The sequence below is a fragment of the Argopecten irradians genome, chromosome 5, assembly GCF_041381155.1.
Source record: "Argopecten irradians isolate NY chromosome 5, Ai_NY, whole genome shotgun sequence".
In the NCBI taxonomy this organism is placed as follows: domain Eukaryota; kingdom Metazoa; phylum Mollusca; class Bivalvia; order Pectinida; family Pectinidae; genus Argopecten; species Argopecten irradians.
In genome coordinates, this window is record NC_091138.1 from 22,894,165 (window position 1) to 23,132,352 (window position 238,188).

General features: G+C 35.7%; 10 protein-coding genes across 32 annotated transcripts; 3 read left to right on the top strand and 7 right to left on the bottom strand.

Annotated features, from left to right (window-relative positions):
* Positions 1-5,562: 5,562 nt before the first annotated feature.
* LOC138323254 (uncharacterized) lies at positions 5,563-14,701 on the bottom strand. The gene is made up of 5 exons (XM_069267691.1): positions 14,431-14,701; positions 12,601-12,895; positions 10,515-10,622; positions 7,806-10,104; positions 5,563-6,512 (listed from the first exon to the last, which is right to left on the bottom strand). The coding sequence occupies exons 2-4, from the start codon at positions 12,868-12,870 to the stop codon at positions 8,374-8,376; spliced, it is 2,109 nt and encodes a 702-aa protein (XP_069123792.1). The 5' UTR covers positions 12,871-12,895; positions 14,431-14,701; the 3' UTR covers positions 5,563-6,512; positions 7,806-8,373.
* A 768-nt stretch (positions 14,702-15,469) lies between these two features.
* Positions 15,470-18,245, bottom strand: LOC138323255 (uncharacterized). The gene is made up of 4 exons (XM_069267693.1): positions 17,991-18,245; positions 17,262-17,492; positions 16,954-17,061; positions 15,470-16,600 (listed from the first exon to the last, which is right to left on the bottom strand). Exons 2-4 carry the CDS (start codon positions 17,478-17,480, stop codon positions 15,821-15,823), a joined length of 1,107 nt encoding a protein of 368 aa, XP_069123794.1. The 5' UTR covers positions 17,481-17,492; positions 17,991-18,245; the 3' UTR covers positions 15,470-15,820.
* Positions 18,246-24,877: 6,632 nt separating this feature from the next.
* Positions 24,878-29,286, bottom strand: LOC138323256 (fos-related antigen 2-like). The gene is made up of 3 exons (XM_069267694.1): positions 28,612-29,286; positions 27,553-27,660; positions 24,878-26,578 (listed from the first exon to the last, which is right to left on the bottom strand). The coding sequence occupies exons 1-3, from the start codon at positions 28,849-28,851 to the stop codon at positions 26,360-26,362; spliced, it is 567 nt and encodes a 188-aa protein (XP_069123795.1). The 5' UTR covers positions 28,852-29,286; the 3' UTR covers positions 24,878-26,359.
* A 4,582-nt stretch (positions 29,287-33,868) lies between these two features.
* LOC138324532 (centromere protein X-like) lies at positions 33,869-47,464 on the bottom strand. The gene is made up of 6 exons (XM_069269587.1): positions 47,376-47,464; positions 46,185-46,236; positions 44,741-44,794; positions 35,559-35,590; positions 34,538-34,594; positions 33,869-34,286 (listed from the first exon to the last, which is right to left on the bottom strand). The coding sequence occupies exons 1-6, from the start codon at positions 47,400-47,402 to the stop codon at positions 34,272-34,274; spliced, it is 237 nt and encodes a 78-aa protein (XP_069125688.1). The 5' UTR covers positions 47,403-47,464; the 3' UTR covers positions 33,869-34,271.
* A 7,136-nt stretch (positions 47,465-54,600) lies between these two features.
* Positions 54,601-89,540, top strand: LOC138323257 (disks large homolog 5-like). 5 transcript variants are annotated; one of them, XM_069267695.1, is made up of 25 exons: positions 54,601-55,005; positions 66,343-66,408; positions 71,051-72,397; positions 72,662-72,878; positions 73,087-73,222; positions 73,901-74,028; positions 74,228-74,330; positions 74,966-75,038; positions 75,386-75,489; positions 76,470-77,968; positions 78,233-78,576; positions 79,057-79,126; positions 79,520-79,682; positions 80,142-80,244; positions 80,397-80,490; positions 80,823-81,003; positions 81,336-81,438; positions 81,616-81,832; positions 82,390-82,601; positions 82,930-82,971; positions 83,136-83,237; positions 86,209-86,336; positions 87,107-87,216; positions 87,616-87,725; positions 88,200-89,540. In XM_069267695.1, the coding sequence occupies exons 1-25, from the start codon at positions 54,714-54,716 to the stop codon at positions 88,304-88,306; spliced, it is 6,051 nt and encodes a 2,016-aa protein (XP_069123796.1). In that variant the 5' UTR covers positions 54,601-54,713; the 3' UTR covers positions 88,307-89,540. The 5 variants fall into 5 exon arrangements, with proteins under 5 accessions (XP_069123796.1, XP_069123797.1, XP_069123799.1 ...); XM_069267696.1 differs by having other exon boundaries at positions 80,826-81,003; XM_069267698.1 differs by lacking the exon at positions 54,601-55,005 and adding an exon at positions 61,475-61,828.
* On the bottom strand, positions 89,138-115,465 carry LOC138323258 (mismatch repair endonuclease PMS2-like). The gene is made up of 25 exons (XM_069267700.1): positions 115,118-115,465; positions 112,306-112,457; positions 110,361-110,447; positions 110,008-110,110; positions 109,422-109,524; positions 109,027-109,196; positions 108,415-108,493; positions 106,800-106,894; positions 105,951-106,050; positions 104,966-105,130; positions 104,206-104,275; positions 103,801-103,828; positions 103,615-103,648; positions 103,059-103,149; positions 101,241-102,064; positions 100,974-101,067; positions 100,369-100,465; positions 96,164-96,200; positions 95,680-95,810; positions 94,461-94,561; positions 94,124-94,192; positions 93,704-93,741; positions 91,605-91,709; positions 91,344-91,379; positions 89,138-90,625 (listed from the first exon to the last, which is right to left on the bottom strand). The coding sequence occupies exons 1-25, from the start codon at positions 115,138-115,140 to the stop codon at positions 90,563-90,565; spliced, it is 2,895 nt and encodes a 964-aa protein (XP_069123801.1). The 5' UTR covers positions 115,141-115,465; the 3' UTR covers positions 89,138-90,562.
* Positions 115,466-118,236: 2,771 nt separating this feature from the next.
* On the bottom strand, positions 118,237-120,254 carry LOC138323260 (eukaryotic initiation factor 4A-III). Its single transcript, XM_069267702.1, has 2 exons — positions 119,268-120,254; positions 118,237-118,966 (listed from the first exon to the last, which is right to left on the bottom strand). Exons 1-2 carry the CDS (start codon positions 120,217-120,219, stop codon positions 118,707-118,709), a joined length of 1,212 nt encoding a protein of 403 aa, XP_069123803.1. The 5' UTR covers positions 120,220-120,254; the 3' UTR covers positions 118,237-118,706.
* Positions 120,255-120,491: 237 nt separating this feature from the next.
* On the top strand, positions 120,492-132,893 carry LOC138323261 (uncharacterized). 2 transcript variants are annotated; one of them, XM_069267703.1, is made up of 11 exons: positions 120,492-120,638; positions 123,594-123,668; positions 124,110-124,163; positions 124,436-124,520; positions 125,274-125,446; positions 126,023-126,128; positions 126,254-126,424; positions 127,407-127,442; positions 127,906-128,020; positions 130,095-130,181; positions 132,366-132,893. In XM_069267703.1, exons 1-11 carry the CDS (start codon positions 120,586-120,588, stop codon positions 132,488-132,490), a joined length of 1,080 nt encoding a protein of 359 aa, XP_069123804.1. In that variant the 5' UTR covers positions 120,492-120,585; the 3' UTR covers positions 132,491-132,893. The 2 variants fall into 2 exon arrangements, with proteins under 2 accessions (XP_069123804.1, XP_069123805.1); XM_069267704.1 differs by lacking the exon at positions 120,492-120,638 and adding an exon at positions 121,175-121,255.
* Positions 132,894-139,295: 6,402 nt separating this feature from the next.
* On the top strand, positions 139,296-216,857 carry LOC138323262 (rap guanine nucleotide exchange factor 6-like). 17 transcript variants are annotated; one of them, XM_069267705.1, is made up of 32 exons: positions 139,296-139,381; positions 142,892-143,204; positions 151,754-151,881; positions 152,786-152,869; positions 175,310-175,385; positions 182,693-182,827; positions 184,064-184,291; positions 185,754-185,852; positions 186,279-186,469; positions 186,777-186,894; positions 187,943-188,047; positions 188,385-188,549; positions 189,207-189,314; positions 189,773-189,784; positions 190,556-190,759; positions 191,370-191,478; positions 191,750-191,990; positions 192,339-192,561; positions 193,005-193,069; positions 193,357-193,464; positions 196,993-197,251; positions 197,700-197,799; positions 198,284-198,411; positions 198,672-198,755; positions 199,220-199,366; positions 199,768-200,002; positions 200,874-200,969; positions 201,726-201,959; positions 203,256-203,447; positions 204,823-204,918; positions 208,975-209,181; positions 212,607-216,857. In XM_069267705.1, exons 2-32 carry the CDS (start codon positions 143,061-143,063, stop codon positions 212,636-212,638), a joined length of 4,353 nt encoding a protein of 1,450 aa, XP_069123806.1. In that variant the 5' UTR covers positions 139,296-139,381; positions 142,892-143,060; the 3' UTR covers positions 212,639-216,857. The 17 variants fall into 17 exon arrangements, with proteins under 17 accessions (XP_069123806.1, XP_069123808.1, XP_069123813.1 ...); XM_069267707.1 differs by having other exon boundaries at positions 197,017-197,251; XM_069267712.1 differs by lacking the exon at positions 208,975-209,181.
* A 3,089-nt stretch (positions 216,858-219,946) lies between these two features.
* Positions 219,947-232,160, bottom strand: LOC138323264 (phosphoinositide 3-kinase adapter protein 1-like). 2 transcript variants are annotated; one of them, XM_069267723.1, is made up of 13 exons: positions 231,913-232,160; positions 227,612-228,130; positions 226,776-226,911; positions 226,218-226,469; positions 225,561-225,757; positions 224,585-224,681; positions 224,011-224,085; positions 223,711-223,830; positions 223,301-223,608; positions 223,025-223,088; positions 222,002-222,081; positions 221,635-221,751; positions 219,947-221,234 (listed from the first exon to the last, which is right to left on the bottom strand). In XM_069267723.1, the coding sequence occupies exons 2-13, from the start codon at positions 228,128-228,130 to the stop codon at positions 221,142-221,144; spliced, it is 2,058 nt and encodes a 685-aa protein (XP_069123824.1). In that variant the 5' UTR covers positions 231,913-232,160; the 3' UTR covers positions 219,947-221,141. The 2 variants fall into 2 exon arrangements, with proteins under 2 accessions (XP_069123824.1, XP_069123825.1); XM_069267724.1 differs by lacking the exon at positions 231,913-232,160 and adding an exon at positions 231,711-231,837.
* Between the last annotated feature and the right edge of the window lie 6,028 nt (positions 232,161-238,188).

Genomic DNA, 238,188 nt, shown 5'->3' on the forward strand with positions numbered 1-238,188 from the left:
GAAAATAATCATTGTGGAAAAGTCTTCATGCTTGAAAGCATGTAATTAAGTTACCATGGAAACAATTAAGTTGGTTTAAAATGTTCTAGATCTGTGTAATTACATCATACCGGTAACCTGTTGGCCTTAAGTAGTGTTACAAATATTACTACTATTGGAAACAGGATTGTCTCCCGCTAATCAGGGGCGTAGGAAGCGGGGGGGCAGGGGGGGCAACTGCCCCCCCGTTCCCCAGGACGGGGGGGCAAACATGTCTTTTTGCCCCCCCATTTTCGCCGACTGAAATTTTCTAAAAATGCTTATTTGAAAGAAAAAAGGGTCCTCCTACACATTTTTCGTACTTCATTCTAGAAAATTTTCCGCTGCGCGGCGCATTTCCTAAAACGTTCAAGCACATAATGTCAAACCTTAAATAGTGAAAATTCAATACACACAAACTAGACTAAAAATGTCCATCAAGGGATTCTATGTGCTATTTAAAAAATGTCTCTTAAAAGATCAATTTGTTTATATGTCTTAGCGAGACAATTAATTCATTTTTTTATGTTACACAACAATGTGCCGATGGTGTGAAGCCGGTATATTCAGATCGAGTAGGGTTGCATAATGTTATGACGACACAATTATCATTTCTAAATGCAGATAGCTTTAAATCGAAAAATACCATGCTAAGAACGCTTTATACTCATTAAACTTTATCGTAAAACTCATCTTAGCCATTCTAAATCGTAATTTTTTTCCCGGGGGAGACCCCCGGACCCCCCTAACACCAAATTCTCACGCCTTTGGGCGCTCGCAAATTCATCAAAATGCATCGTAAAAATCATCTAAGCCATTCTAAATCGTAATTTTTTTTCCCTAACACCAAATTCTCACGCCTTTGGGCGCTCGCAAACTCATCAAAATGCATCGTAAAACTCATCTCAGCCATTCTAAATCGTATTTTGTTCCCCGGGGGAGACCCCCGGACCCCCTAACACCAAAATCTTGCGCTGTCGGGCTATCGCAAAATCATCAAAATACATAAAACTCATCCCGGGGGTCACCCTCAGATCCCTAATAAAACACCAAAATCTCGCGCCTTCGACGCTCACACGCTATTCATTCATTCGGCCAATTTGCGTATTCGTTATTTTCCTTTTAGCGACCCCACTGTCTATAAATAGTTAAATTTAGTGATATATGAAAAATGTACATAAAGCATATATTATATGGTTGGGAGTTGAATTAATCTCCTCCTGTAGGTGTGGCGTTTTTTTTTTGTTTTTTTTTTTTTTTTTTTTTTTACAAAATATTGAGGACCTTTGCCCCCCCCCATGACGTTTCATCTTCCTACGCCACTGCTAATGATATGTCAGTCTGTAAATGGTTTTAATCTAGAATCCCTCTGAAGACCTTTAAATTCTATCTTTTTGTAATGTCTCTGAGTTGTTTTTTTATATAAGATCAGGTCCTGTAAAATATAACAGAAGAAACGCATGTAATTATGGATGTAAATAATATTTTTATGTACATAGTGTATTTTGCTTTAAATGTTATTCCTAATATATTGGCCTTGTTGCCCAAGTCAACAATCTTTTATACATTTTATGTACATAATGATATAAATGATATTTATCAATGAGAGATAAAGTCAATGTACAAATGTATTGTAATATTGAATTTTATCAATATTCAGTCATTTGATGATTTTAAATTTGACTTCGCCTTTTGATGATTTTAAATTTGTCTTCGCCTGGAAAAAACCTGACGGACTATTGTTTAATTCAGCATTTGTTTTTGACACTTTTAAGTCACCCTAGAAGAGGTAACACTACTTAGAATTGTCTTTCATCATTCTTAAGTTCTATTTAACCACCAGGCCCCAGGATCATGAACAGTTGTTTGTCTAATAAAATAAGTTTTTATTTGGCCAATCACAGATGTTGTTATGAAAAGTTACATTATTTTTTATTGGCTAAGCAAAGACTTACCTTAAATTGTTTTAATATCCTGAAGCCAGAATACAACACAAGGCCACAGAGTTATAATCCCAGCAGCAGCATATCAGAATGACGTGTTATCCTCTGTTTGTAGACTCCATAGGCAGTCCACTAGGAGGCTAGCTGTTGTAAACTTGGATTGTTTTGCTTCCTATAAAAAGGTGATGAACATGTAGATTTTATTTTTCATTTTGAATATCTTTAAAAGATAATGTGATAGCCGTTTCTTTACCTTTTCTCATTTGGATATATTTATATCTGATAGTTTTTATGTATATTGTTTATGAATCTCATTGTGAAGATACATGTATTTCTCAAAGAAATGAAAGACAATAAGGTAATCTATTGAACATCTTCCTGAGGATTTCGTGTTTGATAAATTTTACTGAATCACAATATTAAGTTACGATTGTATCTCTGATGTGATGATGTTGTTTGTTTACTAAAACAAAACTTGTTAATCATTAAACCAACTTACGTAAAAACACATGACATTGTGTTCAGTGTTTTATATACCTCGATATATCGTGGAGCGGCTAAGGTCAATTTTCGTTCATATTTTGAAGAAAGCATGAAACTTTGCATATGACCTCTTACGGACATAAGGTTTCAGGAAAAAAATGGACACCAAAAAATCACGGCCCCTGGCGGCCGCCATATTGGTTTTCAAAATGGCCGCCAAAAACACCTTCTGCAACCCATATCTTAGTTCTATACCAGCTAGACCCAAACTTTAAACGTGTACACCCATATTATTGATGCTTAGGAACATTCTGGTAGCGTTTAACTTCATGGAGAAGGACCGCCATTTCCAATTTGAAGATGGCCGCCAACTTTGCGAGCTATATCTGTATAAAATACATCTAAATGGCTAAGCTTACTTTAAGCAAATAAACACTTGCAAAGAAAGTGAGAGTATCCATACTTTTGTAGTGTTTAATACATAAATAATTTGATTATCATTTTAATGTATACGGCAATGTTGGATTTCAAAATGACCGCCATTTTGAAATCCAACTTTGCCGTATAAATTCAAGTTGTTTCCCTATTTATCTGTAAAAATCAAGTTAACACTTTTAAACGTCTACACCCGTATTATTAATAATTATTATTATTATAACGTAGGATCATTCTGGTAGTGTTAAACTTCATGAAAAAAGAGGCCATTTTGTATTCTAAAATGGCCTCCAATCTGAAACTTCAAGATTTACGGCAGTATTGAATTAAAAGTATATAAATTAACCAAATTGGCTGATAATTTCGGACACATTTCGTAAAAACTTGATATTAACTTCTTCTACAAATATTAGACATACCATTATTCTCTGAACCAATCTGAATAGATAAATTAAATACAAACGTTAATTTCCATAAAGCGGGTCGCTTATGATCCCCGACGTCGTCCTTATAAACACACTGTGATTAACTTTCACAACGGTCATTAGATTTCCATAAACCATTTCATCATTTCGGACAGGTAGCGGACATTTAACTCTTTCAGGGTACAGCAGCTTGAAAAACATGCTATACACCCATTTTCATGCCAAAAAGATAATCATAGTTCTAAAATCAAATTTTACACAATAGCAATATTTGTCATTCTGGAAAGAACACTCGTACAAGAGCTATATAAAGTAAGTGGAAATAGCCTATCCTCATGGAGATCTTCACTACATCAGCACAATGTCCTATTGGTATACCTTACACTGTCTACAAATGGTTGATGTACCCAAACATTATAAAAGTAACTGTGAAAACTCATTAATTTCATTTGGAAGAGGAGATATGATATCGGATAAACTGAAGAGAGCAGAGGAGGTGTTTCCGAAAGATACAAATTGCAAACAAAGCAATTACAATTTGAGGATCATATCCTTTTTGTATGTGGAATGGAGGATCGGATAAAGCAAGAAGTCAGTCAAGGCTTCAAATGGTGTTATTATGACTGCATCTATTTAATGCATATGGATGATATCTCATCACTATCTCTCACCACAGCAAGGGAGTATAAAAAAATATCTAAACGAAATCACTTTGGCAGGCATCCGAAATACTTTGAGTGATGGAGATTTACCTTAATATCAGACATGCAAAAAGAAGTGCTAAATGCAAGGATATCATTTGGGTTTCGTCTTCCGAAGGAGGCGTCATGGACGAGATGGCCGCTATTATATTGCATAACCATGTTCATGCCCGGCCGTCAACCGCGTCCCTGGAAAGTGTGGATTCAGTGAAAGACATTCCCTCTATTGTTAATATCAGATAACCTGTCAGAGAAATTGTTTCGATGCAATTCTGAACGACCCCAACAACACCAGGAGACTCCACTTAAGGAAGGACTTCATAGCAAGGTTTTGCCGCCAAAGCATGGATATTTACCTCGTCTGATATGACCCCTGTGGTCCGTCTATCAAAAAGCCAGTAGTGGCACTAGAACAAACCACAAGCAAGTCCCGAAGATAGTCATGATGACCGCTATGACAAAGCTTTACAAATATAAGCTGAGCCTCCGAAGTATAACTCCCAATCTCATTACTGACTTAGAAGATAAGCTGGTATAGAGATCAATTAGCCTTCAAAGAGAAAGTATACATGGTCATTAAAACTAAGTGCAAATTCTGTAGATGATTGACAAGACTGGAAACCACATTGGCAGAAAACCAACTAAATCAGATATTGGTCATCTAGAACCTTGTTTTTTTAGTTCTGGTTGACGTCGATATATGACAAAAGGTAGGAGCGATACCTGCAGGCTAATGATTGTGCCACCAGGAACTCTTGTGCGTTCTACAACCCCAGCTCCTTAAAGAAAGTAAATTGGCAGACATCTTGAAAAAAGTAAACAACAAAGAAGTCGTGGCCACTAAAAGAAAGTACAGTGTACTTTAATCACATGTGCTAAAGGTAAAGAGCGATGACAGATGTCTGTATGATCTGAAGAAGGAGTTCATACATACACATGCGAAGAAATAAGGTGGATTGTGTTTGTCTAGAAGTGGTTATGGATGACTTGATAGTTCCAGAGGAGTTACACTGTGAGGAAGGATTTGAAAGGAGGGAGACGAAGGGTTGGTAGAAGATATCAATATCCTAGAATGTAGGAATGGGTGTTCCTGTTTCCTGCATGTTCAACGTAAAAGCTATATCCAACATTGGAAGTAATGAATGATGAAGAAATCAGCTGTGGATCTACTGTCAAAAACAGGAGAGAAGGAGCCCGATTAAACACAGTAGAAGTGACAAGGTTTGAGCTTGGTGTTATCTGCAGATGGGCAGTGATTTGAACAATCGCTGTTGACTTGCGACTTTGAAGATGTTCCAGTTGAAGAGTCGATAAAGCCCATGAAAGATGATCCTCTGATGACGCCTGTAGAGTTGCAATTCAGTGGTTTATTTCAATATCATTCAAGGCATATCATATGTATCAACACGTGAAGAGTGGTTACTTGATTTTTGCTCGATCACTTACAGAGTGAAATACGGAAAAATAATTTAAACGGCCATCTTGGAATTCAAAACGGCAGTCATTTTGAAATTGAAATAAGAATCAAATCATTTATGTATCAAACAATACAATACTCTCATGATCACTATATTCGCAGGTGTTTATTTTCAGCTTATTCAATTATATGTATTTTGTTCAGATATAGCTTGCAAAATTGGCGACCATCTTGAAATACAAAACGGCGGTCCTTCTATATAAAGTTTAACAATGACAGAATGTTTCTAAGTATCAATAATATGGGTTTAGACGTTTATAGTGTGGGTCTAGGTGGTTTAGAACATGAGATATGGGTCGCAGAAGGTGTTTTTTGGCGGCCATTTTGAAAACTAATATGGCGGCCGGTAGGGACCGTGAATTTTTGGGGTCCATTTTTTTCCTGAAACCTAATGTCCTAAAGAAGCCATATGCAAAGTTTCATGCTTTCTTCAAAATTTGAACGATTTTGCCGAAAAAACGACCTTAGCCGCTCCACTAATATTTGCTTTAGGAAAAAAACACAAATGCGACGTAGTGTCAAGCAAATTAAATTCGCAAAAGTATATATTTACAAATACACCATTCACATCGATAGAAATTTTATTTTTAGGTCACCTGACCATAGGTCATGATGACCTATTGCGATAGTCTTTTGTCCGTCGTCCGTCGTGCAACGTCCGTTAACATTTCCTTGTGAACACGATAACTTGAGTAAATCTGCAACGAGCTTAATGGAACCTTTTGTGTAGATTAACATTGGATAGATCTTGGACAATTTCCTTGTGAACACGGTAATGAGAGTAATTATGCACAAAGCTAATGAAACTTTGTATGTTGACCTGTTAGATGTATGTTCCTATTTCGTGAACAAAAGACATCATGTGACCGTTAAGGCCAATGGGGCTCTTTAATTCAGAATGTTATATTAATCTTGTTAATGTGAACCTGTTTTGAAATGGAAATCGCAAAAGGAAATCAGTTTACAGTATAATCGCCACATACATGTAGGTGAGACCTTTCATCCCTTTTACATTTTATTTTGTGTTAACCTGGCCCGAAGGGCCGGTGAGCTTATGTCATGGCGCGGCGTCCGTCGTCCGTCCGTCCGTCCGTCCGTCCGTCAACATTTCCTTTAAATCGCTACTAGTCATAGAGTTCTGCATGGATTGTAACCAAATTTGGCCACAAACATCCTTGGGGGAAGGGGAACAGAACTTGTATAAATTTTGGCTCTGACCCCCCCGGGGGCAGGAGGGGCGGGGCCCAATAGGGGAAATAGGAAATAGAGGTAAATCCTATAAATCGCTACTAGTCATAGAGTTCTGCATGGATTGTAACCAAATTTGGCCAGAAACATCCTTGGGGGAAGGGGAACAGAACTTGTATAAATTTTGGCTCTGACCCCCCGGGGGCAGGAGGGGCGGGGCCCAATAGGGGAAATAGAGGTAAATCCTATAAATCGCTACTTGTCCTAGAGTTCTGCATGGATTGTAACCAAATTTGGCCAGACACATCCTTGGGGGAAGGGGAACAGAACTTGTATAAATTTTGGCTCTGACCCCCCGGGGGCAGGAGGGGCGGGGCCCAATAGGGGAAATAGAGGTAAATCCTATAAATAGCTACTTGTCCTAGAGTTCTGCATGGATTGTAACCAAATTTGGCCAGAAACATCCTTGGGGGAAGGGGAACAGAACTTGTATAAATTTTGGCTCTGACCCCCGGGGGGCAGGAGGGGCGGGGCCCGATAAGGGAAATAGAGGTAAATGGAAATCGCAAAAGGAAATCAGTTTACAGTATAATCGCCACCTACATGTAGGTGAGACCTTTCATCCCTTTTACATTTTATTAGCTCACCTGGCCCGAAGGGCCGGTGAGCTTATGTCATGGCGCGGCGTCCGTCGTCCGTCCGTCCGTCAACATTTCCTTTAAATCGCTACTTGTCCTAGAGTTCTGCATGGATTGTAACCAAATTTGGCCAGAAACATCCTTGGGGGAAGGGGAACAGAACTTGTATAAATTTTGGCTCTGTCCCCAAGGGGGCAGGAGGGGCGGGGCCCAATAGGGAAAATAGATGTAAATCCTATAAATCGCTACTTGTCCTAGAGTTCTGCATGGATTGTACCACCCAAATTTGGCCAGAAACATCCTTGGGGTTAACAGAATTCGTATAAATTTTGGCTTTGACCCCCTGGAGCAGAAAAAGTGGGGCCCAATAGGGGAATTAGAGGTTAATATTCAAATTCCTTCAGAAAATAAACAATGAACTTGTATTCAGAACATTACTTGGCATTACAAACCAGGTGAGCGATACAGGCCCTCTGGGCCTCTTGTTTTGTGTTAACGTCGGATTATAAAAGAAGACCAAAGAAACCAGGTTGATAAAATAAATGGACATTCACAACACTAAATAGTTTGATCTTGTGCCTATTGGAGTGTTTCCCAATCCTTCCCACTTTGTGGGTGTTCAGAGGTTTATTAATGAGGATCAATTTGACAAATTATATATGGGCAACGCAACAGATGAAACAGTTGCACATGATTGTGTGCGCGGGTTATCATGAACCAATAGTAAAATATAGGGTGAAGGAGACACTTGTTCAACCCTTTCATTTTTAATCTTTTGGGACAGTTTACCAAAATCCTGGTACATGTCCTCTCATGAACTGAATTATTTTAACGAGACGTGACTGGACCACTGCTTTGCGAAATAAGTTGTCCTCTTTTTCATGTTTGTAGACTCTTTAAAGTTAGAATAAACCGTTGTTTGGACTTTATGTTGTGTCAATCTTTCGGACAAGAAGATTTAGTAGTATTTCCTGGCTTGGGAGACGACTATATCTGATGATACAATATTTCGTGGTAGAGGTGGTGGTGCTACAAGCCGAGTTGGTCATTATACTGATAGCGAAATCACGGTGGTGAAAGCAAACACGAAGTCGGCATTTCTGCTGATAACGAGATGTGCTTTTCTGGATTTTGGGGCAATACTATACGCCGAGCTTGTGATGGTAACAAAATCAAATTTCCAGATTTGGATGGTGTAACCATACGCCGAGATGGTCTCTCAGCTGCTAAGAATGACATCAAATTATCTGCGTTTGGTGGTGTAACATTACGGCGAGATGGACTATTTGCCAATAGTGAAATCATATTCATTGGTTTTGGTGGTGAAATCATCCGCTGATGTTGACTTTGTGTCGATATCGAAATCATATTCTCTGGTTTTTGTGGTGAAATAATATCCCAATTTTGACTTTCTGTCGAAATTAAAATTATAGTCTCTGGTTTCGGTGGTGAAGTCATACACCGGTTTTGACCTCCTCTCGATATCGAAATTTTATTAACTGGTTTTGGTGATGAAGTCATACCCCGATTTTGACTTTCTGTCGATATTTTTGATATTGATGGTAAAACCACGCCCTGAGTTGGACTTTCTGCTGATAATACAATCATTTTTTCTGGTTTTGGTGGCGAAGCCATACGCCGATTAGAACTGTCTGCTGATTTCAAATTCATCCTTTTGGGGTTTTCACGCGATATGAAACGCTGACTTGGATTTTCTGTTGATAGGGAAATTAAATTTTCTGATTTCGATGTTGAAATCATACAGGTTTTCTTTGGAGGCGATGACCCCGGCGATGTTAAGCTAGATGAAACCATACCCCGGTTCATACTTTCTGCTGATAGCGATATAACGTTTGGGTGTTTTGGTAAAAGCGATACCATATGTTTCGTTTTGGAATTCAGTGCCATCATCTCACAGTTACTCTCGGGTGAAATGGCTAGACTCTCTATGTTTTGATTCCTATTTTTGGAGGGCGATGTCACTACCAATGTTGTTTTACTCGTTGCTGATAGAGGGGCCATAGTAACAGATTTAGCTGGTGAGGTCATACGGCGACTTATGGTTTTCATTGATACTGGCGATACCTTAGTCGCTGGTACCGACTGACCTTTATGTTCTGAAGGTAACATTACTAAACCAAGTGTATTGGGGGGCGATTCCATTAGTTCAAAAGGACTCTCCTCTCCTGATTTCCTGAGACTTTTTGGGGACGGTAGCTTTCGTGCCGTTGAACATGATATGTGTTGATTTAAATTTTCCTCTGGTAGTGCAGTAATACACCCTGTTTCGATAAGGGATATCGCATCTCTTCTTTCTGACGGTAATATTATATTTCCTACTTCAATGCTTTCTATCATGTCTCCTGAGGGCAATGTAGTTTTTTCTGCTTCATTGGGCAATATGTTGTCGTCCGTTTCTGTAGACAATATCGTATTTTCTGTTTCATTGGGCGAGTTTGTTTCTGTTGGCAATATTATGTTTGCTATATCAATAGGAGATATTTCATTTCTTGACTCTGAGGGAGATATAACATTTCTTGGTTTGGAAGATGATATGATGTCTTCTTCTTCTTCCGAACTTTCTTCGGATACTAATGACAGATTCCCTGTTTGTGAAGGCGATGCCTTAGTATTTAGTTTAGGAGGTGATGCATAACTAGTATTTGAACTGTCAGATTCCATGAGTGCCCTGTTACTGAAGTCATTCAATTGTGTCAGGAGACACCGCTTTTCGTCCAATAATGAATTCCGCACCCTCCTTAGTTTGTTGTAGTCTGCTGTCAGTGTATTAACTCTCTGGAAATAAAGGCAATACTATACATTACTAATACAGTATAACAGAAACCTAAATCTACTGGACATGAAGTCTACTTGAATGCTTTCATAGTACAGAATCTAAATTCTGTTAGCTAATTTTGAGTTAAATTTTGCATAATAAGTGATCGATCAGAAGTATTCAAAATTAGTTTCAATGCAGAGAACAATTTTTGACTATAAATCGCAAAATTAAACCGCCGTGAAAAGGACATAAGGCATAAAAACGTGAAATGGAGTCGTCGCAAAAATTATGTGGTTTCCAATAATACAACATTAGTTTAAATACTGCATTGATGTTGACGACGTAGTATTTATTACACTAACTTCGAATCTTGAATCACATACTAGTAATATAACAACATTGGTAAAGATACTTGTACAGTGTATACCTTCAGCATGGCGTCCTCTATCGACATTTTCCTTTGTCTCAATCGTCTGCTACTTTCCTGGTTTTGTTTTCGCCTTCTCATTCTCCTCCTGACCTCCTCCTCCGTCAACTGTATGGAATATTTAGATCGAGAGGTAGTTACAACAGGCAGTTATCATTTCTGAAGGGGGCTTCTTACTATGATATCTTTTTGTTAATGACCTTTATTGGTCAAAATCTTGAAAGAAGACCCACGCATTTTCAGCTAAAATGATTCCCACAACCAAACTATTTTTTTTCATGCAATGACAACATTTTATAAGTACAGTTCATGGGAAGTAATTCCAATCATAAATCCCAAGAAATCTGACTTTATATAATACTGTACTTTTCCCAGTAAAATTGAATTCATCAAGCTCTATAGTGACGTTTATTTCATGCTGAACTAATCTTATAAAACGTCTTATCATAAATACTAGTGTAAGATCTTCTGTATATGACATCACCACCAGTGTAAGATCTCCATATATGACATCACCACTAGTGTAAGATCACATGTATATGACATCACCACCAGTGTAAGATCTGTATATGACATCATCACCAATGTAAGATCTCCTGTATATGACATTACCACCAGTGTAAGATCAGATGTATATGACATCACCACCAGTGTAAGATCTCCTGTATATGACATTACCACTAGTGTAAAATCACATGTATATGACATTACCACTAGTGTAAAATCACATGTATATGACATCACCACCAGTGTAAGATCTCGTATATGACATCACCACTAGTGTAAGATCTCAATATGACATCACCAACAGTGTAAGATCCATATATGACATCACCACCAGTGTGAGATCTCGTATATGACATCACCACCAGTGTAAGATCTCCTGTATATGACATCACCACCAGTGTAAGATATCATGTATATGACATTACCACTAGTGTAAAATTACATGTATATGACATCACCACCAGTGTAAGATTTGTGTATGACATCACCACCAGTGTAAGATCTGTATATGACATCACCACCAGTGTAAGATCTCCTGTATATGACATCACCACTAGTGTAAGATCTCCTGTATATGACATTACCACTAGTGTAAGATCTCCTGTATATGACATTACCACTAGTGTAAGATCTGTATATGACATCATCACCAGTGTAAGATTTGTATATGACATCACCACCAGTGTAAGATCTCCTGTATATGACATCACCACTAGTGTAAGATCTCCTGTATATGACATCACCACTAGTGTAAGATCTGTATATGACATCACCACCAGTGTAAGATCTCCTATATATGACATCACCACCAGTGTAAGATCTCCTGTATATGACATCACCACCAGTGTAAGATCTCCTGTATATGACATTACCACTAGTGTAAGATCTGTATATGACATCATCACCAGTGTAAGATCTCCTTATGTGACATTACCACCAGTGTAAGATCTCCTTTTGTGACATTACCACCAGTGTAAGATCTGTATATGACATCATCACAAGTGTAAGATCTCCTATATATGACATCACCACCAGTGTAAGATCTGTATATGACATCACCACCAGTGTAAGATCTGTATATGACATCATCACCAGTGTAAGATCTGTATAAGACATCACCACCAGTGTAAGATCTCGTATATGACATCCCCACCTGTGTAAGATCTCCTTATATGACATCATCACCAGTGTAAGATCTGTATATGACATCACCACCAGTGTAAGATCTCCTGTATATGACATCACCACCAGTGTAAGATCTGTATAAGACATCACCACCAGTGTAAGATCTCGTATATGACATCACCACCAGTGTAAGATCTTCTGTATATGACATCACCACCAGTGTAAGATCTTCTGTATATGACATCACCACCAGTGTAAGATCTGTATATGACATCATCAACAATGTAAGATCTCCTGTATATGACATTACCACCAGTGTAAGATCTGTATATGACGTCACCACCAGTGTAAGATATCCTTATATGACATCACCACCAGTGTAAGATCTGTATATGACATCATCACCAGTTTAAGATATATCGTATATATATGATAGGATATCCAATAGACCCACCTTGTTATCAACTGATTTCTTTTCTGTCTCTGGAACTGGAATTTCGGTCATTCCTTCTGATAAACGTCGTGCCCGTATCTTGTATTGTAATTCCTGTTTAAGGAGTGGAGTGATTGCTCCCATTTTGGCGCTTTGTATGTAAGCTCGAGTGAGGTCGAAATCTGCAGTTATGCCTTCATCAAGTGCATGCGAGTAAGGTGAGGCGGTGGTGCTCGGGAGGCTGGGTGAAGGGATGATGACTGGACATGTCTCGGCAGCACTAGGTGGCATCTCCAGTAGGCTCCTGGTCCATTATCTGTACACACAACACATTGAACACTAAAAAAGAAACTCATATCCTGGTATTGAAAGCAGTCAGTTGTTTGTGTCATATTTTTGTATGGCTAGTTATTTGTTCATTTATTTAATTTATTTATTTATTTATTTTTGTATAATTGTTATTATTCCCATATGATATTCTTTCTACTGTTTTATTCTTTCTGCTTAACGCATTCCTTTCCCAACCCCATATTGCATTGCGACATGGTCACATTTTAAGACACGGTAATGTTTCGGTGAGGGATGGTCGTTTTTGATGGCGATGTTGGGCCAATGCAAATGGCGGAAAAAGAAATTTTCATTTAGAAAACTATATTTTCCCTAACAGATTCAACAGTTTTCCAGAGTTTGTAAGGATGCAAAATTGCCTATATTATAATACAAAACATTCCATACAGTGTACCGGAGATTTGGGGTTTCATTGAAAGCAATCCAACAGGTTTGAGGATGGGATTTTTCCACGGATAGACACAAAGACAGCTGGCGGACAGACGATTTTGATAAAGAGAATTATTCATGTGCTATTTTGACTTTTATCAAGTTAATTATTTAAGGACAATAGGGTTTCGTGGGTCGAGTACCCGGATATAGATATAGTCAAAACAGTGTCAATATTATGATTTTCTCATGCAACTTGTAGTGGAGGGCTAGTATATATATTAAATGACCATGATCCTTGTTACACGAAATTATGTACTCTTGGAATTTGCACACGTGTACAAATAAATAAATAAACAGTATTAATTTGACACGTGTTATATGCGCCATAATTTCCATACTGGCGAATCAAGAATTTTTTTCAAGTAAATTTTGTAATATGTAATTTAACACCTAACGTTGTGTTAGTGTTATTTTGGACTGAAGAAGCCCCTATAGTGGCTGAAAATATATTCCAAAGAAATGATTTTTTAATTTACTTTGAATTTAATTTGGACTTTTATTTCGGAATAGCTTTATACCGTGTTCTATCAAAATAACACCTAAATTCATCAACATTTTGATAATTACCAGACATAAAAATGATCGGTTTTTAAATGAACTTTGGCAACTGAAACCACGATATTTACATCACAAGCAGTAATCACAATAATTTCCTACATATTTACAGTATTATAAGTACATGTACTTTAGTGACTTCCTCTTAGATGTTTTCTTCTAAACATAACACCCAGACCAACTTAGATATTTTTTCAATGTTTTAAATTATGTCTGATTTGTTACCAATGTTTACAAAACATCATGTATGTCCGTGCCTTTTTTAATATTTTTAAAGATTAATTAATTTACCAAAAGCTTTGAGTCAATTGACTACGGAGAAGAAAAAAAAACATGTCAAACTTTCCGCCCAGTTCTAGATAAGTGTAACTTAAACGTTCATGTACATACATATCTATACCTGCTGTCATATGCAACGTGCTTGTGTTATTATAGATATTGATGTGTCAAATGTAATGCAACATCAATTGAATTAAAAGTTTTAGGAAAATGTTGGAAATTCCAAGTAAATCTTACCTGAAATACTGAACCTTCTTGGATGTTGCAGAGCTCTAAATATAAGTCTTTGTAATACGGAAAACACCTATTTCTAATTATAGCTCCTTCGTTTTAAGTGCCACGTATTCAATGTGATATGTCAATTTAGTTTTTTCCATGCATCGATATCCATGTCAATTATAATATTTTGTACACATTATGCACGCGTACAGACATTTTACAAAGATAAATATATCTATTTTAAGTAAAAGGTTATTTCCGTGTGAATTGCATTCTTCTAAAAATAGACAGGTTTCCCCTTTTCTAAACATAGCAACGTCACCGCCTGTAATGTATTTATAAATCCGTGTCAGACATATACATACACGTGGATTGTACTCGGTTGATTTATTCTGACGCGTCAGCTAATGTTATTGTTGTAGTAGAATTTCCAGCCTATACAACTCTACCTATTGCTTATCTGTAGGGGAGCGTGTACTTTATAATTATGCTGCTGAAGTACGATTTTTTCTTTATACTTAATAATAAACAAACTGTTTAAGCATCACTCGTACTATGTACACTTGTATGACCACATATTAGTGGGTCTGGATTTTAAGTGCTATACTATAAATCTATCGTTTTATTAAAGCCATGTAAATATAGGCTTACCTCCTTAAAAATATGAAACAGATTTTGGGTTAGTGTACGTGTCTAGCAGGATAAACGGGGAAATATGAAGTTTATTGAATTGTTCTATGATGAAAGACCATTTTTGACAAAAATTTTCCTTAGGAATACAATCTAAAGTTTTTATTGTTTTAACTTCAACTCAAAACTACATGCAGTTCTGAAGATTCCCTAAATTACCGTGTGAATTCTAACGTCGGTTCAATAACAAAGAACCGATTCCGTAATCAATTCTCACTCACATTAGGTTAGTCTAAACTACATGTGTGCATCTACTGAAATGTCTATAAATGATGTCGTGGTTGAGTTTCATCACGTGCATGTACCGGAACACAAATATCAGTGCCAAGGGAAATAAAACTCATAAGAATAATAACCAAAAGAGACAGTAGATTTGTTTTCCTTTAATCAAGTAATAAATATAACAAAAAAAATAATAATGGATTTACAACTGGTTACATAAAGGAAAATGTGTCAATGCCACAGGTGACGTTTTTCATCCTGAATTCATATTTATGTCTTTGCCATCAGAATTTCGTTTTTGATTGTCAAATCATAGTACATTGTGTCCAACATAACAATCGGTCATTACTAATATAATGATACGTCTATCGCGTAACACATCCTTCAACTGAACTCAGAATATATCTACTTGCAAAATTGAAAAACAAAATGATGAAACAGATGAAAAAATGAACAAAAATTCATTACTGTAACTAGTATCTACAACCAACAAAAACTACGTGGTGTCACTCAATAAAAAGTCCAGTCCTTGAAGAACAGCGTTCGTTTTTTGGTATTCGAATACTGAATCGTTGTTTTGTATTTCTACTTCATACTCTACAAATTTATGTGGTAATTCTTCTCCCGCTACTAGTAAGTCATTGTTTTCCACGCTAATATCTTGTAGTCCAGCTCTTTGTGTAACTTGACCATGCTGTTCCGGAAAGTATACCACGTCCTGGGAATTCTGGGATACCTGCTGCAAAGTCTGGAACTGGGCGATTTGCTCTAGGGCAAAATTTTGCCGCATTTCTACATTTTTCTGCGGGTGTGATAAAATGTCTGATTCTGACCGAGATTCCACTAAAATATCACAATGTTGATCTGTCTGTAACCCTACTTCCAGTTGTAACTCTATTTGTGGCTGTAATGTGACTTCCTGTTGTATTTCCGTTTCCGGTCCGTGGACTTCCTCGCATTGCCGTAACCAATCTAGAATGTGGTTATGCTGTAACATCACGTTGTTTGAATTCAATGATTTCCCCGCGGATTCCTCGGAGTACCGTTCCAAGAAGCTAGTTTTTTGTAACTCCGGTTGTACCACATTATTAACCACAAACAATGCTTGTTCCTTCTCTTTTATTTCAATCAAATTTGGCAAAAGAGACACGAGCTCAGCTTCGCTCAAGGTGGATCCACGCGTCAAAAGTTTCTTGATGATGATTTCTTTCAGCTGTGTATACTTGTGAAACTTACTCCAAAGTTGTTTGTTTTTCATCCTGAGACTATCAAGTTCCTGAAACGTATAATGACAAAAATTACTACAATGTAGTGACTTTTTGTATCTGATATACTAGTATTCGACTCAATATGCGCTCAGAGCACATTAATAATTGAAAACGCGGTCAAAACGGAGGGGTGCTTAATTGAACCCTTTCACGATTTGTGAAAGAAATCAAATAAGGGAGTCCGATTCGTTTTGATATTTTAGTCTGTATTCGAATTAAGGTAAGTGAAATTGAGGCTTGAAAAAAGAGTGGAGGGGCACTTATTGGGTCGAATACGGTATCCAAAAATAGAGTCGATGGTTAATACAATTAGTTCCAGTCAATTCTACACGATACAAAATCAAGTGTACATTAGACCTACTTTTACGCTTTCTCTCTCTTTGCATTTCTTGTTCTCTCTACATTTCTTGGCCGAGATGCGATTGTGTTGCTTCCTAGATTCCAGTCTTTTTAACTCCCCTGGTGTCAACTGAAACAGGAAATATCATTTCAAAACCAAGCTATGTAACACAAATAAAAATAAAATCATATATGGTTGAGTCTCAACCACAGAGAACGTCTTAATTGCGAGAACCTACGGATTTTATTTATTTATTGTATATGTATTGCATTTTAGTAAGACATGAAATGAACTCTACTAATTCTATACATTTAACTGCAAAGACTTACTGGGTGTTTCTCCTTGTCCTCAAAAGTTACGTGGAGTTCCGGTTGTCCAGCAGCCATCCTCTTGCTCTGAATTTTGAGGCGCAGCTCCTGTTTCAGAAGAGGAAGGCATGATCCTGTTTCGAAGGACTCGGAATATGCCCTAGTAAACATGGGAGTTTCCTCGCCAAGTTTTCCCACGTCGGAGGGTATACGGACAGGATGCTCAGTAACAGCGGCCATGTTGGACGAATTCTGAAACACAAGTAGCGCCAAACATTTTAATGCATCTAACGTCACGTGGTTTGCCATAGCGTACATAGGTCTCTAGTGAATTTTATTCTAAGATTGAGAATTACGTTTTATATTCATTTATGTCTTTTTGATAAAAAAATAATTAACTAGCCATAAAATTTGTGCACATATACAGATTGACAGAAATATAGATTTGACTTAATAACGCTTTTTGTTTCTCCATTGTAATGAACGCCATACAATGACATACAGTCATATTACAGTGTAAGATATTTTCATGATTGTAAAACTGGTAAACACTTGCTTCATTAATAAAGACGGAGCATAAATTGAGAATTTACGGTCATTTTATACGTATACACACCGTATCCACAAATCAGCTGGTGTATGTGAAATGAAACATGTCGTTGAATGCATATCAGGTCTTAACACAAACACCTATAAAATAAATCTGAGACATACAAACTATCATATGAATAGTGTTCGGTAAGAGCTTACCTTGTCGAAACGCCGACTTCAGTCCGACTGATGTCAAGAACTGTACAGACCACGTCAACTAGGCTTGTCCTACTGTCTCAACACAGTCCTCGTGGTAAATAGGCAACGATCCAACATCTAGAAAGATTAGCTGGGTCGGATTTTTTAGGTTATTCCCGTAGTAATGATTGAACTCTATTTATAAATCACAAGATGTAAATTTCCACGACTACTTTTCACCGATTGTAGAAGTCGACACATCATATATTTTGACAACGGGAAGTCCGTAAGTCTATTTATAGAAGGTGTTTCCCTGTTTCTACTTTCGGACACCACCACTACTATTTATACATCTGTCGTATGTACAGTCGACATGACGGTAGCTTCACCAAGGTTATGACACGGACTGTGGAGGTCGGATGATGTACTATAACTCCTGTCAGGGGTAAAGCTATAGGTGGGGTTCCAATCTTTAATTGATTTCATACAACTACAGTGAAGCTAATAGGGTATAGCGGATGGGTGCATTTCTTGTTTATAACCCCTGGAATTAGATAGTGGGTCTACGTATCGATCTATAATTATATCACTATACCCTTGGGGTGAGGCTGTGGAAGCGGGATGCTCTGTAATAAGGGGGTTGTGTGCCTTTTTCGTTTATAATCCCCGGGGTGTGTGTTTGAACAAACTGGGTGCCGAACGTCGTTTGTTACTCTTCGGATGGGGTGTCGGATAAAGTGTCTGTTTCGTGCTCTATAGCAACCCTGAATGGGAATGTGGAGAGAGGGGTGCCGATATCCAGGTATATCCCTTGGGAGAGGATGTGGTGGTAGGGGCACCAATATCCGGATATATCCCGTGGGTGAAAATGTGGTAACTGCACCAATATCCGGGTACATCCCGTGGGTGAGGATGTGGTTTAGGGCGACCAATTTTCGGGTACATCCCCTGGGTGAGGATGTGGTGGTAGTGCCACCAATTTTCGGGCACATCCCCTGGGTGAGGATGTGGTGGTAGGAGTACCAATATCCGGGTACATCCCGTGGGTGAGAATGTGGTGGTAGGGCAACAAACAAATTTTCGGGTACATCCCGTGGATGAGGATATGATGGTAGGGGTACCAATATCCGGGAACATCCCGTGGGTGAGGATGTGATGGTAGGGGTACCAATATCCGGGAACATCCCGTGGGTGAGGATGTGATGGTAGGGGTACCAATATCCGGGAACATCCCGTGGGTGAGGATTAGCTGCAACATTGTAGCTCAAAAGACTTTTTGACAGAAAATGTTGTCGTCTTTAGAGCTACAATTGGTGCCTATTACTGCTAATGGAGCAAAGTAATGATTATGCAAACCATTATAAAACGTTTGTTTGCATTTTTATCGTACTTGTTTGATATCGCTTACCTACTAGGCAATAAAACTCAACCACATAAAATATCGAATTCTCATCGAGGCATTATTTTTATACATAATACATATGAAGGTCTTTCTGAAGAGAATCTATACAGCAAGTCCACAAATTGTGAATTTGACGTCTTTTGAGCGGTACGGTAAATATTAAGAATGGTTGTTATGCTTGTTTTGGACAAAAATTATATGTAAATGCATGTATACGCATAAAATAATTGGAAACCTACAAAAAAGTATAGAAAACTATGCCCGAGTGATTTTCGGAGGCAGTGCTCCACTACGACACATAGGGACCAATTCGTACCCGGCCGAAAGGTATAGTAGGCCGGGTACGTATATTCGTTCTAGGTGAGGATGTGATGGTAGGGGTACCAATATTCGGGAACATCCCTTGTGTGAGGATGTGATGGTAGGGACACCAATATCCGGGAACATTCCGTGGGTGAGGATGTGATGGTAGGGGTACCAATTTTCGGGCACATCCCGTGGGTGAGGATGTGATGGTAGGGGTACCAATTTTTGGGCACATCCCGTGGGTGAGGATGTGATGGTAGGGGTACCTTTATTCGGGCACATCCCGTGGGTGAGGATGTGATGGTAGGGGTACCAATATTCGGGAACATCCCGTGGGTGAGGATGTGATGGTAGGGGTACCAATATTCGGGCACATCCCGTGGGTGAGGATGTGATGGTAGGGCCACCAATATCCGGGAACATCCCGTGGGTGAGTATGTGATGGCAGGGGTACCAATTTTCGGGCACATCCCGTGGGTGAGGATGTGATGGTAGGGAAATCAATATCCGGGAATATCCCGTGGGTGAGGATGTGATGGTAGGGGTACCAATATTTGAGAACATCCCGTGGGTGAGGATGTGATGGTAGGGGTACCAATTTTCGGGCACATCCCGTGGGTGAGGATATGATGGTAGGGGTACCAATATCCGGGAACATCCCGTGGGTGAGGATGTGATGGTAGGGGTACCAATATTCGGGAACATCCCGTGGGTGAGGATGTGATGGTAGGGACACCAATATCCGGGAACATCCCGTGGGTGAGTATTTGGGAACATCCCGTGGGTGAGGATGTGATGGTAGGGGTACCAATATTCGGGCACATCCCGTGGGTGAGGATGTGATGGTAGGGGTACCAATATCCGGGAACATCCCGTGGGTGAGGATGTGATGGTAGGGGTACCAATATTCGGGAACATCCCGTGGGTGAGGATGTGATGGTAGGGGTACCAATATTCGGGCACATCCCGTGGGTGAGGATGTGATGGTAGGGCCACCAATATCCGGGAACATCCCGTGAGTGAGGATGTGATGGTAGGGGTACCAATTTTCGGGCACATCCCGTGGGTGAGGATGTGATGGTAGGGGAATCAATATCCGGATACATCCCTTGGGTGAGGATGTGATGGTAGGGGTACCAATTTTCGGGCACATCCCGTGGGTGAGGATGTGATGGTAGGGGAATCAATATCCGGATACATCCCTTGGGTGAGGATGTGATGGTAGGGGTACCAACATTCGGGTACATCCCTTGGGTGAGGATGTAATGGTAGGGGTACCAATATCCGGGTACATTCCGTGGGTGAGGATGTGGTAGTAGGGCCACCAATAGTCGGGTACATCCCGTGGGTGGAAGTGTGTAGGTAGGGGCGGATCTTCGTTTTCTACCCCTGTGGTTGGGTCACCGGACTTTGTTTACTACCCCGGGGAGGGGATAAGAAGGTTGGATGCCAATTGTCGTTTATTGTCGAGTTAGGAATATGAGGGTTGGGTGCAAATATTTTGTAAACAGGAATGGGGGGTTATAGAGGTAATGTAGTGTTTCTTGTGCATGCATGACTTGGTACGGATATCATTCTGACAAATCTGAGTTAACTCCCCTGTGTACTGACGGAGTGAAACCACAAGGATCTGATAATTACCTATAATTTATATCTGGTCTAAAATTGGTAAAATTCGTATTCTACGTATTCTCGATCTTGACTCATAAAACATCTAGAAATGGTGGCTGGTCCATATATATTGATACATGTATAAACTGTAACTAATTCTCAGATCCTTGCGAGTGAAACGAAGGGAAGTAGTTCTGACAGATCTAATCAGGATGGGTGATAATCAGGATGCCAAAACATAGGAAAAAATCGTCAACAGAATTTATTGTCTTATTGCTTGAATGTGAATACCTACACCATAACAGAAAAAAGTCTATGGCTGTTTTGAAAATATGTGGCGATCGGGGCATTTAACAGCTTAACAGACATTTCTAGTTTTCTGAGAAACACTGCTCACGAGAACTACTGACGTGACACGCCACTGTTAATCACTTCCGAGAACCGCGTCTGTTCCAGGAAAGCCAATGTCGGTAAGATATGCATAAGCAACATAAATAGACACGATGATTCTTAATACAGCGGTTAACTTACCAGTTCAAAGAAATACAGTTTGATTTGATTACGTGGTTGGTTTGATAATTGATATGTAGCTAATCAGATTTGTTTACACTACTATAAAAAACAAATGAAACAATACGTCCGTGACATGAGTCAACTAAATTTCGCATTTTTGTAAAATGAAGTAAACACAGACTAGATCGTTGCTGATCTTTCAAAAATTATGATCTGTGAAACAAAGCCTATAAAATTGGTATAGCTATGTAGGCGGTAAGCCTTAACGATGAGTATAGCTATAGGCGATAGGCCTTTACGATGAGTATAGCTATAGGCGGTAAGCCTTTACGATGGTATAGCCTTTACGATTGGTATAGCTATAGGCGATAAGCCTTTACGATGAGTATAGCTATAGGCGATAGGCCTTTACGATGAGTATAGCTATAGGCGGTAAGCCTTTACGATGGGTATAGCTATAGGCGGTAAGCCTTTACGATGGGTATAGCTATAGGCGATAGGCCTTTACGATGAGTATAGCTATAGGCGATAGGCCTTTTACGATAAGTATAGCTTTGTAGGCGGTAAGCCTTTATGATGGGTATAGCTATGTCGGCGGTAAGCCTTTACGATAGTATAGTTATGTAAGCGGTAAGCCTTTACGATGGGTATTGCTATGTAGGCGGTAAGACTTTATGATAGGTATAGCTATGTAAGCGGTAAGCCTTTACAATGGGTATAGCAATGTAGGCGGTAAGCCTTTATGATGGGTATAGCTATGTAGGCGGTAAGCCTTTATGATGGGTATAGCTATGTAGGCGGTAAGCCTTTATGATGGGTATAGCTATGTAAGCGGTAAGCCTTTACGATAGGTATAGTTATGTAGGCGGTAAGCCTTAACGATAGGTAAAGTTATGAAGGCGGTAAGCCTGTATGATGGGTATAGCTATGTAGGCGGTAAGCCTTTACGATGGGTATAGTTATGTAAGCGGTAAGCCTTTACGATGGGTATAGTTATGTAAGCGGTAAGCCTTTATGATGGGTATAGCTATGTAGGCGGTAAGCCTTTACGATGGGTATGGTTATGTAAGCGGTAAGCCTTTTCGATGGGTATAGCTATGTAAGCGGTAAGCCTATATGATGGATATAGCTATGTAAGCGGTAAGACTTTACGATGGGTTTAGTTATATAAGCGGTAAGACTTTACGATCGGTATAGTTATATAAGCGGTAAGCCTTTACATTAGGTATAGCTATGTAGGCGGTAAGCCTTAACGATAGGTATAGCTATGTAGGCGGTAAGCCTTTACGATGGGTATAGTTATATAAGCGGTAAGACGTTAAGGTGGGTATAGTAATGTAAGCGGTAAGACTTTACGATGGGTATAGTTATATAGGCGCTAAGCCTTTACAATGGGTATAGCTATGTAGGCGGAAAGCCTTAACGATAGGTATAGCTATGTAGGCAGTAAGCCTTGACGATTGATATAGCTATGTAAGCGGTAAGCCTTTATGATGGGCAAAGCTATGTAAGCGGTAAGCCTTTACGATGGGTATAGTTATGTAAGCGGTAAGCCTTTACAATGGGTATAGTTATGTAAGCGGTAAGCCTTTACGATGGGTATAGCTATGTAAGCGGTAAGCCTTTACGATGGGTATAGTTATATAAGCGGTAAGCCTTTACGATCGGTATAGCTATGTATGCGGTAAGCCTTTACGATAGGTATAGTTATGTAGGCGATAAGCCTTTACGATAGGTATAGTTATAGGCGGAAAGCCTTTATGATGGGTATAGCTATGTAGGCGGTAAGCCTTTACGATAGGTATAGTTATGTAGGCGGCAAGCCTTTACGATTGTAAAGTTAAGTAGGTGGTAAGCCTTTTACGATGGGTATAGCTATGAAAGCGGCAAGCCTTTACGATAGTATAGTTATGTAGGTGGTAAGCTTTTACGATGGGTATAGCTATGAAAGCGACAAGGCTTTACGATGGGTATAGCTATATAAGCGGTAAGCCTTTACGATGGGTATAGCTATGTAGGCGGTAAGCCTTTACGATTGGTATAGTTATGTAGGCGGTAAGCCTTTACGATGGGTATAGCTTTGTAGGTGGTAAGCCTTTACGATGGGTATAGTTATATAAGCGGTAAGCCTTTACGATGGATATAGCTATGTGAGCGGTAAGCCTTTACGATGGGTATAGCTATGTCGGCGGTAAGCCTTTACGATGGGTATAGCTATATAAAGCGGTAAGCCTTTACGATGAGTAAAGCTATATAAGCGGTAAGGCTTCACGATGGGTATAGCTATATAGGCGGTAAGACTTTATGATGAGTATAGCTATATAAGCGGTAAGGCTTTACGATGGGTATAGCTACGTAAGCGGTAAGGCTTCACGATAGTTATAGCTATTTAAGTGGTAAGCCTTTTACGACGGGTGTAGCTATAGACGGTAAGCCTTTACGATGGGTATAGCTATGAAGGCGGTAAGCCTTTACGATGGGTATAGTTATAGGCAGTAAGCCTTTACGATGGGTATAGTTATGTAGGCGGTAAGCCTTTAAGATGGGTATAGCTATGTAGGCGGTAAGCCTTTACGATGGGTATATTTGCTGTCTGATATTGATTACTTTTATGCAAATGTATTTACGTTTTATTATATTAAATATAGAATACCAAACGGTTGGTATTCTTTTATTGTTGAAGCGTGTACATTAGGTTTTTGTATTTTATCTCCATAGTATAAAAATATTGAAGTTAATCCTTATAAGTCAATTTACTGAAGATAATCACTTTAACATTTCTATGAAATCATTTCACCTTATCACAGCCAATCAGAAGCGACGTTAGAACGTCGACATTTTTTCCCTTAAATGGCGTGATAAAGTACATTTTGAGGCCAATGGAAATTATTCGTTACAAGTAAAATTGAATTATTATTGTTTATTTTTTCGAGCCTTGACAAAGCAAAAATTAAACTTTTGGGACGGATCGGAAGCGAACCATTTTCATCGGAACTCCCGAGACTCAATGTAACACAGAAAAATCACATTATATCAAACCTCGTCTTGAAATTTTACAAAATATGCAAGGTCAAAATTACAATGTCAAAATCAGACAAATTTTATTTTACAACAACAGATCTTCTGTGTTAGACAATTATTTCTGAAAACCTTCAAAACAATTACAGTATTCACCATTTGAAGGCTAACGTAATTGTTGTTGATTGTCACAATGTAAAGCATACATCTCATACCGTAATGTTTGCGTGTTCATACGAGACACATCGTTATATATCAACTAAGTGCAATATTAAAACACAAATGTTTAGTATAACATCAAAGCTGATTAAAGGCCCGACTAATGTAAATATACAACATTATACATACACTTTTATATAACGGATATGCTTTCAATAATAAGCCGAATCACCCTAAAGCTTATAAATAACATTGTACTCAAAACATTATTTTTGTATCATATTTTCACTAGTGCTTTGTCTGCTGCCTTCACAGCCTATAAACCAGACGTAGGTTACCACACAGTAACAAACAACGATACGTGATACTCATTAGTTCCTAAATTTAGATGAACACGGGTTTTCCCCGAACTACAAATAGAAGCGTTTTTTGGAAAAAACGTATTTCTATATTTAAAACATGATTGCAGGATTTCCAAAAACATCAATATTACTTCACTAGTAAAATGAAAGTAAACAAGCTAGCAGGACTTAGCTAGCAGGCAGATGCACAGGCTGTATAAACACCGATATCAAAGGAATGATAGAGTTATCGCCCATATTCTAGAGTCATCTCCCATAATAGTTTCATTTTCAAAGTATCAATACAATTGCCATCGAGATTTCTGTAGATGATTTAGACTACAAAGTTATTCATCATCAAGATTTATTTTCGTGATAGTCCTTTGGTGTTGTAAATATGATTAGCATCAATATTTCTTTTAATTATGAAGTTGATAACCAGTAAGATTTATTTAAGTGAAAAATATTACCAACGAGGTTTGTTTTAATGACGATTATCATTTATATGATTACCAACAAGATTTCTTTTGATGTTTAAGAACATTACCACCGAGAGAGTACATTTCTTTGGTGATTTACGTAATTGTGACATCACACGTACAATGTTTAACGTGAGAAAGTTTGGATTAGTTTTAATAATATATCACAGTTACGTCACATATTACTATACCAAAGTTATTGTTGAAGCTAATAGATTGTTTTCTGCTGTTGTTGAGTTGGGTTTGATTATTATTATTGCACTTTCTCGGCTTCCATCGGCTGCCATCAACACTAGTACTGCTAGACTTTGAAAGAACCTCCACAAATCCATCTTATATCCAGCATGACTTTAATTCAACGGTGACTCTTAGAGACCAAAACTGAACAAAGAAGAAGATGAAGGAGAGTTGACGAGTATTCGGAGTAGCAAGGGCTAAACTTTTGGAATATCCTGGTCTGCTACCTACTCTATGTCACTCCTGTTGGAGTCGAACAAAGCTATAAAACACACAGCAGAAGATTTCAGGATAAAATCTTAAGATGTTTAAATGAGCTTTCGTTCATGTAAGACCAGCAGTTCCAAACCCTGTCACTGTTTCTGACACTGAATTATGGGAACTATTTTGTCTCGCGGCGGCGTCGCGGAGTCGAGTCACTTCTGCCGACTTGCACCGAATGAGATGATCTGCAAACCTCAGGCGCAGCTTTCTTTCAAAATTTTGAAGATTTATGACATAATTTTTCCGTTTCTGATTTTCTTCTTCGAGTGCCTTTATTTCCTAAAAGAAACATTATAAAAGCAATAAGTTTCATCCACGTCGTCACAAAGCATATAACACCATTCTATGAGTTTGGAACTTTAATTTCCTCCCTTTATATATCACAAACTAAAGTATCTAGTTTTGGCTATTTTATTACAAACATATATAAATAAATAAATGCCTTTTCAACCCTGGTCTGAATTTCAAGCGAGTCCGTAATTCCAGATTTTCACTGATTATAAGGGGTGAAAGGGCTACATATATAAGCAATTTCAGGCAAGCACAATTTACAATCTAAGGCAAACACAGCTTCACAAGCAAGCAAAATCAACCATCAACACATCACATCATACATTACATGCAGCTAGTAGAATTGTCTGACATGCATAAAAAATTCATTAAGCACTCATGCAAGTTATGCAATTTAACTGAGCATGATTAAATAATTATGTAGAAAATGTATATTTATCACCTATAAATGTAACAGATACAATGAAAATATTGATTACTACATGTATATGTATATATATATATATATATATAAAGCCACATAACATAGCCAAAATTAGAAATTTAGGGTGGGTAGGGAGGGTTTTTGAGCAGTCTTTCTGCTTCGGGACAATCTGAGAGAATGATTTCTCGGGCTATCACACCTGCCTATGACCAATGGGCAGCGTATGGAATAAGAGGTGAAAGTTCACCGAGAAGGTAGCTAGGGCGAGATTGACAGGTGAGCAGTATTCATGCACAGGTGGGCAGTGATTATAACACAGGGGCTGATATATATACAGAAGTTAATGAGTAATTTTGAAACAAAATTTATAAATGCTATAGATTTAGTTATAGATTAGCAGGAAATCTACCATTTAATCTATCTAACAAATCGGATAAAATCTATGATTTCAATTTAATTTCAATTAAAGTAAAGAAACGAATAAGTTATCCATATGACAGATGAGATGATAATGCAGTGATCTTTGTGTATCTCTTACTTTGTTCAGTTGTTCCTCCAGCTCTTTTCGTTTCTCACGACTCCTGTGCGCAGATTTTCTATTTCGAGCTTTGCGTCTCTCTAATTGTGCTTTTTCTTCAGGTCTCATCTACAATTCATTATAATGCATCAAGAATCAGGAAATGGTACTCCTTTTCAGAACAAGACTTTTGGCAAACGTTTACGAGAACCTATGCTCTCCTAAATCATATATTGGAAACTCTACCGTCACCATTTGGCACCCGGCACCAAATTACAAAATAAAGTTATGAAGACAAAATGAAAGACTATAAATCAAATTTGAATGTTTAGTCCACCAATGTTCAATCAAATCGAACAGGGTGAACAAGAGATCACTGTATACAACAGTACAATGTCATGGTAACTATACTAGCGCTCTGTTAAATGTAAACTAAGTTGATCTGTGCTAAACCGGTTAACACGTTAATCTTTCTTAACTTAGTGAGCGCTTTAATAATTGTATTAAACCTGAGCATACCATGGTTAACGCGCTAGCTTTGGTTAAGCTGCGAAGAATGTACCAAACCTGTTTAACGTGAGGTTACTGTTCTTAACCTGATTAGCACGAAGTAACTGTATTAAACCTGATTGATACGATATATATGTATTAAACCTAGTTAACACGAGGTAACTGTGCTAAACCTAGACAAGAGCTAACCATTCTAAACCTCGTTAACACGAGCTAACATACTAAACCCGGTTAACACGAGCTAACCATACTAAACCTGGTTAACACGAGCTTACCATACTAAACCTGATTAACACGAGCCAACCATCATAAACATGGTTAACATGCACGGGCTAACCATTCTAAACCTGGTTAACACGAGGTAACTGTACTAAACCTAGACACGAGCTGACCATTCTAAACCAGGTTAACACGAACCAACCAAACTAAACTTGGTGATTACAATGTCATTATATAATTAAGCTGATTAGTATGTGGAAAACCAAAATTTTCGTTAAGAAGAATAGCATGGATATCAAAATTGTTAAACCAGGTTTATTATATTGACCCCGTTTTAGTACCACAACTTACTTCGTACTCCTTCGGGTTTTCGAATTTCACTTCGAGTTCTCCAAGTCCTTCTGATTGACGTCGTTTTCGTATTTTCTCACGCAGGTCAATTTTTATTGATGGGACCGCTTTTACAGCTTTGAAAGATTGCAGTAAAGCATTATCAAAATGTTGTATGGGGTCGGTGATTTCCAGGAGCTGGGTGTCGGGGGATCCCAGATGAACCTCCTCCCCTCCCGACATCAGCATCTTAATTATCATACGACGGCTGTTTTACCACAAAGACCGCTATTAGTTTCAGTTGTTTAGAACACTGCAGTATCCTTTATTATAGCACAATAGTTCACATATATTTTACCATGTTCCAATTCTTGCGTGTAAGATTTATTTAAATGAAACACTTCGTGCTATCATGATCCAAGCCCCTACAATGGCCGCGGTATTGGCTCATATATATGACACACTCTATTTATCAACAATAGCACGCTTGTTTGTTGATATGGAAATCCACAGTTTCAAATCCCATCATGCATCGTTTTGTTCGGACGTTTCAGGTAAATTTCCCAGCACTCGGAGGGCCCCTTTGGAAGGAATGGTTATCGATACCGATAGATGAATCTTATGTCCAGCTTTGTGCCCTCGACGCATATAAATGTCTTTACCAGGAAGGCCGACCGTTGACGCGTTGCCAATTATTTCACCCCGTGTTATCCTAATATAAAATGAAAGTAGAGCTAGTTGGAAATAACCGTGATGCTTCTTAAGTTATATATTGTTTCGTAACGGGCACTTACCACCATAGTACGACAACATGCAAAGGTCATCCAGCTAAGCAATCTCTACGAGATATTTAATATGCATTTTTTTTCAACGAAATACCTAAAATAATGGTCTTTTTTCAACAACAAAAAATTCTACCTTGCATTTATGTTTACATTTTCTTATTCTCGCCGACTAAGACGGAAATATGATGAATAATAATACAAAAGGAAACATCAACCTGGCTAGCCTTATAAAGTCGCTGTGTGATGTTTTTTTCTTTTCTTTTTTTTCTTTTATTTTCTTTTAATTGACCTTGCTCCTGCATCGTGGACACTTGCATTTGAAAAGATATACATGTATGAACATGACTAAGACATATGTTACAGTAATTACATTTCTTAATACATGTGCCTATTTTAATGTCTTGAAGATTTCTCTGTCAAACACAGGAGCAAACGAATTAGTATTTTGTCTGTTACAAAAGTTACTTTACAACATTACCACCATTGAAAAGTTTGAGCATCTTACTTTACTTCAAGATAAAAAATTAAAAAAAATAATTGCGTCCCGAAAAAATCAATGGCACTATGTCCTACATGGAATGAAGAACTGACTGCGCATGCAGTGTTATATAATAAATAATTTCATATTTTTAAAGCAGACATATATACAAGATTAAACACCAATTTATAGTTCAAATGATGAGTATCTTGTATAATCTGTTGGCGGTGCAGCATCACTGTGCATTCATGTTTTGGTTATTTGCCGACTCCTTATATCAAGTAAATGTAGTATTGAGCTGTGCACTCTGAGGTGTTTATAGAGATTTCAATACATTCCATTGGATCCACGTCGCCCTACAGGCCTTCATTTTAACACCAGATATGTATTTTTAAAACCAATTTTCCAAGAAATTGAATCACATTTCTCAATACAAAGCTGTGCAGATAACATAACATACCGACAGGTATTACCACGGGTGTTTGCAGACAAGGATTTATAACAAACCTGGCACGTCCTTACATGACCCTGGTTGTTAATAGGACGTAAAACTAAACAAACCAAACCAAACAAGGATTTATAAGTGAAAAATCCTTGTCATAGATTATGATATAGAGTTGCTTAAAAGTATAACATATAAAATATGGCTTCTGGTTAACCTAGATCTAGAGTTTACCAGTAGCCCTATATCCTGTGGTATTACAAATACCAAGAAAAGGAGGTTGAGGTCCTTCAAACCAATACTGTCACAGACTTTGCAAGCAGTCAGAAAACATACAATATGTAAAAGCCAATGTGTTAGGTTGGATAAGACAAGTCGACATTTAATTTATTATGGTGGTGTACACTGTGATTTTGACATTCTATTATGCTAGGCAGAAAACTGTTTCTGTGTTAGGTCAGTTCATAGGCGCACGTATTTTGTTTAAATATTCTCTGATATGATCCCTGATAATATATTTTGCCAATATATCCTGTCAGATTGTTCGTGTTACGGTAGACCCACAGGGACATGGCACAATTTTTTAACTAACAGTATACATATGTATATTATAATACATATGTATATATAGGGCAAAGAAGTAATTCTAACAGTGTGGACAAAAGATGTACATATTTATATGTATACTGTTGGCTTAAAATGTTCGTGCCAGGTCCCTGTGGGTAGAGCAACCTAGTTATAACACGACTTGTTACTTGTATATTGGCGTAGCTGCAATATTGTAGCTCAAAAGACTTTCGACAGATAATGGCCGAAATTTATAGTAGGCCGGGTACTTATCTTGGCGTAACATAACAGATGACAGAAATACGCCTCAATAAGGAGGATTGAAAACAACCCTGAATAGGGCTAAAATGCATATGTCGGCAAGGGAGATAATCACATAAGAAGGAGAGGTAATTCCGACCATTTACAAAAAATGGAGATTTTCATTAGTAAAGGAGATTATGTTGGCGTGGAGTTACGTGTGGGTGATCTTTGTGGAAATAGAAGATAATAAGAGGTTCAAAGGGCCTTGATGATCATCTGACAATCATTTGAAATTTGGCAAAACAAAATATACCTTGGAAAATGTCATATACCTTGGAAAATTTCACATTTCGTCTAAAATAATGTTATTAAGATAAGCATATCTGAACAAGAAGAATGTTGTAATACTTGTATTTAACAAAAAATGACACAACATATTGAAAACATGTTGAAATTTGGATTGATAGAAAAAATAATAACACTAGTGAGAGCCAACACTAAATCCCATTGCGGCCATCTTGGATTTTGGATCGACCTGAAATATAACAATATTTCGCCAGTGCCATCATGTCAGCATCATTTCAGACAAGTTTCAGAAGAAGTCCAAAAAGGTGATCAGAAGATGTTTAAAATGTGAAAAGTTTACAGACATTGCACTCCGAACAACGCATTTTGCACGACAATGGACAACGCAAGACGACTGTAGGTCAGAATAAAATATAAAATAAAAATAGAAAGGATATCGTATCCAAATATCATGTTGAACATGGCGGGAAAACGACTAATATATTGGCCTTACAAGAGCAAATATTAATGGACATAAAATAGCAAAAAGCAATTATTATGGGAAGCTAAGCATGATCAAAGATGATGTTTGGGTGAGCAGATGGAAGAAGAGAAGGGGACATACTGGTTTCAGGTTTGTTAACAGTCCTATTCCCTGCTAGTCCCTCAAAACCTCTGACGGTGCAACTATATGTTTTAGGTATTTATCTTTGAGAGGAATTTAACAAAAATAGTTATATCATATTTTATTCTGTATTTGCATATTATAGAGTTATCTGCCCTTGCGGGTATGTATTGATTGTGACGTCATGTGTTTGTGAGCGTAACGTCATACTTTTTGGAGAAAACGACGTGAATTGCGCACACAAATAATGACGTAACAATCGAAACCCACCCGCAAGGGAGCTAACTCTTTAATATGCACCGACTTAAAAAGATCAACTAAGACTCTCAACCAAATCCATCCATCTTTGCATCTGAAAAAAAAACCCAAACATTTTACACTCCAGTCCCTTCAAGTTCCAAAGGCAGCGAACTTACCACATGTAGTATGTGAACAGGGAAGATATTATAAACAGGAGGCAAGACAATAAGTAGAGGCAAGGGGAGATAACTTTCTATAACGGTATAGTTGGTTTGGAAACATTCATTGATGTAGACAATAGATGATCATATAAATTAACAAGGGTTAAAAACATGTAAATTGTAAGTAGAAAAGGGGAGGTAATCATGATAAAAGTTCAACTCTTTTAGGGGGATAATGATGAAAGCTAGCATATAGACAATAGAGATCAGCATATGGTTATGGTGACATGATGAAAAAACATGATTATTTGCAATTGAGCGAACAGAGTTTAAAGGCCCACTACCTTTTGGGAGCAAAAAATATTTTGATGCAGTGATACTCAACTAATGTGCAGTATTTAACATAAGATGACTCGCTTTATGAATATAAACATTTGACTTATTTTATTAAATTGTTCAGAAGGTGATGATAAGTGTAGTATTAATGGTAATCTTATAACTTTTGCAACTCTACAACATTTATCCACCTTGTTTTGCATTCCCATTTTAACAAGAGGCCCAGAGGGCCTGTATTGCTCACCTGGTTTGTAATGCCAAGTAATTTTCTAAATACAGATTCATTTTTTTCTTTTCTGAAGGATTTTAAAGATTTACCTCTGTTGGGCCAAACTCTTTCTGCTCCAGGGGGTCAGAGCCAAAATTTATACAAACTCTGTTCCACTTCCCCAAAAGATGTTGCTGGCCAAATTTGGTTACAATCCAAGAAGAACTCTATGATTAGCAGCGATTTATAGAATTTATCATTATTTCCCCTGTTGCTTCCCGCCCTTCCTGCCACCAGCCTGTCAGAGCCAAAATTTATACATTCTCTGTTTTCTCAGAGGATGTTTCTGGCAAAATTTGGTTACAATCCATGCAGAACTCTATGACTAGTAGTGATTTATAGGATTTATCTCTATTTCCCCTATTTGGCCCCGCCCCTCCTGGCCCCAGGGGGTCAGAACCAATATTTATACAAACGCTGTTCCTTTCCCCAAAGGATGTTTCTGCCCAAATTTGGTTACAATCCATGCAGAGCTCCAAGACAAGTAGCGATTTAAATGATTTACCTCTATTTTTCCTATTGGGCGCTGCCCCTCTTGACCCTGGGAGGGGGGGGGGGGGGGGGGGGGGGGGTCAGAATCAAAATTTATACAATCTCTGTTCGCTTTCCCCATAGGAAGTTTTTGGACAAATTTAGTTTCTATCCATATCAAAAGCCGTTTCAGAAATGTAGTGGGCCTTTAAGAGAGAATTTTTGTTATAACTGATGATGGTACCTGATAGGCAAAGTTTACAGACATAAGTACTTACCGGTAATTCCATCAGCATTACACAGTAATGATACTGGCCACATCAAATTAGATATTGGTACAGGTGAATTGAAAGTTAAGAAATAAACTCACATCAGTGTAAGTGATATATATCTTTTTATTCAGTTTATAGGTATATGTAAAGAAATCATGGCATCAGTTGATGCAGGTCACATAAAAAAAAACATTAACAGATATACAAAAGTCTGTATGAGCTGATCAATATGTCCACAAAGCCATATTTCCTGTACTGGTGATACTGAGATATTCATCACAAGGTCAAACAAAATGTCCGGACCAAAGACTCTTCAAGATATCCAACTGTCATAAATGTCTGTAGGCTACAATGTGCATGCAGTTTCCCAAGGAGTGTTTCTGACCACAAACAATTGTCTACATTGTTGGATATTCTTCACAGCTACAATAAATGTCCATATCACATAGTGGTGTTCCTCCATTTGTGTAGTGTTTCTCAATTCACAGTGAAGTGTTTGGTTCCTTCATCACAGATCCAACAACTAAATAAATATAACAGATTATTCACATTGATTTAATAAATGCTTATCATAGCCATAGTTTTATGAAAATAAGACCAGCCTTAAAGAAAACACACAAGGAAAGATTTATTCTGAACTTCAAGTTAACTTAAGTTAACTTAACATCTAAAACAAGATGTCCAAATAAATGCATAAATGAACAAAGAACAAGAATTATAAAATTGTTGAATTGTTAGCCAAAGAATGACAGAACATAACGGTTAAAATCTTACCAACTGGGGGAGTATTTTTTCAAAATGTTCAATTGTCACACCATCTGAATGATCAATCTGAAATCAGAACAAGTACTTGTCAAAAAACCAGTCTTAAATTACAACAAACACTTATTTTATATTGGTAAATAAAACAAGCTTTTGTTGCGTTTTAAGGAGAAATCCATACAAAAATCAGTCTTACTTTTGTTGCTGGGCAAATCAATGCCATGGTTGGTCCTACTTTTGTTATGAAGACAACTATTCCTAGTTTTGTATTAGTTAAACATGTATACTTCTTGGAAACACCAAACCTAAATCATGCCAAGATTAGCCATTGTTTTATTGGAAATCTAATTTTGCTACAAGGGAAATCAACACTATTGTTTGGACAGTCCTGTCTGCAACTTTGCTAACCAAGGATTTGGTATCGTAGACTACAGTACCCTTGGTTAGCGAAGTTGTCCTGTCTGGGGTTCTAAAAATCCATATTAACTTTGGTACTTATGTAAACCACTGGCACTGCATGATTGATATTACATTTATTTCAATGATAACCATGATAAGTTTGGTTCTGTCTTATATTGTTTTAAGGATTATACCACACCATGTTTGGTCCAGAATCACTTATGGAAATTCACATCCACATAATATATTATGATTGTTCCTTTCTTTCTAAAAAATAGTCTACATCATTATTATGTCTACTTTACGATTTTGTTTCTTTATATTAAGAAACTAATATAAAATCTACATTAGCTTCTCATTTTCCTTCTTATTATGTCTGTTCGTGATGGAAACAGTTAAAGGGAGACAACTGTCATAAAATGGTGATCAATTACATTGTATTGAGTAATTTGAGCATAGTATTGAAATTACAAAGAAACTAAGAAAACATATTCATTATTGACAACCAATTATTATCACTATAGTAACTCTTGTGAACATCACTGTTCCTACTGTATCCCAATATCTCCAGCTAACCTAAAAGTACACTCAACTCCAGTAAAATTTTCTTAGGTTCTATAAGTAATTGTCATACCTTTGCTTCTTTGATGGCTCTACATCCTGCCTCTGAAAAAATGGTAAAAGAATAGTTCATGATGATCAATGAAAATCTTTAAAAACAAGAGACCCAAAGGGCCTGTAATGCTCATCTGGTTTATTTAGTAACTATCATAAAACTCTTACAATTTGAAATAGCAAATTTGAAAAATGGCCCTACCATTTGTACAATTTTGAATCCCCACTCCATAAGGATGCTACCAATGCAATATGAGTACTATCCAATGCTTAGTTTTTGAGAAGAAGTCAATTTTATGGGAATAGCCAAATTGACACTTTTGGCCCCATCCCTCAGGCTCCGGGTATCAAGAAGATCAACGTATTGCCCCACACTCTGAACAATTTTAAATCCCCACCCAAATCTCCTACCCCTTTTAACCGCAACACTAGGACTGTACTAATACGCAGACGTTCACCGACCTTACTCACAGCTAGCTGTAACATTCTAGAGTTTTTACCTTCCCGATCCACAAGTACCTATCTAAAGAGGCTAAAGAGAACTTACATCTAATAAGACCCTACGTTGCCTTACAATCAAGTGGTCAGGGGGCACATGACGAATGGGGACTCAGATCCTCACACACTCACCGACTGTAGATACCCGACCCATCCACCCACCAACCACTGACCAGAAAACACCACACACCAATACATGTAAGAACAACCCCCACTTGAGACACCCTCTAGCCCGCGTAACACCCTCCACACTAGACTACCCAGATATTCCGTGTCGCCACCGTCAAGGTCTGACGGAAACAAACAAATCTCTGGCGAGCAGATGGTGAAGAATGAGATAGTTTAAGAATCCCATTATGTGAAGGGGAAATTAGATCATCACTTTTGTGTTATTTGAGACCAAGATCCAACAATTCCCTGTCCCCCTAAATTCAACACCTATCAACACGAATATATCAAAAAACACAGCCCGAGCCCCAGGAAGCCGCCGAAATAACAAAAAACCCCACTCTTCCTCACAAAGAACCCTCCGCGAAACTTGCTCCACCCACAGCTTCCGCTCCCGCCGCCCCCGCTCACCACCGTCCCCCCCTCGCAGCACACCCCATACATACCGTTCCCGGCAACTAACCCACCCTCCCACCCCGAACCAAAGACCCACACCACACTTGGTCAAGGAACCCCACCATCTCAGATGATCACATTTCCTAACGCCATCCATCCGAGCCTCACCATCACACCATAACAAAAACAAATATGAGACTACATTAAAAAAAAAGGCAGATAGGATATCATCTTTTGACCATCATTCCATCAACAATATAAACAAGAGTCCCGCACACACCTTGTCAGGTATCACATGGTACATGAATTTAAAAGCCCCATTCATGATTAAACACACTGACATTGAGAACAATGTCAGTGTTTGTTTTTGATTGAATAGCATGGGGGAAAAAAATGACTTTAGATAACAACTGTAAGTTTGTTATCGTATCATACCTCTGCAAGTATTTCATTTTAGTCCAGTTCCTACAATTTTAACTATTGCAATACTATTTCTATTGGGGGAAAACACTATTGGGATAGTTAAAATATGCAGACTGCAAATGCAACAGTATTGTAATGGTATTGCATTCTGAATTCTATTAAATTCAGTCTATGAATTGGACTTCATGTCGTACATCTGGAGCAGTATCCATTTAGAGTTACTTCCCTTTGCTAGTGTCAGTGACAATGGGACTAATTCACGTACCACATGATACCCGGAAATGGCGGTGAAATGATGTTAGCATAGGATATCATCTTTTGACATCATTCCATCAACAATATAAACAAGAGTCCCGCACACACCTTGTCAGGTATCACATGGTACATGAATTTAAAAGCCCCATTCATGATTAAACACACTGACATTGAGAACAATGTCAGTGTTTGTTTTTGATTGAATAGCATGGGGGAAAAAGTGACTTTAGATAACAACTGTAAGTCTGTTATCGTATCAAACCTCTGCAAGTATTTCATTTTAGTCCAGTTCCTACAATTTTAACTATTGCAATACTATTTCTATTGGGGGAAAACACTATTGGGATAGTTAAAATATGCAGACTGCAAATGCAACAGTATTGTAATGGTATTGCATTCTGAATTCTATTAAATTCAGTCTATGAATTGGACTTCATGTCGTACATCTGGAGCAGTATCCATTTAGAGTTACTTCCCTTTGCTAGTGTCAGTGACAATGGGACTAATTCACGTACCACATGATACCCGGAAATGGCGGTGAAATGATGTTAGCATAGGATATCATCTTTTGACATCATTCCATCAACAATATAAACAAGAGTCCCGCACACACCTTGTCAGGTATCACATGGTACATGAATTTAAAAGCCCCATTCATGATTAAACACACTGACATTGAGAACAATGTCAGTGTTTGTTTTTGATTGAATAGCATGGGGGAAAAAGTGACTTTAGATAACAACTGTAAGTCTGTTATCGTATCAAACCTCTGCGAGTATTTCATTTTAGTCCAGTTCCTACAATTTTAACTATTGCAATACTATTTCTATTGGGGGGAAACACTATTGGGATAGTTAAAATATGCAGACTGCAAATGCAACAGTATTGTAATGGTATTGCATTCTGAATTCTATTAAATTCAGTCTATGAATTGGACTTCATGTCGTACATCTGGAGCAGTATCCATTTAGAGTTACTTCCCTTTGCTAGTGTCAGTGACAATGGGACTAATTCACGTACCACATGATACCCGGAAATGGCGGTGAAATGATGTTAGCATAGGATATCATCTTTTGACATCATTCCATCAACAATATAAACAAGAGTCCCGCACACACCTTGTCAGGTATCACATGGTACATGAATTTAAAAGCCCCATTCATGATTAAACACACTGACATTGAGAACAATGTCAGTGTTTGTTTTTGATTGAATAGCATGGGGGGAAAAGTGACTTTAGATAACAACTGTAAGTCTGTTATCGTATCAAACCTCTGCAAGTATTTCATTTTAGTCCAGTTCCTACAATTTTAACTATTGCAATACTATTTCTATTGGGGGAAAACACTATTGGGATAGTTAAAATATGCAGACTGCAAATGCAACAGTATTGTAATGGTATTGCATTCTGAATTCTATTAAATTCAGTCTATGAATTGGACTTCATGTCGTACATCTGGAGCAGTATCCATTTAGAGTTACTTCCCTTTGCTAGTGTCAGTGACAATGGGACTAATTCACGTACCACATGATACCCGGAAATGGCGGTGAAATGATGTTAGCATAGGATATCATCTTTTGACATCATTCCATCAACAATATAAACAAGAGTCCCGCACACACCTTGTCAGGTATCACATGGTACATGAATTTAAAAGCCCCATTCATGATTAAACACACTGACATTGAGAACAATGTCAGTGTTTGTTTTTGATTGAATAGCATGGGGGAAAAAGTGACTTTAGATAACAACTGTAAGTCTGTTATCGTATCAAACCTCTGCAAGTATTTCATTTTAGTCCAGTTCCTACAATTTTAACTATTGCAATACTATTTCTATTGGGGGGGAAACACTATTGGGATAGTTAAAATATGCAGACTGCAATTGCAACAGTATTGTAATGGTATTGCATTCTGAATTCTATTAAATTCAGTCTATGAATTGGACTTCATGTCGTACATCTGGAGCAGTATCCATTTAGAGTTACTTCCCTTTGCTAGTGTCAGTGACAATGGGACTAATTCACGTACCACATGATACCCGGAAATGGCGGTGAAATGATGTTAGCATAGGATATCATCTTTTGACATCATTCCATCAACAATATAAACAAGAGTCCCGCACACACCTTGTCAGGTATCACATGGTACATGAATTTAAAAGCCCCATTCATGATTAAACACACTGACATTGAGAACAATGTCAGTGTTTGTTTTTGATTGAATAGCATGGGGGAAAAAGTGACTTTAGATAACAACTGTAAGTCTGTTATCGTATCAAACCTCTGCAAGTATTTCATTTTAGTCCAGTTCCTACAATTTTAACTATTGCAATACTATTTCTATTGGGGGAAAACACTATTGGGATAGTTAAAATATGCAGACTGCAAATGCAACAGTATTGTAATGGTATTGCATTCTGAATTCTATTAAATTCAGTCTATGAATTGGACTTCATGTCGTACATCTGGAGCAGTATCCATTTAGAGCTACTTCCCTTTGCTAGTGTCAGTGACAATGGGACTAATTCACGTACCACATGATACCCGGAAATGGCGGTGAAATGATGTTAGCATAGGATATCATCTTTTGACATCATTCCATCAACAATATAAACAAGAGTCCCGCACACACCTTGTCAGGTATCACATGGTACATGAATTTAAAAGCCCCATTCATGATTAAACACACTGACATTGAGAACAATGTCAGTGTTTGTTTTTGATTGAATAGCATGGGGGGAAAAAGTGACTTTAGATAACAACTGTAAGTCTGTTATCGTATCAAACCTCTGCAAGTATTTCATTTTAGTCCAGTTCCTACAATTTTAACTATTGCAATACTATTTCTATTGGGGGAAAACACTATTGGGATAGTTAAAATATGCAGACTGCAAATGCAACAGTATTGTAATGGTATTGCATTCTGAATTCTATTAAATTCAGTCTATGAATTGGACTTCATGTCGTACATCTGGAGCAGTATCCATTTAGAGTTACTTCCCTTTGCTAGTGTCAGTGACAATGGGACTAATTCACGTACCACATGATACCCGGAAATGGCGGTGAAATGATGTTAGCATAGGATATCATCTTTTGACATCATTCCATCAACAATATAAACAAGAGTCCCGCACACACCTTGTCAGGTATCACATGGTACATGAATTTAAAAGCCCCATTCATGATTAAACACACTGACATTGAGAACAATGTCAGTGTTTGTTTTTGATTCAATAGCATGGGGGGAAAAGTGACTTTAGATAACAACTGTAAGTCTGTTATCGTATCAAACCTCTGCAAGTATTTCATTTTAGTCCAGTTCCTACAATTTTAACTATTGCAATACTATTTCTATTGGGGGGAAAACACTATTGGGATAGTTAAAATATGCAGACTGCAAATGCAACAGTATTGTAATGGTATTGCATTCTGAATTCTATTAAATTCAGTCTATGAATTGGACTTCATGTCGTACATCTGGAGCAGTATCCATTTAGAGTTACTTCCCTTTGCTAGTGTCAGTGACAATGGGACTAATTCACGTACCACATGATACCCGGAAATGGCGGTGAAATGATGTTAGCATAGGATATCATCTTTTGACATCATTCCATCAACAATATAAACAAGAGTCCCGCACACACCTTGTCAGGTATCACATGGTACATGAATTTAAAAGCCCCATTCATGATTAAACACACTGACATTGAGAACAATGTCAGTGTTTGTTTTTGATTGAATAGCATGGGGGAAAAAGTGACTTTAGATAACAACTGTAAGTCTGTTATCGTATCAAACCTCTGCGAGTATTTCATTTTAGTCCAGTTCCTACAATTTTAACTATTGCAATACTATTTCTATTGGGGGAAAACACTATTGGGATAGTTAAAATATGCAGACTGCAAATGCAACAGTATTGTAATGGTATTGCATTCTGAATTCTATTAAATTCAGTCTATGAATTGGACTTCATGTCGTACATCTGGAGCAGTATCCATTTAGAGTTACTTCCCTTTGCTAGTGTCAGTGACAATGGGACTAATTCACGTACCACATGATACCCGATAATGGCGGTGAAATGATGTTAGCATAGGATATCATCTTTTGACATCATTCCATCAACAATATAAACAAGAGTCCCGCACACACCTTGTCAGGTATCACATGGTACATGAATTTAAAAGCCCCATTCATGATTAAACACACTGACATTGAGAACAATGTCAGTGTTTGTTTTTGATTGAATAGCATGGGGGAAAAAGTGACTTTAGATAACAACTGTAAGTCTGTTATCGTATCAAACCTCTGCAAGTATTTCATTTTAGTCCAGTTCCTACAATTTTAACTATTGCAATACTATTTCTATTGGGGGGAAACACTATTGGGATAGTTAAAATATGCAGACTGCAATTGCAACAGTATTGTAATGGTATTGCATTCTGAATTCTATTAAATTCAGTCTATGAATTGGACTTCATGTCGTACATCTGGAGCAGTATCCATTTAGAGTTACTTCCCTTTGCTAGTGTCAGTGACAATGGGACTAATTCACGTACCACATGATACCCGGAAATGGCGGTGAAATGATGTTAGCATAGGATATCATCTTTTGACATCATTCCATCAACAATATAAACAAGAGTCCCGCACACACCTTGTCAGGTATCACATGGTACATGAATTTAAAAGCCCCATTCATGATTAAACACACTGACATTGAGAACAATGTCAGTGTTTTTTTTGATTGAATAGCATGGGGGAAAAAGTGACTTTAGATAACAACTGTAAGTCTGTTATCGTATCAAACCTCTGCAAGTATTTCATTTTAGTCCAGTTCCTACAATTTATTCAATTTTACTAGCATATTCTATTGGGGGAAAACACTTTGGGATAGTTAAAATATGCAGACTGCAAATGCAACAGTATTGTAATGGTATTGCATTCTGAATTCTATTAAATTCAGTCTATGAATTGGACTTCATGTCGTACATCTGGAGCAGTATCCATTTAGAGTTACTTCCTTTGTCTAGTCTACAATCCTACGGTAGAACTTGAGAAGAAGTTCAAAATGTGTTTTCAAGATGGCGGCTGTGGCGGCCATCTTGGATTTCCGATCGACCCGAAAAATAACAACACTTTGTCGGGACCATGTCAGGATCACTTCATGATTAAGTTTCAGCAAACACACGTAGAACTTGAGAAGAAGTTCAAAGTGTTTGTTTTTGATTGAATAGCATGGGGGAAAATCTTGACTTTAGATAACAACTGTAAGTCTGTTATCGTATCAAACCTCTGCAAGTATTTCATTTTAGTCCAGTTCCTACAATTTTAACTATTGCAATACTATTTCTATTGGGGGAAAACACTAATGGGATAGTTTTAAAATATGGCAGACTGTGCAAATGCAACTGTATTGTAATCGTATTGCATTCTGAAAAATAATTAAACTTTGTCTATGAATTGGACTTCATGTCGTACATCTGGAGCAAATCGCATTTAGAGTTACTTCCCTTTGAAGAGTTCAGTGACAATGGGACTAATTCACGTACCACATGATACCCGGAAATGGCGGTGAAAATGATGTTAGCATAGGATATCATCTTTTGACATCATTCCATCAACAATATAAACAAGAGTCCCGCACACACCTTGTCAGGTATCACATGGTACATGAATTTAAAAGCCCCATTCATGATTAAACACACTGACATTGAGAACAATGTCAGTGTTTGTTTTTGATTGAATAGCATGGGGGAAAAAGTGACTTTAGATAACAACTGTAAGTCTGTTATCGTATCAAACCTCTGCAAGTATTTCATTTTAGTCCAGTTCCTACAATTTTAACTATTGCAATACTATTTCTATTGGGGGAAAACACTATTGGGATAGTTAAAAATAACTGCAGACTACTATTGCAATAGTATTGAATTCTGAATTCTATTAAGTTCAGTCTTTGAATTGGACTTCATGTCGTACATCTGGAGAAATTTTGGTTTAGAGTTACTTCCCTTTGCTAGTGTCAGTGACAATGGAACTAATTCAAGTACCATGTGATACCCGGAAATGGCGGTGAAATGATGTTAGCATAGGATATCATCTTTTGACATCATTCCATCAACAATATAAACAAGAGTCCCGCACACACCTTGTCAGGTATCACATGGTACATGTGGTATGTGAATTAGGCCCAGTCATGATCAAACACACTGACACTGAGTACAATGTCAGTGTTTGTTTTTGATTGAATAGCATGGGGGAAAAAGTGACTTTTGATAACAACTGTTAGTCTGTTATCATATCCAACCTCTGCGAGTATTTCATTTTAGTCCAGTTCCTACAATTTTAACTATTGCAATACTTTTTCTATTGGGGGGAAACACTATTGGGATAGTTAAAATATGCAGACTGCAATTGCAATAATATTGTAATGGTATTGCATTCTGCATTCTATTCAATTCCAGTCTAATAATGGTTGCCATGCTGTAGTTGGTTTAGAGTTCTTCAATGACCACATATCTTATAGAAGTGTTGATAATTTTCTTGGTATTTGATAGAATGAGATTCTCTAATGAAACTGAAACTTTGTATGCAGACATACATTGGCAAGATCTTGGACAAGTTCAAAAATCAGACTCAGTATTACTTATTGCCCTTTGCAATAATGATTGTTATTTGAACCTGTGGACTAAAGTAAAAAAAAATCTGAGCTTTATGAAACTTTGCATACATGAGCCTAGTATTAGTAAGATTATGAACAAGTTCGAAATTCTGAATTATCGGTCAGTATTATGAGTTATTGCCGTTTGCAATAATAACCACTATTGAGACTCGTGAACACTATAACTTAGTAAATATTCACAAAAATAAGTAATGAGGCCTAGAGGGCCTGTATTGCTCACTTTTTTTTTTATTTTAGTAAGTATAACAAAGACTCTTACAATTATATAAATGAAATTGACCCCACGATTTGTTTACCACACATAGAATGCAAACTATGAAAATAAATGGTTTGTTTGTATGTTTGAGTTTTACTGCCCATTGACAACTAAGGGAATTTAGGGCAAAAAATGAATGGGTTATTGGGTTACAGAATACACCCTCCTTTTGATTGTGCATGTTCCAACTAATACTGTGTACAGTAAAACAAATTTATAATGAACATGCTTACAACAAATTCATGGTTATAACATGTACATGGTTGTTCTTTTCATTCCCATCAAGGTTCCTATATATAAGATGCATGTATATAAGTCTATGCAAAAAGAACTATGCTTGTAACAAAGTGATTTTGTTGGTTTCCAGATATTTGTTATAGCCATTTTCTGTATATTGAAAGGGCCTGAATCAAGGTCTCCAGTGAGATGATTATTTTTCCATTCACCGAATTTATTGACACTTGAAGCTATATTCACATATATTGCCTTTTCAATTTGTTTTTGTACAATTATCTTATAATTACCTGACACAAAGATGTTCATCACTTCAACAATTAAAGCTGCAGCATCAGCAGTAACTGCAAAATAAATTACCGGTAACAGCACCAATTTATCATTATTTGACCAAGATTGTACTTATAATTAACCTCCATATCAAAATGCACCCATGGTCAGAATATATGAGTTATTTTCATTTGGATTGGAGATATATGTGGATATAACTGATTGAAGATTTGGAAATACAGTGGAACTCGGTTAATACGAACTCGAAGGGACCGAGATAAAACTTCGAGTTATCCGAGTGTTCGAATTAAGCGAGTTCTCATGTCTACTGACGATCTCTTTACTTAGTATATATAGACCAGTTCCATGGCATAAAATGATGTGAACAAGAGAGAAGTCAAAATCGCCGATTGTAGTTGCAAAATTATAACAATAAAACGATACATATATTTTGAAATGCTGTTCTACAGCAGATTTATGGAGAAAAAAATCGGCATTTTCGGCGAACATGTTGTCCAAAAAATCTCATTTCGAGTTACCAGAACATTTTATGTATGATTTTTGTCATTCGGACCCAAAATTTACTTCGTATTATCCGAGTTCTTCGAGTTTTCCGAATTCGAATTATCCGAGTTCTTTAAACAGAGATAAAGAGGGAATTCGGCCGGGACCGGCAAAGTACTTCGTATTAAGCCGGGTTGTCGAATTATCCGAGTTTGTATCAACCAAGTTCCACTGTAAATCAAAACTGGAATTTACTAACAGTGCGCATGAAAATCCATATACATATCTACCGATTTGTTAATGCCTGGTAAAACCAAGTAAGTGACAAAACAACCAAATAATTTGTATATGACAATAACTCTAGGTCTTATAACTGTCACTTTTATTCTGTATTTTTGTAGATTTTAAAGTGCTTCAATAATCATTAACTTTGCTTTTTTAATAGCCAACTACCTGACATAATGCTTAATAAGTGTCTCACCATGCTATACAATGTACATCTAACGTTATAAAAGTACATTTTGCATTATAAAATGGTGCATATTAACAGAAACAGTTACATATATATTGGAGAGATTGACATTTCCATGTATTCTTATAGACAACATGTATTTCCCTAGCTAGGGTGTTTTCTGACTTTTCTCTATATACAATGTTTTCCTAAACAGTTATTTATATACTAATTTATACTCACAGTTACATATACAAGATAGCTCTGATAGTGATATACCATAAAAGTTCAGATGGTGTGGGAACATTTTTTGGAAAAAAAAAATAATTTTAACTTATAATTGATATACTGATAAAAAATGCACTTGCGGTTTTGACTGTATGTCTACATTGATTTTTCGAAAAACGAGGTAAAACTGCTCATTTTCAGTTTTTTCAAAAAATCATATTAAAACAACTTAATCTGAAAAATCATGATATATATCTGTTATTAAGTTTATTATTACTTACTCTTTGTTTTCTCATCCTTAAAAAATTCCTGTAATATCAATTGGATGGTCCGCTTAAATTAAAAGGGAAAGATCAAAATTAAAAAACACTTTTAACACAGTCTATACAGTACAAATCCTTTTTTCATCTTTAAATGCCTTTTATACTTAATGCAGCTGGGCTTAATTGCTGATTAATCAAGCAACTCAAAATTTGGTTGCTTCGGTTTTGGTGTTTCTATGATTTATTTTCTTTTTATCTTTTTCATTTCATTACAAATGTAAGTTCAATAGGTCAAGTATTTATAAGCAAAAAGGATTTGTCACCGTCTTTTAACACTACTAAACACCACACGAGACACCTTTATTAATAATAGTAAAAAAACATTTTTCTCAACACCAGTCAAAAGAAACAGCTGAAAGACCAATACAAAACTGAATAAATTTCACGAGTTCTAGTCCTTGGTTTAAGGACAGATGATTTAGAAGAAACGTCTTATTTTCATTAAAAAAATTTGACAGCTCATGAAATGACAGCTTGCTTCCAAAAGTAATAAGTAAGACGGTAAGTTTGGCACCTACAAGCTTTAGCTTTAAGCATACATCAAAAGTTAAGCTGGATATCAAGGGAAAACCAGTCGTCGTCCAACGTCACGGTCAGTGTGCACTAGCACAAAAGCGTTCTATAAGTATTCAGGGCATTCAGTAGTCAGTAGACCATTGATAGAAGTGTTTTTGACTCCCAAAAATCATATTTGACTCTTTGAGTTTGAAGCATATGTCTATTTGTCATACGTATAACTCTTCAAAATTGTAATTTGACTTCTGAATGAGCTAAAAGTCAAGAGTCAATTGGATGTCCTCGACCAAAACCCAGAGCAACAAATCCTTCTCACTTATAAACAACTGATTTAGCCTACTGACAGGTACTGACCACAGGCGTCTGATTCTTGTTTGATAAAAATATATAACCTACTCTTCTATAGTAGGGGTAGGATATTCTATTTTTCCAAAACCAGATGCAGACGCTTGTGTACTGAACTGACGGAGTAGATGACTTGTTTTTCTGCATGATTTTGTACTTGGTACTACCTACTCGACACGGGCCTAAATAAAGATGATATGTTTCCGACTGACAGAATTCGTATACATGATTTCATTACATAAGTAGTATGTGTACAATCTGAATCGACATTAATAGAATACTTTTTACCTGTTTGAAACTTGCGCCTTCAGTCATTTTTATTGCTCTGTATGAAAATGACGCTTGTAAGTCTTGATCACATAGACGTTTATTGTTTAAGTACATTCGAGTTCCTTCCCTTCAATCATACACTCTCATTACGTCGACACTTTGCATATATGTTACAGTATACTTTTTCTGTAAATTACACTAGTTAGCCAAGATTAAGATCAATGCAGAATTTCAAATAAGAACTGTATTCGAAATTTCAATTTGGAAATAACTCACTTGTATGGCAAGCCAAGTTACTTTTTATTCCAATATTTCCGATATCGGGAATTCAATTTCCGATATCGAGAAATCAATTTCCGATATAAGGAATTCATATTAATTTTTGAATTCCGATATCGGAAATTCTAATTTCGATATCGGAAATTCTATTTCCCATATCGGAAATAAGAAAACAAATTCTGATATGGGTAATTCTATTTCCGATATCGGTATTTCCGATATCGGAAATGAAGTATAATCTGCAATGCAAATAATGAGTAGAGATAATTTTTTTTGTGATGGTACTCTGATATGATTGAGAATCATAAAAATAATCAACTTCGCTAACCAATGGTATTCAATACGATATCGATACTGTCAGTCAATGATGCGTGTCGGTGCTGTGTCCAGCACACATACGATCTCTGAACCCCTGAACTATCTCATTGTAAAACTGGAGGTAACAGAACAGGTAATTTAGTCATTTGAAAGTTACTCTGTGGTTGACTGTGTGGCGTCGCTCTCGCTGTAGTCTTTAAAGATTTTTTTTTCGCAGGCCTGTGATCACAGGGACCTGGCACGAAAAATTTTAACCAATAGTATACATATGTATATTATAGTATCAAGGGTATGAACTCGGCGGTCGAGAAAAACGGACCTATATTTTTAAAACCATGATTATTTTAATAAATGGGTAATATACAACATTGACGGATATCTTACCTTAAAGAGAAATAATTTATCTTTCCATTGAGTGCTTGATGAACAAAATTGGCCAAGTATTGACGAAGTTATGGCTTGATGAATCGGGAAATTTGCTAAAAATATGCTAGGTAGACATTTCCCTGTCCGGTCGAAATGTCGTCTCGGCTCTAATAGGTACCTCAAAAACCAAGCCAAAATCACAAAATCTACGCTTGTGGTGGTAAACAGTACCCATAACTGTGTTCATCCACAATCTCCTTTGGAGGTGTCATGACCCGTACTTTGTAGAAACTCCATTTAAACATCGTGTAGCTCACTTACTTTAACCGTCACCGCCATGTTCTTTTTTTCTCTCGGGACGCTTCTCGACTTTACATATCGTGACTACATTATGCAAATTATGTAGTTGTGCTAATGGGTAAACTCGAGAAGCATTCCGAAAAACAAATGAACATGGCGGTGACGGTTAAAGTAAGTGAGCTACATGATGTTTAAATGGAGTTTCTACAAAGTACGGGTCATGACACCTCCAAAGGAGATTGTGGATGAACACAGTTATGGATACTGTTTACCACCACAAGCGTAGATTTTGTGATTTTGGCTTGGTTTTTGAGGTGCCCATTAGAGCCGAGACGACATTTAGACCGGACAGGGAAATGTCTACCTGGCATATTTTTCATAAATTCCCCGATTCATCAAGCCATACCTTCGTCAGTACCTAGCCAATTTTGTTCATCAAGCACTCAATGGAAAGATAAATTATTTCTCTTTAAGGTAAGATATCAGTCAATGTTGTATATTAACCATTTATTAAAATAATCACGGTTTAAAAAAAATAGGTACGTTTTTCTCTACTGCCGAGTTCATACCCTTGATACTATAATATATATATGTATACTATTGGTTAAAAATTTTCGTGCCAGGTCCCTGTGCCTGTGATTGGTTCAGATAAATTACCCCTGACCTGACATCCATTTTACTATGAGATAATCCAGTGATGTAGAGATTGTAAGAGACGGGAATTCCTGGAGTGTCGAGGATGAGTGTCCAGTTACTGGGGTCCTTCTTCACACACAGCATGAAGATACTTCTGATGCATTAGCAAACCTCTGCACCGCTGTCCTCTACTCAGTTCTTTTCGTGGACTTCGCTCCGGTCTGAAATTGGTTGGAGCTAAATACGCAAAAGTATATATCTCTGGTCAAGGTCAACAGCCAGTAAATACTCACTTACATGTCTAATGTTCAGTATATTCTCTGAAGGCTTGTTTTCCCAATAGTGTAGACTACATTACGTCCAGACATGAATGGTATCGAATCAATCCGGAACTATCATCGTGGTGGAGCTCACAGAACCTTGGGACGAAAATTGTAAAGAGGCGCATGAAAGGAAGAATTTTAAAGGCCCACTACCTTTCCGAAACGGCTTTTAAATTTTAAAATGGGAATGTAAAACAAGATCGATAATTTTGTAGAGTCTTAAGAATTATTAACTTACCGTTAATACTACATTTATCATCGCCTTGTGAACGATTTGATTAAAATAAATAAAATGTTTATTTTCATAACGCGGGTCGTATTATGTTTCCCGCCTTCGTCCTAAATACCGCGCGGTAGTTGACTATCACTGCGCCAGACGGCAAAACAGCGAATTGACTCCCCACTGTTTTCATATATTACGCAGGAAATCTTGCATATGTTTGGTGTCGTAACCTTATTTTAGGTCATCGGTATGCATTTTTTGATGTTATTAATGTTTTTAAAGAAACCTTTCTATTTTGCTCCGGAAAGGTAATGGGCCTTTAAGTATACGGCGAGGTTGGATGCAGGTGGTTTCCAGCTAAATCATCGAACAGACTCCTGCAACATTTAGGAGTATAGGGGAGTCAATGTCATCAGCCCTGATAAGAATCTTGCTGGTTATGGTACCGTCGAGGCGACTTGGAATGGAAGTCGGGATCCACCGAGTAGTGAATTGGCCACCACTACTGACCCACCAACTGGAGGATGTCGTAGTTTTGGGTTGAAATATCTGAGGTTAGTTGGGGACCACCTGATTACGATGGAGACTTAACAAGTGAGCACCGAGGGACAGAAAACCAGGCATTTGAACTACAAGGATGCCAGGTAGACGATGCAGCATCAGATCAGCTATAAGTGTAACAATTTCTTTCACAAACTTGACTGATCAAAAACTTTAAAAAAAAATCTTCCACATGTTTTCCTTCTCAAAATTCCATATTTTTTCACCACCCATAACATGATATAATCAAGTAGGTGGTCAGTATTTCATAGATGTTGATGCAGACCACTACTTTTCCAAAAGTCTGTCCGCTTTCTTCAACATTGGTTGTAAGGTCACGAGACAGGGGATGTGTATATGTCACGAATATGCAAACAACTTACTGATAATAAGTCTTCTACGCCCGTTAGTTACACCTTGTCGTCATTTTAAGGTTATTTTTACCATTGCCTGTTGTAAATACTTCAACTACTGAAGAGATATGGATCATGATTTTTCTGGGCTTGAATGTCAGGATACTGTTTCCTCTACCATTATACGTTTTATAGCAACTTTTAAATATATGATACTATCAAAGCGCGTGTGTCCTAAAACTGTCGGTATCCATTTTGCCTGAATGCGAGTGTATGTATTATATAATGCGACACCCATAAAGCGTATAATATATTATTTGGTAGGTGCCTGATGCCACTGGACGTCTTCGACCTTCTCCAGCTTAGATTATCACATCTACAGTACCCCATAGGGAAGAGGATAACAAACCTTTCAGCCTGTCATGATAACCTTTTGCAACTCCTATCTGGATGTTGTAAATGTCTTAGTTGTAAAGAAATCACTGACGTGGTCTAGAATATGACAATGTTCCATAGCCTCATGCATAAGTACATGTGGGATGGTTCCATACGCATAAGTTACAATTCTTGTTGTCTTGGTGTCTCGGATCAGTTGTGTTACGATGTACATCTTCCTAAAACTGCGGGGAATATCTTAATTTCTAATTCATAACAAGATGGTGCGAAACTGTTTGTTCCATTTTGAGTTCCCATTTAGTGGGAAGCAGCAATACTCCTTTGTCACAAGATTTATTCTTTCTCCCATATGACTTTAGTGACGTGCGTAAATGCCTCATGATCTTCAAATTCCTGTAGACCTGATATGAACTTTCATTAGGGCTGGATGTTGATCGAGGCTTGTCTTTTTTGACAATCTCGTGAACTTTCTTCTATATTAGCCCTTTCCATACAATGGAACCATTGAGGCACTGCTTCTATCCTTCCCCTATAGACTACTTGCGGTCTCCACTACTGTTCAAAGAATGTGCCTTCATTAAGTTGAACACGCGATATTCGTTGGAACTTAATATTGATAGTGATGCTATGCCTACTTAATTTCCCAGAAACACTTGCATCAACGTAGAGTAACGACAATAGTGAGACAAGTGAAACATCTACCATATCCAGAACGTCTCAAAAAATAGGAATCCCATCTCTACAATATAGGCGAAAAAGAGCAGACATGATCAAAACATTTCGGATACTGAAGGGATTCGACAAACTAGAAACTAACAGAAGAACTAGGGGACACAAACTCAAAATTAAGAAACCTCAAACAAGACTTAACCTTAGAGCAAACACTTTCAACATCAGAGTGATTAAGTATTGGTATAACTTATCAGCGGATGTGGTGGACAGTGTAACCATAACCAAATTAAAAGTACACTAACTAAACACTGGAAGAACCTGGATATAAAATTCCAACCGACTGGTATATAAAGACAGCCCTCCTTGCCAGCAGATAAATTACTGTTAAATTCTGTGAGACTGTGACTTTGTAAAAGACAGTATTCAGTTTTAATTTAATAAGTGAGACACTACATGAGTGATACAGTATTCAGTTTTAATTTAATAAGTGAGACACTACATGAGTGATACAACCCACTTAAAAAAAATAACGCCATTAGAAAAACTATTTCAAACTGCGTTGACTTCACTTGCACCAGATTTAACGCACTTTGAAATAATTTTTCAAAATTGGTTAAGAAGGTACATTGGATATATTTTTCGAATTGCGTTTTTTTAAGCCCTTGTAAATGTAAGTCTTTATCTCTTTAAATATGTATATTGCTATGCAGTTTTTGGATTGCGTAATTATTTCAGAATCCATCTATTGACACAAACACGGTATAGTTTTCATTACAACACAGGCAAAGCACTACAGTTCTAAAAAGCTTTTGTATCTCACACTCTTTGTAATTTTTGTCATATTACAGAAATAAAATTGACGAAACAATTATTTCAATATTCAACATATTTCGTTAATTCAGTCGAAATGAAATTCGAATGTCAATTATTGCCAGTCTCTACCAAGATGTCTAGCTACTTCTAACTTAGAACTTAACGATATTCATGATATTATAACCTCAAAAAGAACAACCCGCCAAACCACAACCAAACGTAAAAGGATTAAGATAAAGTAACATTAAGGAACAGCATCATTGGTCACGAACTATTCAAGGTGGTGAAGAAACGAAATCGTCTAATTAACAGGCCAGCCAGGTAGGTATATAGACATACCATTAACTTATGTATAAAAGCCTTGGTTCGACGTAAGTTGTAAATAAGATCCAGTAATATAATAAGGGTTTTAACTTGAAAATGAGAAAATCCTTATATAAACATATTTTATTGCTGCATGGTTAACACATGTAAATAATGCAAGAATCAATTTCAATATGTTCTATTTTTAAACTCGGCTTGGAATCCACCTGATTGCACTACTATCGTTCTAATAAATCAAAACGTTTAAAATTGTTCTATTCTTCACAAGAACCTTTATGCAACAATTAGGCTATAGCATTAACCGGACGAAAAGATGGATGTACGTGGTATATAATGTAAAAAGTCAAGAACATTATATCTATACGAAGAAAACGATAGGTAATATCATCGAATTATTATAAAGCTGCTCAAATCGAGATGCGGGAATCACCACAGGAATACGAGATCAAAATTCGATGAAATATAACTAAATCTTTGATGAACCCATATTTTTATCTATACCGGGGGCCCCTAAAACTTATGCAAATTAGCCAAAAAAGTACATGCATCCAATGAGAAAAAATAAACATACTATGTTTGAACTATCGGGGAAGTTGTTTATTAAATTTTAATCAAATTTGCCTAATCTACTTATTTCTATCACAGGTGATTGAGATTATGATTCAGGTCAAGGAAATGTCCTTGTTCATATCTACATGTAGTTATACTGTACAGACACCTAGATATGTCTGTATAGTAAACTTAAACAAAACTATAAAGAGGAATATTATCTTTCTTTGCAAAATTTTGAATATCGAAAATTGTTGGCAAAACTTCGGATCAGCAATCACAACCTAGAAATTGAAGCTGGTAGGACAAAAAAGATACCTCGCCAGCACCGGTTTTAAAGCAAATTTTGCAATATTGTAGAGGATGAAGCTCCTCATGTAGCTTACTTATTCCTCAAGTGTACAGTAAATTTTACTGAAAGAAAAACATTCTTATCAAAATACAAAATTAATTTTTTGTTTATAGACTATGAAAATTTATTAAAGTTATTGTCATCTAATGAACCACAACTTCTGCAGGATTCGGGCCTCTTCATTAAAAAGTCGTTTGAACTGAGGAAAGCGGGCTTGCTGAATGTTGTTCTTGTTGTATTATTATTATTGTGTTATACATGTAATGTTATCTTTGTAATTTGCTATCGATCCTTGTTTATGGATCATACTGGATGTAAAAATGCAAATAGGCCTAAATGAATTGAATTGAATTGTATAAAGTTATAGAATGAAAAGTCCGTGCTTTACCATGCAAGAACGCTACTTTGCAAACATGATAAATAAAGCAAACAAATTTTGCAACATTTTGTTTAAAATTATGACATTGCACAACTTGCTAGTTTTTCTTTGCCAACTCCTGAGCGAGGCAGTACATGACCGTAACGGGAGGTGAGGGATCACACTGATTAACCTGAAATGTCAGTCGTTATCTTAGTCGAGCAAGTGCGTGGAATATTCCGCCAAAATAAATAAATTGGATTTGGCTAATATTTTCTTGGTTATTATTTAAAACTAAACCTGAAATAACAAAAATAATTAAACATGTATATTTTCTTAGAAAACATTCTTAGTTTGTGACGAGTTGTTTCAAATACGACACAAAAATAGAAAAAGATACGAAACTAAGGGAATAATTTCCCAGCTGATTGCATTGTTTGTAAAAGCAAGATGGCCGAGAACATTTTAGAGTTCGCGAGAAGTTATGTTTGTAAAAATGTGATATCTTTAAGGTATGGCAGTTAAAATGTTTGGAATATGATTCTCATAGAATCATGGAGAGCAAACATAAAGAACTGCTCAGTCTCCATCGCGCTAAATTTCTCAGTGCCATAGAAGTGGAAAAACTGTTGCCTATTTTGCAAAGCAAAAATGTAGTGTACCCAGATGACATCAGCGAGATAAACAAACAGCCGAGTCGAGCTGGGCGGGCAGAAAGACTTCTCGATATTCTACCCGATAAACCCAACTCGGCTTTCCAAGGATTGTGTCTGGCGTTAGAAACGACATACCCTCATCTTTTGACGGCGATGTTCCTCGGGTGTAACCAAAGAGCTGTCACTCCAGGTAAGCCTAAGCTACATTTGTTCTCGGTGACCTGGTTTCAAATTCAGATGTTTATTTGTTTTGATGTTTATTCCCATCACTGATTAGTATAAAATGTCGAATGCTTTTAAAATCTTCAGTAAATTTTGTCTTACCGGACGACACTGGTTTAGGCTATTCCATCATTTCCATGTAATATTGTATAAAAGTTTTCTAACAATTGGTCGATACACATTACACTGATAAGACCCCATGCATTGAGTCATTTTGTTTGGATTTAAACAAAATGCAACACCTGGACATCAGATGTAGTGTTGTGACTCAAGTGTTGGTAAAACACACCCATGGCCAGCTGTTGAGGATTGTATCCTATATTCATATAGAAACTAATATTTATTTGTAAATGTGATTTATAATTAATTTTCAGTTTTCACAAGTGTACATAATATGTAAATACACTTAACTTACAGTCTGAAAACCAGAGACTTATACAGTAAATATTAACATTACAATATTATATGGTCATACATATATGTCATACAAATAGTTTTAATTTCATATATATATATTCATATATACTTTGACAATTTTTTTATGTCTTTTATGAAATTCAGATCATGTGCACAATTGTTTTATTTAACAGGTATTTCTTCTATCTGAAACAATACTTCTCTTTTGATGAGATAAGATTGCAAAATTAATAATCTCCAATCATACAGTTGTTTGGCCAGTTCCGAATATTTGTTAAATCAAATTTGAAATAAATTAAAAACTGTATGATTTTCCATTCATACCTGGAACCTGTAATGCACCTAGAGTGATTTTCTTAAAGTTAAAGTAATCTTTTTCTTTCAATGAATATTTTACTCTGCAAGAGATGACATTTTTCCTGACAGCGTTTTGGATGCCATTACTGTAAGTCGTGGTCGCTGAAACGCTTTATAACAACATCGCCGAAATAAACACGTTTGCAAAAGTGAAATGGAAAATATTTTTGCATCAAGTTGAAGGACAATGTGATATCTTTTGAATACTTTAAGTTGTGATTATCAAATTTATCTTATTTTATTGAAAGATACATCTACAAATACCATCGATATCGTGATTTTACCAGTTCCGAATGTTGAAAATTAGGTCAACAAAAAACGGTGATCGAACTGACTCAAACAAGCTACTAAGCTCTATATTGATGGTATTATGTTGCATTTTATGTATTTGTTATTTATTTCAATAAATAATGTGAAATATTTTAAAACAAAAATAATTTGTCAACAGAGAAGCTGATGTGGTACTGTTATTCGAATTTCGCTCAAAGTTGAATTCATGTCCGAAGTTGTCGTCTGCTGAGAGTGTTTTTGTTGAAAAAATGTTGTGCCTGCTTTGTTTTTTTGTAATATTCAGCATCCTTTTAACTAATACAGTCATTTAGACATCGTTTTCATGAAATGTGTGGCATAAACAAATAAGTATAGAAGAGTTATCCCCCCCTATTCGGAGCTCATAAATCTGTTAAAAAATGACAAAATAGCCATGTTGCCTTCGGCTTGATATACAGTGTAATTCCGGACATTGGAAAAATAATTTTGGTGTTATTACAGAGGTATAGCATATTTTTACTAAATCCAGTCACATCTTCAAGCAACACCGATATGGAAACCTATTCGGAACTGGCCAAACAACTGTACTAGCTAATCATTTATAAGACAACAAATTTTTAGAATGGACAATTCAATGATAAAATTTACATTTATGACGTCACTCTCTCTGAGAGTGCACTGCGCTGTCCTCACATTTAACTTCTATAAAAGACCCACGGAAATTTCAAGATTTTTGAAAAACATATTACCGACGCATACTAAATTCTTTAATACAGATTCAGTTATTTTCCTTTGGTATCATTTTCCTGTAAACAACTTTCAGTTATGACAAGAAACATATATTAGAGATATGTATGTATGTTTCTGGTTCTGACATACCGTATTATAATTTGATCATTTAAAATATAAAGGAAACTATCGTGGATTATTTTGCGGATACACTAGATTTACTTGTATGTAATAGTCATGATTTGCATACAACATTCGCAGTTTCAAAAACTTTACTTTGATGTCGTGTATAAAGGGGCCCAATGTAATAAACAAATGTGATAACTAATATACTGTGAACCAATTGCAAGGTCAACAGACGGTCAGTCCTTGAGACGTTGACAGAGGTGATTGAATGTGGGGACTGCAATGAAATCTGGGAGAGATTGTTCTGATGTGTGTTCACTATATTAAAGTTACATATATAAAAAGCAATATATATAGGAAAGCAAACAAAATGGTGAACACTAAGCCCTCTGGGTCTAGTGCATCTCACTTTTGGCCTAATTCAGTTTAGCGCTCGCTCCTGTGAGGAAGACTCTGGATGATCTCCTGGCCAAGACATGTACAGCACAGTCTATAAAGTGGTAGTTGTTTTGCTCTTGCTTTTAGCTGCTTAGTGTTCAACATAAATGGAATAGGACAACTGGCTTGCCTGTTGTCAGTTTAATTTGACCAGGTGGAGTGTGCTTGTTCGGTGTCTAACTCTGTGAAGGCATACTTCAGTGAGATAGCTCTAATAAAAAGGGCCAGAGTTCCAGGAGACACAACAGGAATATACAGCAATCTTCCAAATCTTACAGACATCCACACACTGCAACACATTGCACACATTGGAGGCCGACCTTAAAAGTGACCTTAGCTGTTAATAGGATGTTAAACCTAATAAACTAAACCCAATGTACATAAATAATTCAACAAAGTTTACTATTTCAATTCAAACTTTTGGCTCCAAAGTAAAACATTATATCATCTTTATATTATATTGCTGGTCTAAGATAAAGTTAAAACTCTTACAAAAAAAAACACAAGGTTCCTTTTGTTGATCTATGCTAACAGAGAAGGTAATTTTGCTGAGCCATGAAACATTAGACAACCTGTGTTATGGAAATTAAAATTTAATTTATCTTTTATATTTAATTGCTCTGGATGTCAAGTATTAACAGTAATTATAACAACTTTTGCATGGGACTACAAAATTTTCAAACTCGTTTTACAGATAAAATTAAAAATATGTAGTTTGTCTTTAGGTTATTATAACAGCCAGATGCATTTAAGGATAATTAGAATATGCCAGCTTTAGGAAGCGGAGGGAAATATGAGTGCTTGCAATTGGATGGAAACAGCCATCCCCAGTACTTGGAGCTTGCGGGAAACACAAAAACATGTACAGTCTGTCTTCATGAAAATCATTTTTCAGATTGTCTGTATGCCACTATTATGGTATTCTAGACATGACATATTTCATTGTTGCAAAACAGTTTCCGTATATCCAACATCACAAAGAGGGGGTAGTGTACAGGTTGTGCCATCTGTTACAGTAAACATGATATCCCTTGGTTCATTTATGTCCTTTCAATGCATCAAGATCCATTAATTCATTTATGGAATCAGTATATATATAGTCACAGGGCATTCAGTATACCTCTGAGACTTTGACTCCCAAAAGTCGGATTTTAGCCCACCATCATCGGCTATTTCTAAGAGAGTGCTAGAAGGATCTTTTTCGAATTTCATAAGTAGGTTCCCCTAGGGGTCTAGTTGTGCATATTGCATTTTGGGATGGATCGGTCAACAGGCAGCCATCTTGGATTTTTAGCCCACAATCAACAGATGATGGGCTATTCAAATCACTTTTCGTCCGTGGTCCATCCATCCTTCCGTTCGTCCGTCCTTCCGTTAACAATTTTTGTTAATGCTATTTCTCAGAAAGTACTGATGGGATCTGTCTCAAAATTCATATGTAGGTTCCCCAAGGGCCCTAGCTGTGCATATTGCATTTTGGAACGGATCGGCCAACAAGATGACCGCACGGCAGCCATCTTGCATTTTGATAGTTAAAGTTTGTTATCGCTATTTCTCAGAAAGCATTGAAGGGATCTGTCTCAAATTTCATATGTAGGTTCCTCTAGGGGTCTAATTGTGCATATTGCGTTTTGGGACCGATCCTTCAACAAGATGGCAGCCAGGCAGTCATTTTGGATTTTGATATTTAAAGTTTGGTATCGCTATTTCTCAGAAAGTACTAATATAAAGGGATCTGTCTCAAATTTCATATGTAGGTTCCCCTAGGGACCTAGTTGTGCATATTTTGTTTTGGGACCGATCGGTCAACAAGATGGCCGCCAGGCAGCCATCTTGGATTTTGATATTTAAAGTTTGGTATCGCTATTTCTCAGAAAGTACTGAAGGGATCTGTCTCAAATTTCATATATAGGTTCCTCTAGGGACTTTGTTGTGCATATTGCTTTTTGGGACCGATCTGTCAACAAGATGGCCGCCAGGCAGCCATCTAAGATTTTGATAGTTAAAGTTTGTTATCTCTATTTCTCAGAAAGTATTGAATGGATCATTCGTAAATTTCACATGTAGGTTCCCCTAGGTCCTTAGTTGTGCATATTGCGATTTGGGACTGATTGATCAACAAGACGGCCACCAAGGAGCCATCTTGGATTTAATAGTTGAAGTTTGTTACTGCTATTTCTCATAAATACAGTACTGAAGCGATCTGTCTCAAATTTTATATGTAGACTGTAGTATGTTTGAAAAAGTTTGAAAAGTAGAGAAAAGATCCATCTTTCCATTGTCAGACATAGATCATTCTTTGGTGGGCGCGAAGATCCCTCTGTGATCTCTTGTTTTTTCCTGAAGCTGAATTTCAGACAATTTGAACTGGTCCATCAATATTTATTTAAATATGCTCGACCGCATATATTATATAAGGGAAGCACATTGCTAAAATGGTTATAAGTTAACAAACTTCGGGGGGGCCATCAAAATTACATTGCTATAAGCATAATTTGTATGTATACATGCACACTGTATTACAATCATATTATTGGAACATTGACAGGAAATGAAAATGACTACGTTCAGAAATAAATATTAGAGAGATTGGAAACTCCGCCATTTTTTACGATCGTTAGATGTACCTCTGAATGTGTTTCAAGGTTTTTAGATATACTCTTAAATAGTTAAATACTGGAGAATAACTTTGATATGTTACAAAAGTTAGATGGTTTGAGTATGATTTTGGAAAGAAAAAATAACATCTTAATTTATATACTTATAAAACTAAATGTACTTTTTTTGGTAATTAGTTTAAAATTTGTATTGATGTTTATCATGTTTAAAAGAATACATGTAAAAATAATTAGCCAAGGGAAAATGCCTAAAAACCGGATATCCCTCTGCCTGTCAACAACGACTTTGACAAAGAAGGAGTTTCCAATCATATATTTCTGCTGTGTTATGATTAACCCTTAATTTTAAAGATGCTCCACCGCCGACGGAGCATAAAAGATATTCATCATTTGAACAATAATTGGTGTTTAATTGTGTATATAAATGCCTTATTAACACAAAAAATAACATAAACTAATTTATTTTGCCTTTGTTGCATACGCAATCATTACTTCATTCTATATAAGATATAGTGCCACGGAATTTTTTTCGGGATGCAATTAATTATTTTTCATATTTTTAACTTGAAATAAAATCAGAAGCTCAAACTTTTGAATGGTGGTAATGGTGTAAACTAAGTAACTTTTTTAACTGAGGAAAAATACAAAATCGTCTGCTCCTGTTTTTGATAGTGAAAATATAAGATTTGTGGAGCATCTTTAAGCATGTTTGTTACAATTATATTTTACTGTAAATAAAATCCTTAACTGCAATACATGACACTGTTGTGTCAAGGTCTAAACTAAATAAATATTTGTTATAATATTATTGAATTAAACCAGGTGACATGAGTGATACAGGCCCTCTGGAATTGAAATAAAAGATACACATTATATAGGAAACTTTTGCATAGAACAGACCATTAAGCCAGAGAAATCAAACCATTTTGATAGAATTTACTGGATGTTCTAGACAATTCACAATATAATATACCACATTGCTTAGTAAAGAATTCCCATTTAAGATGCAACAAAATTATTTAGGTTCTTTTTAGTGGCTAAAATGACTATATTCTAAAGCTATTGTAACCCAATTATTCTATTGTTGAGTTATCTCCCTTTATACCTGTCGGGAGCTTTATATATATAAGCATGAGTTGATATTTATACATATTTATACTCACTGACTTCCTAGAGGATAGTGGTGACCTGCTTTGACGCTATAGTGTCATTTAAAGTTCCAAAGCAATGACAAATGTATCAAATTTGAAAGCTGCTGGGTAAAAAAAATAGAAAAAATGTTTATATCTATGTATACAGCAGTCAATGGTTTATATACTGCTTTACATGGAACAGGTTTTGTTTCTCTGTGTATTGATTGTTGTTTATTGTTTACATGTGTGAGATCAAACTACCTTGATCTGTATTAGCGAGGATGTACACAGCCACAAGGCATGTACACAGGTATATTTACCTGGTGGTTGGCCTAGATATGCATGACTGAACATTCTCCTGTCACTGCTGTTTACAGCTAGTCTACAGTTGTGCTCACACATTCTTCTGCCAGGGATTTATTTAAAAAGGACCAACCCTGTTAACTGGAATCCAGATATTTGTGTGTGAAAGTTGAAGGATTTGTTGGATTTTGATGGAATAGTTTTGATTATACATCTATATTAGCCAGGTAATTTCACCAGGTGTTAATTTGGATGTAGTCTGATAAGTCCTTCTGATGACACACCTTCAGTATACAGCCAGTCTACCTACCAAGCTTCCACAAGACGTTATATCAGCCTGACCATTGCTGTGGTCATTTGATCATGGTCAGTTCTGGTTAATGACTATATGCTGACCTAGGTATATATTTTCAAATTACTAGATATATATATTTATAAGAGTCCTTTTTGGAACAATTTTATATTGATTGAACTTTGTTTCCAGTACAGATCTTGAGAGGTCTATTTTTTGCCCCAATTTTCTGGTATAATTTTGTTGAATTCCTTGCAGTGTGGAACAATCATGGAATTGGAATGGTCAATATATATATATACACTTCAGTTTTAAAGAATTAGGGTATACATTCAGGATATAGACAGTGAGACTGAAAGCGATGTTAAGTTTTCACCTAGCTGATGACATTTCCTGTAAACTAATGTGTGGTATTTTGTAACTTCATAAATAAAACAGTTGTTTTTTTATTTTGTAAATTCTGTTGTGGCCATTATATGGTAAGTACAGTCTAGTTGTAGATAGTACTAGATACCGGGTAAGTTAGCTAGGTGTGAAATTCCCATCAGATTGAAGTACAGAAGGTGAATTATTGAGAGGTTCATCTTCTATACTGGTCATGCATGACTGTCATGGAGTACTGTCTGTACACACACACTTAGGCAGGTTGAGAGGATGACAGGGCAGGTACGTTTATCTTGTTGTTAGAGCCAGTTATTTTTAAGAAAACTACAGAATGATTTGTTGGATAAGGAGATCGGCTACGTCTAATGATTACTTGTTATATTCTGTCTTTGCATGTTATAGAGTTATCTTCTCCTGAGAGTAGGTATTGATTTGCATGTTTACATCAATAGTTTGTATTAAAGATGACATCATTTACCCTGTAATATGACAATTGCAAACACATGAATTCACATTTAATGTGGACACTCAAGGGCAGATAACTCTGTTGTATAGATTAAGTAAATCATTGTATAGATGAGTACATGTACTAATTATGTTGTAATAGGGCCACATTCTCAGTATTTCTCAAAATATTACATGTTTTTTTAGTATATTTTTTATACGCTATACGGACATGGAATCACAATTATCATCTCGAAATAATTCGTATGTTTGAAGATAAGATTACATAGATCGATAACAATGATCCATCCATTCATTTTCTGTAGCAGGTCTACATTGGTACATATATATGATCTTAATACTGATTTTATGTCATTGAAAAATGATCTTGCTTTTGATATCAATGCCTGAACAAATTAAGTGGCTGTCTTTCTGTCAAAACATAAGTATTATTTAAAACTAAGCCAGTCTTTTTGTCAAAACTTGAATATTATTTAAAACTAAGCTTTTATTTTTCAGACCAAAGATAAAAAGAGAAGTGTTTGGTTTATTTTGCCATTTAATAAAAGTATTAATAAGCCATAACTATAGGTCATTTTTCTGGTTATAGGGAGAATCAAAGTCAATACAGAATTGAAAAACAATGTACCTGGTAAACCATTACGTTTTGAGACTTTACAAAATGAGTGTACTTTGACTTGATCTTTATGTAGCTGTGTAGGAAATAGGGAAAAGAAATAATGAAGTCCAGAAATGTAAATTCTTACTGCTATGAATGTGTAGGACAGGGATGTAGAATATAATCCTACATGTTAAAGTTTCATACAAGTACAGGGAGAGTGCCATGTAGCTTGATATGAATATTTAAAGATAGCCAGACACCTAGATTGATGTTGATGTCAATCAAATGGCTGATGAGTTGCACAAGGAATTAGGCTCTTTGGTAACCTAACTGGAATATGGGTCAGTCAGATGACCAGACACCGAAATTGATAGAGTATTGTAATACCTGACATCCAGAAGCTCCTCTGATCCCCTGTCTACAATCTACTGCATTATCTCTATTTCCTTTCACTGTAATCTTAAAACAGGTTTCTCTATCCTATATCTAAGGGTTACATGTGATAATTGCCTTGATTGTTATCTATTAACTCAGGGCATTATTTTGACCACATTATATGACCAAGAGAATTGTGCATTGTTGATCATGAGGACTTGCTTAGTTTCACTTAATTTTTTAGTATAGGAAATGCCTAACTGTATATTTTTTTTTTTAACTGTATCAACTATCAAGCTTTTGAAATAATTTTGTTTTGTACATACTGTGGAAACTTTTAATGAAAAAGCCCTTGAAGCATAAAAATAACTATTGGTAATACATGCATGTACTAATTTCATTCTATAATTTTATGGTTCTGCAAAGATATCAAGAAACACCTACAATTTTAAGATTGTGTGTAGGTATATGTATAGACCTACATGAGATCTAGATTGAGTTTCACATTTCCAGAAAAGGCAAAACTAGGTAATGAAGAGATGAGATATTTAAGTATAAATTATAGTATGAAACATAACATGAAAAGGTATTTCAGGAACCAAATTGGAAAAATGACATGAAGATATTACAGTAATTAAGACTCAATAATTTAATGAACCCAGATTTTATTTCAAAGCTGTAGTACTATTACGGTACGTGTGATTTTAATTGTGAGAATAGTTTGATAATGTCATGAGAAGAGTAGTCCAGTATTTCTGTTAATCTGGAGTATTCATGTCAAAGCATAATTATATACCGTTAGTAGAATACCAGTAATTATGTGTTCAATTTTCTTTGTAGTTATATACAAAACTGTATTACTTACAAAGCAGAATACCAGTATGTAAACTATAGGTATAACAAGCCTTTGAAAAGTTTAAAGTTACAAATTAGTAAAGGTTACCCTCAGCAAACAATGTAAAAGTCTAGGGGAATAAAGGTTATCATACCAGACATTAGAACTTCATATACCTGGGGGTACTGTAAGGTGTATCTGATATACAGGTATGGTTAAAAGTATATACATGTGTTTATATGGTACTGGAGAGATAGAAAAATTAGAAGAAAAAAAATCTCTACCATATACTTATAGTTATCAAGACAATTCAAACATGGCTTCCAGACACTAATAATTACATAACGATAAAACCTGCCCTTGTGACCACCTCTGTATAACAAGCACCTGCTTTATAGGACCATTTTCTTGTGGTCAGTGGTCCAAAATGGTCAATTTCAACTCAATTTGACCTTTGTATAAAACCACATGCATTGGCTATAAAGACCATATTTCATTATACCTTTGGTGGCAACAAAGATCTTTGGCTATAAAGATCATATTTCATTGTACTTTTGGTGGCAACAAAGATCTTTGGCTTTGGTGGCAACAAAGATCTTTGGCTATAAAGATCATATTTCATTGTACTTTTGGTGGCAACAAAGGTCTTTGGCTATAAAGATCATATTTCATTGTACAATGTACTTTTGGTTGTAATAAAGATTATTGGCTATATATAAAGACCATATTTCATTGTGCCTTTGGTGGTTATTAAGGTCATTGGCTATAAAGATCATATTTCATTGTACCTTTGGTTGTAATAATGATCATTGGCTATAAAGATCATATTTCATTGTACTTTTGGTGGTTATTAAGGTCATTGGCTATAAAGATTATATTTCATTGTACCTTTGGTTATAATAATGATCATTGGCTATAAAGATCATATTTCATTGTACTTTTGGTGGTTATAAAATATCATTGGCTATAAAGATCATATTTCATTGTACCTTTGGTTGTAATAATGATCATTGGCTATAAAGATCATATTTCATTGTACTTTTGGTGGTAATAAAATATCATTGGCTATAAAGATCATATTTCATTGTACCTTTGGTTGTAATAATGATCATTGGCTATAAAGATCATATTTCATTGTACCTTTGGTTGTAATAATGATCATTGGCTATAAAGATCATATTTTATTGTACTTTTGGTGGTAATAAAATATCATTGGCTATAAAGATCATATTTCATTGTACCTTTGGTTGTAATAATGATCATTGGCTTGTAATAAAGATTATTGGCTATATATAAAGACCATATTTCATTGTGCCTTTGGTGGTTATTAAGGTCATTGGCTATAAAGATCATATTTCATTGTACCTTTGGTTGTAATAATGATCATTGGCTATAAAGATCATATTTCATTGTACCTTTGGTGGTTATTAAGGTCATTGGCTATAAAGATTATATTTCATTGTACCTTTGGTTGTAATAATGATCATTGGCTATAAAGATCATATTTCATTGTACCTTTGGTGGTTATTAAGGATTGTACCTTTGGTTGTAATAATGATCATTGGCTATAAAGATCATATTTCATTGTACCTTTGGTTGTAATAATGATCATTGGCTATAAAGATCATATTTCATTGTACTTTTGGTGGTAATAAAATATCATTGGCTATAAAGATCATATTTCATTGTACCTTTGGTTGTAATAATGATCATTGGCTATAAAGATCATATTTCATTGTACCTTTGGTTGTAATAATGATCATTGGCTATAAAGATCATATTTTATTGTACTTTTGGTGGTAATAAAATATCATTGGCTATAAAGATCATATTTCATTGTACCTTTGGTTGTAATAATGATCATTGGCTATAAAGATCATATTTCATTGTACTTTTGGCGGTCTTTATAGGCAGGTTTGATTGTATTAAGTACATTATTGACCATTTCCATTTATTTTTCAGATTCAAGGTCACTATCGCTTGCATCTGATTCTGAAGAGGATGCCCTGAATCAGTCATGTCGTTCAGGTATGCTTTCTGTTTTAATTTGAAAAATTAAATGATTTTAATCTTTTGTAATTTTCAAAAATGTTTGCTCAAAATTAAAGGTGATTTTTAATGGGTGATAGAAGAAATTGGAGGAAAAAAAATATTTATTAAATTCTTGAGATAAAACTTGACAAATTGTGTCTGGCGGTGTTTGACATATACATGTATCATCCCTGGCGACAGGATTTGAAACATGTAGACATGGTACGTTGCTAACAGACTTCCTGTCGGACTTATTAGCCTATGTTTAGCTGTGCTACCATTAAAGTTGTCCCATTACAATAAAATATGTATGTGGGTAAGATAAGCCATTAGTGAGAGGCTGTCATCACTACATAGTGTCCATATACTTGGTGTGTATATATACACAGTATAACTGACTCCATCGATTCCCAATTGTTGTTACTGGTAACTATAGTTACCTCATTAAAGTATTACTGCTGGAAAGACCATAAACTTTTGTCAGGTTGTTTCCACAATCTTGTTAATAAGTTTTGGTTACCCTTCAAAATTATTCAGTGAATTTCGACTGCTGATAACAATGTAATTACCCTTACTAATAACTGACAATAAAACTACCTCAAACACATCCTGTTGACTTTAATTTACTAGTTATATTAGTAATTACACACAGTGACACAAATGCTTATCCTCAACTAATTGTTGATTAGCTAATTCCACAAAGTGTACAAGATCCCATGACATGATGCTCACTAGCTAACAACACCCCTTCCTCTCCCCACCCTCACCTACCCCTCCCCCCTCCTCTCCACCCTCACCTCCCCTCCCCCCTCTCCCCTCCACCCTCTCCTCCACCTCCTCACCTCTCCCCCCATCCTCTCCACCCCTCACTCTCCTCCCCCCCACTGCCCCCTCCCCCCCACTCCATCTCGCCTACTTCCATCCAAAACTTAAATTTGCATGATTAACTAATAAACATTACTGCTTGACAGAATAACATCTTAGTTGATTATCACTAGTAGTTGATCACATGAAACAGGCTAGGTCACAGGTTAATTTCTCAAACAAATAACTTGCATGCTCTTAAACTACTAAACTACTATTTGCTATATTTTTACTTCAGCAAACTCTAGAACTATTTACCCCCTCAAACAGTTTGTGGTTACTGTAACATCATCTCAAATTGTTAGTGGTTACAGGTGATACCCCATCAACCTGTTAGTGGTTACCAGTAATATCACCTCAAACTGTTAAGTGGTTACCAGTAATATCACCTCAAACTGTTAGTGGTTACCAGTAATATCACCTCAAACTGTTAAGTGGTTACCAGTACTATCCTCTCACACTGATAGTGGTTACCAGTTATATCCCCTCAAACTGTTAGTGGTTACCAGTAATATCCTCTCAAACTGTTAGTGGTTACCAGTAATATCCTCTCAAACTATTAGTGGTTACCAGTAATATCTACCCAAATTGATAGTGGTTACCAGTAATATCCTCTCAAACTGTTAGTGGTTACCAGTAATATCCTCTCAAACTGATATTGGTTACCAGTAATATCCTCTCAAACTATTAGCGGTTACCAGTAATATAACCTCAAACTATTAGTGGTTACAAGTTATATCCTGTCAAACTATTAAATCCCCCTCAAACTGTTATAATTACTTGTTTACTGTTTACTGCTGGTTATACTACTCCGATTTGTAATTAAGAATTATCACTTAACCCCGTCAAACCGTTAAATGATTATACTACTCGTGATGTTTACTGGTGGTGACCCCTAAAACTTTCCGAAAGGGCTTCCCTACAGAATACTGTAACTATATATATAGATATCTATATGTAAAATGTTAGAGACTTGTTTTTGTTCTGAATTGGATAACCAAACCAGGTCCAGTTTATTATGTAGGTTAATTGTATGAGATTCAGAGTAGTCTCCCCTTACAGGGAGTGTGTGTTTGATGCAGATGTTGACCCTAACTTTGACCTCTGTGTGAGTCGGCTGTAAGAGCAAAAAAGTCTATGTGAGATAAAAAGCAGGAGAGGGTTGGCAGCTGGCTACTGAGTTAGTGTGTGGATATCATCAGTGTAACCTCTTTAGTGTCCCGGGCAGGATATATATACTAGTGGTGTGAATATACTCTGTGTACTGGGCAAATCGGAACTGGAGCGAGGAGCGAGAGAAAGTACACAGCTAAAAAACAAAAAAGTAGCAAAGCTGTAGGGTGTAGCTGGGACCAGTGTGTATACTGTAGGGGCAGTGTGTGTTAGTGGCCTGGCTAGGTCCTACAGGATGTTACATAGAAAGTGGACTATAGGACATGGTGTAGGACAGACATTGTTATCAGTGTAGTAAATCCTTATAACTGTAAATGGATTTAATACTGGAGTTCTGAACAGTTTTCTGAAAGAACAGATACAAGTATGGCCTAGTTTAGGTTGTGTTATGGAGGGCTTTGTGGTGTTTCACTAGGCTATGGTGTGTTTGTGATAAAATGATGCCAGGTGCACGCAAAAGCAGCAACCCAACTCCTCCGCGATACAAGATGTTCAAGTATGGCTTTACTGTAGGCCTTCATAGGGGTAGGTATAGAAAACATATCACCCATATAGAAAATATTATATTACACAATCGTACATGTAAATACATTTCATCAGCGATATATGGTGATAAAGTATGGTTTTACTGTAGGCCTTAATAGTGGAGTGTATAGAAAATATATTACACAAATAGAAAATATATTAGACATGTGTATATGTGCCTGCAAACCCAATTCCTCTGCCAATATGATGAAATAGAAAATATATTACACATGTATGTATATGTACAATTCATTTGTGATATGAGATGTTCAAGTATGGCTGTACTGCAGACCTTCATAGGGGTAGGTTTAGAAAACATTTCACATGTATAGACATAAGTGTACATGTGCATTTTGTTAGGTAGAGTAAACAGCATACTTAGTCAAATGTGTATCATATAGCACTATAGGCTATATATATAGCTAATATATACATATATATGATCTAGTATACAAAACAACTTGTGAATGTATACATGTGTATCTTACACAAAACTATACCAATGTGTATGTGCAAGTAAAATAAAGACTAATAAAATCTCTAGGGTAGAAGCACCCTATATTATTGTACCCAGATGTAATTTTATATTGACATATAAATGTAACATTGGTTATACATTACAAGTACATTGATTCTGACAACACAGATTGTTGTGGGGCCTTTTAAGTGTGGGAAATTTTGAGCAGAAACTTGATAGGGGAACAAAAAGTTTTGTAATGGTCTTTGGTGTGGGGGCCATCTTGAATGTTTTACTGACCCCAAAATAACGTACTCAGATTATCTCTAACAAGTTTTAGTTCAGTCTCACGGAAGGAACTTCAGGAAAAGATTGAAGAAAAAACCTTGATCAGTAAAACTGTAAGAATGCAGTCATGGTAGAAAATGGTCACTATAACTTGTAGGTCAGAGTTTGGTTAGTGTTAGAATATTTTAATGGATTTTTACCAGTTTTCGCCTAAAGGACACAAATGGCATTGGAAAAGATTGTTAGCCATCTTCAATTTGGACTGATCTGTGATATGACAACTCTTGATCCGGACCATATCAGTATATTTCAAAACAAATTTTAATCTCAGTCATTAAGGTTCTGGATAAGTTTGGAATATACAGCACCTAAAACAGTCCTCAAATATGTAATGTCACATGTGTATTTGATACACAACATTACAAATGTAGAAGTACTATAATAAAGTGACATCTGTACATTTCCATAGGATATGTTTACAAAATAAGACAAATATTTACAATTACCGTTAACATACCTTGTAGACACTTTATTGATTTACTGAGTGCACAACTATTACGTACAATTAAATGCATCATGCTAAAAAGTCATAGTGGCGTATAATTTGACCTTTGACATACATCAAAGATACTTTCTATATTTCTACTTGTGGATGATAATTGTCAAGTTGTTTTGTTGAAGCTGTCATCACATATGATCATCTTTTGTCCATAACATTTTTTTACTTCTTCATGAAGTTTGATTAGCCATTCTTTCATGTTTTCCAATTTGATTTCGAGATTTATTCAGATACAAAATTAAGTTGGCTGATTTGTGCCAATTGTCTTTCGTCTTTCCAAAAAGACGAACATTCACCATTTCTGTATCGCTTGTTTTCAAGACGAAAAAAAAGACAAAAAATTAAAGATGAAATTGATGCACGCTATTAAGCAACTTTAATTTCCATCTTTTCGCCTTCAAAAATCTTGTCTTTTCACCTTGAAAAGAGTCTTTTCACCCTGAGAAGACGAAAATCAACAAATCCTACATTTCGTTTTTTCATTCCAAAAAGACGAAATTTAATGTTAATTATTTAAGATGTTTAATTTTCGTCTTATCAGGGCAAAACAACGCAATGACACAAAGACACAAATCAGCCACGGTACAAAATGGACAACAAGTGATTGATTGTCTTACATTTTGAAGTTTGTTTTCGCTATTGCTTGAAAGTTTTCACAGTTCATATGTAGCTTTTATTTACTCCAGAATTATAAATATTGTCTTGTATTTTGAAGGATTCGTAATTTTGATGACAAATGTAAATAAAAAATAACCACTTATTTTCTTTAACAGAAACTCCTTCGCAGGACCTGGATGGAGCTAAAACCTACACAAGGATTATACCTTCTCATGAGTACGATCTTCACGAGGGTTCTTATCCAACCAGCAAGGAATCACAGCGACATCATCCAAGCATGACCAGTCAATCGTCTGACCACCATCGGGACTATGATCGTCTCAAGTCCCAGTGTGAGCATGCCATGAACGAACTGCAATCTTTGAAAAGGACACAGACAGACATGGAAAAACGATATGACCAAACACGCAAGGAGCTGGAGAACTACAGCCAGAAGTATCGGTCTGTGCTCAGTCAGCTCCAACATGCCAAGGACGAGAATGCACATATTAAATCCGAGTGCCTTCAATTTGAGCAGGAGAAACAGCACCTGGACCAAGAGATCCTCAGCCTCCAGAGTCTCCATGAGGAGGACAAACAGGAAATGGCAGACTTACGTAAACAGCTCCGGGAGGTAATTAATGAGAGTGGCTCAAGTGAGGTCCTCAACAAAATGTATGATAGTGCCCAGGATAAATACGAAGGTATCCGTGCTGATTATGAGGCACTTCGTGAGCGATACACAGAACTCATGTCTCTTAACTCGGACATGACGAGTAAATTAGAACATCTGAGAGATGAAAACATGAAGATGCACAAAAAGATAGAAAATATGCATATGGACCAGGAGAGTGTTATCAGTGAAAGAAACGCTTTAAAGAAACAGTGTACGGGAGCTATACGTAACTGGGACCAAGTGATTCAGGAACGCGACCAGCTTAAAGAGGAAATGTCAAAGGTTACGGCACAGCGAGATGACCTAATGAAAGGCTCCAATCAGATACTCTTCAAGTTAGAATCTGCCTGTAGGGAGAGAGATGCTGCTAAGTCAGAACACAACCTTGTGATGGCTGAGAGGGCCTCTGTTCTCAATGACTACGACCGTCTACAGGAACGAGTCACAGAGTACAGTCGCAAGAATGAAGCTCTGGAAAAAGAGAAAAAGACTGCTCTGACAGAGTTAGAAAATTTAAAACGTGAGTTAATAGCATCAATACAGGAAAGAGACAAAGCCATCAAAGAGAGAAAAGACTTGTTGAGTAAATATAGTGACATTCGCTCTAAAAATGACCAGCTTGAAGGACAACGTGAAGACTTCCGCAAGGATTGGCAGATGGTAACACAGGAACGAGATGTTGCACGTAAAGAACGACATGAGGCAATTCAGGACCGAGACAGGATCCTAAGAGAGACCTATGAACGAGAACGCTGTCAGAAAGAGAAGGCAGAGGAGATGGACCAGGTCTCCAAGGAAACAGAGATGATGAAGCGAACAATCGAAAAACTTCAGAGAGAGCTTAGAGGTAAAGTTTGTGTATGTTAGACAATTGGTAAATTTCCCATTCTAGACATATCTTTACTTATACATAAATTTTTAATTTAACACAGATTTGATTATGAACATATTACCATAGCAATGTATTCTGGATTGTAGCTGCATAATAATATATATAAAAAAAGTGTACTAGTGTAACATATCTGGTACAATGAGTACTAAAATAGGTATGTTTACTGTGGTATTTTTTACATGAATTACAACTCTGTATTTAAATCAATTACTTTAACAGATCTAAATCATGAGGTTGAGTCATCAAACATGTCTCGAGACTGGGCCTTGAGAGAACGTGACAAGATTGTCCAAGAACGAGATAGTATTCGTACTCTGTGTGACAGTCTGCGTCACGAACGGGATCGAGCTGTCAGTGACAAAGCCAAGACTTTACGTGACTTTGATGATCTGAAGAAACAGAAGAGTGAGGCTTACAAGGAGCTGAAGGAAACCAGGTAACCATAGAATTCTGAATTAAAGTATGTGTGAAATGTTAGATGGTTAGATCAGAAAAATGTGTGTTTATAAAGAGATAAAGAGGGGATGTTGTGAGGACATGTTTTGAAGATATATGGGGAACGATGAAGAAAGAATGGAGTTGTTATCATCTCTGTTGATGATGTATTTTAGTCAATATTTTCAAAACTGTTCTATTCATTTCAGGGAAAAGTATGAAAGTGTCATGGAAAAAGAAGCACGAAAAAATCAGTTGAATGGTGTGGGTCACAATCATAGTAGGGACTCCGCTATCGATGCTGACTTACAGGAGTGGGAGACTGAGGAAGTTATCGTAGACATCGTAAGTAATGTGAAACTCAATTATTGTAGATATCGAAAGTACTGTCAATCTCAGTGATCGTAGATATCGTAAGTATTGTCAAATTCAGTGATCATAGATCTAGACATTGTAAGTATTGTCAAACTCAATTATTGTAGATATCGAAAGTATTGTCAATCTCAGTGATCGTAGATATCGTAAGTATTATCAAACTCAGTGATCAAAGATATCTTAAGTATTGTCAAGCTCGGTGATCGTAAAACATCGTAAATATTGTAAAAATTAGAATTCTCCAAAATAACAAGTCATATAGAGGGGCATATATGTTTATGCAAGCAGGATGATGATGTAAATATGAATCTACAGATAACTTGAATGATTTGCTGAATAATCAACTTATTTTTGCATGAAATTATTTTTTCGCATAGGAAACCGCGAAAATAAATCGCCATGAAATGGTTTTGAACACAAGTAGAGTCATAAGAGTTGAGATTTCAAATTAATTTGTCATGAATAAGTCATTCAGCAGAAAACAAGAAATTCATTAGCTGTGGAATCAGTTGGTTTACAGTGGCATGAATATATAATTAGGTAATTCAAGGCTGTGTTTTGCATCTTTTATATCGACATTTTGGTTTAACATTCTTGTTATTCAGTGTCATTTTTTGGCAGTTAACATTTTGTGATTTGTTTTTGTAGGGTCGTTTCAACCCTGACAACTTAGGCTTTGACATTGTTGGTGGAAAGGACGACCCACAACTGACCAATGATAATTCCATCTTCATAAGTCACATCAGTAAGGGCAGCGTCGTGGATGGGAAGCTCAAGTAAGAATAAAAACTTTATAGAAGAGAATGTTGAAATAATTTAATTTCATAGAGGAAAGATATTGTAATGAGGGGTTATTTGATTATGAATTAAAATTTATTGCTCTTTGTATGTTGGCTTGATAAATTAGGGTTGATTACATGGGTATTCATTAAATTTTGATACATGACTTAATTTGTGGTTTGTTTTTCTCTGTAGGGTAAATGATGTGCTGATGAAGGTGAACAACCAGGACACGACCAATATGACCAAGAGGACGATGATGCAGACCCTTCGTGATGCCTCTGATAATGTTTCCCTGGTCAGTAACTGTTGTGGCTTCATATCCCCATCCCCAGTGTGTGTGTGTTGTAGCTTAACATGAGAATTAGAAATCACAAGACCTTCCCTCCTTGATAGATTAGCAAGAGATCATAAATGGGACTAATTCATGTACCATGACTTTAGGGCGGGATATCATCTTTTGACATCATTCCATCAGGAATAAAAACAATAGTCCTGCACAAATGTTATTGGGTATCACGTGGTACGTGAATTATTCTCATTTCTTACTTACCTTTTGTCTGAAATTTTTTGTTATTTTGTTGATTTTTCCTATAACCAAGATAGGAAGGGTTTCTCATAAACATGAATAGGAAAGTATAAGAAAATTTCAGGGATTTTTCACTCATTCGTCTATAAATAATTGTCAAGGGAAATAAGTCCCGAAGTGACATAACATAGTGAAAATATATCTTAACACATCTCATAAAGACAAGTGATGAAGGATGACAATTCTAAGACTCATGCTCTATCTGGGTCTCAAACTCATGATCTACAGCACCCATTTGCCTAGTCAACATATTTGCATGTATATAAGTAAATATAGATTTAGTTTTTAAGTTTTGGATGGAAACAATGTGATATGAAAAAGGAGATTTATTTTTATAATTACAGATGGTTAGACGACGGCGATGCATTACTCCTCGAGTTTGGCAGCCCCTGCAGCTCAGTATTTCACTGGGAAAAGGTAATACTTGTGTGTTTTAAACACTGTTAACTCTGGTCATAGTAATATGAGCTCTCCTTGAAATACTGATACACTTATGAAGATGGTTTCACAACATTCAAATAAGATAGTTATTATTGTATCATTTTCAGTTTCAGTTCGGGTATACATGTAGTTATTATTGTATCATTTTCAGTTTCAGTTTGGGTATAGTTATTATTGTATCATTTTCAGTTTCAGTTTGGGTATAGTTATTATTGTATCATTTTCAGTTTCAGTTCGGGTAAATACCTCTAAAATACTGACATATTAAAATGGTATCTTTATACCAGATAATGTGTACATTTCTGTGTTATTTGTTTCTGCAGAGACTGGGATCCATATAGAACAGGGATTGTATGTGAGTCGTATTACACCGGGATCTGTTGTTGCCAAGGAAGGTCTTCTGGTTACCGGTGACAGGATCGTAGGAGTAAGTATCTAACAGACAGGAAAATATGTCAATGAAGATTCATATTGTGTGTCTGTATTAACATTGAAATGTTTACTGTAGGTTCATATTGTATCTCTGTATTAACATTGAAATGTTTACTGTAGGTTCATATTGTATCTCTGTATTAACATTGAAATGTTTACTGTAGGTTCATATTGTATCTCTGTATTAACATTGAAATGTTTACTGTAGGTTCATATTGTATCTCTGTATTAACATTGAAATGTTTAGTGTAGAGTCATATTGTATCTCTGTATTAACATTGAAATGTTTACTGTAGGTTCATATTGTATCTCTGTATTAACATTGAAATGTTTACTGTAGGTTCATATTGTATCTCTGTATTAACATTGAAATGTTTAGTGTAGAGTCATATTGTATCTCTGTAAAACATTGAAATGTTTACTGTAGATTCATATTGTATCTCTGTATTAACATTGAAATGTTTACTGTAGAGTCATATTGTATCTCTGTATTAACATTGAGATTTTTACTGTAGGTTCATATTGTATCTCTGTATTAATATTGAAATGTTTACTGTAGGTTCATATTGTATATCTGTATTAACATTGAAATGTTACTGTAGGTTCATATTGTATCTCTGTATTAACATTGAAATGTTTACTGTAGGTTCATATTGTATCTCTGTATAACATTGAAATGTTTAGTGTAGAGTCATTTTGTATCTCTGTATTAACATTGAAATGTTACTGTAGGTTCATATTGTATCTCTGTATTAATATTGAAATGTTACTGTAGGTTCATATTGTATATCTGTATTATCATTGAAATGTTACTGTAGGTTCATATTGTATCTCTGTATTAACATTGAAATGTTTACTGTAGGTTCATATTGTATCTTTACATCAATATGGTTTGAAAGTTTCATATTTTGCACTAATCTGTGGTTTTTTGAGACACATTGAAAATTTAAAAAAATCAATATGTTTATGTTCTAGGTAAATGGAAAGTCGGTGGAAAGTCTAAGTGCTAAGGAACTGATGCGACTCCTTGATGACTGTCGTGATCCTGTTGTTATGGAGATCTGGCGACAAACCTCACCATTGGGGATCAATTCAGCTGGATCTTCTCCTATACCCATCCCTCTTACAAATCTGTCTCATCTCTCGGAACAAATTCCTCACCGAGTCACTAAACCAGAGAGCCCTACTCTAAAACCCCAGTCCCTGTGGGATGGCAACACAACCTCAGACAGTGGGAAAAGTAGCACAAAGATGCGGAGTAGTGGATCACAAACTGATAGTCTAGATAGCCCTGGTCCACCGTCCAGACACAAGGACAAGCGGTATCAAGACAGGGACTCTGACAAACCCAATAGGCACAGTGTATTTGAAAAGTTTGAGAAATTAAAAGTATTCAAACATAGACATAAAAGTCAAGAACGAAATGATGTTGATGATGGAACATTGAAACAGCAAGACCTGTTGCAACAAAATGTGACGACTCCTTCAGAGGATATCATAGGGGAGTTTGCCATGCCGAGTACACATGAAAAAGTCAGTAAACCTGTGAATAAAACAAATCGTAAGCGTGAGTTAGAGAATGAAAACAGTGGCACGTGGCCAAAGTGCTGTCGTGTGTATCCTAATAATACCATCAATGGTACTGTTGTGTTTCCCTCTCCACAACGCAGACTTGAGCGTCCAACACTGGATGCTTTGATCAATCCTTCACCAGATAAAAGGTTAGTGCAAAAGACTCCCCCAACACCCCCAGAGAGGACAGGTGCTTCATTTGTGGCGGTACGTCATAGTCCGCAGAGTAGTGATTCCACGTTGACCGGTAAATATCGTCACAGTCCTCAGAGCAGTGATTCTACCCTACAGCTTGGCTCTCCTTCTCCAATCAGTTCCCCCAAGTCCAGCAGCAAGTCAAGTCAGTTCATACCCAACACTGTGCCTTTGTTCCAACAACAGGATTCTCACATCCAGTCTGAATATTCCAACAGAAACACAAACAGTGCTAGGAGCTCACGCCAGGCTCACAAACGCCACACAGTGGGATCATTCGGGCCAGATTTTCCGCCAAAGGAGGGATTTGAACAGCATCCACCTCCTCGTGTAGGAAATAAACCTGCCCGGCACCTTGACCGTGATATCCGAGGAAGTCAAAAGTACGCCAATAAATACAGGTCTAGTCATCAGTCTCATAGCTCTATGAATTACAGCAAATCTCCACAAGGACATAAACCGTTTGACTTTCCGCAGAGCAGCTCGTCACTGGGAGGAAGTACAGGAAGTGCACGCTGGTCAAACAACATGTCTGCTCCACATGAAAATGTACATTCCCCTCCCTACGTACCATCCTCAGGAGTTAGTTCCCCCTCGTTTGTGTCTGGAGTTGTCTCCCCTCCGTATACGACCTCGTCAGGGGTAGCCTCCCCTCCGTATACATCTTCACCACCATACCAACCTACACACCGCGGACAGAGTAGCAGGTAAGCCTTCTCACAGCTTCTGCTCTCATATTGATAGTAATTAGTAACTCATTTCATTGCTAGAAAAAGAGATCTTGAGAATTGTAAACAATATAAAAAGTTTTTCAGAGAAAAATGTATTGACTATTAGAATTTAAAGGATAGAAATCTTTTGATGAGTTTTAAGATAGGGTGTACTAAAATTATTAAAACATTGCCTATTATTTCATGAATGATCTTACAATGGGAAAATGTGAAATGAAATTGATAAACTTGAATTTTCAGTAATTCGTCGACACTGTCCTCGATGTCCCGTCCATATGTGCCGTACTCGCCAGGGAACTACACCCAGTATCCCCTCTCACCCACGTACAGTTCTCCAACTGATTCGTGTACAGACTGTGATAGTGAACCGCCACGCTACTCTCCTTCTATCGACTGGTGTAGTTCACCAAGCTCATCCCAGCGCAGTTCTTCCACGCCCAGTGATCATATTAACTACCCTCTTGTTGTTCCACCACGAATTTCACCCTCAGAGCCAAGCACGTTTCCACGGAAACCGCCCAGGGTGTGCTATCCTACTGCTATGAGCAGTACGTCATCTACCAAGTCTGGGTCTGTAGAAGTTGGTAAGTTTATAAACACAGTACTGTAATTGTGGTTTTTATACCCTCACCATGAAAAGGGACGAGGCATTTTGTTATCCATTGTATTGCATCCCATGGTATGTCAGAATTTTGTATAGATGTGCAGGCATTTTTATATACAGTGGACCCTTGATCATCCAAACACTTGTGTTTCCATCCCAAACTGTCTGGATTGCAAATTTTCTGGATAGCTGGATGTTGTTTATTAAGTCAGTAATTAAACCCATTCCTTGATATTTACATATGAAGAGTGAATTTTCCCTATCATCAGCATCCAGATTAACATGGGTCCACTTTAATAGACATTCTGGTATTTTGCAGGCATGGTTTGTCTCTTGAAGGTATTTTTAGACACTATATAGTAGGTCTCTTCTCTTTTTCTTTGTAGGCATTATGCTAGTATTTTATGGGATATTTGGGGAGCTATTGTAACTAATTTTCTAATTTTTGTTTTCATTCCAGTTTCAGAGAGAAGCAGTCCTGGTTCTCCTTTACTGAACAGCAGAATGGAGGTGCCTCATCGTAGGAGAAAGTAAGATCAGCTTACTAAAGGCTAGATAGGAAGTTGACAACTGTTTGTTGATAAATCATCGCATTTTAATCCCCCAAAAATTGTATAATGTCCTGTAGACATAATGTATGTAATTATATCCAAGTTTGTCAAGGTTTCTTACATATTTTAACACACTGCAGAATATTTGCTTTGATACTGGTCTCCATTTAGTTTGGCAACTCTCGGATAAAAGAGTAGAAAAAATTGATTGCTTAAGTACTGGTTTTGAACTGGCCAATGAATCTGAGTTAGCATTCAATGTGGTAATTATGACTCTTTACGTTAAGATTCAAATTTGAATATACCCAGTACATTATTTCTTTGATGTCCTTAACATATCTTGACCTTGACCTTGATAACTGCATATTTTAGACCTTACCCTGGGGAGACGAGGACCATACATGTGGAGAGAAATCTGCAGCCAGTTGGCTTCAACATAGAGAAGAGAAGCACAGGGGGCATCTTTGTATCTATGGTCAACGAAAACAGTCTGGCAGCTGACGCAGGACTGGTCATTGGTGATCAGTTACTGGAGGTTAGTAAAGGAAGAATCTTTGGTTTGTAATTATGACATTAAGATTAATGTATAAAGTAATGACATCACAATTGATACTTTCTCAAGAGGGAAATAACTCGGTAATATGCAAAGACGAAATTACCGTACTGTTAACCATCGTTATTTTGCGGATACAAGTACTTAATTTCGTGACATCTCTTTCAAAATCAAGTTTGTGAAGATTAGCATTCGAAGATTTTAAAAAATAACTAGAAATTCTTATCAGTATCAATGGCGTTTGCAGAGATAAACTTTCGCGAATTTACTTGGATCGCAAAATTAAACGGCACGCAAAAGAAAGTCGGTTTACATTAGTTAACAGTGTAGATTGGCATGTTTGTATCTACAGTGAATAAAGAGTAATAGTAATTATATGTGGTCTTAATCTTTGTTTGATATGATGGAAATCGCTATAATCTATTAATGTCATTTGTTTAGATTTGTGGAATCAACATGAGAACTGCCACCCATGAGATTGCGGCTCGTTTCCTGCATCAATGTGGCAAGGATCTCACTCTGCTGGTCCAGTATAATATTGATGGTGAGTTTCAACTTCCATTACACCAAGATCTTGATTTATAAAAAAATGATTCTTAGTAAACATAAGAGTACAATTGTAATTTTAGTTTGTAGTTAATTAACATTTCAAAGTAAGACTGTTGTAAAAGTGTTGAGGATGACTCCTTGTTTCAGAGTACAACAATGGTGACTCTTCAGGTGACAGTACCAACACCTCCCCCAACAACTCGCCTGATTCCAATACCTTCAAGAAAAAGACAAGTCTCAGGTACCTACTGTTTTCTACTAGTGTTTGTAAGCAACATTTTTCTTAGGTCAGTCATTTATCTGTTGATGCCTTTTCAAAGCATTAAGCTTGCTATAGGCAGCTTTATTGAGGCAATGCCATTTTAAATGGAAAACAGGTTTGTTTATGTTTCATTTCCATTTTAATAAAATTTTGTAAATTGAAATAGGATTGAACAACAGTCAATGCCTATGTAAATTCTCTCCAAGAGTTTGTTTATGAGGTGATAGGGGTAATGAGAGACAAAGGGGATTTTAAAAACTATTATTGTTTAATGAGCTTTTATTCACTTTCCTTTTCACTTTACTTCACAGTAGGCCTAGCATGTCGTGTGAATCCTCACGCTTTGTCTCCCTAAAAAAGAGCTCACCTAATGCCAGCCTGGGCATCACTATTGCCGGAGGAAACACTGTTGGTATCTTTGTACATGAAGTACAGCCAAATAGTGTGGCGTTCGGACATGACGGGTTACTGGTAGGGGACCAAATACTACAGGTATGTGTGAGGGATATATGGTGTATCAATAGATATTCACTTCATAATCTGTGAAAACTTTGTTGTATTCAACCCAATATACATACTGTTCCAAAGTTCATTTAACTGGGATATAAATCTTAGTTATAGGCAGATTGTAAATATGAACAGCATATAGTTCATTTATCTGATTTCTTTTACAAATTGATTTTTGGCTTATTTGATAAATTTTATGAAAGATCTACCTTGGTCCTATATACACAATTTTTTTTATATACCATATTCATGTATTGTTATACTTCTCTCAGCAGTCTTCTTCGATTACAGAGGTTATCTGATTTCTTTTGTTACAGTACAATGGAGTAGACTTCACGTCTGTCACAGCTGAATTTGCCTCCACAGAGATCTCCAAGTCCTGTTTAGCAGTCGGGATGAAGGTTCAGTACAATCCAGAAAGTAAGTCAGAGTTGTGAAACCTCCCAATATCCTAGATTACTACACATAACACTAGAATTCACTGTATTTTTACTCTGTAATGGTTTACATAACTCCCCGGTATAATATGTCAGAATTTTCAACACCCTACATTTGATATCTTAAATAACAATATTTTTCTATGATTTTGTTCTGTAGAGTATTACCAGATTCGCGAGCAGCCTGGGGACCTGTTCTACATGCGTGCCCACTTTGACCGTCCTGCAGAAAATGAAGGAGAATTAAGTTTTTATAAAGACAATGTTCTGATGGTTGAGAATACCATGTATGGAGGTGTGGCTGGCTGCTGGTTCGGCTGGTTAGTGGACGATGACTGCAACAAAATTAAATCTGGAACCATTCCCAGTAAAGAGAGGTCAGTAGTGTACATATATCAGTAGTAATCATAATGCTGTCCATCTTGTGCCTGTTAAAATAAAAAAGATGAGGGGCATAAAGTGTTGCTATGTCTGCCCTAGCTCTTTGTGTTGTGTCAAGTTTCGATTTCATGCCTTACAGACACGTCTAATTATTGTTTTCTGCAAGTGTTGTTTTGATTGTGTTTCTGTTAATAACCTTAATGCTTTAGTATTTCTACCTTTATACAAAAGCATATAAGCATACTGTGAATCAATTTTCTTTGCATGGGATTATCTTCTGCGAAATTTGTGATCTAAGTATAAAAAGATAATTTCTGTGAATTCACATAATTTATAGTTCTGAGAATTTGTATACCAGTACCTGGCATATAGGTATACTGGGTGATCTTAGTTTTTCACTTTCCCCTTCGCATGTCTTAAATGATCAATTAGCTCATGGAAAATTTTCATGATAGAATACACTTTGCTTATTTAATGTAAAATTGCCTCTCAAGCTTTCCATTTTATATAACAATTTAATGTTGTTTAAGATTATGTTATTGTCTGTTTGCAGGCTTGAGGATGACTTTATGTTACGGAGAAGTCACTCAGGCAGCCTCAGTCTACAAGACTTGGATGAACTCAAGGGCACGACACGTCGTGGATCAGGAACTGCCAGGCGCAGCTTTTTCAGACGTCGACATAAGCGCAATAATTCCAAAGACAGTCGAGAATTTAGTGCATCTGATGCCCCCCTGACTAGTGAATCCGTTCCAATGCTAGATGGTGAGCTTCTCATTGCTGTTACTCAATTTCACAGCTTCAAATGCAGAATCAGTCGTATTTTCACCGGCTGTTTTTACCTGAACTTTGTGCTTTAAGTGAACACTGTTGTGTGCAGATAGTTTTTCTTTGTTTTGTTTTAAGAAAATGAAAATTTCATAACTCCATTTATAGATGTCTTCTGTAATAGTATCTTAATGTAGCACCAAAAGAAGATTGCTGGTAAAAATACTGGAAACTTTGGGTCCTGTGTTTAATTTTCTTGGCTTGTTACAAAGTTTTCATAATTGTGTAATTTTTATCTTTATTTTGCTTTAATCTATCATTTCAGATGTGTCACTATACGCCTACACAAAAGTTGATAGAATTGAATGTAAGTACAGAAATAAGATATCAAGCAACATATTATACATGCAATTGCTAAAGTATTCTTGGTTTTCCAATAAATCTTACATCGTGTGTCTAAACATTTGAACAAATAACTTGGAAATTTTACATCAATTGCCCATGGTGATGAACATATTTAATTATTTACAGATAAAATGACGAGGCCAGTGATACTATTAGCTCCACTGGCTGAACCCCTCATCAATAAGATTGCGTCCGCCTCCAGTGACAAGTATAAAGCCTGTCGACCCAGTAAGTCTATGGTGTACTGAAATCTAGGTTATAATACGTGGACCCAGTAAGTCTATGGTGTACTGAAATCTAGGTTATAATACATTGACCAGTAAGTCTATGGTGTACTGAAATCTAGGTTATAATACGTCGACCCAGTAAGTCTATGGTGTACTGAAATCTAGGTTATATTACGTAGACCCAGTAAGTCTATGGTGTACTGAAATCTAGGTTATATTACTTCGATCCAGTAAGTCTATGGTGTACTGAAATCTAGGTTATAATATGTCGACCCAGTAAGTCTATGGTGTACTGAAATCTAGGTTATAATACGTCGACCCAGTAAGTCTATGGTGTACTGAAATCTAGGTTATAATACGTGGACCCAGTAAGTCAATGGTGTACTGAAATCTAGGTTATAATACGTCGACCCAGTAAGTCTATGGTGTACTGAAATCTAGGTTATAATTACGTAGACCCAGTAAGTCTATGGTGTACTGAAATCTAGGTTATATTACTTCGATCCAGTAAGTCTATGGTGTACTGAAATCTAGGTTATAATATGTCGACCCAGTAAGTCTATGGTGTACTGAAATCTAGGTTATAATACGTGGACCCAGTAAGTCTATGGTGTACTGAAATCTAGGTTATAATACGTGGACCCAGTAAGTCAATGGTGTACTGAAATCTAGGTTATAATACGTCGACCCAGTAAGTCTATGGTGTACTGAAATCTAGGTTATAAAACGTCGACCCAGTAAGTCTATGGTGTACTGAAATCTAGGTTATAATACGTCAACCCAGTAAGTCTATGGTGTACTGAAATCTAGGTTATAATAACGTCGATCCAGTAAGTCTATGGTGTACTGAAATCTAGGTTATAATACGTGGACCCAGTAAGTCAATGGTGTACTGAAAACTAGGTTATAATACATTGACCTGGTAAGTCTATGTGTACTGAAATCTAGGTTATAATATGTCAACCCAGTAAGTCTATGGTGTACTGAATCTAGGTTATAAATGTCAACCAGTAAGTCTATGGTGTACTGAAATCTAGGTTATAATACGTCGACCCAGTAAGTCTATGGTGTACTGAAATCTAGGTTATAATACGTCGACCCAGTAAGTCTATGGTGTACTGAAATCTAGGTTATAATACTTCGACCCAGTAAGTCTATGGTGTACTGAAATCTAGGTTATAATATGTCGACCCAGTAAGTCTATGGTGTACTGAAATCTAGGTTATAATACGTCGACCCAGTAAGTCTATGGTGTACTGAAATCTAGGTTATAATACGTTGACCCAGTAAGTCTATGGTGTACTGAAATCTAGGTTATAATACGTCGACCCAGTAAGTCTATGGTGTACTGAAATCTAGGTTATAATACGTCGACCCAGTAAGTCTATGGTGTACTGAAATCTAGGTTATAATACGTCGACCCAGTAAGTCTATGGTGTACTGAAATCTAGGTTATAATATGTCGACCCAGTAAGTCTATGGTGTACTGAAATCTAGGTTATAATACGTGGACCCAGTAAGTCTATGGTGTACTGAAATCTAGGTTATAATACGTGGACCCAGTAAGTCATGGTGTACTGAAATCTAGGTTATAATAGTACCCAGTAAGTCTATGGTGTACTGAAATCTAGGTTATAATACGTCGACCCAGTAAGTCTATGGTGTACTGAAATCTAGGTTATAAAACGTCGACCCAGTAAGTCTATGGTGTACTGAAATCTAGGTTATAATACGTCAACTCAGTAAGTCTATGGTGTACTGAAATCTAGGTTATATAACGTCGATCCAGTAAGTCTATGGTGTACTGAAATCTAGGTTATAATACGTGGACCCAGTAAGTCAATGGTGTACTGAAATCTAGGTTATAATACATTGACCTGGTAAGTCTATGATATACTGAAATCTAGGTTATAATATGTCAACCCAGTAAGTCTATGGTGTACTGAAGTCTAGGTTATAATATGTCAACCCAGTAAGTCTATGGTGTACTGAAATCTAGGTTATAATATGTCAACCCAGTAAGTCTATGGTGTACTGAAATCTAGGTTATAATACATTGACCTGGTAAGTCTATGATATACTGAAATCTAGGTTATAATATGTCAACCAGTAAGTCTATGGTGTACTGAAGTCTAGGTTATAATACGTCAACTCAGTAAGTCTATGGTGTACTGAAGTCTAGGTTATAATACGTCAACTCAGTAAGTCTATGGTGTACTGAAATCTAGGTTATAATATGTCAACCCAGTAAGTCTATGGTGTACTGAAATCTAGGTTATAATATGTCAACCCAGTAAGTCTATGATGTACTGAAATCTAGGTTATAATACGTCGACCCAGTAAGTCTATGGTGTACTGAAATCTAGGTTATAATACGTCGACCCAGTAAGTCTAGTAGTCTATGTGTACTGAAATCTAGGTTATAATACGTCGACCCAGTAAGTAGGTGTACTGAAATCTAGGTTTAAAATTCGTTGATCCAGTAAGTCTATGGTGTACTGAAATCTAGGTTATAATACGTCGACCCAGTAAGTCTATGGTGTACTGAAATCTAGGTTAAAAGACTTCGATCCAGTAAGTCTATAGTGTACTGAAATCTAGGTTATAATACGTCGACCCAGTAAGTCTATGGTGTACTGAAATCTAGGCTTTAATATGTCATAGTAATAATGTTTGACTATGGTCTGTAAATCTAGTACATCTATGGTATTTTAATCTGTCGATAAAGCATGCCGTACTAGCTATATTGTAGTATGACCAAGATATATTGACCTAGCAAGTTTGTGGTCTTAACACCAAGTATAAAAATGTATCTGTGACCAATATTTTCATATACTATCCCATTATGAAAATTTTGACCTATATCCATCCCATTCTGTCCGCCTGTATTACCATGACATAATGAGACACGGACATTTATATGTAATACATTTCTACTTTTAGATATTTAATTTCTTGTCTTGTGTCCTCAGTCATCATGCAGACATCAGCAAAGGCGATGGAACAAGGACTCGCTGACAGCAGTTATATTGACTACTGGCAACAAGATGACCACTATGAGTGTATTCGTGTATCGTCCATTAGAGAAATTTGTGATCAGGTATGAATTACATTGGTTTTAGTGATCTCTGATCAGGTATACACAACTATGGTGGTTAGTTACGGCCACCTTGCTATATTGCAACCTGGACTTCCAGCGAGGTTGGGAAGTGAGGTTGCTAGCCTCGAAGCGTCACGGCCTCGCCTTGCAATCTTGCAACCTCGTGAAAGGAGTAATTTGTACATGTTTATTGACAAATAAGCGTCTAATTGATAAGAGTTATAACTATTATAGCTTTCCCTGCCGATGCAAATATAATGGTTCATATCTGCATAAATGACATTAAACTAGTTTTAATTTATATGTAATTCACAATGCAATATGGAATTTTAACAGTTATAACCATAACCATAACAAGTATTAAATCTTAGAACTAAATTAACTGGAAGTTTAAAAAGAGAAAAGCATCAATTATCAGTTGTAACTCTATCAATTAGACGCTCATTTGTCAATTTGTGCAAATTATTGCCTCCTTGCACAAGTTTGCGAGGCTGGCAATCGCGTGATCTCGCCTCAACCTTGCGATCTCAACATGGACGTCGTGGTTGCAAGATTGCAGGTGGCCCTAACTGACCACAATACACTACACTAATGGTGGTGTATTTATTTGCTGTCTCTTTCTATATTATCAGAAACAGAATTTCTCCATATTTACAAATTATGTTCTATAAAAATGTGTGGTAAATAAAATTGTCTTAATATTGATTTTAAGTATAAAGATAGTGACTTTCTCAGTTACTCTATCCTAAAAGATTTTTGTTTCCTTTCAGGGCATTCACTGTCTGCTCAATACTAGTCCAGCGGCCATAGAGAGACTCCACAGACTACAGATATACCCTATTGTTATTTTTGCTCGCCATAAATCATTCAAACAGATCAGGTAAGTCAGAGCTAGTATAACAAAGTGATTGTTCAACATCAATAATTGATGACTGTTCCTCAGCAATGATTATGGGAATCAAGCCCAGCAAAACAAAAAGAAATATGTGTTAGTCAACTTTTTAAGATGGTTGACTATTGAAATATGTTTAGTCAGTTGTTAATGGGTTAATTATTCCTGTTACAACTTGACATTCCCTTCATATGATTTAGACAACTTTGTTTATTTTAAAGACAAATTTGATAACAAACAGAAGGAAGCTTGCTACTTTGAGTTTTGACTTTGAAGTTACAGTTATTTATTAGTAAATACTGTAATGTTTCGGCTTTAGTCTTAAACAAATACTGAAAGCTTGTTGTGATGAATTTCTTTTATAAAACATATTACATTGTTTTTCAGGGAAATACGTGACCCCCAGTTTCACCCCAAAAATCTAAGTAACAAAGCAGCAAAAGATTTATTTGACAAATTCCAGAAGATAGAGCAGGATTATCGTCATCAGTTCTCAGGTATGTAAAATAAGTTTAGTAGTTATTGTCATCTACAAGACGAACTGACTGAATTAGGGCCTGCACCCTGTCTTACGGTTAGGATTAAATAAATTGGTGTCTCCGGATTGTCTCAAGTTTAGAGGTCAACTTGATTTACGCTCTTCTCAGAAGGGGGAAGTCTTCATGGGAAAAAGTTTAAATTCTCTCATACTTACTGGCATAATACTGGTTTATCTCAAGTTATACCTTTGGTATTAAGGACATTGTAAGTATACAATTAATGTGACTGATTAACTGTAATTCTTGTTAGAGTCTGGTCAGACTTTTCTGGTCCTTCTAATCAGGACTCATTTAATTATCTCAAGATAGGGAATTGGCAGACCATTTATCTCAAGATAGTGATGGGCAGACCAATTACGTCAAGTCGGGCATTGGCAAATATTTTGACACTAGTTAAGCTGTGATCTAAAATTCTTTGTTTCTGGTTTTCAGCCATCATACAAGGAGGAATCCTGGCTGAGATGTACCAACAAGTGAAAACAGTCATCGATTCCGAACAGAAGAAAGCCATCTGGGTGCCAGTCAGTCCAACAAGATAACAGATCTATGTCCGAGTGCTGCTCCTCGTGGACCTCGGATCTTATTAAACCCATAGCTTTCTAGTCCTACACATTCATGGATCTCGGACGTTTTGAGTGCTTTTACTTTGCTTTTACGGTGTTTGTGAAACTCTCAAAAATCCAAGCTCATTTACATGCAAAACTTTCCATATTATAGACATGATTTTACACACTGTTATTTTATGGGGAATTTCTGTATCCATTGACTTTTGAACACAGGTGTGCTTTAGTGTGGATCAATTCACATTGATGCTATGCTTTACTGACTTGAGTGTGGATAAATTTACAATGTCGCTGCGTGTTAATGACTTGAGTTTGGATATATTCGCCGGATTTATCGCTTGTCATTTTGGTGATTATTTGTGATATTGTGCCTTTAGGCGCTAAACTTTGTATAAGAATGTAATTGTGATATTTCCATGCGGCACGGGGAATCTGTTGACTTCAGATATCTCTGTGTTGGAATAACAAGAAAAAACTTCATAAAATTGTTGTGAATTTGCTATGAAGCCTTGCTTTATGGGGAACTACAAGACTTTTGTGTTTGGAGAATGTATAATGTGCCAGATACTTGTAATCGGATTTCTTTGCTTTACCAATCTCTTTGGATGCTAATCTGATGGAGTTCAGGAAAATCATTGCTTTATCAAACACTTCAGAATCTAGTCCAACAGTTTTGCACTCAGAAATTCATTGCTTTATCAAACTCCATGGAAGTTCGTCCAGTGGAGTTCTGTGCCTGAAAACCCATTGCTTATAAAACTCCTCGGAAGTCCGTCCGATGGAGATCAGTGCTTGGAAACTCATTGCTTTTTGGTGCTTCTCAGAAGTTTTCCAAAGAAGATTTGTATTCAGAAACTCACTGCTTTCGGAAATTCCTCGGATATTATAGGTTTCAAGATATGACAGAAACAAATTTTCCAGAGAACCATTTACTTCATGAGACTGAAGAACAGTTATTATGATACATGTATGTAATTTATTTGAAAGATAAACCATTGAATCTTGAAAATCTGTACATGATGGAAATGATAACCAATCAGTCTCTAGTAAAAGGAACATAGTTGCTTTGAGAAGTAGTCTCCTAGTAACTGATATTTTTACATCACATCAGATGGTGTGTGAATGACTAATTTCTGAGTGGTGGTGTTGTACTGAGGGATTTACAATAAAGGACCAATTTCAGAGGAAATAAAGCTTAAATCCAGCAGAATCGGTCTTATTATACCTGTTTCTTGTGTTACAAGATTTGTGCATGTTCATATATTTCAGAAACAGCAAGAAAATCTCAGTCTTCCATTTGATATAAAGTAGATCATTCAATGGTTGGCATCATGTTTCATATCAAAAACAAATATTCATTTCTTTTGGCTCAATTTCATCAAGGAGTATTACATTTTAAGTTAATTCCAGCTCAGGTATCTATATTCTATATCTATATGGGGCCGCGGTGGCCGAGTGGTTAAGATGTCCCGACATATTACCACAAGCCCTCCACCTCTGGGATGCGGGTTCGAATCCCATGTGGGGCAGTTGCCAGGTACTGACCGCTGACCGGTGGTTTTTCTCCGGGTACTCCGGCTTTCCTCCACCAACAAACCTGGCACGTCCTTACATGACCCTGGCTGTTAATAGGACGTAAAACTAAACAAACCAAACCAAATCTATATTCCAAGCTAATTACATGTAAACCAATGGCCAGGTATGTTGGATGATGGATCTAAAAGGTGCCTTGGCACCTACCATTGAATGTTCAATACAAATCAAATGAAAGATGAATATTTTCTGATTTTCTCTACTTTCCGTTTTCTATTAAATCAATAACATGGAAAAACTATTGCATGAACTCTAACGAGTCAAGATTAAAGATGGCTGTATGTCTGCCATTTCAGCTTTTGATTACTAGTAATAATTAATAATTTCAGACCAAGGTAACAATCTATTACGTGAAATTTGAGGTTGATGTCTTCTTAACTTTATCAGAAATAGTCACAGTAAGGACTACTTGAGTGAGGACAGAAAACGGACCAAATAAAGACTACTTGAATAGGCCATCATATGAGAAATCGAAGAGTTGGTGAAAAACTGAAAGAAATACCGTGGCATTATATCAATTTCTAGAAGCATAATATAAGAACCTTATTGGCATACCGTAAAAATTTATTTCTTTGCTCTAAGTTTTCTTTACAACATATATATACAATGGACGTGGACAGCACAGCAGGTATTGGTTCTTCATTTTGGCACCATATTAAGGTTGATTAAATGTCTCATTGTCGGCCGACCATGGGGACAATTCTGAAATAGTAAAATATGTGACATTAATAAAACTGAGATGATTATTTGTATAAACTAATTCCAGAATATGTTAAAAGTGAAAAGTCAACAAAGGAAGGCTTAAGTCGGTAAAAATGGTGTTTGAAATACAGTTAAAGATCGAAATACATCAAGGTCAAAGTAACAATTACTCAAGTTAATTTAAATGTATGCTAGTTTTGTAAAACTGAAAAAAAATAACAGCAGGTAACAAAAGAAACTGTTATTTGGTAATTTTGACTAAGTTTCCATTGTAACGGAAAACATTCCCGAAATGGAAGGTGTGGAATAACAAAAAGCATTTGTCACGGACGGATGGACGTCGGGGGGGATAAAAATACACACGATACCAATCATTGCTGTAAATTTTCATTGAAATAGGAAAATTCAGGTACAACGTGATACCTGATAAAGTTTGTGCAGGACTATTATTTCTATTGGTGATGGAGTTATGTCAAAAAGATGATATGTCTTGCTAATGTCATTTCAGCGGGAAGATTACAAATCATCACCACTGGAGATACTTATCCCGCACAAACGATATCAGGTAATAGTCCAATTGACCCAGAATTTTTACTATGAAAACCAGTGTATAAAGACCTGGCTACCTTGGCAACCAAAATTTCTGGGGCATGGAAAAGCCTGCATGCCCTTTATAATAACTTTGACTTTAAATGCCAAGTATGCAAATAAATCTTACCCAGGGTTGCTCTATCTCTCCCATATGTGTGACCAACTGAAAATACAAACATGCACACCTAGTTTAAACAAAGCTCCTACTGCCATGACTGCCCAACCGATGTTACTTACTAAAATACGAACATGTACAAGGTGTAAAGAGAATATGTTTGATAAAGTTAATCAAGATATGGAGATGAAAGCTTCATGTCTGTTTGGATTGATGCCAAAAGTTCTCCACAGCACAATTATATCAACATAAATGGCTAAAAACAAAATCTACCTTTTTCATTTCTGTGTGGTTTAGGGCTGTTCCAATCATAACAGACTTTCTACAGGATCGAGAAGCAAACATCTGGCGTACACGGGAGGGACGGCACATCACGCCCTGGGAACAAGTCAATAATACCAATACACCACATCATGGCATATACAAAATTGTGCTAATAACCAAAGGGAGGCCTACTGAACACATCAAGATGATGGAACAATATACAAAATAATTAGCTACTTATATTCGATATAATGACATTATATACAAAATGTGTGATTAATCAGGGGAGATAACAAATCAAAGGGATGGCCGTCACGCCCTGGGAACACATCAGTAATAGATACAAATATACAAAATAATTAGCTACTAATATTCGATATAATGACATATTATATACAAAATAGTGTGATTAATCAGGGGAGATAACAAATCAAACGGATGGCCGTCACGCCCTGGGAACACATCAGTATAGATACAACAAGGACATAGTCATTCAGATCCCCCGCCAATGGAGATATCACAGCTGAAGTAAGTTTGTTTGTGGAGACTTATGTGTATGAAAAAAAAAAAACAGGAAAAAGAAGTTGAGCTAAAGAAAGATGGAGTATAATTCAAGTAGGGCGGGGCTGCAATTGTTGAATCAGGTATACAGCCTTGACATTTATATTAGACTATATACACAGAGATGGGTGGAGTTTTGCAAAAGTAACATTTACCATTTACCATGATATTTTCAGCAATGTTTCCATGGTAACGGAAAAAGTGCAAAAAATGAAAACCTAAAAATAGCAAAAGGTACTACTAGACCATAAAAAGAATGTGTCTATGAAGTTTCGTGGAAATATCTCTGCTGGTTTTAGAGTTATGCTGCGGAAACGAACCTGGTACAAAAATATGATATTTTCAGCAATGTTTCCATGGTTACGGAAAAAGTGCAAAAAATGAAAACCTAAAAATAGCAAAAGGCACTACTAGACCATAAGAACAATGTGTCTATGAAGTTTCATGGAATTATCTCTGCTGGTTTTAGAGTTGTGCTCCGGAAACGATTCTTACACAAAAATCTGCCATTTTCAGCAATGTTTCCATGGTTACAGAAAAAAGTACAAAAAGTGAAAACCTTAAAATAGCAAAAGGCACTGCTAGACCATAAGACCAATGTGTCTATGAAGTTTTGTGGAAATATCTCTTCTGGTTTTAGAGTTATGCTCCGGAAACGAACCTGGTACAAAAATATGATATTTTCAGCAATGTTTCCATGGTTACGGAAAAAGTGCAAAAAATGAAAACCTAAAAATAGCAAAAGGCACTACTAGACCATAAGACCAATGTGTGTATGAAGTTTCGTGGAAATATCTCTTCTGGTTTTAGAGTTATGCTGCGGAAACGAACCTGGTACAAAAATATGATATTTTCAGCAATGTTTCCAGGGTTACGGAAAAAATGCAAAAAATGAAAACCTAAAAATAGAAAAGGCACTACTAGACCATAAGACCAATGTGTGTATGAAGTTTCGTGGAAATATCTCTACTGGTTTTAGAGTTATGCTCAGGAAACCATTCGTACGGACGGACGGATGGACGGAACCCATTTGTATATCCCCCGCCAACTTCGTTGGGCGGGGATAAATATACAATATAATTAGCTACTAATATTCGATATAATGACATATACAAAATGTGTGATTAATCAGGGGAGATAACAAATCAAAGGGACGGCACATCACGCCCTGGGAATAAGTTAACTGTAGATACAAATACACCGCATCATGACATATTATATACAAAACATGTCTGGTTTTCCTGGTCTTACTTAAACAATTTAAATGCAGGGACCCCCAAAATGTGTTAATACTGTAAATATAAATATTAAACAATCTTCCAATGAAAATGGTCTATATATACCTAGATGCCAGAGCTTTGCAAACAATCATCTTATGATGTGCGCTAAAATAGTGTGCGCTATGCATAATGAAAGCAAGTGCTTTAAGAAGATTATCTGTAAAGCTCTGGTATCTATATAGACCGTAGATTCCATCATATTCCATACAAAAAATTCCTTAAGAGGATAACAGAACAGAAAGTTGTCATCTAATGTTATATACTTACAGGAGAATCAGTCAGCATAAAAAGCATCTCCTCAACATCTGAAACAGTAGTAAAATAGATCCACTATATCTCCTAATAACCATCATACCATCAATTTTGTAATAAACCAAATTATTGCTTAAAAAAGTATAATATATAACAACCTTTATGCTACATGTAATGTAAAATTAATTATCCACCATGCTCAATCTTGAACTAGTGATCAGGACTTCTTGTTCTCAGGCACATGTCATATTGCTAGGCCAAAAGATAATTCCTTTTCCCTATGGCCAGGAAATAAAGATATTTTCGGAATAAATGCAATAAAATATTACTACACTGTGAATCATGAACCAAATTCCAGAAGATATTGAACTGTAAAGTGAACAGCCACTGTGAATTGATCAGGTATTGATTTCCAAATCAAGAGATATCTTTTACCTTCCTTTCCAAAGTTCCAGTTTTTGCTGACAGGAGTTGATACCAGTTTAACACGCTGTGTGGGGTCGGCTGAAATAGAACACAAAGGTTTAATTGGAGTAACAGCTGGTGATAAAGTATACATACGGCATAGCCAATTATTTCTCAGGAAATTTCAAACTTAAATACCTGGTAGTTAAAATTTGATTTTTTTTGTTTGAAGTAAAAACTGCCAAATTTCGGTTTTCATCATCAACCCTAAATATTATGAAGTCTATTCAATGTCTACTTTTAGTATTTCCTGTTCATCTATCAGGATGTCAGTTGATCCTAACTGCTGGTATAAAACTATACATACCTTGTTCATCTATTAAGAAGTCAAACCCATTCTGGCGGAAAATGTCCAGGTTGTCCATTAGGATAGTTTCATTGCTGGCGGTCAATTCTAGATTCTTAGGTCTGCATAGAAAGCAAAACATCTGTCAACAAGATAGTTTACACAATTAGCTAAAATGATTTAGTCCAAGATGGTAACTGTCAGCTATGTTATTTTCTGTTTGGTTTACAAATGGAAAATGAACAACTAGGGACCAACTCTACACATAAAATTTAAGAAAGATGTTTGAAATAATTTTCTGACAAATGTAATAACAAGAATATGTTTATGAACAGACAAATGGGATTAAATTAGGATGAAATGTGATTTGACTAACATAATGATGGTAGGCTCAAAACATAGTTATAACTAGATAGGGAGGATAAGCTGATATGAATCAGTCTACAGACACAATATGATTTCAATATTATACCCAACCCTGCCACATACACGCCAATAAATGTGCTGAAAGGGGATATAAGGACCTACTGTATGAGACACTGACTCTGTAGAACTGTGTGTTTCTGACAGGAGATATAAGATCTACTGTATGAGACGCTGACTCTGTAGAACTGTGTGTTTCTGACAGGAGATATAAGGACCTACTGTATGAGACGCTGACTCTGTAGAACTGTTTGTTTCTGACATGAGATATAAGGACCTACTGTATGAGACGTTGACTCTGTAGAACTGTGTGTTTCTGACATGAGATATAAGGATCTACTATATGAGACGCTGACTCTATAGAACTGTGTGTTTCTGACAGGAGATATAAGGACCTACTGTATGAGACGCTGACTCTGTAGAACTGTGTGTTTCTGACAGGAGATACTGTATAAGGATCTACTGTATGAGACGCTGACACTGTAGAACTGTGTGTTTCTGACAGGAGATATAAGGACCTACTTTATAAGACGCTGACTCTGTAGAACTGTGTGTTTCTGACAGGAGATATAAGGACCTACTGTATGAGACGCTGACTCTGTAGAACTGTGTGTTTCTGACAGGAGATATAAGGACCTACTGTATGAGACGCTGACTCTGTAGAACTGTGTGTTTCTGACAGGAGATATAAGGATCTACTGTATGAGACACTGACTCTGTAGAACTGTGTGTTTCTGACCGGACATATAAGGACCTACTGTATGAGACACTGACTCTGTAGAACTGTGTGTTTCTGACAGGAGATATAAGGACCTACTGTATGAGACGCTGACTCTGTAGAACTGTGTGTTTCTGGAGCTGTTCAAAGTTGTATTTCTCATCTGTAGCGTGTTGGTCAACTATAAACAGATCCTCTCCATTCTTCACTATGATAAAGCCCAAGTTAAACTGTCGATAAAACAAAATTGTTTCTTATTTATAGCATCTCTTATAAATGATATCAGGTATAGCCATAATGGCCTCAAAGCAAAATTTTATTTGTAAAGAATACAGAAATATGCTGATAATAATAATAATAAAAAAAAAATAATAATCAAAATTTTATTTTCTCGTACTTTGTTGTATGTTGAATTTTCTTATTGCAAGTAAGTTTACACTGAAATGTGATTGCCATGAAACTATGTTAACTACAGTATGCCCAGAATTAACCATGGTTTACCCTGGCTGTCAATGTATCTTGGAACAACATAAACCCATATCCAAACACAAGCTGGCATTTTTGTATTTGTTTGCGTACTTACCTGACCAAGGATCTCCATCTTGCTGAACATATCCTGTCTGTAAAATAAAACGGTGTTTCCTAAGTTACCATACAGTAATGATATATTGCAAATTTTCCTTGTTTCTTTTTGTGACTGATTATGTTGACTTTTGACAGCCATTGTCAACAAGTGGCCCAAAGGGCCTTAACGGTCATCTGACTACCTTGGCAATAGTAAAATTAATTTCATATGGTGTCACTTTGTCAGGACCATGTCAGGATCATTTTCCATTTCCTTCAACAAATTTATTTCAAACAAGAGGCCCAAGGGCCTTAACATGTAGGAATTTAATTAGATATAGTGTCATAGTAGCCTTCTTCAATTTGGGATCAACCAGAGATGTAACAATACTTTGTCGATTCCATGTCAGGATCATCTCAGGCAAGTTTCAGCCAAATCACACAGGCAGAAGTTAAGAAGAAGTTCAAAATGTGTTTTCAAGATAGCGGCTGTGGCGGCCATCTTGGATTTCGGACTGACCCGAAAAATAACAACACCTTGTCGGGACCATGTCAGGATCATTTCATGCAAGTTTCAGCCAAATCGCACGAGAAGAATTTGAGAAGAAGTTCAAAATGTGTTTTCAAGATGGCGGCTGTGGCGGCCATCTTGGATTTCGAATCGACCCGAAAAATAACAACACTTTGTCGGGACCATGTCAGGATCATTTCATGCAAGTTTCAGCCAAATCGCACAGGCAGAACTTGAGAAGAAGTTCAAAATGTGTTTCCAAGATGGTGGCTGTGGCGGCCATCTTGGATTTCGGATCGACCCGAAAAATAACAACACTTTGTCGGGACCATGTCAGGATCATTTCATGCAAGTTACAGCCAAATCGCACAAGTAGAACTTGAGAAGAAGTTCAAAATGTGTTTTCAAGATGGCGGCTGTGGCGGCCATCTTGGATTTCGAATCGACCCGAAAAATAACAACACTTTATGGGGACCATGTCAGGATCACTCCATGCAAGTTTCGGCCAAATCACACTGGTAGAATTTGAGAAGAAGTTCAAAATGTGTTTTCAAGATGGCGGCTGTGGCGGCCATCTTGGATTTCGGATCGACCCGAATAATAACAACACTTTGTCGGGACCATGTCAGGATCATTTCATGCAAGTTACAGCCAAATCGCACGAGTAGAACTTGAGAAGAAGTTCAAAATGTGTTTTCAAGATGGCGGCTGTGGCGGCCATATTGGATTTCGGATCGACCCGAAAAATAACAACACTTTATGGGGACCATTTCAGGATCATTTCATGCAAGTTTCAGCCAAATCACACTGGTAGAACTTGAGAAGAAGTTCAAAATGTGTTTTCAAGATGGCGGCTGTGGCCGCCATGTTGGATTTCGGATCGACCTGAAAAATAACAACACTTTGTCGGGACCATGTCAGGATCATTTCATGCAAGTTTCAGCCAAATCGCACCGGCAGAACTTGAGAAGAAGTTCAAAATGTGTTTCCAAGATGGCGGCTGTAGCGGCCATCTTGGATTTCAGATCGACCCGAAAAATAACAACACTTTGTCGGGACCATGTCAGGATCATTTCATGCAAGTTACAGCCAAATCGCACGAGTAGAACTTGAGAAGAAGTTCAAAATGTGTTTTCAAGATGGCGGCTGTGGCGGCCATCTTGGATTTCAAATCGACCCGAAAAATAACAACACTTTGTCGGGACCATGTCAGGATCATTTCATGCAAGTTTCAGCCAAATCACACTGGTAGAATTTGAGAAGAAGTTCAAAATGTGTTTTCAAGATGGCGGCTGTGGCGGCCATCTTGGATTTCGGATCGACCCGAAAAATAACAACACTTTGTCGGGACCATGTCAGGATCATTTCATGCAAGTTTCAGCCAAATCGCACTGGTAGAATTTGAGAAGAAGTTCAAAATGTGTTTTCAAGATGGCGGCTGTGGCGGCCATCTTGGATTTCGGATCGACCCGAAAAATAACAACACTTTGTCGGGACCATGTCAGGATCATTTCATGCAAGTTACAGCCAAATCGCACGAGTAGAACTTGAGAAGAAGTTCAAAATGTGTTTTCAAGATGGCGGCTGTGGCGGCCATCTTGGATTTCGGATCGACCCGAAAAATAACAACACTTTATGGGGACCATGTCAGGATCATTCCATGCAAGTTTCGGCCAAATCACACTGGTAGAATTTGAGAAGAAGTTCAAAATGTGTTTTCAAGATGGCGGCTGTGACGGCCATCTTGGATTTCGGATCGACCCGAAAAATAACAACTTTTTGTCGGGACCATGTCAGGATCATTTCATGCAAGTTTCAGCCAAATCGCACGAGTAGAACTTGAGAAGAAGTTCAAAATGTGTTTTCAAGATGGCAGCTGTGGCGGCCATATTGGATTTCGGATCGACCCGAAAAATAACAACACTTTGTCGGGACCATGTCAGGATCATTTCATGCAAGTTTCAGCCAAATCGCACTGGTAGAACTTGAGAAGAAGTTCAAAATGTGTTTTCAAGATGGCGGCTGTGGCGGCCATCTTGGATTTCGGATCGACCCGAAAAATAACAACACTTTGTCGGGACCATGTCAGGATCATTTCATGCAAGTTTCAGCCAAATCGCACTGGTAGAACTTGAGAAGAAGTTCAAAATGTGTTTTCAAGATGGCGGCTGTGGCCGCCATCTTGGATTTCGGATCGACCCGAAAAATAACAACACTTTGTCGGGACCATGTCAGGATCATTTCATGCAAGTTTCAGCCAAATCGCACTGGTAGAACTTGAGAAGAAGTTCAAAATGTGTTTTCAAGATGGCGGCTGTGGCGGCCATCTTGGATTTCGGATCGACCTGAAAAATAACAACACTTTATGGGGACCATGTCAGGATCATTCCATGCAAGTTTCGGCCAAATCACACTGGTAGAATTTGAGAAGAAGTTCAAAATGTGTTTTCAAGATGGCGGCTGTGGCGGCCATCATGGATTTCGGATCGACCCGAAAAATAACAACACTTTGTCGGGACCATGTCAGGATCATTTCATGCAAGTTTCAGCCAAATCGCACGAGTAGAACTTGAGAAGAAGTTCAAAATGTGTTTTCAAGATGGCGGCTGTGGCGGCCATCTTGGATTTCAAATCGACCCGAAAAATAACAACACTTTATGGGGACCATGTCAGGATCATTCCATGCAAGTTTCGGCCAAATCACACTGGTAGAATTTGAGAAGAAGTTCAAAATGTGTTTTCAAGATGGCGGCTGTGACGGCCATCTTGGATTTCGGATCGACCCGAAAAATAACAACTTTTTGTCGGGACCATGTCAGGATCATTTCATGCAAGTTACAGCCAAATCGCACGAGTAGAACTTGAGAAGAAGTTCAAAATGTGTTTTCAAGATGGCAGCTGTGGCGGCCATATTGGATTTCGGATCGACCCAAAAAATAACAAGACTTTGTCGGGACCATGTCAGGATCATTTCATACAAGTTTCAGCCAAATCACACTGGTAGAACTTGAGAAGAGGTTCAAATTGTGTTTTCAAGATGGCGGCTGTGGCGGCCATCTTGGATTTCGGATCGACCCGAAAAATAACAACACTTTGTCGGGACCATGTCAGGATCATTTCATGCAAGTTTCAGCCAAATCGCACTGGCAGAACTTGAGAAGAAGTTCAAAATGTGTTTTCAAGATGGCGGCTGTGGCGGCCATCTTGGATTTCGGATCGACCCGAAAAATAACAACACTTTGTCGGGACCATGTCAGGATCATTTCATGCAAGTTTCAGCCAAATCGCACTGGCAGAACTTGAGAAGAAGTTCAAAATGTGTTTTCAAGATGGCGGCTGTGGCGGCCATCTTGGATTTCGGATCGACCCGAAAAATAACAACACTTTGTCGGGACCATGTCAGGATCATTTCATGCAAGTTTCAGCCAAATGGCACTGGTAGAACTTGAGAAGAAGTTCAAAATGTGAAAAGCTAACGCATGGCGCACGGCGGACAACGACAGAAGAAACATGACGATTATAGGTCATCCTGACCCTTCGGGTCAGATGACCTAATAAAAGATACATCAGCCTAATATTTAGAACCTAGAGTTGATGTAGACTGTCAGAGACCTTAACAAAATCACCACATTTTATGCACTAATACAGCAGCCCATTGGGTTTTTAGGCCTTTTAGAATTCAAAAGTGTCAGTTTACATCTGTAATTTCTTACGTGATTTCTCGTTGTAATTCTTCTTCTGCAGATTGGTTGTCTGTTGGTGTGATGTTTGCCCGGAATGTCCGGTAAAATTCTTGTTCTTTTTCAGTTTCTGTGTAAATAGAAAATATTGTTTTTTGCACATGGTATAAGTAACACATGCTAACGTTCTATTTTATCTCTTTTATCACATCATCCACAACCATTTATCCATACTTAATACAGACTTGTCTGAAGTGTAACATTAAGTTTAATCACTTGATATTATTGTTAATGTATATGTGTTACATTAAGTTCAATCACTTGATATTATTGTAAATGTATATGTGTTACATTAAGTTTAATCACTCGATATTATTGTTTATGTATATGTGTTACATTAAGTTTAATCACTTGATATTATTGTTTATGTATATAAGTAACATTAAGTTTAATCACTCGATATTATTGTTTATGTATATGTGTTACATTAAGTTTGATCACTTGATATTATTGTTTATGTATATGTGTTACATTAAGTTTAATCACTTGATATTATTGTTTATGTATATGTGTTACATTAAGTTTGATCACTTGATATTATTGGTAATGTATATGTGTTACTTCCAGACAACACTTACTGTTTTTTCGGCTTCGTTCAGAGATTTTGTTTTTGAGCTGAAGCATGCTGAATGTCATGCTCTTCTCAGGTTTTGATTTCAGTTTTGATTCATCCTAAAAAAAAAATTAAGAAAAGGGAAAAAGCATTCCAATTAAATTGATAAACATCTTGGACCAGACCATTATCAAATTAATCAAATCTAATTTTGGTTATGTCACGAAAATTGACGTATTTCTGATACATGACAACCAAATGGCCAAAGTACAAATTAAAAGGAAAAACTTACAAATTCTGTTATTTTCAGTTGAGGTTCAGTCTCCTCACACACAGAATCCCCCTGTGTAGGATTTATGTTACTTTCCCCACCAGCTAGTGGATACACGACTTCTTCACTGGAGGATGAGGATGTAGGGAGACCGCTAGACTGGATAGGTCCATTTGTGTCTGACACAGAGTTAATGTGGTGAGATAGAGTAGGTGACAGGACAGATGGTGAAGGCTTAGAGTCAGATCTTGTTGATGAAGAGAACACAGATGTTTTTAATTTAGTAACAGGTGATTGTGATAAATAGGGACTGGATGAGGTAGATTTTGTATTTTCTTCAATATTCTTAGATAAAGGTTTGAGGGGATCTTCACTTTCTAATGTGTCTATGCTGTTCTGATCTGATGAATTCTGACTTGTCATTGGTATTCCGGTGTCAATCTCCTCAGTATTTGAACATTTAGCATTAAGTAAAGTTTCCTGTGAACTTTGAGAATCTAACATTGAACCTGATGAAATTGCACTATTATGTCTTTCTATATCCTGTAGATTTTCATCTTCGAACACCCCCTTAACTTGGAAAGTTTGACTTTCTGAAGTCTTTGAATCCTGTGACATTTTATCTTCTGACCCTATTGACATTTGACGTTCCAACCTCTCCTCCTGAGAAATACTGCAGAGATTGGATTGCTTTTCAGACGTATCTACACCAGGCTGGCAGTATTCCGTGGAAGAGTCTGGCAGGACAACAACAGTTACACCTTCCAAAGTTGTCTTGGTCTCTACAGAGTCAAGGTCAATGTCAGATGTTGTCTTCTTGGTAACAAAATTGTCAAGTTTTCTCTCTGTTAATGAGAAAGACAATAAATCAGTGAAGGAGTTTTATTTTAAACACTCTGGGAAGCTTAAGAAATTTGAAAAAAAACTGAAAATTAATTACCAGTAAAGCAAATCACCTTACCAAAATGAAGAGCGTTTGATTCTACAAATGAATGTCAAGTCAGATGGTGAAAATCAAAGATTATATGACTCTTTCATATGTACATATGTAGGATAGAACTATTCCACCCAAGGGTACATAATTTTGGGTCAGAACCGAGGCTTGTCGAGGTTTCTGACCCGAAATTCTGTACCCGAGGGTGGAATGGTTCTATCCTACATAATTTACATATGAAAGAGTTATTTTCTCACATTGCTTGTCGAGTTACTTGCACGAAAGGTGAGGCAGCCATTTTGTGACAAAATCTTAACTTCTTAAATAATTGATCAATTTTAAAAATAAGAACGCCATTCGAAAGAGCTCATCAAAGTTTGGTTTATATTAATAAACATAAACAAGAAATCTTAGGTAAAACGGTTTGAAATGCAAATTAAACAAATGAAATGGTAAATAAATACGGCAAATCAATCGAAATAGAAGAAAAATGACGTCAACTTTGGCTGATATGACGTCATCTGATTGTTCGGCAATTGTGACGTCACAGCTATGTAAGATACATTTATCTTACATAGCTGTCTTTCATGGGACAACTCTATCTTACATGGCTAGCTATGTGAGAAATTGATGTCTCTTTGAACCATTTTGGCCCTGTACTTGTGAGTGGATTCAATATGATTAGCAATTAAGCTAGCAGTCGGAGAAAGATGGTTTTGAAAGTTTCAATGAAATAAATTCTGTAGTTTTCAAAGTGTTTAAATTGAAATGTGAACAATGTGAGCAATATTAAATTGACAAAATGCTTTTAAACATGTCAACTATCAATTAGATAAAACTCTGTAGGGTCCATCATAAATGTGTGAATTTACATCAAACTTCAAATGAAATATTAAGTCACTAACGTTTTGGTGGCTGTTCCTTGCTTGGCGTGTGGTCCTTTGCTGAAAACACACTGGAGAATGTTCTCTTTAGCCGTCCCAGTGAACTGACAGACTGGAGATATAGTAAATACAGCACTAAGGCACTACCTAATATTATGGGAGGCTTTTGTACATTGTCCTGATATAATAATATATAGGTGTTTTTTAATTTGTGAAGAGAACATATCGTGATTTCCTCTTTGGTACTTATTCGTAGGGAGAAAAGTTCCTACATCTGTCAATCTTGAACAGTAATAAGTTATACATGTCTTACTTATCATTCTTTCCATTCAATTCCAAGTCATTTCAGTTCGTGATAATCCATTTGACAGCAAACACACTGAAGTGAAATTTTTATCCCCTTTGAATAAAAGCAACTTGACAGTAATGATAATAAGATTATATCTATAATAAGTAATTAAATGTCTGGTCTTAAAGAATGTTAAATCAGACATCTTTATGGTGAGAATACAGAGTAATGATTTGATAAATACATCAACTGCAGCCTATACTATACTGAACAATAAAATATACCCACCCTGCTGGTACTGGATAGTTGTTCTTCATTGGATCTAGAAATGAAAACAAAGACACAACAGTTAACTCAGTTCTTATGAATGCTTTCTTAAACATGAAATAAGATTATTATAAAACATTTAACTTTATAACCTTGAATCCAGTCCAGTTTAATCAAATTAAGCTATTAATATACTATAAAACTTACTGTTTCAAGTGGTTCCTTGCCTCTGTCCCTGTTGAAATAAAATACAAGATAATTGCATACTATAACATGAGAAGATGATTGGGATTCTTTGAATACTAGATAATCACATTACTGCTAAAGTGACTGCTATTCTACATGGTTTTACCACAAAGACATCAAGAGGAGAAAATATTTATTAAAAAAGGTCTGAGAATGGATATTAAAGGATACAAGTGTCTGAAATGTTAAAACTTGTCAAGATAGCAGTCATGTTAGTCATATTGAATTGAGCCCACAACCTGAATAACTTTGAACAGACATTAGGACAAACCCACTAAATGTAATCGTAACAAAGTAGGATTACTGTAAGTATTTATTGCAGTAACATTTTTTGATTTTGTGCTGTGTTATCAAACGTAAACATACCTGCACCCTTAGGAGTCTGGACTGGCTGGATAAGACTGGTCAATGGCTGATACAGTGCAAGAAGGGACGTCTGAAATAAGTACCTAAACATTCACTGTAATTGTCAGGGACTACTGTAGTAACATACTTAGCTACAGAATTTATACAAAAACCATGACAACCACTATGTCACACTAGGCTGGAAATATAGGTGTATTAGCCTATTACAGTATAATTTGTCAAAACTGGCCCTTGTCTATTCCAGTTTCCTGTGTGTTCGGTGAACTGTTATAACAAACAGGTAAACCTGTATAATCTGGAAACCTGGCTATACCAGCCAACTGTATAATCTGGAAACCTGGCTATACCAGTCAACTGTATAATCTGGAAACCTGGCTATACCAGCCAACTGTATAATCTGGAAACCTGGCTATACCAGCCAACTGTATAATCTGGAAACCTGGCTATACCAGCCAAACATGCTGGTCCCATGGACAAGTTACACTGCATTAACAATACAAACTACTGGACAAACCATGCTTATATTACCACATACAAATTAGTGCTAGGATGTGATACATCATCATTCATTAGCACAATTCTGAATCTGTTACAATCATGTCAGAGAGTTATCTTATATATATGTATAAAGAAACAAAAACATTTACATCTATGAGAATCTTCAACATTGCTAAAATATCGTAAGTACGTGTAACTAGAATGTAGTCATAAATTGCAAAAAAACTACTTGCATTGGATAGGTAGCATTATCTTTATGTACCTTGATAGTGGCCAAGAGAAGTTTCTCGTCCTGAAGGAAGATCTGTCTCTTGTCAGGAGTTACATTGACATCCACTGCTTCCCTCGCCATGGTAACATGTAGTGTAACAAAGGGATACTGGTGGCGATTGAACTGGTGATACACCTCATTAACTACTTTGGACAGCTGTAAATTAATCGTTGTCAGATATAAGTTTTGTTTCATATCCTATTGACACATATAAAATTCATTAACAAGACTTCACAGGTTTTAATGGTGGAGGCAAGTCAGAGGTCCTAGAAAAAGTCACCAACCTCTAGTCAGTACTACTACATCAGGGCCCAAACACATGACCAAGAGGTAAAGGGATGTTGATTTATCAGCCTTTGAAGGACCATTTGAATAGATATTGTGTATCTCACCCTTGATACTCCTGATACTCCAGGAGTTACTATCACTGTCTTAACGTCCATCTCTGGACTACCTCATAGCAAAACTGAAGGCACTGTGTATGACAACAGATGAGACAGACAGTTTAGTACTTTAATGTATATCAAATAATCAAATAACTGTATACTGTATGGCTTTGAAGTTGGATGTTTCTTTCTTTAACTCTCCAAAAGGACTGTGATTGGTTAGTGTCTTTTTCCTGAAATTCCTTTAGGTTCGCTATGATATATAGTACTGGAGTGGAAATAACGACAGTGATAGTAACCCCTGGAGTCATTATTGAGGATGAGTGTATCTAAGCAACCACAATAACTTACAGGGTACACACTCCGCTCTTGTCCAATATTTAAAAGATGTTCTCGTTAGGAACTATCAAATTAGTACTAGATTTTCATTATGGAAACTGATTCCATAGAGTCTACTAAAGTATCTGCTCGTGCACATCATGTATGGCACTACCAAAATTTACATCTTTGAATAGTTCTTAACAGTATAGTAACACCAAACAACCGATTTATAAATATGAAGGAATTACAAAATTCCAACGAAAAAATACCTTAGGTGAGTCACATGGACGTTTGTTGATAAAGAAATACTGCCGATCTGCACTGCTTCGGCCTTGTCCATGTACACATTGAGAAACATAACCCTCAAGCCTGGAAAAAAAACCATGAATTTACAGAGAAATGTATCTGATATGGTACTCTAATGTCTGATAGAAACTGCTGGTCATCACTAATCTAAGCAAACTTGATACTTTTTAATGAAGAATTCCTGGCTACTGTAATGTTCAAAGTAAGCCAAGCTCAATCATTCAGTTAGATCTAGTAGTAATATTCACCACAGCATATCACTGTCCTGAAATTGAGGAGAAATCATCTAAAATACATTATTTACCACTGTGAATTTTGATAATTACATTGATTCTTTAGAGGGATTGTGAACTTTTATCCTAGTAGGTGACTGGTCCGCTATCATTAAAATGGGTCTCTATTACGCCTGTATATATATAGAAGACATTTGAAGAGTACCGTAAAACCGGATATTTTCGCAGGTATGATATTTTCTCAGTTTCGAGGGACATTGCTATGATAGCGAACATATGATCCGCAAGTTAATGAGAATTGGTTGAACGATATATATATATTCCCTTAAATCCATATCGCTAAAATTTAAAACCGCTAAAATTGGATTTTCTTGTTTTTAGATCAAATCGTGGAAATTTTGGTCCATTAAAATAACTGCTATACGGTACCTGTTCATAAATAAGATGAGATTCATTGATTTAACAATAACTTGGTAGTTTCTACTACCTACATATCATAAACTTCAGTATCTAGGTTTCTGAGAGATAGTTTTGACTTTATTTGATGTGTACAGGGTTAATATATGACAGCTACTGTACCTGAATGGGACATTTCCTTGGCAGGCCCCTAATCCATATTCATTACACACCTCGTCATTTGGACCAAGCTGTTTTATTTCAAGTAGACTGTTCATCTGTAAAAACAAAATGTTGATGTTTCAAAATGTTTACTATAATAAAATTCAAACAATTTTATTTGAAAGAATGACAAAATATATCTCAGTTTACGAGGGGTGTTCCAAAATTATTGTTACTTTGGTGATTTCTCTTTGATAGAAGTAATTCTGATCATTTTACTTTGCCCTGTCTCTCGAAGTACTCCCCCTCTGCATTTATGCATCGTTTCAACCGATCGATCAACTTTTGAAAACAGTTTTCGTACTCTTGAATTGGTATACTCATATGATACTGGTAAATGGCAGAGCCAAAGGCATTTCTTGATTTATATTTTGTTCCAGACAGGTGAAATTTTAGTTTGGGGAACAAGAAAAAGTCACAGGGGTCCAAGTCTGGTGAATATGCAGGGTGGGCGAGGACAGTGACTTTTTCTGCCTTCAAAAACTCTGTTACAATGCGCACCTTGTGTGTGCGCATTATCATGTAAGAGCCTGAGGTACTTCAAACCTGTCTGTGGGCAGTGGTGTTTGTAGACTTTCTTAAGTTTTCGAAGTACAACGTCTCTATAATACTTCGCTGTGACAGTTTTGCCTTTTGGAACAGGGATTTGAATGATTGGACCCTTATTATCAAAGAATATGACATACAAAACCATCCTCACGGTGCGTATTCTTTTAGCAATGCTAGGGCGCCTGGCGTTTTTGTTTGCCCAGATTCAATAAGAGCATTTTCTTTTGGGTTCGAAAAAATGCACCCATGTTTCATCACCTGTGACTAAATTATCAAAAGTCTTTTTGCTGTATTTTGGGTATTTCTTCAATAAGGATTTGGCCTTGTCAACCCGGGACCTCTTTTGGTTGTCAGTTAGTAAATGGGGTATCCACCAGGCATTGATCTTGCCCAGCTTAAGATGTTTCTTTAAAATGCAATGAATATGTGCAAGCCTGTCATTTTAGCTAACTGCCAGACAGTGTACCTTGCATCTTTTTCAAGGATTTGCCGAATTAGTTCAATGTATGCTTTGTTGTTGTTGTTGCAGGGCGACCTGTGTGGGCAGCATCTTTAAGCTGCTGGTGTCCTGACTTAAATCGAGCAACCCACCTACAAATAGTCATATATGATGACATTTGACCCTTCCCATATATATCACACACCTCACGATGAATATCCACCGGCTTTAAGCCAAGTAGAGACCTACCTTTGATATTGGCCCTAATTTCAATTACGTTTTCAACTCTCTGGCCAACCATATTTGTATAGAGTGTAACGAGTGCGCTACAAAACAATGTATACAGCACCAAGGTCAGTGTAATTGTTAGCGAGATATTTACCTATATCACGCTTCAGATATCACGCTATCGCCATGAGGTACTTTTAAGCCCATTTAGCACGATTTCCACGAGATATTGCGCAAGTAACATTAATTTCGGAACATCCCTCGTATATAATGAACATCTATTGTCATATGGCTTCAGATGTCTCAGTATTTAAAGTTGATGGCTTTTAATTGTTATATCAAATATAATGATATATTCACCTGTTTAGGTCCAAACACATTGGAAATGTTGTCTTTTAAACTGGTATTGCCTTTACTTGACACAACCGTAGACCTATGACTGAAAATATACACATTAATCATCTTAATGAAATGCATAATGATATCTGGCGTGAAGACATGATCAATATCTGATTCAGACACAAAACAGGTATCTTTAATACCGAAACATACAACAATATATAATTACAACTGTCAATATTTCATTTTGAATCAAACACATGGGTCCATAAACTCTTATCTGATAATCAAATATTTCATAAAAGTGACATCCTTTTGTCTGATTAAATGGATCAATACCGATCATTTGTGTATAATGATGAAGACCCATCTTACACCAATCTCATTAAAGAAGACTTGTAATTTTACCAATACAAGATCTAACAATTTCCTGTTTGGTGTGACCCGAACAGGAGTTGTTAGATCTTGTATTTGAGCATGTAGTAGGCCTAGAGCATCACAGTGAAGCAGAATTGTGACATGCATTCTTCGGATTAAAATGATCAATATAGATCATATGTGTGTAATGATAAAGATTTGACCTCTGACCCATGTTAATTTCATCTTAAACCAGATTGCTCCCTCTATACCTACCCCTTGTCTGTTTGGTTGGAACAGCTGATACGTACATTAGTACTTATAATACAATAGGAATTCACCACATTGATCATCTTAGCAAACTCTTTCTTGATATTCCTTTGAAACTCCTTGTGTCGCACAGGCAGAGTTGAAAACACATTTTGCAGAATAACTGTTGTTCCAACCTTGAAATTAAATTCACAAAGCATAATCTAACTTGAAGAGAAAACTTGAAATTGATCTTCGAAAATTAGATGTACATGCTACTGCATGTACATATATATGTGCATCACATGATCTTTATGACATTGCAAAACCTAATCTCCATTTTTAGTCATATAGTTGACAACTCACAAGAAATGACACAATTCTAATATTGATTTATAATTACTTGTGTAGTTTATGCCTACCTGTCTGGCCTGGGCAGTCCTCTGTAGAATTTTACCATTGTGATCAAATTCCAGTTTTGTTGCCACGTTTGAACTGGAATGTCTGGTAATGATAGTCAGTCCACTGTAACAAAAGTGTCACTATCAACTAATTACTTGCAGATTTTGTTAATTTTTTAACTGTAAATCAACTTCTGTTTGTGCATTTAAGTTTAGTGTATCCTAAATTGGAAATAGTGAAAATCAATCACTGTGAAAAATTTCAAATATGTGCATGGCAAGAGGTCTAAAATTGCAAAAATAAATGAGTGAAAAGGTCATTATACATTATAATAAGGATTTAAGTCACCACAAAATGTTTGTTTACAGATTGTGTTTATATACAGTGTACATGTATTGATATGTGATAAGCTATGATACATATCACTAAAAGATATTTGCTCATGTTTAAAAACATTCAGTTTTTTGCTTTTGCAAACAAATATGAAATCCCAGGTACCAGCTTTATGATGGCAAAAGAATAATGTTGTTTATAAGACCTAGTTTCAGCAGCACCTATACACAGTGCCAGTAAATTAGCTTGGGAAGATTACATCTGCTATCCTACCTCAGTGCACACAGGGAACTCAGAGCTTCTCCTCGGAATCCAAATGTTTCCACATCAACCAAGTCGGAAAAGTCCTGGAGTTTGGATGTGTGATGTTTCAAGGCTAAACAAGCAGTCAAAAGGAAAATTGTTTGATCTTACTTTAAATGATAAGAGTGGTTAACAAGTGCACTATGAACTTGTGAATAAACAGTTCTGAAATTCTAGGTATAGCGGTAACTCATAGCATACAGTAATAATTATACAGTAATAATTTGGTATCACAATGTGTGTTACTAAATATAGTTTAAGCTCTCAATGGTAACAAATAAAAAAGTGAGAACTAAGAGTCCAATGTTATCTATTTAACTCACTGAGCCCTTCAAAATTCTTTTCCTCCACTCCAGATCCATTGTCTATGACTTCTATCAATTCCAGTCCATGGTTCTTTAATTTAATTTCTGAAAAATGAATTATTTCTGAGAATGAGTTTCTTTCTATGAAAAGTACACTATTATGACTTTTAATGACAGATTATTTTTTCATACCACTGATTTGTATTAATAAATTTTGATTAATTTTGATATAAAATACTAGTTACTTATTTTCAAGGAGAACTTAACAATAACATATGATTTGATTAATTTCAATATAAAATGTATTTTTATATAGAAGCAACCTCAGCAACAACAGAAGTGGCCCCAGCATTAATGCTGTTTTCAATCAACTCCTTCCCTGCTGTCAGTAGCCAATGTCAGAACTTACCAACAGAAGTGGCCCCAGCATCAATGCTGTTTTCAATCAACTCCTTCACTGCTGTAGCCAATGTCAGAACTTACCAACAGAAGTGGCCCCAGCATCAATGCTGTTTTCAATCAACTCCTTCACTGCTGTAGCCAATGTCAGAACTTACCAACAGAAGTGGCCCCAGCATCAATGCTGTTTTCAATCAACTCCTTCACTGCTGTAGCCAATGTCAGAACTTACCAACAGAAGTGGCCCCAGCATCAATACTGTTTTCAATCAACTCCTTCCCTGCTGTAGCCAATGTCAGAACTTACCAACAGAAGTGGCCCCAGTATCAATACTGTTTTCAATCAACTCCTTCCCTGCTGTAGCCAATGTCAGAACTTACCAACAGAAGTGGCCCCAGCATCAATACTGTTTTCAATCAACTCCTTCCCTGCTGTAGCCAATGTCAGAACTTCCCAACAGAAGTGGCCCCAGCATCAATGCTGTTTTCAATCAACTGCTTTACTGTTGTAGCCAATGTCAGAACTTCCCAACAGAAGTGGCCCCAGTATCAATGCTGTTTTCAATCAACTGCTTTACTGCTGTAGCCAATGTCAGAACTTCCCAACAGAAGTGGCCCCAGCATCAATGCTGTTTTCAATCAACTCCTTCACTGCTGTAGCCAATGTCAGAACTTACCAACAGAAGTGGCCCCAGCATCAATGCTGTTTTCAATCAACTCCTTCACTGCTGTAGCCAATGTCAGTACTTACCAACAGAAGTGGCCCCAGCATCAATACTGTTTTCAATCAACTCCTACCCCTCTGTAGCAAATGTCAGAACTTCCCAACAGAAGTGGCCCCTGCATCAATACTGTTTTCAATCAACTCCTTCCCTGCTGTAGCCAATGTCAGAACTTACCAACAGAAGTGGCCCCAGCATCAATACTGTTTTCAATCAACTCCTTCACTGCTGTAGCCAATGTCAGAACTTACCAACAGAAGTGGCCCCAGCATCAATACTGTTTTCAATCAACTCCTTCACTGCTGTAGCCAATGTCAGAACTTACCAACAGAAGTGGCCCCAGCATCAATGCTGTTTTCAATCAACTCCTTCACTGCTGTAGCCAATGTCAGTACTTACCAACAGAAGTGGCCCCAGCATCAATGCTGTTTTCAATCAACTCCTTCACTGCTGTAGCCAATGTCAGAACTTACCAACAGAAGTGGCCCCAGCATCAATGCTGTTTTCCATCAACTCCTTCCCTGCTGTAGCCAATGTCAGAACTTACCAACAGAAGTGGCCCCAGCATCAATACTGTTTTCAATCAACTCCTTCACTGCTGTAGCCAATGTCAGAACTTACCAACAGAAGTGGCCCCAGCATCAATACTGTTTTCAATCAACTCCTTCCCTGCTGTAGCCAATGTCAGAACTTACCAACAGAAGTGGCCCCAGCATCAATACTGTTTTCAATCAACTCCTTCACTGCTGTAGCCAATGTCAGAACTTACCAACAGAAGTGGCCCCAGCATCAATACTGTTTTCAATCAACTCCTTCCCTGCTGTAGCCAATGTCAGAACTTACCAACAGAAGTGGCCCCAGCATCAATACTGTTTTCAATCAACTCCTTCACTGCTGTAGCCAATGTCAGTACTACCTGTCCAGAACAGATTCTGTGTACAGATTTCCTGTCTATGGGTTTGATGCTGCCAGCCATAGCAGTCTGTTCTCCATCACTATAAATAATAAAGAATGATGCTTTAGAAAGTCTTAACTGCTTAATAAAGCAAAAAGGACATATCTTTCAAACTATTTATTCATTCTAATAAAATGTGTATATTTTCATTTTATTAGTTCTATAGATTGGTCTCTAGAAAAATGAAAAAGAAACCACTTAAATTTGGCTTGATTATTTTTGTCTCAATAAATACATGTCTGATTCAAACTAGGGGGAGGTGATCTAGTAAAGAACTCTGCTTAGAAAGTTTATCAACAACTTACGGTCTAGTGACCAGTCTAGTAGTTCTGTTGTTCCATAAATATTGAAACAGGAGCGGTATCACCAGCAAAAATTATTGTTATTTCAAAAAATAAAATAAATGAAAAATTGTTATTTAGCCAAGATGCAGGGAAAAATATTTCTAACATATTTCACACCTACTTCTTATTAGGTAAAATCTCATTAAAAACACTAGTTACACTAATATTAATTTTCTGTTAATTGTTTGAAAATCTTATGCTGATACATCCTCCATATTCCAGAGGTTACTATCACTGTTGTTATATCCACCCCTGGACTGTCATAGCAAACTGAAGGCATTGTGCACATCAACAGATGCGACAGGTAGAATGAAAGATCTATACATAAATGTACATTCAAATCATGTGGAGTGTCATATGTAATTCATGTTGTCAAGAGACATTTTAATCATAGATCTGTTTTAGTGTTTAAACATACACATAAAATACAATATCTTTATCATATACAGATTAATGAATTGTTATTTTCATTTTAAACCAGTAAATTTCGAGTTTTAAAACATTATTACATTGGATGGGCGGTATTGGATATACCCAATGTCATTGGTACAAAAGTCTGTCACAGTCACATACTTACATGGGGATACAGGTATGCTTGCATAAATGGCTTATGTACTATAAACTCTAGGCAGACAGGTACGCCTGTTGTCATGACCAACAGGCCTAGGGCCGCTTTCTCCCTCTATCCCCACCCCACCACCTCAATAAAATGACACCTTTTACCTGAGAGGATGATCAGTCAGGTGTCACAGGTAAGGTATACCTATTGTGTTATACCTGGTTTACCCCAGGGGTCCATTACAGCATTCCATTCAATAGATAGCATGCTGTGACAGCCTCTGTACCTGTATAACCTTCAGTAGACTATCTGCAGTCTACTTGACCCATGTGATTTTATTTCATATAATAGTAACAAACCCACATGTACAATATTTTCTCAAAATTATTATAACATTGATTTTTTTTCTCAAAATTAAGATAAATTGTACACATTGATTTGTATCTTGTTCTTGTTTTGTTTTTTGTTTTTGTTTTGTTTTGAGGAGAAGGCCCAGGTTATTTACCTTATATGTATTAAAGTTAAATTTATACTAATGGTCTCTATATATGTATAAATGTATATGTAGATGTGTATTCCAAACATGCTTCAAGACAATACTCCCTGAATTCCCCCACCCCAAATCTACCTACTGTAAGTCTGGCCATGAACTGTTTTAGAAAAGGATGTGATTACCTGAATAAACGTAAAACCTATAACCTATAGTGTCTCATAAGCCAGTTTGGCTGGATGTCATTATCATAATGTTTTAGATTTGGTTTTACTCTGTCAGATGTAAACTCTGTTATTGACTTGTTTTTATGTGATTTTGATATATGACAGTCACACTCAAATAATATCAAATTGTATTGTACCTATATATAGCTAGCTAGAAATATAATCTAGGTTGTGGATTACATGTACAGTATGTGGACAAAAGTACTTAAGACACCTATTCATTTACTATATACACATGTATTTCATTCATTTTTATTTTTTTTTCTTAAATTTTTCTTGATGTTATCTAAATGTATTGACAGATTTCAACCAAATTTGTAATACACAATACTTTCATAATTTTACTTATGGATTTTTTGAGAAACCCTGGTCTTTTTTTAGCAAGCAACACTTTTCGTGGCCATTTTGATAAGAACAAAGAAGGAAATGCTGTCAAAAAGTCTAAGCAGTGCACGCAAATAGTGATATGAAAATACTATGAGTTAAAAGTGTAGACAACTTTCTACAAGTATGCTTGATTTGGTTAAAATCCATCCTAAGATGAAATCAGAAAAATTCAATCAAAGAAGTAAAAATGCATGAAATATATAATTTAAAAAAAATATATCTAATCTTTCAGCTCAAAATATTTGTATAATTTTCCGATATTTTGTTTTCAATAGATATTTTTTTGTGTGCACCACTTAAAACTTATGACGTCATCTCCTTCTTTGATCTTACCAAAATGACAACGAAAAAGTTTTGCATGGTAGGAAATACGGTTTTCTCAAAAAGTGCATAAAGGAAAATTATGTAAATATTATTAGCTGAAAGTGTAGATAATTTTCTACAAGTATGCCAAATTTGATTAAAATCCGCCAATAGATGAGATCTAAGAAAAAATGTGAAAATACATAGAATATGTAGGGGAAACTAAAAATTACGAAGTTTTTTGGCACACGACTGTACATCATCTAACATTGTTGGAGTAGTGCAAAGGTTAGCTAACACCCAACATAGTAGGGGTAGTATTTGTGCTATAACTGATACCAGAAGTTAGAACTATCCTCGAAAATCTAAACACGATCTGATATAATATACCATCTTGATTCTGGTTCCTCCATTTCAGTGAGTCAAATCTACTGCAATAGTATACCATCAGAATACTTTCCTACTTTGGCGACTGAGGGCAAAATCTTGGAATACGAAATCTTGGCGGGGAAACCGACGGCTACACTCCTCAAGTAACGAGCCTACGATTGCACGACACAACAAAGTGAATACGATGAGAGCTGCCTGAAAGGAGTCATGGATTATGACAAATCAAAATCTACAACATCCATCAGTTGTCAGTGTCTATTATCAACTTCCGACAGCTAAATTTGATATTTTCTTGAAAGTGAAACTACGACTAAATCTTCCGGAAGTTCGATAAGTTCAACTAAACTCGAAACGGATTGCGGACCATTTCCTCCGGAATCATTTTTTAATCTCACAGAAAATGATGTTCTGTATGGACATTACTCAAAATTCATAGGCTCTAATTTTATATTTAACATTATATTTATTAAAAGTCTTGGTCATAATTTATTATTTTTGTGTTTACATCAAAACAAGATTATTTCTGTCCTAGCAGATAGTTCTCAATAAATTAAAGGGACAATTCAGTCTAAGAGAACATTAAAACTTGTACATATATCGGAAAAAATCCTGTTCTAATGGAAATTAGATCAGTCGGTTTTACTGTGATATGCCTGAAAAGCCCATGGTGGTGACATGTGTGTAGATGTTCAAACTCGCTCGCAGTCCGCCATTCACATTGTGGTCGAACTTCTTGTATGCCAAACCCTGTCCCTTGCTTGAAGAGTTATGCAACTATTGTCTAGAACTGCTCAAATCGCTCTGACAGTAGTATGTTTACCTTATTAGGTGAATTGTCTTGTCTAAAATCATTTTAGCACCTTCTCAGTGGTTATGTAGTTTATATGTTTAACGTGCGTGACTTTGGCTCGGGAATGGGTACAGCGTCAATATTGTACCTGCTTAATCGTATTGATCAACGATTTGATATTTCAACGATATTAATTAAAATACTTAACAATGTCGTGGAATTTTTCAATGTTTTACGTTATATGTTTCATAAGAAATGTAGAACAATACATTTGTGCTATATTTTGCTTCTTGGTTATGTAAAAGAAATAGCCTGAGGGAATTGTCCCTTTAATTGATGTTTGTAATTTAGTTCCTTTAGTGTGAAGTTTTAAGAACCTATTTATGATAGCTACCCTAAAGGTTTTTATTCACAGTTTTTCAAAATAAATTTTTTCTTATCTTTCATATCTCAAACATCATGTTTTGGTTCTGCTTTATCCTTAGTCTCCAACTACGGTAATCACTTTTAATTTTAAAGTATTTTATTAAGATTTGAGAATTTTATCAGTACTTCAGTATAGAAATTATGACTTCAGTAGTTTTTTTATACTCAAGTCAGATTTAAGAATTTTTATGAATACCGGCCCTGGTACTTACATGTACTGATATGAAGAGGCAAAGCCTAGCTTGCATGAAAACTATCTTGAATTTTGATTGTTGAAATAAGTTCTCACCATTTCTTTGGCAGACTTTCAACTAATTTTCTCAATTTCTTGCAAAAATGTTGCATTCTTTTGTTTGTACCTCATTAATTCTGTTTCAAGTTGTTGTTTATTCTAGTTATCACTTTGAATTTGTGTTTTATTCCTTGAGTTTTGCATTCACAATGTATAGGTCTGGTTTGAATTATTTTCTTTGACATCATTCAGAGGGATCTTGGCGACCACCAAAGAATGATCTACGTCTGACAATTGAAAGAGGGATCTTTTCTCTGCTTTTCAAACTTTTACTTAATATTACTACACATGAAATTTGAGATAGATCCTTTCATTACTTTCTGAGATATTTAACAAACTTCAATTATTAAAAATCCAAGATGGCTACCTTGTTGACCGATCAGTCCGAAAATGCAGTATGCACAACTAAGGTCCTAGGGGAACCTATATAAAATTTGAGACAGATCGCTTCAGTACTTTCTGAGAAATAGCAGTAACAAACTACAATATCAAATTCGAAGATGGTGGTCTGTCGGCCATCTTGTTGACTGATCAGTCCCAAAATGTAATATGTATAAGTAGGGACCTAAGGGAACCTGCACACGAAATCTGAGAATGTTCCCTTAAGTACCTTATGAGAAATAGCGGTAACAAACTTCAATTGTCAAAATCTAAAATGGCGGCCATCTTGTTGACCAATCCGTCTCAAAACCCAATATGCAGAACAAGGGCCCTAGGGGAACCTACATGTGAAATTTGAGAGAGATCCCTTCAGTACTTTCTGAGAAAAAGCGGTTACAACAAATGTTAATGGACGGGTGGACTGACCACGGACAAAAAGCGATTTGAATAGTCCACCATCATCAGATGGTGGGCTAAGTCTACAGCATGACTAAGATTACAGTTTCCAATTACTCTAAACCAACTTGTTTTCTCTTTGACATAATTTTTATTTAAATCTAATGATGTTTTCAAAGAGATTTAATTTCACGATTGAGACTTCTCAAGTTCTATGTATTTAAACATTTTCCCAGCAATTTATTTACACAATTCTTTTTCCCCATGGAAAATAAGTTGGTTCCAAGTATTGGTAATTGTGTCAGGGACATGAAAATCAGAATGCACAACCTACTGGTAATATTATTCAGCATTTTTCTTTGAGACAAGCCGATGATCATTTGATATCAAACATTTTCCTTAATCCTTGCTTGTAGGTTTTTAATTATCCATCCATATACGGTTGCAATTTTTGAGGATATTGAAAATGCTGGAAACTTGTGTCGTAAGGCAAGTCCTGACATTGCTTGGGCAGAAATCCATCTTTCCCTTCTACATGTATATAGAAATCATCTTTTAGACTTCTTGCTACAAAATGAAGCTAAAAACACTCATTCCCAAAATACACTTAAGTTGTGTCTCAAGACCATGCATCCACATACATCTCAAATGAGGATCGATGAAAACAAGCTATTGTATAACTATTTCAACTATCATACAATGTCACATCCTCCATAAGGGAATTTTTCATTTATTAAAACTGCTCAATACATGTCTACAATTTCCACCAAGCATTCAGATGGGCTGATCATCAGGATTAACAATGATTCAAAGGAACAAACCCCATAGGCTGAATTGATACAACTAATAAACAGTTTTATTGATAATTCAAGGATTTTTAATTCTGAACTTGTGAACAAGAAATATATACTACATTAAAAGCACAACTATGATGATTATTTCACATTTGTTGTGGACATAAAGATGAAGTATGAAATTATGCAATATTAAGTGCCATTGTTCTCTTTTTCTATTACCAAAGTAGAAGTAAAACAAAAATAATGAAATGTAACTGAATCTTTTCTGTATACTCCCATAAACTATCCTCAGAGACCAATCTCATAAACAAGTCAGAAAAATTTGGTTTTCTCTTAAAAATAACATGATTAAACATAGAGATGATTTTAAAACAAACAAGTTGTAATCAAAACTCTGTTCACAGTATATATAGCCCAATATAGCCTTTGAATTTAAAACATTATTGAACTTCAAATATTTACAAAGATGTGTCCGCGAAATGTTCCATGAAAATTGTTTCTTGAAAATTAGATCAAATCTGCCACATTCATTGGCATTTCATCAATCTGTGTTGAGTAGTACTGTTCAATGTCTCTTAAAATCCTGATGTCATCATTCTTTACAAAGTTGATTGACACACCCTTTCGGCCAAATCTTCCGGACCGACCAATCCTGTGGATGTACAATTCTCTGTTGTTTGGGAGGTCATAGTTGATGACCAGTGACACCTGTTGGACGTCAATTCCTCTCGCCCATACATCTGTACTAATCAGCACACGACTTGCACCTGAAACAAATTACATACTGTTAAGGACAAGTATTTACAGGTATATATTGTACAATAGCAATTGACAGTAATTTTCTTTTTACTTCCTAATTATATAATCATTACAATATGATGCCTTAAAATGGATTGCTACATATATTTCTATAATTTCAATATTTTTTGAAGCTCCAGGTGGTTCTAAATGAAGTCTTAAGTTCAATATTCTGCATTTCTTTGTCAATGTTTAAAAAATCATCTTGGGTGTAGATCAAAAGATCACCAAAAGGGTATTGTGAAAATTCAATTCTGTTTTAAAAATCACCTGATCTGAATTCTTTCATGATGGCATCTCTTTCATCTTGTCGCATGTCACCATGCATAGAGGAAACTGTGAAATTGGCTTCTCTCATCTTCTCTGTTAGCCAATCGACCTTCCTTTTGGTGTTACAGAATATGACGGCTTGTGTAATGGTGAGAGTGTCATACAGATCACAGAGAGTGTCAAATTTCCATTCCTCTCTTTCAACGGCAACAAAGAATTGTTTGATTCCTTCAAGTGTCAGTTCATCACGCTTGACCAGGATACGGATGGGGTCTGTCATGAATTTGTTTGTCATCTCCAAAATTTCATGTGGTAATGTGGCCGAGATGAGTAGAACCTGTGTTGCTGGAGGAAGGTATCTGTAAACATCATAAATCTGTTCTTTGAAACCCTTATTCAACATTTCATCTGCTTCATCAAGGATTAGCATTTTGATGGATCGCGTTCTCAGATTTCTCCTTCTGATCATATCGAATACTCTGCCGGGCGTACCTGATACAACATGCTGTCCGAAGTCGAGTTTTCTGATGTCTTCTCCGACATTTGTACCTCCGATACACGAATGACACTGAACATTCATGTAATCTCCAAGGGCAAGGATGACCTTTTGGATTTGGACTGCCAATTCTCTTGTCGGAGAAAGCACCAAGGCCTGTGTTTCTCGTAATTGTGTGTCCAGACACTGCAAAATGGACATGGAAAATGTAGCAGTTTTTCCTGTACCTGACTGAGCCTGGGCGATCACATCTCGGCCTTTCACAATGGGTTTTATGGCTCTCTGCTGTATGGCTGACGGCTTTTCAAATCCGTAAGCATACACTCCTCGTAAAAGTTCTTCTCTCAAACCCATATTATCAAAGGTTGGAGTAACTTCAACATCTTCACTTGTTTCGAATTCGATGTTTTTCATAATATCATCAGGAACCACGCGTCGGTCTTGTCGCTCCGCCATGATTGCGTTTCCGATATTTAGATCAGATCATTGAGATGTTTGCAATACTCTCGTGCACACAAAACACATCAATGACCTAGATCTTATAGTCTGTTTCATATATTTCTTTACAGATTTCGAGAAAGATTTCTTTATTTACGGACTGATTTTACGTACTTTTTATCGAGTGGAAAAAGATTAAAGTTTTGTTTTTAATTTCAACAAGATAACTGAAAATATATAGAAAAGAAAAATAGTAAGCCATAAAAAAATAAAAAGCGAAGCTCCGGAATCCGTCCCTATTTTCATTCTTTAGAATATCCACCGGCAACGAAACGGAAAACCAACGTGCGTACTCTATCCTGCCAAACCCAAAAAGTGAAAGCGATGGCTGATACCGGCGATGCACCCTCATTAAAGAAACAAAAGATCGTCGCCAGGTAAACAAAATATATGATAAAATGTCGGTGTTTTGTTACTACCGCCAAATGTTTGAATGCGCCTCACTTCAAAATGAAAGTAGACCAGTGTGTGACGAACAAGTACCATACATAACGTTATAGGCATCAGTTAGGTTCACTGTGAAAGCTAATAGTATCCATGCATCTAAAATACAAATGCCTTTTTGGTTTAGACAATATGACATGTTTTATTATTATTTCTCGGTAGGACTCTCATTGGATTTAGATGGTCCCAATACATTTCTGTGATTGGATAAACACCTATAGATGCAGGTTATGGGGCTACAGAGGGTACATTATAAAACTTTGAATTCACATGGTTGATCTATCATCTTTTAATAGAGTCACATGTGTAAAGATGTTTGAATTTAATTACTACTTGTTTCTCAAATATTTGTGTATTTTAAATACTCGACATAGATTGATCAAATACCCCACACAGTGCCCCTAATATAGAGTCCCTGAAGATAAAATAGACTGTTCCATTAGTATATATACACATACACCTAGCCGTTACGACCTCTTAGTTAGGTGACAGCAGTTGAGTGTGTGAATACTACAGTAGTGTTGTGTGTATACACCTGTACAATGGCCAAGTGAGTTTATATACAGATGTATAGTGAACTGGGGACAGCTCGTTTCACATTTTACAAGTGTTCTATTTGTTTTAAATCTGTTATTTATTTTAGCATACTATACAGTATATATATAGAAGCTTAGATTCATATCTGGAGTTTTTTGTAATCTTAATAGATGCAATTAAATTTTTATTTTTATTTCGAAGTAGAATAACATAAGATTCCAAAGTATGACATTATTTAATTAATATATTTTTTTTATCAAAACAAAATTTGCAATGGCAAATTATAAAGAATGTATTATATCCAAGTTAACAAACAATACACTACAGCTATAATGGGTAAGGAAATATTTCCAGATTCAGATTTAAATTTACTTTATTTATAGTCATTAGAATACTGTTTTAACTACTTTTAATATGCTTCATTTATAAAAAAAAATTATGGCCATGTTGAGGTTACTTTATTGCAAATATTTTTAAACTGGCCCAGGTTTGGTATAAAGATCTGAATGGTATTAGATGTCTAAAACTGTGTAGATGTTGGCTATAATTATAAAACCTCATTTCAATTTCCAGGATGGATATGTTTTTAAATTAATTTTGTATAACTACCTATTATTAGCAATACAATCAAGGATGTGGAATTTTTTGTTTTTCTTCAGAGTACTTGCCATTTTTGTTGTTGATTTTACAACTATTTGCCATGGAAATAGCTCTACAACGCTAATATTTACTAGTCTATGTACATACATGTACCATGCGACTCTATCAAAAACAATTTGTATCTTTGTATCATACCCAAAAATGCAACTCAATTTCTACATCATATACAAAAATATTTATTTTACTGCTGTTATACAAATTTTTAGTTGAGATGCTTCACTCAGTGTGACCCAGATTGATAAGACAAGTATAATTCAATTGCTGTGATCAACACCTTGATGTTAAGTAACTAAATGGAAAAGAAAAGAAAACAAACAAGATAATTGTTTTCTCATTAGGACATATTAAATAATGAAATTGGTCGTTACATGTTTATATGTCCATGTCTTGCTTTCGACCTTATAACCTGTCACTATCTGTGAGACACGTGGTATCCTTTACTCCTATCTCCTCAAGCCTCTGAGCTTTGATAACAGTGGGAGCATTTAGTTTCTTCTTACTCTGTATTTGCACATTACAGAGTTATTTGCCTTGCAGATAGGTATTGATTTTGACGTCATGTGTTTGTGAGAACAGTATTATATTTTCAGAGAAAATGAAATAATGTGAGATTCACTCCAAAAATTATGATGTCTCAATGGATACCTTCTCCCAAGGGAGGTAACTCTGCAATATATGCTAAGAGGGAATTTAAGAAACAAGAGTAATGCATGTTTCATGTATAGTCTTAAATGAATAATAAAATATGTGAAGGGTTTCTGTGACAATAGTTATCAACTATTTACTGATGGTCACTAAATATCGCCCAACTTTGGAGGTACTTCTTCAGTATAAGAAACTGTTTATCTATCAAGGATTTTAATAACATAACTGTTTAAGAATTGGGAAACATTAGAAAGGCACAGAGCTAAACAGCTATGCGTTGTTATTTGTTGACTATAGTTTGTAAAAATAATCTTACACCATCATATTTTATATTTTGTGTGTTTTTATGCACAAAGGGAGATACTTTTTGTTACATGTAATGTTGCTTGAGGGAAAGTAATAATGCATTAACAGTTTTATGTTTAAACACTAATAATGTATATAATTTATCAGTAAAATGTTAGATTCACTCTCCATGGCTTGGATTAAGGACACAAGGGATCGTAGTGTTGGAGTAAACCGTAATGTCTGGAGAAATCACACCTGATCGGGCAGGTGATCCCCTAACCTTTTCACGTCTGTGCCAGGGGATCGAACCCCGGCCAGCTAGGTGAAAGGCTAGTGGCTAAACCACTACACCATCCGATCACCCTGTGTACATGTACTGTACTAACTTGTAATTCTGTTCCACTATGACGCTATACAATACGGTATTTGGAGTATATCTTAGAGCATCTTTGTGGAGCGGAATGACAAATTAAATTTTTATTAGATTGTTATAGTATTTTGATAAACATAGTGAGGACTCATACAGTACCACCAACCCATGCAACTCTACTTGGGTATGATTACAATTACCAGCAGATGCTGGTGTGTTGAATTAGAACTTTCCAGATTCTCAAGAGATATCTTTGGAGATACATGTACATAAAATCTCTGTTTATTACATTATTCCCTAGTCATTTCTATCTTTTGGAAATGGTTGAGTGTCTTATCAAACGATTTTGGTGAAATGCTGAATTTATTTGTGACTTTGTGTTTTCCAGCGAAGGATGTCTATTGGGGTATGGAAATCCATTGCTTGACATTTCAGTCCAGGGGACAACAGCTTTTCTAGAAAAGTAAGTGTGCATATGTTTTAAGAACTTACTTCTATTTCAATTTATATATGGATAAAGAATCAATTTTAAGATGAGATCCATGAGGACAGAGGAAGTTTGATTTTACAATATGACAGATGGTCTTTGGACTTTTATTAGTAAACTATAACACAGGTAATTGTTTGCTGCCAATACAGATTTCTGGCATATTTGTATCATATTTATAAAGAAATTTTCAGATTGAGATATATTTATTTCCATAATTACACACAGGCAATATTGGTTTCAATAACTCAATGACTGAGATGATTAATTATAGCTTAATTGTGAATCCTTCCTTTTGTTATTCATCATTTTCTTAAAAGATTAAGACTTGCATGATCTTTCTACTCACTAATTGAAACAAAGAGTTTCCATTACTTGATTGACCTTTATCAACAAGTGGGCCTTTTAAATTTCTAGGTATGGTTTGAAAGCTGACAATGCCATCCTGGCTGAGGACAAGCACAAAGAAATGTATGTACAGAAATTAGTAATTGATAAATGTCAGAGAATTGGTTTTTGCAACATTCTCTTTGTCTTATTGATTTCATAGCATGATTACTTTTATTGTGAAGCATACAGAATTAACATTTTGATACCATGCAAAGTCATTAGAATTATTATTCCTATAATATGCAAATATCAATCACAAACACAGATCAGCAGGTATAACTATAATGTTTGTATTCATGACCTTGTTTATGTATAAGTGAAATGTGTTCAGTAAGTGTCCTTTTGTTGAACAGGTATGATGACATGGCAGAAGAATTTAAAGACAATGTAGAATTTGTACCAGGAGGAGCCACACTCAACTCCATCAGAATAGTTCAGGTAACACATGTACTGATGTAACTAGGATTAGATAATTATGAATATCGTCTGACTATGAGCCAGTTGAGTTAATGTAATTGTGTTTCCTTCTATATGTGACATTTCCCATGTAAACTATTATTTCTCAAAAAGTCCAAAGGCTTGGGAGTATGTGATATGTCTATAGCATGCTATAATGACAGTTAACAAAATTTATTCAAATCTTCATTAAAGCTAGGTATTAAAAAAATCAAATCCCGATATGCAAACATTTTCTCACATTTTATTCACAAAACCAAGAGGCCCAGAGACCAAAATTTTGGCATGAAACATGTAAGGCATCAATCGTTATACTTTTAATTGTAGCAAAGTGTTCTTTTGTACAATCAACCAAAGATCTTTGATGATCATCAAAGATCCATGGTTGATCGTAAAACGTAACACTTCACTACAATTAAGTGTTGCGGAGCATTCTGAAATCAATGGTGGGTCTCAGACAATGAATGCAAGTGTGAAAGTCAAATCAATGGCCTAAGGAAAAAGGGATGTTGTTATTGGAGAGAGAGAGAGAGAGAGAGAGCTGGTGGAGAGAGAGAGAGAGAGCTGGAGTATAGGGAAAAGCTCACATTATGGTGGTGACACCATACCTTTTGTATCTGAATAGTATTTAACCACATATCCTTAAAAATCTCACCACAAAGTAGTGAGATACTTGAGTTATTCACCACATATAAACTAATACTTTTCTGTCATGATATTTTGTTCATTTTTCAGTGGCTGACAGGTGTACCTCAGGCTACCTCATTCTTTGGCTGTATAAATGAGGGAGACAAGTTTGGCAAGATTTTAATTAGTAAAGCATTGGAGGAAAAGGTAAACTTTAAACACCAGAACACCACAAAGGAACCAACCGGCACATGTGCTGTCATCGTCACTGGCGCTAACAGGTAAGGGAAGTTTTCTTTGAGGAAAGGAATGCTTCAGTCTAAGTGTTAATATCTCTGAACTTTTAAATATCAAAGAAACACAATTTAACAAAGCATGACAATTTATTGACTCGTGCCCTATCCGGGCCTTGAACTCATGATCTACAGCACCCAATCGCCTAGCCAAACATACCTGCACCTTCTACCACTGCGCCACACCCACATCCTCGAACTTTTGCAACTTTGGCTTAGGATGCATTCCTGGTCAGGCTTATGTACACATGTTTGATAAACATTTTTTTGGTTGATTCTAATTAAGAGCATGTATGTTTGTGGCATTGAGCTAAATTAAAATTGCAGAGTACATGTTTAAAAGTAGTCTTTTAATGTGCTATTTTAGTAGGGGGCATACATATTTCATAAGTGTTGTTAGCTGATTACTACAAGAGGCATCAATATTTGCTTTGCCTGTTATCTTATCCATATTGTTAATACATTGTACTTTATTATATTTATGATCTTTATTATGATTATGTTTATATTTATTGTATTACCAATAAAATATTTTGAAATCTAAATCAATATTTTAACTTGAAGGTCTTTATGTGCTAACCTAGCAGCTGCCAACTGCTTCACAGAGGACCATTTAGATGTGGAGGAAAATTGGAAACTCGTAGAGAAGGCACAATATTATTATATAGCTGTAAGTACATACATAAGTACCTCTGTTCATGTGAATGTTGTAATACTTTGTCAAAATGTCAGAATGACTTTGCAAGTTGAATAGTTTTACCGGTAATGATACATTTCTTCACTTCTTTCGATCAGGGCTTCCCTCTAACTGTTTGTCCAGCAGCTATCCTAAGAATAGCAAAGCACTCCGGAGAAAAAGGCAAGACATTCACCACAAATTTGTCAGCTCCCTTCCTCTGTCAGTTCTTCAAGGATCCCATGATGCAAGTCATGCCATATGTGGACATTTTGTTTGGCAATGAAACAGTAAGTTGTGACAGAACCTTTCTATTTTTGCAGATTTGGAAGACATTATCCAACTAGAAAGGTTTGGATGCTAAATGTCGAGTGAAAGAAGTTTAGTGGTTTATTTAAAGGGACAATTCAGTCTAAGAGAACATTAAAATTTGTACATATATCGGAGAATAACCCAGCTCTAATGGAAATTAGATCAGTCGGTTTCACTGTGGTATGCCAGAAAAGCCCATTGTGGTGAAATGCGTGTGAAATGTTCAAAGTCGCTCGCTGTCCGCCATTACACATTGTGGTCGAAAATCTTGTTTGCCGAACCCTGTCCCTTGCTCGTAGAGTAATGCTACTTTTGTCTAGAACTGCTCAAATTGCTCTTACAACAGTGTGTTTACCTTATTAGGTGAATTGTCTTGCCTAAAAATCATTTTATCACCTCCACAATTGTTATGCAGTTCATTTGTTTAACGTGTGTGACTTTGGCTCGGATTAGGGTACAGCGTACATATTCTACCTGCTTAATCGTATTGATCAACGATTTGGAATTACAACGCTATCAGTTAAAATACTAAATAATGACGTGGAATTTGTCAATATTTTATGTTGTATGTTTCATAAGAAATGTAGAACAATACATTTATGCCGTATTTTGTTTCTTGGTTATGTAGAAGAATTAGCCTGAGTGAAATGTCCCTTTAAGTCAAACTATAGTCAAAAATTGTTATGTATGGTTAATTATATTATATTTGTTTTGATTATTAAAATACTTTCATTTAACATATAGACACTTAAGGAAAAGTTTATATAGGTAGCCAGTGTTCTTCGTTGATATAGTTTGTAAGGAAATCTTGTCACAGCTTTAAGACTTGTGTTTGAAGGGAGATAATCTGTAAATAAAATCAATATTTACCTTGGAGGTTCTCTTTACAGCTATTGGTGACAGCTGTAAGGTCTAGCATGCTTGAATCTCATCATATGTTTTAAATGTATTCTTTAACAGGAAGCAGATACATTTGCAAAAGAACATAACTTTGAGGTAAGTAACACAATTTATATGAAGAAATATTGTAGATATTTGTAGGAGAATATCTCCAACACTATTAAGTTTGATATAATGATTTTTATGTCAAACATTGTGGCCATCTCAAATCAAAATTTCCGTATACCTGTCTTGATTTACTATATGGTAGAGTGCATGATTTCATATTAATTTAATCTCTGCTTGCTCAGAATCTCTGGCTAATTAATCTTAACGTTCAACCAATTGAGCTAAAGAGAATATCTTTTTCACAGAGTACAGTGCAGCTAGTATTTTTCCATGGTTACAAGTATAAACAAGTAATGTTTGAACATATGAACCTTTATTAGTTTGCATAAACATAGTTCAATTAAAAATAGATTTTAAACATATTTTCAAGCATTTTGGTTTTATGTGTAAAATATGTACTATGGAAACCTATACATAAACTATAGAAAAAAAGGTATTAATTCTTTTATAGACAGAAGACAGGAAAGAGATTGCAAAGAAGATTGCTGCATTACCTAAAGACAACAAAACCAAACCTAGAATGGTGATCATCACACAGGGGGCTGATCCCATCATTGTAGCTAAAGGTGAGTGTTAGGGAGTCTTTATCACAGGGGGCTGACCCCATCATTGTAGCTAAAGGTGAGTGTGAGGGAGTATTTATCACAGGGGGCTGACCCCATCATTGTAGCTAAAGGTGAGTGTAGGGGAGTCTTTATCACAGGGGGCTGACCCCATCATTGTAGCTAAAGGTGAGTATAGGGGAGTCTTTATCACAGGGGACTGACCCCATCATTGTAGCTAAAGGTGAGTATAGGGGAGTCTTTATCACAGGGGACTGACCCCATCATTGTAGCTAAAGGTGAGTGTAGGGGAGTCTTTATCACAGGGGACTGACCCCATCATTGTAGCTAAAGGTGAGTATAGGGGAGTCTTTATCACAGGGGACTGACCCCATCATTGTAGCTAAAGGTGAGTATAGGGGAGTCTTTATCACAGGGGACTGACCCCATCATTGTAGCTAAAGGTGAGTATAGGGGAGTCTTTATCACAGGGGACTGATCCCATCATTGTAGCTAAAAGTGAGTGTAGGGGAGTCTTTATCACAGGGGACTGACCCCATCATTGTAGCTAAAGGTGAGTATAGGGGAGTCTTTATCACAGGGGCCGATCCCATCATTGTAGCTAAAGGTGAGTATAGGGGAGTCTTTATCACAGGGGACTGATCCCATCATTGTAGCTAAAAGTGAGTGTAGGGGAGTCTTTATCACAGGGGGCTGACCCCATCATTGTAGCTAAAGGTGAGTGTAGGGGAGTCTTTATCACAGGGGGCTGACCCCATCATTGTAGCTAAAGGTGAGTGTAGGGGAGTCTTTATCACAGGGGACTGACCCCATCATTGTAGCTAAAGGTGAGTGTAGGGGAGTCTTTATCACAGGGGGCTGACCCCATCATTGTAGCTAAAGGTGAGTGTAGGGGAGTCTTTATCACAGGGGACTGACCCCATCATTGTAGCTAAAGGTGAGTATAGGGGAGTCTTTATCACAGGGGACTGACCCCATCATTGTAGCTAAAGGTGAGTGTAGGGGAGTCTTTATCACAGGGGGCTGACCCCATCATTGTAGCTAAAGGTGAGTGTAGGGGAGTCTTTATCACAGGGGGCTGACCCCATCATTGTAGCTAAAGGTGAGTGTAGGGGAGTCTTTATCACAGGGGGCTGACCCCATCATTGTAGCTAAAGGTGAGTGTAGGGGAGTCTTTATCACAGGGGGCTGACCCCATCATTGTAGCTAAAAGTGAGTGTAGGGGAGTCTTTATCACAGGGGACTGACCCCATCATTGTAGCTAAAGGTGAGTGTAGGGGAGTCTTTATCACAGGGGACTGACCCCATCATTGTAGCTAAAAGTGAGTGTAGGGGAGTCTTTATCACAGGGGACTGACCCCATCATTGTAGCTAAAGGTGAGTGTAGGGGAGTCTTTATCACAGGGGCTGATCCCATAATTGTAGCAGAGTCTCAGATAAACAACGTTCATATGAGAGTAAGACTAGAGTGAACATGGCTTTGAAGGAATTGAGGTTGAAAAAAAGAATCCCTTGTACCTGTAATCTTATGTAGTTATGCAAGCTTGGGAGGGGCCTGGGTATAGAAGGAGATTTGTTTTGATGGAAATATCAGTAATTTCTAGATTGTATTCATCATTAACACAGGTGATGGGGGGTTGGAGTGAGCTTTTCATCATAGCCAATGACCTTAACCCCTAGGTTAACCCCACACGAGGTAGAATGTGACAGGGTTTGGTGGACTCAATAGGAGTCCTAGGTAGTGAGTACTATTTATACAGAGAAACTGTGACAGGGTTGTGAGAGGATAAACCTATAACCCAGCCAAATATTACCTCTTAGTAAGCATCATTTTACACTGGGGTGGGAAATCCAACAAGGTTTAAAGTACAGCGAGACATTTTTGAAACATTACGTTGTGTGCCAGTGGCTATAAAATAAAAAAAAAGAAAGCCAGCGACCATACAATGATTGTAAATAAAGGGTGGGGTGAGTGACAATTCTTAAATAGGCATGGTCTATTATTTATACTATCACAGTCGTTTTTAATGTGATTTGCTTGTTTTGCCTTAGAGATGTGTGTTTATTTTTACTTCAGATGGTGAGGTGACGGAGTACCCTGTGATCCCTATAAAATCTGAAGATATTGTTGACACTAATGGGGCAGGAGATGCTTTTGTTGGAGGTGATTATTCTGTATTAGCAATATATAATGTCATCTGTCTTTGTGGGTAGGTATTGATTGTGATGTCATGTGTTTGCAAGAGTAACACAATACTATTCTGAGAAAAAAAATGCTGGTTTTGCTCACAAATTAATGGCACCACAATGGATACCTATCTACAAAGGAGTTAACTCTGTAATTCACAGAGACAGAATACTGTAATAAGTGAGTCACTATGTACAAGTAGTCGTATATATAGGAGATTTCAGAAAAGATGGTGTGACGTCACGGAAAGTTTACATCCGGGTCCTCAAAGGTACAAACACAGTATGGCGATTGATAAAAAACAATAACAGATACGTACATCCCTGCTTCATAATCGATACTTTGTCAAAAGTTTACGCTTTCATACTTACAAATTCTGATTTTTGAATGGTTTCTTATTGTTTCACAGGTTACGGATGTTAACATTTTTATATTTTCATTTGTTTATTGCTAAATTTTAGTGTCGAAGCCACCTATCGAAGCGCTGCCGGGCCATCACACGTAGGCCTTCCCGATTTTGATCATACGTATATATTGAGGTTGTGAAAAGGTGTTTACGAAAAGATGATCTATTTCAATGTATCATGTCTCTGTTATAGATGAAAAATTGTTCACAATACGATATGATGTAAACAAAACGTGAACCACCTGACCAGACCACCGCCGCTCGTGTATATGGCTTCGTTGCTGGTAGATCACCGCAGGCCACAGCATTGTTGGGGAAATAAATCATATTAATAATTACCAACACTTTTATCTCAAATAGTACTTGTTTAAGATATATATTCGTTATTTAATATGTACATGTTGTTTTAAAGGAATACTCTTGTATCATAACAAAATTACGAATAGTGATTAAACTACTGTTTTACACGTACATGTACACGTATGGCTGCCGATCTCGTAAAATTATATGGTGAAATCGTTCAGTTTTCATGCTGCAGATTTCATTTTTAATATTTCATTTTCAGCCGCTTTTATGCCATTTACTGCTGTCTCAAACTGAAGTGGTATTACTTTTAGATAATTGGAATACATACATTAGGTAGACTTCATTTAAATTGATATAAATTACAGATCGTAGTACTGCAAATGCCGACCAGGATACATTGCGCACGGCTTCGAAAATCCTAAATACTCGAAGTTTTGTTAAAAAATATGATAAAAAAGAACCTACAAACTGACTCATTTGTATGTTATAAACTAAATCCCAAAATTGATGACAAAAAATAACCAGAATACGTAATTTAATGACACTGAAAATGGACGAAATTCGGGTTCTCGCCTGTACTGTAATGGCTGCCGTGAGCTTGGGGTAATCTACGAAAGCAAATGTTTAATTTTGAACTAATCACACATCGTAAAGTGTTTTATCAAGAAACACTTCGAAAACAGTAATTGCTTATAATTATATTTTGAGGGACTTTGAATTTAATTTGTAATTTCAAGTTGATATTTGCAATATATCTGTCAATGTTTATACGTAATGGCGACCGTGTTTTCTCGTAGCGGTCGAAAATGGAGTAAAAACAAAGTAAAATATATGAATACTATATGTTTAAATTTGTATATTATTGTAAAATATTTTTATTTACACTTTTTGAAATGTAAATAACGCAATAGTTCTCGGATTGGCGTACTATTTATTACAATAAAATGTAAACAAACATCGCAAGCGGCTGTGTTCCCACAGTGTTTATGTGTACAGATATAAGAGTTGTACCATTGAGCGCCCGGATGTACCTTTGTATGACGTCATCGCCATCTTTTCTGAAATCTCCTATAGTCAACACTAAACCCTACACTTTATGAAACTCCAAACACCTGTACAAGCAAAATTTTCTTGATTTTTCTGTGCAACTTGCTCAAAAAAGTCACGTGACAGGTACAAAACAATACACTCTACCATATTCTTGGGATGCAAAGATAAAACGGAAACCATTCACTGTCTTGCCTTCTTATCCCACATCTACCAATTTTAACAAAACAAAAAATAATGAAATGCCAGAAATATTATCAATGAAAATATAAGTATACCTCCCATAGAATGCAAGTGCTTATCAGTAAGAGTTATTTCCCTTAGCATAAGACTACTAGCATTATACTGTTTAATATGTGTATTATACTGCCAAGTTATAATGCTATTTTGTGTAATTTCAGGCTACCTTGCTCAGTTGGTGAAAGGTGAAAGTGTGGCCAAGTGTGTAAAATGTGGAAACTATGCAGCAAATGTGGTCATACAGCAATCAGGCTGTACATTTCCAGGAAAACCCGAGTTTGAATGACAACGTTAAATATTTCCTTAAACAGAATGTGGTGAACACTCAGAACACAGAACGGCCATTGGAGAGGAATTGCTTACCTTAGGCAGAGCTATATAAACTGATGATGCCTCAGACTGTATCTCAGGACTTAACAATACTTGTGTGCGAGTGTAACGTGTTGTATTAGAAAGAACCAATTGTTTTATATACATGATATTAATGTACATAAGCTACTGAAGTTAAATATAAGCGTTAATCATAGTTCATGTTTTGAAGAACTCTTATATTTACAGTGCCTATCAAATTTCAATTTACGGTCATGTTTTGTAAACTCTAGACATGTATATATCCAAGCAATAGCCCATTTCATTTTCACTTTCATGACAACATGGATATATATTAAAACATACATATATACAATATATACTTGCCTTATTTTATTCTTAGTTCAAGAGGACTACACCTGTATCACAACCGTTTCTGTCGAGAAATTCCCAATTCCAGACTCCCTATTTGATTTCCTGATTGCATGATTTCAATAATGATCAGATAAGGGAAGCAAACACTAAGCACCTTAATCTACTGGTCATCTACATATAGAAAACAAGGATAAGTATATGTATCTGTACTGCTTTGTCAATGATTTAGGTATATACCAACATGGATAAAGCTTACTGTACTAGCGCCTACTTCTGATCAGCCCACCTGCCAGTGAAGAGCCACCAATTTTCGAAAGAAGAATATACCAGACAGAACTTACAAACATTGAAGTCAATCAAAATGGTAATAAAGAAACTGAATCCAAACAAATATCCAGGCCCTCCAGAGACTTCCGATAAAATTGTAGACCCTATAGAAATCATATTCCAGAAGTCATTAGAAGAAAGGAAAATTCCAGAAGATTGGCACACTGCTAATGTAACTCCCATATTTAAATGTAGCAACCACAACAAAATTGAAAAATACCGTCCAATTAGCTTGACTCCAATCCCTAGTAAAGTTTTACAAAGAGAAGTTGGGGAAGAAATAGTGGCCCCCATGGAATGAAACAAACTTTTTACTCAACACCAACATGGCTGAGGCCATCACAAGTGTGAAAACATCGACACAATATACTTCGACTTCAGTAAAGTTTTGACAAAGTACCACACAAACATCTACTGTGAAAATTGGGAGACTATGGCATCACTGGAAAGATACTTCAATGAGTTGAAGACTTTCTCAAAAACTTACAACAACTTGAGGGTAGCCATTCATGGTGTTAAGTCTGGTCTAGTAGATGTAACTATTGGAGTGCCTCAGGGCAGTGTCCTGGGCCCCGTTCTGTTTCTTATCTATATAAATGACCAACCAGATGTTGTTAAACACAGTGCTCTGAAACTGTTTGCAGATGACTGTAAACTCTCTGAGACCAATATAAACCCAACTGAGTCTCCCAAACTCCAGACTGACATTGATAACATTGTTAAATAGACAGCTGATTTGAAGATGACCCTTAACACCAAAAAATGCAAGCACTTAACATCGGCAGTTTGGGTCAAAACACCAAATACTCTTTCCATCTGGCGAACAAATAAACAATGTTAGTAATAATAGTAAGAGAGAAAAAAACTAGAAGTAGTATTTGATGACAAAATCTTTAGCGACCATGTAATCTGTTAACAAAGGTAACATAATCTTAGAATTGATATTTAGAACATTTGTTTATATAGATATCGCTCTGTTTCAATGTAGGGCAACAAAACGAGTTCACTCTACTACAAACCTCACATATTTTATAACTTGATAAAATAATCTTCTTACTATGTCATCAACCAGAACTAGAGGTAATAGCGTGAAACTCTTCACTAAAGGATTATTGAGCCGACGAGTGGTTGACTTGTGTAAAACCCTACCTAACTCGGTAGTTGAAGCCTCAACCATCCACTGGCAAAAGGTACCCGGTTCGTTTTATCCCAGTTTTAATACGGCACCACCGGACAACCAGTTACAAGAATTTATGCACCTCAATGAGTGGTAATCAGCTAACTAAAGGTGTTTAAGAAGAGGTAACACGTAAATACCAAGAAGATGTTTTGAAAAACGATGTTGAATTGTAATTAGAAGAACCTTAGGATTCAAAGTTTGTAAAAGGATACACAAAAATATAAATCATAAATGTATAATGACTTCAAATGTAAGGGGTACATTGCAACATGTGTGCCCCCTCCTACTCCAACAAGGTTAGAGATATAACAAACGGCTGACCAATCGACCCTTAGTTATGGGAGTACCCCCTCCCAAATTTGTCAATTATTCAAACAATCCTTTAGTGAAATAGTGCCATTTCAAATATTCACTGCATCTCAGAAACAATTTATATGATAGCTGTTGTCGCTTAGGTAAACATCCTTAAATGTGAGATGTTAGAAATTTGTCAATATTGGTAATTTTTATTCGGCCAAATTCCAAATTCGCCCAGTTTGTGTATATTTAGGATAGTTACCATGGCAATTAGAGCTGTAAAATCAAAAAGATTTCAGACTTTGTTAAAATGAATGACCTTGACCTTCATTCAATAATTAAATGTCACGGGTATCGGCATCTTCTGGTCAATATAACTTATAAGAGACTTTAGCATGTTGCATGCTGGGATGAATGTATATCAAGTTTGTTTATATGAAATATCTTTACATTCATTGGGGTCAAATTGGCCAAGATATTCAAATATTTTTACGCAATACTTAGAAACCCTGTAACCTGGTTTTGGGCTTATAGCATGATAGGATGGATGGATGGATACAACATAACAGTATCGGAAGTCAAATTAAAAACCTGCTGAAAGCATTGCCTTGCAAAAACGTTGCTTCCTTTGGAACAAGACAACTTTTTTAATAGTATGTAAATGTATTTTGGGGAACCTATTTGATGCGCTATCTTAATCAACCAAATAGTGCACACTTGTGCAATTGTTGTCATTTTTATGTTTTTCATGAATGTGATGAACGTTTCCTAGTTTCCCAAGTATGTGTAGTACAAAAACAAACGCTAAAACTTCGCTCCTAGCTCAGATACCCCTGATATATTTACTTTGTAAATTGTAACAGCACCAGAGCTAGACAGAATTATACTTTAAATCAGAAATACTTAAACACAATTGTTTGGTAGAAACATTTGTTGTCTTCATGGTTAATATGGAACCGTGAATACAAAAAAATATCTTATTCGTCAGACCATCGTCATACCACGAATATTTCTATCCGTAAAATGGTTTCAAACCACAAACTATTAATGGTATTCGCGGATGTCTATATTACAAAGAAGTCAAAGAAATTATGGAACACGTGGTCACAAAAAAAGCCTATCTTGAGGTTTAATGTATAGTCTGGTCTAGATTTAAAAAAAAAAGAATTGCGCTACTAGTAAGTTATTTAACCATGTCTCAAGGAGATGCTGAACAACATTTTATTTTCAAATTAATTATAGATTTGAAAACAGGCTATGATATGTTTGGCCCAAATTGTGTTTAAATATTTCTAAATCACTTCGGGGAAGCCACGAAATCAAAAGGTATCGTACACGGCAATTTGCAGGTGCTCTTCAGATAAGAAAATGATGGTGTGGTGAACGTTTCACTGCACCAACTTTTTTTTGAGATTTGGTGACCGCAAATAACAAGCGATTTGGCCGTCAGATATGGTTCAGTCTACAGGCCATTTCATGTGGAACTCGATCTGTAGCATTAAAAAGAATACTAACTAAAATGAGTTAATACTATGGAGTGCACTTTTAGGATATGGAGTTGACCAACTTCGCTAGCCAAGGGTATTTAGTCTACTAGCAGGAAGAGAATTGGCCTAAATACCCTTGGCTAGCGAAGTTGAGAGTGGACATAATTCATGCATTTGTTTAAGATTTTCGAACAATCTATGGACGCCCCTGCCAATCAACCACAAAATAATCATCGATATTCGATGGATTTGTGTAACTATAAAAATGTATTCTGCATTAGAAAGACACTTTCTATGTGGGAAAGGCGATATATCTCACTCTCAAAACCATCCTCGAAACTCCAGGGGTTTCAATCACTTACGATATCTACGTCAAACGACTAAATTACCTGTTCTGTTGCCTCCAGTTTTATGAGATAGTCCAGGAGTGTAGAGATCGTAAGTGATCGAAACCCCTGGAGTATCGAGGATGCTCTCAATCGTGTTTGACGTTATCAGAATACGCAAACCTATCGATTTCAAGTAAGATAACTGGTCTCGATTCGCCATTTCACAAAGAAACACTTTCGAAACATCGATAAAAATAATATATTAAAAAAAAAAAAAAAAAACAACAACAAAAAAACACGTATTATTGGCGAATGGAAATTGCTTTTCAGCTGGTCATGTCAAACCATGCATGAAAGTGACCAGCTGATTTAAATTCGTCTAAAATTGTCGGAATCAAATACATGTAGGTTTAAGTTGTAACATCAAAGTTATCGTAGTTTGGTTGGTCCTGGATTGGTATTTTCCTGGCGGTGGTGTTTCGTGCTTTTGTCTCTAAGTAAACGGACTTCCCGGATCGATTGAAAGACTGATTGTTAAAAAACTCATCTTGTTGATAATCCAAATTTTTTATTTCTAAATCTAAAGATTAATTTGTTATTAATTTGCATCGATGCCAAGGTTGTAAATACGGATAATTTCATAATCTTTAGTGAGATATCCTTTTTTTCAGTTGTAGGATGACACGATAGAACTTTTATTTTCAGTGTTTCAAAAGGATGGACTTCAAAACATTGGTCGATTATCTATCGGGGTCCCTGATTGTGTGGTGACAGAACATCAATATTGCTCTTTTTCCACATTGAACATGTCTGAAACCAATTTGGCTTGCTGTATGATCTTGGCTTTCTCACATCATGCATATTGATACAATGCAAACAAAAATACATAATTCCAATACATGTATAAAGAGACCGTCCACATCAATGGAAGTACAGAATTTAATTACAATGTACTCTCTCTATATACCGTATTCGACCCAATAAGCGCACAGGGCGCTTAAAAATTGATAAAAATGAAAATATGCTAATAAGTCGAAATTATTGCAAATCTATACCGTTTTATGAAATTTTGGTCCTTATTTATGCATGGGCAATTGAAATTGAGGCTTCAAAAAGGGGGAGGGGCGCTTATAGGGACATGGGCGCTTATTGGGTCGAATACGGCATATATGTAATTGCATGTATTGGTATGTGTATGTATATTTTCATTGTTAATTTGAATAAAGATATTTTTGCGCACGTCGTAAACCTGTGTTTAAACTAAGTACTCGATATCCACAATTTCGAGTCCAATCCGTGCCCAAAAGATCATAAATTGACAGGGCCCACTTCATGCTAATGCGACATACTTTTACATCGATAACTAATTAATGTGTTGACCAAAATGAGCTATACTTTGGCAGAGGTAAGTAGAGAAGTCATTTCGTGATATTCGTGGTGCTAATTTTGTGGCATGCACTAATAAGCATCAAAAGCATGTAACATTAATGCATATGGAAAAAGGAGACAGAACTTCCCTATTAGATATCGGGAGATATCTCTGCAGATTTACCAGAAAAAAACTCAGAAAATAGAATAAAAGACATTTGAACAGACGAGAAATGTTGATGCAGACTTCATGCATGTGTTTGTTTGTTTGTTTGTTTGATTAATTAACGTCCTATTAACAGCTATGGTCATGTAAGGACGGCCTCCCATGTTGAATTATTTTCTAATAGCGTTACTACATACAGGAACAGTAAAGTTAAACTTATTCAAAAACTTACTTATTAATGTGCTTAGGCCAAAAAACGTCTGTTTAGTGTTATCCGACCGACCCTTATTTTTTACCCCCGACCCTAATTTTCTTCCCACTTTTCTAAGAAAAAAATAAAAGTCGGGATTTCGTTCTCAGACTCCTGTTCGGCCATTATTTTAGAGTGAAAGACACTAAAAACTTCCGACCTACCGACCCTGTTTTTCTTTCTTATTTTGCCAATGTAACTCTAAACAGACATTTTTGCCTTATTGACTGAATAATTAACATGCAAAAATAATTGAACTCAGTTACAGTTTTACATCTAAACAAAAAGAATCTCCCATGTTAACAATTTAATAAACATACAAACGAAAATGATACGTAAACTTGTGCACACTTTATTTACATTTATTTTTTCTGTCGTGTATCTAGACTCCCATGGATCTGTAGTTAAGGTTTCTGCTTTTGTCTTCTATAGCTCTCTCATCATTGCTTTCCATTTAAACATCGGCGAATCTTGCTACGGCTTGACAAGTTATGTGTGTATGGATTTATTATTATTACATATGTTCATCTTGTTTATATATTTATAAAGAGAGGAAATTTAATAAAAGTAGAGGGAAAAAAAGAGAAAATTTCCTCACCGCGAACAATCCTACTTTTACAGTAACTGCGTATCTAGCTACATGTAGATCTACGTTAGGCTGGTATACAGCTAGTTAACACGTTTTGGAGTTACTTATGTGTTCTTTTCCCACTACTGAGTAGTACTTAACTCATGTAGACCTATATGTAGCCCTATCAAATGTTATGATCGGGTTAATTTGGTATGCTTATTTTTAGAAGTTAAACATCCATCTAAGAACAACGTATCAACAAATGAATATGCTGAAAGGATCTGGAATTTAGTCTATTTTTATATGTAAATTACATATTTCACAAGGTCAAATTTCTTTGGAATGATCGTCCTCTGCAAAGCATGAAAGTGACTTATTACTGCCCCGGAGACGGGAGTCGGGTGTACTACCTGCACTGGGACAGGAAGGTGCCCGAAATGGGGTCAAATGTGACGTCACATAGCCTCGTTTTCAGTGTAAACATGAAAGCCAACATGGCGGAGGTTGAGGGAACTTCGGTAAGTTCATCCGAGTGTTTTTGTTATTATACTTTTCTGTCCTTGGAAAGATAAAACATGCAAATGGATTTGGAATCTGGAGTGTATTTAGAATACACGTGATATGAAGGTTTTCGCGAGATATTAACAATGCATGACTCATGCTATATGAACCATATTTATCCTCTTCGAAAAGTGAAATTTTTGACACAATATCAGGAGAATATGATGGATTAGACACAAATAACTCGTTTGGACTGCTAATTTACTTTAGTTATAACGTTCTGTATTATGGTCACATACACACGTGATAGTAAAAGATTTAGATAGCTAAATAAGTACGGTCACAAACAAGATGCTCACAAGTCATATGTGAACTGATTCACCTGTGCTGTTGTGTATTGCATCTGTTGGGACGACATCGATGGAATACACCTATAGCACCGGTACCGGACAGCATGCCAGTGACCCTTGATATTTTTTTTGCAAATAAAGAGAGCACATATTTTATTTGTTGTACAAACACAAGTACAATGACGACGACTGTCTCTGATGGATCTTGTCATATATTTTGCTTGAAAAATCAGTCGTTTTTTAAATAATGACATTTATCAAACAAAATGACCAGAGGGCATAGGGCTGGGCCCTGATCTTCAGTTTAAGCCTTGGTGGTAGAAGGAACTTCCGTAATTCTGATTTTATAATTTTATAATACCTTATCAGTGACCGACATGCTTCTGTCGCAGAACACATAAAAAAATATTACAGTGTTGCACACTTACCCCTTGGAACATCACATTAGACATGGCCACATTTACTGGTTCTCTTAAAAATATCAGTTTGCATACCAGTGAAAAATTAAAAGAAGTGCTTGCATGTACAAAGGTCATTAAGTGAAACTGTTTGTGGTTGTATTTGAATAACCGATCATGATGGACTGTCCAATCAAAATATTCCGGGTACAACTCCAGATTAAACATCTTATAGTGAAATTTTGAAAATGGAATAAAATCCAAATAGTCTTCATTGTATATTATTATAACAGGGGTCGACATTAAATATTTGATACACTTTTATATTATTATAACAGGGGTCGACATTGACTATTTGATACACTTGTCTGACACTTCATCGTATATTATTATAACAGGGGTTGACATTGACTATTTGATACACTTGTCTGACACTTCATCGTATATTATTATAACAGGGGTCGACATTGACTATTTGATACACTTGTCTGACACTTCATCGTATATTATTATAACAGGGGTCGACATTAACTATTTGATACACTTGTCTGACACACTAGTTTTAAGTACAATTGCATTAGTATTTTATGACTTCTGAGTACTGACCTGAGTGAAATAAAGTTTAAGTTAACCATGTCATTTTGTGACTTTAATTTTGTCAACATGTATTATTTCAATTATATATTGCTGGTACTAGTTTCAAGACCGAGATATTCTGCCTCAGTCACTATATATATATATTGTTTGATCTGGTTTCCTTGTAAGGAAATCCCTCAAATTCACCATTCTAAGAGTCCTGAACCTTTCTTGTTTTTCTCTCGTACTCTTTTTTCTCTCCTCTTTAGATTTAGTTATTCCATCTTGTTCAGTCTTTTGTTGTTAATTTTCGGAGATGCATAACTATAGGCCTAATGCTTACTCAACTCACACAATATTTCAAAGAGCAGATGGAATATTTTTGAGACTCCTTCAGTACTTTACGTATCATCTTCATGGAATTCTGAAACCATTCACTATTTTCACGAACATCATCAGTTGTTTCCATTTTTTATTCACCCTTTTTTTCCACCGTGAGTATTGAATGAATATTGATTGAAGAAAAACGGAACATTTTTAATTACAACACAGAGACAAATTGTTATTTGTCCCATCGGACAAGTGTTTTACTGTTTTCACTTGCCTGTCAGGAATTTATTCTGGCACAGGGCAAGCGGACAAGCATTAGACCCCATAGACAGACTACCACATGCAAAACAGAGGAGAAAATGTAGCGGTCAGACCGAGATTTGAACCTGGAACCTCCGAACACTAGCCGAATGCTCTAGCTACTAATGATCTACCTGGTCACAGATGATCGACTTATATATAATTAGTTCAATCCCTCTACACATATAACAAATTCTTTAATCATTCGATTGGTCAAGATTTCCACCTTAACCTATATATGTCGAAACAAACTAAATGAGGAGGATTTATGTAATTAATTATTCCTGTTCCCAGGGGAAACTGAGTGTCATTACACTGGTGTCCTCTTGGAACGTACATGATTATGCTCAGTAGTGGGGTTGAAACACCAAAAATGGCTGACCATTTCTGGCTGTTGATCAGTATTCACTAAGAACAAATCTCGCCATTGTATGTGTATTTCATTATTCGAGTATTTGTATGTTTTGTTACATTATATTATTTTTAGCATTTTTTTTGTGGAAATTAAACCTATTTCATTAAAAAAAATAGAAAATACATTTTAGACATGTACTTCATATGTTGAACCATTGTACTATATATCTGTAGCAATTGCAAGCTTATATTATAACATGTGTACTATAAATACTGTCATTGACAAATGTTTCAGCAGCTTTTTACACATGTAACAAGGCAGCTGAAGGTAATGTTAACATTGACATTGTTCAAATTGCATTCAATATTTCTTATAACCAATTACAAGAAGCAGTATGTTGTTTTGTTCCCTATATTTTCATACATAATAATTCTGCATTGTGCATATATTACATCACTACTGTACATATACAATATGATATCTACAAAAATACATTGAATTTTAATGATATTTCGTTTAATTACTACTCATGATCACTAGTCAAGTCTGAAATAAGACAAATAAATGCTTATAAGCACATTAATGAATTAATTGATCTTGAGTTTAAAAAAGAAGAAGAAGAAGAAAAAATGAAATGAAATATACATGTTGTTAATTAGATAGCAACTTGTTTTGATTTGTAATTATTATATGTTCATCAGAGATTAAACATGTCACTATTTATTCTGTTGTATATTCCTGTGTATGTGGTTGTTTTTTTTAACATCTATGTATGGTTATTGTATATGTAGAGGTGTCCAAACTATTTCGCAACATGACTTCGTTAATTAAAGCAGGAGACACAATTGCAATCAGACAGTATCATATTAACATCTGGATATATATATACTATATAGCAATGATAGCATATTATTACATTGTCAGTGCATGTGATGAAGAGACATAAAAGTTAAAAATGTTATTTATTCATGAATCTATTGTAACAAAACCACAACTATATATCATATATCCTAAATGCAACTTTGCAGACCTGAGACGCACCCAGAAAGATGTCTGGTATCCTGGGCAAAATGGTAATTTACTTTAGTGACTGCTCATGGTTTACATTTGAAAGATAAAAATATAAAAGGTGATAATATAATAACAATGCTTGCAATTAAGTAATGATGCAGATATACAAAATATATTTCTGATGTTTGTATATGATTTTAATTTCAGATTTCATCTGCTGCAACATTGATACTGTTACCTTGATTACTGTAATGGAGATAGATAATACCTGAAGTTTCTGGTCATATATATATGTGCTGATTTGGAGTTTCCAAATATGACTTGAGCTATTCATGAGAATTGTGTGTTCTCAAGTACTTTTGTCATTGGTACACAAATGTATAACAACGTTCATCGAAAGCAAGTGTTTTCCTCCCAGGCGAGTGAAAATGTAGGAGGAGGAGGACGCAATAAGACAACTGTGGGAGACCGCCTTTTTATCAGTTCACTACAGAAGTATTCACATGTCAGGACAGAAAAGGTTGGTAATGCTTGATTTATGGTGTTTTAGAGTTGTCACAATTCTGTAAAAGTCTACTAGTCTCCCACAATATATATTGAGATACAGAACAGCTGTGTCATAACATAGCATTCATTCTGACCTTGACATTAATTTCATCACCACTTTTTTTGGTGGCTTTTTTGTTTGAAAAAGATTCTAGATCAGATTTGTTATGCCATGGATTGCATAGCACTGCATCTAGGATTTCACAAAGTGTACAGTGCATCTAGGATTTCACAAAGTGTACAGTGCATCTAGGATTTCACAAAGTGTACAGTGCATTTAGGAATTCACAAAATGTATCTTTCAGACATCGCGAAATATGCTGGTCCGACGGACATGTCCGGCAAAATTTGACACAGACCGGCTATCTTAAAATGTAGTCCGGACCAACAGTCCGGCAATTATTGAGTACCAGAAGTAGGTAGAAATGGTGTCTTAAGTATTTTGCAGGTGCGGAAGCTGGCAATCATGTAAAAGGTAATCATGAAAACAGCTGTCTGGATACTATTAGCAGGAAGTTATGTTTACTTCAAAAATTCACATTAATGTTCGGTCCAGCAAAATCTTGTTCAGTCCGGCTTACTCACAGTCCTTGCCGGTCCAAATGTCCGGGCATTTTTTTTCAACCTTTGCGATGTCTGATCTTTTTGTACATAAAAAGTTATTCCTGCTCTTCTTTTTAAACTTTGGTTGATGACTGACCAAGGGTGATGATATCTTTATAGTGGAGCTCAGCAATATATTCATGGGGTTGTTGTGCAATTTGTAGGCATCTTGTTATAAGGTGTATTGTGATGTGAAATCTCAGAATGATTAAGGTGAAATCAAATGAAGTTTATTGTGATTCTTCATGGATAAATATAATTGCTGAACCAATGAATTATTAGAATATAATTATTTATAATTTTGACAATTCAAATGGCTATAATATGTATGGTTTTAATAATTATATATCCTTATGTAAAAAAGTAAGTAAGTTAGTATCAAGTATAAGATTATATTTTTTATTATCTTATAAACTTTAATTCATTTAATATATACCAGCCTAATAAGGTCATATGTAAATGGCAAAATCATTGATAGTTATCTTTGATTGAACTGTTTGTGACAGAAATGAATAAAGATTGAAAGAGCTCAATAAAATACCTGTCACCATATATTGTATACAACTATTTCTTTGTCTGCAGTAATTTATATTAGCATCAGTATATGATCACTGCTGAAAATGAAAACAAAGTTTGGAGGCTGACTGCCAAGTTCTGGTGTGTGATTCACAGAATTTAGGCTTACAGCCAGTCAGCTACTATCAAAAGTGATGGGTAGGTTTTGTTCTTGTTTGTTAAATACTTCACTTGGTGATATTGTTGATTTTTTTTAATTCCAACCAACTGTATACAGCTATCCTCTCGAAAAACAATAGAATGTTTTTGGAACAGCTATTATAACACCTATATTATCTTGACTGCACTAAGGATAATGACATTAAATAATTTGTATCATTGTTTCCTGATGAAAATGACTGCTTATGTATAGTTGGTGTTCAACTTAATTTTTAGAGAATTTAGTTGTGATTGGTTCTGTCAAAGACATTTAGAATTTATATTAGATCATCATAAAGCAATAAATACATAAAATCATATAATTTATATCTACTCTAAATTATTCAGAAGGATGGATGATAATGTGAATTTATTGAGCTGTATATAAATGAAGTTGGAAGGATATGTTGTAGACAATATGTATCTGATCCTGAGTACATTCACTCACAAAGTCAATGCATGCTGCTCAAGAACATTGTCTACCTAGCTAGTTTTCCCCAAAATATATAGAGATTTTTTCTGCTGATTATTCTGTTACATGCAATCAATCTATCAGAGGATCTGTAACCATTTACCCTATGTTGTAAAGTGAGTTAGACAGGCTCCTTAGTGTAAAGTTTACATTTATATATAGACTCTGATTCATCTAGTATAATTGGAAATGTATTATTTTTGGAAGCTCTGTTGTAATTGGTACCAAAATGGAAACATTTGAAAGAAACAGACAGCCACTAAGATATGTGTCAATTACGAAATGGACGGAATTTGTATGTTTGTGTGTGTGTTTATTTTTCTTTACTCTGCCGGTTAAACTTCTAGCCAATCTTTTTTGTCTGCTGATTATAGTTGGCAACCAAACTTGTTTTTTGACCACGAATGCGTAGGCCTTTACATATATCTGATTGTGAATGAGCTAGTGATGAGAGGTAAAAAGTAGTAGTTTCTGGGGTTCAGTCAAACATACAATAATGAGAAGAGATAGCTGAATAGATGGATCAGGTAAGAATTTGTACTTGATCTATGAGAATACATTAGAATGTTATACTTTATCTATTTTGAAATTCTAGAGATTTTCCATTATAAGCTGGTTAAGCTGAAGTGCTTTACATGTGTGTACAGTTGTGATGGTTTGTGAGTGTCTGAGAGTTGTGGTGGTTTGTAATTATTAGTGTGTGAGAGTTGTGGTGGTTTGTGAGTGTGTGATATGAGAGTTGTGGTGGTTTGTGAAATTGTGAGAGTTGTGGTGGTTTGTGAGTGTCTGAGAGTTGTGGTGGTTTGTAATATTGTGAGAGTTGTGGTGGTTTGTGAGTGTCTGAGAGTTGTGGTGGTTTATGAGTATCTGAGAGTTGTGGTAGTTTGTGAAGTTGTGAGAGTAGTGGTGGTTTGTGAGTGTGTGATGAGAGTTGTGGTGGTTTATGAGGTTGTAAAAGTTGTGGTGGTTTGTGAGTGTCTGATCTGAGTTGTGGTGGTTTATAATTATGAGTGTTTGAGAGTTGTGGTAGTTTTGTGTCTGTCTGAGAGTTGTGGTGGTTTGTGATTATCTGAGAGTTGTGGTAGTTTGTTATGTGAGGTTGTGAGAGTTGTGGTGGTTTATGAGTGTCTGAGAGTTGTGGTGGTTTATGATTATCTGAGAGTTGTTGTAGTTTGTGAGGTTGTGAGAGTTGTGGTGGTTTATGAGTATCTGAGAGTTGTGGTAGTTTGTGAAATTGTGAGAGTTGTGGTGGTTTGTGAGTGTCTGAGAGTTGTGGTGGTTTATAATTATGAGTGTTTGAGAGAGTTGTGGTGGTTTATGAGTATCTGAGAGTTTATGGTTAGTTTGTGAGTTGTGGGAGTTTGTGTGGTGGTTTGTGAGTGTGCATGTGTGAGAGTTGTGATAGTTTGTGTGTGCCTGAGAGTTTTGGTGGTTTGTGAGGTTGTGAGAGTTGTGGTGGTTTGTGAGGTTGTAAAAGTTGTGGTGGTTTGTGAGTGTCTGAGAGAGTTGTGGTGGTTTATAATTATGAGTGTTTGGTGGGGAGTTGTGGTAGTTTGTGTGTGTCTGAGAGTTGTGGTGGTTTTATGAGTATCTGAGAGTTATGGTAGTTTGTGAGGTTGTGGGAGTTGTGGTGGTTTGTGAGTTGTGCATGTGTGAGAGTTGTGATAGTAGTTTGTGTGTTGCCTGAGAGTTGTGGTGGTTTGTGAGAGTTGTGATTAGAGTTGTGGTGGTGGTTTGTGAGGTTGTGAAAGAGTTTGTGGGTGGTTTGTGAGTGTGGTTTGTGAGTTGTGAGAGTTGTGGTGGTTTATAAATAATTATGAGTGTTTGAGAGTTGTGGTAGTTTGTGTGTGTCTGAGAGTTGTGGTGGTTTATGAGTATCTGAGAGTTGTGGTAGTTTGTGAGGTTGTGAGAGTTGTGGTGGTTTGTGAGTGTGTGATGAGAGTTGTGGTGGTTTATGAGGTTGTAAAAGTTGTGGTGTTTGTGAATGTCTGAGAGTTGTGGTGGTTGTGAGGTTGTGGGAGTTTTGGTGGTTTGTGAGGTTGTGAGAGTTGTGGTGGTTTGTGAGGTTGTAAAAGTTGTGGTGGTTTGTGAGTGTCTGAGAGTTGTGGTGGTTTATAATTATGAGTGTTTGGGAGTTGTGGTAGTTTGTGTGTGTCTGAGAGTTGTGGTGGTTTATGAGTATCTGAGAGTTGTGGTAGTTTGTGAGGTTATGAGAGTTGTGGTGGTTTGTGAGTGTGTGATGAGAGTTGTGGTGGTTTATGAGTTGTGAGTGGTTTGTGAGTGTCTGAGAGTGTGTGGTGTGTTTGAGAGTTGTGGTGTGTGAGAGGTTGTGAGAGTTTGTGTTTGTATCTGAGTGTTGTGAGAGTTGTGGTGAGTTTGGTGAGTGTGTGATGAGAGTTGTGGTGGTTTATGAGGTTGTAAAAGTTGTGGTGGTTTGTGAGTGTCTGAGAGTTGTGGTGGTTTATAATTATGAGTGTTTGAGAGTTGTGGTAGTTTGTGTGTGTCTGAGAGTTGTGGTGGTTTGTGAGGTTGTGGGAGTTGTGGTGGTTTGTGAGTGTGTGAGAGTTGTGATAGTTTGTGTGTGCCTGAGAGTTTTGGTGGTTTGTGAGTGTGTGAGAGTTGTGATAGTTTGTGTGTGCCTGAGAGTTTTGGTGGTTTGTGAGTGTGTGAGAGTTGTGATAGTTTGTGTGTGCCTGAGAGTTTTGGTGGTTTGTGAGTGTGTGAGATGTGAGAATTAGTGGTAGTTTGTGAGTGTCTGAGAGTTGTGATAGTTTGTGTGTGCCTGAGAGTTTTAGTGGTTTGTGAGTGTGTGAGATGTGAGAATTAGTGGTGGTTTGTGTGTGTCTGAGAGTTTTGGTGGTTTGTGAGTGTCTGAGAGTTGTGATAGTTTGTGTGTGCCTGAGAGTTTTGGTGGTTTGTGGAGAATTAGTGGTGGTTTGTGTGTTTCTGAGAGTTGGGATAGTTTGTGTGTGCCTGAGAGTTTTGGTGGTTTGTGAGTGTGTGAGATGTGAGAATTAGTGGTGGTTTGTGTGTGTCTGAGAGTTGTGATAGGTTTTGTGTGCCTGAGAGTTTTGGTGGTTTGTGAGTGTGTGAGATGTGAGAATTAGTGGTGGTTTGTGTGTGTCTGAGAGTTTTTGTGGGTTGTACGCATGAGTCTGTGAGACTTGTGATTGTTTGTGAGTGTGTGAGAGTTGTAATAGTTTGTGAGTGTGGGAGTTGTGGTGGTTTGTGAGTGTGTGGGAGTTGTGGTGGTTTGTGAGTGTATGATGATTTATGAGTGTCTGAGAGTTTGTAAGCTTGATAAATGTGGTGATTTCTGGGCCTGTAGTGTTTTGTGAGGGCCTGATAGCTGTAGTATTTTGTGGGGGCCAGATAGCTGTAGTGTTTTGTGAGAGCCTCATAGCTGTAGTGTTTTGTGAGGGCCTAATATCTGTAGTGTTTTGTGAGGGCCTGGTAGCTGTAGTATTTTGTGAGGGCCTGATAGCTGTAGTGTTTTGTGAGGGCCTGATAGCTGTAGTGTTTTGTGAGGGCCTGATATCTGTAGTGTTTTGTGAGGGCCTGGTATCTGTAGTGTTTTGTGAGGGCCTGATAGCTGTAGTATTTTGTGAGGGCCTGATAGCTGTAGTGTTTTGTGAGGGCCTGGTAGCTGTAGTGTTTTGTGAGGGCCTGATAGCTGTAGTGTTTTGTGAGGGCCTGATAGCTGTAGTGTTTTGTGAGGGCCTGATAGCTGTAGTGTTTTGTGAGGGCCTGATAGCTGTAGTGTTTTGTGAGGGCCTGATAGCTGTAGTGTTTTGTGAGGGCCTGGTATCTGTAGTGTTTTGTGAGGGCCTGGTATCTGTAGTGTTTTGTGAGGGCCTGGTATCTGTAGTGTTTTGTGAGGGCCTGATAGCTGTAGTGTTTTGTGAGGGCCTGGTAGCTGTAGTGTTTTGTGGGTGCCTGATAGATGTAGTATTTTGTGAGGGCCTGGTAGCTGTAGTGTTTTATAAGGGCCTAATATATTAATAGATATAGTGTTTTGTGAGGGCCTGATAGATATAGTATTTTGTGAGGGCCTGATAGCTGTAGTGTTTTGTGAGGGCCTGATAGCTGTAGTGTTTTGTGAGGGCCTGATATAGATATAGTATTTTGTGGGGGCCTGATAGCTGTAGTGTTTTGTGAGGGCCTGATAGATGTAGTATTTTGTGAGGGCCTGGTAGCTGTAGTGTTTTATAAGGGCCTAATATATTAATAGATATAGTGTTTTGTGAGGACCTGATAGATATAGTGTTTTGTAAGGGCCTGATAGCTGTAGTATTTTGTGAGGGCCTGATAGCTGTAGTATTTTGTGAGGGCCTGATAGCTGTAGTATTTTGTGAGGGCCTGATAGCTGTAGTGTTTTGTGAGGGCCTGATATAGATATAGTATTTTGTGGGGGCCTGATAGCTGTAGTGTTAGGCCTGATAGCTGTAGTGTTTTGTGAGCGCCTGAAAGTTGTGATGGCTTATGTAGTTATGTAGATATGAGACAAACGTGATATAGGCCTGAGAGATGTGGTATAGTAGTTTATGAGATTTTGAGGGCTAGATGATAGATGGATTGTTGATTAATGTCTTTTGAGTCCTGGCCATGGTGAATTAACAAATCAAGCTTTGATTGTGTGTGAGATTAATAATCTACATTATTTTCATTTCACAATGATACTAGGAAATAAAACACTGGGTTCAAAATTGTTGAAAGCACCCAGGGATGTTTGATATAAATGGAAGAAAATCCAATATTTCTTCAGAGAATTGGAAGTTATAACAAGATTATTTTTATGGGTCAGAGAAGCAGCATCAGAAATAATGTCAGGGTAACACATGTACATGATCCTTGTTATTAACTGTATGTTACAAACTACTTTAAATGATAAATATGGGGCAAAGAAATGACAATCTTGTTTGTTCCACACTGTTAGGATTATTTTTTATCTTGTTTTTCTCTTTCCTCTTCGACATTTCCACACGCACACCTGTTCCAAGCTGACAAGTTTGTACAGCAGGTGGTACATATATACTGTATATACTGCAACTTTCAACTACAGCATCCACTTGTGTAGATGAATAGAAGGAATGCCTGATCTTAATATTTTAACCTAAAAAGCAATTTTGACTATTTTCACCTTTTGATATGCGGCATTGATAATTGTTCTGCAAACCATTGCAGAATAATAATAATTCTTACTACTGGCCATGGAAACAAATTAAGGGGAGGTAAATCCTACATCCTTGCAGATACATGGAGTTTCTATTATTTGTAATAAGGCCTTTTTAGAACATAATTGACACTATTTCCTGTGAAATATTAAAAAAAAAAACTCTTCGTTATTAGACATTGTACAACTAACAGTGCTTGTACCCTGTAGCTTAAATTTCCTTTAAAAATCTGAATCCATTCCCTGTGTTCATGTAATGAAAAAAGGTTAATTTATTTTAAAAGAAAAAAGGATTATTTGTACAAATGTGTACATCAAATATTTACCAATAATTGAATGTCAGCTAATCAGGAAACTGATTGATACACAGATCCACAAACCATATATACACAGTGGTCAAAATGTTCAAGGGTCAGATTTCTGTGTCAAAATAAATGTTGCTGTGTCAGGGATATGAGGAATGGTAGACCTATTGATTATCATACTGTAAATGGTTTTACAGGTTTTATGAACACAAGTTTTACCTTATCGTTGGGAAAAAAGAAAGTTTACATGCATCTTGATGAACAGCAAAGTTTGTACTGTAGATGAACAGACACAATATAAAGATTTAAATTGTGATAAATGTGTGATTAAAATAAAGAGTATACATACGTAATGAGCTTAAAAATTTGTATTTATGTGCTGAACAAGTTTGTACCGTTGCTGATTTTTAGCTCACCTGGCCCGAAGTGCCGGTGAGCTTATGTCATGGCGCGGCGTCCGTCGTCCGTCAGTCGTCCGTCGTCCGTCCGTCAACATTTCCTTTAAATCGCTACTAGTCATAGAGTGCTGCATGGATTGGATTGTAACCAAATTTGGCCACAAACATCCTTAGGGGAAGGGGAACAGGACTTGTATAAATTTTGGCTCTGACCCCCCAGGGGCAGGAGGGGCGGGGCCCAATAGGGGAAATAGAGGTAAATCCTATAAATCGCTACTTGTCCTAGAGTTCTGCATGGATTGTAACCAAATTTGGCCAGAAATATCCTTAGAGGGGAAGGGGAACAGAACTTGTATAAATTTTGGCTCTGACCCCCCCACTAGGCATTACAAACCAGGTGAGCGATACAGGCCCTCTGGGCCTCTTGTTTAATTTTGTAACTCTGCTGATCAGGAAGTTTGTATATGAGTGTAGTTAATCTTTGTGATTCACACACATCATGAATATTTAAATGCTTGAACATTATACGAATAATGAATTTTTGTAGGTTAATAAGAGATATTGCTAAAGTTGAGAGGATGATATATATATATATATATATATTTCTCTAGGTCAAAAGACAAGGAAAATATCCCTTTCAAAGCTTTTGTAGAATTCGTCATATCAATCTTCAAAAAGTTATGATAACTGTTTTGTTATATGATACTTATGCCTATAATACAATAATTGTCAGCCATTGGAAACAATTTGAAGTGATGACAGTATAATGACTAAATAAACAAATTATTATTACAGAAAATTTTCACTGACATATCATCGATTTGTTTGGTAACTAGTTAATACTTGTATTTGTTGCAGGATCTCGATGTCATCTTTTCCTATCTACATGGTATGGAGGCTTTGTCCTCTCTACGGGAACCTGCCCTCCGTGCCCTGTGTCGTACCGTCCGTTACGAGTGTCACGATGCAAACGACATCCTCTACTGGTAAATATAACACTGGAGTGATGGGGTTCAAAGCTTGTTCAGTTGAACAACATTGACATTCAGTCAAATTTGTGGATAGAATCCTCTGATAACTAAAAATTTCTAAAGAATCAAAAGGCCCATAGACTTGATATTGTCTGTACAGGATATAGCATGTTAGTGACACAGGCCCAATGTGACTTTTTAATGGAATAGTAATAAATGTAATTAATACAATTTACAATATATTCTTTGTATTTGAAAAATAGCTGCTGTTAACTAACAGATGTTTAGTTCATTGGTTAGAGCTAATAAAATCTTTTTCTGTCAAATAACATTTTATGGATATTGAAAACAAAACTTCTTTTGATATTACGGCCCCTGTCGGATGCAGTAACTGAATATGTTGTTAGGAATATAAAGATGACGGTTGATATTTCAGATGCTTTAGCCTGGTCTCAAAAGGAAAATATTGTGGACTTGTAATTGAGTTTGCTTTTGTAATTTAGCCTGCTGACTACAAACAGTCTGAACTGAAACAGATGCAGATCATTTAATCACACTATGTTTTGTACATTTCATTACACAATCTAGTCGTGTATGACTGTGTTGTTGACGTGGATGTTTAGAGCTTGCATGAATATGATGGGGAAAAAGGAGTTGATTTTATATTTAGTCCTGCTATATCAGAAATAAGAGCGATTGTGTCTGAGAAAAGATGATGGAATTAAGACATTTGATGACAGACCATTCTGTTAAGAATGAAACAAAAAATACTTGCTCTGTTCATGTTTGTTGGGGCTTGCTAGCAAATAGATCTTTTGTATCTATTTTGACAGATTTTTTGTGAATAAATATTTCTTAATGACATATTGTGAAATACCAACATAAATAATGGAAAAAAATCTTCTTTTTTATTTTTTAGCCGAGAAGAATTAAGTACATGTTGGTACATTCTGCTGTCCGGGTCTGTGTTCATTGAAGGTTCTATGTTCCTACCTAGAAGCAGGTAAGAAATATGCATCTGTATTTCATCATAACAATTCACATAAATCCCTTTATGTTATTTTGATCCTTCCTCACAGAAACAAAATGTATGGATATTGTTTAGGATGAAGCTTCATTTGTCCTGAAATTTCCTCACATGTCATGCGTTTATGATGAATTGGTGAAAAAAATCTATATCTGTATCAGGCGAGTCCGGGAGTGATAACCTCGCTTTATTGTCAGACGTTGGAACTTGTGTGAGGTCATCAATATTCCATAGTGACCAACTGACACGTGGACACTTCCCCGATAGATTGGTATCTGTTACACTGCCTGCACTATCGAATTCTACTGAATCTATATTATATTATACAGTCGGAATTCTCCAATACTTAATTAGACTATCTTAATGGTTCAAGAGAAACCTTCTAATAATGATGTCACACCAAATGCTGTTGTTCTATTATTGTTAGGCTGCTACAATACATTTGTATTTCTCACACAGCTAGGTTTATTTATTTTATAGGTGTAAAAGAAAAATATACCCAGACTAATTTATAGTTTTAGCTTTAGAACTGTCCAATTGGAAATGTTTATAGTGGTATTTTAAGTTGTAACCAGGAACACATCAACAGCATCATAGGAAAATTATTTATTTACTCTAATGGGGAACAGACATACAGCAGTCATTGATAGTTGTTTTTCATCATCAGTTGTAAACAGCTGTCATTGAAAATGCTGTAACTGCTTTATAACCATGTACCGGGATACAGCAGCCTGTGAAAGCTATTTGTCAGTTATAACAAGGAACAGCGATACAGTTTGACTACATGAGCCTGGATGCAATGGCAGATATCTGAAATATTTACTACTCAACTCCCCAGATTCAGCCTCCACACCAATCCAACAATGGAAATTGTCTTGTTCTCCAAACAAGTATTCTCAGAAGATACGCAAATAAGGTTGAAAAAAACCTTTATAATCAAAAGTTTCTTTTTATTTTAGCCTTAATGTAGACAAAAGTCTCAGCATCTGGTACGATATGTTCTTTGTGTGTTCCTAGACAGATTTAAGCATTGTTAACTACATTGGAAACCCGAGTAATGTAAATTTGAGTGAAGTTGCGTGTAAGGTAGATGTAATACAATTGTCTGTAGAAGTCCTTGTTAGTATTGATCAGTGATGTTCTGGCCTCCGATTGCTCAGTTCTACTCTACATATAGAAGCCAGAAGGTGAACTGGTATACTTCTCACTTTTTTTGTGTCATCTTTAAAATCTTCAATATTTCAAAATCTAAAATTTTAGCAAGATTTCTGTTGTGTATTATCATTTTGGGTCTTTTCTTTGTGATATTAATGAGTACCAGGATTTTTTTTAAGTGAACTATTGTTTTTATCAAGAGACAGCTGGTAATTTATACAGTAAAACACATCTATAAGTAACACACTTACAGCAAATTTATGGTTATAACGTAGTAATTTTCATTCACCATCAAGGTTCATATAAGATGACTGTAATGTGTGTATAGCGAACTATGCTTATAGGGAAGTGATTTCATTATTCCATTGAGGTTCCTTATACACATGTGTTTCACTGTGTAATCTTGTGTTTTAACAATGTATGGTATGTTTGCATGTCTATAATTTTGTATGTTTGGGAGTATGCATGTAGATCAATCATAAAACGTATATCCTTCCCTCATAGTGCACATTTAATTTTCCAAAAATAATATTGAAAAAACAAATCTGCAGTAAAAGGAAACAGATATGTATGTGGCCGATATATAGACCAGGTACTCCAAAATGGAAACATCTTTTGCTCTATTTTAAATCAACACCTGTCATAGAAATCTGGTTCATGTAGCGCCAAAAAATAAACATGGAAATAATGATTGTACCAGACACCAAAAGGCCTGTTGAACTTTGAAGGAAATTTGCAGTGGTTAATTTTAGTAATTGACAGCTGTTTTGATAATGATCTCATTTGGCCTGTATCACACCAGTACAGCCTGTATCCCGAGTTACAGGCTGGCTAGGCACCAGCAGCACTTATCTCATGGCTATCCATATCATTATAGTTTTTGTGGAATCTACCAAGATTTTTGGAATACAGTAAATATTTCAACTTTTTTTTTTCATTTTACTTTTAACACGATTGACAGTTTCAAATAAAACCATTTCAATCCCATATTAATGTAGGTGTTGCCTCCTTCCTCTTGTGCAGCTTTTAAACATGAAGCTAGACGGTTTTAACAACTGGGCTGGGTTCCTGTAGACAGCCAGGAGCTATCTGTTGATCTATATAATGTAAGATGGGTAGTCAATATGTACACACTATCATAATCCATCAAGAATTTCACTAGACTTTGGTATGGCCTATACTGTATGTGATGTTGGACTTCAGTAGGATCTTCTTTTATGTCTGTGTCTTATCAACCAAGAACACAATGCTGCTACCTATAGAAACTATATATTGATGATTGATCCTTGTTGGTATGTTTATTATTAGAAAAAGTTTAGGATGTCCAATGGACTAGATCAGTATATATGTTTTAAATCTTATAAAATATTGAATGATAACTTTCTTATTAACAGCTATAAATGTAAAGAATAGTTTTCATTTTCAATGCAGTGTTATCTTTACTGAGACATATATGTAGCTGACCTTTGATTAAGGCCATGTCATCAGGCTTATGATGGGACATTTTGTGTAACTTGTGCTGGCAATCCAATGATTTACATTATTTTACATAGCTAATTCCAGATGTGCTTTTGATTTAAGGCTGATTCTAAAGGTTTTGATAATTTTCAAAACTTGCTTCAGTTGAATTTATAGATTAGCCTACCTAAGTTTTTGGAAAACATTTAGAAATAGATCATGGCTGTAAGTTACGGGCTTGTATTGGTCATAGAGAGCAAGAGTATGTTGCTATAAGGGCAAGTTAGTAACATTTCACTGGTATCTGATAGCTTTTCGAAAAACAAGTTACATGTGACCTGCAAGGCGTTGCACCTTATATTTTATACATGCACTCCATTGGTATCTTGCAGCTGGCATACATGTAGCCTGCAGTCTCTGTATGTCACCCGTAGCTTACTTACAGGACGACAAAACTGGAAATCTCTTCCCAAGTCCTGGAGCATACAGGTCAAAAACCCAACTTTTTTCCCTGCTACTAAATTTCACGATTTTCATTTCAAAACAAGGTTAGAATAATAACGTTTTCTGATTTAAAAAATGGATAGGAATTCCTTTATAAATGATGTGGATATTAGTTTCAGGAGATAAAAAATTTATTGCAGCTTCAAATGAAAACTTTTCATTTATTTGCAGGATTTTCCCATTTCAAAAATCATCTGTATCGGGTCTTTACTGTATATCTTATGTGGTAGTAGATCTAGACCTCTAGGTGAATTACAGTAGCTTTTTTGGATTTCAGCAACATAGCTGAGCCCAAAACCTTTTAAAAACTGATAATTTTTACTTATTTATCTATGCAAAATGGCAAAAATGTTTCACAATGCTAAATGTTTGGTGTCTGACAATAGCAGTGAAGTGTTGCTTTAGTGATCTATCAATGAATGACATTTGTTCAATTATATAAGAATGTTAATGACACAAAAATGGTATTTGCTCATTAAAATTTGTAGATTGTACATTTTACAAGTTTATCTACATCCCAGTAGAGGGCCTATACTGTGTGCTAACAGTTAGACTGGAAGAGAGTAACCTGCAGTTTTCTGGACCTTTCTGATATCTACTATAGATATAGCTGGACAGTCCTACTGTCTACGGCCTACATGACTCCACCTATAGCTAGCTATAGGCTACAACTCTATCAGTTTATATGGGATGTGCACAGTTAAATGAACTGGTAATACTGACCAGTCAAGTCATGTCACCATGGAAATATTAATGTCCTGGGGCAGCTGTGGTCAAGCAGCAGTAAAGCCGATGACCAGTATGAAAAGGTTTTACCAGCTGTAAACATTGATGTGAAAACATATACCAAGGGAGAAGACATTTTTGACTTGCCAGTTTATAAAAAGTGCTGGAGGCCATTATCACAGGTTTTCTGTGTAAACAGAATGGTGTCTGGCAGGCCAGGAATTTCCCTATAGCACACACATGCACATGCATTAGTAGAGGATTAGACCACAGCCCAGGATTGCTCCACCTCGGACAGGAATGGAATCTCCCAGCGCAGTGCGATCCCTGACCTGAACCTGGTGTCATACAAGCTGCAGAAAAAAAATGTGTTTCCTTTACAGAGGCCAAGTGATGGGATATATATACTGCCTCAGACGTTAACATCTCGTTTTCAATAACAATACACTGTAGAGGATATATGTGTGTGTGTGAATTACAGGCCTTGGATTCGCCTGACTGGATAAGGTTTATTATATAGATCCTGTTTACTGAGGTGAGTATATCTTGTATGTGGTGGACTTTAGAGATTATCTTGTCTGTAGATGTTTATGGGTGGTTATACAATGGAATGGAGTTGTCTTACAGTCTCCTTGTCTTTGTCTCTATGTGTGAAGTATGTGTGTGTGGCTTCCTTATAACTAATGGCACCAGCATCTTGTCTTGTCAGTGTGTATGTGTGTAAAAACTCTACTGTCACAACATACAAACTGTTTACTGATCTGATGTAAATAAACAGTTAGTATACAGAAGTGTGGTAGATATGAATGAAGGATTATACTGGCACTATAAGTTGTATGTTTGAAGTGAAGGGAGGACTGAGGTGCCAAGTACAGCACACACAGAGCTTGTGTAATGATGATGTTTATCACCAACCATTACATCCTTCTGTCAGATCATCTTAATCAGATTAATGGTATATGGCTCCAAGATGATAGCACAATGGACACTGCCCTTTATAATTAAATTTTCCGATGTAACCTTACTTTGGAAATGGCCGTTTTCATGAGCAGCTCTTTCTGCCATCTATTAAGGCAGGTGCTCTGTGTTCAGTTGTCATCCTTATAGATCAATATCCTCCACTGCTATGTGTGATTTCGATAATCAATTAACCTCATGATCTCTTACCAGAAGGAGTTAAGGCAAAAGGAAGGGATTATACACTGACTAATACAAACACGTAGTACTAGTGCACAAAAAATTGGTTGGGGTGTGTCCCACAGTTTGTCAACCCCCTAGATATGAACTTTATATTGAAAGAGTAGTTGTTACATACCTGGGGTAGTCATTTGTGTAATTCTGGAGTGGGTACATACATCTGTAGTAATGGAATTCTGGATTGTTGTATCTGTAGTAATGTAACTTTGGAGGGGAACATCTGTAGTAATGTAATTCTGAAGGAGTATATATGTATAATAATATATTTCTGGAGTGGTACATCTGTAGTAATGTAATTCTGAAGGAGTATATATGTATAATAATATATTTCTGGAGGGGATCAACATTTGTAGCAATGTAATTCTGAAGGGGTATATCTGTATAGTAATGTAATTCTGGAATGGTACATCTGTAGTAATGTAATTCTGAAGGGGTACACTTGTAGTAATGTAATTCTGGAGTGGGTACATACATCTGTAGTAATGGAATTCTGGATTGCTGTACCTATAGTAATGTAATTCTGGAGTGGGTACATACATCTGTAGCAATGTAATTCTGAAGGGGTATATCTGTATAGTAATGTAATTCTGGAGTGGTACATCTGTAGTAATGTTATTCTGGAGTCACTTGTAGTAATGTAATTCTGGAGTGGTACACTTGTAGTAATGTAATTCTGAAGGGGTATATCTGTAGTAATGTAATTCTGGATTGGTGTATATCTGTAGTAATGTAATTCTGGAGTGGTACATCGGCAGTAATGTAATTCTGGAGTGGTATATCTGTAGTAATGTATTTCTAGAGGGGTATATCTGCAGTAATGGAATTCTGGATTGGTGTATCTGTTGTAATGTTATTCTGGAGTGGTACATCTGTAGTAATGTAATTCTGAAGGGATACATCTATGGTTATGTATTTCTAGAGGGGTACATCTGTAGTAATGTATTTCTTGAGGGGTACATCTGTAGTAATGTATTTTTAGAGGGGTACCTCTAATGTAACATATATAAACACTGGAATAGTGAAGGGAAGTGGAGTTAGGTATTTTGTGTACCTGCCAGGTGTATGAGGTATGCTGTATGTATAAGAGTCACACTAGGTCATGTGTAATATATAGCCAGCAGGGGTATAGGTAGCAATTTCACGGTCATAAATATTCATGAGTTGTAAGGATGAAATGTGTGTAAGAATTGTGATAGGCTTATAAAGAAGATATGACATGATCATGATAATGGTCACCTGCTTTATCTGTGGTTGGTCTTACCTTAATTAAATTGACTTACTTGTCAAGAACAAATGGAGTTAGAGGAATAGAGAATTCAGTATCCTGATAGACAGTGTCTGGACTCATTTCCTTTCAAATTTAGTGGAGTGGAAATTAAGGTCACTGTTACTTTATGTATCCAAGCACTATGTAAATTTTATCTTTAGGTACTGCCTTAAGGTTACAGTTTTGTCAAATCATAATGCTTCTGACATTAAGTAAACATGATCGCATCATCTAGGAAACCTGAATAAGCATGAATAGGCCTGAAATAAGTTAAACACCGGACCACCATGTTATACTCCTATGAAATGTGGGTGGAGAAGTATTTCAAACTGACATTTATTGAAGCTAAAATTTTATTTATTGTTCCAAGTATAATCTTTGTTAAAATGATCAATAAAATCTTCCTTAAAATTGCATTAAGCTGTATTAAATATATATATATATTTTTTTTTGAAAAATCAGTTATGTAATAACATATGTATAAATAAAGCTATGACTAGAATTTTCTTTAATTTATTGAAATTTTAAGAAGAAGAAAAAGAAAGAAAAAACAACAGTATGACTTCAAACATTTCTGTAAATGATCAGTAATTTCGGCTGTTTCAAAACTTAAATCCTAGTTTCAAAATGGTTAAAAGCAAACATCTTTGGTTTGTCCCTTTCTGGTGTATGTAATATACAGCTTCTCAAATCTAGCATGCAGACATGCTGTGCCTGCTTTCTGAGTCACTTTTCCTTGAATAATTTTGTAGCCCCACACTTTTTATTTCCCTTGAACATCTGAAGTCAATCTTGGTGTATATCCAGTCTCCCCTCCCGGCTTGTAGACTCCACCAGATGCCGTCTGTTTTACCACATACCAGACTTAGGATAATTTCCTATGGATTAAAACATGTACGTTTGGTCGGTTCATTCTGAGTTTATGTACAAATCTTATAAATATTTTATTTGTTTTAGTGTAATAGAAAGCAGTGCTTCACTGAATACAATGCCAAAGGCCGGCAAGTATCAAATACTATTTTGAGTTAAAAAATTAGAAATGTGTCTTTTGTTAAAAAAAAAAAAGAGTTTTGATATTTTGATGTTATAGGAGAGCAGTCAGCAGATAGATCTTCAGGTTGATTTACAAAGTCGAGATGTATCTAGTTACTTTAAACCATCTTTATTTCGCGGCTATTATATTCAAGTTTTCCTTTTCAAAACAACTTCATGAAAATTAACATTCGTGGTTTTAAAATTTGAAAGGAGTTTTCTATCAATATAAATGATGAATATGTTAATTCCCAGAGAATTTACTTGGAATTTACTTGGATGCCAAATTCTGAAAGAAAATCGCACACAAAAGGAATTTGGTTTACAGTATTTTGCCTGTATCAATCCCCTTGCATGGACCATTGTAGGTGAAATTTTGGAAATTTTGTTTCATTTTCTAATGATGATGTCATTTATTCGGTGTATTTGTCAACAAATATTGGAACGGCAAATTTGTTTGCTATATGGAAAAAAGCAAAATCATTGGAAAGGTTGATCTTGTGATTATCCAATCTAAAGCACATAGAAACCTTTCTTTTTATATGGGTATGAGTTATTATTGTAAGGATTAAGAATTTTAGATAATACAGTTGTTTTTTAAATTCTTGAATGGTACAATAGATTTATATTGACACTATATCTTTTTCCTACATATGAACCATAAAACATTATAATTACTGCTTGGAGATTTTCTAGAAGACAGGCTTCATTACCGTATGTACCAGGGATATAGACTTCATATAAGTGATTCTACAATGTATGCCAGGTAAATAAATCCAATTTCAGTCAACTAAAAGTAGGTGTATACCCATGATATATACATTCGTGTAGTTCTGAAGTGTTTCTGGCAATTAAACAGCTATTTAGACTGCATCATGGACCATATATCTACGTAATGGTGATCTGAGAAACAATCGTATGACGCTTCCTAGTGTCTGACTTGAGTGCGAATTATAAAATTTATCTTGTCACATCCTGCTAAAAGCAGTTGTAAGATGGTATGCAGGTCTATATAACAGCTTGTCATAGTCGTGCTATTAGCCTGGTGGACAGCTCATGTCAGAAGAATGTTATAATATTAACACATGCATATATAGACTAACATCTAATTAATAAGAACTATCTTGTGGTCACACCAATCTGCTAATAAGTTTGGACAATGAGGATTGTATGTAGACAATAGCGTGGAAGTACAGTGGGACTGCGAACTGTGTATCTACCTGTAAATTGTACAGAAATATTACCTGTTCATTGTTTAAGGTATTTTCTGTCAAAGACTTCTGAGCTTTTATACGTCAAATCTTTTCTTCATAAATCAAAACTCTGGCATGTGTACTTAAAACAAAACCATATACTTGGTAAAACTTGTCTGAAGAAGTATAAGGATTGGGATAAAATCTTCACTGTAATATAGGATTTAACTAAAACCGTAAGTGTTACTCATTTCTAGCATGAACTGTTTAAATATTTGATGTTCTATCAGACAAAAGGTCGAGATGTTATTTTTCTGCATTCAGTGGTGTTTTGATCTATCAAGCAGTGATCACATGTAAATAACACTGTGATTTGGGTGTTGTACATTGTTCATTGGTTGGATAGGGAATTTTTACCTGGATAATTAGCTTGATTGGGATCATTTAACACATACTGAAGGAACTCTAGAAGGTAGGATTATTGTGAAGTGTGTGTGTGTGGAGGGGGGGGGGAGGGGTATATATATGTACAGAAGGGTGAGAAGTTGAGGGCTTGGCTATTGGGAAAGGGTAAGGAGTTGGGAAAACTTGAGGTTGAGAAGTTGAGACCATACAAAAAGTGATGGGAGTTACTGGTAGTGTGAGAAGATGAAAGGAGAATGTGTGAAATTTAGTTGGAGGATAGGTAAAGAAGTGTGTGGCCTTGAGTTAAATGAGAGATACTGATGGGGTGTTAAGAGTTGGTAAGGGAGAGGATTGGAGAGGTGAAGAATTTAGATGGGGGGATGGGTTAGGCATGGGGATGATCAACATATATGATGAAGTATTGAAGGTCAGGGAGAAGGAGAATAGAAACACAGGGACATAAAGATCAGAGTGATTAAATAATCTCTTAAGATTGACGCTCTTGGAATGACTTATACATTTGTATTTTTTGTCAAAATCAAAGGATCTATATAGGCCTCTCTGGAACAACTTTAATACAAGAGTTATCTCCCTTACATCTTTTAAATCTAACTCTGTATGTAATTTTTCTGGTAGGTAATCAACATACAGTGAATAATGGGAACAAAATTGTTGTATTTTAGCAGGGTTAGTTAAAAATAGTAACTGTATGGTTTGGAATAATCTTTAGACTTCAGTGTCCATGTACATATATGTATATATAGTGTATGTACATGTCTACTCAATTGATACCGATGTGCTCTTTACAGATTTAATTTATATGGGTGAAACAGGTATAACTGTAAAATGTACTACAGGTAAACATACGCTCTACAAATATACATAAGCAATGCAGGTACATTTGTGTATTGTTTTGATGCAGGTACAACTTATGGTGTACAGGTGTGATACATATGTACATTGTGTAAGTCAGCCTTATACAAATTATGTAGAGAGTAGTATAGCGAGTTAATTATCTTTTATCTACATGTGTCATAACACTAAACAGAACTTGGTGGCATGTATCTGGTAATGTCTGGTGTTATCTGTCAGGTCAGAACACACAAAAACATAACAGTCTCAAATTAATGTAGTCCTGATGTAGTCGGAACACACTGACATTGTGCATTGTACCAAGACCTAGCTACTTCCTAAATACAGCTCACCTGGCCCAAACAACCAAGTGTAGTTTTGCCCTGTTAAGTTGCTTCTTTCCTCTGAAAATCATTTGAACTCTTTAGCTACTATGTAAGCTGATGAATATTTGGTAATTGAATAGATTTCTGGAATAGAACTAAAATGATCTTTCTCCCATTTCCATGGTGTCGTATAGTGTAAACCAACTTACTTTCATGTACAATTTACTTCTGCAAATTTTGTGATCACTGTAAATTTTATCTCGTTGAATGTATATAAATTTTGCTTATATCGAAAGATATTTTTATTCATATTTTAAATCTGCTTATGTTAATCTAAGCAAAATTGTTTTCAAAAAGAAATCGCAAAATTTAGTAGCTGTGACAAAAATTAATTAGTACATATATATGTATATGAAATATGTAATTTGATTTTTACTTTTGGATTATTTGTCTTATTAGGATGAATATATGACCTCGACCTTATCTAATGCAAATGTACTTTAAACATTGGAAAAACTAATAAGTGTACATTGATATGTAGTACATTTACAATATGTATACTGTGAGGAGGGGTTGTCAAGACTGTTGAAAGAAATAACCTTGACTTGTTTTCAAGGGCAATGAGATCAAAGGTGTGAAAGGTGGTTCTCCTGAATAACCAAAATACATAGAATTGATACTAAAACCTAATACTATCTAGTATAGTAGTTTTACTTTGAGTTGGGAGGAAGTTTACAATCCTAACCACCAAGGTTTATTCTGTTTTATTAGAACATCCTCTCCATTGTCTTTGAAGTGATTTAAATTTTCCCTAGCCTTGTCTGACTGATAAAGTTCCAGTGAGAGTGTGGAAGACGTTTAAAGTGACCTTATGCTTGGGATTCTGTCAGAATTGTCTAATAATTTATTAATTAATGACCAAGCATGACCGTAAATGTGCTGCACATAATCTTGCTAATTAATTCCGGGACATATCTGTGATTTGAATGGTGGAACACCAGCAGTTGTATGGCAGACGGTCTGTACCACAGAGTGACGCTTAACACAATCTTATGTAAACCGATCTGGTTACTTATAAGTACTGCTGCCAATTAGTGGAATTCGAAATTACTCGCTGCAGTCCTCAGAATGTTTAAGAGCTCCATATAGCCAATTATGACAGGAACCTGCAGCCCTCTTTGGAGGAGTTTAGATAGCTGGAGCTTTGTATAATATATATATCAGTGTTTGTAGATATGTGTGTTTGGTAGAAGTATAAAACAGTTGGCACAGACTCTGAAACAGATTAGAGGTGCTGTAGTGACTGGAGATACAAGGTAAAACGGTCCGCTGGCTACACCAATGATGGTTTCATATCCAAAACATCAGTTTCGAGCAACTTGCCTATCGGCTCAATTTCAGAGTTTCTAAACATTTTATCCCCAGTGTACGTACATGCGTGAGGTGTAGACTGCTTTCTCTAGGATTGTCCCACGTGGGATTGGTTCTTAGGCAGTGTCATGGCTTTGTGAGAAGTTTTTGAAGCAACTTGAGGACATACAGCTAAAGATAGATAAGTGTTAATGTTGTGATATATCAATGATCACAGAGCTATACCAAGGATACAAAGAGGAGGATGAACTGGAGAGATCTATTAAATGTGACATCATACAGACTTTGGATGTGTCTAAGGAGGATACACGTCATTGTCCTTTAGGGTATCATTACTAGTCAAGTGTTTCCCTTGGTTAAAGGATTGTGCATTTAGATTGGTTCTATATAGGTTTTACCATCAAGATTTGAACCTTAAGTTGTAAAAAGTAGATTAAACTTCGCAGGTTTTCGTGACCAAAATTGGAATACTGATGTACCAAGGTTGTACCAGAACACTGGAGGATTAAAGTTTGTGTACCAAACTTTAAGGTTTTACCATCAAAGATTGGAGTCTAAGCTGAACCAAGTTTATAGAAAACATTGAAGGATTACAATTTATAAGCAACTTTGGAGGGTTGGAATATTTGCTGTACCAAGGTTACACTAGAAGGTCATGTCTCCTATTATGTATAAGTGCCATGTCTTTATGTGGAGCAGAATGTGATGTCACTACAACATGATCCAGGAAGTAGAATTTATCAGGTAAGCCTATTATACTGGTGTGTCCAAGTAATAAGGATATCAAAGAGTTAATGGTTACCATATTTATCCTCAAAAACAGTTTCTTACTTCACTATACTGGTGTGTCCAAGTTACAAGGATATCAAAGAGTTAACAGTTACCGTATTTAGCATCAGTTTCTTCCTTCATTACACTGGTGCGTTCCAAGTTATTAGGATATAAGGAGGTAACACTTACAGTATTTATCCTCAAAGACAGTGTCTTACTTCATTACACTGGTGTGTCCAAGTTATTAGGATATAAGGAGGTAACACTTACAGTATTTATCCTCAAAGACAGTGTCTTACTTCATTACACTGGTGTGTCCAAGTTATTAGGATATCAAAGAGTTAACACTTACAGTATTTATCCTCAAAGACAGTGTCTTACTTCACTATACTGGTGTGTCCAAGTAATAAGGATATCAAAGAGTTAATGGTTACCATATTTATCCTCAAAGACAGTTCCTTACTTCACTATACTGGTGTGTCCAAGTTAGAAGGATATCAAAGAGTTAATGGTTACCGTATTTATCCTCAAAGACTGTGTCTTACTTCACTATACTGGTGTGTCCAAGTTATTAGGATATAAGGAGGTAACACTTACAGTATTTATCCTCAAAGACTGTGTCTTACTTCACTTTACTGGTGTGTCCAAGTTATTAGGATATAAAGAGTTAACAGTTACCATATTTATCCTAAAAGACAGTGTCTTACTTCACTTTACTGGTGTGTCCAAGTTATTAGGATATCAAAGAGTTAAGGTTACTTATTTATCCTAAAGACAGTGTCTTACTTCATTACACTGGTGTGTCCAAGTTATTAGGATATAAGGAGTTAACACTTACAGTATTTATCCTCAAAGACAGTGTCTTACTTCACTTTACTGGTGTGTCCAAGTTATTAGGATATAAAGAGTTAACAGTTACCATATTTATCCTAAAAGACAGTGTCTTACTTCATTATACTGGTGTGTCCAAGTTATTAGGATATCAAAGAGTTAACGGTTAACGTATTTATCCATCAAAGACCAGTGTCTTACTTCATTACACTGGTGTGTCCAAGTTATAAGGATATCAAAGAGTTAATGGTTACCGTATTTATCCTCAAAGACAGTTTCTTACTTCACTTATACTGGTGTGTCCAAGTTACAAGGATATCAAAGAGTTAATGGTTACCGTATTTATCCTCAAAGACAGTTTCTTACTTCACTATACTGGTGTGTCCAAGTTACAAGGATATCAAAGAGTTAATGGTTACCGTATTTATCATCAAAGACAGTACCTTATTTCATTATACTATAGCTAGTTACTAGTGTGTCCAAGTTAAATACGGATATCAAGGAATAAATGGTCCAAGTTACCGACATGGAATGAAAAAGAAAAGGAAGGCAGCTGTTTATACATCATCATATGTCAATGGATTGTCATGTGATAGGGAATTGGTTTGTTTCTAGATGCAGTACAGCTGTTCATATGGACAAACTTATTTCTACAACTGATGTGTTAGCTCTAGGTTTTGGTGGGCTTATTTCCATGTAAAGGTCAGGTTCAACAAAGATGAACTAAATATTTAGATATGGGAATCTACACATATGGAATATATGGATGGTCTTATTTCTAGATATATGACAGTCATGCATATGAATATATTTTGATAAACTTAATAGTATTTTGACATCCTGTCATAAACAGTGTATGTTAACGCCCTTGTCTATACCATATTTAATCTATGGAAGTACAGCATTAGGTCACTTATCTAAAGTTAAGTCATTGATGTGTGATTTTATATACAGAGGATTCCGCTTATTTGCATAGGTCATTTCCAGAAGAAAATATGCAAATAACCGGAGTATTCGAATAGGCGGAGATGACATTTTGCACCTCCGTTTGACCCCACACATATGTATGTGAATAGGCAAATAGATATCGTTTCGTTTTTTGATAAATACATAAAATTTTTACACTAAAACGAAGAAAAGTATTTCCGAAGCTGTAAATCGATTTTAATTGTTTAATAACAAAAAATATTCCAATATAAGATTCTTGTTTACATTAGATCGACACGTGAATATTTGAGAAACAGCTAAACGATCGATATCAAATGCAATTAGATTCTACTAAACAGGATTGGATTTGTGTCTACAATTCTGAACCTAAATAATAAACAAATTTACGTACATTTGCCTGGCAAAGTGAACTTACGATCGTGATTAAACTTCAAAGTGCCGATCAACTAGTAGTGTTGTTTTTAACATGTGTATGTGAATTCGAAAATGGCGGCAGGTGATGAAGCCATGCATTCACTCGACCTAAATGTGTTTTGAGGATTTTCCCTGTATTGTTGATCTATACGGTGAATAGCTTGATAACATTTCAGAAATTAATGCATATTCAAGTAGCAATGAAACAACGTAGCAAGTATCTTTTGTATCCTAAGCTTACATACTGTACGAAACTTGCGGTAGTCATTGCATGCCGACTTTGCATGCTTTTATGTCTCGTTCAACGAGACGCTTGATACGCACATGTCTGTCGTAGTCAACAAGACTCTGGTTGAACGAGACTACTCATGAATGGCGATTGTTTTAAGGAAGCATGGTTTCTCCAACCGATCGCGAACTAAGGTACGTTACGTTAATAAAATAAACATATTTGAAAATGCAAATGCTTTAATTAGTTGTTTGAGTCAGTGAATATACTAAAGTTATGATCAACCGCTGCTGATGTAAATCGTAACAGCGTCGAATACCTTTGCAGATTCATGCATAAAATAACAAGCCATACTATAACGTTAATCTGTTACCATGATGATTTCTAGTAAAAGCGAAGTATCTTGAAACATATATCGGCGAATTTCGCTAAACATATATTGCAACATTGAAAAATATTCGATTTTATTTTTAGAATTTCCCAAATATTTTATTCAAATAACCGGAGGTCATGTAAAAGTCTATGCAAATACACGGAGTTGAAAAACAAAGATAAAGAAGGAAAAAATCGGGACCGCAGAATTTTATGCAAATAACCGAAATATTCGAATAACCGTTATTCGATTATGTGGAGTCCTCTGTACTCAAACAAGGGCTGTACAAGCAGATCGTCAATTGTTTTAGATTAATTTGTGGAAATTTCAGCAGACTTTGAATTCCAAAGTGATAATGAAAGTATATGATGTTGCACTAGTAACATGGTATTTGGACAGCTCATTAGGAACTGTTGGATGGAGTAATAGAAAGGCAATCTATAAAGTAATTAATATAGGTGGAGTTATTTAGGGGAGATATGAGATGGTTATACCAGCTATTGTATCAGGGTAAAGGGTTGGTGATGGAGATGACTCCCTCGGGGTTCAGAGACCTTTACAGATCAGTACAATAAACTTTGTATGGAACAGGCATAGAATTACAGCTGTAGAGTTAAAGTCAAAAGTCAATTGTTCCCTTGGTGTGTTGGTGTGACTAATATGGAATCATCCTAACTGTATAGCTACTGAGCCAACATTGTCCAGCTAACACTTCATACACTGAAATATACTACTCTCATTCAATGACAATTTGATTTACTTCACATACATATATGATGATGTCTGTAGCTTGTTTAAAAAAAGAACAAATAATCTCATAGACTTAATTGGTCTTCTGAAATTGTTAATAAGAAATTTTTGGAATATTTACAGTAAATAAATGGCAGTCTTCCTTTCCTTTATTCTCATTTGTGACAATAAAAACAGCAATTCTTCTTCATTTTTTCCACGTCTTGGTAGTAAAATCAGATTGTGTGCATGTGGCCTGCTGCACTGGGTGCATGAATCATGCGAGCACGGCATTATGGGCCAGCTGAGGTTGGCTATTAAGTATAACACACCAGTACATGTTACAGATGTAATTATTTCGCCCATCTTAGTATTGCATCTGAGGCTCCATACCATACCAACAGTTCTAGAACTAAACCCTACAACACAAAGACAAGCTGCTGCAGTCAACCTCCAGAAAAAAAGTAAAAAGTTCATTGTACAAACATCAGTAAATTAGTATCACAAACAACAAGGAACCTATGTGTCCTTAGTGGGCCCTAAAAAACTTTCTGCAGCACTTAATTGCCCAGCCATAATACCAGAAGTATATACACTGGATTCATGTCCATTTGAATTATGATATAATTATCAGTTCTCCATGAACTGGGTGGTGAGGTGTCAAAATGTTTTAGTACAGCCATTACGAAGGTCGGCCGGAAACCCCTACTAACTAGTACAATTATTTGTTTCCTTTCTACATGGTATTGAGATACTTGTGAGCTGAGGCAGAGTCATGCCTTACACAGGATAACGGATCATTGTCTTGTGGCCTCTTTGTGTAATTATAGAGCAGGTCAAATCAGGTCAGGTCATACCTTAAATGTGTCGAGGAAGTGCTTATAGCCAACAAGGTTAAAATGTCTGATCACCTTTGTCTTAATGCTATATAAACATTACTCGTGACTTCAGACTATACAAAAATAACCTCTTACTTCTAAACAATGAACATGAATGTAACAAATGAAATCAAATTATGTAAACATTTAAAAAAACAATGCCTTTGATAGTATATAAATACTAATTATATAAAAATATTACAAATGATGTACATGTGATTTAGGTTTATTAATCATCACTAATATCATCTACACTGATTTATTATCAACAGAATCATCTACACCAAATGAAAAGAAATATACAAAACAGTTTTAGTATCAAAATTGGTTGATATATTCTCGTTAAGAAAAAGTCACGGGTGAGATGCAGTGGCATGGCCATGGATACACATGTACACTGTAAGTGTTAAAAGTGAGACTCGATGGGTGATCATAACTAGAAATAGATGACATTTGAAATTGGGAATTTTAAAATCAATACTTTAAAAAACTAAATAAATGCTAAAAAAAGTCAAAAAAAGATACTTTTTTACTTGATACAGCTCAGAAATACATTTGGTTTCCAATCAGTCCTGCAGATACGGATCAATACTGGCTCGTATACCAGCTGGGCCTAGCACTTTGATCATGACCTTGGAACATTTTAAAGATAAAACACCAGCATGCTGGTTGTAAATGTATGGGCTAAGTAAGGATATTTATATCATCAAACTGATGTGATTTTTCTTCTATGTTCATTCCATGACCTTTTCTGTTCCATTAATTGTAAAATAATGTAAAATATCGTTTATCAAAATTGAAAGTAGGATTAATCCTTCAACTATAATCTGATATACTCAAGTAGTTGGTCATTCATTCTGCTGTGCTCCATTCATACCACTTAAATTACAAGGCACTATTGATAAAATTGACCTAATATGGAATTTTTGGGTGAGGTTTCTTGATTAGATTGTTGATGTAATTAAGCTAAATTGTATCATTGAATAAGTGCCCAACAAATTAAGATAAAGGCGAGGTGTTGTGTCCTTAACATGTGAACCACAGTTAGATATAACTGGTGCCAGGCCTATAACCATAACTTATACAAAGTGTAAATGTTTCAACTCTGCATTTTGAATCACCCATATCATTGTTATATCTTAAAAAATGCTGAAAAGAAATTTCTCATCTGTCATTTTCATATGGCTTCATCTTTTGCCCTTGTTCAGCATGTTGAATGGCAGCCTATATCGGAAGTTATAAATCCTGTGTATGTGAAGATTTGTTCTTTGTTGTACTCAATGTTAAAGGTTATTCAGAAGAGCAGTTTACATAAAGCTGCATATAGAGCAAAACCTCTGGACTTAGTCTTGAACCAATATCTGAAATGTGAAATTAATCATTTATTTGGACTTTAAATAGCTCTTTCAACTGAAAAAGTGAATACAGTAGATGAAATATTTTAGAAGAGATCTTGATACATTATTAACAGATCTCAAAAAAGAAGTCATTGATATGTTCTGGTACCTTTTATATACTTTATTATGCATACATTGAAAATATTAGCTGTGTAAATGAAATAATATAACTGAATGCTCCATTGTTTAGTGTGAACATAACCCTATATTTTAGTAAGGTTTTCTGCATTTGTAATGATAATGTATCAAATTTTCATGCGTTTATAGTAGAGGTTAAATAAAATTTCTTAAAAGAAACTGTTTTCATCAAAACAGCTCATTGATTTTGAACATAGATTGGATTATTATAATGAATGGAGTCATTTACCGAACCAGGTGCATGAAGCAAAAGTCACATTTCAGATACCTGCACAGTATATATATGTAATTGCGCACTAAAAACTGCACAGGCAATAAGTGGGTGATCATTATGAAATGGCAGTCAGGACAAGAGAATAGAATGTGTATATATACCTCATACAAAAATGACACTTTAGAATTTGTTATTTCAAAACTGCAAAAAAATATCAGTTCATTTAATCAAGAGTGTTTATGAACGGTGGAATTGAAAGCACAAAGGTTTGTGGTTTGTCTGTACATTATATACAGGTTTGGGAATACCAGTTATGAAGGTATGTAGGGTATACATTCTGTATGTGTTATGTGTTAATTTAAGGCTTGTATATATGTAATAGAAGAATTGGCATTCAGTCGTTATGGGAGTAGCCAAGGGTCAGGTGGTACGATATGCTTTCTGTTGTATTTTCTCCCAACTTCTCCAGGTCTTTGTGGGAGACGTTATATAGTGACTGGAATCTTTGTTTATATTTTGACTTAGCTGTGTATTAAGGTCATCTGCAGATCAACGGTAGCTTTAAAGTACAATCATCGTCTGGCTTACAAATACACAATAACCTTTGAAGGCCCTTCCTATTCGTCATTTTAATCTCTACCAAATTTGTTGGAGGCACGCTCCATAGTTCTCAACTGTAGCTGATCGCACATTGGTGGAACAAGTGCGACAGGTGAACTTTTTTGCTGTAAAGATTTTGATGACAGATGGTCAGCTGGAGCCGTAAAGGACTATAATTATTTAGTTAGGACTAGTGATGTGTGGTTTTGTGTTACCTGTACAAGAAGGGGCGCACAGGTATTGTGTTACCTGCAGATAATGCTTTTCTCGTTAGTGGACAAGACCTGTTTGATGTACCGACATTTATAGGTGACACAATGTCGTACACTGCAGACCGTGGCTGAGTGACTATAAGACATGATAGCCTTTTCTTGGTGTTTATACTGGACAGTTACAGCCAGATCAGGGGAGACATTCACACTCGGACATACACTTGGACTAACATGTGGGAACTAAAAGATGCTTGAAGGCCTGTATCTTCCAGATGATGACTTTTGAATGCTGTAACATTGGGTCATGAACTAATTGTTACAAGGAAAAGCACTTTCTGAGTTATGTTTGGAAATTAGATTTTACACTATTATTATATGAGTGATGTAGAGTTTTCCCATGAATTCTATACCTGTATAACGGTGTAGATTGACTAGATACCATTGTATTACAGTGATGCAGTAAATAATAGCTGGCCGATACAGTGTTAAATATTGTGATGGGCTGTGTGGTATATTCCCAGGAGATTGCTACATTGTTACTATAGATAATAGACTAAGTAACTGATGTAGACAAAGGTAATAGGGATTTATATTATCTGGTATTTGTTGTATGAAGACGGGGCGGTTACCTGGGATATGTTTACCTGTAGACATGTCAGGTACACCAACGACTAAATGACACGGCTACTTAATCAGTAGATAGGTAAAATATTCAATACAATGCCCCGCTGACAGCTTCGGCCTGAATTTCGTACTTACCCAGGTATACATGTGGACTAAATGGACTAACTTGTATATATAGAAATGTCTACACTGTGTATATATGGATAGTCTTATCAAGAGGTTTACACAGGTGTCAGATTTCACTGAAATATAAGTGAATTAATAGATTGGAATTAATCGACCTGTACTTGGGAGGCATGGACAGTGGCCAGAGGTCCAACAGCTGTATGTGAAACATTCTACATGGAGGTTAAAGGATTCAAATGTTTCCCTCGGATGGAGCTTTAAGGAATGAAATATTACGTTTTTGTTTTTCATAATGTATAGCTAAGTCTGCAGTCATGTATGTTTACGTTGTTGGTAACTCGGAACAGAATGTGGCATTGAAATGTGGATCATGTGTGTCTGCCAAAGACACATGTGTATTTGGGGAAGAAACACAGGAATCCCTCAGAGAGGGGCAAACACAGGAATCAGGGGGAAAAGGGGATGTGTGTGTGTGGGCGGAGACTGGGGATGAGGCGGACAGTGCTATACAATGTGATGAGTCTGATAGGTCATTTACTTCTATAAATAGTCACAGGTAAGTGTACTAATTACATACAGTTTGATACATGTGCTATAAATAGTCGCAGGTAACTGTACTAATTACACACATATTGATACATGTGCTGACATCATATAACAATTCTGATGTTCGTTATAGCAAGTTCAAAATAGAAAATTAATTGTGAGAACTGTTTTCTATAGTGCTTTATTGTATTATTGATGACCAAGGCCAGTGATTCCTTGATGGATGATTAAACATGTGTTAATCATCTGAGTTGTCATGGTTCTCACTCTGAGGTCAAGGTCGATATATTCTAGGGCAAAGTTATGATCAGTAATACTAAGGTCAAGGTCATGCAATTTCTTTTAAGTATTCCTAAGCGAAAATGATTCCATGCTTAGGGTTAGAGTTCTTACTAGAAGGTCAAGGTCACTAATAATATCTAGAACATCTATAATAGCTTTAGTTATTGATGTCATACCACCTAATTTCTCAGCTAAAAGGCTCCTAGCTTTGTGTAGTACTTACAGGTACACAGCGATAAAGAGAAATGTTTTGGTGTTTGTTGAGCTGAATGATTTGCTCAGTGAATGGAATTTATTACACCTATGTGTCATTAAATGTTGAGAAACTTGTTCCTCAACTATTCACTTTAAGATAAGGTAAAACTTGTCAGTTGGTTTATTTGCGTGACCAATACAAATTGAACTTAAATGGAAATAACGCAGCAATTTGCCAGTAAATTAACCTAATTATTTGGGATTAGGGGTACAGTTTAGGTTATTCTTAAAGTATAACCTAAGTGCTGAAAAATGGAGATTATTTGGTTGGCATTGTACTGTGTCTGCAAGATATATTTATATACCTGTATTACTGATATATGTGGTTGTTGAAACAGACATTTGAAGTCAGTAAAAGTCAGTATGACGATTAGTGTAATCTGGGGGTGGTTCACAGACAGTTAAAGTCAGTGTGTGGATTAGTTTAATCCAAGACTATCCGCAGATCAACTTGAGATTACACAGATCAATGATTATTTATATGACTTTGTGAGCTGTGTGTTACCTGTATTAAATGTGTCCTGGCATATACCGAAAGGAGTTTAAGGAGAAAAACGACTTAATGAAACAATCTAACACTACATAGGGCTAGTCTGGAATACAGATAATAAGGAAGTCGTAAAGATTGAATGGAAATAGCTATAAGTAAAGTAAAATGATGTAGGAGAAAATAATAATCTGTCCCAGGTGACAAACCTTGCTTCACACAAACCTGAACAACAGCTATAAATCTATGAGCTCTTTTTATGTGCAATATTACAATTATTTAATTATCGCACATGAACAATTTTATTGTCATAACATCTTCATATAGGTTCATCCTTTAGACACAACTTAGATAAAGTACTTTATACAGACAATACTTTATAAGAGCCAAACTTTTGAAGACAACTTCAGAAATGAACCAGTCTGTACTGTTGTATATATGTCCATTTGTCCGACTGTCTGTCTGTCTGTCTGTGGACACAACTTTTGTCTGGCGAACTTCTCCTAAATTACTTGACAGATTTTGATAAAATTTGGTACACTGAACCCTGACATAAAGATTAGTCGAATAAACTACATAGGGTTTCGCAAAGTCCAGTATTAATGGAATTCTTACTAAATTTGTGCCTTGTGGGGTCCAGTAATTATGAATTCTACTAATATCTTTTGCCTTGGGGTATAAGTCGTGCACTCTGGCGACAGTTTTAGTTCTTCAGATGGCCAGATGTTACAACTGGCCATGTGGTAATCACATTATAGATCTAACTCAAAACTATCTCAACTGTTGTTGTGTCAACAAACCCAATTCCATTCATTAAAGATAATGTTTGATTATAGTTGAGTGTGTTTTCTAATGTATCCTTTGTTTGTCTTACAGTTTTGGTAAGAGGACTCCAGGATGTACCCGCCGGACAAGCGAGTGCCTCATACTGGAGCCATCAGAGATGATAGTGGTACGTATAGTTTTACAATCCTTTATTGGTGCAAATCGTTCAATGTCATCATAGGTCAAAATATATGAAAGAAAGTCTTTTTTCTTGAGAAAAAAAAAATCAGATTAAAAAAAAAAGATAATTATGTAATTTGTGATGAACTAAAATAAAATTTAATCTGGAAAGGAAAACATTGACTGAATTAAACTTTTGAATAATCAAAGGTCATATGGTAATACGAGAGCTAATAAAGGGAGATAATTCCATCCAGTTTGTTTAAATGCACAGAAGTTAATTGTTAAAATAGGACACAGCGCTTCCTATGCTCAATGTACAGTCTACTTATCTGTGGTTTTTGATTTAGTCAGATCTTCTCAATGACTGACGTCAATTAGGTATAGGATCATGTACCATCAAAAATGATGGTTTTATATATCTGTCATGTTAACAGTGCAGTGCTATACTCCACTTAGAGATGTCTGGAGTTGTGTAAATAGATAGGATGGGATAGACAATACTGGACTTTGTGATTGCTGGAGTTCTGTAAACAGAGGGGAAGGGATAAGTTCATTCTGAAAAGGAAAATCCTAGCAAAACTAAAGTAAATAGATATAAATCAATGAATTTAATCACATGTTTACCACTGGAAAATATTATGAGAAAATATTAAGAATTTAAAAATAAAATGAAATAATTTCTGTTAGCTGTTGAAGGATACTTATATTATTTATAAGATCTGGTGATAGCCAAGTTTGAGTTTGGAGAGGCTTGTGCTGGAATATATATACCTGGACTTGATTTCTAGATTTATGTAAATGTCTTTAGTTTTAACAACATTGACATGTTTGAGGACATGCATGGTTTGGTTATGTTGGACATGCATGGTTTGGTTATGTTATTATGTTTCTTGAGTATTAAAAATAAAAGATTTTTTTCCAAAAATAATTCTTATTTATTCTTATTTGTATCACTTCTTTATTTGGTTAAAACAGTGCTATATGTGTACCTAACACTATTACCTAGGAGGATACAGTTTTGGTCAGGGGTCATATAGGATTATGATTCCACTTAATAGTGGACTTACAGGCTTAAGTTAGTCAGCAGTTGTGTCCATACAATGTGTACTGTTTAACGTGTCACTTCAACTTATTAAAAGAGAGAGATGATTTAATAGTTACTGGTAGTAACATCTATTTTCCTAATGACCCACATAATTAAATCTTAGATATGGTTATTAGTGGTTCATTAGGCAGGTTTTCAAAACAATAGGGGCTCTTTTATTAAATGCAGTTTGCGATAGGGGTATTTTTGTGTAAAGTTTGTGGAAATTTATTTATTTGGAACAAAAACAACTTGAAGTTTCTTCAATTTTTACTGAATTATCAATCTGGGTAATTCATATATTTAAAAAGCATAATTTGTGACTATCATAAAGCAGGCTGTTTTTGAAATTTTGTATTGTATATGAATATGAATAATTCTGTTTTCACTAAAATCCATTTAGCCATGTACCTTTCTTAATAATGGAACCCTTACAACTGAATCATCTGGGAAGTCTAGGCAATTTCTCAGATGTAACTTATCCAAAGTTATTGTAAAACTTTACTTTAGTATTGATTGGAATTAAAGCCGTGGTGACCCAGTTTGGAAGGACATGTTTTAGATCTTCCCTTAACTATGTCAACAACAAATAGGTTCTTCAGGACAGGATTTTCTATGCTAAAGATTTCTGATTCAAATTCTTCTTTCGTCTGTTTTCTTAACTGCCTCCCTCAAGCTTTTGTTATGGTAACTTTCACCCTGTTTTTTTCTGTTTTTGATGATTACCTCCCTCTGACTATAGAAACTCTCATCCTGTTCTTCTGTTTTGTTGATTACCTCCCTCTGACAATAGAAGCATGCAGTCATTCTTTTCTTCTGTTTCATTGTGTGTCGTGATCCCTCTCAGTTTGTAAGATCCCTTCCTTGTCTCCTATATGATAGAAGCTCTCGTCCAATTTTCCAGTTCTGTTGCTCCTATGGGAGCCCTTGTCCCAGTTTTTTGTAGTGTATTACCATGGGAGCCATCATCCTAGTTCTCTGTGTATGTTGTCTGTGACTTGATCATATATGATGAACAGGAAATGATATCATCTTTAATATGTACATGTGTCATTGTGGTACAAGAGACACTGAGTGGCTACAAATGGCTATCCCTTTAAAATTACAATCTGTGAACAATTTGTGGGGGTTATTTTGTGACTGTATAAGGAAGTAAAGATGCATGTGTCTATATATATGTCCCTGGAAAATCATTTTATCTGACCGAGAAAAAAAAAATCATTCACAGAATATTGTTATACAGAATTGTAAACAGTAGTTGTTTTTATGTAAAAAAAAACAACCCTAAAAAATGTTGTTCTTTTCATGAAGTAGTATAAAGTTTTATTGGATTTTGAAACAGCATTTGTGAAATTTTACTTACGAGTTTAAAGTATAGTTTGGACAAAGCTGGAGAATATAAAGTGGCTGTTAGTAGTATACACAAGTAGCACAAGACCAATAAAAGCATGCAGTGTTTTACTACACCAATCCATGGGTAATTACTAGATGTATTCAGAAATAACGAGCCAAGTTTACATATTTAGTGCCTCAAATACCAAAAGAAATATGCTTGCCGTCAGCAGCACCCGCTTGATCGGCTCAGCTGGTGACATTCTTGAATGAATACCAAAACTATAGCCAAATCAATGCTGGATTTACGGCTTACAGATATAGCAAGCTGTTCAGGAAATGTTTGGGCAAGCTTTCAACTTTTTTTCCATTTCTTATAATCTTTGGGTTGTGCCTTTGTGTTTTAAACTCTAACACCAATAGCTGGACAAGTATAGATCTTTATAGATCTTGGTATAAAAAATTAACTTATTGATGTGATATTGGTGTTAAACCAGTATATTACAGAATTGTTTTATAGGAGATTTATGGTACTTTCCTATTAAGTGTACATATAATACATCAGTGCAAGTTCAGTTACTGTGTTCAATGAAGAACGGAAGGATATATGAGTGGGATTTGAGCTTTAAGTCCTGACACAGTTTATCATATCAGATCAAGTTATACTCAGACAAGGAAGATAACAGGAGGATTTTAGAATTCAGATTTCACTGCAGGTTTTTGGTGGAGCTGGTTATTCTGTAAAGTTTTGGCAAGGATCACAATATTTGTTACCGGCAGTAAGTAGGTATCGTCTTGTGTTATCTAAACCTGTGCGATTTGGCCCTCATCTTGATAGCAGCGGTGTATGTAAAGTTGTAGCCGCCAAAATATGGGGAGCGTCAACACATAAAATGTATTGATGCTTATAAGTCTGAGTTTATGATAAACGAGAGTGTGATGCTGTTTCACAAAACCTTAGTATATCCCCGCCAGTATAATCTCGATGAGACCAAGCTCTCTTATCTCTTGGAAGATACCGACACATTCCATTTCCATGGCAGCAGTTCTTATTACAAAATCGTTTTGTTGCCACAGTCCATGCACTTTATCCTTCCAACTTTAATGTTTTGATAATATTTCTGTTTTCTTTCCATTAATATAGCATTACTGGAAGAGAAATCTCTTAAAATCAGTGGGGTTATATATTGATGATGATGAAACTTATAGAAAAAAAAAAAAAACCTAGAAAGATATGGTGCCGTCTAAATCACATTTGAACTCCAGAATATGTTATATGGATATAAGCTTGATTTTATCAGAGAAAAATAACCCTACAAGCCCTTTACCGAATGGGTCAGGACACTTTTAGGCATTATCTCTGCAAATTCAGAGTTGTAAATCAAAGTGTTTATTAGAAAAAGGATTACAAAAAGTACACTCAGAAAGAAAGCAACAAAACTGTTGTTTTATTCCTTAATGAGTGTTTCAGAGACGTAAAAACCACAAGATTGCTAGAACACAAAGTCAGGGCTAATACTGAACAGTAGAAAGACCACCAAACTTTGACTAGTAATTAAAACATGCTTGCAGTCAGTTCAATATTCAAACTCAACTACAGTAAAATCTAAAAATAATTGAGGGAATTTTACAATATAGTATTTAAATATTTATTTTTTAGAAATAGACATCAAGAAAGCTAGATTAAGGCAAGAATTTTATGCAGATAGCTGTATGTATTCACTAGGTTTCATGTAATAGAGAGTTAAAATGAGATTGAATAGGCGATATATATTTAATATAGAGAGATCTACATCTATGACAAGGAGGATTTAAGTAAGATCGCTAGGCTGGTTTGGAACTTCAGTAAATAATCAAATGATTGAGGATATTTTACGATATACCACATAGTGACTTAGCAGTTATCGGCCAAATGTTCCACCATAGAACAGCTAGCCAATATTATATTTCATCATAGGTTGTAGCAAAGAATATTTATAAAATTTCAGAGATTTATGTATGATTTAGATCTGGGTTTCATGTAATAGGGAGACAAACAGAGATTCAATAGAAGATATAAATATTATAGAGAGATCTACATGTATGCCAAGGCGGGGTAAATGAGTTGAGATAGGGAGGTAAAATAGTTTCAATAGATGTATCCCCCTGGTTTTCCTGAGATGAAGAGGTAACTGGCTTTTCCTATTTTTATATGTACAGTTACTTTAGGCGGTAGATACACAAGTTATGTATGTATTGTGGTCATAGCATTGAGGCGGGCTTATTTAGGATTATTTTGAGTGGACATACGTCAGGAAAGGAAGGAAGGAAAGAAAACTTGAGTACAGTGGTGAGTTTCTGCTTCAATCAGATAAACCTACGTACTAAACAATACAGGGGCCTGCCACGTCCCATTACAACAAACACGTTTAATACACAGATCAGGAGAATCATCTCGATTTACAGTGATGTGTTTAAAAAGTTGAGGAAGCTGTGATCTGGTGTTATTGACTGTGGAAGATTAACATCAGATATGGATTCGTTTGAAGATATTCGGATTTGTGTGCGAAGAGCATCATCTGTGAGTGCTTCATAGTGTTCTGGAATGTAAAATGGAAAGCAACGCATCTATATAGCATTCTGTTGGGTGGAAATTCAGTGTTTTCATTACACACAAATATGTTGGAAATTTAAGAGATTAGTGTTGCGTGGAAAATTAGTGTTTTAATCAATTATATGAAAATGAATGTTTTAGATAAAATTTGTTTGAGGATAAAGAGTGTCAGTTCTAGATAGATCTGCATTTAGTGAAGAAAATTTGATGTGTTTTGGAGAAGAAGGGTAAGGTTTAGTGCAGTAGGTCTGATATCAGGGAGAACCAGTTTGCCTGTCCCTGTGTAGTGTTAACGGTGACAGAAATGTATAATATAATGATTGATAGAGAACCTGAGTCATGTGATTACTAACAGCATTACAGCGATAATGTAACCCAAGTTTGGGAATAACCCGGTAATATTATAAAGCTGTGTGTGTTTTAGGAGTTGTATGATAAGATCCTGAGAACATTTTATGAATGTTGTTTTTTCCTATTTTTGGGCTAAAGTAAAGCCATGAAGTGTTATGTTGTTTCATACTGGAATGTGCCCTAGAATTCTACCATTGTGTAAAGAGTGAACCCCATTGCTAAAGCTACTGTGTAAAAAGCATTTTGAAAATTGGCAAAAAGGAGGCAAGTTTTGAAAAAATATATCTCTAGAGCAGCCAAGAGATATCACCATAGTTGAGGTGTTTTTGTAAGTAGGCAGACAATTCATTACGAGGAGTTTATGTATTACCCTTTTACTGGGCTGGAATGTTTAAATTCATTTCTTATTTAAGAGCAATGTGGTTTCCATTACCAAATATACATTTTATTTTGTTACAAATTACGTCTGAATTGGATGAGTTTCTGACCCACTAAGGGTGTTTATAATGCAAAAACATGATAACACTCTGTAGGCCACACAATTTTAATTTACACTCACAGTTTAATATGGAGCAGAATCAAATGTAGTTTTTCTCGCTGATAAGAAATTAAGTGATATCATCCGTTTTTCCTTGAAATTGTTCACATAGGGTTTTTTTTACAAGTCAGTTTGCGCCATTGGTTGTATTAAATATATGATGGGGAAAGCTTTATGGATTAAGTTCTCCTCAGTCATGACTTGTGATTTTCTCACAGTTTCGATGCCGGGAGTCAGGATTGGGATGCTGGTGCATGCAGAACCTGATTTATAAAAACTATTGAAGGCACCAGTTTTCTTGTGTTGATTTGAAATTCTACAGATTACCTTCTGTTACAGAATCGACAGAAAGATTTCGACAAATTATTCAAAGTCTAATCTAAAATTCATGAAATATTGAGAATGAAATCAGGAAAAATCAATTTTGTGCTTGCTTATTTTGACTGCTGAAATTTATGCAGTGAAACAAGGATTGTTCTATTACTAGCAAGCTTTGTGTAGCAAAAGGTTTGATAAATTGAATATATGTCTCCAATTTCTGCACATTTTGTTTAAATTCATACTTGAATTTCCAGCATTGGTAGGATTCTCCAAAGCTAACAATTTTATATCTATTACATGCATTGTAAACAGGCGAGTTCAACGTTCTTTAAATGAGAATTAAAATGGGTGGTTTTTTGTATTTATAAATCTTTGCTAAAAAGAATTGCTGCAATCTTAGTTACATCTTTTAAATTGATACAGGAGAATGTGGTAATTAAGGCTACAGAATAAAAAATTCTGGAATTGGTTTTTGGTTTAAAGTTCTGAAGCAAGATTGAAAGTTTGTGCTGCGTTTAATTTCCCTGCGAGTTTGTTCTTACTCCCAATGTCAAACAGAGGTGTTGTAGTCATGTGTAATTCAGATTGGTACTAACAAGGTACCTGACTAGTGCCCTGTGGAAATTTTCTTCTCGTCTATTTCTAAGAAAATGAGAACTATATGGAGGTGATCAAATCATTTCAATTCCCCTGAAGTTCAAGAGTGACAGAAGCTGTGTTTGGGAGCACAGAATTGGTTTAATTGGCTATTTTGATATTAAGATATATGATGTGAAATTTTGTTTGATATTATGATATATGATGTGATATTTTGTTTGATATTATGATATTATTATATTTGTTTGATATTATTATATATGAATGTGATATTTTGTTTGATATTATGATATATTGATGATATATGATATTTTGTTATATATATATATGATATATATATATGTGATATTTTGTTTGATATTATGATACATGATGTGATATTTTGTTTGATATATAATGATATATGATGCGATGTATTTTGTTTAATATTATATGATATATGATGTGATATTTTGTTTAATGTTATGATGTATGATGTGATATTTTGTTTTACAGATTGACTATCCTGATGTACAGGTGATGAAAAGTGGTCAGCGACAGGCATGTAACAGTGTAAATATTGACCGCTATATTGATGAGCATTATGAAGGCCGTATGCGAAGGATGCATTCCGACGGCAGTGTAGAGCCTGTACGTATACATCATCACTGACAGTTGGTTAATTAATCCACAGGGCTCTTGTTATAATCATAAAATGGCAATTATTGATCCCAGCATGCTAGGTCTCAGCTACTGTACATCTTAACATATTCCACAGGTTTTCAATTTTGATGTTTTATTATGGCATGCATATTGTTTTGAACAAATGACAAATTTGCTCTTGAATTTAAAGCAACAATAGCCATTTCTCAGTAATGCCAACCGTATGAGATTCAGTGGTAAAATCTTGTATGGTATTCACACAAAACAAATCTCACATTAAATCTGTTAGGCAAACATGATATCACATACACCCTATTTGATGGTTAAAAAACATCTCCCATTTGATTTGTGAGGACCTATATAGCTAACATAAGTAATATTTGGTGCTGGAGGATCTCATTGGATATTTGAAGATTGTGTTTAGCTTTAACCTCTTTATAATTGAATCTGTCAGGAAAGTGTTCAGGTACACCATAAGCCGTTATCTGATGCTGAAGAAAGCTTCATCAGGTCCTGATCACTTCCAATGACCAACAGATCTTTATATCAACACCCCATTCCTCCTCTCTTCGTGTGTCTAAATGATAGACATAGGGAACTCTCTTATTTGTAGATAAAAGTAGATGTTTTTACCAAGATTGTGTTTTGCACTCACATACATTTTACTGTATTAATCATTGGGTACTATAACATTGAGAATAAGCAGTATTGAGCCAGTGAATGAAATAGACTAGTTTAACAGATAGACTTTGAATACAAATGTTATAGATAACTGTGTGATATATTAATTGTATTTCACTCGCCTTCCCTGTGTGATCGTTTTCCTGATAAATCGGTTTCCTGTCTACTTCCTTTATACACAAGAAGATCTTCATAAATATTGGCCATTCCAATCTGACTGCCATACAAAGAATATAACTTGAATCAAAATCTATACCAGCCATTGATATTCAACACATATTCATGGATGCAAAAACCTATTATTGGTGCAAAAAGATTTGGTTTTTGTGCCAAAGATGATAATATATTTCATAATTTACTTTCAACATTATAAAAGTAAGCACATTTGATGTACAGAAACTAAGATTGAAAATATATCATTCTGTCACCTAGAATTATCTAAATGTTAAGTGTAATTAGGAATGTGAAGTCATGTTTGAAATACTTTATTGTTACACTTTGAAGTTGTTAAATGATTAAATGATGTCTCTGTTGTTTTTTCAGTTTCCCCAAGACTGCAGCCTGCGGGCCGGGGAGCAGTTAATATATTTACGAAATGAACAATTTAAGAGATGTTCGCGTGCGAGTGACACGTCAAGTGCGTATTCTGGGTCTGATATGATGCAGTCTTCCATAGATGACCAGGAGAATGTTGACGCTGACCTGTCCGGACTTCATGAGAGCAATGTTGACCTTGACTCGGATGAGGAAGAAGGCTACCCAGAATCAGAGGTATGAATGGTTGAGAAGGACTAACTGAACACAGATATACAGCTTTACTATGTAACTACCCTATTTCAAAATCAAGTACAGAATGTATATGTGACATTAAAGTGTTTCACAGTATGTTATTTACTGAAATTTATTTCAAATAATCTAATAATGCATTTATGGATTAGGAGCATAAATTAAAGTTTGGAAAAGGGTTTTTTTTCAAAGAAAATGATGACCTCAATGTGGGAGAGAAGCCAATGTTTTCTCTAAGTTTATAAATGTGAAAACATAACAAGACCCTAAAGAGCAGGAAGAATGAGTAAGTGTGTGTGGTAATAAGGAGGTCAGTGAATGTGGTGGTACAGGGGGGTCACATTGTTACTTCATACAACCACACCCATTTACAGATTCTCATTCCAAGGTTATACCTATACTGTATACTTTAAGGGTATTTTAGAATTCAGTTTTAGGAGGAGTTAGAAGACTCTCCTACTTTTCTTTTGATCTTTTCCTTTCGAGGACTTCCTGTGATAGAAAACATGTCACAAAATGCGTTGGCGTAATACTAAGACGTTCAAATTGTATTTCAGGGAAAAACAGTTGTAACTTGAATGTTGTTGTTTATGGCTAAGTACATCCTTGGTAATATAATGTCTGAACAGGATAGTATGAATGGGGATCTGTTATCAGATTGTGTTACATCGTGTCACTATACACCATTCATTGATGGATTCCTTGTGTTCTTCTCACACGCATGTAAGATTGATCAGGACTGACTAGGTTATTAGAGAAAAATCACAGATTATTACATGTATTAAATCCATCTCAGAAATAGCAAGATAGGATCTTGACTGAATGTGTTTGGGGAAGTGGTAAAACTATTATGGAGTCTGAGGAGAGAATTGGGTATCAGTGGTGACTCCTACCTTAGCTATACCAATATTGATGTATTCATTTATCCCTAGTCATATGAGGATCATCAACAGCATCTCATTTATTTTGAAATGGAAATTTTATTCCTTGATGACTATATTTTGATTGCTGTGAACCATCTTGTTTTCATTGGGATATCAATTTCATATTAACATGGCCTTATGACTTTTGTTTTCATGGGAAAATCAATTTCATGTTTACATGCTTTATGGCTTTTTTGTAATGTATTCATGATCATTATGAGGTTTTAAGTCTTGAGTAAATATATTTACATGCCTCCTGAGGCTGTGTTTTGAACCATCTTACAAACTGTCTTTCTGAAATTCTTTTTAGCTCTTAAGCATAGAAATGCCTAACTTCGCACTCTGGGAGAACATTTACGGAGTAGATTTAAAAACAGACAACATAATAGAACTTAAGATATCAAAAAAAGAACACGGTTGTGTTTTTGTGATAGTACATGAAAACAAAATGGTTGGCATTATAATGTTAATATTGCTACAAGGTTTTAAAAGTTTTAATATTGTATGTCTGATGTTAATTTTAGTTGCTCCGAGATGCGGTACAGGAATGTCTACAGAAAGACCCTGCGGATCGGACTGAGGATGATATCGGAACACTACTGGAGTTCATCCAGCACTTTCGTGTAAGTCAGAAGTACAGCCTATTTACTTCAACATGGGGTGTTTACAAAAGTCATTTTCAGGAAGACATTTTGATGTAATTATTGAAATTTTGCAAGTAATTTTGGTTATATCAATATATGTCGCCAACAGTTTCCAAATGTCTGGCTCTAGACTGATACCAATACTTGTCAACAAATAGCCTTTTCTTGGTGTCCACCGTCTTGTTTCACACCCCAAAAATTCTAAAAATAAGCCATGTGACTCATTTAAATATTTATCACTTCCAATATTAATCGAATGTAGATTTATTGAAAGAGTGTTTTATTAACAACACTCGGAGGAAACCTTCTAAGTGATCCATGATTTATTCAATACTTAAAAAGAAATATTGTAGAAACTAATTAAAGGTATTTGTAATCATATAAAATGGTGATGATATTTTCCAGGCGTTTGCCAACATGACGTTGCCAATCCGTCGTGCCCTGTGTTCAGTCATGGTGTTTGCTGTAGTAGAGAAACAGGGACAGATAGTGATGAACCACGGAGAAGAACTAGACTCCTGGTCAGTCATCCTCAATGGTCAAGTACAAATAGACTACCCAAATGGCGGTGTTGAGTACCTACACATGGGCGACTGGTTTGTGTTCTTTTTACTATTCATTATCTATTTTTTTTTAAAACTTTACAAACTGTTTTCTAATCCTTGATACAAAAGGGGAAAAAAAACCTACATCAATCTTTTAGTGATGGAATGTTCCAATTTTCAGAAATTTTGAAATATCTATTGAATACTTATAATTACAATTTTTAATTTGTTTCGTTTCTGAATGTATATAAATCAATGTTTATGTAAAATTAAAACTTCATTTTCTAGATATTAGGACTTGATATGAATTAATCTGTTTGAAAAGTGATAGTTTTTGGTATTGTTTTGTGTTTCACAGTTTTGGGATCACACCCACGATGGAAAAGTTGTACCACCAGGGAGTGATGAAGACAGTGTGTGATGACTGTCAGTTTGTGTGTGTGGCTCAACAGGAATACTACAGAATATTACATCAGGTAAAAACGAGGCACTGTCAGGGAAAAACAGGTAAACGAGGAACTGTCGGGGAAAAACAGGTTAACAAGTTACTGTCAGAGGAAAACAGGTTAATGAGGCACTGTCATTGGAAAACAAGTTAACGAGGCACTGTCAGGGGAAAACAGGTTAACGAGGCACTGTCAGGGTAAACAGGTCTGCTAGGAACTGTCAGGGAAAAACAGGTTAACGAGCCACCGTCAGGAAAAAAAGGTTAACGAGGAACTATCAGGGAATAACAGGTTAATGAGGAACTATCAGGGAAAAATTGGTTAAGGAGGCACTATCAGGGAAAAACAGGTTAACGAGGCACTGTCAGAGAAAAACAGGTTTGCTAGGAACTATCAGGGAAAAGCAGGTTAACGAGGCACTGTCAGGGGAAAACAGGTTAACGAGGAACTATCAGGGAATAACAGGTTAATGAGGAACTATCAGGGAAAAATTGGTTAAGGAGGCCTATCAGGGAAAAACAGGTTAACAGAGGCACTGTCAGGGTAAACAGGTCTGCTAGGAACTGTCAGGGAAAAAAGGTTAACAAGGCACTGTCAGGGAAAACAGGTTAATGAGGAAACAGGTTGAGGAACTATCAGGAAAAAGGTTAAAGCACTATCAGGGTAAACAGGTCTGCTAGGAACTGTCAGGGAAAAAAGGTTAACAAGGCACTGTCAGGGGAAAACAGGTTAATGAGGAACTATCCAGGAAAAATAGGTTAACAAGGCACTGTCAGGGGAAAACAGTTTAATGAGGAACTATCCAGGAAAAATAGGTTAACAAGTCGTTGTCAGGGAAAACAGGTTATCTACAAACTGTCAGGTAAATGCACTGTCATTAAGCTTAGCTAGTGAGCATGATACTGCCAGATAATGAAAACTGTTGATAAGTTTGGTTCTGCTCAGATTCTCTTATAAGTTTTTAGCAAAACATTGATTTCCATAAACTTTCAATAAATTCATGATGTACATACAGAAATAACTTGATATTGATCAGCTATTTTGATATTTAACTCTGAGAACTTTTCATTTGCCACAGGGAGAGGAAAATACTCGACGACATGAAGAGGAGGGAAATATAGTACTGGTAACAGAACATCGAGTATTTGATGGGGGAAACAGACGAGGTCACATTGTTATCAGGGTAAGTATAGACCTGTATAATATAGAGGTTAGGTGTGGGACTTCTATCTAGCACGAACAATCATGCAAATATATTCAAGAACCGGGTATGCTTTTTCAATGAAAAGAAAAGAAGTTTTTAAGTTTATAACTTTTTTGAAAGAGAATATTTCAATGAAATGAGAAGAATAAATGCACTGTATGACCTGACATGACCTTTAATGTATGTTTTTATGCTATTGGATACTCTGGCTTTCCTCGACTTCCAAACAAGTCACTTGAAATCAAGCCATCTGTAACTGCTAATTTGATGGTGAACAAAAATCTGCCAAACCTTATTGAGTTGGTTGTGTTTATAGGGGACAGCTGAACGTCTAATGCAGCACCTTGTAGAGGACCATTCCGTCGTTGACCCCACATATGTTGAAGATTTCCTGTTATGCTACCGAATGTTTCTCAAGGACCCTACAGAACTCTCCAGTCGCCTGAGGCAGTGGTTTGATGATCCTGTACTTAGACCAAAGGTAAGTCAGCTTACCATTATTTGATCATACTGTACTTAGACCGAAGGTAAGTCAGCATACCATTATCTGATCATACTGTACTTAGACCAAAGGTAAATCAGCATACCATTATCTGATCATACTGTACTTAGACCAAAGGTAAATCAGCATACCATTATCTGATCATACTGTACTTAGTACAAAGGTAAATCAGCATACCATTATCTGCTGATCATACTGTACTTAGTACAAAGGTAAATCAGCATACCATTATCTGATCATACTGTATTTAGACCAAAGGTAAATCAGCATACCATTATCTGATCATACTGTACTTAGTACAAAGGTAAATCAGCATACCATTATCTGATCATACTGTACTTAGTACAAAGGTAAATCAGCATACCATTATCTGATCATACTGTACTTAGACCAAAGGTAAATCAGCATACCATTATCTGATCATACTGTACTTAGACCAAAGGTAAATCAGCATACCATTATCTGATCATACTGTACTTAGACCAAAGGTAAATCAGCATACCATTATCTGATCATACTCGAAGGATGAAACATGCAAAAATCTTTAACCTCTTCCCTTTTATGAGAGTCTCATAGACCTATTATTTAGCCAGATAACCAATAGCTTATATATCTAAACATTATATATATTTTCAGGTTACCAGGGTTGTGCTTCTTTGGGTTAACAATCATTTTATTGACTTTGAAATGGATGCTTGTATGTGTGAATTTCTGGAGAAATTTGAAAAGCTTCTGGAAAGGGAGGTAAGTCTGTGACAAATCTTTGTTCTGTTGCTGTATATCTACTGTGGTCATCTCGGAGTTTTAACAACCATTTTAACCTTGATTGGGTGTATTTCATATGCAATTATCTGGAAAGAGACTTAACATTAACAATTGTATTTCTAATGTACTCATGTACCAGTATATATTGTAATTTGATGTACACAAATATGTATATATATTTAAGATTCGATCATTATTGAAAAATAGAATAGAATGGGCATTATTTCTCTTTCGAAAATTTACAATCTTTTTCTATTGCTTTTGCAGTATAGGAATTTTAATTATGCAAAGTTTTCTTGAATTGATGCAATTAGAATCATACAAAAAACTATTATGCAACTGCAATAATTACAAGTGAAAGATTTACTGCTTCACATAATGCCAATTTTATATAACAACAAAAACATAAATAGACATATATATGATATATTTTTCAGTTATTATCAGACGTAAGTGATTTGAAATTGACTTGAAACTTCAAGCATGTTCATCAGATGTGAAATATTTTGTAAAATTAGTTGTAAATTAAAGACAAATTGAGACATCAAATTGATTGATTTTGAGCATAGCTTGAATTTTCCAGTTACTTTTCAATGGAGTGCTTCGCAAATTATGATATTGCTTTAAAAAGAGATTTGATGATTAGTACAATTAGTGACTACAGATTTCCTTGCTTTTGCTTCGGTTTAAAGAAATTTTGCTGCTGAACTTAGATCAAATGTTATTTCTATGTCTCTGAAACTTTGATGCTCAAATTTGATAAGTTATATACACTCCACAGGAAGTTTTCATTCTTTAAAGTATTAACCTGCTAAATTACATATGTAACATTCTGTATAAACTATTTTCAGATTTTTATGATGTGCGATTTGTAGATGATTATTAACCAGAAAAACTGATTTTCTTCTAACCTAATGTATCATAAATTCTTTAGTTGGATAGTCATAGATATAAACTCCATTGTGTCACACATATCAATATCTATCCTTTTGATAGAAAAATTATCATTCCTCATACAAATTTTGATTCTGACTTTTTCTTTACTCAGATATTTGATTTTCTTCTAGTGTAATATTATATGCATTAAAAAATAAAAAAAGCCAAAAAAAAACTCAGAAGATCAAAATATGAAAACAAAAAAGAAATGGAATTGATGATACATTAGGGCATTGATTATCTGGCTGACTTATAACTTGCATAAACACTTTGATATTAACCAGACCATGATTGGCCAATCACGGCTACTCAACATAGCATGTGCGGCAAAGGCCCGCCCTCGTACGGTGACACTAACTCGAGCCACGCGGGAGGAGGTGCTTCATTTCTCTGTGTTGGGGGGCCAAGAAAGGGGATTTGGCATCTTCATATCTAAGGTGGAAAAGGCTTCTAAAGCCTATGAGGCTGGCCTCAAACGGGGTGACCAGGTAATCCTTTGTTTTTCTGGTCACAGTGGAATATTTATCACTATATATCAAGCATGGAAAGAAAATCTCAGCTATCGGCATAGCTTGTTCATGTTGTTTTTTCTGAAGCAAACATTATAAATGTTTGATTTGGTAAAATGACTTGTTTAGTAATACTGAATTGATACATGCTTTCATTTTTTTTTTCAAACTAAAAAGACCTTTTTAAAGGATTTGGAAAATTATATTTCTTTTGATATACACTGCTGTCAATAATTGGCCTCTCTCACCGGTAACATAAAGCAGGCTGTCTAGATAACTAATATGGGTGTGGTTTGGATGCTGTTACCAAAATCATCTTAGATTTCTCTTCAACAATACTAATTTTTAAATTTTAAGAAAGAATATGTGTTAATAATGATTATTTTGATAAAATTTGTTAAGTAAGAGTCTTCAAAATTCCAACAATATCCAACAGTACTGTAGTCAGAGGTAATTTGAAGTTGCATTTCCAGTGAATTTTTAAATCATAAGGGTTATTAACCAATAAGAATTCATAGTTTGCCTTTCTGGTTGAAAGTATTTGCGTCCTTTATCATTAATACTGAATCTATATGTATTTGATTTCTAGATTTTGGAAGTGAATGGTAGTAACTTTCAATGTGTATCCCACAACAAAGCCTTAGAAACTCTCAGAGGGACAACTCACCTGTCTGTCACAGTCAAATATAATTTACTAGGTAAGGGAGACAAATCACCTTTCTGTCACAAAAAAGTTTAATTTGAGAGGTAAGGGAGACAACTCACCTGTCTATTGCAATCAAATATAATTTATGTCAAAAACATAATTTACTAGGTAAGGGAGACAACTCACATAATTGTCGTCAGCATCATCATTCTGTACACAAACATAAAAAAAAAATTGATTCAAGTATATAAAAATGATAGATTGGAAGGAAAAAAAGCTAAAATGTGAAACTTGTATAATTGATTTTGTTTTTCCTATGACAGAGTTTAAAGAAATGTTGCTGGCAGCAGATCGATCTAGTAAATCTGACAAACAGGATATGAGTGGTCAGCTAAGTAAACGACTGTCTGCTCCCAATCTAGAGGATTTTGCTTCACCTATGGCTAAATCTAAAGGAAATAAGAAACACGATAAGAAGGACCGATCATGGTTTAACACTCTTGGCCGTAAAAATATTATCAAGAAGTTCCTTCCTAGAAATTCCAGCGTGTCTAGTGTAGATGGGTGAGTGTAGAATTTTTGCTGTATAAGTTTTTCTGTGTTTGATATTGATTAACCATTTCTGAAATGACTTCAACAGTAGAAAGGAAGATAATTGTGTTTTTCCCATTGCATTTATTTTATGACATTTTATAAGACAAATTATTTTATCAAAAGAAGTTTATTTTGAAATAAATATGGTTGAAGTTCTTCATCAGACTATGGTTCTATATCTTTACTTGATCATGTTTTGATAAAAATAATCGGACACATAGAAGCCAGAAAATTATATAAATTGGTATATGATTTGGTGCAAGAGAAAACCATTATAGGTATAAGAGACATCAAAACCTTTTAAATGATATGTTACAGTGAGAGTATGAACAAATCCGATGAGAGTCTATACCAGGGTCCACTCCGGCAGACATCGACCACATCTTCCTCGTCTCTTTCTCCAGGAATGAGCACACACCTAAGTGCTAGTAACCCTGATTTATCTTCATTAAGTGTGGACGACGTGAAACAAGACATCCCAGATCACGTGGTCAAAGTCTACAGAGCTGACCAGTCATTTAAATTTCTTCCTATTCATAAGGTAATGCTCTATTGGTATTGTCAGTGGAGCTGTTCTGATGCTGAAGCCCTGGTATTCCTGTTACTTCTAGATTCTTATTATTTGTGTCTTTGAGCTTCCAACACTTGAAATATAATCACTGTATTCAAAAAAGATTTTTAGTAGTTTCAACAGATTAAAGAAAAATGACATATCCTATATCAAAATGTCATGTGAAGGAAGCAAAATATATGAAACAGTGAGAATTGAAATGTTGATGTTTTTCACATGAATGAGTGAGAATTGAAATCTTGAATGTTTTTCAGCTTTTAAATGACATTTGAGGAAGTCTATTCTCTCAAACATGATAGGATGCTTTGTTTCACATTTGCACTAATTTGTAATACTTAATGTTGCAGTGTTTAGAATATGGTAACCAATTGTGAAAGTGTAAAAGATGTAAAATGCTGATGTTTTCACTTTAGGAAACGACTGCACGAGAAGTTGTGATGCTAGCGTTACAAGAGTTTGGTATAACTGACCCCAGTAGGTGAGTGGCTATGGAATATTTTAAGTGTATTGATGAGAGATCGACTAAGTAATTGACATTTCAATATTAGTTATGCCATTAAGAATCAAATTACATATAACATGGAATATTGGAGGCATTCTACATCTTGTCCTTCATCCCTGGTTCATGATTTTGAAACTCACATGTTAAGTACTTTTGAAATATAAATACTTCAGGAGCCTTTTGTGATAACTGACTTTAACAATAATAACTTTGGATTGCCACAAAAGACATTTTCAAATATTTTTGTTTTATTTTTTTTCCAGTAATTACTCATTATGTGAAGTAACTGTTGAAAATGAAAGTTTGGTCAAGCAGAAACGTTTGCCAGATCAACTTGGAAATTTGCCAGAAAGACAGAATCTCAATGGGAGGTATGTTTATTGGTACAGAAGAGTTTATTGGTGAGGAACCTACCAATCACACATGTGGTTACATAAATAAGCCAACACCAATCACATGCGCTTTTACATTTATTTATATTACACAGGTGTTTATTTCAAGGTGAAGGTCCTTTTTTTTCTTAGCGTTTACAACTTGTTTTTCATTGCACTGGCAATGTTGATTTGATTATAAACTTTGGTGTTGTTCTTTTAAACTTTTGTGATAAATATTCCAATCCTTTTCCCATGACCTTATTAGTTATGATATTACTTATTCATCTGCTTAGAACAGACACACTTTTCCAATTCACTGCCTTTTCCTTCTGGAATCCTACCTGAATATAAAAACCTTCCTGTTGCCTGTAGATCTGTGCCTTACCTATTTAGACTGGATATAATTGTTCATTCCTTGGTGTTTATATTGTTTCCTTATCTCTAATCTAAAGTCTCAGTGCTAACTCACAATTAGTCGCCATCCTACTTTTATCTGTTACGTACCCAAAATTAGATTGTCCATTTGTGATAAATGGCTCTAAAGAACAGCTCATTGTATAATGATCATTACCTTAAGTTTTCTTTGAATTGTAAATTGATATTTAAAGAATGATATCTGATAGAGAATGATATATATATATATATATATACAAATTCAGTAGATTACATATCATCAGTATCAAAATTGCTTCTTTAATAGCCAAAATGATAAATATCAATTTAATGATGATCGGTATATATATACTATGATTTTGTTATGAAAAAAGTAGAATATTTTTGAGCTGTTCTTTCGAGTTAAACAGCAGTGTTTATCACATGATGGAGAATGTCGGGGAGTCAGGCCTGGTAGAGGCACAGTGTGGGGATGGACTTTATCTCTGTATAACACAGTAACCCTGTTGGGATGGAATTATTCTCTACTCTAAAAATTGACAGATAAACTCTCCACTTTGTCTTACTTGCAAACCTTTTATACATGCAGCACACCAATCTGCATTTTGATCATGTAGAATAGGAAATATGTTGTGGAAATTAATTGATATAAAGAATAGAGCTGGATACTTAAGTGTTGATAGTGGCTGCCATTAGCTTTATTATAAAGTCGTTAAGTTTGTCATTCAGCCCAAAGTAGATATCATTTCTCATTTGTAATAATATAGCATATGTATGTGAAATTGCATTTAATCAATTATCTCTCATCAATTTCGATCCATTTGTTCAAGGCATGTAAATTTCATTATAAATGCTCCATAGCTATTGGTTTTCCATAGCACGAACCAAAAATGTATTAATGAATATTATATAGAGTTATCTTTGTATTTTGGATACAAAGAAAGTGGTAAACTTGTGTTGTTGTTGTAAGTATGTAAGCCCCTGGAAACTGGCTGTAGTACTAATTTAATGAAAGCCCTGGTATTTGGCTACTCGGTGATTGTGCATGGACAAATGGAATGACGGACAAGCTCTTTATTTCTACGTTTGTTGGGCAGCTGGCTTTTCTTTCTGTTGACTGATGAAAAAACTAGTAATTACATAACATGCTTTATGCTAATATATTTGTTCTTTAGAAACAAATGTTTTGGTGGAATGCTAAAGTTTGAATTTGGCAAGTTTTCCCCCAACTTGAAAATTATAAGCTTCTATATTTAATTTTTTTTGAAAACTGTGAAATATTTGTATTGAAGTGGTAAGCCTTAGAATGGGAATGTTATAGTGTATGGTGGTGTGCTACACAGGCCTGGCTATGTTGTCTGTATGTACAGGTTTCCTTTACCTCACTTTGTCTGAGCTTGTCTGACTTCTGCATGTAGTTTTAGCTTTATTTACCTCACACCAAGATCATGAAATTATCTTAGTTTTAAAAAAATTCAACTTTTAGCTTAGCCAAAAACAGACAATGTTATGAAAAGTTATTATGTCACTTTTGATTGGCTTATCAAAAATTTTAGTTTCAAATGTTTCATGATCTTGGAGCCTGACTTTGTTCTTTATCTCATTCACATGAAATAGGAAACTTCAATTAAACAAATTGTCTCAGTTTAATCTATATAACATGTGATGCTTTTGAATTTATACATCTTTATCCAATTATAATTGAGTCGTTCTATGTTTCTTCCAATTTTCCAAATTGGAGGGCATAGAGTGATATGAGTGTGTATTGGATTCAGTCCCAATCCCTCTCTTGTAAATCAACTTATTTTTTCAGCAACTTAATTTTCAATTTTTGCTTGAAGAGCTTTTTGCAGGAATTTCGTGATTTAACTTATATAATTTGGTTCTACTATACTACAAGTTCAAGACATTTCCGTGGAGATAAATTTTTGTGATTTCTAATCACTTGCAAAGATGCAAATTTAAATCGTACATGAAAAATGAGTTGGTTAACAGTAGTTTACTTAATGCTCTTTATAACATACTTCACACACCATACTTTATAAAACTGTTATTGACCTGTTTTCTGTAGCTGCTAAAACATATTGTCATCTATTTAAAGGATCTATCAAGCGTTACATCAAGATCCATTAAAAGTCAGAAATCTCTCAAAGTCAGACCGGGTTATGTCTTGTTGCTGTTTAAACAATTGTTTATTGAGATCATGTGGTATGTTCACCAGGCTTTATTTGTTACTAAAATCTGTGTTCAAAGCTGATATTAATATTCTTCTTTGTAAACATGCTTTATTTCTTTTCTGTTATAAGTTGTAATTAACATATCCTGAATTTAAGGTTAATTGTAAGATGATTTGTTTGCCCTTGTATATTTATACCAGCAATATTCACCAAGGAAAACTGGTGATATATATATATATATATACTGAGAGACAGAATAATTCTAAGGAACAACATTTTATATATTAACATATTTAACAAATCAGCTTTGATTAAAGTGAACATATGTTGAAGTGATCAAATAGAGCCTGATCTTTTGGTGTTTGTATTAAACTCATCATTCATTAGAATTACAAGTCTTTGTCCATCCTGTATGCATCTGTGTAAGAAAAATATTAGAGAAAAACAACAGGAAGTCACAAGCAAATTGGTTGTTCTCTTTGTCACATTAATTTTAATGATAACTGGATGTTTTGCTTTAACTTATGAACATACCTAACACATGATGATAGACCAGATGAGCTTAGTACTTGTACTAATGAATATTGAATGTCTTGGGAACTGATGGTTTCCTCATTGCGTGGACCTTGTAACGTTTTTGTCCTTTGGATTGCATCCCCTTCTTTCCCACGAGTTAACTGCTCAAATAGTCAATTAATTCTGTTGAAGATACTGTTTGTGAAAAGCAAGTTGAATTATAAAATATAATGTGTTGATAAAGTAATAATATATTTGGAATGATGGTAGATATTGGTAGACTTGACTTTGAGCAGATAAGTCATGGTTTGTGTGCTGTAACCTGATTAACTCCAGAGTTAATTGGCCTGAGATCCGTACAGTTTCACCTGACAGTCGCTGCAGACAGTGGCTTGGTTTCCAGGGGCTAATTTTGTGCGTTTTCATTGTCACTCATCAGGCGTACTGTTCCCTGTGTACTCAGGTATTATCTCAAAAACAACATGAACACCGAGACTCTCGTCCCTGACGAACTACGTGCGGATCTGATCAAGGAGGCACATATCAGTCTCCTGCAGCTCAACACCACGGAAGTCGCCTCACAGATCACTCTCGAGGACTTTAAAGTGTTCAAGGATATCGAGTCCTCCGAGTATGTTGACAACCTTCTCGAACTCAAGTCCAAGTATGGCTGTCCAAACCTCAAGAAATTTGAAGATGTGAGTAATATATTACCTAAGGACATGGTTTTACCAAAAGACAGACTCAAAATAACTTCTTATTGACTCATTGGACTTTGAATCCTATTGGTTTAGAATATTGTTTGTTTGTAGTTAATGTTTGTAAATATAGTCAATTATTTCTTCTGCATGATTAATGGGATTATGTTATTTTCTTTAAAGAGGCAGTTCCACATATGGGGAAATAATTTTTGAAATGAAACAAATTCAAAATACCAGACTAAAATTAGCCTTATTATTCACAAGCACCATATTTTTATACTGCTAACCTAATATTTGCTGCTTTCTACTCTCCTTACAGACTTTATAGTGAATACAAAGGTATAGATTCAACTGAAACATTTCAGTTGGCTATAAAAACAGATCACATGGAATTACAAATTTAAGTTATTACTTTGATAGAAATAAAATTGTTGTTGTGTTACAGTTGGTGAATAAAGAAATGTTCTGGGTTGTTACTGAGGTGTGTAGCGAGTCTAACATTGTCAGACGGGTGAAGCTCATCAAACATTTTATCAAGATAGCACGTAAGTATCCAAGTATCACAAATATATACAGCGCATAAATATCCATGTCCTACACCAGAATAACATGTATCAAATGTAAGTCATAGAGCTAAATAGCAACCAAGTTTTCAAATCCTAAATTGAAATAGCAGATAATAAATTTATTAGTCATACATTAAAATAGTTTGTAAACATCTAGTATATAATTTCTATATTTAAATAGCACATGTATTCAAGGACCTTTATCAGAGAGGGCTTAGTAGCTCAATCATGCATCAAATTGTAGAACACCTCTTAGATTATTTGTTAATAAAGAATGTCTACTTTAACATTTTCAAAGACTCAAAGAATGTCTACTTTAAAATTTTCAAAGACTCGATGTTTATAAACTACACATGTGCTTACATCATAGACTTACGATGTATTATAGCAGCAAAGCCAGTTTTCAAATAGGAGATAGTCAGATTACAGATGTGCTAAAATTCTATTTGATTTTTTTTTCCAGGACATTGTAAAGACTGCAAAAACTTCAACACAATGTTTGCTGTTGTGAGTGGATTAAATCACTCTTGTGTAGACAGGCTCCGCAACACATGGGAGAAAGTACCTAACAAATATACTAAAATGTACAATGTAAGTGTGAATATGTACAACAATAACAGGTCCACATGATTCTGTCTTGGGGATATAAACATAGCGGGACTCAGCACTGTAACAATTTAACTTTTCCATTAAAGTTAAAATTTTAGATATATTTATAATGCTAACTTTTATTTTAAGCATGAGAATGGGTTTTACTTCATTTCTTATTTTCTATTGTCTTAATATTTTACCAAGTTTCCTTTTCTTAGTATTCTGTATTCAAGTGTCATTTTCTATTTATTTTACAATAGGATCTGAAAGACTTGATGGACCCCTCCAGGAACATGTCTAAATATAGGAATTTAATAAGTAGTGATAACTGCCAGTCACCCATGGTAAGTATTGTATATATACAGGGTTAATTACATGACAAAAAACTACATTATAATGAGTATGCTATCAGATAGTTTGCTTGCTAGTTTATCTGGTTCAGAGGACTTCTGTAGGAACAAATATTTGATTTCTATTCACAGTCTGAATGATCATTGATATTTTGGTACAGAGGGGTCAGTTACTTATATCAGACAATAGAAAGGTTCTTAAAGGATATCTAATGTAAAGCATATACACTTGCCCACTTCACCGTTTATTTGAATTGCCAATTTACTTTCAAAATTATTTTATGGTGTCTTTGAAAAGGACTATTCCAAAAGACTGATATCTGATCTTTGTGACACTTGTAAAGTTAATAATACTTTGTGGAAATTGGAAATATTTCATTATGTCATAGATGTTATAGCTGTTTGAATTAAAAAGATATTGTTTTGCTTGTTTTAGTTTTTGACTGCTTTCTTTACAGTTGCCATTTTTCCCTGTTGTGAAAAAGGACCTAACTTTTATCCATCTGGCAAATGACTCCTATGTAGATTCACTTGTCAACTTTGAGAAAGTTAGGATGATAGCCAAGGAAGTCCGCCATATATGTAATATGGCATCTGCTAAATATGTAAGTTGGCTTTTATTTTGTCTTTGACCAGTAAAAAGTTTCCAAGTGTTACATTAACCAAGATGTGTGATATTGTTTTATCCTCACTATGAGATGTGTAACCCATGTCTGCCCTGCCTAACTCTGTCCAGACTTCATTTGGAGGTAGGGTCATTTATACCTCACAGATAACTCTGTCCTTACAGTATGATATTTTGTTCTTAATTTACTTGAATTTGAAATTTTTATGGGTGACATTATCAGCATTCAGTCCTTAGAAATGTAAATTTGCAGAGCTGTCCACTGTCATGTCAAATTTCCTACATTGTCATATGGACACCAGAGAATGAATATTAGAGAGAAATTGGTGGCATCTTACCGGGGGTGACTATTAATTTTGATGGATGTGTGTATCATTTCAGAATGTAAGTACCATGTTCCTGGGTACCAGTACTATGTATGAGAACTCCTGGATATCAGGAATGGCAACTATGAAACGGGTGAAGAATCGTCGCGGGTCAGCGGTTCCGAATGCCAAAAAGATGTACGAGGAAGCTCAAATGGTGCGTCGGGTCAAGTCCTACCTTAGCAACATGAAGGTCATTACAGATGAGGAGAAACTCAAGGAGATGTCACATCAGTGTGAAGCCCCGCCACGTATGTACATTCATCTCTCTGTCATACAGTGTGTATGATCATAAGTTGTGTATGAAACCCCGCCACATATGTACATTCATCTCTTTGTCATACAGTTTGTATGAAGTTGTACATTCATCTCTCTGTCATACAGTGTGTATGATCATAAGTTGTGTATGAAACCCCGCCACATATGTACATTCATCTCTTTGTCATACAGTTTGTATGAAGTTGTGTATGAAACCCCGCCACATATGTACATTCATCTCTCTGTCATACAGTTTGTATGAAGTTGTGTAGGAATCTCTCTGTCATACAGTTTGTATGAAGTTGTGTAGGAAGCCCCACCTTGTATGTACGTTCATGTCTGTCTTTCATAAATATGATTATGAGTTTTTGTGTTCCTGTGACATTTTGTATCAGATTTTGCATCATTAAAGTTTGTTGTCTTTTAGCCTTGATCACAGAATGTTCTTTGGTCACATAGATTCATTGCATGATTAACGTTAAGAATGGACCAGTCTTACGAAGAAGGCAATTAACCCATGTTCAGTTCAAAATCAGTCTTATAAGGAATAAATAATGATGTCAAGATTTCTTTACTCATATCTATGATTTAATAAATTATTTCTTGCATATTTGTCTTTAAATTTAACTATCAAGCAAATTAATTGAGTGTGACAGGAAATAAGATTTTTAATATTGTGTGATTACTATTATGTAGTAACATTAATAGATATTAACATATCCTTCATACTTCCTTGAAAAATTGAAATTCTTAAGGTTAATCTTTTCCTTATACCTGGAATTACAATTATTATAATGTATGAACTTCCTTTTTTAAAATTAATGTATTACGGTGTCTATATATTTATTTGAACTATATTTATAGTTAAGAAGACGGATGCCACAGCCAGTGCAATGCTAACTGCCTCCATGGCAAACCTGATGGAGCCTCCAAAGAATGTATCTAGTGGACCAAAGTTCGGTATGGAGCATGATTTCTTCATTCTAACTTCTCTTTTATTTGTGGATATTTCTTTTCTTTTTTTTTTGCAAATGACTATATGTTTTCATATATATATTTTCTTTTTTTGTACAATGGGCTGACATCGGAATGTTACTTCTGTCATTTGACCTATGATTTTCCTTGCATTTGATTCATTTAATACATACAACTTATTACCCAAAACTTTAGAATGTCTCTGTATGTAATGTATAGTATTAATTTCTGTTGCTTTTGAGATACATTGAGTACTTGACAGTCAACCGACCAATAACAGTTTGTGTTAAGTTTTGAGGAAACTTTTCTGAGATGATTTTGTGCTATTTTAAGTAAATTATAAAAAATGAGACTGATGTTGTTTGAGTAAGACAGAAGTATGACAGAAGTTATTGGTTGGCTAGGCTTGTTTAAATGTTTTGATTTCTGTTACCGTTGAATGACTTAACTGCCTTTTATGCTTGAATGCATCTTAATGGAATCAACTGTTCCTTGTCCTTACCATACAGCAAAGTTACAGAAAAAGTCAACTACCCAAAAACCTAATTTTGGCAAATATTTTCACAAATCGGATAATATATTTCAGATTTCGGTGAATTTCGGTTTGGAATCAATTTTAATTAGTTCTATTTTTGAAATTCTATGAAAATTTCTGAAAAGTTACAGTATAGTATGGACATGAATGAGATGGAACAGACCCCAACAATTTGCATGTTAACTGTTGATAATTTTCTATGTTAGGTGCCGAGTCTCCAGAAGCCATAAGAAAACTTATGGGTCTGACGGACAAAGTACGACCTCATAACTCCAAACATTCTCTACCTTCTGCTCCAACCCTAACGAGTCCCATGTCTGGGCGTCGACAGCCGACATCACCAAGGCATGCTCGCCCTCTTCCAGCATTGCATTTATCACCTGAAAGCTCATCTGTAGTCAGTTTAAGCAATATAGCATTGCGAAAGCCAAGTCGGAATGGTAAGAACCTACGGTGCTGGGCTGGACATTTCAACTTAATTTCTGTACATTGTATTATACAAATTACTATAATTAATCTGTTCTATTCTTCAACTCATCATCGATATTATGCCCATTTGATGAGTACAAATTATATATTTTTCTTGTAATGGGCTATTTGTACTGAAATTTCTTATTTTCTTTCTTTTTCTGGTGTGAAGTTGAGATGAGAATAGTTTTTACAAAGTTTAACAAACTGGTCTTATCTCCTTTTGGGACCACTATTGAAAAATATACAATTGATATAAATTACAGAAGATGGACAGATTTGATTGGAGAGACATGACCAACATTTCTGTTTTGGCTAAATTGATTTAAGCTTGTTCATTATATTACATTAAGTTGTAATGTCTCTTCTTGCATGTATAAGTGATCAGACATAGCTTTTTGGTGGAATGGACATCTGTTTCTTTATTTTGGTTGCTTAATCTTTATTTGCTTTCGATTGTAAGATAATGAAATATGTTTTAGATTTGTCTTTGTCGAAAACTTGATTGTACAAACTTTGTTTTATACACCTCTAATTTACTCTGTAAAGACTAACAAAACACCAGTTTGTGTCAAATGTCTATGTTTGTAATTGATATTATAGACTTTCTTTGCAAATATCTGTATGCTCACATCATTAATTAAGTATATAACATAAGGTTAGTGGGGATGGTTGGAAGGAGTATCCTAGCTATAATGTTCAGCACATTCTAATTCAGTGTTAAACTTACAGTTGATCCCTATTAACTTACTTTGCAATTATCAAACATACCAGTACTGGCCTTACAGGAATTTTCCTAAGTTTATAGGTTCTAGTAAGTCAGTAAATTGTTCAGAGGAGTGTGATTTCAGGGTGGATTTATTGTAGGGTAAATGTCAATTGGGAGTCAGTAGGTTGATCATGATGATATTAAAATTTCTAGGTTACAGGGTCCATGGGTTCTGGGGAGTCATTAGGTCAGTATTATCATGATTTCTGGGTTACAGGGTCCATGGGTTCTGGGGAGTCATTAAGTCAATATCATTATGATTTCTGGGTTACAGGGTTGATGGGTTCTGGGGAGTCATCAGGTCAATATTATGATTTCTGGGTTACAGGGTGGATATTTCCTGGGATGATAGTGGGTTGATATTATTATGATTTCTGGGTTACTGGGTGGATGGGTTCTGGGGAGTCATCAGGTCAGTATTACTGTGATTTCTGGGTTACAGTGTGGATGGTTTCTGGGGAGTCAGTGGGTTGATATTATTATGATTTCTGGATTACAGGGTCGATGGGTTCAGGGGAGTCGGCGAGTCCCACAGGCAGCACACACAGCTCACACCAGCATTATGAGTCAGATTCTAGTCGTCATAGCATGTCGTCCAACTACGATACCCAGAGTACTAACTCCGCCAGCTCAAACAACTCACCCCCACAGCAGAGGAAGTTCTCCCACCCTTCACATCCCCCTCAGACAGGTAAGTCAGTACTTCAATATAGCAAGCTAGTCCTTCTCTCCTCCAATATCTAAAATAATGCATGATGGATTTATCTCCCCTTTAAAAGGTTCTGCTGCATCTCAATGACAGTGTAAACTTACCCATTTTGTCTTAGGGATAAACAAATATTCAGTCAGGTTTAATACTCCCTTCAATTGATTTTTTAATTTTTTAAAGTTTTTTGTGATAGATGAAATATAATAGTATATGCGTTAAAACGTGATCTAATATTGGATTTTAAAAAGTGTCAGGTGAACTTTTAGCTTTCCTAGTTTAATGTATCTGCTTTGTTAGTGCAGTCCCTGCTTTTAGAGAGACCATACAGTTTACCTATCCTATCTGATATTTATAGACAATGGTTCTTTACAGTATAATCATGTCAGGCTCCCTCTGATCTGGATTGTAGAACCATCTCAATGTGTTGTATATCTATGAGGCCTTCAACTTAGATTATGATTCAGATGTGTTGTTCCTGGTTTGAATTTAGACACTTTTGTTTGAAATATATGCACTGTTGAAGAGAGTTTTTATCAAAATTCTATGGCTATTTCTATAATTGTAAAGCTCTTCCTTGTTCTCAATTTGAAATTGTCATATGAATGTTCTGTGTTCTAAAGTCGCTCTTCCTTGTCTAGGTTTGCTATTTATGTAAATATCTTTGTGCTAGCCCCTTGCTATGAATACAAACTTCTTTGTCCCCTGTAAAAGATTTATTTGTGTAGACTGAATTGAGCCATTGGTGTGTTAAAGATTGTGTGTAGATGGTAACGATAACAAAATCGAGACTCTTAACATCTATTTTAATTTGCTTAACTGCTTTTGAAAGAAAGAAAAAAATGAATAATGAATGCTTATCAATTGCTGTTAAATTACAAAGCTTTGCCAATTTCTGAAGTGTCACAGCTAGGGACAGAAAATTTGGAGGATTATGACACATTATAACAACACATAGATAAATTTACTGGTACATACTAAATTGTGCTTGCTTCATTGAATTCAACCATTAATCCTATGGAAATCAAACTTGGAGTTAAATAATCCAGATAATGTACCAATGGCTGAAGGAACAGTGTTAGTGTCTAAATCTTGTGTTGCCTGTATCAAACTTTGTATGCCAGTTAGGATATTGAACTGCTTGTCTTTCCCAGCTATTTCTTATGATGCTTCACTGCTCTGTATGAAATGTTGACATTTGTTACCATGATGTGTACCGTACCTCTGCTCACATCCATGTTGTCAGTCTGTCGCTGCCACAATACAAATACGTACAGATTGTAATGTGTAGCCAGTGGACAGACTGTGAGTGGATGCTTTTGTTTACTTGTTGGTAGTAGCTGTTGTATTGGTATTTCAGGGCCCCTGTCTGCCCCTCACCATCCTACGCCTCCAATCCCTCCGGGGGTCAGACCTCCACTGCCGACGTACGATGTTGTCATGCAAAACTCTCCAGGTGAGGAGGCCGCAGCGCTTGGCTCAATAATTGATCCACAGCGAGCATGTGGTATCAGGGTATACAGTGTTAATGTACCCAAGACAAGTTTACACTCGACTACTAGCATCACGTAAGGGGAGGTCACCCAGGGCTCTTATTAATAGGTTTCCCTCATGTGTAGACAACAAGTAATGGTATATTCTTTATTAATTTGAAATTATGGTTTAGATACTACTTTTTGAGAATAAACTGAAATTTCGGAAAAGATGGATAGTTTACTGCTTTTAGAGGGAATATAAAAAATGGCGATAATTCTGTTAGAAGGTCCCAAAGGGGAGATAAATTTCTCCTGTTTTGAAAACATATGAAAGGGAAATTAGTTGTTGTAGTAGGCAAATTATTGAAAAAAGGAGATGATAAAATATATTTTGGACACTTAAAAAGGGGAAGATAATTTAATCTTCTCAGAGAAAATATTAGGGATGAGAAACAATATCATAAGTTGGTAAAGTATTGTAGTATGTTAGATGTTTAGGATTTAGTCTGTCCCACAAAGGTTATCTGTGTGAGCTAGCAGTCGGTTGTAGTGTTTTTATCCAGATCAATTTTACACATTATTTATACAAATGTGTAAAACTTGAGAAAAGGAACAGTGAATTAACTTGGCTTACATTTCATGGTACCTGGTATTTAATTGTTTGGGGTCGTCAAATTTGACTGCAGTTGATAAATTCTTCTATAGAAATTGAAAAAAAAGAGATCAAAATCATTGTTCAATGTCAATTTTTGAAAATTAAGAAATCAAAATTACTTTGTTCTTTTGCCTAAAACAGTAAAATTTTGGTGCCATGAAATCCACAGCGCATGAACTTGTCACTCACCACAAATTTACCTAGCGTATGCTAAATAGTAGTTAATGCATGGCTATGCTTCCTGGTACAGGGTTATCAATGTGCATGCACTAATAATCTCACCAGTTATAAACATCTCAACATTAGTATGAATGTACAGCATGATCAGGTCTAAGGTCAGCATATATCAACTCTATATTACCAAACAAATGACAGTCTGCACATGATCTTATATGTCAGAAATATACGTAACAAGAATTCTGGAAGATTTCTCTTGGTTGGTGACTTTTGAAAATTATATTGATTTATTTACAAAAAAAAAAAAAAAGGTAATGATAGATTGTGAATCACATTTGCGATAGATTGTATTTTTGATCATTTGAAAAAATACATAATTATTAACATTCACCATAAATATTAGACAGTTCTGAATGTATAGTCTATACACACAAATTCACCATAAATATGATAGGCGGTTCTGTATGTGTGATATACATTTTAAATATGAATGGACAGAAACATTTGCTCCCTCCCTTTGCTCCTGCTGAATCTGTATGTAATTATATAAGTTACATAGAGGAATATGTGTTACCTCCCCTTACTCCCTTTGATTTACCATGACAAAGTTTGTTACCTCCCTTGAATTCCACAGATTCTGATTTGATGAAACCCCATAAAATTTTTAACCATCAACAAGGATTTACAATTTTTTAAATATTTTTTAACATCCTTATGATAAATCTAATTAAAACCTTCAACCAAATTGTAAAACACATAAATAATCAAAGCTCAATTTAAAATATATTGAACTACTTTGTTAAGATATGAAATTTTGACAGTAGCTGTGCATTTTTTATAGAAGTAAAATTTTTGTGATCTTGGTTCACTTTGCCACATTTTTGCATTAGATCTTTCATCCAGATCACATGAAGATCAAAGTGTGGTGAATCTAGAGCTCCATATTGCAAGAAATATTTTGTTTTATTCTTAGATTTTTGAAATAACAAAAATTAAATGCCTTTTAATATATTTGGAGTAACATGGATGTATTATTTAAATGTTTATCTTGGAATATTTGATGTTTGCCATTTGTGCTACTGGTTAATTTACAAGTGAATTCCTTTAATTAAAAAAACATTAAGATGATAATGTTTGTGTTAATTCTGTAAATAAAGATTAAAGTCATATAAAAAGATCATATGAAGAATTTTGAAAAGAAACAAAATGAAGAAAGAGAGAAAAAAAGACTTCCTAGACATCAGAAGTTTCTTGTGAATATGAGGTGTATGACCTTCAAGTGTTCCTGATGAAAGTTTAGTATGTAAATGTGGTTCAGCACATTCATTATAAATAAGCACAATGTACTCACCACATCATCACTTACTGTAGAACTTTGTATCCTCACTGCATCATGATACTGTATCAAAGTCAGGCCAACAAGTCACTGGGACAATGACAGGACCAGGTCAGACCAGTCACTGTGAGAATGTGACATATGACATGGCTAAGTCAGGCCAACAAGTCACTGTGACATTGTGACAGGACCAGGTCAGACCAGTCACTGTGAGAATGTGACATATGACATGGCTAAGTCAGACAAACAAGTCACTGGGACAGTGTGAAAGGACCAGGTCAGACCAGTCACTGTGAGAATGTGACATATGACATGGCTAAGTCAGACAAACAAGTCACTGGGACAGTGTGAAAGGACCAGGTCAGACCAGTCACTGTGGCAATGTGACATGTGACAGGGCAAAGTCAGACAAACAAGTCACTGGGACAGTGTGACAGGAGCAGGTCAGACCAGTCACTGGCACAATGTGACATGTGACAGGGCTAAGTCAGACAAACTAGTCTCTGGGATAGTGTGACAGGACCAGGTCAGACCAGTCACTGTGGCAATGTGACATGTGACAGGGCTAAGTCAGACAAACTAGTCACTTGGGCAATGTGACAGGACCAGGTCAGACTAGTCACTGTGACAATGTGACATGTGACAGGGCTAAGTCAGACAAACTAGTCACTGTCACAGAGCTTAGTCAGAGTACCATGTGATTGAGCTTATGGACTCTTCCAGGTCATTGTGACATGTGAAAGGTCCAAGTCACTGTGACATAAAGGGCTGAGTCACACTGAGTCTCTCTATTGAGTCACTGTGACAAGAGAACGGTCTGAGTCACATGGAGTCTGTCTATTGAGTCACTGTGACAAGAGAAAGGTCTGAGTCACATTGAGTCTGTCTATTGAGTCACTCTGACATTAAGGGCTGAGTCGCACTGAGTCTGTCTATTGAGTCACTCTGACATTAAGGGCTGAGTCGCACTGAGTCTGTCTATTGAGTCACAGTGACAAGAGAAATTTCTGAGTCACACGGAGTCTGTCTTTTGAGTCACTGTGACAAGAGAAAGGTCTGAGTCACACTGCGTCTGTCTATGGAGTCACTGTGACAAGAGAAAGGGCTGAGTCACACTGAGTCTGTCTATTGAGTCACTGTGACAAGAGAAAGGCCCGAGTCACATGGAGTCTGTCTATTAAGTCACTGTGACAAGAGAAGGGTCTGAGTCACACTGATTCTGTCTATTGAGTCACTGTGATCAGAGAAAGGTGTGAGTCAGTCTATGGTGGAGTCACTGATTCTGACAGGGTTGAACCAGTCTGCTAAGTCACTGATCATGACATGTATCAAGATAGACTGCTGATTCATGAAGACAGAACAATAGGGTCATGTAGAGAGCAAAAGTATATTGTTTTGCAGTATTTATTGGAAAATTATTATTAGAGAATCATATTTAATCAGAATTTGCTTTGATGAATATATCTGCTTGACATAGATACGGTAGATGGTATGTAATCCTAACTGATAAATCTGCACTCAGATCAACAAATAAATGAATGTCACATGGTTTAAATCTAACAAACAAGTTTTAAGTATAGTAGCTAAAATTACATTCAACTTAAAATTATTCAGCCTCAAAATTGTAGTAAGATAAAATAAGTATTAACTTTTAAAAACTGTTGTGAAATAAAGATTGTAGCTTCTAATAACAACTTATCTTAAATTTTGATTTAAGTTTGAGGAATTATCTTTAGGCTAGAACATTATTGATCAATATAAATGTCAAAAGTCACCATTGACTAAATATGTGAGACTGTGTGTATAGCTTGTTGTGTATGACTCTGTTGATTTGATGTCTAGTCTCTCCTTCTGCCTTTCCTCCTACAGCATATAGCCAATATATTCACCAAACGTACACAAATGTAAGGCGTCCGCCACTCCCTGACTACCGCTCTGCTACGCAAATGGCGCAGTATGCCCGCCAGAAACACATGTGGCAGATGGAAAGAACGCGCTCGCATGATGGCGTTGTGGGCTACCAACAGAATGGCGAGGTGTCGTCGGGCGATAGACATTACAGTTCGTCAATGGATGGTAGGTGACCTGACGTGTGTGTGGTAAGGTCCTAGTGTCGATCACGTCTTGTTCTGTACTTGTCCAGTGGATGTCCTTGCTGTGTGTCGACTGTGAAAGCTTTAGTGAAGCCTTGTGGCTGTTTGTGATATTGTTCATTGTTAACGATTGGCTTGTTATTTAAGATAGATATTTGTTCAAAACAAAATAATAGCCTGGTTACAGTTACAGAGATCTTGTAATTCACTTATTTCCAGTTTTAAGGCTATCAGCATGGCCAGATGACCGACCAGACTCATAAATCAGAAAGGTTTGTCAGATTTGGATCTTGTGTGAAAAAAAATTACTTTCCCTTCAATTCCCAGAAAATTCTGTTTCAAATAAAATCCCAGTTACTTTGCATGAAATCAGTTGAAAGAACTGGCCTAGCTGTGTAGGCATTTACAAATGGAAATCAACCATTCCATGTGCCCCTAAAACGATTAGGATTATCATATATACTCATCGCAGTCTAGTAATTACTAGATAAAGGGTCGAACATCATCTAAAATTGTTTTTGAAATTGACACATTTCTGAATTACTGTTTCATTTTGAGATCTGTTTGATAGTTTCAATTTACCATGGCTTGAAAGTATATTCATCTTTCATTTACTGAGTGTAAAGCAGTGCTCCCTACATTTTTAATTTAAAAAAAAATATTTGGCAATGAATTTGAGAACTTTAAAAGTCATTGTGGTATCACTGAATTAAATATACTTAGAATTGGATGCTGACTTATCAAATATACAGTTACAGTATTAAGGAATCTCTCTCTATCTTTGCCCAGTCATTCATATTTTATACTTCTGAACTTAGCTCCATAAGATAACCAAAGACACCTAAGATTAATCTGCAGGACAATTAAAGAATCTAACAATCCAAACCAACAGCATGATGTTCCTCTTCCTTCACTGACCCACTAACTTGTACCTGTTGTTGGGGACATTTGTAGCAATGTCAGATTTTACAATATCAAAAGAGATAGGGATTCAATGCTAATTACTATATTTATATGATATTCTTTTAAACAGTATATTCATTATTGTCTTCATGATCATTTTTTTTTAACTCGGGATGCATTATCAACTTTCTTATCATTACTGCTACTATATAAAACTGACTTAGATGTTTAATATTTCCTGACAAGCAGATATCCAGTCTCTGCATTTTGGCATGGATTGTGTGTTTTTTTCATGTTATAAATTTTATTTTATCCTAAGTGAGCTATCAAACTCGTACCTTATGAGTGTTATTGTAGAAACAATGTGTCAATGTAAGCACCAAATGAAATATCTTGGTGTCAAAGTAGAAATTCAGTGTCAATGTAGACACTAGAAGTTTTGGCGATCTTGGTGAAACATAAGACATCAGATGTTTGTCATCTTGCTGTCATTCTAAACACTTATCTCAAGGGTACCAAATTACATCATCAATGGCATGTATTTTAGGTGAATAGTCCACCATTTTGTATTGCCTCATCGGTAAGTGTGTCATATAAATTCATCTTTATCCACCATTGGTGTGGAAAAGACTGTGTTCACCGAACCCAGACAAACATAATGAAGCTATGTAATCTGTCATCTGTTTTATTTCACAAATGTCTGAATTGTTATAATTACCCTTCCATATGTCATACCTGTGTCCACTGTAAAGCTATGTTAATCTGTGTGATGTCGTCAATGTAATCTGACAAATCTGGCATTGTGTGTTCGAAATAAGAAACTTCTAAGCTTCGGTATATTTGTCTGGGTTCCGTGAAGTCCGTCTTTTTCATACCAATGGTAGATAAAGAACATTCATATGACACGCTTTCCATTGAGGCTATAAACCAAATGGCAGACTCTCCCTCCAAAATGCAGCCGATTTATTTCATAGATTGGTACCCCTGTATCTTAATGTCACTGTAACTTTTAAGTCAGTGTCACGGTATACAATATGTACACTGTCAATGTTTACTGAGGATATTTTTGACACATTAACTGTAGGTGTTAGTACATGGATGATTGGAGCTGTAGATAAGTTGGATGCATGTTTGTAAATAGTCGTTGGTGATGTGAAGTTGTTGTGGTCTAACCATTGTTCATTTTCAGACTCTCAATCAAATGCTCACAATTCGAAAAAGACTCAACAATAGAATCAAATTGTAATTCGGTTATTATTTAAGTATTCACTAAATACCATGCAATCTGAATCAGAAATGTAAATGGTCATGTCAGTAATAATGTACTGTTTTCATATACCAGTTTATATTTGCCTCATATCTTATTGACTGGCTTGATGAAGGGATAAAACAAATTCTATGAAGAAATGGATAAACTTTCAATTTGAAGGACCATTGATAAATTGTGTTCTATTGCCTCTGTCATGCTTGGGTAAAGGCTGTTACGATATGTCATAAAAGTAAGGTCCTAGACCTTCCTTGAGTTCTTGGTTGGGGAAGAAGGCATCAATATTCAAATATCTTTGGTAACTATCTTCAGTAACTAAGCAGCTCAAACTCTTATATTGGGCCTATAGTAAGCATAGGGGAGCAAGTCTATTATATGCTTGGTATTTTATAAGCTCACTTGGCCCAAATGTGAATTTATGTCATGAAACATTGGCAGTGGTTATTCCCACTATTGTACATTATTACATCAATGTTTCCTTTAAATTGTTAATAATTCTAAGGTACTGAATATATTCTGTCCATTATGTCAGACAGAAAAATATTAGAGGAAATGGAAACAGATTTTATGTGAATAAGTCTGACATTCTTTGGGTAGAGGGGACAGGCCAAATCACTACCACATAAAGTATGGATAATGATATTATTTTGAACCAAACACAGGGAAGCAGAATGGGAAAGGGATTTGTGGAAAAAAACTAAAACATGACTCCCCTGGGGCTGAATGTTGGGTCTACAGGGAAAGTAGAATTATGCTATTTAAATCTCTGTTAATGGCTGTATAGTTCATGATCAAGTGTCAAGAAAAGAGGGGAAATACCCTGTCAGCTTTGTAATTGGATACCTCTGATACAATACATTGTCAAGTTTTTATGCCCTTATAAGAGTGTCAACAATGATACTGTAAAATTTTGTGTAAGTCACCTTATGGTACTGCCATAAACATGCTAAAGAGCCTCAGGAAATAAATTAGGAATAATACAGTTTTACCTATCATGGAAGATTTTTTAAATAAGATGTTGAGTTTTATTACATGTATATAAGGAAAACAGGAAGTGGACATTGTATAAATGTAAAAAAGTATTTTTAACTTTAGACTCTGACTATTTTGTTTCACATAGTCAGTGTTTATCATTTTAAAGTGCTTAGTCATGTATTATTGTATGTTTGGTCATTGACATATTATTTATATATTATGGGCTTTTTGACTTACCCACTGTATATTTTTTATACTTGTAGATGCAGAAGAAGAGCAGGTGTCTGCAGTGTGATGGGCAGGTGCTTTCTCTCTTGGTCAGCCACGAGACAGCTGAGTGGTCAGTGGAATGTCAACAGTGTCTCGAGACTGGTCAGCATGGACTAAGTGCAATAAGAGAAACAAGTTTTGTCTGTGATAACAGGGGATGAGTCAGAAAAAATCATTTGGATTCCTATAGGACTATTATACAGAACGTGTCCGGATGACATGTCCTTGACCTTGTAGTGTCATCAAGTGCAATGTCAGTGGTGAATTCTCCCATATCATTTACAGTTGCTGCAGATCTTATGCAGCTTGCTCCAATGACTGTCGTAATTGCATAGCATGGACATCAAATGGGAACAGTACAGTGATCTTTGTGAGGCAGTAATCCACCTACGGATGACTTTGTCACAGGATCTGCCATTCTAGTCTGGTCAGCTGTCACAGGAATCTGCCAATCTAGTCTGGTCAGCTGTTATTACTGTGTGGAGTTATCAAGCTGAATCACCATCATTATTCATCGTCTAGGCAGTCTGGAGCTTAGTATAGAATCTCAAATGATCATCATGTTCGTAATGAGCATTTCCCCTGAATTGGTCCTGATGTCTCCATCAGGGTCCAATAACTGAACATCACAATTGGTATTGACTGTGATACCATATCTCTGATTTGAATCATCTGAACCCAGAGTGAATGTTACATGGAGAGCAATGGCAATGGTTCTACAAGTGCTTGTGGTAAACTTCAAACAACTTTCTTTGGATGAAAAAACTTTTGATTTGAAGTTAACCTCCTAGACTTGTAAAAGTACTTGTATGATACTGGTGGTACCACAGAACAATATAGAACTTCCACCCCGTGACAACACTGCGATAAGCAATCAGCAGCAAAACTGTTTACCTTTATATATACAGCCTGTGGCTGAGGACATGGCCAGTGTTTTGTAGGCTGGTGACCTATTTTACAACGGACACAGTGCCCAGGTTACATTCTCGAAATCTAAAACGTATAGTGCTACACTAGAGAGGGAACGACTGGGTTTCCTCTTTTACTCAGTAAGTCTATGCATTGGTGCCATTTCATTTTGATTTTGTTGTTAATGTTTTTGTTGAAATATTCTGAGAGCTTCCGTATATTTTATACCATGTCTGTAGAACCCAGGTTCCTGTTGTTTCAAACATCATCAACTCGCTTAAGGTACTCAAAAAGAATTTTCACCAATTCATTTGCTAGTGTGGAAGGTTCCATATTGACTACTTCATCTAAAAACAGTCCAGTAAAAATATTATAAGTGCCAATTATTACTGATGCATCAGAGGGTTATTTCTGTAACATTTCAAATAATTCTCATTGGTATTAATTATCAATGAAGAAAGATATCTCTCAGTCAAGTAATCTCCCTGGTCCAAAAATGAATCCAACTTTAAATTTATCTTTACTTTATTGAATGAAAATTTCCCCAAAGCAATTTATTAATCCACAGCAGTATTTTTCAGTGAAAGTGAAAGCTCATATCTTCATGTAAAGTTTTTTTTTTTTTTTTTTTTTAAAGTGAAGAAGACGACCAAACCTAAAATGTAATAAATTTGTATCTCTTTGGATTTGTCTCTTTAACTACAGTGTTAAGACCAAATTGACAAAGAAATCATATTTCGACTCAAACTATCCTCTGATACCACTGTACTCCTCTGTATGTATCAGTTATAATTGGCAGTGGATCCATTTAGATCTATAGGAATCAATAATGTATTTTACAGTTTAGATAAATTTCTGGTCTTAGAATCTCAAAGATTTGCACCAAAGTACTGTCAAATCTGTCATTTTGTAGGATTTAAGTCTTGCTTTAAAGTACTCATGATCATAATCCATGGCAAGATTTGATAAAATTTTCATATTTATTTTTAAAAGAGTTCTGTTTTGGTATCGATGCTCTTCAGAAATTTTTTTTTTGTGAAACCACAAAATTTCCAGATTTCAGAGTACTAAATTAAAGTAGATACACCTGAACAAAAGAATATCTGTGTTCTAGCTACAGAAAATGTTGAATGTATGTACAGATTGTTTGACCTGTATAATGTTTGTTCAGTATTCTTGCCCAAGTTTGAATTGTTATTACATAACTTATAGTAACAGTGCTATAATATCATTGATAAACATGAACATTCTGTATTACATGTTTGAAGGACAAATACATTCACCTTTTGGCCAGTCTTACTCTTGTTTACATCAAAGATAGTGATATTCTCAATTTATACCTAAGTTATCAAGCTTAAAATATATACAGTGGATCTGTGATAATGTCGACGTTGTTAGTCCAGAAAACTCGCAATCTGGGCAGAAATGTTGAGAAACAAATGTAATTATTAACTAAGATATGAGGACGGTTTTTAGCACTCAGGAAAATTTGTAATTCGGAAGGTTTGGGATGGGAACGGAAGTGTTCGGATTACCGAGGATCCACTGTATCAAGCGATAGCTGACTAACAGCACTCTTACAATATGTCTCCCTGCTGTAAAAATGCAGTACTGTTTAGGATAAAAGGGATAAAGGTAACATATCAATTGGATCAGTACCTTCTTTCGACTCAAAAATTACTAAACGTCACTTAATATTGGTGTATGCACTCTCTAAAAGTGGCTTCCAAGTTTCTAAAATTCCTCGATTCATGAAATTCCTGAATATATACATTGTTAGAAGTTGAAAGTTGTGGTTGCCTTTCGGTATCCAATGTATTATCATGTCCTGTTCAACCCTGTGTATTGTCTTTTATATGTGTGTACATTTAATTAATATTGTTAAGGGGCTTGGCAATATAACCACAAAGTAAAATATTGACATTTTGTATTGATCAATGTCAATTTTACTCGTACAGATCTGAAACAATATGCAGAAACATGTGCATTAATTACGTTGACAAATAGAATACTATATATGAGATTTGTCTAAGCTTGTGCTAGAGAACTAGAATGTGTGCCGCTAGTATGTTTCTGTGGTAATGATAAGAGTGTTTGTGGTCAGTGAATGTAGAGATGGATCCAGGATAGAATGTGAAGGAGAGAGACGTGTGATGGTATTTGTGGTTACTTATGTAATGAGAGTGGAGAACGTTTATGGAGTTTATTTGAACAGCATTAATACTATCATTTATCGTTAATTGAGTTGAGTTACAGATTAAGTGACCGTTATATTGAAACAAACTGATTGACAACATACTATTTACATAATCTTGTATCAGAATCAATTACTTTGTACACGTTATTTATTAAAGCAGAAATTTGGGGACTTGAGAATAAGACATTTTTTTACACTGGATGTAACCCGATAAATGACTGGATATCTAAGTAAACGGGAACTTGTCAATGATTAGTGACTGGATATCTAAGTAAACGGGAACTTGTCAATGATTAGTGACTGGATATCTAAGTAAACGGGAACTTGTCAATGATTAGTGACTGGATATCTAAGTAAACGGGAACTTGTCAATGATTAGTGACTGGATATCTAAGTAAACGGGAACTTGTCAATGATTAGTGACTGGATATCTAAGTAAACAGGAGCTTGTCAATGATAATTATGTACTCGGACCATATGCTACCTTGCAAAAAGTGCAATTATTTCAACTGTACAGTTATGTTTTGCTTATCAAACAATTACAATTCTGGTGCCTTTAAGATATACTTGATCTAATAAGCATTTCCCAAAGACCTAATTTCTCGATGGTATCCCTTGTAAGAAAACTTCTCTGGACCTGTAAGGTAGCATACATACTTACCACGGGCCATTCTGGAAATGGACCAGGATCGCATATTTTAAGTTATGTATGCTAGACTAGTATACATTATAAATATCATCATATCATATTTATTCAAGCTCCTTCCCTCCTTCACTCCTCTCCCACAATATTGTCACTGTGAAGCAAGAACTAAAATCTTTTTTTTGGCTCCAAAATATTGTACAACTCTACTTGGTTTAAAAAAAACAATGGCAAAATTTACAAATACTTCATTTCATAATTAAAGCAGGCAATGTTGCTAATTATTTTTGTTTTAAATTTTGTTGATATTGAATAAGGGTTTGAAACATTGAAACACAAATTCAATCTAAATTTACCTTTGAAACTGATCATCGTTACCTAGAGTAATGGAATCATGCCTTCCCCACCCCTGTCATATATAGCAATGTCCATTGTCATATATTGATCATATTGAACAGAATAAATAATAAAATATGTACAGTTTATAGTAATGATTAGTGTTGTTATGGTTGTTTTTTATAATTCAACAGAACAGAGGAGAGTCTAAAGATGGTGGACTGTTATTTAAACCACTGAAATGAAGATTTAGGTACTACATAAACTTCCTTTTGCGGTTACTTAATTTCACAAGATCCAAAAGAAGTTCATCAAGATTAGCATTCAATGATTAAAAAGATATTAATTGAAATAACGTTCAAAATATCTCTAGTATATTTTGATGAAACAAACTTTGATCGCTAAATTCACAAAGAAAATTGGTTTAAAGTAGATCTACAACTATATAATGTCTGGATGTCATCTGCTGATCTGGCAACCCAAACTGGCTACGAAACTTCACACACATGTTCATTTGGGGAAAGGACCGGGAAGAACATATTTTTTCGAACTCAAATGGGAAGAGGAAACAACAAGTTGTATCCGTTTAGTTCAAAATTGAATATGTTAAAGCGGTAGGTACTGTAGAACATGAAAGTTTCGTCGTGTTTTGTTGTTTATAACAACAACAAATCATGGTTTTATATAATTTTGTTATCATTGTTCTATCGACGAACCAAGAATGTTTACCCTTGAAATGATTTCTCTTCATGTTACACAGTATTATGCTTGTAGACTCCGTTAGAGCCAGAGAATGGGTAAAACACGCACATGATGTACTAGATTCATACATTGAAGGCATAAACCCATAGTGCCAATGATTCTGCAAACAATATACAGTTTAGAATATTAAATGAAAGCAAACAAAGAAGTGTTTTCTGTTAGCTTGTTTATAGAGCAATTTCTATACTTACATTTATTCAGTGGTAGTTTCGTTTCGAGTCGTCGAATCTAATCATTAATCCAATAACAATTAACAATTTAGACTTCTTCTGAAAACATAAAAATAATTAGACCAAATCAAAGACATTTAACAGAAATCTTTCATTGCAATATATCGACTTAACATGAATTATTGCCCCCATATCAAAGAGATATGCAAAATATACCCACACATACTAAATTTACAGAATGTTTTATTTGAACGGACCCTAACGATGGTAAACTATTGGACTCCGAATTCAGAAGGGAGGGAAACTCTTTAAAGGGACCGCAGAATCAAACCAAAAATAGAATCCTGGAAATCTCCTTTTGGGCACAAGATTTCATAGAGGGGTGAATGTTTCGGAGGCTGCTGATTGAGTATTCAGGGTGGATCAGTTTCAAATAATTTATTTGTTGTTTGGGCAATACATGTAGATGTAAAACATGTAAAGAAACTTTAAAATTCTGTCAAGTCTGTTTCTGACAGGGGGAGTTAATAAAGATTGGAATTTTATGAAAGTATTGGTCATTTTTTTGGTGCGGAATTCAACATAAGATGGCAACCCCCACTTAAAAGTTTAGCAAGATGGTAGATTTAAAAAATAAAATTATTCATAGGTATGTGAGATGATACTCTTCAAAATTAGTGATGGGTGACCAGACTTGAAAACTTCATTTAACCTGGACATTGGCAAACGTTAATATTATCGTCTATGGAAAATCATTTGGTTCTGCGGTCTCTATAAAAGGGCCAAAGCGACTAAGCGACTTAAAATATTAGTGTTAAAATCAAACACTTTATAGGAATAACACATTACAAAAATTCACGTCTCGTCTGTGAGAAGGGATACAGTTACTATAGTAGTATATAGTAATACCAGCGACTACAAGGGGTTGAGGGATATTCAGAAAAGGCCAAATTGACAAAAAACTTTTCCTGATATTTAAGAATGATATACTATCTGTCAATGCAAAATCCTAGAAGAAAATGCCAATTTACTGACCTCGGAGACTCCTGTTTCCACTTGACTGTTCTTTCTTCTAACACTAACCCTTAACGGAAAGCTACATAGACATTTCACAACTGATCTGTAAGAAAAAGGCATGCTTTCCGTTACATCACCTTTAATGATACCTGCTCAGTGAGCTTCCAATAGTCATTTAATCCTTTGTAAATTGTTGCGCCACTTACCTTGGTCTTTTCAACGAATGAAAAACTGTTCTACCGACAGCAATCCGTTCCATCACGCTTGCACGTTCTACTATGTTAATACAGTCGTATCTTTTCTACAAGTTCAAATTTCTCTCCTCGTCGTCGCCATTTTCTCATTTTCGCCATTTTTCGTCACGGTAATTTTGATCCTTGCAAATAATAGAAATAAGTAATGTGTAGTATCTTATATAAGATAAGATTTATTCTGGTTCAGGACAATCATGAGTCCTCTATACCAGACTCGTATAGATACATATTACATAAGTAAAATACATTAATAATCTATAACACCTCATACAAAGTTATGGTTTTCTATGATGTTGTTGCTTCGTGACTGATAAAAAATCTTCCTGATATTCTAATGATTATCTAACTTATTCCTAAACGAGTTTACACTAATTGCTACATGTTCAGGCAGTTCATTCCAAATAGTTACAGTTCTGATCAGGAAATAGTTCTTTCTGAATAAAGTTGTTGACCATTTAGGGAATATGGTTTTTCGTATGTATTCTACCGTTATGGTGATCTGACGTGTCTTTCCAAAGTAATATGACATTAAATCATTTTTATTATAAATATGACTCGTTATTTTATATAGTTCAATAACATTTCCTCTGATTCTCCTGTAGGCCAGCATTGTTAGGTTTAGTTTCTTTAATCTTTTTTGGTAGGTCATGTTTTTCATTTCTGGGAGACACCTAGTAGCTCTTCTTTGGACACCTTCTATTTTAACAATATGTTTTTTTTTCAAGATATGGTGCCCACACAGGACTAGCGTGATCGAGCTGTGATCGATTATATGAGGGTTCATTTCATATATTTCATAATCCTGACGTCACACCGAATTTACGCCAATGACAGGCACTCAAGATTAAATCACACTAGTGATATTTGCAAAATTATTACATTGGCAAATTCATTGTATATCGGGGGAATTTGAACAGATTGCGACATTCTTTACTGTAACATTTAATTTCTGGTGACAAATAAAATCGCAGTGTTTGTCCTGCTATTTTATATAACCGGTTATGCCTTAATCCCAACGTGTGTAAATAATCAATAAGAAAATGTATTCCATCACACATTTATTGAATTATAACATAGGCTTTATTAGGCAGCTTTATAAAGCTTCCACAATTTTTTATACAACATCATTAATACTGTATCACACGATTTAGAAAGATTTAATAATGCCACACACAGTCACTAAAGTCACTTTCTTCTACGGCTTACAGATCTAGAGACACACACGTTTAATCAGTTCACAACGGCACTCGTCTCACAATGTCACATAATGGATTTATTTAATTGACTCATTGAAATCAAATGACTCTCAATCGCCATACTCAGAGAAAAATATTTCACAAAATCATATAGTCACTCGTTACTCAATTGCTCATCAAGTCAAACGACTCCCAGCTCTATGACTTACAGTTTATAAGACTCGAGCATCATGTTTCATAAGGTCTTATAACTACATGTATAGGGAAAGGTTCAATAATCAAGTACTGTAAGAAAACAATGAACTGTTACATAATAAACTTTTGACATACATGTATTGAATTGTTATTATTTCATTAGGTTAGAGTACAGTTCATAAACAACAATATGTGCATACTAGGTCAAATGCCAAATTTCAATAATCGAATAATTCATAAAACTGATGGAAAAGAAGATAAATCATGATAAACGATGATCAATGAACAAGTATGTAATTGTTTAAAAGCCGTTACTATGGCTAATGCTGCAAAACTTTATGGACATGTCTTCCTGTTTCTAAAGAAACCGTTTTATATGCAGTTAACATAAGCATTAGATACCGATAAAATATACTTTAGAACAATAAATGGTAAAAACTATCGTTTGATTTTATAATAAACAACAAAATAAACATTAAATTAATCTCATTCATTTTTTTTCATTTCTTGCATTTTTGACAAAAGGTGATTTGAAATGAAGGATAATTCTTAAAATGAAACTCAATGTCAAAATAAGCATGTTTTCCTTTTGTCTTTGAATACTTGTTGCACAGTTGATATTTTGTCGTGGTATTTGTATTCGAATATTCAACAGTCTCGGTGTACTAGCAACACGGGATTTATTTAATCTGGGAGCTCTGTCCATGATCTATGGCACATATCTTAGTTCACATTCCCCACACGCAGCACGCGAGGCATTGAACACCTACTATCCTTGTCCGTACAGAACAAAGACTTGCTCAATGGCTGGTAGAGAAATGACGACGCCACATAAAACGTCGGCTTTCCTTAGGGCTTGTAGTTACGGGGCGGCAGAGCAGGCGGTTCATCTTCGAAGGATTTCGCAGTTTCTAGGAACTCGAGGCGCATTGTTTTACGTGACTACAACAATTGAAATACATCAAGTTAGGTATGGAATATGAGGGAACTTATTGACTATTTTTAAAAGGATATTAACCATTTTCTCTTATTTTTTTCGTATTTTGTTATTATTGAAGAGGAATATTTATTTTGACAGGAAAACGAAATTCTTCTGCGCAAGAAAAAACTAGAACATATGAATGGTTTCAGTAATAAGAAATTATTACGGTATGGTGATTGGCCAATTTATAAAGAGATGATAATGAAATTTACAGGATAAACAATATTTCGGTTTTGATTCCATGACACCATCATGACACCGTCATGATCTGTTAATTACCACTGAATATTGATTTTAAGGACATGTTCAGACGTGGCTTTGGACATCCCACAGATATATAAACGTCTTTATTTTATTTACCTCTCCTGATGGTCGTGACGTTGACTGTCTCATCTGTACCACCTCCTCCCCTACCCTGGGGCTTACTGGTGTCCTCATGTAGGAGGCGTCCTCTCCGGAGGAATCATCCTCTTCCTCCTGTTGTATATATTCTAGTAAGTTATGTCCTTATTACCATTAAATTGAATTTATCCATTTTGTTCCGTGCGGAAATTGACTTATTCACCTCAAAATTATTAAATGAGCGAGTCAGTCCATGTAGGGGAGACTATCATTCTTGCCTCTATTACTTCACGTTATAAAGTTATTTTACATTACCGATTATACATATCTCATGCTAATTACTACAATACATGTTCAATAATAAACGAAACAGGGTAAATAATACCTGAAGTGGGTCCGAATCGCTACACATGTCAAAACTGCATGACGATGCATGGCTGATATCCGACACTCTGCTACCATTACCTGTAATTACACATTAACTCAATTATTTCACGTGTTCCAGGAAATACAGATCAGCGCTCTAGGGGCAAACAAATGCAATAGTGAAGGACAATCAGTAGAATTCGAAAATGAGTAACTGTCGGTGTTAACTTCTACCAATTTTAGAATATGGGCTAATGCAGATGTTTGAGGACTAACTGCAATCTGTTCTGCTTTGACCAGCTTATGGATATATTTTTCAGACAGTGTTGATATCCAACCAGTCAGTGATTTTGTATGTGGCTGTTCATACGATATAACTTGTGTAATTTTTTTATGTAAAGATATGCTATCCCCGTAATAAAATACATTTGTTTTTATTTCTGACGTTATTGGAAGGAACGATCTCAAATATTTAATGCAAATTATGATCAAAGTGCATGTAGACTGTAGAATGTAGACGGAAAGAAATATATTTATTCTTTCTGGAAGGTTTCAGATGTCTTGCCTCTACATTTTCTTCCCTCCTGTTATATGTCTAAGTTAATGAGATCAGGAATGAGATCATTAGACTTGTTAGAGCCACTGCTCCTGTTATTTGTCTAAGATAATGAGATCGATCAGGAATGAGATCATTAGACTTGTTGGAGCCACTGCTCCTGTTATTTGTCTAAGATAATGAGATCGATCAGGAATGAGATCATTAGACTTGTTAGAGCCACTGCTCCTGTTATTTGTCTAAGATAATGAGATCGATCAGAAATGAGATCATTAGACTTGTTGGAGCCACTGCTCCTGTTATTTGTCTAAGATAATGAGATCGATCAGGAATGAGATCATTAGACTTGTTAGAGCCACTGCTCCTGTTATTTGTCTAAGATAATGAGATCGATCAGGAATGAGATCATTGGACTTGTTAGAGCCAATGCTCCTGTTATTTGTCTAAGATAATGAGATCGATCAGGAATGAGATCATTAGACTTACTAGAGCCACTGCTCCTGTCCTGATAAGTCGCGCCTCCTGTGGAGCCTCTTAACAGAGTTGGGGTCTACAAGATAAACGTTCCGATTCATTTCACATAACATAACCACATGCGACCAAATACAAATGTAGATCTATTCACGTTTTTTAAATTTAGTTGTATCTTTTGTATGATATTAAATTTAAGCTGTAAAATAGATAGAGAATTTTTAAGAGAACATTGTTTCAACCACTTATTGTTTTCATAGACAAAGTATGAACATTATCTTTTGTACTCACCGATATATTTAAATTTTGTTGGGACTTCTTTTTCACGAGTTTATTCTTTAATTTCTTGAATACACCTTTTCCCTTTTTCTGTTCTTTGACGAGATCGAACATGGACATATACTCCTTCCTCAGCGTCTCTAAGGCTTGTTTGCGTTCCCTGATAGAGCGGGAGTTATTTGAATTCTGAGTTTTCCAGGAATTGCATAAACGTTCTACCTCACTAAGTGTGAATTCGCCATCTTTAAAGCCGGACATTATACCAATAAGGTCATTTTCCGCGGCGGAGCTATGGGCTGGTAGAGTTGCTGATTTCCCTCCTGTTAACAGACAGATATGAAATGAAACCCGCACATGTATTTCTGACACAAACAGTTTTGTAAATAAATGGCTAAAAAAGAATCCCTGTTTACATCACTTACCGGTCATTCCCATGAACTCCTTTGGAGATTGTTGTTTCAGTGTAGTCTTTCTCGGAGTCGGCAGTGGTGGTCGTGAAGGGGTTGGCTCGCTGTTACGCCTCGTACTTGTTTGTTCAGGGACTGTAACAGGTGATATAATTCCATAAAAAAATCAGTCTTAATGTTTGTATGGTTCAGGACTTATTTTATTACTTAGTAACATTTTCAAGCTTCCAACCTAATTATAACGACACGGTGATAATATGGACATTCACAATAGATAATGGACAATATCACTAACACTATACTGATTTTACTTACTTCTCGTGGTTACTTTTGGAGCATTCGCATTCATATCAAATATGTCATTATTTACAGTTCTTTCTCTCAGAAGATCTGGAATAAATAAATAAGAAGAAAATAGCGGCTTTATCTTCATTTGGAGTTTTATCATTGAGAAGTATACATATTGTAATTTCATATTTAATTATATTATCTAATATTATTATATCTTCAAAAAAATTGGTTCTAACTATAAGGTTAACTTTCAATATTTTGTGGACAAATGAAAGGTCGAAGTAACAGTATCATTTACTTACTCGTTATGTTAAGACCAATGAAATCAATATTCGCTGAATATTCCGTCTTTGGCTTCAGCATACCGACGGCTGTAATTTGTTCAATTGATAATAATACGTTTCCTTTGTCTTTTTCTATTGTAAATTCTATACCATGAGACCGTGTTTGCATTAGATGTGCCTTGATAAAGGACATACTGCTTTAACAAATTGATAAATCTAAATTTGTCTACATGGTTAGAATTATTTTCCCCGTGTAAACCTATAACCATACTTATCACCTTTTACACCAGCAGGAGTGCCCCTGATATATTTACCTCTCTGTTCCTCCAATGACAGTTGGTTTTCGTAGATTTTCTTGTCGCTCATTTCTAAATAAATGTCTTCACAGGCATGTACAGTAGCCTCCACGTCCTAATGGAAGGGACAAATGTTTTCCTTTTATAACAATGTTTGAAAGCGTTTACAATAATTACTGCAAACTGATGTATATTCGCGTGCCATTAGACGATAAGAAATCGTGAGTGAACACACGCCACGAAAATACAGGTAAAATAGAACTCCTTAAGTCTTGATCATGAAAATAAATCGTCTCTAAACTATTTGAAATTCAGGTAAAATATAACTGCTGAAGCCTAGATCGTGATAATAAATCTGCATTAAACTATTTAAAATACAAGTAAAATAGAATTCTTGAAGTCTAGATCGTGAAAATAAATCGCCATGAAACTACTTAAGTCTAGATCGTGAAAATAAAGGTATAAAGGCGCGAAATTAAGTCACCGCCAAAATTGGTTTAAAGTATGACTACAACTTACGTAGCATCTGTGACACCCTATCAAAATTCTGAAGTCTACTAATTTTTTATTCAAGTTAACACAGTATATTTATGAGTGAATATTCCAAACGCCTATAGATTAATACAGACGTGAAATACGAACAAACAGAATTCTTGTTAATCTTTAACAATGTATCATGAGGCATATATACTGGTTATTTCAAAATAGGTTGTTATGCAACGTTTAAATATAGATGTAGCATATAATGAAGTGGAACTTTTCAGGATTGCGGAAGTTTTAAATATTTATGATGACTTGGTCAGTTAGCTTCATGGTGACAATGCAATGTGACAATCCGTGAAAACCAGGAAGTAATTCTCATGTCAATTTAACAGAAATTAATCAATAGCATTGGATGCCTAATTCGTTCAACCTCCCCCCAAAATTGCACGGCATCTTTGTGTAACCGAAAATGTAAGAATTATTCGCGCTCGGGTCAGCAGGGAAAACTTACCACAAAAGTGCGAAGGTAGTCACAAAGCTCGGAATGTCCATGTTTTTCAGCCAAATCGGCGGGATCACAACCATCTCGATTCTCAACCTGAAAGGCCGCTAGGGACCCAGGTGTATCCAGAAGCACCGAACAAAGCTCACTCAATCCATTCTTGGCAGCAAAGTGTAGAAGCGTTGGCAACTCATATTGACTTCGGTCTAGAAAATAAATGTTATTTTGTAGCTTTCATTTGTATGAACATCTTAGCACCGAACTGAGTACTACCTATATCGTATACTACATACTCAATATTCACTTAAAATTGGCATAATAGTCCGATCATTTTAGTGCTTTCACAGGCAACTGGAGACATCCAGCACTTACAGTGTACCTTAAGCTGATATGTGATAACTTAATGATTCTTAATCAGGTAGAGCAAGACCTTCAATTATTATAGACGATTATGTCTATTCAAAAGGTACACACATAAGGACCGACTCCTAACTAAAGGCCAAAAGTGAGACGATGTCATAAAAAACACGAAAAGGATATTGCTAGGAGTATTAGAATTATAGAAGGCGTACATGCATTTGGTAATATTCAGGTATAGATGTTTCATATAAGTAAGATGATTTGTAAATCAGCAAATGGAAACAATTTTAAAATAGGTAAACCTACTTTGTGGTGCGTCCTCGTAGTAGTCCCCGAGAATACTCTCTAACGCATTGTCCTTAGCAAGACTGGCCTGATAAACTTCTACCAACGCTTTGTCTAAAGCTTCCTGGTCATCAATGGGACTTCCAAGGATCTGAGAGAGGAAAGCTGGACACTGGTAAGGACCCAGTGTCGGTAAAGTCACCGTGATGAGGTGACTCCCGAAGGTTCTATTATTTATGTACACCGTTAATTTACTTTTCCCTGCTTTATTATCTGGAAGATAAATGTAATATTTCAGACAATAGTCTATCAGTTCATTCTACCAATGCTTCGATATCATTCACTAAATATATTACAATATTTTTTCCTAACAATTCAAGTAGTTTAAAGCATTTGAGATGTTTCTTCTGAATATTACGATATTTTTGACAGACTGGATTTTCCTGATAATGTCAAAGGCTTTACTTTCAGTGATATATACATATAAATATCACTGATATCTGATTCTAGCTCAAGATATAAATGGTGCTATAATATCACTAGCGTTATCTATAAAGGTTTGATATGTTTTATATTTACATGTGTCGGGTAGCCTGAATGTGTATGTGAAAGGATTCATCTTTTCGGCCATGTGCCTCGTGTCATCTTTTCCAACAGAGATCTCAACAAGACCTGTAACCTCACGTGGGAAGATCAGTGCGATTGATTCCTTGACCTTTTAACAAAACGGTTATGATAATACAATAAGTTATCAGTGTCGTCTGATTTCCAAATCTTACTACGTTAGATAATTAACTCTTCATTGGATTTAGTAAAATGCGAAATATTTTATTTCATTGGCTTTAACCCTGGCCAAGACAACAATAATGAAACACACTACAACCGAACCAGTCTCTCCGGTCGTAGGGAGATATATACTGTGTAATCTTTATATATGAACAGTTGAATAATAAAAAATATAAAGCAATACAATTTTCACCTAGTCTATTCGATAAGGAAGTAAACATAAATATTTCAGTTTCCCCAGGAAGTCTTTATCTATACTGTGGGTCATTGTGAATGGAAATAAATTACACATTCTCCTGTAACTATGCACTGGTTTGTGACCCTCACTACTGACGTGACCTAGTTTGATTCATGCCCCATAGACAGTCAGTATGTAAACGTGACTTGGTTTAGTTTGTTATACGTCCTCTGAGCAGCCGGGATGTGAACGTGACTGATCCAGTAAATAAATCACAATGCAGAGGTATATGGACCATCAAATTGTTCTATGTCCTATTGTTCATGTATATCTCTGAAATATCATCTGATACAATTGAAAATAAAGAATGAAGACGTAAATAGTCCAAAGGTATATTTTTATCGGGAAATAATCAGATCTTATTCAGTATGGAAAATAAAATGTCACTAACCTCATGAATGTGACTTGGCATTATTTTGAATTTTCTCACTTTGGTTCTTCTCGGTCTCTTCTGGTACTTCTCAACTAGTTCTAAAAGGTCCCCCACTATAGATCGGTTCTCAATTCCTTCCTCAGAAGCAACGAAAGTTCTTGACGTCGTGAATTGGTGTAGAAATGTAATATTTTCCATGTCGCTTTCTGATGTATGGCACAGGATGTTAGCGACGTATGCTCTATAATTCAGAGACAGAAAATGACTGTCATCGTCTTGATAAAATTGCAACATATTATTGGTTGTCAGGACGACCAACAGTTTACACTTGCTGACCTTGGCCTTGAACTCGTGTGAGGATATCATTGTATCACATACATCTATGGTCAGTTTGACATCACTGCAATTCATCATCCTCGTCCAGTATTTAAACCATTCTTGACCATCGTCATGATCGTAAAACAAACAAATGTCCGTTTTTGCCATTTTCGCGTTACTTGACTTGTTCCCGTTATCGTAAAGGCCCTCTGACGTCATCTGTAATCAACAGAATGGTTAAAACATGTATGTCGTATCCGAAGGAAAACGTGAAACAGGAAAATACATGAACATTCAGGGTTTTTATCACAGAATGTTTAATTTTTGAAAATTCATAAAATGTTCAACAAAAACTGTTATTCTAATGTGGAGATTCTATCTAATCTCAAGCCGAGAATTGTTGGTGCATCATGTTTACATAAATACTATGTAAATTAGGTTCATGTGTTATGCAAGAAAACCGTTAATTATTAAAAAAGAGTCATTGACTTTTATTATTCACAGATTATCACACGGTCGTAAAAGCAAAGCAAAACAAAACAAACAAACAATCTATAAAACCCATTATTATACAAATGAATCTTCTGTCCAATAGTTGTTATATGGCCTTATATCCATCATACAAAGATCCCAAGTCAGATATAATTTATACGTATCTTGTTCGTTAACTACTTAGATGTATGATTTTAGTATTATTATCATTGGATGTTAGAAACATCCGCCTGGATCACTGGCCTAAACAACTGTGTCACTGTGAGCGTAAAAGCCTCTGTTATTAAAGTTTTCTGATGTTAATCGTATGAACTCCATGTTTCCCAACACACAGCCTCAAAGCATTGTGATCGTGAAGCTCTACACATATCTGTTTCAAAAATATTGTTCACAGCTTATGCATGTTATTTGATTTACTTGTCTAATTACTACTACACCCCTAACTTACTGACTCATGGTATTGTCCTCTGTCGATGATTCCAGAAAACTGTACTTGTTAACTCCAATATAAAGCATCAATAGTTACTGTTCTATTTCAAACGGAGAGATCAGAAATCTAAGACCATCTTAATTAGTCGACCATGGATACTTATATCAGTGTTAAATAGGGTTATAACACGGAATCCGTAGCGTGCCAGTTATCACTATCATAACAATAGGTCCAAGGCTTCACACTTATCACTGCCTTATCACAAACTATATAGACAATCTGTTGTCATTGTTTGAACACTAAGTATATAGACAATCTGTTGTCATTGTTTGAACATTAATTATATAGACAATCTGTTGTCATTGTTTGAACACTAATTTGTCCATGACATGGGAAATTGTTGGATTCCAGAAAATATTGAGAATTGTATGTTAGTAATTAATTCCGAGCACTGCTTAATCATTGCATAGACTCAAAATAATAAAATAAAACAGTTTGTACAATAATTAAAGATGCTCCACCGCCGACAGAGCATAAATGATATTCATCATTTGAGCAATAATTGGTGTTTAATTGTGTACATATATGCCTAATTACCAAAAAAAACTAAGATAAAATAATTTATTTCGCCTTTGGTGCATGCATAATCATTACTTCATTCAACATAATATATATATATAGTGCCACGGATTTTTTTCGGGATGCAATTAATTATTTTTCATATTTTTAACTTGAAGTAAAATTAAAAGCTCAAACTTTTCAATAGTGGTAATGGTGTAAAGTAAGTAACTTTTGTAACTGAAGAAAAATACTAAATAGTCTACATGTACTTCTGGTTTTGATAGACAACAAATACCATTTGTCAGCGGTGGAGCATCTTTAAGAGAATTAATAATGAATACATTCACGAACATTAGAATTTCCTACCTAAACTTTTTCAGAAGTCATTACAGAAGTTCAGTAAATTTCCATTAATGAAATTCTGTAATGCTTTCACATGGCGAATTTTAAGTTGAGTATTTTTTCAGTTAAGGAATGTTCATTAAAATGGGCCCAGATTTTTTCAGAGTTTTAATTCATATGATTTTACCAAGTACGCAAATACACAAAGTATCTTAGCTGGAATTTATTCACATTACTTTTATTGATTTTGTTTTAAGTTGATTTATATATATCAACCTATATTTTACATTTGGCTCTTCTTTGGGGCTACTCACCGTCTTCTACATGTTACATATAGTTTCATAATGAGTTCCTTTGTAACTGGTATAGAAATTTAAATAGACATTCAAATGTCTTTTTAAATGTGAAATCAAATTGGATACACTGTCAGTCGCTCATTTCCTGACTCACATAAATTAATTAAGATGGTTTAGAGATCGTTCCTTTAGAGAAATAATGTGTCGTGTCATCTAAATACACCCACGCTTTACCACCTTTAAATGAAACCTTTATACTGATACCTCCACTACGACAGGCCGCCGGCCCCCTCACACTGTTATCACTATTTTTCATAGTCATCGAAACATTAGGATACCTGTTTACGTTGGTACCCGCTGTCACGACAGGCCTCAAGCACCATTATATTAGACTACTGTCACACACGACCTTAACAGTCGTCGATGTATAAGGATATATGTGTATTATCACGTATAGTAGTAAGCTGCACTGGCATACAAATACCAATTAAAACATACCAATTAAAACTTGTTTTAATGTACATGTAATTTATGAAGGCAGACTATGTTTCGTTTCTGTATCTTAAAGATTGAGATCTGATGACTGATCGATGTATATAGATATGTACAAAGAGGATGTTAAGGGATAGGTGATGCAGCTGAATTCAAGCAGAAGCTGACTATCATGGATGAACAAGGTTCGTACGGTCAAGGTCATTTGTTTTAATTGTGCTTTTACATCAATTATTTTAAATTGAATTACCCATCACCTTCCCCTTTACAGCCCCATTTTTCTTTTATGAAATCCATTTGATGTTATACATTGCATTTCTTTGGTGGTCGGGTTATAACCCCATCAAAGACTTTTTTTGGTAAAAATATCTTAATATTATATTTTGTTACAACCGTCGTAATAAACGACCAACTTCAACTCAAACTTTAAACCATGTCGTCTATATATAGGCACTTCAGCAGGTAAATCGAATATATATATAGACACCTGTGGAGTTGATTGCAATACCCATTATACGGTGACATATTACTCCCATGGTGTTAACTCGACTTTACCTCGATAATATTATCCACCAGTTATAACAAGAATTGGTGATCAGTCAAATTATAACACGACTTTTCGACACAACAGTCGTCATAATAAGCTAAATCGACTTTTCAATGTAATAAGTAGACTTTCCAACATAATTATCTTAACAAGTTTTGTTATAACTCGACTTACTGACTTAAATATCGATTAGTAGTGTTATGCCCCAACATATTATGTCGATATACGTATATGTTAACCGTAACGTGACATTCAAATAACATGATGGCCGCAATTTGCCACCATACATAATATATCCCATATCACTTCCTAAATTGAAGCCACTTAATGGACGACCTGCCGGGACATACGGGGTTTTTGTCGACTCTAACGACCGTACATGTATATCTATACGGAATGTAAACATTTAAGATAAATGTTTGTAGAAACGATATCGTCAAAATGGTTACTTACTGACAAATAAGGATAGCACATGTAAAATGGGAAGTATATAATTATATCCTCGATTACGGACAAAATGTATGATAACAAAGGATGATAACAACAATGGGTATTGTTGCTATACTTCCCCCGTTATTTTATATTCTATGGATATCAGTGAAGTTATATATAAAACTAATTTTGTAGTTCTTAACTAACCTGTCTACACTACAGCCCATGTTGTTCTTCAGTCCGTTCCATTCAAATGTCCATTAAAAACAAGATAGATTAGGCTATTTAGGACCCTACACTCATGCACCCACATATTGAATCACGCATACACACACGTTAAACCTGTAATAAACACATATATATTTTAAAGCTACTAAACTGAAGCATAGTGTATTCAAACCATACGTACCTGTCTATGCTAGGTATACACATCTATACTCGCTGGACAATTATCTAATAAGCGACTGCATTTGGACCGTCCGGATATCTATCACTCTCAGGAACAAATGTGTATTGAAGCTCTGTTCCTGTTTTCCGCCTGTATGTTGTCTAGTAGTAGGTTTTTCTACGAGTTATTTTTAACACTTCCTGGTTGTCTCGCCGTTTGTATGTTACCCGTAGTCTGTGCCTACTGTGCTTTGTTGACACTACCTCGGATAATAAACACGATCTAAACTGTTTCTATTTTTATGTTGCGCATGATGAAAATTATGAAGATCAGTTTTACCTATAAATATTTAATTGGATACTTGTATACTATTTGAATGCTCCACTGTACACGTAATTCTGGTTTTATATATTAAATGATGTCGTGTTTGTTATAATGCGTCAATCTGTGACACAATAACCAACCCTTAACGTTATCAGGTGAGAACGACACTTGCACTATGTATTGCTCGGTTGGTAAGTAGACTGCATTTATCTCCTAAAATACAATCATTTTTGGATTAAAGATTTTATTCTTCGCTACATTTATACGTTAAATTAAAAAAATTTAAAATTCCTGGCAATTTCATAACAGAAAGGAAATCCGAATCTGATATCACTTAATCTATAGTAAGATATAAGCAAAACTTTAGAATGTTGGCATATTCTGGAAGGACAATATAAATCAGATTAGGTTTGTGCCCTTTAGGTCCCCACATCCGTCAACATTTCAAATGTGTGATTTCTGTTATTTAAATATTTAAAGTTATATGTGCAGTAAATTTCACACTTACGAACCAAGAAGAGCACATATAACTTCAATGACTGAATTTCAAATATTGAGCACATCCCTAAAACAAATTGACATGGTGGTTTTGTATAATTGAAGTTGCTATCACTATCTTAAACATGAATAAATTATGCAAATGTGAATATTGTCTATTTTACCTTGTTTAACTTGGACAAACTAGAGATCTTAAAAGTGTCTAAATATTCTCAGTAAAAATTGAATTTGTTAAAGATTGCGCTCTATTGTTTCTCAGACAATAAAGTATATAAAAATCTATGCATATTTAGGATGGTTTCCATTGCCATTAAAGCTGCAAAATTACAAATATACAATTATACAAATACAACAACTTACTTTCTTTCTTGACACTTATATAAAATACATGTATTTGGCGACCAAAAGGGACCCAATCCATAATAGTCCTTTCATGTACATGTACAACAGTTAAGTAATAAACGAGTGTTCTGCTTTCACGATATCGTTCATATGGTCCTAGAAAAGGTCAAATTTCATTTATACAAGATCATTTCAAGAAAGACGATGGAACAGTTTTACGGTTATTTTTAGTTGAACAACAAATGCATATTTTCCCCGTGTTTGAATATTTTATGAAATGAATGGATATTTAAGCGATACATACCTTTTTTTGTCGGTTTCATGTTCTTTCTAACATCTAGTTTATAATATACAAGGTTTAAATCCCATATCGTTATATTTAAATGTATATATACTGTATTAGACACGAAGTGAACAAGATGGACTTCATTACTGTGTCTGTGTCTGTAGAAGTATCTATTGTATTAAGAATATGACAGTGAAGAGGAGTGATACTGTTACTAGTCAAGTGACAGAGCAAAATCAGAAAGACATAGACCCAAAACTCAAATTCCTTCACCTCTGGATTTCCTAATTATACATTCACCATGAAAGAGAAATAAGAACAATAGGATTTTCTCATTAAATTTTGTTATGCTTACCTGTGTCAGGTCTTGGGCTAAACGATTTCCTCATGTTAACCCGCGCCTAAAATAATTTTCGTTAATGAATAGCCTACAACTTGGTACGAATGATTACTGGTAGTTTGACCAGACGAAATGTTAAGGTATTAAAAAGGGATAAAAAGGATAAAGTATATATGTTCTTGAAGTTGGTAACATATTAAATGTATGACCTGGTAACGGGAGATAAGTCTGTTCACAATAATTTATGGTTTAATATGGATTCTGGTCATTTATCATTTTCAAACAAACTAACCATCAGCAGCACATGTCACACTTTTTTCCGACAACTCGAGAACAATGGTCAATAGCTAATTTGACATCATGAACTTGACCTTTTATTGTGGTCACTTTTCCACAGATCTTATTTGTGATGGGGAATAACCAAATCGTCAAAAACAACAAGAGGGAAAAAGGGCAAAGTAAAAACACCGAAACAATGACTCCAGCAAAAAAATACCAATAAACAAAACAAAAAAAACCCAAAAAACAACAACAACAAAAATGGCGGTATGACGACAACCATGATAATATCATAAACAGACACAATGTTTAAGACAAACTGGCACTATGGCTTCAGGACATCTACAAGTTTGGATGGCGGTAAATACAAATTTGATAATGAAGTATGTAATTTAGTTATGTCCCTTTTCAAGCCAATGGATAGATAGGCTACTAGTTTCCATATTAAGAATTAGCGCTTCATCTTGAGAGAGTTTTACAGAGGCACGCCATCAATGTAATTACATATACCATCCCTAGAGTATGATTTGTGAAACTTTGACGTCGATGGAGAGTGAGAAATGGGGGAGTAAAGAAAGTAACAATTGGTGTTTGGATAAGGCACAGCCGTATAAGCTAACCAACAAAGATATCATTGGAAATATATGTATTGAATGACAAGGCTCTGGCACAATCCCTTTAATAGTAAGGGAAAAGAAGTGTTCAGATGACAATGTTAAACACAGAGGGTCGTAAATACCTAGGGAAAAACTTGTAACCAGACCCATCATTAAACAATAAAATGACACATTAAAACTGACTTTGTTTTTCTTTCCTGAAGGAAACCTGCTACCATTGCATAATATCAACTTGCAGTCAGACAGCAGTTTGAATTATCTCCATGTTTTACTGTAATGTATCTAAGACAGACAGCATATGCATTTTTGTAGGTTTCACTACGTTATTTTCTTGTATTGATAAAAGTGTAACATATGACATTTGCCAGGCACTTAATTTTCATTTAATACCCTTCATTTTTCTTCAATTTAACGACGAGGAACTTTACACAAGTGTCCTAGCAAGACACTTTCTGACGTTTTGTAACTAATGAGTTTATTTTTGTTTTATTTTAACAAATAGTCCCGACAATCAATTCCATATGTGACAGTCCTCCTAAATATCGCATCGCTAAACTTCCTTCATCTTACATGTATTCAAAGTAATTCTCCCACCGCGATTTAACTTGCATGCCAGATAATAACAATGACATCAGACATTATCTTTGTTTAGACTACATATGAATACCTATCAATGGGCCTCTGTGTTCCCGAGACTTTTACCTATGGTACGCCGTATGAGGAAGTTAAGGATTGCACAACATATTAGTGGGTCGGATGTAGCCAGAATACTCATGTCAACATTCTATGAAATGTCAATTGTATAGCTTATATTTTTTTAAAGAAAGTCTTCCTTGTATATTAAATGTCCAATCTAACACCATTTCCATTACTTATTATTTCATGTGTCTCTTTCTTCCCTAATCATAGCTGTAGAAGTTCGATGAGTATGGTATACTATAACCGTAATTACGTAGTAAGGGATCTGTGTAGCCTAGAATGGACATACATGTACTTTCAAGTAAAAGGTTCAGTTTTAGACTTACAAAATGGTTCATTAAAAGACAAAATTGAACGTACAAAATGACAAAAATAAGTTTTTTTACAACCCTCACACAAATTGCGTACAGATCAACCACTGAAATGATAAAAACCAGATGTCTACTAGAGAAAAATCAAGAAAATATTTAAAAAAAAGAGAATAAAGGAAATCGGTTTGTAAAAGTAAACACTAAAGCCCCTACTTGGTACGAACCATACAAAACTAGACTACAGATTGTAATTCACAACTGTAATGCTAATATTGAGTAATGACAATGTACCGAATAAGAATAAACTGTGAATAGGATCAAATGTAATTTGTACCAGAGCATGTGTAATATCGAATTCCTTATTATTTAGTTCGTGGGATGGAAGAAGCCTATTGTTATCACAGAGGTCAAAAGGGATCATGTGAAAGTTAATTTTCTTGTTTCATTTTGAACTGATCAGAAACACATATGGGCGATAGACGTCAATCCTCAAAGTTCTCCTCTTCTGATAAGATATTTGGTGATTATCGTCTAAAAACTGTTAATCAATATCATTTTAAAAATTGCAATTTAAAATGACAGCTTCGTATAAGCAGTATCACTCGGCCACAGCAGCCCTCCATGAAGAACCATGATGCTACTTGGATCTTGTAACCATATAGGGATTGGATTGCGCTTTTATGTTAACCATGCTTGTATGGAGCAATTCCTCTAAGAATATATTCTATGGGTTAGCGGCCCATATTGAATATATTCTTAGAGAAATTGCTCCATACAAGCATGGTTAACATAAAAGCGCAACGCGCCCCATAGAATATATTCTTAGAGGAATTGCTCCATACAAGCATGGTTAACATAAAAGCGCAATCCAATCCCTATATTTACACTCACACGACTTTTTATTTATACTTTATCCAATAAAATTGTCATTTGAAAGTGACGTAATTATTCAATAAAAGTCGGTCAAAAGTGGGAGGAGCTTACTCAATTGAACAGCGAATTATGACGCTTCACGTAAGATAGAATTATTCATCCGCGACGACAAAAAAGTTCAATATTTTAGTGTTAAATAAACATGACAAACAAATTAAATTTATGAGTTAATTTTATTTAATCAGATCAGATTTTAAAATATATATTCAATTTTGCTAAAAGTTAATATATAGCGTAATAACATAAAGTATTTGTACTCGGCCACATGTGTGAACTCGGTGACCGTTGTGCAGCGAGGCGAAGCTGACGCACGCTTACACACTGGAGTTTGCCGAAGTTGTCAAAAACCGGTTTTCAAGTAGCTCAATGTGTTTGAGATTGTCGTCTGACTTGACGATATTACATCCTTGGGAGCCATGTGATTATATAATCTACGCTTAGATCCATCGCCATCGATAGATTGAATAACTTCACTTGTGTTCGATGGATACAATGTAGCTGTGTTGACGCGTAACTGTCAACACGTGGATTACTAGCGGTGCATGTTTTATAATACACACGATTAAATTCTCAAAGAACAGAGACAAGAGGATATGTTTATAACTGACCTCTGTCAGAGGGTCTCACGCCCGTCCACCCCAAAGACTTGATCGTAGGACGAACACAGACACAGAGGTAATGTTTACATTTGACATCCATCATTTTTAACAAAAGTGAAAGCACTGCACGTCGCCCCGGTCGGGATATTTTTCCCGTTTCTTTATACAATTGTTAATTTAAAAAATGTTTGTATCATGTATAAATATAAAACATATATGTATTGTTCATATTTTTCCAAATTTCTATGAAAAACAACAATATACACGTAATGTTGCGTCAAAATGTAAACAAAGCCATGTGTTTCTATAAAAAAGTAGCCCCTTTACGTTGCATAGAACATTTTCATACGCAAGTTCAAAGTTCAATGTTACCATGCAGTTATGGTAAACAAAATCGGCTAGTACTTGCGTATAGTGAACAAGCCTAGCAATTGTAAATATATAAACATGGATGTATTAAACAAATTAAAGAAAGCTATCAAGTGCAATAATAATTACAGGTACTACTTAGCCGATGAATGGCAAGGTTTACTTTTTAAAACAGATGCACACGAACTAGCGTTTTTTTCAGTAACAAAAGTTACTAACGTAACTCTACTATCACTGAAAAAAGTTTGAGTAGTTAAAATAATATATTGTATCCCGCAAAAAATCCATTGCACTACAATCTATATGTAATAAGGTACTTATTGCGCAGATGAAAGCAAAATAATTTATTTTACTTATATTTTGATATAATGTATATACACGATTAAATATTAAGTATTGTTTAAATGAGTGTGTATGGTTATAATGTGGGGCATCTTTGATATACCTTAAGGTCGTCTCAAAAATACATATTTCTCGCACCTCGGACAGGGAAATCTCACATGATACCCAGTGCTAGATTTTTCTATCTCGTCCGATCTGTCTGGTACCTTTACGCGATTTTTGGCGGAATTTTACACCATTCATGTAACAGTCCGCGCATGTGACGTCATACTCTCGAATCGATGACGTCACACGCTTCAGACAATCAATATTATTAGAAATATGTACATTCAGCATTTACCATGCATTTTTTGGTTGT

Bases quoted from the DNA above. Each gene is read 5' to 3' on its own strand.
- LOC138323256 (XM_069267694.1), bottom strand. From the start codon at position 28,851: ATGATAATTAAGATGCTGATGTCGGGAGGGGAGGAGGTTCATCTGGGA. The intron at 27,661-28,611 runs GTAAGTTGTGGT...AATGAATTGTAG, and splicing joins AAAACCCGAAGGAGTACGAA to ATGAGACCTGAAGAAAAAGC. The intron at 26,579-27,552 runs GTAAGAGATACA...TGTTTCTTTTAG, and splicing joins TGGAGGAACAACTGAACAAA to GAAATAAAGGCACTCGAAGA.
- LOC138323261 (XM_069267703.1), top strand. From the start codon at position 120,586: ATGGCTGATACCGGCGATGCACCCTCATTAAAGAAACAAAAGATCGTC. The intron at 126,129-126,253 runs GTAAGTACATAC...TCTTTCGATCAG, and splicing joins CACAATATTATTATATAGCT to GGCTTCCCTCTAACTGTTTG. The intron at 128,021-130,094 runs GTGAGTGTTAGG...TTTTTACTTCAG, and splicing joins TCCCATCATTGTAGCTAAAG to ATGGTGAGGTGACGGAGTAC.
- LOC138324532 (XM_069269587.1), bottom strand. From the start codon at position 47,402: ATGACTGAAGGCGCAAGTTTCAAACAG. The intron at 44,795-46,184 runs GTAAGTAATAAT...TTTATTTTGCAG, and splicing joins TAAGGATGAGAAAACAAAGA to TTACTGCTGATGCTGCAGCT. The intron at 34,595-35,558 runs GTATGACAATTA...TTCTGATTTCAG, and splicing joins GAGCCATCAAAGAAGCAAAG to ATTGATCATTCAGATGGTGT.
- LOC138323257 (XM_069267695.1), top strand. From the start codon at position 54,714: ATGGAGAGCAAACATAAAGAACTGCTCAGTCTCCATCGCGCTAAATTT. The intron at 78,577-79,056 runs GTAAGTTTATAA...TTTTCATTCCAG, and splicing joins GTCTGGGTCTGTAGAAGTTG to TTTCAGAGAGAAGCAGTCCT. The intron at 87,726-88,199 runs GTATGTAAAATA...TCTGGTTTTCAG, and splicing joins TTATCGTCATCAGTTCTCAG to CCATCATACAAGGAGGAATC.
- LOC138323255 (XM_069267693.1), bottom strand. From the start codon at position 17,480: ATGGCCGCTGTTACTGAGCATCCTGTCCGTATACCCTCCGACGTGGGA. The intron at 17,062-17,261 runs GTAAGTCTTTGC...TTCCTGTTTCAG, and splicing joins AGGACAAGGAGAAACACCCA to TTGACACCAGGGGAGTTAAA. The intron at 16,601-16,953 runs GTAGGTCTAATG...TATACGTTTCAG, and splicing joins AAGAGAGAGAAAGCGTAAAA to GAACTTGATAGTCTCAGGAT.
- LOC138323260 (XM_069267702.1), bottom strand. From the start codon at position 120,219: ATGGCGGAGCGACAAGACCGACGCGTGGTTCCTGATGATATTATGAAA. The intron at 118,967-119,267 runs GTGATTTTTAAA...AATTTGTTTCAG, and splicing joins CATGAAAGAATTCAGATCAG to GTGCAAGTCGTGTGCTGATT.
- LOC138323262 (XM_069267705.1), top strand. From the start codon at position 143,061: ATGTATAACAACGTTCATCGAAAGCAAGTGTTTTCCTCCCAGGCGAGT. The intron at 191,991-192,338 runs GTGAGTGTAGAA...GATATGTTACAG, and splicing joins AGCGTGTCTAGTGTAGATGG to TGAGAGTATGAACAAATCCG. The intron at 200,003-200,873 runs GTATGTACATTC...CTATATTTATAG, and splicing joins TCAGTGTGAAGCCCCGCCAC to TTAAGAAGACGGATGCCACA.
- LOC138323258 (XM_069267700.1), bottom strand. From the start codon at position 115,140: ATGGAGGAACCAGAATCAAGATG. The intron at 102,065-103,058 runs GTTAGTGACTTA...TCTCATTAACAG, and splicing joins CAAGGAACAGCCACCAAAAC to AGAGAAAACTTGACAATTTT. The intron at 100,466-100,973 runs GTAAGTGTTGTC...CTATTTACACAG, and splicing joins TGAACGAAGCCGAAAAAACA to AAACTGAAAAAGAACAAGAA.
- LOC138323254 (XM_069267691.1), bottom strand. From the start codon at position 12,870: ATGCCACCTAGTGCTGCCGAGACATGTCCAGTCATCATCCCTTCACCC. The intron at 10,623-12,600 runs GTGGGTCTATTG...TATTCCATACAG, and splicing joins AGAAATCAGTTGATAACAAG to TTGACGGAGGAGGAGGTCAG. The intron at 10,105-10,514 runs GTATACACTGTA...CTTTATTTCCAG, and splicing joins TAGAGGACGCCATGCTGAAG to AGAGTTAATACACTGACAGC.
- LOC138323264 (XM_069267723.1), bottom strand. From the start codon at position 228,130: ATGACGTCAGAGGGCCTTTACGATAACGGGAACAAGTCAAGTAACGCG. The intron at 225,758-226,217 runs GTAGGTTTACCT...TTTATTTTCTAG, and splicing joins CTACGAGGACGCACCACAAA to ACCGAAGTCAATATGAGTTG. The intron at 224,086-224,584 runs GTAAATATATCA...TATTTATTCCAG, and splicing joins GTCATTGGAGGAACAGAGAG to ATCTTCTGAGAGAAAGAACT.